The 288,358-nt window shown below is 38.2% G+C and overlaps 4 protein-coding genes, 1 long non-coding RNA gene and 1 other non-coding gene across 8 annotated transcripts; 4 read left to right on the top strand and 2 right to left on the bottom strand.

Annotated features, from left to right (window-relative positions):
• Window positions 1-95,941: 95,941 nt before the first annotated feature.
• Window positions 95,942-150,973, top strand: DARS1 (aspartyl-tRNA synthetase 1). The gene is made up of 16 exons (XM_010973211.3): window positions 95,942-96,163; window positions 98,128-98,185; window positions 102,029-102,121; window positions 110,452-110,554; window positions 128,076-128,178; window positions 133,102-133,182; window positions 134,216-134,275; window positions 135,798-135,909; window positions 136,773-136,907; window positions 138,945-139,092; window positions 143,775-143,921; window positions 145,231-145,273; window positions 146,647-146,727; window positions 147,942-148,053; window positions 148,245-148,316; window positions 150,310-150,973. The coding sequence occupies exons 1-16, from the start codon at window positions 96,098-96,100 to the stop codon at window positions 150,399-150,401; spliced, it is 1,506 nt and encodes a 501-aa protein (XP_010971513.1). The 5' UTR covers window positions 95,942-96,097; the 3' UTR covers window positions 150,402-150,973.
• Window positions 150,974-162,618: 11,645 nt separating this feature from the next.
• MCM6 (minichromosome maintenance complex component 6) lies at window positions 162,619-199,368 on the top strand. The gene is made up of 17 exons (XM_074363578.1): window positions 162,619-162,808; window positions 165,973-166,119; window positions 167,503-167,613; window positions 168,470-168,719; window positions 170,259-170,424; window positions 170,706-170,851; window positions 171,919-172,069; window positions 174,203-174,344; window positions 178,230-178,371; window positions 179,077-179,184; window positions 180,210-180,365; window positions 181,945-182,073; window positions 183,918-184,079; window positions 192,570-192,705; window positions 193,282-193,437; window positions 195,352-195,491; window positions 198,612-199,368. The coding sequence occupies exons 1-17, from the start codon at window positions 162,702-162,704 to the stop codon at window positions 198,726-198,728; spliced, it is 2,466 nt and encodes an 821-aa protein (XP_074219679.1). The 5' UTR covers window positions 162,619-162,701; the 3' UTR covers window positions 198,729-199,368.
• Window positions 194,138-210,671, bottom strand: LOC141577699 (uncharacterized). The gene is made up of 3 exons (XR_012506983.1): window positions 210,517-210,671; window positions 208,953-209,042; window positions 194,138-194,464 (listed from the first exon to the last, which is right to left on the bottom strand). It is a non-coding gene; the product is annotated as an uncharacterized LOC141577699 (long non-coding RNA).
• Window positions 199,522-259,645, top strand: LCT (lactase). 3 transcript variants are annotated; one of them, XM_074363577.1, is made up of 18 exons: window positions 199,522-207,941; window positions 218,166-218,245; window positions 220,906-220,989; window positions 222,535-222,637; window positions 223,915-223,993; window positions 227,218-227,941; window positions 232,336-232,981; window positions 235,256-236,806; window positions 237,492-237,760; window positions 240,327-240,617; window positions 242,462-242,660; window positions 243,984-244,186; window positions 246,123-246,232; window positions 248,245-248,379; window positions 249,704-249,927; window positions 250,835-251,062; window positions 251,712-251,799; window positions 259,501-259,645. In XM_074363577.1, the coding sequence occupies exons 1-18, from the start codon at window positions 207,302-207,304 to the stop codon at window positions 259,532-259,534; spliced, it is 5,688 nt and encodes a 1,895-aa protein (XP_074219678.1). In that variant the 5' UTR covers window positions 199,522-207,301; the 3' UTR covers window positions 259,535-259,645. The 3 variants fall into 3 exon arrangements, with proteins under 3 accessions (XP_074219678.1, XP_045364791.1, XP_045364790.1); XM_045508835.2 differs by lacking the exon at window positions 251,712-251,799; XM_045508834.2 differs by lacking the exon at window positions 259,501-259,645 and having other exon boundaries at window positions 251,712-255,044.
• Window positions 245,540-245,611, top strand: TRNAD-AUC (transfer RNA aspartic acid (anticodon AUC)). Its single transcript has one exon. It is a non-coding gene; the product is annotated as a tRNA-Asp (tRNA).
• UBXN4 (UBX domain protein 4) lies at window positions 255,963-286,829 on the bottom strand. Its single transcript, XM_074363579.1, has 13 exons — window positions 286,610-286,829; window positions 280,518-280,620; window positions 274,635-274,663; window positions 274,001-274,119; window positions 273,153-273,330; window positions 269,782-269,875; window positions 267,768-267,822; window positions 266,904-267,068; window positions 266,054-266,181; window positions 262,072-262,174; window positions 260,073-260,204; window positions 258,357-258,556; window positions 255,963-256,626 (listed from the first exon to the last, which is right to left on the bottom strand). Exons 1-13 carry the CDS (start codon window positions 286,689-286,691, stop codon window positions 256,488-256,490), a joined length of 1,527 nt encoding a protein of 508 aa, XP_074219680.1. The 5' UTR covers window positions 286,692-286,829; the 3' UTR covers window positions 255,963-256,487.
• Between the last annotated feature and the right edge of the window lie 1,529 nt (window positions 286,830-288,358).

Here is a 288,358-nt window from a genome sequence, read left to right as displayed (position 1 = left end):
AAGGTGAATAAGATAGGCAAGATATCTTCTCCTAGAGCTCACATGATAGTAAAGAAATACACAAACCAATTAGCAAATGAGATAATTTCTCCTTGTGCTAGTTGTTAGGAAGAAAATAAAACGATAATATAAGGGAGTGACTGGGCAAGCTATTTAAGATTGGGTGACATCTAATCAATAATCCATCCAACTGTTAGCAAATATATATTGAGTGCTTAATCAAATAGCTTTTACTGCATAAAAAACCACCCAAACTTAGTGACTTAAAACAATCGCCTTTTTTTTTAGTTCATACTTCTTTGGGTGAACTTTTGGGTTGGGCCCAACTGGACAATTCTTCTGATCTCAGCTAGACTCACTTATGCATCTGTGATCAGCTACTGGCAATCTAGGGAGCTATACTTCTGAGGGATAGCTGGTCGTCAGTTGGAGTGTTAAGAGTGACCAAGCCGTATGTCTCTCACTTTCCAGTAGGACATCCTAAGCTTGTTCATGTGGAGGCTCTGCAGAATCCAAGAAAGAGAGCAGAAGTGTCCAAGGTCTCTTGAAGTCCAGGCCCAGAAATGACACCATACAATGCCACATTGTATAGCCAAAGCAAGTCCCAAGGGCAGAAACTGCAAATTTATATTGCAAAAGGCAAGGGTAGAGGGAAGGGAACAACTATTGGGGTTTTTTTTTGCAATCTGATATCGGTGTTAGGGGTAAGCCAGGCAATTGAGAATATACTGGTAGATAAAACAGGCATGACCCCTGTCTTCTTGGGGTTTGAGGTCTATCCATCTATGATCTGTGCTACATGGGACAATGCCTGCCTACAGTTCTAAGAGAATGAATGCAGAATGGTTGTTTACCTGTGGGACCTGAATGTTGGTTTCATTAATTGGCACTTGGCGCCTGAGACAGGGGATTCTGCCTACTCAACATGGGATCTATTAACACGCCTTATTGTGAATAGAACTAATTACTAAAGTTGGATTCTAACCAAACCATCCTCGGTCGCTTCTCTACAGAGTGCCAATCCTATTGAGCAAAGGACAGACATAGCTCTGTCGAAATCTTATTTTCTCTTAAGACAAAGTCATTTGCTCATTTGTTCATTGTCTCAGACTCCTATTGCATCTGGTGCCCCTGGACCAGAATTATTTGTCCAGAAGGTGACCTTCACTGCTGTGGCTTTCTCCTAAAACACAGCTTCCAACAAACATGCGGTGAGCTTGAAGGCCAGGAGGCCCAGCCAAGGCCTGTTGGTCGTCCACCTTCCAGATGTCAAAGCCCAGAGACAGAAGGTGATTGTCTCCAAATGGCCTCATCCTTTGGCACCACGGGGGGAGGTGTGGGGAGCAGCCATGTGGTAGACACGACAGGCCCTGCACTGCCAAGGCCATGCAGAGCTCGCCATGGGGCTAAAATTAGGAAGAGAAACTTGTCAAATTCTGGCAGAAAAGCTAAGCAAAGCTCTTTATGTGCTTTGTTTAATTTGTCTTCCTGGAAAATGGGGCTGCAAGCACTTTATTCTTATTCCCAGATTTTTCAGAATACACACCCTTATGTGTCTGGTCACATTAACACTGTAGGTCAACAGACGTTTATGAAGAGCCATATTAGGGTCACAAAAGTAAATAAGACCCAGTCCTTGTTCCCAAGGCACTTGTTGGCTTAGAGCAGTGTACAGTGAAGGTTCTTAAGGTCTGGGACTGCAATTATAGGATGGTTTTATTTAGTGTCACACAGAGAGAGCAGACTCGTACGAAACATGGGTGTTGCTAATTATGATGCTAATACTTTCTGCAACTTAAAATGAAAGACCTTCTTTGAACGGCAGATTTTAATGCTGCCATTGCTATTTTTTGTGCCAAAATTCTTTAGCCAGCAGGTTAAATGTTTTGGAAAAGCCCAACTGTACAGAGATTACTCCTTCAGAACCGGAGGAGGGGAATGTTTCATGCTAAGAAATGGAATTCTCATGGCTGAGTGAGGTTTTATCCATCTCCTAAGAGATGAGCAAAACAAAGACTGGCCAGCCTCTATCCACTCTGTCACCTCACCCTCCACCCCACCAGCGGCACATCCTGTGGTCCCCACTTCCATACCCTTGTTTGGCCTATTCCCCTCACTTTCTTTCTGCAGATTCAGATTCTAGCTCTACTTACACTGCAGCAGAGAAGGTCTCTTCTCTATGAACTCTTACCTGACCATCTTGCCTGGTAGTCATAGCTCTCCAAAAGTTCCATAGTATTGATTTAAAACTTTTGGTGGCGTTTTCAATTTGTTTTCCCCTCAGTGCCTGTACAATGCCCCAGAGACACAATAGATTCTCAATAAATACTTGCTGGAAATGAAAAGAAGGGAATAGGAGTGAGGAAATAAAAAGGAGAGATATTAGAGGGAGCGAGAGAACATAAGAGAGAATGGACTGACTACTCTATGCCAGGGTTCCTAGGAAAGAGTCAGCACCACCCCAAAAGGAGAGCAGATGAAGCAGACTCCCTGACTATGTAGGAAACTACCAAAATCCCATCCCGCATGGCACTGTCTTTCCAAGGAAGCAGATTTGAGATCTTATCACCCCAGGAGGAGCTTCATCCCCTCCCTTCTGTTCTGAAATGTGTGGTGACCCAGGGACCTATGTGAGATGTCACTGACACAAACAAATCCAAATGAAAAACATTCTCTGATATAAATCATAACAATGCTCTCCTAGAGCAGTCTACTAAGGCAATAGAAATAAAAGCAAAAATAAACAAATGGGGACTAGTTAAATTTATAAGATTTTGGACAGCGAAGGAAACCATAAACAAAATGGAAAGACAACCTATGGACTAGGAGAAAATATTTGCAAATGACATAACTGACAAGAGCTTAATTTCCAGAATATACAAACAACTCATACAACTCAATAACAACAACAACAACAAAAATCCAATCAAAAAATGGGCAGAAGACCTAAACAAGCAATTCTCCAATGAAGACATACAAATGGCCAATAGGCACATGAAAAAATTCTCATATCGCTAATTATCAGAGAAATGTAAATCAAAACTACAATGAAGTATCACCTCACACCAGCTAGAATGACCATCATTCAAAAGTCCACAAAAGATAAGTGCTGGAGACGCTGTGGAGAAAAGGGAACCCTCCTACACTGTGGGTGGGAATGCAGTTCGGTGCAGCCATTATGGAAAACAGTATGGAGATTCCTTAAAAAACTAAAAATAGACTTACTATATGATCCTGCAATCCTACTCCTGGGCATTCCAGAGGAACCTCTAATTCAAGAAGATACATGCACCCCAATGTTCATAGCAGCACTATTTACAATAGCCAAGACATGGAAACAACCTAAATGTCCATCAACAGATGACTGGATAAAGATGCTGTGGTATATTTATACAATGGAATACTACTCAGCCAAAAAAAGAATAAAATAATGTCATTTGCAATAACATGGATGGATCTTGAGATTGTCATGCTAACTGAATTAAGCCAGAAAGAGAAAGAAAAATATGATATTACTTATATGTGGAATCTTAAAAAATGATACAAATAAACGGAAACAGACTCACAGACATAGAAAACAAATTTATGGCCATCAGGGGGAAAACGAGTGGAGAGGAATAAATTGGGAGTTCAGGATTTGCAGCTACTAACTACTATATATAAAATAAATAAACAACAAGGTCTTACTGTATAGCACAGGGAACTATATTCAATATCTTGTAATAGCCTAAAATGAAAAAGAATATGAAAAGGAATACATATATATATGTGTGTGTGTGTATACATACATATGTATGTATGTACAACTGAATCACTATGCTGAACAACAGAAATTAACACAACATTGTAAATCTACTACAAAAAAATTAACTAAATAAAATAAAACCAGCCAGATTTTTTTTAATGCACTTACTAGTTTAATGGTAAAATGAAGTACCACCTTTTTGGAAATTTATGGATAAACTGACATCGATACATGAACCAGTAGTCTCATATTACACGTTTTAATCACTCTGGGTAAATCTATCTTTTAAAAAAAAATCCATCTTAAACAGCTACAAACTGAACATCACCACTACCAACCCCTCAAGACCCCCAGTCTAATTCCAGACAGTTCCCGGGCTTGTTGATTTCAAAATGATAGGGACCTGGGTCCTCAGTTGCAGCACAACTTCCTCTGGGTTATGAAATATGATGATTTCAGAAGGTCATCTGCAGAGCTGAAGCCAGAAAGTGGAGGGAGGGAACACTACAGTATAGAACCTGAGAATCTCCCAAAGAATCCTATTTTATCCCCAGTCAGCTTTTTTGCTTTTCTTTTGAGCTGTAACATGCCACAAAACAGCTGCTACGCTCAGAGGAAGGGAGAAGCAGCAAGCTCACCCAAGTCACAAGAGAATTGTCATCCAGTGAGCCCCAGGCCTTGCAGCTCTGTTAGCCACTAAATCAAGGCTCCTACTTCCTGCTGTCATTAGGTTAAGCTCCTGATAACACTTCTCAGGTGCCAAAAGCATTTCTATGCTCGGTCTCAATATGACCTGCAAGAATCATAACCTGGGTTAGTAGAGAACTGGTAGTGCTATTTCCATCTTACAGATGGGGAACTGAGAAGCCGAGAGGTTAAAGGACTGGTCCAAGGGTACAAGCAAGTAAGTGGGACCAGAATCAGGACCCAGTATCTTCAGGACACTGTGTCCCACTCATCCCTTTTTCCCAAACACCCTCTCCTTCTTCCCTGAGCTCCTACAGCACCGTGTGATTACCTCCATGGAAAATTTTCAGCTCACAGTCTGTCTCTTAGCCAAGCTCTGCCTTACCCATGTTTCATTCCCAGCCCCCAGCACAGCCCCTGACTCATAAAAGGCATTCAGTAAGTATCTGTTGAGCTAAACTATGCTAAAACCCAAGACTTCTGACCCCAAACTCATAGCCCTGGAATCCATTCCTACCTAAAAGTGCAATTCACTGGCTGCAAAAAAAGAATTATTTGGGAGATTAATTGAAAATAATGACAAATACTTTAAAAAAATAGACCAGTTTCATGATACAGAGGTAATTACAAGTTACATTTTTATTTCTTCCAACTATTCTTCCCATAAATATATGTGGTTCATAGATTAAGATTATAAACAATTTAACACTGAATTGTAAAACTCTTTCCTCATTATCATATTTTGGAGGAAATCTTTATTTCCGGTGGTTCTTGAAATTTTTATTCCAATATTCAAATATATTCCAATACTCTAATATTCAAACATGTAAGTATGAACTTACTTAGCTTTTCTTAAGGTTTTTTATTTAAGTTGTTTCTAACATTTTAATCATTACTAACAAATCTAAGATAAACATAATTGTGAATAAATCTCTCTTCAAATTTTTTACTATTTCTTTAGGATAAAGTTCTAAAAGTAAAATTATGTTTCAAGTCTTTATAAATTACTGTTAAATTGCTTTTCAGAAAGAGTATAACCTGAGGTTCTTTCATGACATCAAACAATTAGGAATATAATTCCTAATTAGAAAGTTTAGGAATTCTCTACCAAATTATGGATAGGGAAACCAATGCCCATGGATGGTTTGTCCAAAATCATATTGATGTTAGGCTAACATCTTTGAGAGGAAATCAGCAAAAAGGTTAAGGGAAATTGATATTCTTAAGCTACAGGTATAGTCACAACATATGAAGGAAATTGGTTTAAAACATGCCCAGTTGGCCAAGAGCAAAGAGCTCCTTCAACAAAGCTCTCCATTGCTAGCTGTTCACTTCGCTAACTGTAATTGATTCTTCCTCTGCCTCTGACTCTTAAGAAAGTTCACGATAGTCCTAATATCCCAACTCTGACTCTTGGCCAAATTGTTGGTCAGGAAACATTTTAAGTCAAGAAGCCTTAATTGAGCACCTACTGTGTGACCAAACATTGTGGTAGGTACTGAGGACACAGTGGTGAGCAAGAAAACAGAGGATCTGCCCTCAAGGAGCTAATATACTGATGTCAGAAAACAGACCATAAAATATAAATAAATGAGGAACATTCAACTACTAATAAATGCCATGAATAAAATCAAATAGGACAAAGTATATGAATATGTGGGATGGAGAGAGCTGCTGTATTTACACTAGTCAAGAATCAACTTTCTCTGAAAGTGATACTGGAGTTAAGACCCAAATGATGACAAGGAAGAGCCAATGAAAGAAAGATCTGGAAGAAAGCAGTCTGATCCAACAGCTCCAAGCCAGGAGCAAACAGCCTAGAAAAAGAACAGAAAACAAAGCCAACACAGAACAGAGGGTATCTCATGTAGGGCCTTGAAAGCCACAATAGGAGGGACCTTGGATTTTATTCTGCACTGGAAAGCCAGTGGAGGGCTTTAAGCCTGGAGCTGTATGCTGCACTTTCTGCTTTCTGGTTGTTGAGATCACCTGCGGAGAGAATGTAGATACCTAAGACAGGAGGTCTAAAGACTAAGCCCTAGGGACCCCACCTTGTTGGAGAGAAGGGAGTAAAGGAGACTGCCATGTGTGACCCACCTAAAGGTGGGAGGAGAACCAAGTCAATGTGGTCTTCCAGAAACTCATAGAAAAAAGTGTTTGAAGAAGGAGAGTGTGACCAACAGCATCGAATGCAGCTGAGAGGATGGACAAGGTGAGGACGTGGACCACTAACTTTGGCAAAAATGTGGATCGTTAACAACTTAAAGAGTGGGTTCAGTGCAGTGGTTGATATGAAAAGCCTGAATGGGGTGGACTGAGGAGAGAAAGGGAGGTGGGAAAGTGAAGATAACAAGTAGAGCCGACTCTTTCAAGGAGTTTTGCAGTGAAGAACAGCAGAGATATGGAACCATCACTAGCACAGAGCACGGGCTAGGGGAGGTTTTGTAGCAGCGCTGTCCCACAGAATTTTCTGCAATGATGGGAATGTTCTGTATCTGCTATTGGGCACTTGAGAAGTGGCCCATGGAACTGAAGAACTGAATTTTAAATTTTATTTAATTTTAGTTAATTTAAATTTAAATGGCTACATATAACTAATGGCTACTGTTTGGGGCAACAGAGTTTGTAGTTGTTGCTCCTTTGAGAAGTAATATTGAGACAGGTGTTCATGTTGATAAGAATCATTACGTACATTAATCAAATGGGTACCTGAGTAACTCTGGATTCTGGGTAGTCTTTCTTTGCCACCACCTCCCCCATGTTCTTATTTGGTATTTGACTCATAGTCTGTCTTTTACAATAAGAAAAAAATCCAACTCTTATGGTCAATTCCATGAACCATTATAGTTCTATGTGAGTCACTTTAACCTCTATGCCTCTCCATCTAGGACTGAAGTTTGAAATGAGAATAACTCAGTTCCCATTTTCCAAAGAAAAGGGAAATGAAGTCATTGGTGAATATAGTTAAAATGGAAGTGATTAAGAACAGAGGCTTTGGATACAACAAACCATAGCGGTCCAGCTCCCATCTCTATGATGTATTAACTATGAAATCTTGAGTGAATTACCTGAACTTCTCAGGGTTTCAGTTCCTACATCTGCAAAATGGGATAATAAGAGTCTAGGGGGTAGTGAGGATCAAATGAGATCATGTGGGCTCAGTGCCTGCCTGGCATACAGTAAGTATTTAATAAATGTTAACTTTTATCATTAATAGCAGGTATGAGAGAGACCAATCTTGGAAGCACTATTATGCCCCAGTCTGGGCTGGTTTGAGGAACCTAATTTGAGGAATCTATGGATTCGTTTATTATCTGAAAGGTAGATACCAGACTTATATGACACCGGGGTAGCTTAATTTCCTAAACCAGGGATCCAGGATTAGGAAAGAGCTTCTCTAATTTACAGCTTGTGGCTCCTTCTTGGAAGTGGGTGCAAGGACAGGAGGGTTTGGAGGACTTCTCCAATCAACATTACCCACTGCATGACTTGTTATTTTTCCCAGGCCCTTATCTACCAGTGCTGCCCACTTAAACCAAGAGACTTACTGATAATTCTGAGCCCAGCTGCCAGGCCAGCAGTCATCTGTTTGGAACTTCAAATAAATGCCCCCCACATCCGCCTACTTTCTCCACACAGCACTACAAGATAAGCCTCCCCTGGCTCCTGATAAAGGCTTTGAAGAACATCTTGCCTGTTAACAAACAGCTTTTGATTATGCTTGGGTTTGATCTTTATTTTGTCCTTATTCATCAGACCCCTTTAAATGGATTCTTTCACACTCTTCAGATTAGCCTAAAGGAAACTCCATGAAACAATGGGTCCAATTCTCCCTGGGTGCAGGGAGTGGGCTGTCAAAAGACCACACAGGGCCTCCTGCAGGGCTGTGAGTGGAAAGAGGGCTTGGTGATGTTGCCAGCACCAATGGAGAGTGAATTAGGCCAGCTTCAAAAGCAGCGAAATCCAGTGGGAAAGCAAGAACACAGCACACAGCCTCTCTGGCGCAGGAGGACAATCTTCACTCACTTTCAGAGAAACATCCCCTAGACACAGGCAGCTTCTTCCTCAAGAAGCCCCAGGTCATCACCAGTGTCCAGAACACCAGAGCTTACCTCCCACTGGCAGAACAGGAAAATAACTTGTGTGATTTGGAGAGGTAGAGAACATATCGCCCCACCCTCCAACCCCAAAGCGGCTGTGTTTCTGAAAGTATTCTGTTGAGACATTCTTTTCTTTTGGAGAATTGGCATTTCCTGACCTAGGACTATGGCTACCTTTCCCACCTTAGCAGCAGGTGCCCAGCCCAGGCTAGCCTATCGGAATCCTGTCCTTCTGGACACTGATTGGTCCAGTGAAGAATACATGATTCACACAGGACCAATCAGAGTTCTGGGATGGAAAGAGAGAGAGAGGGAGAATCTCCATTTCTTTCTCTTTCAAAGGTCAAGTAGCTAGGGTCTATCTTTGCTGACACATGGAGGGAGTTAGAACTGAAGAAAAACAGCACTAAGGACTAACTGGAGCCCCTGAATGCAGCCATGCCTGAATGCCTGAAGTTTTATCTACCTCTTTGAACCTCACAGCTATGTCACCCACCTCTCCCCACCCAAAAAAAAGATCTTTTTTGCTTATGCTAGTTGGAATTCCTGTTCTGACACTTGTAACTAACAGGACAAAAAGCTAAGATAATTACATCCAAGTTTTCCTAAGAACTTTTAAACAGCGATAGACATGAAAACAGTGTTTTAGGAATATGTGTTTGACAACCGTTTTTAGGATAAATTGGTGTTTAAGCACCAGGTTGGGAGCACTTTGCCATAATCTAGGCAACAGGATTTTTACTTTTAAGCAATGGAAGTCAACTCAGTGATTAGAAGAAAGGGAGTTTATGTAAAGGATATGGAAGACCCAGGCTCTACAACTTGGCCAAGCCATTTCTAATATGTAGATGACCTCAATCACAAAGATGTTTTATTATTCTTAAAAGTATCCAAATCACTATTATTTTAATGAGGATTAAAGAATATTTGAATAAAACACTTTTTACAGACATATTCATGACATACAAGCCATATTAAATAACTAATTATTTATATCAAATAAGCTGCAAGAACCACATTATTTTACTCACGTACCATAAACATCATATACATGAGGCAAAGAGAATAGTTACGAAGACTAGAGAATCACCCTTGAAGCCAAACTTCTAAAAATAACGCCCACATCATTACCGAGTTGGTCTAATGTGATAATCATGGCTGCTACCACCAAGCACCAGCCATTTGTTTGCACTGACATTTTTGTGCCACTTCTGAGCAACTTCTGAGCCTGGAACTCAAATTTAGACCAATATCTACTGCTTCCAGCCCCATTGTGACTTCTGAACAAGAGCTCATATGGCCGTGGCTTCTGCCACTGTTGTTGGCATGGTATCCTTCCCTCATTAGTTCCTGAGTCAGAGCCTGGCCCCAATATGGCTGATTAGTAGACTTTTATGGAATAAATGACTAAACTGTATCCCTTCAATTTCATATGTTTACCCCTAATGGTACCATATTTGGAGATAGAGTCTTTAAAGAGATAATTAAGGTTAAATGAGGTCATAAGGGGTGGGCCTAATCCAATATGACTGGTATCCTTATAAGAAGAGGGAGAGACACCCAGGAGGTGCACATACAGAGAAAAGACCACATGAGGACACAGTGAGAAAGCAGCCATCTGCAAGCCAAGGAGAAAGGTCTCAGGAGACACGAGACCTGTCAACACCTTGATTTTGGAGTCCCAGCCTCCAGAACTATGAGAAAATAAATTTCTATTGTTTAAGGCAACCAATCTGTGGTATTTTGCCATGGCAGCCCTAGTGATCAAATACAGTGGATTTATTCATTTGCTATCCTCTAGCTGCGAGGGAATGTGGGAAGTGGCAAGTGGTAGCACTAAGGATAAACTCAAGAGACTTCACAAATGAAGATAAAAGAGGATTTGGTGACTAATTATAAGTGGGGACAAAGACAGAGAATGACTCAGAGGTCTCTCAGATTTAGAACTCAGTGGCTAGAAAACTGAGAGCAACCTGGTAGAGATAGGGAAGTTCCACAAAGAACTAACTCTGGGAGGAGTTCCATTCTTCACATTTTGAAAAGGTGGAGGTATCTAGTGGAAATTAGAAGTGGGAGAGTCTGAGGCAGGGCATACAGCTTAACTCTAGTGTGTGGAGGTAAATGCTGTAGCTGTAAGGAGGATACACTGTTTGAGGGAGAGAGATGAGGACAACCAGGATCTTGAGAAGAGCTCAGCTAGGGGTGGGGAGAGGGAATATAACAGCTCCATTGGTTAGGGTGGTCTAAGTTATGTTCCACTAACAAACAACCCTAAAGTCTTAATGGCAATAAAGGTGTATTTCTCGCCCTGATTCACATCCACTGGGTTGGCTGGTGGCTTCACTCACCTCATGGGCCCAGGCTGACAGAGGGTCCATCTGGACACATGTGTCAGTGATCACCAACAACGTCAGGGAGATGTGAGTGTGGCAAATCAGGCACAGACTGCTAAAGCTTCCACAAAGAAGTCATGTCCATTCACTTGTATTGGCCAAAATAAAATAGGTGTCCATGCTCCACCTTGAGAGCATGAGAATATAATCCAATCATGTACCCAAAAGGGACAGAAGTGAAATTATTTAGCAAACAGCATCAATGACAACCACAGAGGAGAAGAGGAAGAACATAAACCAGCAGAAAAGACAGGGACAAATTATTTGGACTCTTAAGTTTAGAGATAGATTGCAAAACAGGGCAATGTAGAGTCAAAGAGGCCATGCCAAACGTAAACAGGTACACTCACTGCTTTGATTGCTGGAGGAGTAGTCTGCACATGTGTGTGTGTGTGTGTGTGTGTGTGTGTGTGTGTGTGTGTGTGGTGTGTGTGTGTTTTATTTTGTTTTGTTTTGGCCCTTTCTATTGGTGGGATTTCCTCTTAATGTATAATCCTAGAGAAAGGGAGAACCTAAGCCCAGATCTTCCCTTAAGAAGCAAGGCACAGGCAAGTGGCCTGGCAGGCTCACGACCTTTAAATCTTGACTAAGAAGAGGTAGTTACAATCATCTCACAGTAGTGGAGTCCACAGAGTCCGGCAGCCCCAGGGGTGATGGAGGAGACAGACCATTGCTGCTGAAACACCAGCTTCTCAGCACTGGGGGCTGCTTTGTTTGCTGCCCACTCCCAAATCTGCACGTCTGGTCTCCTGTTGATTCTGAAAGCCCTGCTGTACTCCAATAAATTAATTAAGACAGCTGGAATTGGTCTCAGATTCTTGGATCTGAGAGCATCCCCATTTAAGTCAACACCAGGGTGAGGCCTGCAGGTGCAGTAGAAATTTAGGCAGTTTTTCTTACTGTTAGCCAGAGCTCTTACGATGGTTTCATATTTATGAGGATATAAGAAAATAGAATTTAAAAAAAAAGAAGACAGAATATAATGATTGTCAAGATCATTGCTTCTAAAATGGCAAGATACACAACAATGGGAGTTGAGGTGGACGGAAAGTGACTTTGAACCACATGGGGAAGATTTTTGCCCACCTTCTCTTACATTCCGTTGGACTGGGCGTAGAAATATGTGTAGTTTCATTTCTTTGGCCAGCCAGTATCTGAGTCCCCTTCTTCTGCTTGGGAAATTCCCAATCGTGTGTCTTGGTGGAAAGTAGGCCCTGCCTCCCACATGAAGCTGAACAGGCCAGGTGCTCACTGTCTGGGCCTCTGGTAACCATGGCACATGAACAAGGCTCAGTCCACGGGGTGCTCCCACCTAGGATGTTGGAGTTAAAACAAGTGACAGAGAGTGGGTGTGGGATTCAGCAGCCAGAGACGGTACAGCAGGCTGGGTGTTCACTGTCCCAGAGCAGTGTCAGAGGTGTGAGTTGGGAGTGCTGACTCCACAGGCTACGTCAGTTCCTGCCCAGTTTCCAACCTGGTTCTTTGGTCTTCCCAGGGATCAGGGGAGGTCTGTGTTATACATCCAGTAAATTCCTTTTCTGCTTAAGCTAATGTGATCATTTTATGTCAACTTGGCTGGGCCACAGCACCTAAATGTTTTGTCAGACATTATTCTGGATGTTTCTGTTACGGTGTTTTTGGATGAGATTTACATTTAAGTCAGTGAACTTTGAGCAAACGAGATTGTTCTTCCCAATGTGGGTAGGCCTCATCTAATCATCTGAAGGCCTGACTAGACAAAGACTGCCATCCCTCCGACAAGAAGGAATTCTGCCAGCAGATGGCCTTCGGACTGGGCCATAGCCTTGGCTCTTCTTTGAGTCTCCAGTCTAGTAGCCCACCTTGCAGATCTTGGACTTGCCAACCTCTATAATGGTGTGAACCAATTCCTTAAGATAAACCTCTTTCTATGTATATACCCATCCATTCTCCATCTCTGGAGAATCCTAATTAATAGAGCTAATTTGAGTGGCTTCCGTTATTTTTGGTCAGGAATCCTGACCTGTGTATTTTGAAAAAGGCCTCCTTAGGGAATTCTAGTATATTTCTCACTTTAAGAATTACTTTTTTAGGTTAATTCTCTACCTGCTTTAGTCCTCATGTATTCCTCTACAATATGATCTGGAGGAATCCAAGGGCAGTGGATCTACTAGAACTTGCCCAACTTGGGAAATAAGTAAGTGTTCCTCCAACCTCTGCTTTTATAGGTTGATAACAATACCTTCTGCTTCTATCATGATTTTTTTTAATTGCAGTATAAAACACGTAACATAAAACTTACCATTTAACCATTTTTAAGTGTACAGTTCAATAGTGTTAAGTATATTCACATTGTGAAACAGGCCTCAAGAACTTTTTCACCTTGCAAATCTGAAACTCTACACTCATTGAACAATAACTCCCTTTTCTCCCTCCCCCGAGTCCCTAGTAACCATCATTCTACTTTCTGTTTCTATGAATTTGACTAGTTTAGCTACCTCATGTAAGTGGAACTATATAGTATTTATCTTTTTGCAACTGGTTTATTTCACTTAGCATAGTGTCCTCAAGATTCATCCATACTGTAGCATGTGACAGGAGTGCCTTCCTCTTACAGGCTGGGTAATAGTCCACTGTATATGTATATACCACATTTTGTTTATCTATTCTTCCACTGATGGACATTTGGGTTACTTCCACCTCTTGGCTATTATGAATAGTACTATTATAAATATGAGTATGCAAATATCTCTTCAATACCCTGCTTTCCATTCTTGTGAATAAAAACACACACGTGAGACTGCTGGATCATATGGTAGTTCTATTTTTAATTTTTTGAGAAACCTCTACCCTGTCATTTAGAGCAGTCACACAATTTTATCTACGATGCTTTAAACTCCTCAACGTGTTTTATATTTACAGTTTTGCTCTCACAACCCTATGAAGAACATAGAACATAGATTATCATCCCCATCTTGTACATGAGGTAGTTGAGGCATAAAGAGGTTAAATGGTGTACATAATATAACAGCTATTTCATAACAAATTGGCTTCCTAGTTTAATGCACTTTGACTGACCAAGGACACTATCAGAGGTAGGAGGTAGGTGTGGCCTCCTATGGGTGCTAAACCTAAGGAAAGATTTTTTTCAAATTTAATCCCCACTTCTTTCTTAAACAAATGGAAAACAATTCCTTTTAATGAGAGTTGTTACTGATGGGAGTGTATTGTGCATGCGAACAGTATGGAAGTAGGGAGAAAATACAGAACCACTGTAGCAGATAACACTGTCTCTCCTTAACTGCGCCTTGTTTATGCATGTGTTTATTTGGTTTTCACCCAAATCCTACTCTAAAGAAAGAGTATCTGCCTGAGGATAAACAGACCTATGGCTTCTCAAGGAGGGCATTTGGAAATGTTGGTTGTCACAATGGTCACCCCATTCCCCAACATTTAGTGAGCAGGGCCAGGAACACTGAAAGTCCTGCAACACAGCATGGTCCCACATAAAGAAAAATGGCCCATTGCAAAATGCCAGCGGTGCTTTGAGAAATACACTCAGGACAAGGTCAGTGGTGATGTCAAGGGGTAGGGATAGGGGCTTTTGCTTCAACAGTCCTTCAATCCACTGCAAATAATTATACAATCTAAGTGACAACAGTGTGCTGGCTACACAAACACAAAGATGCTTTTACAAAGAAAAGGTCTCTCTCCGATGATGTGTGTTTGGTAAATAGCAAAATCTTTGAAAAGGTAATATAGCCCTTTTCTGAAATGTGTGTTCCTGGGCCTGGAGCTGGTATGTGCCCCACACTTCCCCCCAGCGAAGTGACTCTGTGCAGTGCCTCTAACCTGGCATCCGGAGCCTCTCATCTTAAACAGATCTAATGCCAAAGAGGAAAGAAAGGAAAGAGGGGCAAGGTGATTTCATGCTCATTAGCATTTCCAATTTCCTTTTTCACCAATCTTCCCCCTCCTCCTCCCTCAAACAGTGGCACAGTGAACTAATTCTTTGTGATTGATCATGGCCCTGTAGATAACAGAGTGTACTTTCTTGCTTTCATGGTCCCTTGGCGGTCACAAAAGGAAACTAAAATGCTGCTTACGAGGAGAGCTGGCATAAATCTGAAAAACTTAGATATTCATATAGAGAGTGTTTGTAGAGCTCAATTTCAAGTTGCTTTTTTTTTCTTCTGTTTTCATCAAAGAGGGGCAGCGGTGTGGTGGGGGTGGCAGAATCTGACTACTTCAGTCTTACTCTGTCAGAATCACAGTCAGAAAAGAGTGTGAGTTGTTTGGAAATGAGCGCTTAGCCCGCCCCTATCCCACTCTGGAAGCTATGAACATTTTCATTGCAAGTACACGGATGATCAATTTCTAAGCACATCTTTGTTTTTCCTAAATAGCAGCATTATTTGTCTGATGTTGAAAATGGCATCTGTACTGTATGTAATTTCCATACTCGCTTGGCACCATCAACTGCCTTTGATGACACTCAGGACTGTTTCTTTTTTGTCTCCTTCTTCCCTCCAGCTGCAAGACCCAGATGTCAGGTTCAGGAATGCATTTTCTCTGGCCGAGAGATCTGGCTTCTCTCGGTAGTCCCTGAGTTGGTGGCTATTGTGGAACTGCCAGCCAAAGAGCACAAGAACACACTAAAGATGGGACTCAGATGTTTTCACGAAAAAGAAAAAGAGTCCAGAACTGGGAGGAAAAACATATTTCTTATGCCTCCAATTATAAGCCAGGCAAGTGGCAGGCCAGGCCTGAGCAAATTGCCATTCCCCCCATTTATCTGCTGCTCATCCATTTTCCCCTCCTGACAGTTTCTTATCTCCCCAGTCTGCATCTGAAATCAGCAGCTGGGTATGATGAAGGGTTTGCCTAAGTTAATCAAACCTGGGGTAGTGACAGGGTCAAGCCCTATGTAAAATACATGAATTTTTTTTTAAAGGAGAGAAAAAGAAAGGAAGGAATGAAAGAAGGAAGGAGGGAGAGAGTGAGGAAGACAGCCTAAAGGAATTGATAACTGAAGCAAAGACAAAGGACAGAAGACCACCCAGAACTGCAGTGCCCAAGGAGGCAACTTGTAGCAGCACTCATGTCACCTGGGTATTGGAAGGCCATGATTAGCTTTCCTTTTTTAAGCAGCCTTTGTAAATATGGATGGAGATCAAGTTACTACCTGCCCTCTCTCCCAGCCTGGCTTCTGCTGAGTCTAGCTTCAAAGACACCTTGAATGAGGCAGAAACTCAAAGAACCATAGCCCAAAGCACCACATACCAGTGGAGGTGCCAGGAGGTGAAGAGAATCTTAAGCCATACAGGAGGCTTGTGGTGCCTTTTTTTTTTTTTTTTTTTTTTTTTTCCTTTCTGAGCAGCTGCTCTGGGCCAAGCAGCTGTGTACAGGGCAGAGTTTGGAAGCTTCTCACAGTCGAGTCAGTCTACCCGATGCCCACCAGCTGCCCCTTGTTTGCTGCCTCGGACACTCTCAACAGTTCAAAGAAGTTGGCTGAAACTTTGTCAGTGAGAATCTGTTTCCCAGGCCAAAATTCACGTTATCCAGTGCTTTTAGAAGTGTAAAGCAGTGTTGCATCTGAATGGAGTTTGGCTTTCCTGAACTCATTCGTACACAGTAAACACCATGCCACACGTGGCTCAGCCATTTTTCTGCATGGCCCATGTGTGGATCTGGATTATGTCTCTGTTTAAGTCGGGGAGCCTCAACTGCAGGCTGATTCTTCTGCTACCTTTCTCAGGCTAGCTCCCTAGGACACCCCGCTCCTGGAGTGCAAGGCCATCTCAGTGCAGTATGGATGTGAGCTTTTCTTCAGCCTCTAGCCTTGAATCTGGAGAACAGAGTCAGTGCTCAGGAATGTCAGCCAATCAGAGTAAACCAAAGGCTGCAGGCCCCCCCGGGAGTTCACACCCAGCCACGGCTCCTCCTGCACCTCACCACCTCATCCTCACTGACAGAACTCAAGGCGCATTTTGATTCAATGTAGACCCAAAGGGCAAGTCCGTTATAAGGATTTTGAAGGCATGTCACACACTCCAGAGCACACACAAAAAATGTAACACATCTATATTAACTCTACAGGGGAAAGTAGACATGGTGAATTCGTCGGAAGACGGTACACTCATGTCACAGGACATAAATAAGAACATGAACTCTACAGTAAAGTCTTTTCTTAAAAATCACAAAACTTGAGAATGACTGGCTCTTCAAGGGAATTTTTAGAGAAAGTCTGACCTTACCCCAACTGGTGTTCATGCCATCCCTCTGGATTATGGCCCTCAGGTCAGATGAAACACCACTGTCAAGGCCACATAGAGACAGGCAGGATGATGATGCCCTTTCCAGCCAGTGTGTTTCCCTAGCCCCTTCATCCTCTGTCTGCCTTCTCCCTCCCATCTGGCCCCCAGCTAGACATCACCCACTCACTGCTTCAGTTAGACTGGCCTCCCCCTTCCCCGTTACTGGCTTACACTGAGTTAGCTTCAAAGACATCCTGAATATTTGTCTCTGCTCTGGGAACACAACAAGCTCTTCAGTAACTCAGAGGCTTCAGATATCTTTCCAACAAGCAAAATGCACACAGCGTCTCCTGAAAAATGCTTCTTGTACCCCTGGGTACCACATACTCCAGATGACTTTTCCAGTCTGATCCTTCTCATTCACAGCTGTCTCCCTTCCCCATCATTACCTGTCTTGTTTCCATCATGCATTCTGACACCATCTTATGCTTCCATGCTGGTACTGAAATGAGAGTGAAGGGCCATGCCTCTTGCTGTTGTATTTCCTCCAGCTGGTTCCAGTGTAACACAGCTGGCACTGGAGCTGTACCCAACATGTGTGGAACAGACAGCCTGGCAGCCTCGAACAGGGCTATCCAGCCTTAGCATGTACAACAGTACTGGGTGGTGAGCTGAGTCTACTCAGCTTGGGATGTCTGATTGACAGTACCTGAGGGCCTTCTTTAACTAAAGATTTAAGAAGCAGCAAAAATTAATGAGATGAGAAGGAAGAGGATTAACAACCCACAGTCCTAGATAAATTTTTCATATATGTAATGTTAGAGAAAATTCCATTTATGGTCCTTTTGTCAGGAAGACCATGTGGGTGCTTGGGCAAAATATTTTTAGGAGAGTTGCCCCACTTTGCAGATTAGGCACTGAGGCCCAAAAGAAACTCAGGGTCAGTATTTATTACCTCTCCCACCACTGGTCAACTCTGGGCCAGAGTTCTTACATTTGCACTGAATTGAAGAGATACTGCATTTCTCCTCTGACTGCAAAGTTAGATAAATGTGAGACCTGACATACAAGCACCCAGAGGGAGAGAATTTATACCTCTGTGAATATGTGAGATTAGCAAGAAAAAAATAAAAGGGAACAGGATTGAGAAATATTCATTTAAGGTAATTTTGTTTTTATCAATGACTTTGACTACTCATCATTTAAAATACATGCATATATATATATATATATTTTTAATTTGTTCCTTTGAGTTGGGGTGGGACCCCTAAGAGGCCTTCTCTGGCAGTGACAGATGTTCCCCAAACTGCCCTCCAAAGAGGGTCTTTGCTTTGCAGACTGAGGAGGTATTCAAGTTGGGGACTGAACTGAGCTGCCTAGTGGAAAAGGTGGAAGAGATGGAGAAGGAGAAAGGAATTTGGACAAACCTGTCTGGTGACCATATTTGTAGTCGTTTACTAAGTAGTGTGCAAGAGAAATTACTTCTTCTGTTTCCCGTATAAAATCTTCCATAGGCTCCTTTTAAAAATCACAAAACACAAATATGCTTAAACTTGGGGGGGGGGTGGAAATTTTTAAGGCACCAGGTCTGCCTACCAGGTGCTACAGTGCCAAGCCCATGTAGATAAGGGGCACCCTGTACACCCTAATCATGGGTATGCCCCAAAAGGGGTCCGGCTTATCTGCTTCTGGCTTTTTAAGCTAATCTTCCTGATGACTGCCGGGCTCTTGGGGGCTCTCTGTGTTTTTTGATTTCTAGCAATTGTAATGCAAGAACTTTCTCCATCTACCAGCCAATTTTCCCTGCTATAACTGTTGTTGCCGATGCAGCTGGCAGCTCTTACGCTCTCAGCATATTTGTTATGTCCTACATAATACTATGGTTAGTTCAGTTTAGGTGGAGTGCCTTGTCTACTCTGGGCTGAGCTCTGTGTAGTTTTGCCCTTAAGCACATGAGCACATGACCTCACAGATCACACCATGCTGCCCACCTTGCTACATGCCCACATGTCACCCATCCACTCACTTTAAAATGTTTACTGTGCACCTTCTTTGTGCCTGGCACTGTTTTAGTTCCTGCTTCCACAGGGCTTACAATCTAATGAGAGAGAAAGACCATCAACGAGCAAACAGATAGGTAACGTGTGCTGGACAGTCTCCCTTTGCTACTCCAGCTCCACTCCCCCACCCTCTTCCACCTTGTTCTGTGCTCCAGGAGGCTGACCTCACTGTTGCCGCACTTGGGCTTCCTTGACCACTAGCTTCTGGATGGGTCTGGCCAATTCCGGGCACCAGCAGGAGACAGTGGGCCACAACAAGAAAGGTGTTTATTTCTCTCGCCCTCCCTCTACCAGGTGGTCATTTGGCAGTGGCTGTGTTCTCTACCTGAGGCCACAGCTCCTGGTGGAAGGCCTCTCCACTGTGGCTCCAGCTCTCTCTGGGGGCCAGTATCAGCTTCTCTCCTTGTCCTTTCAGGGCCACCAGGCTTTTCTTAAAATAGCATCCCACTATTGCTAAACCCTGATGCTTAACCACCCCTGGTTAGTTCTCTTAACTCTGCCCACATCCTTGAAAATAGTTCTTTCATTAAATTACCCCAGTGAGTGTGTCATCTATTTCCTACCAGGATCCGGTTCCACACAAATGTCAAATGATAAGAGTTATTAAAAATTACATATATATAAAGCAGGGTAGGAGATAGAGAGTGAGAGGAAATGAGGGGAGGAGGGCTAATAAGTATAAAGTAGACAGTAGTGAGGGGAGGCATCTATAAAAAAGACATTTGAGCAGACACACACAGAAACTAGGGAGGAAGACAATGGGTTTTAGGCAAAGAACGCTCCTGGCAGAAGGAACAGCAAATGCAAAAGGAGGGGGGTTCTCTTAAGAGTGTTTAAAGAGCAATAAGAGGTCCAGGGTGCCTGAAATGGAGTGAGGACAGGGATAGGGATAGAAGATGAGATCAATGAGCTGGCATAGGGCCAAATTAGGTAGGGCATTTGTTGTGGACTGAATGTTTAGGTCCCCCTAAAGTTCATGTTTTGAAATCCTAGCTCCTTTATTTTTTCAGAATAAAATGCAGCTTTATTATGATGAGGGAAGACTACAAGCCATTAAGTGGGGAGAAGAGTCAACAGGTAAACAGAGGCATGAACATCTCGGTAATAAAACCCACAGCACAGTCACTGGAATCTTGTTCTTACGATCATTGTTTTCAAAATCATAGTAAATTAAACACTCACGTGACTTATCAAAGGAACGGCAACTTCAAACAAGGAAAGCACACAGACCCAGCGCAACCACTGCCCCATGACACACGCAGCAGGAGCCCCGGCAGCCCTGGCCCCGCGTCCCCGTCCCAACTTTTTACTGGTCACATCCCCACTCACAACACCTGAAGCAGGAAAGCCCACTGTCCCACGGCGACATGCAGGGACGCAGCCACCGTCCCAGAATACAAGTTGCTCTAAATCGCGCCTACATGGTGTAGTTAGGGAACCTTCCCTGCGTTGAGTAGTGGGATGGGAGCTGAACGGAAATAAATTCCTAAACCCATCACATGATCTGTTCCTAACAAGGTGAAACCACAAGAGGATGTCAGCACAGGGGGAGGCCGTGGGACGAGGGAGCTCCCCCCAGGAGTTCTCCAATTACAGGGGGCGCTCAGCAGAGGTAAGTGCTTAGAATACCAACGCCGCAGGGAAAAAGGGGATTAATTTTGATACAAAACTTTAAAATAGTGTCTAGTAAGATGAACAGCCTGTCCACCCCATTCTCACGCTCTTGGAGCAGCTGAGCCCCGAACACAAGTGAGGAAGGGGTGCAGGGCTGACCAGACCACAAGGACCTGCCAGAACCCCCAGGACCAACGTGTCTGCCCCCTCCTCACCTCCAAGGAGGGCACCCGGGAAGCAAGGAGCCCATGGGCTGCAGCAGAAACCTCACAGCTCAGAGCCTCGCGGTAACCTCGGGCCAGGCCCTATGGGACTCGCTGTCATCAGAGGCCTGACGGCTCAGCCACACGCCAGTGGGCCACGCAGGCTCGAGAACGCACATCCACCTGCGGGTGCTTCCTGCTGTGATGGTATTAGGAAGTGGACCCTTTAGGAGGTAATGAGGTCATGAGGGTGGAAGCCTCATGAATGGCATCAGGGCTCTTATGAAAGATTCCAGAGAGCTCCCTCACCCCTTCCACTATGGGAAAAGTTGGCAGTCTGCAACCTGGAAGACAGTCCTCACCAGAACTGGACCTTACTATCAGCCTTAGCTTGAACTTGCAGCCTCCAGAACTGTGAGAAATAAAGTTCCGCTCTTTACAAGTCACCTGGTCCATGGTACTCTGCTATAACAGCCTGAATGGACAGGCAGCCATGGTGACAACTTCAGAGTTATTCTGAAAGAAATGGGAAGCTATTGGAGAGTTTGAGCAGAGTGTTAACTGAGTAAATTTGAAGATCTAATTGTCTTTATTAGGCTATTCCTGAATCAGGCTTTATCCCATTAGCAATTTAAAGAGTGCTCTGAGGGGGTTGTACAAAATGGAAGGTTTTTGAAGTAAAAACGGTGGGGCAAGAGAGCTATGAGCAAAAGAAAAGAAAGGATTGTTTTTAGGCCAGGACATCTTTTGTGGGGAAGGAACCTGCAAAGGTTTTATCATGCAGATGACTCTTCTTCTTCTAGGGGATGCACAGGGCCCTGCATGACAGATTACCTCATTGCTGCTGATCAGAAAACTCCAGACTGCTTGATTAGGATAACATTTCAGGGGAAGGTTGAAACTGCAATTAAGTCAGGTAGTAAACCTAGGTTTGGTATCATGGGCTTTAGCACAAGTGATGCCATTTTGGGCCTGTGGTTTTCTCTTTAACAAGAAAAGTAACATGATCTGACTTTATTTTTAAAAGTAAATCTCTAATTACTATGTGGAGAATATACTGCAGAGAGGTAAAAGCAACAGCAGGGAAAACCATTAATGGGCAATTCCAATTGTCTACACAAGAGATGATAACAGCTTGGACTAAAACAGGAAGGTAATGAGATATCAGAAGTTTGTTTTTGTAAATGTTAATCTGAGATGCTTATTTTGTATCCAAGTGGAGATGACACATAGGCAATGGATTTTCAGCACTGGAGTTCGGAGGAGAGGTCAGGACTGAAGTTATAGATAAGGGAATTATCAGCCTAGACATGGCATTTAAGGTCATGCACTTGGATGAAGTCACCTTGTGAGTGACTGTCAATGCAGATAAAGAGGTCCAAGGGCTAAGCACAGGGGCCTACCATCAGTTAGAGTTCAGAGGATCCAGCAGAAGTAACTGAATGAGGTAGGAGGGAATTCAGAGAGTGGCCCCAGTGGCTAAATAAAGAAAGCGTTTCAAAATAGAGGGAGTAATCAACTGTGTTGGCATCAGATAGGGCTGAGAGTTGGTCTCTGGATTTAGAAACATGGAGCTCATTGGTAGGGGGGTGTAGATAAAGCTTTGTTTAAATTGGTTCAAGAGAGAGAATGGGAGGAAAGGAAGTAGAGTCCAGAATGAAATACAACTCTTTTGAATATTCCTGCTATAAAAAGAAGCAAAAACTGAGAAAGTAGTTGAAAGGGAACACAGGGTCAAGGAAAGCTGTGTTCTGATTTTCAGACTAATGGAACTTTCCAGGAGAAATGAAAAAAAAAAAAACTAATAATGTGGAAAAGAGAAAAAGGCCAAGTGATGCAGAAGAGAAGGGTTGGCCTTCCTTAGACAGGAGCAGTCAGTTCATTCCAGACCACAATAGGGAAGACAGGAAATACAGATGCAGACAGAGATGGGTGAGGAGTTCAGGGGGTGGAGGCTTGTAGAAGTTCTCTTCTGATTGCATTTATATTCTTAGTAAGAATGAAAAGCAAGGTCATCAGCTGATAGTAAGGAAGGGGAACAAGGTGTTGATGACAATTAGATCTTCGAATTTACTCAGTTAACACTCGGCTCAAACTCCTAAAGGAGAGAGAAAGTATAAAATGGTCATCTAGGAGAACAGTGAAGATAAACAAGATTATACTGTATAGCACAGGGAAGTATATACAAGATCTTATGGTAGCTCACAGAGAAAAAATGTGACAATGAATATATATATATATGTACATGTATAGCTGAAAAATTGTGCTCTACACTGGAATTTGAGACAAAATTGTAAAATTATTATAAATCAATCAAAATTGTTAAAAAAAAAAAAAGAGAGAGAGAGAGAGAGAATAGCGAGTTGAGTGGGAATTTACCCGTGGGCAACACTAAGTATCCCTTGAAGTTTGTGGTCACACAGACCAGTGAACTTTAACAGACCATACAACTTTCTGATCTGGGCAACCCTCACACAGGGCTTTGTGTCTCACCTTTAGTATACCCTGATACTTGGGGAGCACCCTTCTCTCTTCTTTCATCTCTTGGCATTCCGAGAGGCCACTTTCCCAGCCTATGGCTTTGGAAAGGATGATTGTCCCCCTGAGAACAACAGAGCCTCCTCTAGTCTTCCTATTTCTCTCATTCAAACTATCTTATCTGGGAGACAGGGATTAATGCTGCAACTGTGCTTTCACTCTCCTAGGCATTGTGTTAGGTGCTTCAGGAATACAAAGACTAATAGGGATCCTGCCTGCATTCAGTGAATGTATAATTTCGTTGGGGAGCAGAGATTTGTACACAAGCACCTATGTACAATGGCTAAGCCCACTTGATCATGAGCACTTCCAGGACTGGAGCTGCAGATAACTGAATAGAGAGGTATGTGATTCAGATCAGATGTCAGAGGGGAATCAGAAATGAAAGAGACCAGGAAGGACTTGGAAACATCTGGGGAAGCTCTACTGAGTCAATGAGACTTAAACACATTCATTAGGCATGCAAATCATCTTGTGGGCTTTCCAGTGTGAGCACTGGAATACCTTAATGAGCTTAATTTCCCCCAGTTCTAAAGCTCTGCTCTATGCCTTTGAACTGACACACCCTGTCAAAATATGTGGAAATTAAGTGCCCTGAGTCCAGACCTCCCATGGAGAATCTGAAGGGAGGAAAGAAAGAAGCACTCACATGTTGGCTGCCACTACCTCACTCCCTCCCAGGCAGCTGGACATAGGAGACTTTGCCCAAACTTCTCAGCTCATTTTCTTTACCCTCAATGTTTATTTTAATCAGAATTTGCCTGTATTTGGGGGTAGGGGAGGCATCAATGGAGAGATACAGTACCACCCTTCCAGGATGGCCTCCTTCCAGTTCCTAACACTCTGGATGCGTATCATCTATTAAAAAAACATAATTAAACTGGGTGATTTTAAATATCTAATTGGCTTTTGTTAAATAATTCATGAATTGGGAAGCACCCCATCTTAGCAGATAAAAAGGAGCACTGAGGAGCTGAACAAAATGGATGGCTTTTATAGGAAGAAGGGGTTGGGAAAAGGAAGTATCTAGAAATGAGTGGATTGTTTCAGGCAAGGCCATCTTCCTTTAGGGGAAGGCAGGGGTCTAGCCGGCAGACTACCTTACTAGGGCTGACCAGGTAATTCCAGGTTGACTGACTAAAGGTCACATTCCAGGGAGAGGTTGAAACTACAATTAGGTAAGGTATTAAGTCTTGGTAGGGCTTAGCACAAGTGACTCCATTTCGTGACTGTTGTTTCTTCTTTCACAAATCTCTATTCGGAATGGCTATGGTTGGGGCAGGAATTAGCTCATTTTTCCTATTTAAATTAATAAGCTGGAAGAGTGCTGTTTGTCTCATGGCCATCACGTGGTTTGAAAGACAGATCTATGCCTTTGCATGATGCTGAGACACCATGGGGAACACCATGTATTTTCGCTGAACTCTGATGGAAAGACAAGTGCCGCAAACTATTTAATTTTAGATTGTACCTATCATTCACTATACCTTCCCAATGCATCTCAGTGATAAGAAACTCACCTAACAACTGTCATTCCAAAGATCCTAAAATAAGGCTAGTTCATTCTGTAACCTTAAAGAGGTAGCAGAAACTACATTATAGCAAGTAATAAAAATATTGGTACAGAGTGCCCTGGGGTAAGCATTAGAGATTACTGAGAATATGTTTAGGAATATCATAAGGAATAAAATGACTAGCTAAGAAAAGTGCATAAAATTGATCAGTTTGAGCTTAAAGAGCAACTGTAGAAATACCTGAAATTGGCAACTTCAAAGACAAAAAGCAACAGAAAAGACAAAAATACATTTAGGTTAAACAAGTTTAAACTATAGAGGGACTTACTTCCTCATGTCAAAAGCTGACTGTTCTTTGCCACAAGTGGAACAAATAACACCCCTTCTACCGAGTACCCTGCTTTTTAATCGGTGTTCTCAGGTTGACGTCTATTTATGGCTAGTGTTGGTTGTAAGTTTGTAGTAAAGAGCAAGCAAGAATTTTGCTTCTGGCAACCGAGAGAGAGATCTTCTCACTAGAGAAAGCTATGTCAGAGTAGGTGGAAGAGGCTACTCTTCTTAGAGAAGGGGAGACATATGCTGGTTGAGAGGACCGTGGACACCACCAGCCTGGAGGCTCCGGGTTTGGCCAGGAATGCCTTTTGTTCAGGCAGAGCTGAGAGGCAGAACTGGGAGCAGATGAGGTCTTTGGATGAGCTGGGCGTTTAGGCAGTGAGAACTCTGCAGGAGGCTCTGCTGGTCTGGGAATAGAATAAGGATGGGACTGAATAGGGAAAATCATGCCTAAGCTAGGGAGAAAGGCTAACTGCTCCAGACTGTGTGTCATCCATATACTCACTTGGCAACTCAATTCTGTGCTGTTATTTAACATTATTTACAGTCAGCATTGCCCAACTAGATGGTCATATTCTTGAGGGCAAGTTTTTATGTTAAGCATTTAATCTCTATGGCAATCTATGTGACAAGTACTATTACTGGCTCTATTTTGCATAGGAGGAAACTGAGGCAGAGAGAGATGGGTAAGCAACTAATCCAGGATGACACAGTTAGGGAGTGGCTCCTTACATTTTTATTAACTGAAGGGGTAAATCAATGAAGAGCAATGTGTACATTTTCAAAAATATCCTTTTCAACTTTCTTTCTCAAGCAAGTTTAAGATGCCATTTGGAATTCAGAGTTAAAAGTACTGGAAGCAAGCTATTTGAAGGGAGCAACTCAAAGTGAGTGCCTTGAGATAGCAAAACAGTCAAAGGGTGATCTTTAATTAGTTTATTTGACTGTAAAATATAAAACAGTGAAGCCTGTTATCTAAAGCAAGAGATAAAAGACAATGCAAAGTCAAAGATAACAAATTTCAGCAGTCACAGATTTCTCTCTCTGAAAATGACAGCTGCTTTTCGTTTCTGCCAACCAACTGGAACTTGTCAAATGACTTACTGAAAGCCCACAAGACCCTGGCAGGGCACACAAGAGCTTGCAGAAGACATGGGCTGTCTCTTTCAGCGCCTTTCATTTTTAAAAGGATTCACCATGAGAATTCAAGGGAAAACTGACCTGGTGAGGATGAAAGGACAAGCTTTAGGGTATGTTTTCACCCTAACATTTCTACCAAGGAGCACAGTCCCTGGCCACTCAGTACAACAAAGAGGAAACAGGGACACCAAAAAGTCTATATGCACTGAAAGGCTACTATTGATTTTAATATTTATAATCAACTGTGTGTCTGTGTTGACAGTGATCCTTCAGTCAGTCAACAAGCATTTAGGAGGACCTACTATGTTCTAGACTCAATGCTGGTTACAGGTTTGCCAGCATTGAGAGTTGTTCCTAGAGTCTGTGCAACTCAAGGGGCCTCAGTCCTCTATAGAAACCAACAAGCTCAAGTTGCCTGTTGATTCAAGATGGCATCAGGTAGAGGGCCAGCTGGCTAACAAGTCATCTGACCATCTCTTATCCACCCAAAAAGTTGCCTCCTTACTTGCCTGGCCATCACCAAAGCAACAGAGGTAGGCCTGGAACTGGCTGCCAAGTGTCCCCACTCTCAGCCCTCTACCCCTTTGGAGACATTTCCCTCCTCTCCATCACCTTGCTTCACTTACAACACTTCTACCCACTGCTGTTCCTAGTGTTGACACTCATCCTGATTAAGGCTGCCCTTGAAGTTTTGTTTTTACTAGGTTTCATGTGTCTGCTGCGTCACTGGGGAGTGGGGGCAGACATCTTACTCTCAGAATGAAGCCCTGCAAATAGTTGCTACCAAGTGGGTTGGCTGAGATGAAAGGAAAAATTGGGTTAGTATTTACCGAAACTAGTCAGGCTGAAGTGGAAATCCCCAAAGAGAAAGATGCAAAACACTCTACTGTTTCTAGTAGGGATGGAGAGATTTGTGGAACCCAAGTGGGAGTGGGGGTGGGAACATGGTGCAAAGTTGGTTATATGGCAAGAGAAAACGAGTTGGGGGCTACATCTCTTTAGATGAAAGATAAACACTTTCAAACACGCAGAATAGTAGAGAAAATAATCTAATAGTGCCAAAATCAAATAAAAGTTAACATTATGCCTTTTTGCTTCAACTTCTTTGTTTTAAGAAATAAGATGTTACAGTCTAATTGAAGCCCTCTTTGTAATCCTTCTGATCTCATTTTACTCCCCCCTCAAAGTGCAGATAATTTTCAAGAAGAAGAGCTACTGAGCCATCATATTGGGATTACTTTTGATAGCCTATCATTGGTTTTTGCTTCATGTGAAATATAATAAAGCTTGGTTCAACAACTACCAGTTTGTTTAAAATGTGTGAAAAATGAGGCAAATTCGATTTCTTACATATCCCACTGTGCTCCAATGAACCAGACCTAGTTCATATGACATTTCTTAGAGAAGGTTACTCCTTACGGGTTACAGCCTTAAAGAAATAGAGATTAGCATGTCTTCTCCTAAATATTCCCCACTAGGCCCTGGAAAAAGATCTGTCCCCCTGGGCCTCATTTCTAAATTTCACCTCTTTCAACATACATTTTTCACATATGGCATGTATTACTTCTGCTAGCTAGCTAGCTAGCACCTCCTTCTAAGAACATTTCTCTGTGCATGACATATAAACAACAGGGATTAGTCTAAGTATTTTGCGTATATTAACTAATTTAATCTTCACAACAACCCATTGAGGTAGATACAGTTATTATCCCCATTTTACAGATGAGAAAACTCATCCACAGTATGTATAGGACTTTGTGTATTTCTGCAAAGGAATAATGTAGCTGTCATGAGCTCTTGTGTGCAGAGTAAACTGGAGCCCTTGTCCAATTTGATGTTGTTGCACTATGTAATTACTGAGGCTTTAATAGCCTAAGGCTTCAGTCCATCCAGTCGTTATGTCATTGCCTAGTAGTATTGTAGCTACTCCCTTGACTTCTTCAAATACAGAGTTTTCACTGCTTCATAGAGAGCTCACTAGAAGACAGATGTCTCATTGGACCCAAATCATCCATTTTGAATACAAGAATATGTTAGCCATCCATCTTCTTGAGCCTCAGGAAGGGTTGGGACTCAGGAAGGGCAAATCAGTGGCACACAGCAGCAGTGGCAGGTCACAAGCTAGAAACAGGGGCAGGGGGAGTGGGAAAGATGGTGCCCCTTCAGATACAGCATCTCTATGCCCTCTCTTCCTTTCATTCTACCTTCTGAACATCCTTTCCTTCCCTGCTGGCCTGGCCAAAATGTAATCAACCTTCAAGATTCAATTTAATCCTGTATCTTCAGTGAAGCCCTCCTGGACAACTGCAGCCCACGCTGTTTTCTCACCACGCTGACACTTACTGTTGTTTAATTGGTTCATGCTCTTCTGTCTCTCTCTCTGTCTCTCTTTTTCCTTCTCTCTTTGACTGGCCAATGAACTTGCAAAGGATAGAAATATCTTATACTTATGTGTATCTAATGACAACCACTATAAAACTCTTTGGGGTGTCAGTTGTTTCTTGGTTTAAGAATATGGAGGGAAGGAGTTAGGAATTAACAGACACACATTACTCTATATAGAATAGATAAACAATAAGGACCTACTGTATAGCACAGGGAACTATATTCAATTTCTCATAATAACATATAATGGAAAAGAATCTGAAAAGAAAATACATTTGTATGTATATGTATAACTGAATTACTTTGCTGTATACCTGAAACTAACATTGTAAATCAACTACACTTCAATAAAATTTTTTTTAAAAAAAAGATCTAAGAGCTTACAGGAAAAATAAAAAGACTATGGAGGGGAGCGTTTGGAGGAGACTGGATGGACAAAGACAGGTTATTATCATGACAACCCTACCCAATCCACACACAGGAGGTAGATGATGTTGCTTGGGATTGTATGACTACACAGCAACCTTCCAGCCACAGGAGGGGCAATATTCCTTTCTTCCATTGCAGGCAAAAAATTATGTGGGCATCTAAGGGAACTTCAAATGCCTCCTTACCCTGGTTTATAGGAAGATCAACAGGACCTGCTATTAGATTGTACCTGATAAGAGGAATTAAACACAAGACAAAGGTAACAGAGTGTGGGGATTAAAAACAGGGACTCTGTAGCCAGATTGCCTGGGATCAAATCCCAGCTCTGCCATTTACTAGCTGAGTGATCTTCAATGAGGTATTTAACCTCTCCATGCCTCTGTTTCTTAAGCTGGAAAACCGGTGTGATAATAAAATCATTTATCCCTAAGGTTGCTATGAGCTTTAAATGTATTGATACTCAAAGCATTTAGGACAGTGCCTCATACAAAGTGGCACTACACAAGTGTTTGCTACTATTTTTCATGATTCTACCCTCTCTTTTAATGTTTTCTTTTCCATTAAAATAGGGCTTTCATTCAGACCGCTTATCTCAAAGTTTTTCATACTATGCTTTGGGTTCAACAGGTTTCCTTAATATATATGAATCATTTTTGCAAAAATGATGGGCAGAAATTCCTCTCGGCCTGGCATAGTGGAAGGAGTCTGGCAGGCCTGAGTTCAAATACCTGTCTACTCCCTAGCATTTCTGAGTGTCAATTTTTTAACTGAAAAAGGGAGCTAATTGTACTTTCTTCACATCATATTACAAAAATTAGAAATAATGCTAAGATAATAGTTGACACATAGTAGGCAGTCAATTAACGGTGGCAATTTTTATCATCATTGTTGTTATCATGAACTGTGTTTCTCTCACGTTTCACAGAGTACTAAGCATACTGCTAAAACTTGTTTTTAAAAGACAGTTATTACTTATAGTCTTGAGGTTTTAAATTTTTCTACAAAAGAATTCACAGCTTCTTCCATGCTAGCTAACACGGGCTCTATAAACATGTTATCATGTCATTCTAATGTTTCCTACCAATTAACAGCAATATGCTAGAGAAATCTAAAAATAATCTTTAAACCACTTAATTGAGGTGTTGTTGACATATTAAAAGCTTTACACATTGTACAACTGGATAAGTTTAGGGATAAGTATACACCCATGGAACCGTCACAACGAGTTATGTCATAAACATATCCATCACTTCCCAAAGTTTCCTCCTGCTCCCTCTAAAAACAATATTTGCATCCTGTTTATATTTTAAACAAACCCCTGGGTCTCATTATAATACATGCAATGAGACATGATTGTAAAACCATTTTCAAAAAAGAAAGTCCTAGCTTCAGTCCTATCCTAAAAATGGTTACCATAGGATAGGCAGTGGCAGGCATCACTATTTTAAAAGAAAAACCAAGTACCAAACAAATACAGTGAGAGCTTGTTTGGGATGTACTTTGCCTATAGAAAATATTGTGGTGGAAAAGCAATTACTCAAAATCCTCTTGAAGTTACAAGGGATTTGCTCCCTTGAAATCATTTGTAGAGTTTAATGAATAGCCTTATCTTTACTCAGAAGACTCAATAGAACCATGGCATGTTAGAGCTATAAGGAATCATTCTGAAGGTAATTTTAGAACAGTTGCCCCACTTTACAGATTAGGCATTGAGGCTCAGAGAGGTGATAAAAGGAGCTCAGGATCAGTCTTTTATTACCTCTCCCACCGCTGGTCAACTCTGGGACAGCGTTCTTACATTTGCACTAAACTCAAGAACTTCTGCATTTCTCCTCTGACTCCAAAGTTAGATAAATGTGAGACCTGACATACATGCACCCAGAGGGAGAGAATTTATACCTCTGTGTGTACGTGAGATTAGCGAGAAAAAAAATATAAGTGCAGCAGGATTGACAAATATTCCTTTAAAGTAATTTTGTTTTATGAATGACTTTGACTATTCATCATTTTTTTAAAAATATTGCCTAAAAACTATCTAGCCAAAAACTCATTCTTTGGTGAGGCCTAAGAGGCTTTGACTAATCAAACGAATGAACTCATCGAAAGGCACACACTGACTAGTCGCATCAGGTCAGGTAGATTACAGGAAGAACCCCCAGAGCAAAGTTGTATTAGTCAACCTGATATATATGGTTATAATGTATGTTAATGGAAAGCCCCATTATTCACAGCGACTCAAACAGAGTAAAACCTTCACAGATGCTGGTGTACAGATTCTTTTCTCAAGCAACCTACACTGTCCCTCCCAAAGCTATTGAGCACTCTGCCTCCCAGAGGAAACCAGCCAATACTCCAGGCAGCTCAAAAATGGCTTTGAACAGGTCCTCCTAGAGTCTCTTTTTAGTTCCACTTTCTTGGACTTTGTAAAGGGCTATCAGACACCAGGATTAGAGACACAATGCAGATACAAAATCAGATTTTTTCTCTCATTGTCCTGATGTGACCTTCTTCACTGACTATTCCATCCTGTACATGGAAGTTATCCTTCTCCACAGATTATGTAAAAATTATCTGGGGAGGGGAGCTGCTGAGGCCGAAGTCCTTTTATAGGATGGAGAGAGTGACTACCTAAAATCTTGTTATATTCCTGCTCACGTAGCCTCCTCAGTCTCCTGGGAACAGGGAAGGGAAATAGAAACAATCACCCCAAGGTATCCCAGTTTCCTCAGTGCATTTTCCTCATGATTATTTTCTAGTATGTAAATGTGGGTTATTTTGAAGTCTTCTTTCCCTACTTTTTTTGTCTCCTATTAATTAATAGCAGACTGCTCATTAGCACCTCTGCAAGATAACACAGGAAAGGAAAGGAAACTCACATATAAGTAGACAATACCAAGAAAATATTTGATTTGGTCAATACTGGAGGAAAAAGAACCATAGAGCAAAGTAACTTTATAAATCACCCCTTTGCAGTGGTTACAATACCTTAAGATGGACTTTGGCTGCAAGGAAGAGAAAAACCTGACTTTGTTGAAGAGTTAAATTTGACTTTAAGAACTAAAGACATGTGATTACTTCATATAAAAAGAAGTCCATTAATGAGCAGCTCAAAGGTTGATCCAACGGCCAAGAGCCAGCCTCTTCCTATCTCCAGGTCCCGCCATCCTCAGAGGGTTGGCTTTTCATCCTCATGCTTATTTAGACACAGGCACAAGATGGTCATCACAATTCCAGGCATCTCTTCTCCCCACAACTGCTTTCAAGGCAGGAAGCAGAAGGCAGGGAACACACTTTCCTCCCATGTTTCTGCCACTTTCTCTAGGAAAAGAACCCTTCTCAGAAACTCTCCAGCAGACTGCCCCTTAGGACACATGAGCCAGGCTTAGCTGCAAAGTCATATTTTCATCTTCCAGTCTCTATTCCACACTGAGAAGTAGACAAGGAAAGGGGGAGGGGTTGTTCAAATGATTATAGGGTCAGCCAATCAATAGCATCTGGCACAGGTAAAAACTAACTTATTTGTCAAATGAGAAAATTGAAGCCAAGAGAATTTAAGAAATTTACATTTCACATTTTTTTGAGCATCCGGTATATGCTGCACCCACAAGCTATTTGGTGACAAAGCCAAAGCAAAAGCTGGGTCAGCCTGACCCACAGCTCTATGCATGCATATAGATCACACTGCAGAAGAAAAGATGGTGCACACTGGGGACAGATGCAAGCAAGTCTTCAGCATTAGGTAAATGAAATTACTTTTTAAAAACAGTGGGGTGTTATTTGATTCTTCTTAAATAATATAAACACAAATACCTCTCTACTAGATGTTAGCATTGACAAAACGATGCATCAGGGAGGAAATTTTGAAACTACTGACTACTAGCAATATGTTGGAATACATGATCCCTGTATATTAATGACCACTGTCAACACTCCCCATAAGATTTGGGGGAATTAAATGCAAATTTCTTTTATATCAGGTATTCACAAGAAGGAGAGAATCTACCATTCAAAAGACTAAAAAATAAAAATATAAAAACACTCTACTGTTTCAGAATGTTTTTATCAACCCTCCTTTCATGCATGAATAAGCTGAAGCTAAACTAGTTTCAATGACTCGTGTTAAGTTTCAAGGAGATTCAATGACATCACAGAGATCAGTGATCAATGAAATTTTGTATGATCTCAGGCAGTAGAGCTTAAGCCATATATTTAAGTAGAATATATATTTTATTTTCCTGAAGCATGTCAGCTCTGTCAAATTTCCCAGACAGCTCAGGCAAAGGCAGGGACATTCACCTGAATCATCTTTGGAATTCATCCCAAAGCTGAGGCAATTTCGTGAATGAGCTAGGTAACTATAGCTGTGGGCCTATTCACTGTGGACCTACAAATAGCTTTAGATGGAGACTTCTAATGGCAACTGTAAATTGTCTAATTCATGGCTTACATATGGAAATGAGAGTTTCAAAATCACACTCTGATATGAGTATTAACAACCCCAAATAACCAACACAATAAATGGCCACAATAACCCTATGCAGCAAGGGCACTGACAAAAGTCCCATGAGCTATAAATGTCCTTAGATCCTCCAAGGGAGGAGTGGGGATGGTCTGGGAGCTGCAGAAGACCAAGCCCAGGCCATAGCAGATGGGAGCAAGAGCAATGGGTGGGGTCCGTACCTCTGCTCAGACCCTGGGCAGTTCTCAAGAGATCCTGTGTGACTATAAGCAACCACAGTAGCAAAGGCATTGAGTACTGGTCTTCTACTCTATGGGAAGTTTGCTCCCATCTTTGGCAGCACTTGGAGGGAAGGGAGATTTCACTCCCTTCACCCTGTCCCCTAAGACATTGTTCTGGTCTAACTAAGCCCAGTTCTTTGGAAAAAGACAGAGACCTCTTTGTTATATCCAGGGGAAATTCACATGAGATTTCTTACAGAGGCCCATTTTTACTAATTATGTCACTGTGAAATTCTATGCATATGAAGAAGCCTCAGAAAAATATGAATTTGTAACCATGTCCTTGTCCTGTTGTATATAAATGTTTTTTTGTTCCCTAATTCAGATTATTTACTCTAAAGTGATAGTAAATGTTAGAGACAGAGGGGCTCTAGAGATGATTTACTTAGACCCCATCCTTTGACAGAACAGAAAAAGATGCCCTAACAATGCCTAAGAAAGCAGCCATGCCAGAATGATAAACCAGAACTTTTAGCTCTTTGATTCTCTTATACAAGAAGAGATAAAGTGCTGCCTTCTCTTCTGAGGCTCTGTTTCAGATCACCTACTGTGGGAGACATGTTCTTCTTGGAATCCAGAATGTATCTTACTGTGAAGAAACAGTTTTATAAATAGTCACTGGTAAAGGTGAAATCATACTGTACTTCAGGCACATTGTAGTATTTTGTGGACTTACTAGGAAATCTAACCATTACTATTTCTATGGGGGGAAATATATTTAAGGTTCTAAATAACCAACTTGCACATGCAGTTTTGGAATAAAGACAGTTCTAATTGCTAAGAGCCCTGTAGTATAGTTCTTGGAAATTCTTGTATGGTCACAGACACCCCGTGACTCTGAGATGGCAGCAATGGTTGGTAGGGAGTTCCCCAGGCATCTTCACTGGGGTCTCTCTTACATATGCTCTTCCAAGTGTCAGAATGGCTGCACCTCCAGCAGCGGAGGCAACAAGTCCTTCCTGCAGACAAATCTGTGGCAGATCTCCATGCCCATCATGGAGGTTCACTGAGGTAGACACTGCTGGTGTGGCGGACACAGAGATGCTCCACTCAGATCCCCTCTCAAGGAGGGACTTACCTCCCAGCTGCAAGGAGCTGATGGATGGCCTCCTGCTGTCAGCAACTTCAGGGACAGCCTCAGCTAGAGAGAGCCACTTGTGACCATTTCAGAGCATCTGGTGACCAAGTGAGGCAGCAGGATAAAGGACAGACATGCAGATGGGCAACACTGTCTCCAGAACTCCCCCAGTGGGTTGGCCAAGGTTCTACTGGGCCCGCATTGCAGTTCAATATTTTCTTCTGCCCAATTCTGTTACCTCCCTCTTCCTTTGACAGGTGGTTGTTTTATAAAATACTTTCTTTTTTAGAATAGTTTTTAATGTATAGAAAAATTGAGAAGATGGTACAGAGAGTTCCTATATACCCCACACCCAGTTTTCTCTATCACTAACATCTTACATTAGTATGATGCATTTGTTACAATTAATGGACCAATATTGATACATTACTATTAACTAAAGTTCCCAGTTGATTTAGGTTTTCTTAGTTTTTACCTAATATCTTTTTTCTGTTCCAGGATTATATCCAGGACACCACATTGTATTTAGATGCTATGTCTCTTTAGGCTTCTCTCCTTTCACAGGTTTTGAACTTAATAAATATCTTGCATCCCAAATTCTGTCTTACAGTCTGCTTCCAAAGAGTCTAATCTGTGATAGCTGGTTGCCTACCCAACAGTCATTCTCCCTTTGTCTTGCAAACATCATTCCAATTTCTTACTGGCAACAGTGGGCCTGGCCTCAGGACACAAATCACAATGGTTCTAATCCAACAGGGTAATCCCAATCTAGTTTGCTAGTGACTGACCCAGGGTATGTGACTCAGTCTTGACCAACAGAACACAAGGTTTTTGTCATGGGCTTTCTGGGAAGACTTTCCTCCCTGGTAAAAATTATCATAAAAGTTCAGGGAGAAGGTTTTTTTCTTCCTACTTCTCTCCCTGTTGAAGGCACTGTCCTATGAGGCAACAAGGCAATGCAAAGGGCAAAGGCTCCTGGATCTTCCTTGAGGTCATGATGCTACAGAAACCAACAGTGGAACTAGAATTCTTGTTACATACATAATAAATGTCCTTATGTTTAAGACGCTGCCAGTTGAGTTTTCTGTTCCTTGTAGCTGAGAACATTTCTAATATGTACTTACTCAGTTTGGCACAAGGAAAGGGCTTATTATAAGGATTCATATGGCTAACAAGGAGACAGAATGTCATAAAACTTTCATAAATAACAGGTCCAGGCCTCACAGAGCCTGACCTGAACAGTAGTTCTGGCAGGAATCCTCACCTGCAATCTTAGTCGTCTTCACTCCAGTGCTTGACTCTTGTATCTATGTATTTTGTCTCTGCCTCATATCTTCTGCTTCCTCCCAAATACAGCCTACTTAGGGCATCTTAAGTATCTCTTAATTTAATGATCTTTCTGCTTCAGCTCCCACTAGAAATTCTCAATATACCCCTGTTGAAATCCTTCATGGAGAGAATGTAACTGACCCAGCCCATCTTTTTCCACCAGGTCATGCTACAGGTCACTGGCCAGTCTATAGATTGTCTTTGGCACATCCAATCAACTATACTTGGAAGCACTAAGCCATACAGAGCTGCCCCTTCAACAAGACTGCACATGGGACAGTGGGTTGGTCAGGACAGTGAGACACAGGGTCTAGCACAGCAGCAGTTGGGAGCAGAAAGGTAGAGACATTGATGCCCTGCACTCTTGTCCCTCGTCTCCGTCCCTCTTCCACAAAATCAATCCAGTTCCAAGACTTTTTGTTTGTTTGTTATTACTGGAAACATTCGTTCACACAAATAAAAGACAAGATATCTTCAAATAAACTTTGCTTACCGCTACTAGGAAAGTAAGCAAGCAAGAGGGAGAATAAAGGAAGGAAGGGAAAGAGGAATAAAGGAAGAAAGGAAGAAAAAAAAAAGAAAGAATAGAGCAAGAGGCTATTGTCTTTGACAGGCACAAACATGTGTTGATGACAAGACTTGGCATATTAGCAAGACCAGGAGACAGAAAGTAAAGCCATGGAGGAATGAGGTCCAAGGCAGCTTCCAACTCAGTCCAGAACCAATGGGAAACAGAGATGGTTTCATGGAAGACAGAAGTTTTAATGGGTGACATAAACTAGACTAATCCAACAGGCTCCTGCGGTAAAATCCTGCCCTGTGGAAAGCATTCCACGGATTCAGCCATACCATTGGTCATACCATTCTTTCCACAGGAGTGGCGTCTCCTTTCCCTGACATTGGCATTGTGATACATTTTTACTGCACATCTCATCAGAGAAGCCTAAATTAATTTCATTCCCAAAAAGGCAATAGTACCCAATTTACTACTGGGAGTAAGTCATGTAACAGGAAACTCTGGCCCAATGTAGCTAGAAGCACAGAGTGAACTATGAAAATAGGATTTTACTCCATGACTACCAGAGGTTTCTTGCAAGCATTTGCTTTGCAGAAACCTTGGCTTTCATTCCACTCTTGATTTTTTTAAGCTGGTCTTTGAACACTACTCAGTAGGTAGTTGGCCCTTTTGATGTTTGGCACTGGCATAAAAAGGATGAGTTATTTAATTTTCTGCAAAGGCAACCAAGCCTGTTCTGTATGTAAAGAGGCAAGTCGTTCAGGCATTTGTGACTGCAGGAGTGAAAGCTTTTCTTCTTTCAAAGCACAAAGTTAACATGTCAACTGAACTCCAAGAAATTGTGCATCAGACCCTGAAATGTAGAAACTAAGTCAGGCAACTTGAAGGGCAGGGTTAACGCGATTACCAGGAAAATTAAAAGGAATTGAAGGACAGCTTGTGGTAGAAAAACATTTTCTTCTTTTCTGTCTCCAATTTGGCTGTCTTCTTACCAAAAAGAATATTGGCAATCCAAAAGGAACTGGAGTTGACTATGTCTACAAAAGCAAGATAAACTAGAAATCTGGCTTGATTCATCAGACAGAACATAGGCCAGTGGGAAAGGTTCCTTTAGCCCAAATGGTTCAGATTGGTCACCTGCATAGAATTGAGTTGATATGTTGCGATGGAAGTTTTTATTTGTGTATAAACAAGGCCTGAGAGGAAGCAAACAACTCTCAACAAACCTATTGAATGTCTGTCTGAGCTAGGCTGTGGTCTAAGTGCCATGACACAAATGTAAAAAGAATAAAATGAAAATAAGTTAAAACAGACGTCCTTGGAGTTTATAGGTTTGGAATATGATTAGGCATTTTGGGTTTCATGAACTTTCCGAAGCCTCCAGCCTACTTGGATCCAACCCAGTCACCTTAATGTGGAACTGAAGACCTTCAACAATTCGGCCTCAAATACTTTTCTGTTCTTCTCCCCTACCAAATCTCTTCAGGCCCATGTCATGCACATTGGGGTCAATGCAACTGTTCAAATGTACTGTAACTACAGTGTCAGTTAAGCCATTCTCTCAGCTTGGAGTATCCTCCCCACCTGCAACCCTCATGGCTCCCATTCTCCCTGCCACCATTCCTTCTGCCTTCCCACTCCTGTTGGACTGCTGAAGCCCACTTTCTTTTGGCCTAATTAAATGCTAAAGCCACCATGAAGAACATAACTGATTCCTCTTGGTCACAATGGCCATGCACTCTTCTGGGCTCTGATTACATTTTGTTTATGCCTCTAGTTGGGTAGATACTGTTTATACCTAGCCTTACAGTCATAAACATATCTACATCCCCCACTAGACTGTTGCTTTCCTGAAGGGAGTCATGGTCTTATTCATTTCCATAATCCTGCTAGATTTAGACAGAGTAGGTACTCAACACATGTTTTTGAATGTGTTGAACTGAGTTGAAGAAGGACAAACAAGATGCATGAATGTGTTCTTCTTAAATACACATAGCCAATTAGTAAAGTCTGAATAGCTAATGAAAATTCATTTATGCTTTTTTTTTTAGTATCTTTTGTTATTTTCCATATCAGCATATTGTTTTTTGTATGGGTTTCCCCTCCAGACTTCTGTAATTCTTGATATTTCTCATTTTTAAAACTTATTTTTGTTCTGAACTGTTCTTCGTGTCCCTATCTGTACCAGGAAGTCAGGCCACTTCAGGAAAGCATGGTCTAGTACATGCTGACAGAACTTCCTTTTCATCAGAACACACCCTTGATCAGACATGTCAAGGAAATGTACATTTTGAAGAATGTACATTCACACCACAGTCAGCTGGATGAGGTTTATTTATCCCAGAGCATGTTGGTCAGCTACATAAGGAGAGGCATGTTGACAAACCTCAAAAAAGGAGCTTCCCATTTATAACCAAAACTAATTAGATCCTTGGGGTAATTTTAGCTAATTCTTTCAGAGACTACAAGAGGAAAACAAGGTCTAGAGAGAGGACTGTTTTATGTCAAGAACTACAAAAATTCAGGATAGACTGAGGAACAAGGAGAAAGGACAACAAGGAAGATGTCCCTTACGTGAATTAAGTTTCTGCTGGCTTCACAGACTTCTGAGGTTTCAAGGAAAAAGTGGTCATTACTAATGACAGTTCAGAGACAGAGTCACTAATTCAATCAACTGTTCAATAAATATTTGCTGGCAGGACTGTTCATAGTACTGTGCAGGGCAGACATGGTCTCTGCTTTCAGTGAGCTTTACTCTAGTGAGGAGACAGGATCTTAAAGAAACAATTGCACAATTAATTGTGGGAAATATTACTATGGAAAAGTGTATGGTGCTATGAGAAATGGATAATGGGGGTGCATAATCTAGTCCTTGGGGATAAGGACGGTGGCTCTGTGGAAATGACATTGGAGCACTCAGAAAGACAAGTGGATGTTTACCAGGTAAAAAAGTAAAGAGATTTGTTTCAAGCAGAGAGAATGTGAACATAGACACAATCAGACCTGGAAGTCAAAACAGGAAGGTAGACTTGAGGGAAAAGAAAAATGGGATGTGGATTTATATATTGGTGGAAGCCTTCCCTGACTGCACCCACTAACCAGCCTCCCGCTATGGTGTGTTCTTATAGCACCTTGCCTCTGTCCTCCAGGGTTCAGAGTTATGTATAAGATCCATGTGTGAGAATGTGTGTGTGTAAGATTCATGAGGATGAGAATCATTTTATGTTCTATTCACTATCGTAAGCCCAGCTCCACCACAGAACCTAGAACATTGTATGCACTCAACAAATATTTGTGGAATGAATGAATGACCAAGTGAATAAATATTGGTATAGTAGCAAAAACATCTCAGAGTACTGGGTCCTAATTCTGGTTCCAGCACTAACTCTCTACTGATCTTGGATATTTCACTTAAGCTATTTGGGACACATTTTTTCCCATAATCAAAATTAACATGTTGAACAAGATTACCTCTAAACTCTTTTCCAATTCAGAATTCAAACGTGTCCTGTTCCCACAGTTTTTTGTTGTTGTTGTTGTTCCTTTTCTTGTTTTCAAATTTTCCCCTGAATAGTGTACATTTTTCCCAGTGCTTATTATCTGCCTGCTCACAGGCAAAGCCCAGCACTCCAGGTGCTGCCAAATAAAGTTGAATTTGCAAGTTTATCAGACTCTGGTCAATGGAAGCAAATTCTGAAGTACTGGTCTTTCGTTTACGCAAAATTATTTGCGTTATCAAAAGACTAACATCAAAGCCGATTACTAAGGGGTTCCCAGCCAAGTAGGCTTTTGATTTGCTTTTACTACTTACACACTAAGAAAACGTTAGTTAAAAAACAAAATTCAAAAGCTCTGTTCATTTATATCTTTGGCTCTTCCAGTAAAATCGATAATCTAAAACTAATTAACCATCAGAAGGGTACAATTACCCCTACTATATCCTCTGCTGAAACACACACTCACACACATATGCACATGCAGGATGGATTTCTGGCAAGGTGCATTTTTCTCCTGAAAATTTCTTAGAATTAACGTGATTCTATTTCAGTGGCTTATTAACAAGTGGTCTTTAAAATGCTTATCTTACAAACAAATGTGTATAAGATAACATTTGTTTTTGTATCTGAAAAATATCCCAATTAATAACCTAAAGTAGTCCTAGTGGTAAGAATCTTTTCACTCTGCTGAATAGAACAGAAAGAAAATATGTTAAGTGCCCAGCTGTTTACACTAATCTAGGTCACAACAATACCAAAGAGCAAATTTACAATATTTTAAATACCTAATCAACTCTATCATTCTTTGCATATATTTTTTTTCAGCAGATAACAAAATTATTTTTAAAATTGGTTTGGAGTTCTCTGAAACACTGTTCCTAGATTTCTGAGTGTTTCCACCCATGAAACTCATGACATAAATCTACTGCAATTTGCACAAAGAATATCTAACACATAACTTTGTATCTGAAGGAAGATAGCCATATTCAGGAGAGCCTGTCAAGAAAGAGAGGAGGATATCCAATCTAATCTTCAAGTCCGCCTCTTAAATTACTCTGCTTCAAGTACTTGTTCCTTATGCAAGTAAAGACTGCCTTATTTCACTCAGGATGATCATACTATGAATGCAGAAAGTAATGGCAATTCTGGCTATTTGCAAAGACCAAAAACAAGACGTGGGTTCATATTCTCATAATACAATGTAAAATACAGTAAAGGAGAGTACTCAGGTGGAACTTTAATCAATGTTGTGAGAAATGGGAACAAGTCAAAGTCTAATGACAGTGTGCTAAAAAGGATGATGGCTTAGCAAAATCAAGTGGCATCCATCCTAGTAGAATTCATCTGTTTAGTACACAGACAGATTTATGAAAGCTTATATAATTTTCTTCTTGTCAAGAAAACTGGCTTTGCTATCCAATTATTTCCTCATAGAAAAGGACTTTTATTTTTAATCATGATAATTTTTATATATTGATATTTCATATATAACATGTTTAAAATATTACCTATTTCTCTTTTTAATCTTAATTACAGACATATCTTTTTAAAACAGTTTAATTGGGATATAATTCATATACCATATAATTCATTCATCTAACGTATACAATTCAGTGACTTTTAGCATATTCACAGTCATGCATCGATCACCATAGTTAATTTTAGAACACATTCATTATCCCAAAAAGGAACTCCCCATCTCTTAGCCATCACCTCACAATCTTCCCATTCCCTCAAGCTCTAAGCAACCACCAATCTACTTTCTGTCTCTACTGTTATAAATTTGCCTATTTTGGACATTTCGTACAAATGGAATCATACAATCTATGGTCTTTTGTGACTGGCTTATTACACTTAGTATACGTTTTTAAGGATCATCTACATTGCAGCAAGTATCAGTACTTTACTTTTATTGGAGAATGTTCCATTGTACCGATATACCCATTTTATTTATCTACTCATCAGTAGGTGGGCATTTGGGTTGCTTCCACTTTGGGGATATTATGAATAATAGTGCTATGAACATTCAGATATAAGTTTTTGTGAGGACATATGTTTCATTTCTCTTGGATGTGTCTATACCTAGGAGTGGAATTCTAGATCATATGGTAACTCTAGATTTAACCATGAGAAACTGCCAGACTGTTTACCAAATCAACTGCACCATTTTACATTCCCACCAGAAGTATATGAGAGTTCCAATTTCTCTACATCTTTGCCCATACGTATTATTTGTCTTTTTTATTACAGCCATCCTAGTGAATATGAAGTGGTATCTCATGGTGGTTTTCATCAGCATTTCCCTAATGACTAATAATGTCAAACATCTTTTTGTGGGTTTATTGGCCATTTGTGTATCTTCTTTGAAGAAATATCTATTCAGATTCTTTGCCCATTTTTAATTGGGTTATTTGTCTTTTTACTGTGAGTTTATATATATATGTATGTGTGTATATATATGTGTATATATATATAAAACATAATATATATATATAAAATTTTAAAGGAACCTCGATATGTAAAAATACAAACCAACAATTCAATACATATGTGCTGATCACCTGCTATGTGCAGTTTAGGGCAGTGCCCTGTGTGTAGAAAGCAAGGAAAAGATGCATCAAGAGCTTATCATTACTAAGCAGAGGGAGTGAGACAAATCTACTCACAGAGGAAAATCATATCAGGTTAGAAAATCAGAAAGGACTTCATGGAAAAGTTGGTTTCTGTAATGGATCTTTTAAAATGGGGAGAATTTTGAAAAACAGAGAGATGGGGAGGGCATTTCAGGGAGACAGAACAGCACAAGAAGGGGCACAGGGGCAATGGTGTTCAAGGCATGAACAGCAAGTAGTTGTCTGGCTGGAGAAGGAAATGAGTAAAAAGACTAGATAATGAGGCTGGGAGAGGTTAGATGGGAAGATATTTTAGAGGCTTAACTACCAGGTTGAGGAATCTACGTTCAAATCCCTAACTCAGTGTTTCTCAACTGAGAGCAATTTTGGCCCTCAGTGGGTATTTGGCAATATCTGGAGACATTTTTGCTTGTCACAACCAGTGTCACCATTATTAGTGGGCAGAGGACAGGAATGGTGGTAAACATCCTCCAATGCACTCTAGCCCCCTCCAACAAAGAATTACTGGCCCCAAATGTCAAAAGTGCTGAGGTGAGCCCTAGATTACCCCAGCTCACCACTTTGAGAGAGTTTTCTTGCTGCAGCACCCAGAGAATGACCTCAGGCAGAGCCCAGTGACTCCCCTATCCCATCAAGTTGAGATGATGGGGCTGAAACTGTAAGGAGATCAAGATAGATAGATTTCAAAATATAGAAGAGGAAAGAACTGTACAGAGAGAACTCTAGAGATGTGCAGAGGGTCTCCCTTGAGAATTCAGCTAAGTACTGATAAACACATGTATGTGACGAAGCTACCCAAGCTCAAGTCAGGGGAAAGAGCCACCTGAAAGGATTAGAGAGAACAATGCCTAGTGTCCACATAGGGTAGGGAACAGTGCCTGTTACTACCAGCCAGAATGGAAGACCTCATGATTCACACTATTCCCACCCAACAAGGTAGAATTCACAATATCTGGCATCCAGTCAAAAATTAACCACACATATAAACAAGCAGAAAATATAACCCATGATGAGCAGAAAAAAGTCAATCAATTGAAACACAGATGTTAAAATTAGCACACAATGATATTAAAACAAACATTATAACTATATTCCATACTGCAAAAAGTTAAGTAGAGGCATGAAAGCTACATATAAAAATAAATAACTAAAACTTCTAGAAATGAAAACTACAATGTTTGAAATGAAAATACAATGGCTGGGATTGAGAGCTGCAGAAACATGGCAGAAGAAAAGATTAGTCAAAGACATAGTGATAGAAACTATTGGAAATTAAATGCAAAGAGAGAAAGAATTTTAAAAAAGAAATACAGAAGGAAAGAAAGAAAGAGAGAGAGAAGGAGGGAGGGAAGGAAAAATAAAAGAAGGAAGGGAAAGGGAACCAGTGAGCTGTAGGACAGTTTCAAGGGGCATAATATACATATAATTGGAGTGTCTCAAATGGTTTAGAGAGATAGAAAAAAATTTGAAGAATTTACAGACAAAATTTGTCCAGATTTGATGAAAAACCTATAAAACTACAGATCTGAAACTCTTAACAAATCCAAAGTACAAGAAACAAAGAAAACGTCAAGACACATCATTATCAAATTGCTCAGAACCAATGATGAAGAGACATATTGTTTCTAAAATCAGAGGAAAAAAAGACATATTATACACAGAGGAACAAAGATAAGGATAGCAGAGATTTTTCATTAGAAACAATGCAAATGAGAAGATAGTGGAACAACATCTTTAATGGACTGAAAGAAAAAATTCTGTCAACCTAGCATTCTTTACCCAGGGAAAATATCTTTCTAAACAAAGGCAACATTTATAAAAATTTAAACATAAAAAAGCTGAAAGAATTAATTACCAGTTACCTATGAAGTGGTATAGTGTTATTTGAAAATGGACTTAGATTAGCTTTAAAGGAACATTGCAAACTCTAGGGCAATCACTTAAAAAGGTCTTTAAAAAAGAATAATTGATATGCTTAGAGAGGAGAAGAAATGGAATCACATTAAATGCTCAATTAAAACCAGAGAAGGCAGAAAAAAAGAAAGATAAATGGGATGGAGAAAGTTATACCATGCTAATGCTCATCAAAAGAAAGTTGTAAATTGACACAACATTGTAAACTGACTATACTTCCATTAAAATATATATATATATATAAAGAAAGTGGTAGTAATTGTGTTAAATTCAGACAAAGCAGACTTCAGAATAAGGAAAAATTAAAAAAAAAAAAAAGCCTAAAGAGGGGCATGACATAATGATAAAGGGGTCAATTCTCCAAAAAGATATAACAATCCTTAACATGGATGTGCCTAAAAAGAGAACATCATAATACATGAGGCAAAAACTGATAGAATTACAAGGGGAAATAGACAAGTATTAGAGTTGGAGACTTCAACATCCATCTTAGATCCAGCAGACAAAAAAATCAGTTAAGAATATAGTTGAACTAAATAGTACCATCAATCATCTGGATCTAATTAACATTTATAGAATCTTTCATCCAACAGTAACCGAAATACATTCTTCTCAAGTTCACAGGGAATAATCACCAAGATAGACCATATCCTAGGCCAACACACCTAAACAAATTTTTAAAAAATAGAAATCATATAAAGTATGTTCTCAGACCACAATGGAATTAAACCAGAAATCAATAACAGAAAGATAGTCGGAAAATCCTAAAATATTTGGAGATTAAACAAGATGCTTCTTAAAAAGACTAATCATACCAAGTGTGATGTGTACAACCTGAACTCTTATCTACTGCTAATGAAAATATAAAATAGTACAACCACCTTGGAGAATAGTTTCAGTTTCTTAAAAAGTTAGACATAGACCTACTATATGATCTAGCCACTCTACTAAATATTTACCCAAGAAAAATGAAAGCATATATCTATATAAAGATTTATACATGAATATTCATAGCAGCTTTATTTGTAATTACCAAAAACTGGAAACAATTTAAATATCCTTCACCAGGTATATGCATAAATAATTATGGTATATCCACACAATAGAACGTTCTTCAGCAATAAAGAGGAACAAGCTATTGATGAATGGTACAATCTTGGTGAATCTCAAAATAATTCCTGAGTAGAAGACGCTAAATAAAACAAGAGTGCACATTGTATGGTAACTTTATGTAAAATACTGGAAAATGCAAACTAAACTATAGTGACAGAAAGCAAATCAATAGTAATGAGGTGATGTTGGGGGGAAGTGGGAGAAACTTGGCAAGTAATGAATATGCAATATGTTCACTATTTGGATTGTGACAGTGGTTACACTGGTGTATACATAAGCCAAAATTTATCAAATTGTATATTTAAATATGTGCAGTTTATTGTATGTCAATTATACCTCAAGAAAGCTGTTTTTAAAATGTATATAATGCAAAGATTTGGGGGAAATGGATTTATATAATGTAAATGTTTCTTTTGCCATGAACCAGATTAAGGCATTTTCCAATCTAAGTGTCTTTTACTGGTTAGTTGACTTGGCTATCACAGACCACTGAAATTCTGAAAACATAAATGATAAACCAACTTAATGCAGCCCATCTCATTTTGTTTTGTTCCATGAATTAGTATTTCAGCAAGCAAATATGTGCTTGGTTGTGAGGATAGCAAGGTGAGAGTATGTGGAGAGAAAAGAGCCTCAAAATAAATGATGGTAGGTCAGGAACATTATCCTCTTATACAAAAGACAGCACATTATATCTCTACAAAAAGGTATTTTATATCTATACTTTTCCTGAGCATCTGCTTGCAAATGTCAGCTCCTAGAGACAGAAATCACATTATTTATAAGCATTTCATAGACCATCTGGGGCTTAAATATACTATTTGATGAGAACAAGGATGTTCCTACCAAATCTTTTGATTTTACTCTAAAATAACTCTATTGAGTTATTTTGCAGCTGCTTAAAACAAGTGTGGCCTTCCAGAGCTCTAAAAAAATGCAAATGAGCAAATATCACTCATCTCTTAGACACTATCTGAATATCATGAGGTTCATTTTGTGTGACTATGTTTTACATTCTGGGCATGTGGACTTTTGCTTGTTTTCATGGCAGAATTGAGTTCCTTTGCCGGCTTTCCCTGGAGACTTGTTGATGTCCTCTTTCAGTATGGGATTCTCAACCAAAAGGCAGTTTACCAAGCATTTAACTTACTTCAGTCTGTCACCTCTACATAACAGTAACTTAATCATATTTAAGCCTATTCTACTACATTGAGAAAGAAAAGAAGAAAATTAACATATTTTTATAAATTCTTAGTAAGGTGACGATGTTAAATAAAGTCATACTTCTAAAAGTTTGTTTTTGCAAATAACACGAATCACATTTCTCCAAAGAACCAGCTTCTTTGCTTCTCTCTTTCCATGAGTTGCCTTTTCTTTCTTGGCACCTCTGAAATGAGTGTCCATTTGAGAGGTACAATTGGTGCATTGTAGACTCTGTCTAGGACAGTGAACACTCTACACTCTGAACTTGGAGTTAACATAGTATTGGAACTTCTCATGTGGACCTTAGCAGAATGTACTTAGCATTGTCAGTTCTAATTTTCTGTAAATAGATCCTTCCTCCCCAACAAAAATTGTGAGTCAACTGAAGATGGAGACTGTATTTGCCTCTTTGAGTCTCAATATTGAACATACTTAACTCTAAGTATTGTTACTTTTAGAAATTCTTTTTTAGAGGTTAAATATAAAAGAGGCAGTAGAATTTGAGCAGATTACATCATCTTAAATCAACACATACAGAGCACTGCCCTCAGTGCCTAGTACTGTCGGACCTGCGGGAAATACAAGTTTATGTCCACTTGTCACAGAAGTCAGTTGAAGTGGGCCCCCTGTGGAAGGTCAAGGGGCCTGGACAGGATAGCGAACCACTAAAGGTCTTTAAGCAGGATGAGGACAAAATGAAAGACAGTTTTTAGGAAGACTGATCTGATGGGATTATACAGGATAAATAAATTCAGGACAAACTAGAGGCAAAAAGACTAATTAAGTTGAGTAGGCAAGGACTGAAGTTGTTCAGCTGCAGGATTAAGACAGGAAGGATAAACAACCCAATCCAAAAATGGGCAGAAGACCTAAACAAGCAATTCTCCAAGGAAGACATACAAATGATCAAAAAGCACATGAAAAAATGCTCAATATCACTAATTATCAGAGAAATGCAAATCAAAACTACAATGAGGTATCACCTCACACCAGTCAGAATGACCGTCATTCAAAAATCCACAAATGACAAATGCTGGAGAGGCTGTGGAGAAAGGGGAACCCTCCTACACTGCTGGTGGGAATGCAGTTTGGTGCAGCCACTATGGAAAACAGTGTGGAGATTCCTCAAAAGACTAGGAATAGACTTACCATATGACCCAGGAATCCCACTCCTGGGCTTATATCCAGAAGGAAATCGACTTCAGGATGACACCTGCACCCCAATGTTCATAGCAGCACTATTTACAATAGCCAAAACATGGAAACAGCCTAAATGTCCATCAACAGGTGACTGGATAAAGAAGAGGTGGTATATTTATACAATGGAATACTACTCAGCCATAAAAACTGAAAACATAATGCCATTTGCAGCAACATGGATGCTCCTGGAGAATGTCATTCTAAGTGAAGTAAGCCAGAAAGAGAAAGAAAAATACCATATGAGATCGCTCATATGTGGAATCTAAAAAACAAAAACAAAAACAAAACAAACAAACAAAAACAAAGCGTAAATAAAGGACAGAAATAGACTCACAGACAGAGAATACAGACTTGTGGTTACCAGGGGGTGGAGGGTGGGAAGGGATAGACTGGGATTTCAAAATTGTAGAATAGACTACACTGTATAGCACAGGGAAATATACACAAAATGTTATGATAACTCACAGAGAAAAAAATGTGACAATGAGTGTGTATATGTCCATGAATAACTGAAAAATTATGCTGAACACTGGAATTTGACACAACATTGTAAAATGATTATAAATCAATAAAAAATGTTAAAAAAAAAAAAAGACAGGAAGGAGCAGAAGCAGTTCAGGGAGAAAGGAAGACAATCAAGGGGTGAAGGCTTGATAACAGAAACACAACTTCAGTTAGATGAGTCCTAAGTATTTTTCTTAATTACTTTCATTCTTTCTTATATATATCTCTCTTATTCTAAAACAGAATTTCAAAGAGTTTACAAAGCTTCATGCAGGATTACATAAAATTATGAATAGGTTAGTCATGAAATTAGAAAAAAGGAATGATTATGGTTAGAAAATAAGACAAAAGCAAAAAAAAAAAAAAGAGAGAGAGAGAGAGAAAATAAGATAAAAGCTAAGAGTAGGGTTGTTGTACAAAAATGCATGCAATGAGGAGAACACAACCTGATATTTGAGTCAGGTTGAATAAATGTAAAAAATAAAGGTTAAAAAAAAAAAAACAATTTCACAGGATAGGCCCAGTAGTTTCTGATACCAAGAACAGAGAGAAATTCCTCTTGGAGGTCTGCAAGTAGAAGACACTGTGCTCTTTAGTGAACAATAACTGTCCTCAACAATTTTCTTAGAGTAAAACACCTAGTAATGTAGGCAGGCAGCTGGTATAACATCAGGGGGAAAAGTCAAAATTAGTGAAAATAATGGAAATGAGAGGCTCCAAAGCAAGAGGATCTATTTTTGGTTAGTCTGGCTTAATTGGCAGATGGATTTTTTTTTTAATCTCTATATGTCTTGTTCATCAAAATGTGACCTATATACTATCAATATAAACTTGGGCACTTGAAAAAAAAGGTAGATTCCTGGGCCTCCTCCAAGATGTAATGAATCAGAATCTTTGGGGGAGAGGGGAGGGGCCTCAGGAATGTAGTTTTTTTAAGCCTTCCCAAGTAATTCTGATGCACATTGATGTTTGAGAACCTCTGACTAGAGCCTAGTTTTTCAGTCTATGGGTAGACTCATTATGGTGCGTGAATTCAGTGAGTCATGATGAGCATTTTAAAAAAGGAAATACAAAACAGAATAGACTAAAATATATCAGAGTGCCCCAAATTGTAAGGATATGGAATTAGAGTAAGTATTCTTTAGGGTAAATTTTGTGAATACATGCATATTGTTATATGAATACATATAATTTAATGCAATAAATAAAGTATGTTTGTAAGTGTGTACATATATATACATAAAGCATAGTGACTATTCTATATGTATATATATGACATCATGATATATGTAATTATCTTATAGTCATTATGAATTTTTTCATGAAAATACTAGCTAGAGGAAATCTTCAGACAACATTCCCTCTGGATTGTTTTCTCCAGTTTTCAGTATGCTCTGAGCAGCAGTGAGTCTGAACTCATACCTGAGAGAAGAACCCTGTAGCCAGGTATGTGTCATGTGTCCTGAACTGTCAGCCTAGGTGGGCAGCAGTGAGTTACATCTATGAGGAGCTAAGAAGTTAGACAAGAACTGGAAACTAAATAGAAGGCCAAAGACCTCAACCATCTTCCTGAAGACCAGCCCAAGAGTCCCCTTAAGACGTAATCTGAGGTCCACCTAACACAGAGGTGGGTTTGAGTTTATCTCTGCAGCTGAACAGTTTTTCTCCTATCTGACCACTTTCTTTTTTTCTTCCTAGGTACAATTTCCCCTCCTACTCAGGAAAGATGTGATCTTTGTGAATCCAGGGCCTTAAAGTTGAGGCATCTGTTCCCTGCCTTCTCCACCTAAGAAATACCCATATTTCAAGACCAATTGAAGTTCTACCTTCTTTGTAGAAACTTCCCAAACTACAGTCAGGATTCCTTTCTCTGGATTTCTACACTTATTTACTCATGATCATGATTTATCTTTTATGAATTCATGCATTCACTCAAAACAAATGTTTATGAAGCACCTAATATGTGTCAGGTTCTGTGATGGTAAGAAATTCACATGGATTTGTTCTCTCCCCAGCACTCAGGCAAATGACTTGCATATAGTAAGACAACATACATTGTTGACTAACATGCATTTTTGTTTTCTACTTATTTTTTTCTTTCTTTTTTTTAAGTAGTAATAATAGATGCACAGAAAAAACTGAGAGTTTGTAGCAAATTGAGTAGCAGGTAGCTGTGCTCATTTTTTCATACTTTTGCAATACAAGACTGCTCTTGTGTGTGTAGATATGATCTTCTTAAATCATATTTAACCAAATTAAAAACATTTATCAGGAATGTATCTGGATACATTCAAATTATCATTTATCCTAAAAAAAAAAAAGTCAATTGAATGTATAATGAACTCTATTATTTGTTTCAATTTGATCTACCTGAGATGCTTAAATGAATACATAACATAGTCACATCTCCCTAGGTATATCCTAAACCAAAAGCTAAGAATGACTTGCTCCTTTCTTTGTTAAACAAACTTTAGTAGGACTGAAAGTATTGCCTTTATGCATTTTTAAGCAACCAAAATACCTTCATGGGATGAAAAAAATTTGTACTTAATTTCTATGGTTGAATAATTTGAAACAGCTAGGAACCTGGATCCATTAACTCACTTACAATAAAGCTTTTAAAATACACAATAATATATATTAATTGTGTAATTTTTGAAAATGCAGATAAGCACAAAAATTAAAAAACTTAACAATACTACTCAGCCATTAAAAAAAAAAAAGAATAAAATAATGCCATTTGCAGCAACATGGATGGACCTGGAGATTGTCATTCTAAGTGAAGTAAGCCAGAAAGAGAAAGAAAAATACCGTATGATATCATTAATATGTGGAATCTAAAAATGACACAAATGAACTTATTTACAAAACAGAAACAGATCCACAGACATAGAAAACAAACTTATGGTTACCAGAGGAGAAAGGGGAGGGTGAGGATTTAGATTAGGAGTTTGAGATTTACAGATAATAACTGTTACGTATAAAATAGACAAACAACAAGGTCCTACTATATAGCACAGGGAATTATATTCAATATCTTGTAATAGCCTATAATGAAAAAGAATATGAAGAAGAATATATGTATAATTGAATAACTATGCTATACACCAGAAATTAACACAACATAGTAAATCAACTATACTGCAATTAAAAAAAAAAAAGAATTGGGGGAAGAAAGGGTAAAAAAAAACTTTAAAAATCACTTGTAACCCTACAACTTATGTATAAGTACTTGGAATACATCCTTCTTAAGACGTCTTTAGTTTATCAATTATCTATGTGAAATCTTTGGATTTACTAGCCCTAAGGATGGGATTTTGTCATCCAGCCTTAGAAACAGTGGTAGAATCAGATAAAAGAAAACAATGTGGAACAGGCAGTCTTTTTAGAGAAAATTCATTATGCATTGTTCTTATGCAGCCATTACAATAGGGGAGAGAAACTGTTAACAAAAGGTAACTTTACCACCAGGACAAGATATGCTATTATTGCCCTAATAACCAAATTACTCTGCAATATTACTTTCACTCAAGAATGTTATATGCTTAATAAGAAGTGCCAGGATGGGATGTGCTTTGCATTTTCATATTCATTTACTGCAGTACCTCAGAACATTACAGAATGTTCAATTGAGATGTAATTTTCCAGCTAAGTTACAGCTCTGCGAAAGAATTAGGGAAACTCACACTCTAGACATTGTCCTAGAGATTTTGAAGTTTAATGTTATTATGACTATCTCACATGCCAAGGTAAAGCCAACAGTGTTAAGTTACTCTCAAGAGAATAGAGTGAAATTACAATCACTAACTGACAACTGACTTAAAACAACAACAACAACAAAAAAAAACCCCACAGACTTAAACTGCTGCTTTAAAGGAGACATAACTAACATCAGTACTGGAGAGATGAAAGCAACTTGATCTCAGGATATTAAAGTCGGTATGTCAATGCATATCTATCTGACCGTGATGACAATATAAAAATGGAAGAAGGTCAGGATAGCTAAGCATGGCATTAAAGTCTAAACCAAATTAGATCAAAGACCAAACTACCAATCTTAACTGCATTCTGTTAAGTTTAATTACAACTGAACCCATAATTTATTTCCGGGATTTCTAAGACATCCTGGCTAGCACTCTGGAATGTTTTACCTAACAGTTCAGGGATTGAGATATTTTAAGATTCTAAGCCTATAATAGTATATTTGTAGATAATTATATGCTGTGGGATGTATAATATGATTCCCTGGTCTTTTGATAACAGTGGGACCCACTAAATGAGAGCCTGAGTGAAAGCAGTAATTCAAAATTTCCTTCCTTTGTGATTTTTTGGGTCTAAATCTCCCCATTACTTTTTCATTGTTTGGACCTTATTGTATTAAAAGGCAGGGCAAGCCTGATAAGAGCAAAGGAAAGGCTTAACACAGTCTGGAGAAGGCAGCATGGATTTCCTCCAGAATCAGCACAGGGACCCACCCGAGGGGCCTGGAACCATGGGAATTTCCTACTGAAGGATGTACCAGTCTGTAGCTTAATTTTCACTCTAAGATTAATGGGACCTGAGGTATGGAATATTCTCCAGCTCTGTGTAAAATCAGATACCACAAGTTAGATGAGCAGGTGAATTCTCTTTTTTATGGGTACCAGTATAATGTCACGGAGACCCACAGACTATGTGAATGGAGAAAAAAATGTTTCTCCTGCAACTCCTATGAACTGTGAAGAATTGAAATTATATGCTTGAGGACAGCAACAGCACAAAGCCTCAGAAGAAAAAAAAAACTCTAAAAGCTACTTCTGAAAACCGATGAATATCACATATTATGCTCACAGGATATCCTACCCAAAAGGATTTGCTCCTTTCAACTGTCCTGCAACTCACAGCTGTGACTGTCACATTCTTGAAGTGAAGCTATACTCCGTGTCCACTTTAGCTTGATCTGCCTATGAAAGCTGCCAACCACAAATATGCAGGCACTAGAGCATCCACCCTCCCATTACTACCATAAACACTTTGAATGATGCTTGATTTATTAAAGTGATAAGTGATTCTACTACAGCAGTGGTTCTCAACAGGAGCTGCTTTTACCTCCCAGGGGACATTTGACAATGTCTGGAAACGTTTTTGATGGTCATAACCTGGGGAATGGGGTGGGTGGTGGTGGTGTTGCTATTGACATCCAGTGGGTAGAGACCAGGGATGCTGCTAAACATTCTACAAGGCACAGAACAGCCCTTTCACAGTAAAGAAGTATTGTGCCCAAAATGACAATGGTGCCTAGGTCGAGACACTCTGAACCAGAGTTTTATTTTTCTCACAGCTGCTCCCTCAAGATGGGCATGGATGTAGGCATATAAAAATGGTAGAGGAATATATTTATTTGCTCCCTTTTTTCTCCACACCTCAAAACTCTCATCTCTGCCTTTGTATAACTGGTCACCATTCTGCTACCATCTAAATCTATGGCTTCTTATGAAATACACCAAGGGTCACTTTTGGCACAAATGTTTCTCTTCCAGGAGCCAGATGGTCCATGCTAACTTTTCAAGTGTCTTCAACTCTTCTGATGAATTAAGGTTCTTTTCTAGCTGGTGAAAGAAAACAACATAGATAATGGTCTCTGCAGCTGTTGGGAGGTTTGTGTGTTGTGTATTTTTTTTTTTTTTGTCTAGATTAGCTGCCCTGGCTACATTAATTCATACACTTGACCAAGCAAAATGCCTTATTCCTAAAATAGGGTAGTCAAAGAAACCAGATCAACCTGGAAGGAAACACAAAACCGTGGGAAAAAAGATAAGGCTGGCCACCCAATCATCTCATTTCCAGAAGAATCAAAGTTTTGCAGTGCCAAGGCCACCTGCTAAAGTCCAGAAAAAGAAACACTGGAAGAAGAAAACAAAAGCTGAGGATGCAATGATAGACCAAACTAGGAATAGATGTTGGGGGGCCAAGGGAGAGCACATTCTTTTCCCATAACTACTTTATAACCATGCCCCCAAAGGGGGGCATCGCCTGCCTTCTATTAAAAGCACTAAAGGGTAAACCATATCCTCCCTTGGTTACACATCTCAGAGCTCACAGCCCTATTCTAATCAAAAGGAAGATAGCTCTATTTCCAGGAATGTTTGAGTCTGAAAGCAGAGTAGCTTAAGTGACCAATAAGCCCTTATTTGCCACTCCCCTTTGACATAGAAAACATTTTCAATCCACGTGCCTGTTAGAGAGAATATAGTGTGGGGGGAAAGCGAAGTTTTTGCCAAAAACCATATACCCTTATTGGGGAATAGACTTGAACTTATATTTAGGCAGAGTGACATAAAGGTGGATCCCTTGCTCAAAATACGTTCTCCAGTGTCTATCACAAAGCTCGCCGCTAGCCATCATCCTCCCTGCTAATTACACTCCAACTACATAAGGAAGTGTGGTTTATCACACTTCAGGATTCCGTCTCCTGGCCTCTTTCCCTTTATCACGCTCTTTCTCACCTTCAAACCCACTCTTGTCTGCCCTTTCTTTAAGATTAGGCTCAGGCGTCACCTTTAGGATATTTCCCCACACCCCACCCTTACCCTTTTTCTGTGCTTCTATAATAACCAGTTAACATCAGCATCATTATACATAAGACATTTTCACATCTATTGACATTTCCAGTGGATCTCAAATGTTTAGTGAGCAAAAGTCACTTGAGGAATTTGCTAAAAATACAGATTCCCTTGCCCTATGCAGAGGTTTTGAGTCAGTAAGTGTAGGGTAGGCCCAGGAGATTGCATTTATAAATACAACCTTCCCTAGTGATCCTGATGCTGGTGTCCACTAGTAACACTGAAGCACTTGGCCTTGTCTGCACCCCAAGATCTTTGACAACTGAGGCTAGAAGCCATCTTTAATTCATCTTCATATCCCCAGCCCCAATTCAGGACCAATCCATGGTAAAGGGAAAGTCTGTGTTTGAAAAAAGTTGTTGAATAAATGAGTCTTCAAACACCTCTGACTGGAAAAAAAACAATCAAATAAATTATTTATGTGGAGTAGTTCTGAGTATCAGAGATCCACCCTTATGGCCTCACTTAACCTTAATTGTCTCCTTATATAGGCACTATCTTTAAATAGTCACCTTAGGGATCAGGGATTCAACATATGAATTTTGAGGGAATACAATTCAGTCCATAGCATCCCTATAAGACTATAATAATAAGAGAGTTATAATCTTAAAACAGAAAATGTATATTTTCTTTCTAGGTTCGATAAAATATCTTTGTACTAACCTGTATCATAAGTCATGGTATCCTCTATCCAAAGAAGCCAAGAAAAGAAATTAGAAGATAGGAGTGACAGAAAATCCCTTAAGTCAAATTACCAGTTGCTTCATATTTTGCTAAGAAACATTACTGCAAGTCTCTTTGTCACTTTCAGCATCAACTCCCATTATTGAGCTTCCCTCTGCCCACCATGCCTGGTGTTACACTGGTCAGCTACCTGTGGAGTTTTACATCATCTTTATACTGCATCCCACACCCTTCTAGTGTTGCAGTCAGGAAGGTGTGCTTTATGGTAAATGCCCTCCTGTACTTTCTGATCATCCATTCCTAATCGATGAGATAGAATGTTTTAAATCTCAAATTGAAAGAAGATAAGGAAAGGATCTCATAATATCATACCACTTTTAGACAAAGTTAAAGAATGGTCTATATTCCAACAACTAGGGAAAAAGGACAGGAATACAGATCCTGGTTTCTAAAGCAAAGTCTTCTGTATACTCTATTTGGGATAGATGTTAGCCATACCAGGAAAGAAAAAAGAAGTGTGTGTGTACATATGTGGGTGTGCGATTAAAAATGAGCTTACCAAAAATTTTCTAGTTTCCTATTAGAGTAAAATGGGTTTGATTCTTTGTCCTGGTGTCTCCCATCCTGGTTCAGTGGAAGCTGAAAATACTCTTCACTCAACTCTTAGGGTCAAAGAGTTCTGTGTTATTGGAATGCCATTTTGTTTTCAGGCTGTTTACTGTTAATGGCTTGATTACCAATATGGTAGTGTAACAGGGAGTTTCATTTTAGAAAGTCTTAGTACCATATGGCAGTAAATACTAAGAAAAATATTCTTTTATGTCTCCTATACACACACACACACACACACACACACACTCATACACACACACACACAACCAACTCTGATTTACCCCTCTCCCAATAAAAAATTCCTTTCCAAATATTCCACCTAAAAAGCTTACTATTTAAATATTTTTAAATAAAGTTTTTATTTTGGCATAATATTAGATTTACAGAAAAGTTGCAAAGAAAGTACAGAGAGTTCTCATATACCCTTCATCAATTTCTCCTAATGTTAACATCTTTCATAACCTTAGTCCATTTGTCTAAACCAGGGATGACAAACTAGCAGCCTGCTGGCCATATCCAGCCTGCTGCTTGTTTTTATAGGATCTGCAAGCAAAAAAGGTTTTATATTTTTAAATGGTTGAAAAAAATCAAAAGAAGAATAGTATTTCATGACACATGAAAAGTATACAAAATTCAAAATCTGGTGTCCATAAATGAAATTTTATTGGAACACAGCCACACCCATTCTGGTACATATCATCTGTAAACCTTTACCACTGTTATGGCAGAGTTGAGTGGTTGCAACAAGAGACCATAAAACCCACAAAGCTCAAAGTTTTACTTTCTGATCTATTACAAAAAAAGTTTGCTGACTCCTGGTCAAATTCAAGAAATTAACATTGTTACATTACTATTAAATAAACCTCAGACTTTAAATCACTAGTTTTTCTACTAATGTTTTCACGATGCAATCCAGGATATCCCATTGCATTTAGCAAAAACTTTTGTATAGTGAGCATTTGTCTTTTTACCCACCAGGTGCGTGATCCTAGTTTGGAAAATATTCCGGCCTAACAAATGGATTTCAGCTGGCCACTTGAACAGGGTTTGTTTTTGTTGTTTGTTTGGTGTTGTTTACACATTTTACACAATAGGCAGACAATTTAATGCAACATCTGGCCTAGGAACGCTGTGAACTTGAAGACGGAGGAAGAGCAGTATTTGTTCAAGCAGTTCATGTGCTGGACCAAGGCAGGGTACCAACTCGGCCCTTTAGAAAGGAGGCTCCCAGTGTTCCCCCTCGTTCAGTGTAAGGCCTTCCCCGGGTCCCACGCAATCCCTGCCCCAGCTCCCTGTCCTTTGTTTCCTCTTCCCCTAGCCTGGCCTGTGAACAGCGAGGCTCTAGCTTTCACCCGGCTGGCTGCCGCGGCTTTCAATGGGCATCTTGGGCACAGGCGGGCGGCGTCCGGTTGCCGGGCAACAGTCAGACAGGCAGCGCACGTTGCCGCCAGGGCCGAGACACATCCGCACCAGCCCGTCTGAGCTGCAAGCCTGTGGCCTGATTTCTCCCTCTCCATTGTGGTAGCTAACACAAAAGGCTACAACTCCAGTGTGGTCACGGGATCTGCACTGAATTACACGCCAGGCCATTCTTCGGGCCAGAGCCTTTGTGGGCTGGGACGCGTCCCCTCCCGGTGCCAGAACTCGGGGCCTGTTACACGCAAGCTGAAGCAAGCGTGGGCGAATTGTCTCCCCACCTCCCTCCCTTCGCCACATCCGCCCACCTACCGCCTTTGTTCCTTTCAGCTGGCGGCCAGGCTCTCGTTTGCATTTTGGCGGGTATGAGATCACTCCAGCGGCGGTCTTGGGCATTCCTCCCCACTGGCTTCCTTCTCTCTCAAGCTAAGCGCGGCATATAAAAAAAATCCCAGGCCTATTCAGTCATCTTTTCTTATCTCTTTCTCAGTCTTCTCCGGCTCCCCTCATCCCTCCAAGTTTTTGCGGCTGCTGTTGCCATGGTACTCAAACAATTTAAGAGATGAAGGGAGCTTTTCTCTGGTGTCTGCCAAACTCCCCAAACTTCAGAGGCTGAAGTCAGCGCTGAGTCTTTGGGGCTTGCCAACGCTCCCCTGTCCTCCAGTCTGAAGAGAGTTACCTTTAATTCACCACCTCTATTCCCCGACCCAGTGTTCAACGTCGTGTTCTGATTCGGGGAAATTCAATGGTGAATTGGGAAGAGAAACATAAAGTTGCCCATAGGAGCAATAGCATTTAAAAGCTGGAAGGGGTCTCCTCCAAAAGAAAAACATCCCCAGATATGAGTCTATTTTTCAACAGTGTAACATGGGCGAAGTGCTTCACATCATCTATGTGATACCAGTTCTTACTCGCTGAGGGAGAAGTGTATGAAGGTAACATTATACTTTCGGGCTTTTTTTTCTTCTTCTTCTTTTTAATACTATTATATGAAATGTTTGTTGTTCGGCTAGGGTTTCCAGATGTGGGCCCCACCCACAGCGCCATCCGCAGGCTAGGGGTAGAGGCGGAGGCAGAGGCATTTGTCCCAAATGTCAGCACACTACTTGCAGTGTGGGAATCCAGGTGTACCTCGCACCTGCAGCCTCCTGCCATCTTTGTGTTTCTCTCATTATTCCCACTCCCTTCCCCATAATAATCGGCTAAAACCCAGGGACAATGAAATAAGGTACATCATGAGAGGAATTCAATGTGTACAATTACAACTTATTTTTAATACAGAATTCATATCATGGAGGTATAAGGGAGAAAGCAAAAGACTGTATGTCTTTAACATATTTTAACTTTTTCAGTTGGCTGGTGTCAAACTCCAGCTACCATAAATCAATCAAGCAGGGGGTGATGTGCAACTGTTTGTCAACCGATGTGGCACAAGCACTGACCATCAAAACAGATGTCCTAGCAATGAGCATGGACCCTGGCCGGTAGCCTGCATGGGTGTGAACCCACTGAACACTACTACTGACACTCAGTAGGATCACCAATCCATGCCAGGCAACTGAGTGGGAGATGAGGGGAGCTCCAAAAGGCAAAACATTGTCTTTTCCTCAAGGAAAACATTTGTTATCTGGTTTTAAAAAAATGAAACTAGCATATATGAAATGATAACTGACAGAAGACAATAAAATTATTCATAGTTTGGAATTTTTCTCAGTAATAATAATAGCTAAATTTTTACAACAACCCTATGAAATTATTAGTACTATTATTCTCATTTTACATATATGGAAATATAAAGAATTACTAGGGATGACTTTCTCCAGGAAAAAGAAGAGAGAGGTACTTATTAATTGCCTACAGTGTTTCAAGCATGGTTCAATGAAAGACAGGTCATGCATACAGATGATCACACTTTAGAAAGCTAGATTTAGTAGCTATGTACAGGAAAAATAGGGAGAAAATGCTGCAATCAAGGGCACTGAGTAGGAGACTTCTGGAAGAATCCAGGTCAAAGACTGCAGGAAAGAAACCAGGGTTATGGAGTAAACTAGCTTCAGTTACCTAGAAGATTCAGGACAGCAAATACAGGACAAGCATGTTTTGAAGAAAAAGAGAATAGGGATGTCAGGGGTATGGAGGATCTCTGGGAGGAGGGGCCCTAAGCCCCAACCACAGGCTAGAGGTGACAGTTGTGTAACAGGGCCTTCAAGACAAGCAGATGAAGAAAGGAAAGAAGTGATGTAAGAGGCACTTGGGAAAGAATCTTAGCTACTGAATTTATGTGGGGGGTATTAGACAAAGGAATAAAAAGTGATGGAGTTTTCAAATTTACAGAAGTTTGTTACAATAAATAGCTCTCAAGTGGGCTCCAAGAGTTAACTCAGCAATTCAGAGTGCCTAATTCACCCCAAAGTAGTTTATTGACAGAAAATCTGAGCTGATAAATAAATATTAAATTACATTATGTAAAGCAGTGCTGGGCACACAGTAATTGAATATTCACTGACTGACTGCTTAAATAAATTGAGGAACCAAGGTATGTGCAAATCCAAAACTTTTCTTCAAATCGGTATGTTTTTGAGTTCCTACCCATGTGACCATCTGAAGGTACAATGGAAAGGACCAGGAGACTGGAGCTCTGCCTCTTGCTTGGATGTAATATCTTAAAATAAATTCCTTAAAATTTAGTTCCTCTGTACTTGGGTGTCCTTGCCTGTTAAATGCTGAAACTGGACTAAATAATCTAAGGTGTAAACATCCAAATTTTTACAGATGTGTATCCCCCCAAAACATCTGAAGAAATAAATGAAGCATTTGGCACTGAGCAGAGTTTGACCATTTTCTCCAAAGGTAATAGAAATGCATCTCCCTAAATGGTAAAGAAGATAATCAGGGTATTCTAGGCTCCTTTCCTATCAGAATCCTGGCAATTTTTATCAGTTTGGAAGGGCTTTCCCATCAATTTTGATTCCCATAATTTCACACTCACGTAAATTTCCTCAGAGAAGCAGTTTCATTGGAAGCTCCGTACTCAAGACCGTCCTAGTATCAATGGGAGTTCCACAGACTTGTTTGCAGGGGAATAGGCCTCTTCTGGGCAGTGGGGAAAAAGAACTGTCTCTTTTTATTAGCCAAAATAAATACAGAAGACACAAAAGATTTTTACTACACTTGTCACATGTGATGGAGTAAGTTGAAGATGAAACTAAAATCTCCTCCATAAAATAAAAGGCTTTGTGTGTGTTTCAAAGGCATTTTATGCTGCGTAACATGAAATTAGCTCCAGCCCCAGCCCTTTGAGCTCTCCATATTTACATCGATATACTGTCTAAAAATGAAAGTATACTTAAGTCTTTCTTGTATTTACCCTCCCAGGAAAATAGTACACATTAGAAAGAAAATAAAAGCTGAAAGGAAACATTGTTTGGGGAGAGCTTATCTATAAACAATGAAGTGCCTTCGATTGTAAACAGTTCCAGCAAGTTGTAACAGTAGTCAGACTCACTGTGCTTTGGCTTAGTATGTGCTGTACATCTAAACTCTGGATTTAGCTCTGATTTCGTTACTGTCTGTTTAGTCCCATGCTCTTCACAGTGCAGTCTGTGGATCAGCAGCAACAGTATCACCTGGGAGTTTGGAAGAAATGAAGAATTCCAAGCCCCACCCAGACCTACTGCACCAGAATCTGCATTTTCACAATAGCTCAGGTGATTATTATGAACATTGCCACTGGAGAAGAGCTACTCTAGTCTACAGCACCCATCCAGCAGAAGTGATGTTTAAAAGTGCTTTGCTTATTATGAAATAGCAGTTTTCTGGGGAAAAAGTTGTAGAAATTATCAGCTATATCTGTCAAAAATGGGTCTAGAGCCTCTCGAGTGACAGAGAACAATAAAATACAGCATGATATCATTAGTATAAGAAAATGCCAACAGCGATCTACTATCAGCAAGATTTGCATCTGCAGTAATTTTAGGGCTCCTCTATATCTTGGCATAGCCTTCCTGTGACCAAACACACTTTTGAAAGATCACTAAAGTTGACAGTGCAATCTGGCCACAGAAAGGAGAAAAGCTTACTGACCCATGCTGGCCTCTGACCTTGACCTCATTAGCTAACCAAATGAGCTAACCAGCCACGGATATCAGAGAGCATTATGTGTAGATTAAGCCAAAGCATAAGAAGAACCAGCAAAAAATCAGTTATACAGATGTCTCTACCTTGATCACCCACATTTACTTTAGTAATATGAGGAGCACATATACACATACACACATTTTCTTCCATCTTCCAGTATTTTCCCCATTGTATTGCAAATTAGTGACTGAAGACAACAAAAGTTCTTCTGTTCCATAGCTCACTAGTTTTTCCCTTCAAAGCACTTAAATTGTAGTCACAAATTTATTTTTGTGTTTATTCTTTTATGATAGTTTATATCACTAAATTCCCCAAGAGTAGAGATCTTCTCCATCTGGCTTACTCAACACCTAGCAAGACCCGTGGCACCTAGTAGAAGTTCAGAAAACATCTACTGAGTGACTAAGTGAATGTAGGATCATACTCTAAAATCAAACCTACCTAAATTTCCTTGTAACACTCAATAAATATTGAATATTATATTATGCTAGGGATTGGATAGACAAATTTGCTCTGCCTTTTAGAACCTTATATTCTAGTAGAAAAAATAAATTTATAAGATTTAGATTTTAGTCCATGTTCTAAGCATGTTACACTACTAATTTATTGATTCCAACAACTTGGGGAAGTATATATTATGAATACCTCCATTCTGCAGATGTGGAAACTGAGGCTCAGAGTGGTTAAATAACTTGTACAAGATCACACATCTAGTACAGAGTGGACCTGTATGTGAACACAGGTGGTCCATCTCCAGAAGCCATACTCTTAACTAGGTACTTTGGTACCCTGCCTTCTAATAAGCCATGAGAAATGACTGGAGAGGTATGCACAGGATCCAAGGAAGCAGAGGAGAGACAACTAATTCCAAACCCAGCCTGCATTCTTCAAACATAACCAAAAGCAAACACTCGCTGCCAGTGAAGAATTTCCTGGGAAGGTCTGTGTGAAAGATGCAGCCCTGTGCTCCCCGGGGGTTGGAGTCAGCCCAGAGTCAGTCTCGTCTTCCTTCTGCTTGCTCTCTTCAGCCTCGGTAGCCACAGAGATCGCAGTCCAATAAAAACACACATTAACCTACACTGTGAGCTTGGTGCAGGAACTGAGCAGTGGCTTCAACGGTTTAATGGATTCAAAGGAAGTCTGAACAGGATATCGATGACATCCAGATTCAGAATTTAGGACACAACCGGATAATCACTTATCCAGGCATAATGCCTGTAACTGTTTCCCCTCTTGGTCATCTCTCCATCTTTATTCTCCCTTTCTGCCCCCGCTGGGGAAGGACCTATCTCCTCCAGTTTTGACATACATTAGGGTCTTTCAAGTGGAATCACTTCCTCTAATTCCTGATAGGTTATGAATGTGACCTCAGGTTCCGCTTCATGTGTTTCAAGCTGAGATACCATCAGAACTCACATTTCCCTTCCAGGGCTCCACAAATTACTCTGGTGTACGGATTACATAAAAATATAACTCTCAGTTCCTCGAAGTAGTTTAACAGCATTTGGGATTTAGGGGAAATTATGCACTCTGGTGCCATTTTTAAATAACTTGATTAGACCAGTTAAGTTTTAAAAGGGAAGATGCCCTTTAATTCAAGTCTTCTCTATAATTAGCTCCTCCATCACTGAACTGATAAAGCAGGCACTTTTTTCTAAGGGGTAAGTCATAAGAAATAAAATAAAAGAAATCTTCCACTACATGAAAAGTTACTTACTATAGTCTTTGCACACTTTGCCTCCTTCTACCTCCTGCCTGTTTTTGGATAACTGCACCTCTCAGTATGTTTTCTTTTGTTTCTCTTTTCTCATTTCTTTTATACTTAGAAAGTATCTCAGTGTTTTATTCAAAAGAAAATCTCAGGGGGGAGGTATAGCTCAGTAGCAGAGAACATGCCTAGCAAGCATGAGGTCTGGGGTTCATTCCCCAGTACCTCCATTAAAAAAGTAAATAAAAACCTAGTTAACTCCCGCCACCAAAATTATAAATAAATAAATAAACAGAAGAAAAATTTTGAAATGAAAATCTCTTCTTGCAGCAATTCCACTTACTCTTTGGCATTTGGTTGCGCTTCCCTCTTCTACTCTTTTTTACCGGCCCCTCCCAAATTCTTTCCTTTCCCTACTTCTCCCTATCTGCATGCTTTTCTAGCACCACAGTTTATCCTGTTTCTCCCCCTTTTATGTGCCAAGATGGTACAAAATCAACAGTATAAGCTGAGAGTGTTTTCTATGTGTCATTACATCTATCTATATTCTTTCCTCTCTGTGGATATGTTATCACAGAAATTAGTCATTCTTTGGAAAACACAATGAATGGCTTGCAACTCAGTATTAACAATCTTCATAACCCCCATTGTCTTCAAAATACAGCCATATCAATTTGCAGCCACACCAAATGGAACTGATGGTAAATGTGAAGCCAGACGCTGGTGAGTGCACTCTCCTTACCATTCACACCTTTCCAGCAGAGGCCTGAATGAAGGGGGCCTATTAAGTGAGGGCACACTGAATGAGAATAGCTGGGGGGTGCGCAGAGGTTGTAAATGTTCTTATTAGAAATCATTTTGTTTCTCTCATTTGCTCTGCATAGCCTATCAGCAGAACCTGAGAGCTTTAAACCTGACATGAATAACTAAACACTTGTCAGTGATTTTCCAGCCTTGTCTACTTTCTGTGTATCTGAAGTATTTTTTTCTGTTTCTGATTTCAAACAAGCATTACTTTCAATGTGTCACTGCCTGAAGCACAAAAATTAAATATGTAAACTCAATGAAATTTGGTAGAAATATAAGTGGAGTCATACAATGTTTCATTATTAACCTTTTGTAGTATGGTGTGGTTCAAAAAGAATTAACACTTGGATAAATATTAAATTTAACTTCCTAATTTTAACTTTCTTAAAATAATGTCTTAAATAATTTCTCCCCAACTTTTAACTAATGCTTGCTAATAAGAATAATCCCAAACTGCCTAAAGTTTTCATTAGCTTCCTAACCAACAGTGCTGTCACCATGGCTTAACCCTTCAGCCCACGAAATGCATAAAAAAGAATACCCAGCAATTCTACTTTCATTGTGAGATATCAATTTCATATTCATCCAAAAAAAGTATGGGTGAAATAAGTACAGTTGAGTGGTTGGACTGAAGTGGTATATCACTGACTACTACATCAAATTTTCTGCTAATAGTATTTCTAAATCTATTACCTTACTGATATAAAATATCATTGATAATTCTCTATGTGTACTATAACAATAGAAATCAAGTTGTAAGCTCATTTTTTCTATAGGTCTTCTGCACTGTCACTGTTCAAAACAAGGTCTCTTTCAACAAAATGCCCACATCCGACGAGTGATGTTGAAATGCTAAGTGATTTGTAATTCCTAATAATAACTTTCATTTTGTTAATCCCTTCTGCCCTTTAGCATCCTTCAAAGCTTTAATGATCCATATAATTAAGTTATAACTCAGAATGAGAACTTTCTAGAAATAAATAATACTAGAAATATACATTTTGTTTAAAATCAAAGCAATGTAATTTAAAGACAAAAGGCTGGACAGGATTGAAGTTGGGGGAGCCTGGACCTGAAACAAGAAGTGCTTCTGATAAAGAAGTGAGTTGAAGATGTGTGAGAGGACAGAGAACCACACCTCTGAGGCCAAGGTCAAGATTAATTCATTTTCTAACCAAGACAGATGGGAATCATTGCACCGAAGCCCACAGAGATGAGGGCCATGCATCAAACCCTGATGCCTATGGATCTCAAATGCTACAAATGGCCACTGAAAACTCATCAATTCCATTTCAGAGGGGGCAGTCTTAATGAACAGGGAGCAGGGCTCACACAATCTCATAGCTCAGACTTGGGGGACTTTCTGCGCAAAAAGTAAATTGTGTCAGATTCCTGCTACAAACAGAACTACAAAGGAAAAGAAAAAACTGGGTTTCATCACCATAGAATGTATTGCTATTTTGTCCTCTGGAAAGAAATAACAGCACAACTGCACAGCTGACACATTTGGATGAGGTCCTGCTGTCCTTGGAGAAAAGGAAATGTCCGATTGAAAAGTATGGCAAGATTCAATCTGGATTCACCATTTTCATATTTTAGAAAAGGCGCAGGTATGAAATGAATGTGAGCATGCATGTGTGCGTGTGCATGCACCCAATCTCACGGTTAAATATATTGTAAGGATTCTTCTTTGCTAGACGAAGCAAATCAGCCGTGCTGTTCCAGGTGGTCGGAGGACAAAGGGACCACACTTATTCCCCACCCCCTCCCCTCATACAGGCGGGGAGAAAATGTCTTCTAGCCATTACAGTGCAGGAGGCACTTGAGAAGATGATTAGCCTGGTCAGGTCCATTCTAGCATAGCATTTTAGCAGAGCACATCTGTTAGAATTTCTAGACTGGTGCCTCAGTGTCTGCTCCCCAGACACTTAATTTAAGACACCTACCAGAGATCAAATCTCTTGATATGAAGTGCTATCCACAGATCAAAATATTTGGCCACCTAACAGCTCTAGCTCCATCTAGCAGGTCCCACAATAGCTCAGCTGTGATCCATTGTCTGCAATGCCAAGAACTCCTGTTATCTTGGAATTGTGAAGTAGCCAAAATGCAGATTAGACAGAGACTGCCCTTTGGGTTTCTCTTTCTACCCCTTAGAAGCCGTTACTGGGTCTTTCGCACATCTTTTAATCATAATTTTTTGACATCAAAACAGTTCATAATTCTATGGCATTTTAAAATACGAGCAAGGTTTTCCTGGACAACTCTGCCAAATGCGGAGAGTCCATAAAGAGGAGTGAGTAACAGCTTATAAAATGCCAGCTCGATTTTGGTTGGTTCATGCTCCCTTTGACTAGCTGTACTTAAGTCATGCAAGGCTCTGTTTCTTAGACTCGAAGCCCAGTCTGAATCATTCTGTTTTGTTTTGAGAATGGTGGTGCTGCCCTCACAGTTGGTTCTCCAAGATGCCTTATATTTTGGACTAAGAATTACTGAAAGCCAGTTCTCTGAAATGCCAGTCCTGTCTGGAACCCAACCAGTCTTGGGGACCCTCTGGCACCCCAATCTTGTTAGTGCCTTTTCTATACCTCCTAGATATTCTCCTCCCCTCAGGAGGAAGACATTCAAAAAGAAGTGCTGGGAAACAACAGACAGAGAAGTAACGCAAGTGCCTGGAGAAGCTTGGAAAAGAAAAATCTGTCTGTAAAGCAGAATTCCAGGAAAGAGCTTGCACTGTGTTTGGAATACCAACTCAACAGGGTTCTACAGGATAGGAGTTTTTTAAATAACATGTAATATTTATGCAACCACCATTTGATAATTAAAGTTAGTAGGGATATACCAAGTGAAAGGCAAATATGCCATATATTCCACATACTCCAATTAAATATTCCCACTGTAAGTTTTTTGTCCTACATTTCGTACACAGGAATTTGGGACAATATAACCCCTTCCTTTAAAAACAAGCAGTTTTCCCTTCTGGTCCCCACACTGTAATACAATTGTAACCCCTGCGTGTGGGCTGGGCCCCGTGCAGGCTGCAGCCTCTCCTTCCTTGGCTCTGGGAGCTTCCTCCGCACACCATGCGTGCTCTGAAAGTTTGCTTTGACTTCGCCTGTTTATAGCACTGCGGGAGGAAGAAACAAAGCAATTGTGAAGCTTGTTAAGAGGCAGTTCAAATGATATTAAAGGTGACCTTGCCACTTCCAGTTCTATTTATTCCACTTCCTTCCAAACCGGGGCAAATCCTTCCTTTCAGGGCAAGAGCACCGCTTTGTGGATGCAGTCTGTGGGAACGGAGAAAAGTTCAAGCCCTCAGAGGTTATTCATTACCCAAGTCTGGAAATAGAGTATTTCCCATTTGCTCTGATGTTAGAACTGGAAATCACTGCTACCTGGCAGAGGAGGGGGAGGACCTTTGTCTGGGGAAAAGTAGTTTTTGTTGCTGTTTATTGATAAAAATAATTCAGTGAAGCTTAATTTTGCCACACTAAGAAGTTAAAAAAATGGTTCCCCCTCAAATTATAAATGCATACACATACACATACACATGCATCAATGCATTCATATATACACATATAGTAGAATCCATACTATGTGGATTCTCTATATATAAGAATTTTTTAATATAAGAATTTCTTTTGTAAACTTGGCCATAGCATAACCTGCAAATACTAATCACTTGAGTACCTAACACCATCAGAAAGGGAACCACAGTTCAGTTTGTCAGCTGGCTGCAGTGGTGTTTCATGTTGTAGTTTTGCTGCATTCTTCAGGAAGTAAAGGCATTTCCTGAAGGCCCACAAAAGCCAGCAGGTGTAATTGCCAAGTATCATAGGACATGTAGGTTTGGGTTGTACCAGATGGGGACAAAAACTGCCTCAGCTTGACTATTTTGAACAGTAGTTCAGCTGCTCAGCTTATTCCTCATTGATAGTGTCAAGGCATTTTCACCATCAACATGAATGGCATTTATGCTGTCTGCTGAATCTGGGGATATATAAATCAATGTGCATCACTAAAACTCTTTCAGATTCCTTTTTTCCCCCATTGCAAATATTTTATTTTTATTTTTCCCCTCTGCCACACAAAAGGGAGGCACCAAAGAGCATCTTTTGCACATATCAGGCTCATCCCATGTCTGTTACAGTTTGGCTCCAAGTGCACTTCTGCATTCATTCACTCATTCATTCATTCAACAACCATACCCATCATGCTTTATAAATATGGTAGATATAAATCTGAACAAGACTGGCCCCTGTCCTCAAATTGTTTAAAATTTATTATTGAAAATAAAATTTATATTCAGATCACTTTAATACAGGACAGAGGGTGAGAAGGGCCACCTATAGCAAGATAACCAAATTGCTACAAGGGTACAGAGAAGGGAATAAATTCTTCTCCTGAGTGATGTAGGAAAACATCATTGGTACATGAGGTAAGATGGCTTACAAAACTAGATCTTCAAGATGTGAGGCCTCAGGAAAGACCCTCAGACATTGCGAAAGGCATGAGGAATGGCAGGTAGGCATGAAAGTGTATAGGGTCAGTACAGGGCACAAAGAACAAGTGGTCTTATTTGGCAGGAGTACAGAACATCTAAAGAAGAGGAAATGAAGGGAAGGGGATTGACTTGGCGAGACTGAAACATTCAGGAAGATTTTTTTTCCGGACCATGGTTTCTGGGTTTCTAGGCAAGTGAAGCATCACTGTTTCCTTCCTAGCATAATACCTTTTAGATTTATTACCCGATTGGGGGGCATTTATTTCTTTACTGGTTCTTCCCAACAATAAACAAAAGCACTGAGGAATATTCAGGTACATGAGTATTTGTACATGTCTGTACTGTTTCCTTAGAATGTATTCCTGGAAGAACTGATGAGCTTGTAGGATGTAAATTGTCCTCCAGCTATTATGAACCAAGGAGCACTTCACAGGCAGAAGGAGGAAGCCTGTTTCTCCTATCCTCCCCAACACTTGAGAGCCATTTAAAATCTTTACCAGAGGAGGGTACAGCTCAGTGGAAGCGTGTGTGCTTAGCATACATGAGGTCCTGGGTTCAATCCCTGGTACTTCCATTAAAAAAATAAATAAATAAACTTCATCACCTACCCCCCAAAACAAATAAAATAAAATCTTTATCAATTTGATAAGCCAAAAACAGTTATGGTATTACTGTTTGAATTCTCATCTTTTTAATTACTAATGAAGCTAAATATTTTTACCAAATATTAGTGGCCATATAGCCAAGATATAAAATTTCTTTAAATTGAATTTTATTAGTAAAAAGTGAGCTAAAAAAAAAACCTCACATCAGATTCATTTTTGTTTTGCTTCCTAAAATGAAACTATTGATTATTATAGTTATAATAGTTATTATAAAACTATTGATCTTGAAACTACACTGCCAAGAAAATAGGAGAGGGTGCCTTAATTTTCCCATTGATTTGCATCTACCCTCATCTTCAGTCTTCATTTGACTGGGAACAGCTGGCCTTTGAAAATTGGCCATGCAGTAATGCACTACACCAGAACCCCAGTTGTATGCCTTGTCTTAGGCTCTTTGAACCTTGACCTCCTTGTCTTCCAGCTCTTTGAATCCTCATCAAAATTTATTCTTCTCCAAAGACATGTATTATATTTTGCTTCAAATAGGCACATATCTTTCCATTCTACTAGGTTGTAAGTTTCCTTAAGAGAAAGTTACTTTGTCATATTCAGGTTCTTCCACCATGACTAAAATCTGCCTCTGGTATTTTTGAATGGGAAAAATGTAACAGTTTAAAAAGTATTTATTTCCTTTTCTTGAAAATAATTTTGTTTTGTTGTCATTGGGATCTCTCATCCTTGGAAAAACTCCTCCACATGAAAACAAAAATCTCAAGAAAGATATAACCAAATTAAATAGTGCATTAAATTAAACAATGCCTATAATACATAAGTAACACCCGCAGAGGATATTTTCTCCTTTCTAGAAACTGTCCCCTTCGTGGGTCAGCTGTTACTGAATCATTACATTATTCTGTATTCCAGTGGATGCAAATAAGTATATATTTATGAGGGACTTATCTTTTGGTTTACCAATAAATTGATTTTTTTAATATATTTAAGGAATGTTTACTTAAAACCCCAGACTGAAGTAGTTTCTAAACATAATTCATGTTTTATTTCTCCACTGAAAAGATTCACCTCTGTTGAGCACAGGCTTTCTGAAACAGAACCTTAATAGCATACTTAGCAAAGGAACAGTTGCCAGCTGACTAGCTATTGATTTAATGTTCCATCATTTCCATGGTTCAATCATGCCTACCATAGTGAATCAGATGGAACATCCTCAATGAACCAATAAATGAGCAATTTCTCCACAAAAAGGATATGTTTCCTGTGTGGCAACGACGTACACAACTTATCACAAACAATGTGAGGCTCCAGTGCAGCATTGATTTACCTTGGATCATCTAGCCTTCTGTTTTCAGTAATGGTTTATTCTTCTAATTGGCACTCGCCACACACCAGCTTTTTGTTTAAGTGTTTGGGTATGTGATCTATCTCTGCTTGAGGTCAGGGACCATTTCTTAGACACTTCATCATTTTCTGTGTCACATATTGTGTGGCCAATAAATATCTGTCAAATGAGAATCATGTGAACAAAAAATAGGGCCAGAGTTTGCTATACGCCTGTGATTCTCAACGCTGGATTTCCATCAGAGTCACCTGGGAATCTTTTTCAAAAATACCCAGGCCTCATGCCAGAGCTGCAGATTTCTTTGGTCTAAGGTAAGGTCTAAGCATCCTACCTAAACTCTATGTTTTAAAAGCTTCTCAGGTAATTCTAATGGACAGCTAGGGCTGAGAAGCCAGCTGTAAACCGTTATGAAGACCAGCAGGCAAATCAGCAAGTGGTCTGATAAGTACAACTATTTTGCTTTCTCTCCAAGCAGTGCTTCTCAAAGCATGGCCTCTGCACCGGGAGCATCAGCATCATCCAGCAGATTGTTAGAAATGCAGATTCTCAGTCCCTCCCTAGACCTAGAGAATCAGAAACTTTATGAGCAAGGTCTAGCCCCCCAGGTGAATCAGAGACCTGTTTGGGGACCACCACAATATAGAAATACGTTGAAGTGAAAATGACCATGCTGTGAATGTCTTAGAAAAATTGATTTCAAGTATATTCAACTCAAAACCTATTTCCAGTTCTGCTTTATGAAACAACGCTCTGGTCCATAGTTTTTCTTAGTATTATCCTTCTGGCACTTAAAAGGAAGTAAATTTCAGCATATATGACGAACATGCTGTAAGACCGGACAGTGGAAACGACTACAGTTGACATTCCCTACGCAGAAAGGCTTGGCCGGAGGAGGGAAGCAACCCCATCTCGATCAACTCCTGCCCCATGGCTCTGCTTTGTGGTGGCCCTCAATGCTTGGGCAAGAGATCTGTTACTCAACTTCAGTTTCTACTCATTGTAAAATCAAAGACAGCAGGAAATTGAAACCATGGGCCCAACTTTCCAACCAGGCTTGCAGAGCAATTTAAGAAGCCAGGGTCAGAAGTAGGTGTTCCTTTGCTCCAAGACATGGGGCTGTGAATGTAGAATGAGAACCCCCTCAAACTGTCCTCCAAGATGTGCTTCCCCATGTGCTCCACAGTGGATCTGACTCAGCTCCAGAGGGTGAGGAGCCAGAGGGGTAGCGGCAGTTGGCGGTAGCAAGGGGAAGTGACAAAGGGAAACTAGGGGGCGAGTGGCAACAGCAGAAGTGGTGCCCAGCAGCACATGCTGTGGTGGGGAGTGATGCCTTGGCTGTCACACCCCACCGTGACAGGCGCCTTCTCTGCCACACCTTTATCTGGGATCCATCAAAGGGACAGGCAGTTGTGGGTTGCTGGTTTAAAAGTGATTAAAGGCCTAACACAAAATAAGGTTGGTAATGCAGACCCGGGAGTAGATTTCTACAAGTGCAGTCCCTGCACTGCCAATGCTGAAGTCACCAGGGGCACTTGCTAAAGCTGCAGCTTCCTGGACCCCACCCCGAGCCTACTGAATCAGCATTTCTGAGGGTGGAAGGCCCAGAAATCTGCATAGTAAACAAATCCCTCAGGTGACTCTGACACAGGTGGCCCTCAAGATCTGATTTTCACAGAGCTGCCTGAAGATAATTTTGTTGATTTGAAATTAGAAGTTACTTAAGGTTCAACATTGACTCTTTAAGGAACTGCAGGAGATACAAAAATACACCTTAAGATACAGTCTCTTACACATACAAATGGCCAATGGGCATATGAAAAACTGCTCAATATCTCTAATTATCAGAGAAATGCAAATCAAAACTACAATGAGGTAGCACCTCACACCAGTCAGAATGGCCATCATTCAAAAGTCCACATACGATAAATGCTGGAGAGGCTGTGGAGAAAAGGGAACCCTCCTACACTGCTGGTGTGAATGTAGTTTGGTGCAGCCACTGTGGAAAACAGTATGGAGATTCCTCAAAAGACTAAAAATAGACATACCATATGACCCAGGAATCCCGCTCCTGGGTATATATCCAGAAGGAACCCTACTTCAAAATGACACCTGCACCCCAATGTTCATAGCAGCACTATTTACAATAGCCAAGACATGGAAACAGCCTAAATGTCCATCGACAGATGACTGGATAAAGAAGCTGTGGTATATTTATACAATGGAATACTATTCAGCCATAAGAAATTATAAAACAGTGCCATTTGCAGCAACATGGATGGACCTGGAGAATGTCATTCTAAGGGAAGTAAGCTAGAAAGAGAAAGAAAAATACTATATATTATTTATATGTTGAATCTAAAAAAAAAAGACAAATGAACTTATTTACAAAACAGAAACAAATTCACAGACATAGAAAACAAACTTATGGTTACAGGTTGTGGGGGAAGGGGGTGGGAAGGGATAAATTGGGAGTTCGAGATTTGCAGATACTAATATATATATATATATAAAATAGATAAACAACAAGTTTATACTGTATAGCACAGGGAACCATATTTAATATCTTGTAGTAACTTATGGTGAAAAAGAATATGAAAACGAATACATGTATGTTCATGTATGACTGAAGCATTATACCGTACACCAAAAATTGACAGAACATTGTAAACTGACTATACTTAAATAAAATTTTATATATATATATATATATATATATATATATATATATACAAAAAAAAAAGACATAGTCTCTTACAAAGTGAAATTAACCATAAGAGTAGCAGTGGTAATAGTGGTAATAGTAGTAGCAGTAGCAGCGGCCATAGCAGTGATAAATACACATTTAACTGCAACAGGGTAGAATAAGGTAGGAAAAGTGGCATGGAGGGTCTATGAGCATTCAAATTAGAAAGATTAAAACCCAGGGTTCAGGAAAGGCATTGGGAAGGAGGTAGCATTTCAGATTTTTTTTTAATAACTTTTTTCCCCTAAAATAGGAATACATATTTAACAGTACTTTATGTTACTTATAGACATCTGAGCTCATTTGAAGGAGAATGGGGAGGATTTCAAAAGGAAGAGGAAAGAGCAGGATTCCAGGTGGAGGGAGCAGCACAAGCAGTGCTGTAGACTGATCAGTATTTCTGCCTTCTCTGGAATTTGCTCTTAAAATTCTCAAGGGCCTTTGGGTTAGTAAGCTGGGTTCCCTTTCAGGCTAGCTGATACTAATTTACATTTCTTGTGTGCATTGATCTTTTTGGTCATTTTTTTCTGGTTCCATAATGTGTATAAAATTGAGGTGGCAAATAATGATAATAATGCTGCTTTAAAAGAAAAGAGTATCGATGTCTGCAGTTCACTTTGAAATACATCCAAAAAATAAGGTAGAGTCGTAGAGGGATGGACAGATGGAAAGATACACGATAAACAAGCTTAATAAAATGGTAATGGTAGAAGTTAGGTAATGGGTATACGGGTAGTCCCTATAAAAATTCTTTCAACTTTGCTGTGTGTTTGAAATTTTTCGTAACAAAACTGGGGGCACAGGAATGTTCTGTTTCTACAGGTCATGTGACCTTGAGCAAGTTTCTACGTAACTATCTTGGTTTCAAGTTGCTCAGCCATCAAGGGGGTTGAACTAGTTAATTTCCAAGTTCCCTTCTGGTTCTCATTCCCTCCTCCTTTCTGATAGGGAACAGAAGGGTTACTCCCACAGAGATGCAGTCATCTAACCTACCATGACTTAGCTCAACTAATAAAGGTAGTTAATCTTCCTCCAGCATGGCAGGGATGACCTAACTCAGACCAGACAGATTTACACTGCCGTCTGTGGTTCTAGAGCAGGTGCCACGAGAGTCAGACCTTGAAATTTGTTTTGAAACCAACCACCTGTTACTGTGATTGTGTGGTTGTTTTCCTGGCTTATGGGATTTTACTTCAGCTGTTGTTCTCAGGCGAGAGTTTATTTCCTCTCAGAATCACTCCGTTCACTGGCCCTAAACTTAGCATTTGTGTGCAGGGATCTTCCGGAGACTGATTCAGCTCTGCAATGCTGAATATTCTGCCAAAAATCCTGAAGTCACTTACTGACCTGAGTAGATTTTTAAGCTGGGGCGGTGGGAGGGGGCAGGTGGGGATAAGAATCTCTTTTCAAATCTTTTGTTACAGATAATCATCTCTGAATTTTGCTTCAGGGAGAAGGAGCAAAAGGATCAGATTTATAGTAGCTCCTGACTCTTTTTCCTCCTGCTAACAGACAGCATTGTGCTGACTCAGCACTTCCCCGGCATTCATTGCTTTGCTGAAAATTCTTGCACCTATATAATTTTAGTGCAAGTTTAAAACTTGTTAGATGAAGATTCAATTTTTCGCTGACAGTTTAAAGGGAATGATACAATTTTGGAACTAGAATGGACCTCAGTGACTAGTTAAGTCCAACCCTTCATTTTAGAACTAAGGCACATGAAGCTCAGTGACATTATTATAAAGAGATTTGCTGGGACTGAGGTAGAAATCTATTTATATTACAGTGTATACGTACTCTATAAAGGGAAACTAACAACAACAACAAAAGCTTAAAAAGCTGTGCTTATAAATATTAGGTTATTTTCTTTAAAACAAAACAAAACAAAAAAAGGTCATGGTGTTCTAGTTTTATCACTGCCTAACAGACCCCACAAAACTGAGTGACTTCAAAGAAGGATGTATTATCTGTTATGGTTTCACGAGAGAGAACAACACTTGGCTCCTCTAGGCAGTTCCCACTTGGGGTGTTTGGTGCTGCTGCCATCAGATGGTGGCTGGGGCTGGACATCTAAGAACGCTCCTTTACTCACATGTCTGGTAGCCAGGCTGGGATGGCTGGGGAAGCTGAGGGCTGGTTTCTTTCTCTCCATGAGGATAGGCTGGGCTTCTCACAACCTGGTGGTTCTAGGGAGTCAGATCTCTTACATGGCAGCTGGCTTCCCCCAGAACAATATTTCAGGTAGACACCATGAGGTTTCTTATGACCCAACTTCTGCTACATTTTATTGGCTACCCAGGACCAGCCTAGATACATGGGAGGTGGATTATAAAATGGCATGAATGCTAGGAGGCAGGGCTCATTGGGGACCATCTTTGGAGACTATCTACCACAAATTATATCACCACTACTCTTTAGAGATAAATGTTTTAATATTTTGCAAACAAAGAGTGAGAAGTCATTCTAAAACCTATGGCTTATGCTAGGGTAACACTAGGGACCACATGGGATGGGTAGAAGAACATAGAGTTTGGAGTTAGAAAAGCCTGAATTCAACTCCAAGCACTATCATTTACTAATTGACACCTCAAGCAAGTAACTTAAAGTCTGAGTTTCAATGTGTATATAATTAGAATAACATTTACTTCCAAGTAGTACCTGTAAAAACCAGATAAATAATGGATGTTGTGCTCTTTACACATAATAGTTGCTCAATATATTAGTTTCTCATACCCTCGGCCATCTCTGGAATCCAGAAATCTAGCTAGGTAATCATTTGAATACATGTTTATCTGATTGACCAAGTTCTATGCCACGCAAGGTAGTGATTCAAATGTTAGTAAGACATGTTCCCTTTCTTCAAGGAGCTCATGCTGTGATGAGGGAGAAGGAAGTATGAACACACATGCAACCTAGGGAGGGGGGTACTATAATGAAGGCAGACTATATGCTAGTTTGGGAGCACAAAGGAGGGGCCAGTCCGCTCCAAATAGGAGTCCTCAGCGAAGGCTTCACAGACAAGAGAATACTGAGCAGTATAAAAATCAAGTAAGAATTTACCATACTCAGGAGGTAGGAAGGGAAAAATCAGTAGAGCAGAAGCAGCATGTGCACAGAAGCACAAAACATCATTAAGAGTGAAAGCAGTTTGTAACACTGAAGCAAGGAACAGTGGGAAATGAAGTCAGTTGGAAGCATAGATAAGGGGGCCCCTTTGGGAGCCATCGGGATGGCCCAAGCAAGAGATGATGAAGGCCTGAGGTACAGCTGCAGTGAAGACGAAGAGGAGGAGAGGGATTAGAGAGATCTAAGTGCAAAATGAAAGGACTGGTTGCCTATCCAAAGGGAGGAAGAAAGGAATCTAGAGACAAGGCCTAGATTTCTGGCTAGGATGATGCAGTGGATGGTATAGTCATTAGCTCATAGAATGTATCCAGGAGGAAGAATGGGTGGGGTGGTAACGAAGTGGTTTCGGACACTCCGAGTTTTATATGTCTGCAGGACATTCAGACAGAATTGTTCCACATGCAGTTGAATTTAGGAGTCTGCACTTTGTGCAAGTTGGTTGGGCAGGAGAGATATGGGAGTTACCAGACAATTTGAGGAAGTCTTCTTAAAAGTTAATCTTTTCTAGGCTAGCAGGTAAATAAACGATGTCTGAGGTTGAAAAGATTGTTTAAACGGCCATAGCTTTTGGCTTGAAATACTTTTCTTCTTTTTCAAAAATGTGCTTCTTAATTTGAAGATATAAGCAAAGGAAAGGAAACACAGCAGTTGGTAGTGGACTGCAGGAGTACACCAAATAGGTCAAATATCTTCCAACAATTTCCACAGCACGAAAAGAATTTTTTTTAATTCTTTATCACAAATTAATAAAATCCACCAAATCTTAATTGATGTCCATTTAGCTAATTCCATAATAATCACAACTAAATTATATACCAAAAACAGCCCATTATCATTGGATTTGACTCTCCCTAGCTTATAAGGGTAGCAAATAGAGTTAGAACCTAATAGAAGTGAAAGAATTATTAAGACTTTGGTTTAACTATTTTCACTGAAGACTAATCATTTATACTTACTCAAGACCCTCTAACAGCACTATATTAGAAATGAGGGGCTATGAATTCTAATTCCCATTCCTTTATCCTGTAGTATAATTGGTTACCAAACTTTTAGGGGCTTCAGATTCTCCTAGGAAGTTTTTTTCTTTTTTATATCAAACTTTAGAGCCTCAGCCCCAGTGATTCTCATTCAGTAGGTCTGGGGTAGACCCCAGGTATCTGCAATTTTAACAAGTACCCCAGATGAATCTGATAAAACTGTATGACCATAGGCAAACCAAATCATTTCTTAGCACTCAGTTTCCTCATCTATAAAATGGCAATGACACCTGCCTTGTCTATGTCTCAGGGTCTTTTTTGGAGTCCAGAACTGCAATAATATATGTGAAAGGGCTTTGGACACTGCAGGTTCTGTACACAGGTAAGGTGTTCGTATTGTTTGGGGCAGTGCATCAGAATCGCCTGGAGGCCTTGTTAGGACACAGATTGCTGGACTTAACAACTTAGGTTAATTGTTAGGTTGCTGAATCAGGTTTTCAGATTCAGTATGTCTGGGGTGGGGCCTTAGAATCTGCCTTTCTATCAAGTTCCCAGGAGATGCTGATACTGCTGATCCAGGGACTGGGTTTGATCTGGAACTCAAAAGCATGGGTCTTGGGCCAATTAACTGAAAGTTGCTGAGTTGGTTCAGAAGGTTCCTGTTCTTACCTTAGAATTGTCTGGGCATAGGTTCTCACTGTTTTCAATCCCCAAACTTTACTCCTTAATAAATATTTACTGAGCACCTCTGATGTGCCAGGCATTGCTTTGGACACTGAAAATACAACCCTTAACAAAACAGACCCAAAAATGAATTAATAAAATGATTCCAGATAACAGTAAGAGCCATAAAAATATAAAACAGGGTAATGGGACAGAGTGGCTGGGTTGAGTGTGGTCCTTCATATAGAGTGGTCAGGGAACCTCCTCTAAGGAAGTAACCTTTAAGCTGATACTACAATGAAATAAAGGTTAACCACATACTAAGAGGGGGCAAGAGCACTCCAGGCAGAGGGAACAGTGAGTGCCAAAGCCTAGAGGCCTGAACTAGTGCCTGATCAGTAGAGTGCTATGGGAGGAGGCTGGAGAAGTGGGCAGGCCAGAGAATGTAGGATTCTGCAGGCCTTGGTTGTGTGGATTATGAATCAGGTCGGTAGTATGGTATAGACCAGTGCTTCCCAAATTTTAATTTGCATGCACATCACTGAAGATCCCCTCAAATGCAGGCTCTGACTCAGAAGTCATAGAGTAGGGCATGAGAGTCTGCATTTCTACCAAGCTAGAAGCTACAGCTCCTGCTGCTGGGATCCAGACCACACTTTGAGTAGCAGGAGCACAGAAGAAAATGTTAGAAAGTAAATAGATTCTGTCATCCTTCATTTAGGGAAAAGTGGTATTTTCCCTGGAAGCATAGATGAAAGTTAAAGGGAATGGTGGAAGACGGAGGACTGAGGAAAGACCATGATGTTAGGGAATTCCATATGCTAAATTATTATTCAGGAGGATCTATATTGTGTTCCTTTTAGCATATAGATAAAAAGATTAAAAGATTGTCACCAAAATAAAGGATCTACATAAGATAAGAATTCTCTTGGTAGTCTGTTTAGAAGCAGCTAGACTAGCTTTCCAGAATAAGTTTGCCCACAGTTAAGTGCTGCTGCTTCATCCCAGGCCCCCACCAGCCCTGCTTTCCCCACTTGTGAAAGCAGTGACGGTTTCCACTACCTCTTTACCATTCAGTGGCTCCCCATGACTCTTGCCCACAGTCAGAGCTCAGAGTTGTCTGCCACTGCCTCTCTCTCATATTCTCTCCAGTCCTGCTGACCAATGTTGCTAGCCCTTCTCGCCCCATCCCCTTGGAAAGGACCAAGGACTTGGCCAGGGAGAGAGAGGAAGCAGGGAGAAGAGGGTACTGAAGATGCCCGCTGCCTCTATAGTACTGCCCGCAGTGCAGCCTTGGAAACAGCCAGAATCTGCTTCCCCTCCTCATCACTGCTCCCCGCTCTGGGGGCAAGGGTGAGAACTGTGCAGTTTTATGTTATAAACCATATGGCTTTTTCTTTTAAGGAATAATCTTCCTAGAATGCATCCAGGAGTAAAGAACAGTCAAAAAAAATCTTTAAAATTGGATGCTTCTTTGCATAAACTTCTATACCACATGATAGATCCCTTGTTTTTTATCATAAGCATGTGTTTCCCCAAAATTTCCTGTTTTTCAGATGATTTGTGAATTGAAAATTTTGTCCATGGAAGGAAGCCACATTATTGAAGATGTAAACAATAGAATGACTACGGCTTTAATCCTGTGAATAAGGCTTTGTTTCCCATTGACTGAAAACTTCCTAAAGGAAGGAAAGCCAGGAACATTCAGGAAGGATTTGTATTTTATTTTACAACAGCTTTGTGAAAGGGGAAAATCATTTGGAAACCTTAGAATCCCTTTCCTGGTTGATGGGCATCAGAACACACAGCAGTGCTGGGCTCTGGTTGCAGACAGTGGCTTCCCGCCCACCAGACTTCCTGACCCCAGTGCCAGCTTTGTTTTGTTATTGTCACACTGACACCAACAGACGTTCATCCTGTGTCAGAGTTTCATATGTTCCCCAGACAGGCTAGGAACAGGTGCACCCACCATGGGTCTCAATTTCTTTACACAAATCAAAAATGTTTTCCTAACATAGTTATTGTATACTCCTAATTCATGAATTATCTGTTAATCAAGGAGATGTAATAATAACAATTGCAAAATTAGTCATCATCCATTGAACTTTTAAATTACTTTAAATCCCCTCCCCCAGGACTGTATTTTCATTTACTTCTTATACCAACAATTATGTTCTTTAAAAATACAGTGGAATCCTATGTATAAAAATAGACTTAAAGTTTCTTCTGTATATCACAGGGAACTATGTTCAATATCTTATAATAATCTTTAATGAAAAAGAATATGAAAACGAATATAAGTATGTTTATTCATGCCTGGGAAATTGTGCTGTACACCAGAAATCAACACATTGTAACTAACTATACTTCAATTTAAAAAAAAGAGTGGAATCAATTAACTGAATCATCCTTACGATTTGGGGGAGAGGGTCTGTGGATAAGAGAAGCTGGCCTTAAATCCCCAAATGCTGATGTGGCCACTCCTGCTTTGTGCAGATTCTGTGCTGGAGGCATAAATTACAGAGCCCAGTGCACGGGCTGTCAGGCCCCACTGCAGAAGCCAAAACGGCCTTTTGCACACCTGCTGCTTCCAAGATTTTGAGTGATATTATCCTCATTTATTAATCCCCCTGAATGAAGAATATCATAGGCCCCCCTGTTGGCCACCAGCTCTCAGGGCTTTGCCTCAGGTATGTGTCTGGGGGCATAGTTTAGATATTCGTCTTCCTGAGAATTATGTTTCAGGTAGCAAATCCTCATTATGGGTCTGCTCTATGAATGATTTCCCTGAGACAAAAGGTGCAGCTGAGGTTAGGCTTTGGTCTTTGTCAGCTATAATGAGAGAAGGCAACACCTCTTCTTCCACATGGTCCTCTCTTTACAGCATTACCTGTAGCAGCAGGAGCTGCCAGCCTCCCCTCTGTTAGGAACACACTGGGAAAAAGAGACTGGCTGAAAGATGGGATCCATTTCCAGCACCTTCCAAAGCTGCACCTGCTTTGTCTTGAGTCAGAGAAGGCCTCCAAGTTACTTTCAGTAGAAGGAGATGTAGAAAATTGTATCTATATTAGAGTTTTTTAGTCTTTTGTCCAAGCACAGATCCTTTTGAGAGTCTTGATAATTATGAATCATTTCCCCCAAAAGAGTGCACATACATACAGACACACAAAATGTTGCATACCATTTCAAGAGGGTTGTGGCCCCTTGGAGACGGGTAAACCTCAGATTAAGAACATGTGATTGATGCTGAGATACTTTTTAAACTTACAGAAGTCAGTTTCAGACCACATATCTCCAAAGTGTTAAGGGGATCAAAGTAAAAAGGAAGAGCCTAAAAAGACAGTACTTTTCTAAAATAGATGGTGGCAGTTGTCTTTTTCCTGCACAAACATTGTATAATAGAGCATGAAACACCAGGTCCACCCTTTGCAGCTTATGCGCTAAGGCCGCATGGTAATTAATGGTTATCTGGATGTCCATACATACTGCATATGTAAATAATAGGTACACTGATAATTGCTTGGTGTATATGAAGCCAAGCACTTTGCCAAGAGGACTTATTTATTCCTCACAACCACCACACAAGGTAAATAACACTAACCCATTCTACAGCTAAGGACATTGATGCTCAGAGAAGAAAGTAATTTTCCTGAAGCCACACAGCAATTAAGGAGCAGAGAAGGCTCTGACCGCAGAGCTGTTTGTCTCCAAAGGCCTTCCTCTAAATACAGCATTAGAATGCAGACCTATTCAATTTTATAATTAGCTTTTTTATTTCTCCCAGAGTTCTTGAGGCAGTTATCAGGCAGACAGGAAGGAGAAGGACTTGAAGGCTACTTGAAGCAAAAGTCACACCCCCCTCGCAATGACATCTGTAGAATGGGTGCCTAGGAGAGTCCTGAAGGCAGTAAACCAATTGGAAAATGGCATGAGGAGCTCCTCCTCAGGCTGCAATTGCCTAAGAAGCACAGAAGCTTCCCCTCACTAAGTCTCACTGGCACGTCTGTGGCCACCCTTGGCCTGGGTTATTAGAAGAAGCAGCTGTTTCTCCCCTCACTCTGATGGGTGCAGAGGGACTCTGCTGTGCTCTCGCCTGGTTCTCACCATGTGTAGAGAGCTCCACCCCACGTCCACACTGCCTCCATCCTCCTGCCCGCTCTACCTCTCTGCTCCCGGCTCCCGTCCTGGTCGCTGCCTGCCTGCCACTCTGCTGCCCTCTTGGATGGCCGCATGGCAATGAGGAACCTATGAAAACTAAGCAAATGCTCTACCTCCCCTGAACTGTGAATGTAGAAACAGTCAAGCATTTAGACATTTTTAACATTACACTTTCCTAAATGTAAGTGGTAGTATGGGACATAGCCCAGAGTCTAGTATAAACAAGTGAGGCAATTAAAGCCTTAAAGGTCTTTCTTAATGAAAGTAAGAGGATCAAGTAACATAAGTGAAAGAAACCCCACTCACCTAAGTCTCCTGCGATCAACCAGATGTGCTTGAGGCATTATTTATGTGAGGCAGTACATTGCAGTGGCTACCATGTGGCTCTGGAATCTGGTGCTTGGGTTCTGATGGTGATTCCACCACTTCCTGTTGGACTTGTACACATTACTTCGCCTCTCTGTGCCTTGGTTTTCCCATCTGTAAAATGGGGATGATAATAGTACCTAGCTTAAAAAGCTGTTCTAGAGGTTAAATATATCACAGGTAAAATAGTGCCTAGCACATCATAAGCATTCAAAATGTGTTATGACTATTATGATTATCATTTGGCCATCCTCATAATCAATGAAGAGCAAACTATTTTGTCCACAGAGCCAAAAGGAGATTGTGAAGACCCAGAAAGTAAGCTATACCTCTCGCAGAGGTCTGAGGATGGGGAGGTAAGCAGGGAACTTGGTGAAAGTCCTCAAAAACAAGGGGAGTGGAGTCCCAGTGGTCTGGTTAGGTATTGCTGCATTACAAACCACCTCAAAATGTAGTGGTTTAAAACAGCAGCAGTTTATTATGTCTCATGTTTCTTTGGGTTGATCAGGCAATTCATAGAGTGTTGGCTAGGGTCCTGAGATGGCTGGAATGTCCAAAATGGCCTCATTCACATCCCAATTGAGAGCTTAGCTCGGGTTGTTGGTCAATGTCTTTGGTTTTCCTCCATGAGGCCTCTTGCCATGGCTTCTTGGGCTTCCTAACAGCCTGGTAGCTAGTTCCAAAAAGAATATTCCAAGACATGAAGGCAGAAGCTGCAGATTTCTTAAGACCCAGCTTTGGAGGTTGCTTAGCATCACTTCTACTGTATCCTATTGGTTAACACAGATTATTGGCCACTCTAGATTCATAGGGAGTAAAAATAAATTCTACTTCATAATAAAAGAATAGCAGGGTCACACTGCAAAGGAACATATGGGATGGGAGATACTGTTACTGTCATCTTCAGAAACATGATCTACCACACCTCAGGGAATAGGAACTAGATTTTCTTAACAACGTTTGTATTGAGTGACTCAATTAGGCAGACCCATCTGTGCTTGGATCACAGAGTTACCCGCTAAAAAGAAGTAAATGGAATTAAGTGTTTTAATTTAGCATAACTTGTTTACAGGTGACTTAAATTTATTCTTCAGAATACGGAAATTAGTTCCTTTGGGTCTAAAGTCATATTCAGAAACATCAATGAAAACAGATAAAGGACATTAGGCTAGAGAAAATCATTATCAGTGAAGAGCGTTTCTAAAAGTAAAAACTTTTCCTTAAAGAAGAGGTAGGTGATAAAACCCCTCTTACGCCACTTACTCCCTGGATAGTGACAATGGTGAGATTATAGTGAAAAACAGAAGGGTATTATGTTAACATGAACAAAGCAGAAAACAACAAAAGGGCACGTGAATAATAAATAGGAAAAGTCAGACATCAAGAGGCCCATGAGAGTCCTATAATTGCCATTACTGAGATTTTGGTTTTTTCCCCACCTCCTGGTTCATGTACAGTTCTTTTAAAAGTGCAATATACTCTACGTTTGCTTTGTATTTTACATTTCAATTTACTGGGGGGAAGGAGTTTAAGGCCTTTACAGAATTTCTGAATGTGGCTATATTCAAACATGGAATTACAAAATAAGATTGGAGATAATCTAGCCAAATGAATTATTATTTACCCTGATCTCCCGAGTCTCTCACAACTGTACGAAGTCTGGTCTCTGAGATAAGTTAGAGATGGATAACATGAAAAAGGCAAAAGCAGAATGATTTTGGTAGATTTTTCAATGCTGGGGAGAAGAGGAAGTAAGAAATGACACCAAGATTTGGAGCCTAGATGATAAATGAATGGGTATGTTTCCTAGGGTGATTAAGAAGGTAAGTAGAAGGTAAAGAGAACTGTGAACTGCAGAGAAAGATTACAAAAACAAGTTTGTGAGTGAAAGAATATTTTAAGGCAGTGGCAGCTAGGCAGCATTTTCATAACATACTGATATCCCTGGCTTACTTCTGTTTGGGAAAGGTCCCCCACCCATTCTCCTTTTATGAGACTATAACTTTTTATTATTCATTTTACTGTTTGTCATTTATTGAGTTGTTTCTACCCAGTGTGTTTACAACTCAAATAAAATACTGAAGACAATCAAATATACAGAAACAAGGCTGGGAAATGCAACCTACCCAGTGAAAATATCATTAGTATCTAGTGGCAGCTGCACACTGTAAAACAATTGGAATCGTCTCAGCTAGAAGGCAAATGAAAAACAAGGGAAATGAGTATCTAGATGCCTTCCATGGAAAACTTTTTTTTTAAATAGAAGGTGGTTTTAAATGGGCCGTCAGGGAAAGAGGATAAGTTGCCTAAGTGAGAAAGCAGACAATCCATCAAGAACAGAATGCAAAGAAGAGAAAAAGGTAAAGTTCTCATGGGAACAGGATACAAAATTGATGACAATGGGCCGTCACAGAGGATGAAGAGCAACATAACAATGTGTGCTACGTATTATTTGCATAAACTCCAAAGAATTTGGCACAATCTACATTTTCCACATCACAATCATAAACCAGGAAGTAAGAAAAAAAGGGTTTCAAGCAGCCGAAGTAGGGGTGGGAGTATTCAAGTTCATTCAAGGGAGTCCCCAGGTCCTCACTTTACAAATAATTCCAATAAATTTGGCTACTATCTCCTCTTCCAAACCCAATCATTTAAAATGAGATTCAGATTCAACATTACGAGTTCATACTTGCTGAGCACTAACTATGCACCAGGCACTGTTCTACCTAGATGGACTCATTTATCACTATAGTAACTTCAGAGATAAGGACTGGGATATCCTCACTTTACTGATGAGGAGATTGAAACACAAGGAAGTTTTAAAAATCACCCACAATCACAAAGCTAGTAGGTGGTAGAGCTAGGATATGAACCCAGGCTAGTCCAGATCCTACATCCTTAACAACTAGGCCAGCACCTCTCAAACTTGAGTGTGCATCAGGATCATCTAAAAGGCTTTTCAAACACGGAGTGCTGAGCTCCACCCTCAGAGTTGCTGACGTTAGTAGGTCTGAGATGGGGCCAGAAACTTCACCTGCCTAACAAATTCCCAGGTATATGAGTTTATGAAGCTTCCATAACAAAGAACCACAAACTGAGTGGCTTAAACAACAAAATATTATTTTCTCTCAGTTCCTAGAAGCTTAAAGTCTGAGATTAAAGTGCAGGCAGGGTTGGCTTCTTTTGAGACCTCACTCTTTGGTTCGTGGAGAGCTGTCTTCTCCGTCTTCACATGGTCATCCTTCTGTGTGTGTGTCCCAACCTCCTCTTCTTACAAGGACACCAGTCATATTCGATTAGGGCCCAGTCCACTGAGCTCATTTTAATTTAATTACCTCTTTAAACAACCTATCTCCACATACAGTCGCATTCTGAGGTACCTGGGGTTAGGACTTCAATACGTGAGCTGGGGGCTGGGGAGGAGGAAGCGGTAATTCAGCACCTAACACGAGGTGGTGCTGATGTTGATGCTGTGGGTCCAGAGACCACAATTTTAGAGCTACTGAACTAGTCAACACCAGGTGCTACGGACTGTCCTGAGTGGTTTTATATTTGTTTTCTCATTTCAATTATTATGTCATTTAATCCTCATACGAGAAAAATACCATTATCCTCATTTTCTTGAGAAAATTGAGAATCTGGGATGTTAAATGACTTTCCTCAAATCACACAGCCGGTGTGGTGGACCCTATTGGCTGTACTATTACTGCTATGATCTGTTTCTACTGACAACACTCTGACACTAAATGCATGGGTTTTCCATACCAAGCAATTCTCCAATTCCCTGCAGACACCAATTGGGTATCTTGCATTTCAATTCAATTCGGACACTATCTCGAGTTAGCACAGACCCCACAAGTTAAGGGCTCAATCCCACAAGACTTCCCCCAACTTTAGCTGTCAATTCTAAGTAGTAGGTTTTCAGGTTACCCACCCTTCTCTCTGATGCCTATAAATCACTGGTTCCTATGACCCCTTCCTCAGTTTCGATAATTTGCCACAAGGGCTCACAGAACTCAGGGAAGCATTTTACTTACTACTACTGTCTTTTTTTTTTTTTTTTTAATGGAGGTACTTGCAGATTGAACCCAGGACCTCATGCATGTGCTCTACCACTAAGCTATAACTCCCTGCAACAACTATTAGTGTTTAATTACAAAGCATTTTTTAAAGGATACAATTGAACAGAGCCAGCTGAAGCAGTACACAGGACAAGATCCAGAAGGATCCTGAGCACAGGAGCTTCTGTCCCCACGGAGTTGGGCTACACCACCTTCCTGGCACAAATATGTGTTCACCAACCCTGAAGCTGTCCAGACCTCTTTATTTAGGGTTTTTATGGAGGTTCCATTACATAGGCATGATTGATCAAATCATTGGCCATTGGTGATTAACTCAATCCCCAGATCCTCCCTCATCCCCAAAAGTTAGGGGGTGAGTAGAAGCAAGACTGAAAGTTCCAACCCTCTAATCACCTGGTTGACTCCTCTGGCAACCAGCCCCCATCCTGGAACTACCCAGGAGCTTTTAGCAACCAATTATTTCATTAACATAAACTCGATGTGGTTCAAAGAGGATTGCTATGAATAATAAAAGACACTCATATCACCTCAGTCACTCAGTAAATTCCAAGGATGTTAGAAGTTCTGTGCCAGGAACCAGAGATTAAGATCAAACATATTTTTCTTATTATATCACAATATCACAGCTGTCTACTCAGCATGCATTCTCCTCTTCCTCCTTTCTACTAGAATCTGATTTTACTTAGTATCTACCTGTCTCCCATCCATCCATGTGCTTCCACAGAGGCAACACTCCCAACCCATCCCAGTAACTGGTTCAAGCATGTGATCTAACTTTGGCCAACAAGATGTGAAGGAAAGTCTCATGCAGGGATTTTCAAGAAAGGTTTCTGTGTCTAAGAGAGAGGAATAAAATCTGATGTTGTCATACCTGGATGTGATACCTGAATTAGCTGCAGCCATCTTGCCATTGGGCTGAGGATGAAGCCTGCAGGACTGAGTCCCTGATTACCTTGCTGAATGGCTGGATCAAGCCTGAAATCTCCCTTTTTCTAAACTCTGCGCTCTGTGAGCAATATGTTCCTTACTACTGGAAACAGTTTGAGACTTCCTTACAGCCAAAGGCATCCCATCTGATTCAGTTGGGAAACGGGTGCTAAGATTTGAATTACCTGTAGTTACAAGAGAAGTCATAGCAGAAAGAAGGACACCAAGGCTGGAGCCAGAATAAATTTGCAATCCAAGAACACAAAAAGCTTGGCAATTCACAAAAGGACAAATATTGTACGATTCCACTTATATGAAATACCTAGAGTAGTTAAAATCATGAAAACAGAGACTAGAATGATGGTTTCCAGGGGTTCGGGGAAGGGGAAATGGTGAGTTGTTTGATGAGTATAGTTTCAGTTTTACATGATGAGAAAGTTCTACAGGTCTCCCATGCAACAATGTGAACATAGTTAACACTACTGAACGGTATACTTTAAAAAGGTTAAAAGGGTAAATTTTACATTATGTGGTTTTTTAATCACAAATTTAAAAAAAAATAGCTTAGCAAATTAGAGTCATAGGCTCATACTTCAAAGGCCCTGAAGACATTACTCTGTTGTATAGAACACTGTCACTGTTCCTCTCACCTTAAATCCCATTGGCTGTTCCCCTGTTTCGAATGCTCTTTCCTCAGATACGTTCATGGTCACATCTCTCATTGCCTTCAAATCTTCAAACGTCACTTTCTCAATGATGCCTACCCTGACCCCCAAATTTAATACTGCAACTCACCCCATCCTCATCCCCCACCACGACTCTCCATTTCCCTTAACTTGCTCTACTTTTGCTTGCTTTCTCATTATCACTTTCTAACACGTTACACAACTTACTCATGTTTATTGTTTATTGTATGCCTCCCCTTCTAAAAGGTAATGTCTACAAGAGCCGGGATCTTTATCTTACTTTGCTCCCTGATGTTTCCCAAATGCCTACCTAATGCCTGGCACACAGTTGACACTCAATCAATATCTATTGAAAGAATGAATGAGCATTAGTCATCAGCTAAAGATCTTCTATGCATTGACATTATAAAATATGACAAATGACTTCTTTGCTAAGATGGCAGATCCAGTTTTGCTCCTGCCCCTAATCCTAATAATCAAGAGAATGGGAGAACAGAAGGGGAGACAATACTCCCAAAATGCAGGAAGCTGGAGAGCAAACAGATCAGTGGTAGCCACCTTTGAGGATATGAAAAGCTGAATCCTACGGTAGCAGTCAAGAAAGCTGAGAACCTAATTTACACCACCAAAACCTCAAAAGACTCAGGACGAGTAGCACCACATACCTCTGGAAATGGAGGTGGGGATTAGAAGTTATAATAAGGAAAATTTGGGGAAGGTGACATGAGAAGTCTGATCCCTACATCCCTCCCTACTCCACTCTTTGGCAAGAGTCCTCTCCCACCCTGACATGATGTATATTCTCTGGAGAGGGTGAAAAGGTGGGTCCTTGGATTTTAAGAACTAGGTAATGTACCAACTAGGGGTATTCAGTGACCAAATGCATGTTGAATGTTGAATAATCCCAGAGCACTGGCAGACCTTCACTCTTCAGGCAGACGATCAGAAGAGTTTTATCCTGAACAATGTGACCAGCCAGGTGGAATATCTAAAGATACTGACACCAAATGGCCTAACCAGAGCATCACACAGTAAAACTTGAAATTGACAACCCCCATGCAAATGCTCAGAGCTTCTAATTAGCTTTTTTAGTCCCTACTTTCAACATGAGCTGACAATTAAGGATTCAACCAATCAATCAATGTATGTTAAAATGTCACAATATACAGAAAATAAAAATAAATAAGGATTTACCAGATATCTGAAGTGGAAGATAGAGACCAAAAAAGGAAAAAGCAACTTGTAAGAAATAGGCTACGCAGAGTGAATACATTAAAAATTACCCCCTCAAATCATCTTTATTAATATACTCAGAAAGATAAGACACTGTATTCACATAAAAAGACTAGAATGCTATTCTTTTAAAGAACAGTTAAGAGAACAAAAAGGTGCTTTGGGAAATGATAAACATGATGGCAGAAATGAGAAACTTTCAATTGAATGATTAGAAGATGAAAGTTGAAGAAATCTCCCAAAAGCAGTTCAAACAGGCAAGGGGCTAGAAAATGGAGACAAATGATAAGAAAATAAGACGACCAGCTCAGAAAAGGCCAATATTTGAATAATAAGAATTCAAGAAAGACAGCAGAGAGGAAATGAAAGGAAGAGAATCATCAAAGACATTTTTCAAGAAGATGCCCCAGAACTAAGTAACATGAGTTGTCAGATTGAAAAGCCGGCTAAGTGTCCTGCACAATGTTGAATTTAGACCCACAGGAGGGTACACATTGTGAAATTCCAGAGAATTAGAAATAAAGAAAACAATCAGTGCTAACTCACTTAGCAGATAATCTATAACCTTCTTTTTTCCAGGGGAAAATGAATCATACACAAAGGATCAGGAATCACAATAGTGCTTCAAACCTCTTAACAGCAACACCTAGAATGGGCCCAGGGGGGCCTACCCATACTCATTTTCCTGGTATCTAAATGTACAGTTTGGAATGTACATATTTGGTAGTTGACAGAACCACACATTGGCTCCTGTCAAGACAGGAATACACAAGACAAGCAAGGCCAAGGTCAAGCCCTGACTGATTCCATCAGTAAAGGTATAACAAATCACTCAATTTATTTATTTATTTATTTGTTTGTTTGTTTAACAGAGGTACTGAGGATTGAAACCAGGACCTTGTGCATGCTAAGTATGAGCTCTATCTCTGAGCTATCACCTTCACCCCAAACAAACTACTTTTAGATTTAGACAGTTTGTTACTTATTTAGACAGTAAAAAGAAAAATAGCCAAAAATGTTAGTCCCCCACCCTCTGCCCTCATCCTTGTCCTAGACACCAAAAAGGACAACACTGAAACAAAAGGGACCAGAGGATTGCAATGTGAGTTATGGGACACCCCGTTGCTGAGGGGGCTCTAGACTCCAGCTATGCAGTTTCACATCGTGTGGCTCTGTTGGTGAAAGGGGGGTGGCAGAAAAGTCCCTTACTTTATCAGACAGCCTCCCAGGAGAGATACAGAATCCAGTGGGAGATGGCCTTTCATCCCCTTTCTGACACAGGAGGATCACAAGGTGTTTTTCCAAAACTCAGATTAGCTGCACATCAAACCAGCCCTTCCATATGTGGCTTATTTGGATACCTGCAAGGTGGTCAGAAGACATGGCAGAGTTGTTCCCTTACAGCTACTTGGTCTATTGGATAAGGTTATCATATTGCAAGAAAGGTAACAAGAAAACTCCAATTTACTTCCCCAGTCCCCAACTAGGATGGTAAATCATAAACAGTATCACATCCCCAGGGAAAATGGCAGAGATTAGTGCAACCCTTGAAGACCTGATAGCTGAAAGTCCCCATCATAATCTGATTTTCACCAGTCTGGTTCCTGTAAAAACCAGACTGATCCAGGAGGTTGACAGTTGACTACCACAAATTCAACCAAGTTAGAGCCTCAATGGCAGCTGTATCTTCACTAGAGCAGACTGACAAGACTTCAGGCACATGGTATGTGGCCACTGATCTGGAAAGTTCTTCTTTTCCATCACTATCAGGAGAAAAGGCCAGAAGAAGAGTATTCCCCCAGGGCTAAATAATGATAATCTATTAAGGTAAGGGGATCAAAGTAAGGAAGAGGCACAGGGAGAGGCTTCACGGGTGGGCAATGGAAAGATGCAAGGATTCCCTACCCTAGCAAAGGGACAATAGATGGGATTTTTATTCAGATTTCTGACCATCTGTTCACATATTAGGACTATATCTAATTGAGGGAATAAAAGCTTAAAAAATGCCAAGATAGAACAGTTTCATAGACCCCCTTCTATGCTGGAATCTCACGAGTATGATAGAATGTTTCATTGATCACGAAGATTCCGTGCTGCTCCCTGAAGAATGAGGAAATTATCCTGATCGGTTGAACTCAGGAATGGCCATATGAGTTGTCTGGCCAATTAAACAGGAGTAGAATGTGAAATGTGTTACCTCTAGACAGCCACTTTAAGAGCCAGGTTCTCTTTTTGCTGCCTGTAATCATGGAAACATGTGTCAAGATGGAGCATCTATCAGCCTATGTCCTTAAGTGACTACATGAGCACAGCCCTTTGTTAACCTACAACAGACATGAGCAAGAAATAGATTTTAAGTTGCTGAGATTTGGGGGTTAGTTTGCTATCACAGCATATCTAAGAACTCCTGATCAGACAAGAGGAGGCACTCCCTTGGAATCGGCTTATCTGCCCAAAGTCCAAAGCTTCTTGGCCTTTGCAGTGGACGTTGCAGTTGACTTTCCGGGATCCGTTTCCCTGTCCCATAGCTTCTGACAGGGGTTTCCACATGATTCGAGTAAAGCTAACTCTATCCCAAGCTCAGAGGGGATGTTACCTAGGCTAAACCAATCAGAACATTTCATTTCCCTGGCCAGAAGGATTGGGTCAGTAGTGAACACATGCCCTTACCTGGCCCAATCAAAGTGAATCTTAGGGCTCTTGCTGGGAATGCACATACTTAACAATATTACAACAATTTTCACATTTCTTTATCATTAGTTACATGCTATCTTACTCAGTGGACTACGTATTACTGAGAACCAAAATCCTAATTTATCCTTTTATTGCCAGAACCTGGCATAATGGTTGGCACAGAGGAGATGCTTATAAATAATCATTGATAAATTAAAAGGGGAATAAAATTTACTCCTTTTCTTCAAATTTCAGGGCAACCTATCTGTCTGCATACCCACATTCAACTCTTTGCATCTCTGTCCTTTCCTCCAACCTGCCTCCATCCTGATGTAAGGATAAGTAAATTTGCCCAGTGTTGATCTTTCAAAAAAATTACAGGTAAAAAATTTCCTCCTCATTTGCTTTGTATGTGTATAGCATTTGTATGGCTACTTGGGGCAGATCTATTCTGGGCTCCCTTCTGCTGAGCAGGGTCAGCACCAAAACCCCTATACTGACTGAAGCAACTATCTGCCATTTTGTGATTGCACTATATCAGCCTTGTGCTACTGGAGAAGTCTCAGTTCCAAGACCAATTCATGAGTCTTTACTAAATGGGTCCTTTACTAAATGGGTACAATGCCCAGAAATAATACCAAATAACCTCCAGGACTACTTCAACCTCTCCCACTCTCCTCAAGTCACCAATCTCCCTTTTCTCCCTCCACTCTAACCCCCAACCCTATCATTCATAATTTGGCCTCCTCTTCTCTAGAAAACAGAAGTCACCAAATGGGAGTTCTCTCATCTTCCTAAAACTGAACATCCACAACTATCCTAGCCTCCTTGCCTCCAGTTGTGAAAGAGGAACTGTTCCTCCTCCCCTTGTCCCACCTCCTGTGTTTTGAATTCTCTCTCTCCCTTAATTAAAACAAAAAACAAAAAACAAAAAACAAAACCTCACATCTCTCAATCCTTCTGTCTTGTAGTCTTCCTTTTCACAAACCCTGCCTATTAGTTTTAAAATGGACTTTTAAAGTCTTTTCTCTAAGCTTCACCTAACTTATTCCACATTAGCTACCAGCTATATTTGTCTTCCCCCCCACATCCAATTTTCTCATTATCTCCCAAAGACAGGAAAGGCAGTGAGTAATAGTGGTTAAGAACATGGATTCTGGCACCATGCTACCTGAGTTGAAATACATCCTTTAATGGCTCTGAGACCATTGACAAGTTACTTCACCTCTCTCTGCCTCAATTTCCCCATACGCAAAAAAAGATTACAATATTATCTCTTTGGCGTAAGAATTAAATCAGTTAGTATATATGAAACAGACAACAGTGCTTGGCACACACTAAGCACTATATAAAGGTTTGCTATAATCACTTTTACTTTTATTTCTTCACCATCATTCACTTCTCAGCACATTCTGACCCCACTTTACCATGAACAGTGTTTACTAAGAACACTAATGACCTCTATGTTGCTAAATCCAACAACTATTTTTCATTCATCATCTTACTTGAGGTCTAGTCATCAGGTGACAATGTTAACACTCTTCTTGGAACATTCTCTTCCCTAGTCCAGGTTTCAATTACCACCCACCTGTGATGTCTTACCCACCTTTATCTGTAGCTCAGACCTCTCTTCTATGCTCCAGACCCCACAAAGCCAGAGGTTATCTGGACATTCCCCTATAAATGACTCAAAGGCACCTCATAGGCACTATATCCAAAACTGAGCCACAATCTTTCTCTCCTTAACCCCCTCTGCCTTAACTACTCTTTCGGCCCCTCTTCAACTGGCTGACCCCTACTCCTATTTTAGTTTAGCTTAAGTATCACTTCCTCAGAGAAACCTGAGGTGAATGTTCTCAAAGAAACTTTCACAGTATGTGGTACCTCTATACCTGGAATTAGATGGTACGCTATACGAGGGCAAGGACCATGTCTGTCTTCTCACTATTCTATCCCAGGACTTTCATGCGGTAGCCTCCAGAGCCCTTTCATTTACTTTGGGGTCTAACTGCACTCCTGAACAAGTATAAACCGTGCCACTTTGTGCCAGGCTAAGACTATTCAGATAGTTAAAACCTGACAAAGTGCAACGAAGCCTAGCAGAGGAGACAGTATTTAACCAAGCCTCCAAATTATTTTCAATTGCAGTAAGAGGCTCATGGATGACAATTTTTTCAAAAAGCCTGTCTTGGGGAGATTCACCTATTTGACGACCGCTAACAATGCAACAGGTCCAGATAGTCAGTGTGATTATGTGGGGTTTTGTCACTGTGTTTATACCTATCACTTGGGTACCAGTACCCAATCCTACCTTAGCAAGGCCACTGCCTATAACCCAGCACTCCTGTGTGCCAGCACACAGAGCAGCAGTTTGAGAAGAGGTCTCCTACGTGTCCAAGCGGCTACACCGCCGCTGAGGAGTGTTGAAGGCGGGAAAGTCCAAGGCAGCAAAAGTCCAGTTCTGAGCTTGGGCGGATGTTTTAGTGAATAGTCTGCAGTTAAGACCGGGAGGGGTAAACAGGGCTAAAATGAGAACTGAGCAGACGTCGCAGTTGGTACACGACAAAACTGAGTTCAGCGGCGCGCGCCAGCTAATAAACCCGAGACCTTGCTCCTCAGAGTCAGTCTCGCGATACTATAACAAAGTCCCGGGAATTCCCTACAAGTCCGGGCAAATATCCGTAGGGGCGGGGGCACGAAGTGGAGACGCGGCGCGCGGCCGTCCGCCTACAGTCATCCAGGATCTCGAGAGAGCTGGGTTCTCGCGATCTTTCCGGAGCCGACCCTCCACGCGGAGTCCGAACGTGTGTGCTGTGACTGGAGAGCAGGGAGGGCGGAGACTGTGCGGGAGGGAGAAGCCCCTTTGGCCGGCCCTACGGAAGCCTGCGAGGGAGGGTGGTGTTCGCTGCCCCGTCCGGTAGTCCAGATGCCCAGCGCCAGCGCCTGCCGCAAGAGTCAGGAGAAGCCGCGGGAGATCATGGAAGCGGCGGAAGTGGGTTTCCTCCTTCCCCGGGCCTGGGAGAACAGACCCTTGGGCCGGACCGCGCTGAGGGAGGGAGTAGGGTGAGCGGGGCCCTGGCCTGTGGGTCCCTATCGGTACTTTGTCTCCAGGCCACGGGCCTGGAGTCCGGGTGCTCAGAGCCCTCACCGGTCCTCCAGGGCCCTTGTCCGAACAGCGTGGCCAGACCCACTCCGGATCGCGTTTCTTACGGGGGTGCCTGGGGGGCTTGGCCTGTAAGAAGCGTGTCTCGGGGCTGGGGTGGTCCTGAAGTACCAACTGCCCCGGAAGTAGGAGCGGCGGGGTCATATTTAAACCTCCCTGGGTTAGGCACGTCCTTCACGTAATCCATCTCTCCGCTGGAAAATTTTAATGTCCACTGGTAATCGATTTTTGCTCAGCCCTCACGCTCTTAATGTTTTTTCAAGTAATGACACTACTTCGTAAAACGATCTGCCAATACGTTTAATGACCATTTTCCATGTGACAGCTTTAGAGAACACTTGTCATTTTTATTTCTTTTCTTCCCCTAGGTAGGGAAATTTGCAGAGAATATATTTGAGACGAAGTGACCCAAAATAATCTGTGTAACTCATAATACCCTGTGGTCCTTCAGTGCTATTGAAAGATGAAAGTTTGAAACCATCCTACAAGTTGTATGTGCTGTTAGTAAAATTCAGATCCCTGATTGGTTCCTAATTTTTCTCTTGAGGAAATAAGAATCTGTGATAAACTGAATAAAGAATAGGTTATCTTAAGACCATTAGATGGAATAAGGTTTGCTGAAGTATGAACAGTACTAATAAGTGACACCTTTTTTCTCTTCACATGCTATAATTATTTATGCGGCCTTCCTGCTGCATTATGTGACTGAATCTTTTCTTTTACAACTGAGGTTATCTTTGTTTTTAAGGTGGTTTTTTTTTAATACACACACACACAAAATTGTTCAATAAACACCTTAACGTGTTTCTGGTTTGTTCTGCTATAAACACAAAATCCAATATCCTCCAGATTTAAAGAAGATGATTCAAACACATAGCCATTGTGACAGAAACTAATTGTTTCATCCACCTTGTAAAATGTAAGGAAACTATTTTTGTGTTTTTCTTGATCTGATTAATTATGTAAACTAGCAGTGCACTTTTGCAGATAGAGTAGGTGTAGAAATAAGGTAGACATTGTGGCAAAGTTGTCATTTTATAGCTAAAAGAATCTTTAAAAGATCATTTTTTAGATAAAGTGAGATTAAAATAAAAGGCCACTTACCGATTTAATAAGTAAAGTTTGTTAATAATAGCCTGGACTCTAGGTCTCCTGTTTCCTCTTGCTAACTTAAAATGTGTAACAAGAAATTTGGTGTCATGTTATCAGTGTCAAACCTGATACGAAGATGGTTTTTAGAAACAGGAAACAGGTGAATTTTTTAATGATGTTTTACAAAAGGAAAGTTGTAGTTAGCTTATATCCAACATCTCCAATTTCTAAAAACTGTAGACATCTGGTGCTCAGAAAGCTTACCGCAAACGCTGGTTCTCTTTGAACATCTCTTCCTGTAATAGGAAGTTAATAAAACTGTGGTACCTCATCCTTCTCCCTTCACAAAGGAAATTTATATCCCTGCTTTGAAGTTGTTTAATCTCCTTTTTGAAGAAGGTAGTTAAAATGTGTTGTACATGTGTGTAAATTTTATTTGAGAGTGCTCTTATGTATGGTATATCACTCTAGGAGTGGTGATCCTCAAAACAAACTAAACAAACTGGGTGCTTATCCTTTTTCTATAGAGTGCATATATAAATGACAGGACAGATTTTCACACTTTAAAACTACTCATTGTGAATTAATAAAATGATCCTGAAAGTTAAGTCAATTCATTTTTAAGTCATTTGTATTTCTGTGTTTACTATGCTATTAGTGTTTAAATAAAAAGTCATGATGCAAAAACGTTTTTTTTGTAGGATTATGCTAAAGAACGATATGGAGTATCTTCAATGATACAGTCACAAGAAAAACCAGGTTAGTAGTTATGTGATAATAAATAAAGCTTTTCTTTCTTTGTAATTCCTGGAAATCTCTTCATGAAGTTTTAGATAAGGTTGATGTAACTAAAGGCGTAACTGAAAAGCATTTTTAATAACCCAAGCAGATGCCACAACCCTGTGCAAACATTGTCAGTTTAGGATCCCTAATCTCTAAAGGGAAAAAATATGTGAAAGGAGTATATTTTAAATGGTAATTTATATTAAAGGTGATTAGGTAAAAGATTTAACTCTGGCCTAGGAGATAAAAGAATGATTAATAATAACTGTCTTCATCATATACAACCTTTTTGTATGCTTTATGAAGTTACTTCCTTTACTTTTCTCCCTGATTTTATTATATTTCTTTGAAATTGACCTGTTAGTTGTTTCCCTCAGACCTGTAGGTTTTCTATTTATAAACATTTGTCTTCCTTTTGTTTCTATTGTATATATGCAGTTTCAACAAATTTATCTTACTCAACTATTTAACAGTCATTTTTCTATTGGTAGACACCCCAAATTATGTCTTTCAAACTTTGGTACAACTGTAGACCTTTAAGCTCTGGCCCAAAGGAAGAATTCAGTACTTCTAACTTAGATGCCTGCCTATGAATTGTGTGCTTTGGAAATAATATACCCCAAGGTCAATTTTACTGTTATTTTGGATTTGATTTATTGCTTGATTACAAAATCACTTTTCCTACCCAACTTTGTTGGAAAAGTGTGCAATGAAAAGTTCACAAAGAATAAACCATTTCCAAAAGATAAAGATAGTGAGGTAAAACAATTGAGTATAAAATGTGATACAAGCAATGTAGTATAAGAGAGGACTACCCCTGCTAGGACAAGCAGGGAGGGTCATAAGAGACTTTTTGCCAGCTTAACTATTTTCCCAAACTGGACTTCCTTGAGCTCTAACACAAAGAAGCTTACTGGAGTTTCAATCTCTTACATAAGCCCCAGTTACCCTTTGCCATAATTAACTGTTCCTAGGCAAATCCAGACTACCCGTTTCGACTTACAAGCTCACCCCACCGGAAGGAAAGATAAACTAGGTATATATCTGATTATAGTAAATAAGAGTAAAATTCTGCCTTTGGTTTTACCTCTGTTAAAATTATAATACTTTTCTCAAAATAAAGTTTTCCTTCCTATCTACTTCAATTTCTTCAAATTCCTTCATTCTAATGCCAGTGACTTAAGTGTGGAGGAGGCAGTAGTTTTTCAAACTGAAACCCTGCTGCCACTGATCTTTGCCTCAGCCAGTCATAGTGGTGGGAGTGTGATATGTGCCTCTGGTATATATGGATATGTTAAAAGTTGAGAATCCCTATGTTAATTAGTCAGAATGCCACATGAAAGAAGGGCCATTACTCTCTTTTGTCCAAAGTACTATTAAAATTACTCTAATTGTGACGCTTATTTATAAGTCTATTTTTTTAGACTTATATTATTCTGTTTTGTTTGGTTTTGAGTTTTGATTGCCTAGTTAGTAAGTTGTTTGCTTTCTCAATCTTGACATTTTCCAATCTGTCTTTTAAAATATTACACTGCTTTGTCTGTGTTTTCTCTTTCACAGTTTTGTCGGAGTTTACACAGCAGACTTGGAAGTTAGCTTAACTCATAAGGTCCATTGACAGAGTTTAACTGCAGAAATTCTCTTCTGATGCCCAGTGCTTGAAAATTTCTCATTCATTCTCGTTGATTTTGGTGATGAGAACCACGGTTTTCTGTAAATCAAATTCTCTCTAAGCGTCATCTTTACTTTAGGAAGCATTAACTCAATGTCTCAATATATTTAGACAAAGTAGGTAAATTATATTTATAATTTGATTTCGTTATAATATCCCCTACAAAGGTATTTTTAAATATTATAGTAAATAGGTTTTACTGCATGTGATATTGTCACACTTGGTTACAATTAGGCAATATAATCCTTGAGAATAGAGATCTTGTACTATTCATGATGTGGTATGTCTATTAATACATTTTTAATTAATACTTTAATCTTTTTCTTCAATATTAAAATTATTGCATATTTACAATGATAACAAAATGATTTTCTGGATCATGATTGCCTTTTTCACTATCTTCACATAATAATTTTCCTGTTTGGGGGACTCTAGATGGGTATAATACTTTGTTATTAGTATTGGAGGGCATAATTGTTGGGGCTCAAAGCCAAAAGGGGAATTTACTGGTTCAAATAACTATAGGAAACAAAATGCAAGAAGGCATAAGATGTGATTGGATTTAGAGGTTCCAGCATTATCTTCAGGGCTATCTGTCTCTGCTTCTTGGCTCTACTTCCTTTAGGCCATTGACCTCATTCTCTCATCCTGCAAACTCAAGTAGTAAGAAAGATGGTGCCTGCAGCCCCGGGCCTACACTATCCCAGCTCAGCAACCCTAGGGAAGACAGCTTTGTCTCCAGTATCTGTTCATTGAGTCCCAGAGAAGGACTTTGATTAGCTCAGTTTGAGTAACATGCCCTTCCCTGGATCAGTCACTGTGTCCTGGGGAATAGGGTTCTATGACTGTCCAGGCCTGGCAGAGAATCCTCCCCTGTGGATAGCTGACTTATGTACTATGGCAGGCAAGCAGAAATACTGTGTCTACTTAAGCAAAGCCTATTTGGCTTTATAAGTAATTGAAGTTCAGGATATTTGCATTTTGAAATTATCTCTTTGACTCCAATGTAGATTGAATTGGGATCAGGGGATTGCCAGTTAGAAGGCTTTTCCTGTAGTTTAGGCACGATATAATAGTACTTTGATTTGGAATGGTAGCAGTGAAGATGAAAGAGAATTGGATAAATTTTATAGATATATTTAGAAAATGTTATTCATATAACTTGAGGCAAATTGCATATAGAAGGTGACTGAAAAGATGTTGTAGGGGAGTGGGTATAGCTTACTGGTAGAGCTCATGCTTGGCATGGATGAGGTCCTGGGTTCAATCCCAGTACCTCTATTTAAAAAACAAAACAAACAAAAAAGAAGATGTAACTCTCATGCACTGTTGGTAGGAATATAAATTGGTGTGGCCACTATGGAAAACAGTATAGAGGTTCCTCAAAAAATTAAGACTAGAACTACCATATGACCTAATGATTCCATTTCTGGGTGTTTATCTAAAGAATACTAAAACACTAATTTGAAAAGATACATGCACCACATTGTTCACTACAGCATTATCTACAATAGCCAAAATATGAAAACAACCTAAGCGCCCATCAGCAGATGATTGGATAAACAAGATGGGGTGTGTGTGTGTGTGTGTGTGAGAGAGAGAGAGAGAGAGAGAGAGAGAGTGAGATGGAATACTACTCAGCCATAAAAAGGATGAAATTTTGCCATTTGTGACAATGTGGATGGACCTTAAGGGTATTGTGCTAAGTGAAGTAAGTCGGATAGAGAAAGACAAATACCACATGATTTCATTTATATTTGGAATATTGATAAAAGTAGTAAATGAACAAATCAAACCAAAAAAAATCAAACACAGATACAGGGAACAGAATAGTGATTACCAAAGGGAAAGGAATGTAGAGGGATGGTAAAATGGGTTAACAAAGTCAGCTATATGGTGATGGATGGAAACTAAACTTTTGGTGTTGAGCATGCTGTAGTGTATACAGAAGCTGAAATATAATGTTGTACACATGAAACCTATATAATGTTAGAAACCAGTTTTAAAAAGCAAAAGAAACAGTGCTGCTGGAGATTGAGAATTGTGTAAGATAATACCAAGTACTCTGGCTAGCTATCAAACCAAAATAATTTTGATCTGTTTGATCTTTTTCTGAATTACAAAATTGTTTCACTTATCTGGCGCAGATCGAGTTTTGGTTCGACTTAGTGACTTGACGGTACAAAAAGCTGATGAAGTTGTTTGGGTGCGTGCAAGGGTTCATACAAGCAGAGCTAAAGGTAAGAGTGATTTAATGATTACAGCTTTTTTGGTAAAGGCTTTGAATTTTTTGTTCTGCAAATTCCTCACCTGTTTTCTTTCCTAAATCATTGTAAAGTATTAGCATTAATTAATTAATTTTAGTCTTCTAAGACATCCTTAAAAATAGTTTGGCTTTAAAACTCAAATGAAATCTTAGACTTTAAGGTATTTTTCTAGCATGTCTCAAAAGTTTAAGTTTTTTAAAGTGAAGAATGTTTTGGAGTAAAGCTGAAACAAGAACGGCCATGACTTGATAATTAATGAGGTACATGGGGATTGTAGGTAGACATTGGTATCTTTTACAAGTATTGATCAGTTTGTCCTTCAAATGTTTATCTCATTTCTTGTTGTTTCCCTCTGCAATAATTAGTAGATTGTCCAATATTTCAGCAATTTTCACAATGAAGAATTTTTGCAACAGCAGAGATAAAAACTCCTGCTGAGTTATTTCATGACTTTCAGCGTTCTGCGTAAAATGTTATTAGAGAACAATGCCGAAGTTTAAAAGTAAATTAAAAAAAGTTTTCTTCTAGTCCAAGTTTTCTATCATCAGGAATAGATGTTAAATTTTATCAGACCTTGTCTAGAAATTTTTTCCCTCAAAACATCATTGGATTGAGTATATTTATGTAGAGATTCATTATACTATTCTCTTTGCTTTTGTGTTTGTTTGAAGTTTTCCACATGATGAAAAATTTAAAATATGGTTGATCTTCGTTATTCACAGGTCGTGTATTTGCAAATCCACCTACTTGCTAACATGTATTTATAACCTCTAAATCAGTAGTTGCTGTGCTCTCATTGTCATTCACAGACATGCCAGACACACATGTGCAGAGTGGCAAGAAATTTGAGTCCCCCAATGCACACCTTTGCAGCTGAGGTCAGACATAATGAAGCTCTGCCTTGTATCAGTTCTCATAAACCAGTGTCTTTTTTGCAATCTATTTAGTGCCTCATTCTTCACAGTCTTGCGCTTTTCGTTGCTGATTTGACTGTTTAAAATGGGCTCCAGCATCGTGCTGAAATGTTTTCTAGTGTTCCTAAGTGCAAGAAGGCTGTAATATGCATTAAGAATAAAATACAAGTTATTAGATAAGCTTTGTTCAAGCATGAATTTCAGTACTGTTGGCCATGAGTTCTATGTTAATGAATCAACAATATGTATTAAATAAGATAATTGTATTTTTATGAAAGTTTTTACTTTATTTCAATTTACCAGTAACAGTGAATGTATATGCCTGAGAGTAGAAGTGTTGCTTTGTCATGTGTCCCTTTGCTGTTAAATTACATCTGGATTCTTTTTTCACCAAATTCCTTGCTCTAAAAACTTTTAACCAACCATAAGCCCTTGGAGGGGGCAGAAAGCAATGTTTGCCGTTTTCTTTCTTTATTGTTAACCTTCTTCTGAAGCCCAAAGATCCACTGCAAAAAAAACACCACCAAACAATCACCACCAAACTCACTAAAAGTATGTTAACTAAAATTAAAGCCTCTTTGGTTAAACTAGTACTTACCACAACCCATAGCCTGTCACTGAAGTACCTCTTGGCTCTCCATAGTTTTATCATCAAAATAAGGTGTCTTTAACAGAAATACACACAGAACAATTTACGTATTGAGGGACTGATGAAAATATTGTGACCAGACATTCACAGAAACCTAGACCTGTATTTCCTCTAGGAGCAATGGTTCAGTACTTGCTAATTCATTGTTCCTGGTGACTTTCTAAAATGTAACTACCACAAATAGAGAAAGAATCAACTGTATGTAACTGTAGTGGTTTACAGTAATTCAGTGGATTTCTTAATGTTGAACCATTTTTGGATTCTTGGAATAAACTGAATTTGTTAAAGGTGTGGGTGGTATTCTTTTAGTGTAGTACTAAGTTAAGTTTACGTGTAATAGGTGTTTTTCGGAATTTTACATTAATCTGGTTTTCATAGTTTTTATTTGGAAAATCCTACTTTAAGTTTTATATATATATATATATATATACACACACACACATATATGTTATATATATATATATATATATATATATATATATACATACACACACACACATATATATGTGTATATATATATATATGTATGCATGTGTGTGTTTTTAAGTTATAAGTTACCCAAGTAATACATGAATATTTTCACATGAATTTTTCCAGGAATACAGAAATGATATTCCTTTTTTTCCTCTACTGCCTATCCTTTGCCCCAGTCTTTTCTATTAATTCATAATAATTTGTTCAGTGTCTTTCAAAAAATCTTTCTTTTTAATGCACATACATACAGATTTTTGTTTTGTACATTTTAATTTGTCTTATTTTATGTAGATGATATATTTTTACAAGTTATTGTGTAACCTTTTAAATTTTAAATTAACAGTGTTTCTTGGAGATCATTCCATGATATTAGTTATAGATCTACATGAGACAGTATTTCTCCAAGATAGATATCTAGAAGTGAAATTGCTAGGTTGAAAGGTACGCATATGTATATTAAAATTTTCTACTATTAGATTACCCTCCAAAAAAGCTCTACTCAGTTATACTCCCACAGGTATGTGACAGTAACACTTTCTCCACATCCTTGCCAGGAATGATTGTCAGTGTTTTTTATTTTTGCCAAACTAGATTATCTGAAAAATAATAAAATCTTGTGCTTTGAATTGGCAGAACCTTGATTGCTGCTGCTACTCCTTTCTTCCTTACATTGGAAAAATCATGCCAATAAATATGACTTATTTGGAATCATTCATTTGCTTTAACTCCCGAGGTAGTAACACATTAAAATTGGACTTGGAAAAACAACCTATGCTGGCAATTTCAAGTAAAGCAAAATTCTGAAAAACCATGAATTAGGAGATGAAAGTATCAAAATCATAGCACCGAAAGTATGACAACTAGAATCCTGTTACATTAAAAAAGAAATCTGTTTATATAACAAATATCTGTATATTTTTCCTCAAATTAAGAGCAATGTTTTACATATTTTTAAAGATTAAAAATCAAATTTCTTACAGTAAGTTTATGTATCACATCCCTAAAATCAAGATTTTTACGTAGGAGCAAGGAGAAATTTTTAACTCTTAATGATACATTTAACATTAATTTATTTCGATTGTGAAAGCTTATGAGCTTAAGTCTGAATATTGAAAGAGTAATTGAAATATCTGTGGTTCCTTTCAAATTTTGTACATAGTACATGAGAGTCATTGGCACAAGAGAATTCTCTTTCAATATTGTTCTTCCTAAAAACTTATTTACTTCCAAAATAGCTAGTTTATTTAGGTAGTCATACAGTTTAGAATTTTTAATACCAAAAGTTAGAACCTCATCTTATATCCATTCAAGAATATTTCAGGGATCCCTTTTATTTCTTTCTCTTGCCTGACTGCTGTGGCTAGGACTTCCAGGACTATGTTGAATAGGAGTGGTGATAGTGGACATCCTTGTCTTGTCCCAGATTTTAGTGGGAAGCTTTTGAGTTTTTCACCATTGAGTACTATGCTGGCTGTAGGTTTGTCATAGATAGCTTTTATTATGTTGAGATATGTTCCCTCTGTACCCACTTTGGCGAGAGTTTTTATCATAAATGGGTGTTGAATTTTATCAAATGCTTTTTCTGCATCGATTGAGATGATCATGTGGTTTTTGTCCTTTCTCTTGTTGATGTGATGTATTACACTGATTGATTTGCGTATGTTGAACCAGCCTTGTGTCCCTGGGATGAACCCCACTTGGTCATGATGTATAATCTTTTTTATGTGTTGTTGGATTCTATTTGCTAAAATTTTGGTGAGGATTTTGGCGTCTATGTTCATCAGTGATATTGGCCTATAATTCTCTTTTTTTGTAGTGTCTTTGCCTGGTTTTGGTATCAGGGTGATGGTGGCTTCATAGAATGAGTTTGGGAGTATTCCCTCCTTTTCAATCGTCTGGAAGAGTTTGAGAAGGACTGGTATGAGTTCTTCTTTGTATGTTTGGTAGAATTCCCCGGTGAAGCCGTCCGGTCCTGGACTTTTATTTGTAGGGAGGTTTTTAATTGCTATTTCTATTTCCTTTCTAGTGATCGGATTGTTCAAGTGTTCAGATTCTTCTTGATTCAGTTTTGGTGGACAGTATGTTTCCAGAAACTTGTCCATCTCCTCTAGGTTATCCAGTTTGGTTCCATATAGTTTTTCATAATATTCTCGTATGATATTCTGTATTTCTATTTTGTTTGTTGTAATTTCTCCATTTTCCTTTCTTATTTTGCTAATTTGTGCTCTCTCTTTTTTCTTCTTTGTGAGTTTGGCCAGAGGTTTGTCGATTTTATTTACTTTTTCAAAAAACCAGCTTTTGGTTTGGTTGATTTTTTCTATGGTCTTGTTAATCTCTATTGTATTTAATTCCTCTCTGATCTTTATTATTTCCTTCCTTCTGCTGCTTTTTGGGGCTTTTTGTTCTTCTTTTTCTAATTCATTCAGGTGGTGGGTTAAATTGTTTATTTGAGATTGTTCTTCTTTTTTGAGGAAGGCCTGTATCGCTATAAACTTCCCCCTTAGCACTGCCTTTGCTGTGTCCCAGTGGTTGTGCTTTCATTATCATTTGTCTCAAGGTATTTTTTAATTTCAGCTTTGATTTCCTCATTGATCCATTGTTTTTTCAATAACATATTGTTTAATTTCCATGCTTTCCTTTTTTTCTCCTTTGTTTCTCTGTTGTTGATTTCCAGTTTCATGGCATTGTGGTCAGTAAAGATGCTTGAGATAATTTCTATCTTCTTAAAATTGTTGAGGTTTCTTTTGTGCCCAAGTACATGATCGATCCTGGAAAATGTTCCATGTGCATTTGAAAAGAATGTATATCCTATTTTTGGGGGGTGTAATGCTCTGAAAATATCCACCAAATCTAGTTTTTCTGTTGTAGTATTTAATTTCTCTGTTGCCTTGTTTATTTTCTGTCTGGAAGATCTGTCTAGTGATGTTAATGCAGTGTTAAAATCTCCAACTATGATTGTATTCCCATCAATATCCCCCTTTATCTCTGTTAGTAATTCTTGTATGTACTTACGTGCTCCTATATTGGGTGCATATATATTAACGAGTGTAATATCCTCATCATGTATCACTCCTTTAATCATTATAAAATGTCCTTCTTTATCTTTCTTTATGGCCTTTGTTTTAAAGTCTATTTTGTCTGAAATCAGTACTGCAACACCTGCTTTTTTGGCTTTTCCATTTGCATGGAATATCCTTTTCACTCTCAATCTATATGTGTCCTTCTCCCTAAAGTGGGTCTCTTGTATGCAGCATATTGAAGGTTCTTGCTTTATTATCCAGTCTGCCACTCTGTGTTTTTTTTTTTTTTTCCAAATTGGAAAAGAAGAGGTAAAAGTGTCATTATATGCTGATGACATGTTACTATATATAGAAAACCCTAAAAGGTCCACACAAAAGCTACTAGAGCTGATTGAAGAATTCAGCAAGGTAGCAGGTTACAAAATTAACGTTCAAAAATCAGTTGCATTTCTTTACACTAACGATAAATCAACAGAAGAAGAAAGTAAAGAAACAATCCCCTTTAAAATAGCACCCAAAGTAATAAAATATCTGGGAATAAATCTAACCAAGGAGGTGAAAGAATTATACACAGAAAACTATAAACCATTGATGAAGGAAATTAAAGAAGACTTTAAAAAATGGAACGATATTCCATGCTCTTGGATTGGAAGAATCAATATTGTTGAAATGGTCACACTGCCCAAGGCAATCTACAGATTTAATGCAATCCCTATCCAATTACCCAGGACATATTTCACAGAACTAGAAAAAATCATAATAAAATTCATATGGAACTATCAAAGACCTAGAATTGCTAAAGCATTACTGAAGAGAAAGAAAGAGGCTGGAGGAATAACTCTCCCAGACTTCAGACAATACTATAGAGCTACAGTCATCAAGACAGCATGGTATTGGTACCAAAACAGACATATAGACCAATGGAACAGAATAGAGAGCCCAGAAATGAACCCACAAACTTTTGGTCAACTCATCTTTGACAAAGAAGGCAAGAATATACATTGGAATATAGACAGTCTCTTCAGCAAATGGTGTTGGGAAAACTGGACAGCAGCATGTAAAACAATGAAGCTAGAACACTCCCTTACACCATATACAAAAATCAACTCAAAATGGATTAAAGACTTAAACATAAGACAAGATACAATAAACCTCCTAGAGGAAAACATAGGCAAAACAGTATCTGACATACATTTCAAAAATTTTCTCCTAGAAGAAATAAAAGCAAGAATAAACAAATGGGACCTAATGAAACTTACAAGCTTCTGCACAGCAAAGGAAACCAGAAATAAAACAAGAAGAAAACCTACGGAATGGGAGAAAATTTTTGCAAGTGAAACGGACAAAGGCTTGATCTCCAGAATATATAAGCAGCTCATACGACTCAATAAGAAAAAAAAAACAACCCAATCCAAAAATGGGCAGAAGACCTAAACAAGCAATTCTCCAAGGAAGACATACAAATGATCAAAAAGCACATGAAAAAATGCTCAATATCACCAATTATCAGAGAAATGCAAATCAAAACTACAATGAGGTATCACCTCACACCAGTCAGAATGGCCGTCATTCAAAAATCCACAAATGACAAATGCTGGAGAGGCTGTGGAGAAAGGGGAACCCTCCTACACTGCTGGTGGGAATGCATTTGGTGCAGCCACTATGGAAAACAGTGTGGAGATTCCTCAAAAGACTAGGAATAGACTTACCATATGACCCAGGAATCCCACTCCTGGGCTTGTATCCAGAAGGAACCCTACTTCAGGATGACACCTGCACCCCAGTGTTCATAGCAGCACTATTTACAATAGCCAAAACATGGAAACAGCCTAAATGTCCATCAACAGGTGACTGGATAAAGAAGAGGTGGTATATTTATACAATGGAATACTACTCAGCCATAAAAACCGACAACATAATGCCATTAGCAGGAACATGGATGCTCCTGGAGAATGTCATTCTAAGTGAAGTAAGCCAGAAAGAGAAAGAAAAATACCATATGAGATCGCTCATATGTGGACTCTAAAAAACAAAAACAAAAACAAACAAACAAACAAAAACAAAGCATAAATAAAGGACAGAAATAGACTCACAGAGAATACAGACTTGTGGTTACCAGGGGGGTGGAGGGTGGGAAGGGATAGACTGGGATTTCAAAATTGTAGAATAGACTACACTGTATAGCACAGGGAAATATACACAAAATGTTATGATAACTCACAGAGAAAAAAATGTGACAATGAGTGTGTATATGTCCATGAATAACTGAAAAATTGTGCTGAACACTGGAATTTGACACAACATTGTAAAATGATTATAAATCAATAAAAAATGTTAAAAAAAAAAAAAGAAACACAATGCCTAAAAAAAAAAAAAGAATATTTCAGGGAAAATAACAAATGGAAAGTACTTCAAAACATTGAGGTCTTTGATGTTTATACCATAACTGATTAAGTGATAAAGGAAAATATTAGTTTTGGGTATTAGGAAGTGAAAGAGGAATGACAGTTCCTTATGAAAGTAAGGGGAATCAAGAGGCCCAGAATTATTTAAAAATAAAGCTGGTTACAGGACGTAAAGAGACTCTTTTATGGACAAAGTAAACTATTTGGAACTTTTTAAAAAGTGAAACTGTTATAAAGGATGAAGGATTAGGAAGATGATAAAGGAAAGATGAGGAAAATAGAACATGAAGGAAACTAGCCTGTTATTCTAAGTGCTCTTTACAGTGTACTTTGGTAGGGAATAAAATGAACCACCTCCGTGGAATGTTTATGTTCTTGTTACTCAGCATGTTCTTGTTACTAAGCACTTTGCTGGCACTTTGGTGGTTGCATCATTGAGGTTTCCGTGATGGTTAGCATAGTACCTTTGCCTGTAGAATATGCTAGTTATAGAATCAGTGTTGAAAGTGATCTGAAGTTCCTTGAAATTCGTTTAGTAAGTCCATACCATGACAGAATAATTTTCGTGATTTATAATATTTTTTTGAAATTGGTGATTTGCCTGTGTTCTCATAACAAATATCTTAGAAGCATTTTGAAAGTGTAGTGGGAACTTGGGTTTCTTAAAAGCTTGTCAGTTGAGTATGAGTATTCTGGCTATGGAAGCCAGATACACATGTGTATGTCCCTGATGAGTATAGTAAATTTTGGCCCAATTTTAAAGTAGAGAGGCATTTTTCTTCTTTGTAAAACCTGAAGTAGCATGTCCTTAATACTCATGTGTACTTTCTGTCCTGTTCAGGGAAGCAGTGTTTCTTAGTCCTACGTCAGCAGCAGTTTAACGTCCAGGCTCTTGTGGCGGTGGGAGACCATGCAAGCAAGCAGATGGTTAAATTTGCTGCCAAGTAAGTAAGCAATTATATCCTGTTGTCAGAATGAACAATGGTGGGAACCAAGACTCCCAGGGCTTTGGACCATTTTCATACATTAACATCAATGCTTCGTTTGTTTAAAAATGTAGTTATTTAAATTGTCAGTTCACTGTTGCTGAATACATTAAACTTACAAAAGAGAAAATATGGAGCACAGGCTTGGAATTCATTTGGAACTGCTGAAGCAGCACTCTCTACAGACAAGTCACATTTACTTTCAAGTAGAGTAACAAAAAGCCTGGCAGCCTCAACACAGCAAAGCAACTTTATTTTGTTGTGTTTGTTGAGCTTCATTTCCTCCCTCCCTCCCCCAGTTTGAGATTTGCATATTAAGCAACAAGTTTTCTAACTGAATAGTGGAAGTGTTTAAAATAAAGAATTTAATTTTGTAAATGGTTCCATCCTGAAGGAAGTAAAACAAATAATATAACACGTTACAACTTTCAACTTTGATCCCAAAAGCTATATAAATAAATAAATAAATAAATAAATAAATAAATTAAGTAAGTAAGTAAGTAAGTAAGTAAGTAAGTAAGTAAGTAGGTAAGTAGGTAAGTAAGTAAGTAAATAAGTAAATAAGTAAAGGTAAAGATTGCTTTTCCCCCCACAGAAGTGTTACTGTCTAGCTCAGAGTTCCCATAGAAGCCCATTGCTTTGTTCAGTTTGCAAGAGGCAGGATATGGAGATGGCATAGTGGTTGTGCATGCTGGAACGCTAAGGTAATAAGAGTTGTTCATGTGGCTAGTTTTGTTCATATGTTTTCCTCAATTTAATCAAAATTTAATTTCCATGGTAATGATCAAATAAGACTTGGAAAAATGAGTGATTTTTACATTTTAAGCAATAGAGTACTTTATAGGCATAAATGTTTTTTAGCAGAAGTTTGATCAAGTAAATGTTACATTTTTAATTGATTTTTATCTCTGTGCTTGATATATATATATATATGCTTTCAAAGATGAGTTAATATAGATAGAATTACCAGTTTTAGAACTAGAAAAAAACTAAGAAGTGATCTAATTTAACATTTTAATTTATGTTTGGGCCCTCCCTGACTACCCCAGCATAGTGTTCTACATATAGTGGATGCTTAGCAACTGGTTTTGGTTGATATTTAGTTTTAGTGTACTATAGAAATACCTGCACTCAGGTTTAAAGACTCCAGTGCCATTGTATCAATTTACTGATGAGCGCCGAGGTGTTAGTACTACTAATGCAGTAGCCCCACCTCTCCCTGTCTCCCAGTCCTGCAGTCCAGAGACTGTAACTTTCATCTCTCCTACCTGTATCTTTTGGTGATTAGGTTTGCTGTTTTCATCTCATGGTCCATAGGGGTGTATGCCTGTGGGGTGAATTTGTCATCTAACCTTTTAAGGTCAGTCTATATCCTATGAAGTGGGACATAAGTAATCTTGATCCCTAGAGGTAAAGTTTACCTACACAGAGAGGCATCTGTAAAAAGATCCGCTGAAAACCACAGACATGTATACCAAATTATATTTAATATACTGGAGAATACTGGGGAAAAGTCCACTTAAAATCAACAAACTTTATGGCTTCTGTCTTTTATGTATTATATTGATTCTGAAGACTAATATATGAAGCTGACAGCTTTATATAGAATGTATTTTTTTCATTAAACTGCATTATAGAAGTAGACACTCCTCAGAAACTCCTGGCACTTGAGTAACAGCAGTTGACCCTATCAGATGTCAACCAAAGCTTACTAAGCTAGAAGAGCTGCTTGCAAACAGAATTTAGTTCACTAAAGCCCTTACAATACATGTTAAAGAAAGGCTTTCATCTAAACAGGATGGTGTATGGGTAATCTTTCTTTTAGATATAGAAAGAATTTAGATAATTTAGCCCAGATTTCAAAATCTTCAAGTGGAACTCAATCAAGATCTAGATCTGATTTTAATCTTAATTTAGGTTTCACAATTGGATGTGACTTTGATTTTTTTTTTTAAAGCAAAGAACATGTAGCTATTAGTCCCTTAAAAAAAACTGGACTTAATATAATTAGTATTGTGTGGGAAAAGATTGTTTCATAATAGGGCTGTTGCAAATTATAAAGCCTTTGACTGATTATATACAAGTGAATGGAACCAGTTTTATACAATAGGTCTAATATTAGTAGTTAGGTTATAATTATTTAACTTTTGGCACTACTCGTATGTTAAGGTGTCTAGCCTGAGTAATTAAGAGTAAATGTGTTAATAGTTTTTGCTACCCTGTGAAAAAAGAAAATTCTCATGACTATGGTGGGAAATGATGAGTTTTTAATTTTTTGGTTGATTGCTAAGATAATTTTCTTAGGAACATGATTTCTTGCTCGTGATAGGTCAATCAGCTTGTCTTTTTTATGTAATTTTACTATACTTCCAAAGTAGTTCAGATATCCTCATCTTCCTTAGTAATAGAAGTCTAATTAAAACACGTGTCCTTTCTGACAGAAAGCCAGTAGTATAACCTTACATTCAGAGTACCACTTTTTTAAGAAGAATATCAAGAACAAACAAATTTTATTTGAAAATTACCTGCTGTATTCATGAATAATAATAAAAAAGTGAAGTTTTAATGTAAATTCTGAAGAACTTTCAGAACTTCTTTAGGGAAAAGGTATGTTGGTTTTTTTCCTTCATCCTTCAGAATCCTTTTCCTGAAAAGTCCATACATGCCAGAAGTTTCTTTTTAAGTGCTATCTTTATCTAAAATCTTTAATGACTTCCTATTTCCAACCATGTCCAATATTAATTCTGCCTGCTGGCTCCCCTTCATATTTCCAACTACCTCCCAATATACATGCTTTAGGTTGAGCAGACTCTCCATACGTGCAATGACCTCTTTGCTTACTTGACTTCTTATTTTAAAGGCTCTGGCTTTATTCTTTAAATCCTTGTTCTTTGTCGCTTAAGCCTCTGGCCTTCATGATCCTCACTGATTGCTGTCTCTTTTCTGTGGAGTCCATAAATAAATTTAACTGGAAATTTTCTATATTTTTTAAAACTTAGTGCACATTTTGATGATTATCCTAAAGTTATATAAGGGTAGTATGCATATCATTTTATAGGCTAACTTATAGCAAAGAACTGCTGTATGAATTCAGTACTTCCATTTAGCATTTACTGTCATATTTATTTATAGTTAGGTTCACGCCAACTGAAGCCAATGATATTCCTGTTCTGTACAAATGAAGATTTCGCCATAGTTTGAATAGCAGCATGCTGAATGAGTTGCATTACTAGGTGGTACTTCATAGTTAAGAGGCATTCTGAAAAGTCTGTGCCTTTCAACCAGACTTACTGAATCCTATTTTCGTCTGCACAGAGGCAGCAGATTACTAATAGTATAATAGTCTTCATACAAGGAGAAATGTTCCTATTTCCAGTTCTAGTAGTTATCAGATTAGATACTCATTTGACTCAAATTTCAATTAATAATAATATATTATTAACTTTCACATGAACATGATAGTTTTATAAAATTATCAACTGATACTTTATTTAAATTGTCATTTTTAGATTGCTCTTTGCAGAACTTTGGTTAATTATGACACTTAATTATCCTGAACCAACCTCAAAGTTAACGTTTTATGTAGTTGTGAACAGGCACTCTTCATATGGCTAATATTAAAGTACAATTACAGAAAAATTGAATACAGAATTGGATCTGAGACTATAGCTTTATACAGTAAACCAAATGTTGACAGTTTAGGTTTAGCAAACTTTAAATTAGATTGGAATTTTATTGTTTTTAATATTTGTTTTCTTTTAAAATTCATTTTGATTTAAAAAGATTTTTAAAAGGGCTATAAGCATAAGGCATTTATACTAGTTTTATATTTTTAAGTATTTAAGTAACATGATAGAACTAGTTTAAGTGCTCACCGAAGGTCCCTGATATCAGTTAGTTCCACTGATCTATGCCACACTGAGTAGTGCTTAATTCTTACCAAGCTTATTTTGAACTTAAGATTTGTGGGGTTTTGATGAAGAAAAATGAGTTCACAAAATAAGTGATCATAGAACTTCTGGGATGATTGAAACTTTTCATTTTTACAAGGCAACTGGGTATAACAGAGGGCTAAAGAGCCAGAGACTTGGCTTCTTACTAATGAGCCATGTGACTTCATAAACTGTTTATTGTATGGTAGTCTTACTTCATTCATTACAACTAAGACCCTTCTTTAAACACCTCTATTTCTATATGCCTGGGAATAAAGTCTGAGATTGGGTGTGGTACTAATTCAGTGTAATTGAAAGAAGTTACTTGACACATAGGCCAACCTTGTGCCTGCTTTAGAATTGGAATATAGATTTTTATTATCAAAAAGTAGTTTATTATTTTTTAAAATACTTATATAATTTATATATTTTTGCATGTTATTTTAATTTAACTAGAAAATATATGGTTTCTCATGTTTGGGCATATTTAGTTCTTTGCCTCAATGAATTGTATATTAAATTTATATCATTGAAGCATTTTATGTTGGCACATTACTAGAAAAACTAGTGTTTAGCAACTTTAAAGCCTGTCCTCTTTTCAACTAATCTTTTATTACCTCTTTCCCAGGATTTAAAGATTATTAATTTGAATGTGGCTGGTTATATAGACCTGTGGAGCACATTTCTCATTGAGTACAGTAAGATTCAATAAATTATTTCTGACGGCCAGAAAAGTAGCAAATTTGTTGCCAGTTTTGCCAAAAACCTTTAATACTGAGGTTTCTGTAAGTGTTTAAATTATAATCGTTTTGTTGGTATTAGAATATGCAAATATGAAAGACAAGCTTAAAATAGTGTCTTGTTCACCATTATCAATTTTGGGGGGAAGAGGGTAAATAGGAATAAAATAGGAATCGTTTTGAAAAATATGAGCTGATGACTACCTAAAATCAACATTTTGGCCATCACCTAGCTTTCTCCAACTCCCATATTTATCCCTACTGTTAACAAGTAACAATCAGGATATATCAGTATACTATAGAATTTCTTACATATCTTAGATCTTTATTGTGACAATCTAGTATAATAAAGCCCTTGGAGGGGCTTAAATCTGTGGTGCCTAAAGCAATGTGAAATAAAAGTGAAATAAAACCATTATTCATACAAAGCTTATGCTGCCAACCTTCCATCATTCTCTTGGGCATATTGAGTAGATTTTATGAATAATGATGGGATACTCTTCAGGGATCTCTGTAACAAGTACCATATATTTTTTAGATGAAAGGCCATTAGAAAGCCCTCCCCTCCCCACCACACACACACATGGCCTTCTACTGCATGTGAAATGTTCTTTTTAATATTTAGGAAACTTAATCTACAGTTAAAATTTAGTGTGATGACTGCTGTTTATCTTGTCAAGCTTTTGAGTATTTAGCATTTTTATATTTATGGGATGCACCCCAGTAAAGGTTCAGTACAGGTGTAGCTTCCTTATTTCATGCACAGCGGCAGTAACAGATTTATGTAATATAACGGTAGCAGCAGTAATAGTTAACTGTTACTCACACTAAGTATGGAGCTACAGAGTGCTGTACTTCTGTTTGTTTTTTTTTTTCTTAATATTCATAGTAGCACTATGAGGTATAGATACTCTTTGGCTTTTTTTTTTTTTTCCTTGTCTATTCTTAGTTTTACAGATTCGGACATTAATAGTTGAAATAGTATGTCATCCTGCCTCTCTGAGATTGTGTAAAGATATTAGTTCAAAGCCCTCCACAGTTTATGTAGCTCACTTAGAATATAACCGTAATGTCACTGAACTATGTTGGTGACTGGGAAAGGGAAGCCCCCATTGCTTTCTCCCCTTAGAAGTGCCTTTTTTAGAGTGCGCAGTTTATTCTGGTGCATATCCTCAAGGAGTAGGTAGCTATTTTGTTGATTGAGGGTGCTAATAACTTTTAGATACTGTTCCCAAGTTAGTGAGAACCAAAACTGGTGAAAAATAATAATTTTGGTTTTAAAAAGTATAACTGATTTTAAAGTAATAAAGATTTTTACAGTGAGTTATAAGTTGATGCTAAAAACAGTTCCAAAGTAGGAATTAAAATTTTTTCTATCAGTAATACTAATGAATTTGTCTCTTCTAGTATAAAGTGGTAGTTGCCTTCCTAAGGAATTATCCCACTGTTAGAAAGCACATAATGAAAGGAGGGAGGGTATAGCTCAAGTGGTAGAGCACATGCTCAGCATGCACAAGGTCCTGGGTTCAATCCCCAGTACCTCCTCCAAATATAAATAAATAAATAAGTAAATAAATAAATAAATAAACAAACCTAATTACCTCCCCCTCATTAAAAAAAAAGCATGTGATAAAAATAGTAGGGGGAAGGGGGGAAGTTTGTTAGAAACTAAAGAATTTCATGGTTGCAAAGACAGTTATTTTTCTTGAATAATTTCAGTATAAAAATATTTTATAGCTATAATCATAAACATGAAGCCTAAAACTCACCAGCAAATTTACATTCACTTTTGCTTATAGTCTTTTGCTTTTTATCTTATCATCATCAGCACTGCCACAGAGTGCATTGCACACATTATTATCACTCTGATTGTAGGAAGTAAAACACAAAGTCACTCAACAAAGCAGCTGTGTGGTGTATGCAGCTGATGTGGAAGATAGGACTGCAGACTCAAAATTTAAAATAAGAACTTACCCTTTACCAAGATTCTGGATTCAGGAAGGAAATGAAAGAGTTTGGCTGGATAACTGATGCTGTTCCTTAACATATTAGGCTCTTTGTTATATACTTGTACAAACTAAAATTCTCTCCTAGAATTGCTTGCTGTCAACAAGGGAGGAGATCTTGGACATTTGGGTAGGAGTGTCCTTTTGGGTTAACTTTTTGTAGAGTGGTGCTAATATTCAGTCAGTTCTGTTGTAATAGATGCATCCCTAAAAATCACTGTGCTATGCAAAATTATGTAATAAAAACCTCAAGGTTTATGGAGAAAATAGGTAAATGACACAGCAGTCAAAAACTTCACCAGTAACAGAGTTTTATAAAAAGAACCTAATTTTAAAAAATATATAGAATAGTTTTATACATATTAAATAGTTGAGAAATACATAAATATAATAAATATCACACATTATCTTTAAAAAGACACTCTGTTTTCCTTGTGAAAATGGGGGAGAATTTAAGCTTGTAAATAATTATGAAGTAGTGAAAGGAAGGCTGTCTGAAATTGGAAGAGAAGTTTGACCACCAGATGTGGATGGCTTATAACACAGGTAGATGTTTGAGGTGTGTGTATTCCTACATGGCTAAGTTCACCTGAGTACAGTTGTCTGCACTGACCTATTGTTTCTAACTGATGAAATCTGGCATAGGGAAACACAAAATTCTCATTATGCTCAGATTGATACCTAATATATCAATTGTGTTGGAATTAATTCAGCTTTTCAAAACAAATGTTATAGTAAAACTAACTATATTCTTAAAAAAGATAATAATGTTTGTGCAGTGAGTAGGTCAAAATGTAAGACTTACCTGTTTGCTAACTTCTTGGAAAATAAAGAAGTGGAAAATGACTTCATGGTCTCTAGTTTGAGAAACTATGTGGAAAGGACACCATCAATCTGGAGTAAATTCCAGGATGGGCTGGGACTAAACACAGCTCACTCTCTGGAGCTAGGATGGGCTTATGGTCCCATAGACCACTTGGCCATATAAGGATACTGAACAAGGGTGTGGCTCTGTTACCAATGAAGAAAGGGAAGAGGGGTTGTATATGCAGTTTGTATAGACAGTATCTCCTAATCTTGCTTACTATGTTGAGTAAATTGGAGAGAAGTCTAGCCTTTTGGGTTCACAAAAAGCCTAAAGATTGAAATGGGTTGTTTTATTGAAATCATTATATTTTTCTGGTTCATAGGATTCTGCTCTTCCCATCCAAGGCAGAGCATCCATCATCCTCTCATTCTAAATGTTTTCAAGCGACTACATGAAACATGTTGGCTTTAACATTCCTTACTTTTCCTCCACTGCCTTCAGTGTTAATTCATTTTAACAACACACTCCTGTGGTCACAGCTTGGATTTTGCCCCTTAGAATTTCATTTTAAACTCCAGTGGCCATTCTCTCTAACCATAATGTCCACCTTTCTACCTCTCTAATGCCTCTTAATCTTCTCTGGACCTCATCAGGACTTACAGTTTTTGTTTTGTTTTGTTTTTTTATATCAATCTCCCCATTTTCTCCTAGTTTTTTCTGTCCCCTTTTGACCTCACGCAACCCCAGTTCCATTCCTAGAACTACTCTCACTGAACCCATATCGACTGTTCCCCATCTCTGTCTTTTCCCTTCAGATGCCCTGCTAACTCCCGGTCCCATAGACTCAGCATCCCATTGTCTAATACCAGGTTAAACAGTATATTGTGTATTTGTAGCAACTATTGATTTTTACTCCTCAGCTGGGTCCAGTAGAATATATTCTACTTTATAATGAATAAACAGAGGTTTATAAGCCACCTCTGTTTTCATTGTGTTGTTGAACTCTTTAGGCAGTCATTCCTCTTTTCCCCTTAGCTTCTAAGTATAATTATAATTAGAAAAGGAAAATTTAGAAAATACTGTGAATTCCATTGCTTAATATATTATCAGCCTTCTGTTATTATTAAAAACAGCATATGAACAACAACATACAAATGCTAGTGGATTCTGTTACTTATTTAAATAAAGCAAAAATTCTTACTTATAGATGTTTTAAGGTTACTTTAGAAATTTGAGGATCAGTAGAGCTTGAGGTAATTCAAATGAATATTTAGTAACACATTCACTTTGGGAGGTTAGTAGCTTAGTGAGCCAGCTAACCATTTTGTTAGAATCTCTGGTTTGGAAAATAGCATAGCTAGAAATATGTCTGAGGAACAGGCCATTTTTTATCCTCATTTAATTTTCATTCTGTCTGAGATCTATTTTTATATTAAATGCTTGTAATTATCTTCAGTACTAGAGGAGTACCTAAGGACTATTTATTTAGTCTCAAGGTGTTCCCATTTTGAATAGTGCAGCCCAGAGAGACTGGACATTTAAAACATGTGAACTCCTACACAACAAAGTGGGAGAAATAATGGTATTTATATGTTAATTCCATGAGGCTCTACATTTAACTCTATTCCCTCTGGCCATATACCAGGTGGAAAAAAGCAAGTACTCCACTATTAAAAATATCAAATCAGATAGTTCCAGCTGGGGTTTCCTAATCATTTAAAAGGCAAAACATGAGGTCACTTTTAATATCTTAAGTAGGTGAGTATCTTAGCATTTACTTTAGATATTAAATCTGAGGTGCTTATCTTTGCCTTACTGACTAGATTGTATTGCTAGCAGTTTCTAGATTTTTAGTATTTTCCTTAAGAGCAACACTGAAGTTTAATCGAGGATCAGTTGTTTTTCCAGATTATCTTTCCTAGGAATATCCAATTCATCAATATACTAATCCGAAAAGTTGACGCACTAATTGGATTTAAGTGCCACAGGACTCTTCAACACATTATTTTAATCAATTTGTTGGAAGGATCAATTTTCTCATGGTTGAATGCATATAGAAATGAAACAACTAAATGAGTTACATAGGAAGGTTGGCACATCTCATTCCCTAGAGATCTTTGAGAACAGTTCTTAATTGTGTATCTGAAATGGTTTGAAGTCTTTAAATGAAATTTCTCTGCAAGCAGGAAGATGGGATACCTGTCAAGGCCAGTGTTTCTGAATCCCCATCTTACATTGCCATTAATGTTCTAATATTTAGTAGCTGGTGTTTGGGTTGAGGCAAGAAGTCATCCCTTTTCTTCTTTTTATAATTATTGTTCATTTAATGCCATTTTAAAGTAGTGAACGGAATAGGCTGTGTTAGTTATGGCTGAGTCTTGTAAAGACAAGTTTTTTTAAAGGCAGCCCTGGAGGCCTTTTTGTATGTAAATGCTGATTTTTTAAGTTTAAAAGTAAAGTTATAGTGACCACTGTAAAGGGCTACAGTTTATTTGAATAGGAAATATTAAAGTTAAAAATTATATTTTGCTATTTGTGTTTATGTAACTAACACACATATACACACACACCCCACCCCCAGGATAGAGATGTTTGGATTCTGGGAAAAAAGACTTACTCAGACAGTTATTTGTATATATAATGTATTTTATTTTCATTTTCTTCATATTAGTCATTGTGGTTAGGTGATTTATTGGCAGCTGGTGAGTCACAAGTATGTTTCTCATTCTCTAATGAGTCACCTAGCTACATACAAGTTTGTTTATTTTTTTTCTTTCTAGATCTTTCAGTTAAAAATAGCTATTTTACTTAGTTGGTAGGTTTAATTTTCAGTTTGCACATTAACTTTTAGAACTATAAATACCAAAATAGTACTCAAAAGAAGTCTCATTGATTTAGAAAACTTTTATTTAGCACCTGCTCTGGTCCAGGCACTCTGCTGGGCTTGAGTATACAATGATGTGTGTATAACATAAGGAACTTAGTAAGGGAAGAGGACAAAAATAAATAAACTGCATGCAGGATGTTATAGGTGCTGTGGTAGAAGTGCATGTATATATCATCTACAGTTGAGGCCCAGAGGGAGGTGGGTAGATGGGTACCCCTTGAGCATCATGTGGGTAAGTTGGTGAACATAGAGTAGGTCATTATACTGTTGTGGATTGCAACTCTTTGAAGAGCTGTACCTATATGGTTTATACCTCTTTGTGGTAATAAGTTACTTATCTGTTGGAACAGAAACAGAACCTCTACATTTGACCCTGTCCAGTTCAACATTTGTATTAAAAACTTTGATAAAGATGTGCTTTAAAAGGAGGTCTAAAATCTCATGTCAAAAATTCCCAGCTTATGGGATTAATTTTTCTAGGTTAATATAACTTTAATAACTTCATATTGTTTTACACAAAGATTCTGATGAATTTCTGTTGAGGCTGGCAACAACAGCAGGACATCCAGATGTATCTGCATTTGCTGGAGAAGCAGCATGATTCTTTGGCATTTTGAAAACTATTCGTGAAGGGCCTATTATTTCCAGTTTCTTTCACATAAACTATAAAGGAATCTGGCCGTTCATGAGCTTGTAAGAATGAGAATGCATTATTTCAGAGTGAGCTGATAATGCATTCTGGAGTATTTAAAATTAGGTGCTAATTTGTGAGTCTAACAGAACTATCTAGCGTAGTGATCAGTACATGATTTTATTACCTGTGTGATTTTAGGCTGATTACTTGACTTTCCAGAGTCTCAGTTTTTTGAACTCTAGAATGGTGGTAATACCTGCCTTGTAGGCCTGTGTGAGGTTTAAGTGAGATGATACATGTGTAAAGCACTTCACAAAGGAATTGGAACATAAAAGGAAATTGCTGAAGTGACATGGGAATGATACTTTAGGTATATATATACTAAGATCAACTTCATTTGAGCTGTAAAAATAAAACTGCTTCTTCAACCTTAAAAAAATAGAAAATGAACAAAACTACTGTATGAATGACATAAATTTATGACACATCCATATTTTTTACAAATGAGAAAAATGTGGAGGAGTATAGTAAACAGTGATTATAGGAAGAGGGGGTTGAGTATATGATGGGGAACTTAAATTTTTAAATTTACGTGTTACTTAACGTTGAAATTCTTAACAATAAGTATAATCTTTTATAATAAAATAAATTGTTAAAACAATGTTTTAAAAACAACTTCAAAATGTAAGAGCAAACCCTGCCATTTCCCATCTCTCACTGGTGAGGAACAGTATGAGTTGGGGGTGATTCTTCTTTGTGCTCCAAGAGGACTTGCCAGAGTCAGCACCTCACTCTGGGACCCAGCAACAAGAGACAGACGAAGTATTTCTTTCCCAGATCTGTTTCTCCACCATTGATATGCAAGGTGGTGGTCTCTTTGACTAGAGTCATATGCTGTTAAATATTTTTCACCTATAAATCACCTGCTCCAGCAGCCTTTTCTCAGTCGTTATGATTCTTGTGCTCTATCCCAGTGGTATCCAGAGTAATTTGCTCAAGATTACCCACTAAGGGAAAGAAAATAATTCACTTCTATTTCTTTCCCTTCCTTCCTTCCTTCTCCCTCCAAAGTGTAAGAAAGAATTTGAAAAAAAGTTTTTCTAATAGTTAATTTATACATAAACACTGGCCTGTCACTTGGATTGCATCTCAGAAGGTCACATTTGCCTGTGGCATGTGAAGGAAAACTGCAGGGTTCCTACAGTAACACGGAGAGCTAACACTGGTCCCCTAACTCTTGGGTTTACTTTCATTGTATTATACCCAGTTGCAGTTTACTGTTTCTGGTTAACTGGTTTGGGGGGATTTTATTTATTTATATATATTAAAATAATCAACTGACCCTCAAAATGGACAGATGGCTTAAAAGAATTTCTACCAAGAGACTATACATTGAAGATACAACATACACACAAACTAGAAAATGGTGACGCTAACACTTCTACTTACCGTGTGAGATCTTTGTATCAGCCACATTATGAAGCTTTGGCTTGTTTTGTTTTTTTAATGATAATCTGATCAGATCTGACAGGATTTCAGTACTCTCCTAATTAGAAATTTATCAGGAAAACTATGTGAAGTATGGATTTGCTGTTGCTAATTATGGATCACAAATGCTAATTATGAATCTCACCCCAAGTTTATATTTGTCTAAAAGTAATACTGAACATTTAGTATTACATGTATGTAATTTTAAAATAAATAAAATACACATGTTGGGGTACACACTCTCCAGTTTTTTACTGGTAGAATAAATCAAATTGTCAAAAATGTTTGGAGACAGCTTCTCAACCCTATAGTTGATAACATTAACTATCTATAGCTATCTATATTAATCCTATAGTTGATAGATTAAATACTCTCCTTTTTGAAACATGTTACTTCCTTGTACCTCTAATGCTATTCTCTTTTAATTTTTTGTCTCTTCTTCTCCCCCACCCAGAGTTCTATCATAGTCTTCACCATTTCTGAAGGATAGAAACAATAGGTATAAGTGAGATTGGTCCCCTCCAAAACTGATTTGCATGACAAAACAAAGAAGTAATTCCAAATACATTGTTTTAATGTTGTTTTAGGCACTGCTGATTTTGAAATACATTTATAACCCCTACCTCCTTTCCCTAAGCAGTCACTTTGAGGACAGTATTCACTTGAATGGATAAATTCTGCTGTATTTGATAAGAAATCAACCCTATGTTTCACAGTTAAATTTTGTATATCTATTTTAAAAAAATCTCTTTACAATGCATAATACAAACTAAGTTTGCAGTGTGTATATGATGAAGTACAAATAAGCTTTTGTTTATTTCAGAGTCCTTTATTATAATCAAATGATAGCTTTGAACTCAATGATTTTTTTCTAATTTCATAACTTTCTTAAGCTTAAGATTGTATTAGTCAGCTGTTGCAAAAACAAAACAAAACAAAACAAAACAAAACACTACTGCATAACAAACCACCTCAAAACTCAGTAGCATGACAGTACTATCCAAAGTGATCTACAGATTCAGTGCAGTCCCTGTTTTGAGATACTGGCCAATAATTCAGTGAACCACAGAGGTATGCTGAGAACTTTTTAAAAGTTTCAGGAACATTGAAGAGTAAGGCATTACTCATTAGTGCATTATTTTAGATTATAAAGCTTCCTTCCTTCAATACTGAAACTGTTTTGACAACTTAAAAAGAATCTTTGAAGTCTATGTTACACATTCTTCCTTTTTAACATTTTAATAACACAGGGCTGTTGTTGTGAATATCTGTTACTATGCTTGGTTATAATGTGTTGTTTGCCACTTTCCCATTTTTGTTTTACCTTGTTTTTTAATATATATTCTTCAGTAGTCAGCTGTTACTTAATACAGCATTTGTGTCTGCTTCTAATAGTTCCAACAGAATTTTTTTTTTTTTTTTTAGTTTGTTGCTTCTTAAGTAATATAGACATGAAAACTTATAATCAAGATTGAAAGAACTACAGATAATGAAAGTGTCCCTGTGGTTGTTAGGGATGCCCTAAAGAGTAAACTGTTTGGCATTCATGCTGGAAAGATGGGATTTTCTTCCTTCACGTAACTGAGTACTATTTGTTGCATGTTTTATAATTGTTTGAGTTATTCATGCATTGTATCATTTGTTCAAAAAAAACTTGATAGCCAACTCAAAATATAATATACTTTATATGAAGAATGGTGCTTTTTACAGTTTTTTTTTCCCTAAAGACAATTTAGGGTAGAAGTAAACTATTAAATTGATGGTTGACAGTTCCTAATGGATGACATGAAGTCTACTGTGCCTGTTAAGGTATTTTTAATAACAAGCCTCTACTAACTCATTTTATTTGTAGAGTGATTACTTACATGTATGGGCAAAAGGATGGTTGGAAAATGAAAGAGGTATAAAATAGTGTAGTGATAGTGTGTTTGGGAGGTGGTGGTAATAATAAAAATAGGTGACTTAGCTCTTGAAAAAGATACATTTAATTTACTTCACCCATTCTTCCTACAGTAAAATGGTTCCCAAGAGTTCCTCTGCTTTACACCATGGATTTTTTTTCCTCCTGCCATATCCTCTGTAAAAACTGAAGGCTTTTATAGTTGCCTGTTAGACATAACCCTCTTTGAGAATACAGACATGCTGGCATATTAGTTTCAAAATGTAAAACAAACTTTAATAGGGTTTCTTTATGTCAGCGGTCAGGCTGCGGTATATACACTGTAAAATACTATGCCACCTTAACGTACGGTGCCAATTAAAATTGTGTTAGACTTTTTCTGCGGAGTGGAATTTTGTCCTTCTACTGGCAGTTAGTTCATTCAAGTGTTGACTCTAATTATACACATACACATTAAACCCTCAAATAACCTTCTACTAGTTTTAACTAGCAAGTTCTAGTCTGACCCTTTTTGACAAATTTGACTTTTAAATTTTGTATTTATGTTTTTTCTTAATCCATTCATGTCTACAAATAATTACAGATAGGTATACAGATATGGATATAGATACTGAGATATTAGAGTTATTCTATTAATAGCATATAGCTGCTAGATATATTAAGGGGAAATACTGAGACTACAAAGTCAAAAAAATTAATTTTAAGAATCTTCTCCATCTAGTTAATCCTGTCTTCCTTCTGATTGATTCAATAGACCAGTTTGTGATAGCAAAAGTTCAGCTTTGGCCCAAGCTCAAGAAATAGGTCAGGTTTTCAGAAGTTGTTTTGTGAATTGTTTAGTACTGGAAACAGTGTTTTAAATGGTGGTTGTCTTCTAGTCTAGCTGATCAAGTATTTTAACACATAATACTACTGAATTAAAGTACTAGACTTAGTTCCAGGTTTTAGGTCCTGAATAAAAAGACTCATCTGGTTACTTTAAGAGTGAGAAAGAAGAAAAAATTTTGTTTTCTTGGATTGAGCCTTTAACTAGCCTTGGACAGAGTATATTTGACCACATTCCAGCTTCCTTCTGGAGGGACACTAGTTTAGTGCTCAGTCCTTGAGAGTAGATGTGTTAACTGGAGTTGGCTTGGAGAAAACGTCCTGATACTGGAAAGCCGCCTACTAGCGAGGCCAAGGTGGGTGAAGTAAGAGAACCAAGCGGGCCAGGGACATAGCAGGACTGTAGCCAGGTGGAGCTCTAGTTGGGGCAGGTCAGGTTACTCCATGAAACAATATCTTGATCAGTAAAGAAGAGAAAACCTTCCTCATAGAAACGTGTGAGATAAGCAACAGAATGCTTACAAGGTCTGAATTACATAGTCAGGTATCAAGTTTGCCCATGCGAACAGATGAATCAATGGTAAATGGCAGTCACGTTCAAGAAAGATTCAGTGGCCCTAGATTGCTAGTATTAGAAAGCCCTTTTAACAATGAAATGAAGCCTCTTGATCGCTTCAGGTCTCAGAGGAGCCCTATCTTAGTTCACCAACTATCTCTTTTACCATAATAAATTCTGAGTTTCTTCAGTACACAAGATTTTTAGCTAGATATTAGGCGATAGGTCTAGTGCAGGAGATTTATGATAGTGGAAGATACACGTGTACTGTTGAGGTTTGTTTTTTTTTAAGTAGTTGGTAACAGACATTTTAGAATTCTAGACTGTAGCAAACTGAAGTGAAAATTTTTCTTTCTTACCTCACCACTTTTTACCTATTATCATCATTTTGATTCTTTTTCAACCCAGATGTTCATTGAAATGGATTGTTTTCCTGGGTAAAATAAGTATTATTTGATTTCTGGAATCCTGTCAGATAACACCACAACTGCTAAGGAACCAGTTCCTTATCAGAATGAACAGAATTTTTCTTAGGAAAATTACATCTTTTTGTTGTTTTGTTTTGTTTAGATTCTGGTCATTCATTCTGCAGGATTCTGGGTAGGATTTGAATCATGAGAGCTTAGTGAAAAACTAACTGGGGCTTGCAACAGCAGACGGAGAGTCCAGGACAGATTTTCCTAATACATGTTGCCCTTTCTGTTACACCAGCTGCCCCAGGAACTCCACTATCTCCTAGATGTCACTTTTGCATTTTTCTTCCTTCTCTTTTCACCTCACTTATGTAACTCCAGTTACCACCTAAGTGTTGAGCCCCCCTCATGCTGACATCACTCTCCAGGATCTGAAAGTTAAATCTTACCCTTTTCCGTAAATATACTCTGACACATTCTGTCAGCACAAGAATATACACAGAAGTAGAACTGGTACATTTTATATGGGAACCATCATTTTGGATTACATTCTTTCTCCCTTGGTTATATACTAGAGATCAAAAAATAATCAATTGGTCAGTTTAATAAGCTACTTCATAAATTTTATATTTCACAATTTGAGTGTCATGTTCAAAATTCAAGTTTGTTATAGAATTAAACTGCTGAGAAATTGCATTTATTTTACTCTTAATTTATAATAAACTTCATATAGGCATTCTTAAATGGGATTTACACAATCCAATAGGCTGTTTGTCACAAATTCAATGATAGTGTGTACTCATAAACTATAGATGATGAGGATTGAATTGCAGCGCACCTTAATGTCCTCTTATTACCTTGAAATCTTTTCAGTTCACCTTCTTCTATTATTTAATTCCACTACATACCAGTAATTGCATTTATTGAAGCCAATATTTCTCCTTATAGGAAATGCTGATCTTAGTAAATCTCAACTGTGGAAGGGGAAATGTTCTTTAATAAATAATTGAAAAACTTTTTCACAATTCAGTGCTGGTCCTGTTGCCTCTTATGTCTAAAGTAATGGTAACTAAATTATGAGATCTAGAAAATCATCTGTCTCTCCAAGAAATCTCACAAGGTGTGCTACAGAGTAGCTTATTGTAAGTAGATTAAACAGACTGGCTTTATCTCAAGTGGCTTACTTCATTAAAGAAGAGTTTAATATATTCAGTTTTACTGTTGAAACAGCAAATGAGTTCTGACACCTCTAATGAGATGAATAAAATTGGGAATTTTTTCCTTTGACAGCATCAACAAAGAGAGCATCGTAGATGTGGAAGGTGTTGTGAGAAAAGTGAATCAGAAAATTGGAAGCTGTACGCAGCAAGACGTAGAGTTACATGTTCAAAAGGTAATTTTTTTCAAAATACAAAATTGTGTACAGAAATAGATTTGAGTAGTTCTTATAACTATTCATGTCAAGTCTATATGGTCTTAATAATTAGAGTTAATATAAAATATTGAGATTTGTAAATTGGTTACTGAATAAATTAGCTTTTGTTGTATAACAAACCACCTCAATACTTAGCTACTTAAAACAACAAACATTTATTTGGTCACACTTCTGTGCAAGTAAGGAATTAGGGCCAGCCCATCTGGGATGGCCTGTCTGCTCCACATTTCATTAGCTGGTCTCACTGATACTTCTGGGACATATCTCCCCTTGGCTTCTTCTCATCCAGCTGGCTAGCCCAGGCTTGTTGATATACGGAAAAATACAGAACACATCTAAAAAGCTTTATTCACTATTAGGAACCTATTTTGCTGTGAACTTTCCTCTGATAATGTACTTCTGAAGGCTGACTAGTTATACTAATTCTTAATCATTATATTTCCTTGTAATCATTATATTTCTGATATTTTACAGTATCAAGAAGTCAAAAGAGACAATACTGTATTGGGCTTATATTCCAGCAATAACTTCTTTTCATATAAGATTTATTCCACATGTATTTTCTTATACATAAAAACTAGAAATGCTCATTATCATTGACTTTTAAATTGTTGTAAGTGAATGCACATATATTTAGTACTGTTGAAATAACTGCAGTTCTGCAATTTTGAATCTGCAGTCTCAGACCCAGGCCTCATTTGTATCTACAGTATTCATTATTGAATTTCTCTTAAGGAGTAGTCTTTTCCCACCCTCACCTCTGGGGTGTGTGTGTGTGTGTGTGTGTTACATGAGTATATGTAAGATAGAATAGTCAGGCAGATGGACAGATGGACAGACACAGAAAGAAAAGACTCATCTGTATATACTAATTTGAGAGTAATGTATTTAACTGAAATGGATTGTCATGGAACTTTTTTTTTTGAGTACAGTTGATTTACAGTGTGTTAGTTTCAGATGTATAGCAGAGTGATTCAGTTACATATGTATAAAAATATATTCATTTCAGATTCTTTTTCAATATAGGTTATTACAATATATTGAATATAGTTTCCTATGCCAGACAGTAGGCCCTTGTTGGTTATCTTTTTTATGTATGTTAATCCCAAACTCCTAATTTATCCCTCCCTCTCTTTCTCCTTTGGTAACCCTAAGTTTGTTTTGTTTCTGAGTCTATTTCTGTTTTGTAAATAAATTCATTTGTATCATTTGATTTTTTTAGATTCCACATATAAGTGATATGTATCATATGATATTTGTCTTTCTCTATCTGACTTACTTCATTTAGTATGATAACCTCTAGGTCTATCCATGTTACTGCAGATGGTATTATTTCAGTCCTTTTTATGGCTGAGTAGTATTCCATTGTGTGAAATATATATACACACGTATACATACTACATCTTCTTTATCCATTCATTTGTCACTGGGCATTTAGGTTGCTTCCATGTCTTGGCTATTGTAAATAATGCTGCTGTGAACATTGCGTTGCATGTATCTTTTCAAACTAGAGTTTTCTCCAGATATATGCCCAGGGCTGGGATTGCTGGATCATAGGGTTACTCTATTTTTAGTTTTTTAAGGAATCTCCATACTGTTTTCCATAGTGGCTACACCAAATTACATTCCCACCAACAGTGTAGGGAGGGTTCCCTTTTATCCTCACCCTCTCCAGCATATATCATTTGTGGACTCTAGTGATGGCCATTCTGACTAGTATAAGTTGATACCTCATTGTAGTTTGTTTTTGTTTTTTTTTTAATTGAGTTATGGTCAGTTTTAATTGAAGTATGGTCAGTCACAACATTATATGATGTTGTGTTAGTTTCTGGTGTACAGCATAATAGTTTAGTCCTACATATACATACATATATTCATTTTTATATTCTTTGATTCGCATATCTCTGATGATTAGCAATTCTGAGTATCTTTTCATGTACCTATTGGCCTCTATATGTCTTCATTGGAGAAATGTCTGTTTGGGTCTTCTGCCCATTTTCTGATTGGGCTGTCTGGGGGTTTTTTGATATTGAGTTGTCTAAGCTGTTTGTATATTCTGGAAATTAAGCCCTTGTCAGTCACATTGTTTGCAAGTATTTTCTCACGGTCCATAGGTTGTCTTTTCATTTCATTTATGGTTTCCTATGCTGTACAAAAGCTTATGTGTTTAGTTGGGTCCCTTTTGTTTATTTTTGCTTTTATTTCTGTTGTCTTGGGAGACTGACCTAGGAAGTCATGGCTGTGATTTATGGCAGAGAATGTTTTGCCTATGTTCTCTTCTAGGAGGTTTATAGGGTCATGTATTGTGTTTAAGTCTTTAAGCCATTTTGAGTGTATTTTTGTGTATGATGTGAGGGAATGTTCTAACTTTATTGATTTATATGCAGCTGTCCAGCTTTCCCAACTCCACTTGCTAAAGAGATTGTCTTTTCTCCATTGTATATTCTTTCCTCCTTTGTCAAAGATTAATTGACCATAAGTGTGTGGGTTTATTTCTGGGTTGTCTATTCTGTTCTATTGATCCATATGTCTGTTTTTGTGCCAGTACCACACTGTTTTGATTACTGTAGCTTTGTAGTATTGTCTGAAGCCTGGCAGGGTTATGCCTCCAGCTTTGTTCTTTTTTCTCAGTCTTGCTTTTGTAATTCTGGGTCTTTTATGATTCCATATAAATTTTAAGATAATCTGTTCTAGTTCTGTGAAAAATGTCCTGAGTGATTTGATAGGATCGCATTAAGTCTGTAGATTGCTTTGGATAGTATGACCATTTTAACAACATTAATTCTTCCATTCCAGGAGCATGGGCTATCTTTCCATTTCTTTAAGTTATCTTTAATTTCCTTTACCAGTGTTTTATAGTTCTCAGTGTATAAGTCTGTCACCTCCTTGATCAGGTTTATTCCTAAGTATTTTATTTTTTTGGACGTGATTTTAAAAGGGATTTTTTTTAACTTTCCTTTTCTGATATTTCATTGTTAGTGCAAAGAAATACAATGATTTCTGTATGTTAATCTTGCATCCTCATACCCTTCTGAAATTGTTTATGAGCTCTAGTAGTAGTTTTTTGTGTGGAGTCTTTAGGGTTTTCTATATATAGTATCATGTCATCTTCATAAAGTGACAGTTTTACCTCTTCTCTTTCTATTTGGATCCCTTTTATTTCTTTTTCTTGTATAATTGCTAGGACTAGGACTTCCAGTACTATGTTGAATAGAAGTGGTGAGAGTGGGCATCCGTGTCTAGTTCCAGATTTTAGCAGGAAGGCTTTCAACTTTTCACAATTGAGTTATATTATGTTGGCTGTAGGTTTGTCATAAACAGCTTTTATTATGTTCAGATATGTTCCCTCTATACCCACTTTGGGTATCATGGATGAATGTTGAATTTTATCGAAGGCTTTTTCTGCATCTATTGGGATGATCACGTGGTTTTTGTTCTCTGTCTAAGTCCTATTTCAAACCAACCCCACAGGAAGTCTGCAACCTAGTAAAGGTAAACTAACCTAAGGGCATGCTGACCAAGAGAAACAACCCCCATATTCCAAGTTACTTATCTTTTTCAATAATTTAATAAATAAGATTTTAGTGAATAAAGCAAGTAAATGTATTTCTAAAATATTCTAATTATCTAGTATTTAGTATAACCTTAATAAATGTTAAAGTCTAAAGAGCTTACAAATTTTGCCCTAATAAAAATAATTATAAAGTATCTCACAAAGCATAAAGTATTGTATACTAAGTAGATTATTATTATAAACAGTGACTCTCTTATCATTTATTTATTCATCCAGCAGCTACTGAGTATATACTTTGTGCCAAGCAGTATGTGAAGTTCTGGGGATGAAAGCACTCAGCCTAATGAAGGAGATGATGAGTTTCTACTAGTTATAAAAATGAAAGAGGTAGCTGTCCAGTTCTCCAACTTTGTGTTGGAGATCAGGTTTCTGTTAATTGATTAAAGGGAAGCACTACAACTTAGATATAGGGGGGTTGTGACAAATAATTCTATTTTACTATGAAGTGGAATGGAGTATCATTCTGATACTTTTTTTGGAAATGTCTGAGCTAAATGCTAAATGTGACTTATCAACTGGAAGAATAAAATTTTTTTTCCTGAATTAACTAAATAAGGTCTATTTCTTTCTTGTGCTTTCACAGGTTTTCCAGGCATAGTTGGAAATACTTCATAGGGTCACATTTTTTTAAGGATAGCTAAAAACCACTAGCTCATTCTTTGTGACCTAACTGCTTTTTAGCATGAAGTGTGTGCAATTAGTGTGAAAGAATATTGAGGAATTTTAACACCATAAAGGAACACCTTCTATAGCAGTTCCCAGCCAGGAGAGCAGCAAGAAATGAGATATGGCATGCTTGATGAAAAAAGGCAATGAAGGGACATTTGGAAAAAGAATGAGGAAAAGAAAGAGAGGTACAGTAGATTTGGACTGACTTTGGTCCTAGTGAGAGAAGTGGCCAAATTCTGTTAACAATTAGAATAACTCATTTCTTAATGTCCCCTTCTAATGAGTAAAGTGTTTAATGTTCATTACTGCATTTGATTCTTACTGCAGACCTCATTTTACAGAATATTGAAGTTTCTAGGTAAAGTGATTTGCCTAACAATAGCTTTCACGTGACAAAGAGAAGCCTTAAGCCAGATCCCAACAACCTAGAGATGTATGCAGGAAATACTGTTATCCTCATTTTTTTAGGTGAAAAAACATACTATCTTGTTTGATTTTTAGCAAGTAGTTTCAGTTAAAGATGTATGCAAACACTGTTTCATGTTTAAGTCAACTGTAGATTGTTTTGCTTTCTTTTGAAGCGAAAGATAACAGGTTTTGTGTGCTTCTTGATATTTTTGGTAATCTCTCACTTTCAGATTTATGTGATCAGTTTGGCTGAACCCCGCCTGCCCTTGCAGCTGGACGATGCTGTTCGGCCTGAGGTGGAAGGAGAAGAGGTAAAAATTATATTTTGGAAATAGTGTGCTTCCTGTATATGTTTAGTTTGCAGAACATTGAAAACTTGATGTCCTACTTTTATATGAAGGGTACCTATGAATTGATTTGAGCTTCATTTTTATTTGAACATACTCTTACATTAATAGTTCTTAAACTTTTTGGTGTCAGGATTCCTATACACTCTTAAAAATAATTGACTCCACAAGCTTTTGTTTTTGTAGGTGTATCTACTGATATTTACTGTATTAGAAGTTGAAATAGAAAATTTTTAATATTTATTAATTTATTTTAACTTACTATAATACAACTATATTATGTGTCTATATTATTCCTATATAAATAATGAAAATAACAGTAACACTTTATGAAAAGTATTTTTGAAAACAAAAGGTAATTTAGTGTCGAGAGTGACATTGTATTACATGTCTACAAATCTTGGTAATGTCTAGCTTAATAGACAACAGTTAGATTTTCATATCTGCCTCTGCATTCATTCTGTTGTAATAGCACACATAATGAAGCCTTTGGAAAAATTCTCAATAAAGTCAGGAAAAAAATGAGAGTGAAAAAGTGTTACTATGAAAATAGGCTCGACTTAACAGACTCTGAAGGTGTCTTGGGGACCTTCAATGATGCCCAGAACATACTTTGAGAACCACTACTCTATGTTAGCTTTTATCTGTTCCTTTAGTCTTCAACTAGCATGTAAAATCCAGGAATCAGTGAAGGTGTGGGTAGTTAATTATTCTGATGTCCCGGTAATGAGTCAGGCTTTTTGGGGTGGGAGATGGAAAGAAAGCATTAACCTCAATTCATTCTCATTTCTCTTCTTTCCATCTCTCTCTTTCTTTTAACAATAACTTCTCTCTGGCCCTGCTTCTTGTTTCTCGGATCCTTGATCTGGGGTCATAACATTAACACACATGAACACATGTTGTCTCACTTAAAAATAAACATGACTTCTAAAAGTGTTTTTTGTATTCTTTAAACAAAGCAGTAAAATCTGTTTTTTCATCTTTTTTTTTTCTTTAGGAAGGAAGAGCTACTGTTAACCAGGATACAAGATTAGACAACAGAGTCATTGATCTTAGGGTATGCCTCATTTGTTTAAGTGACATGATTGTGCTGAAATCAAGGTGGGCAGAGATACCATGTCTTTCTCAGGCTCATAGAACTAATTGGCATTTGCCCATAGGTATTATGATAATACAAAAAACAATTTACCTTTCTGACCGACCCTTCCCCTATAAAGAATTGTAGGCAGCAAGGACAGTCAAATAATACCACGGGATACTGACTTGCTTCATTTTAAAATGACAAAAGAACATGAAGCCAATAAATGGGCTTGCTTCCAGGTGATACCTGTTTCAAACAAGTTAGTCAGGAAGTGAAAACAACTGTTAATATCACTCAAAATTGTGAAAGAAGTTATGTGCACATTTTAGAACAACCAGGTGGAAATTAGTAGTTAATGCCTCAATCCTTTGAATTTGACCCAAGCACAGGATTAATAATAAAGAAGTAGTTGGCCCTGGTGGTTTATATAGTAATCTCATAGGTCTTCTGTTTCCCTTTCTGGTCTGGTTGCAAGTGAAAGAGTTCAGTGGTTTCATCATTGTAGTAAAACCAATGTCATCTCTCTTTCTTAATGTTTTGACCACATCTTCCTCCTTTACTTAAATAATCTACCTAAGGTTTAAATGCTTTGTCACCTTAAGAGTTCTTTCCCACTTTTCTACAGTTGTATGGGTCTGCCCTTGATGTGCACTCGTGTTTCCCCTGATTATTTGCTTTTTGTCTGCTTTTACCTTTTTCACTGTAATTTAGAGTATATAGAAAAGGCTAGCAGTAATCAAAAGTCCTCTTGATACTGCCTAGAAACCTCAAGTTTTTCATAATTTTGGCCACAGTAGTTAGACATCATACTGTATTTGCTATTTGTTCACATGAGTTATTGCTTATGCCTCTAGAATTTGGCCCTGAAGAATATTTTTCTTTGGCTCACATCATTTCTTTTTTAATTTAAATTTATTGCCATCATTGAAAAATGGAGGCTTTTCACTTTAAATCTAGATGGCTTTTCTTAAAAAGTAGGAGGTGAACTCATCAATACTGGGCCCACATGGCAACATCAGCTAGCACTCTAGACAGGGTATTCTGTTCTCTGCTATGCCCTGCACCACCAGGAAGTACCATTCATTCATTCCATGTATGTTAATTTGTCTGGCCCTTGTAAGCATTCACTTTTTTAACCCCTACTTTGACTTTATATTTTGGGAAGCATTCTGTGTATTAGTGACTTGAAATTTTTTACACACCTTAGATTATATCTAAACTATTGTCTAATTTAACCCCAAACCAGTTCTTACATAGAGTCTCAGCAAAGTCAAGAATTCGAGAGGTTGAAAATAAAGAGCAAAATTGTCATTCTCCTTCTATAATATGAAAAATTCCAAGCTATATCCTTATGCTGAGTGTCATGTAACCTAATTTTCTTTCATATAATGAATTGTTTTCTCTATGAACTTTCCAGGCAGGTGGCCTGATTAAAAAAATACTCTATCTCAGTTAATGTGTCAAATGTATTTAATTAAATTTTATTATTGTCTTATAGACATCAACTAGTCAGGCAGTCTTCCGTCTCCAGTCTGGCATCTGCCATCTTTTCCGAGAAATTTTAATTAACAAGGGTTTTGTGGAGATCCAGACTCCTAAAATTATCTCAGGTATGCTTTAAGGTATTTCTTAATTTTTAAAAAATAAATTTGCTTTCCCCCAGGTTGCTTAATAAGTTTTTGTTTTGTTTTGCTTTTAATTTGAGAATCCCAAGTGTTTCTTAAGGTTTGTTGCCATGAGACAGTTTATTTTGAAGACTACTATGTAGCAGCCGTCATATGTCACTAACATCAGTAATACTAAATCCTCTTATTTCAGGAATCATTATATGATATTGATTACAAAAATGAGGCAGTAACACGTGAAACAAATTTTTTGTCCATATGAAGTACACCAGAAACTACTTTCATTATATAACTTTCCTTCTAAATTGGTATTGCGATTTGTTTTGTGTAAACTGCATTGTAAAATTACTAAATACTACAGATGGGAAAATCTCATTAATTCTCATTCTTATATGAGAAACTTATCTTTAATCATTTTACCCTATTTAGAGTTACTTAAATAACACTAAAAAGTATGTTATGAATTGTTTTCAGTTACCAATAAAAAGTTGAACATTACATTATTGATAATTAGAAAATTATTAGGAATATTCTTTTTTCCTTTAAAGAAAAGTTTCACACCTGCAAAGTAGCTTTAATAGATTTGAAATTGATGCAGAAAAGGAGCATGCATATCCAAAGCAGTAAAAGGAAGGTCTTGGAAGGTCTAACCAAAGAAGTAAGTCTGTCCTAAATGTAAACTATTTAGAATCAGGTATAAGACATATATAGATTATGGTTTCTCTGCAATTCTTGATATTCCAAGTTTTTTAAGTAAAGTACTTGAATCAAAAGTATAAACTATTTTTACTGGAAGTTTACATTGATAAGCTTGCAGTTGTTTATAATATTAAATGTTTGTATTTCAGCTGCCAGTGAAGGAGGAGCCAATGTATTTACTGTGTCATATTTTAAAAATAATGCATACCTGGCTCAGTCTCCACAGCTGTATAAGCAAATGTGTATTTGTGCTGATTTTGAGAAGGTCTTCTGTATTGGACCAGGTAAGGTTTTGACAGTTATGATTTTCTCAAAATTCATAAATTGTACTGTAGTAATGGTTTTAGAAACACATTTTACATACAGACATTTTGAAAGCTTGAATCCTTTTATATGCTGACTACATAAACACTAGACTTTGGGGTAAAAATGACAATTGCTTGGGTAGTCATTTTTTTTTTAATTGTATGCTCAGTAGTTCTTTGTACAGTTAAGCATCATTCATGTAAATGCAATCATAACCATTATATATTTCTATAGAAGAATGCTAAAGAAAAATTTTATCTTTCGAATATGTCATTTTTAAAATGCATGCTTTGAAAATACACCCCCTCTGAAATACACCTGAATATGTTATTTTACTATACTTAAGTGTAATTAGAACAGAATTAGCTCCCATTTGGACTGTCCTTTCAGCTCTCCAACAACACTAAAGAACAAGTAGTAGTTGCAATCTTCCAAATAATATATTTTGTTGTCCTTGATAGCCTCTTTACCTGTTGTGAGTTTACAGATATGCCACTGTGTATTTTGCTACCAACTTCATTCCAAAGCTGTTCTGTTTTACTATTACTGTTTGTATTGTTCTTAGTATTGATAATATGCTAAAGTCCATTAAAAATTATTACAAATGTCTGATATGTAATAGATTATATTATGATTTTTAAGATCTGTTTGCTGCAAGTCAAGCACGGACACACAATCATGTTGCAGATTCTTTTATGAAGCTAATTATAAGCAAAAACCAGCTTTACTTCATTCTTTAAAACTGACCAAGTTATTTTATATATGTACATTTTTTGAAAGCTTAATAAAAATTAAATACCTGCTAGAAGCTGGCAAGATCATTAATTTTCTGAATTTATTAATCAGTTACTTGTTGAACACCTGCTACATATACAGCCTTGCCTCAGGTACCATGTACATAGAAGAAGAAGAAGCACTTCTCAAATGTTAATGTGCGCATGAATCGCTTGGGGATCTTGTTAAAATGCAGATTCTGACCAATAGGCTTGAGATTCTCACAGACTTCCAGGTACTGCTGATGATACTGATCAGACAGACCATGCTTTGAGTGACAAGAGAATAAACATTGTCCATGCTCCCAAGACAGAACAAGACATGCATACATATAGCAGTCACAGGGAGTAATCAACAGATTTTCACAGCAGATAATCAGATTGTGCTATCCAATCAGCAAATTGGTGTTAATTATATCTTATAGATAGTATAAAAAGAGAGGGAAGGTGGAATTTGCTAGACTCACCATAAAAGAGAATTCAAACTGAAATGGGCTCTAAGGACAGAGTAGGATATATAGACAACGAAGATACCATTCTAGTCAGAGGAAGCTAGATGAGTAAACAGCATGGTGAAAATAAAAATGGTATTAAGTTATAGGAAATAAACTAGTTAGTATTAGGAAATGGGATATAAAGAGTAGGATTAAATTATGAAAGCATAAAGGTTTTAGACTTTTTGTCATTTTATGTCTTAACTATGGTAGTCATTTGGGAACCATTGTAAGTTACTGAGCCAAGGATGTGTTCTAGGAATATTAATCTTGCAGTGATGTGAAAGATGGAGCAGAGCTAGCATCAGGAAGACAGGAAAGGAGGAAAGGAGGGTGAGGATAATAAAAGCTGGACCAAGGTATTGGCTGGAATATGTATAATGTTATTTCATTTGTAGAGATTTCATTTAGCTTGAGTCAAGTTTTACTAAAATTGAGAACTCACTATATTGAATCTATCTTAATTATTGAGAAGATACTTCAAGGATCTTGCACTCCTTTGGGATTTTCATGAGCCTCACTTAATAATTTACATTTGCTACAGCTTTTATGTGACTTGGAATTTGTAATGAACTTGCCATCCAAGAGAATGCGGAAACAGATGGCCTATCAAAGATTTTTCCAACCTATAATGATAATGAAAAATAGTACTATTTGAGTACTAACAAACAGAATTTTATATTTAAATCCCAATTTCTCCAAAATTTGAAACACCATTGACTATTTATTTCTTTTATTGATGTTACAGTATTCAGAGCTGAGGACTCTAATACCCACAGACATCTAACTGAATTTGTTGGTTTGGACATTGAAATGGCTTTTAATTACCATTACCATGAAGTTGTGGAAGAAATTGCTGACACTTTAGTACAAATATTCAGAGGACTTCAAGAAAGGTAAAAGTATATATTTGATAGCCTTAGATGGATATAGTTTCAAATCAGTTTGTATTCTTCAAAATAAGGCAATTCTTAAAACATGTAAACTAAGTTTTTGTTGAATACACACACACACACACACACACACACACACACACACACACACACACACACACACACACACACACACACACACACACACACACACACACACACACACACACACACACACACACACACACACACACGTTAAATGATCAGTTAATTAGTGAAAATATCCACACTCAAAATAGTGCATCTGGATCCAAGTCAATTAGGGCTGCAGCTAATTAACCTAATTTTGGTGGGGAAGTTTACTAGGTTTTGAACAACCTAAGTAGATTTTGCTTTTTCCTCTGTACTGACATCCTGAATGTCTCAGAAACAGAGCCTCTGTTACTTTTATAGCAGTTTATTATTTGGGAAGAAGTATGAGATAGTGGTTTATAGCTTGGATTCAGCTAGACCCAGGTAGCCTGAGATCACATCACAGGTCTGTTGTATGTCTGTGTGGGCCTTGTGCAAGTTACTTAACTCTCTGCCTCAGTTTCCCTCGCCATTATAAGTGAAGGTAATATTATCACTTACCTCGGGTAAAAAGTCCCTTCAGTCTTTCAGTTTCTAATCTTTACTGAATCTGTGTAAATTAAGCCTATGTCAGGAATGGTTAATTCTTAGATCAATTTATGTTTACACTGAGTGCTCAGTAGCTTAGAAACTACTATCCTGAAGGGACTTTCAGCTTATTTGGGCCTGGTGAATTGACCCATTTGTAGAAACTTATTAGACATGTTCTGGGACTCCAGAAAATTGAATTATGGAAAATGTTCATTTAGGTACACCCTCTAAACTAGCAAATAGTTTCTCCCTTAAAAGAGCATTGGAAGTTGTTTACTTGTGATGATGTTTACAATGGAGAAAAATAGGAAGAAGATAGAAAGCAAGTTAACTAGGATCAAGTCTTTATTTCCCCTTTGTCCATACTTGTGACAGTACTCCAAGTATTAAGTTGGATATAACAGATTTATCTAGTGCTTTGATAACTGACAAAGGACCATATTTGTAATTTTTATTTGAAGACCACTGATTTAACTATTGATTGATGTTTTTGTATATGCTTCATTGATACTTAAAGAGTTCAAAAATAGTATGAAACTTATTTACTCCATTGCAAGTCTGAGTAATTTCAAGAACACAGAAATTAATCATTGATCTTATAAAAATATTATAGCATAGTATTAATATTTCCAGGGACTCTCTGCATTGCATTATACCTTTGATGAATAGTTATTTGTAGACAGCCTTTTCCCCCCGTCATGATACTTATTTTCTTTCTTATTTTACAAACAATATGCGTTTATTGCAGACAACTAGAAATAAAATCATTAAGTAAAACTTAACAGTCACTCATAATCCCACAGAAATAACCATCATTAACATTTTGATGCATTTCCTCACAGTGTCTACATATTTTTTTAAAGGAAGTATAATTGACCTGCACGACTAAGTTAGTTCTGTTGCACAAGATAGTGATTCCATATTTCTGTACATTACAAAATGATTGCCATGCCATGTCTAGTTATCATCTGTCATCATACAAAGTTTCTACAATATAATTGACTGTATTTCCCCATGCTGTACATTTCATCCTCATGACTTTTTTTTTGGTAACTGGAAATTTATACCTCTCAATCTCCCTTAACCTATTTCACTCATCCTCCAAACCCCTCCACTCTGGTAACTACAAGTTTGTTCTCTTTCTATATGAGTCTGTTTTGTTATGTTTGTTAATTTGTTCTGTTTTTTTTTAGATTCTGCGTGTAAATAAAATCATACAGTATTTGTCTTTCTCTGACTTATTTCATTTAGCATAATACCCTCTAGATCCATCCATGTTGTTGCAAATGGCAAGATTTCATTCCTTTTGTGGCTGAGTAAAAGTCCATTGTGTGTGTATGTATGTATGTATATAAATATGTATCTTCTTTATCTGTGCATCTATCAAGGACACTTAGATTGCTTCCATATCTTGGCTATTGTAATCATAATGTTGGAATGACATAGGAGTGCACACATCTTTTCAAGGTAGTGTTTTTGTTTCTGCAGAAAAATATCCAGAAGTGGAACTGCTGGATCATATGATAGTTCTATTTCTAATTTTTTGAGGAAACTACTATTTTACATAGTGGCTGTATCAATTTATATTCATACCAGCAGTGCACAAGGGTTCCCTTTCCTCCACTTCCTCGCCAACACTTGTTATTTGTTGTCTTTTTGATAATAGCCATTCTGACAGGTATGAGGTGATATATCATTGTGGTTTTGATTTGCATTTCCCTGATGCTTAGTGATGTTGAGCATCTTTGCCTGTGTCTGTTGGCCATCTATATGTCTTCTTTGGAAAAATGTCTATTCAGATCCTCAGCCCATTTAATCAGGTTGGTTTTTGTTTTTGTTTTTGTTTTGATGTTTAATTGTATGAGTTCTTTGTATATTTTGGATATCATGCCCATATCAGATATGTCATTTGCAAACATCTTTCATTCCGTAGGTAGCCTTTTCATTTTGTTGATAGCTTCCTTCGCTGTGCAAAAGCTTTCTAGTTTGATGTAGTCTCATTTGGGGTTTTTTTTTCTTGGTTTTTGTTTTTTTTTTTTTTGCTTTTGTTTCTCTTGCCTGAGGAGACAGATCCAAAAAAATACTGCTAAGGCCAATATCAATGAATATACTGCCTATGGTTCTTCCTACTCTACCATCTTGACCACTCCTCCCAGCCTTTTTCTTTTAACCTTTGTTCTTTGAAACATTTCAACATATTTTATTTTAGTTTTATTCAGATAGTCTGTGGAACAACTAATGTTTCCTATAAAACAAAATATCTTTGAAACTACAATGAAGGTACAGAGCTTTTCTCATTTTCTTTTTACATTTATAATTCAAGGAAGTTTATGAAACTTGTTGTTTTAAGTATTGATATCTTATCTTCTTAATGTTGGAATATGGAATTCCCACTTTGATTTTTGTAACAACAGACCAAGCACAAAATGGGCCATTGGGATTAATCAAATCTCTACTTAAAAATGAGAGATTCTGACACTGTTATCACTGGACTTTATTGGTAGACTTAAGGTAGAAGCTTGGAAATAAAAGTCTTTCTATATTCTGTGTCATTTAGGAATTTTAAGTTTCCATGTCAGTTGTAAATTGAGTTATCTGACTTACGTCTTGTCCCTCTCATGTTTATCATTAAAATGTCTCTTACAGAAGATTATACACATGTATTTTAAAATTTTGATATTCATGTGTTTGTATTACCATTGATTAACATGAATGGGGGTTAATATCCAAAACAAAGCAGCGCAATTTAAAAATTAATTATTGGGGTCTTTTTATCCCTTCTTATCAAGACTTGAATAAATCAATGGCTAAACTTTATTGCTTCCATTAAAATCTTTAAGACTAGTCAGGAAGTGGTAGTGTTTTAATTTCTACTGTTTTCATAAAATGTAAACATACTTTTTTCAATGCTGTTAATTATGGAAAATTTCAAAACTCATACAGAGGTAGACTAGCCTAATGTACCTCCATATACCCATAACCTGATTTCAACCATTGTCTACCCATGACCAACTTTGTTTTACCCATTTCTCCCACCCCTTGTTACTTTGAAGCAAATCTCAGCTATTGTTTCATCCATACTTTAGTAAATATTTGTCTTGTGCCTACTGTTTAGAAGGTAGACAGTATACCATAGTGATTATTAAAGTGGGAAAGAAATAGGCACTCTCCTAAACAAACTTACAGTATAATGGGAATGGGGAAGACAAGCAAGTATTCATTAGTTTGGTCTTCCTTGATGATAACAGGTGTTGTTAAAGAATTTAAAAAGTCACTTTTTTAAATATCTCATACAGTGGGTATTTTATGTTTCTAACAGTGTTAGCTGATATGAATTATAAAGAAAGTTTTTCATCCTTTAATGCCACCTTGGTGACAAACAAGAGATTGAGAAAAGGTGTTAAATATAAATTTTTAACTTAAATAATTTCTTGATAACACTTTTTTCTGGTACATACAGTGATTCAGAGAATGATTTTATGTGACATAAATAGGTGTTCAATAACTGCCGGATATTTTTTCTTAGCTGCTGTTACTACTACTGAAGAGATTGAAAGTCTCCAAGGCAATTTCTACACTGAAGCTGATTTTACACAAAAGAGCTTTGCTCTGAAAGCATTTCCTTTTGAGTTATCTCTGAATTCAAAATTATTATCAATGGAACCATAGAACAGATAGTGCATACAGTAGGCTCTTGGGTCCATGTCAACTGGCTGCTTGAGAACAGGCTGCCTAGACAGCTTGGGAGGCCCATGGCAATGAGTGGGTTCAGCTGGAAAGGGCATGTTTCCACCCTGGAACCTGCTCAGGTTGCCCTCTTCTCATCATTACATATTTAGTGACTCCTGTGAAATGTTAAAAGTGTTGTTTCTTTGTTTTAAAAAAATGTTTTCAGTGTATGGAAGAAAAAAGCTGTATGTTCTTTATTTCACCAGTAATGGTAAAAAATTTTTTTTAGTTTATGTATTGCCACAGTGACCTCCTGTGGTGAAAATACTTATTTCATACATTTTTATTAACTCATATAATCATTGTACAAATAGGTTTCAAACTGAAATTCAGACGGTGAATAAACAATTCCCATGTGAGCCCTTCAAATTTTTGGAGCCAACTCTAAGACTAGAGTATTGTGAAGCATTGGCTATGCTTAGGGAAGCTGGAATCGAAATGGGAGATGAAGAAGATCTAAGGTTTGTTTGTCTTTGTGATTTTTAAAACTTTAGTAATTAGGTTTAAAATATGAAAGAATAAATATTTATTAATGAATAATTCTTTTAACCCTGTTGATAAACTTCAGTTTTATTAACGTTGTTATATAGTGTTATGTTTTGTTCAATGTGTGATCTGAAATAAAATGTTATATTTAATGTGGTTTACTTAAGCTTCAGTATTTTTGTTTATGAACATTATTTTTGTCCATAGGTACCCCCCCATTTGTCATGCTTTAAAGAATATAGGGCCTTTTGCCTGTGATTTTTATCATCTAATATGTTATCTTTCTTTCTAAATCAGTTGTGTTAGAAAAGATAGACAGCAGTTTAAATCTGCCCCCATAAAGGATTAGGATGTAAGACATTGAAGATCTCTGAAAGTTATAAAAGTTACTATTCTTTATTTGATATACTGTATTATATTATCTCAATTCAGATCAAACAACTTTCAATTTTAAAACAAATGATATGGTTTAACAAAGGTTATAAATTACTGTCTACTTATATTTTATTCAAGGATTCTTAAGTTAAAATAAATAAGCCAACACTACAGTTCATATCAGTGTAGGAAGGAAGGGATGGATGATTATTGTTATTTTTTAGGATTTTTTTTAAAACATTTCACTCAAAAGTCTTCATTTATTTTTATTTATTTAACAAATATGTACATATATGTGTATGTATATATGTATATGTTTTAAGCATCCTGTACATTGCTAAATATTTTCAGGAAAACCATAAATTCTATAATGACTTTTAAGTTAGGCAATATTTTCTTAAGATTTTGAAATTTTTTCTTAAACAGTATAGAAGTTAAAGTAGCAACCTCCTGGCCATAGAAATATAATTGGTCTACATAAACAGTTACGTTTTACTTGGAAATACTGATTTTTGTTTTATAACCTGTGATAAAGACTAACAAAAAGGAGAGACCATTTTGAAGTAGAACCATTTACTGACAAGTATAGTCTGTGTTGGTGTAGTGAACTTCTATTATATCTAATTATAGGAAACTACTTCATGTTATTTCTGAATCAATGAATTGCAAAATTCTGTTTATGCTTTTATTTAAATATCATCGAGCAGCACCTACTAACTGTCCCAGGTGCATCCTTAAGTAGTTTTAGTGGTACTTGGTTTTTTAAAAAGGAACAGAATAGAAACTGTATATTTTGGCTACATTTTTCATCCTTTGAGAACTTCAAATAGAAGAGGTGCCTTATTAACTTAAAACTCTCGTAAGTTGCCATTCGATCTTCAAACACCTGATTTCCTATTTCTTTTTCAGTACACCAAATGAAAAACTGTTGGGTCGTTTGGTAAAGGAAAAGGTAGGACTCTTGTACATGCTGAATTTCTTTTTCTAAATCTGAAACATATCCTGGTACTAAAGAACAGCTGGAAGAAGCTAATCTCCCTAGAATGGTAATATTCCAGAATAACCAGGGGGGTCAGTACTTTTTAAAAATCCTTAGAAAAATAAAAACTGTTCAGACTTTGTCCAGATGGTATAATTAGCTCAGTATTTGATTTTTGTATTAAGTTGTACTGAGGTATCTCTAAAAGTAGTATCTAGGTCTAACTGTCAGATTAGTTAGAAGGGGACCTCAAGATGATTTGAAATTATTTAGAAATAGTCTTCCCTGAGTACCCTTGCTGACTGATGGGACTAGAGGGTGAATGAATTTCCTCTGTGCCTCTTACGGGAAAGATACTTTCCTGTCTTGTTTTCTAAAACTCCAAAGAGGAGGAAAGCTAAACTTGATGTGGTCTTTAAGGAAATTAAGAGAATTGTGTAATTGAATGAAAATAGTCCTTGAGCTCCTCCTGCTGGTTGCACTTGAAACTGTTCAACTGACTGGAGAACTAACATGTTTGTGAAACTACACATTAGTGAGTTTATACCTTTAAAATGCTGTTTCAGTGGGGCTAATTCCAATTTGTCACCTTTGTTGACATTCCGTCTACACTCAGTTTTAGGGAAAATGTTTGACACCGAAACAGTTCAAATGTGAATGGTTTCTTTTTAATTAAACATAGGTTAGATAGTAAATATTCTTTCTAACAAAAGTGTCATAATTTCATGTATATGTTATTTACTTCAATTGTAGTTTTCATTTGAAGGAAACTATCAAATCTATTTTAGATATCTAAATGAAAATTTTAATTGTTGGGGAAATAATCAAGGTTTTTTGAAAATGAATAGAGTAAAAGATGTCCGTTTCTCCCAAAATAATTTATAGAGTTAACGTAGTTTTTGTAAAACCCAAAGAGATTGGGATGATTTAACAAAAACAGTTATAAAATGCATCCGAAAAACTAAGTGGACTAGAATTGCAATGGGAAAAATGAAAATCAAAGAAGTTTATCACAGCATAATTTCTGATGGGAAAGAAATTGGAAAGAGATGACATGTCCAAAAAAAGAAAAAGAAAAATGCATATTTGAACTATGATTGACTAGTCAATAGCTCCTAAAAATTAAGTATATTAGAAGAATTTATAACATCGTGGCAAAATACTGTAGGATACAGATGTTACTTGAAAGAAGCAGAATAGTTACTATACACAGAGCTTAATTACAGTAATTTCAAAGGACAAAACTTATATATAAAAAGACAGTTAATTACCAAAATGTTAGACTTCTTTTTACTCTCAGTAAACTTTTAAAAAATTTATTTTAATCATATTTATTCTTTTTACAGTATGATACAGATTTTTATATTCTTGATAAATATCCATTGGCTGTAAGACCTTTCTATACCATGCCTGACCCAAGAAATCCTGTAAGTAATTTGATATTAAATACCTATTTTGGGGAAGATGGAAAACTTTATTTTCACTGTGTCAAATTGTACAATGGGAGTAAGGGTTTTCAGTAGTAACTTGCAGTTTTGATAGACATATTGTTAGAGGGGAAGGTATAGCTCAAGTGGTAGAGTGCATGCTTAGCATGCACAAGGTCCTGGGTTCAATTTCTAGTACTTCCTCCAAAAATAAACAAACCTAACTACTGCCCCCCTGCTGCCAAAATAAAATAATACAATGATAGACATATTGTTATTTATCACTACTAGTTTCTGTCAATTCAGATCGAAATAATATTGTGGAATTTGAATATTCTAGCAAATTAGTCCCCAAAACCTATATTAAAAATTATTTTCATGTGTCATTTTTAAAGATAAATGAGGAAGAAACACCATATAAATAATAAATGTTACTAAAAGGTTTGAAGACTTTACCAAATCATTTTATCATTGACCTTGAACTAAGAATTCACATTCTGTCTTGGTAGTTAATCTAAATAATGTCTTGTGGGCTTTTGCTGTTTTTCCTTTGCACTGGTTCCCAAACTTCAGTGGGCACCAGAATCACTTGGAGGGCTTTTAAAACACAGATTTTTGGGGCCCATCACCAGACTTTTTGATTAGTTGTTCTGGGGTGGGGCTTAATCATTGGTATTTCTAACAACATAATACTGAGGCTACCAATCCAGGAATCACACTTTGAGAACCACTTGTTTAGTGAAAGACAAGGAAAGTAAGTTAAAACCTGATAAGGAATAGGTTATAAACTGTGGTAAATTAATGTCCAGTTTACTTCCCTTAAAATAAAGACGTTTTAAAAATTAAAAAGACTTAACACTTCTTGATAATATGAAGTTCCAAAAGTGACCCCAAAGTCACTTAAAAACATTTCAGATGATTCAGTGAAATAAGAACCTTCTTAAAAGAAGATACAGTGTTCTGATTTATTATTGGAAGGTGTGGGAGAAGGGGAGCATAAAATCTGGTAGAGGCAAGGAAGAAGTTGATTTAACACTCACTAGTTTACTCCTGTTTTAGAGAAACAAATCATGTTCATTGGAGTGGGTTGCATCATTAATTGTAGGAAAAATGGATTTACTCTTCATGCAACAGAGTGTGTTTTTCCACATATGGGTGATGGAAATAAGATGATAGCCACTTGAGTGGTATTTTTTTATTTGTTTTTCCTGCAGAAACAGTCCAACTCTTATGATATGTTCATGAGAGGAGAAGAAATACTGTCAGGAGCTCAAAGAATACATGATCCTCAGCTGCTGACAGAGAGGGCCTTACATCATGGAATTGGTAAACAACTTAAATATGTTTAGGAGGGTCATGTATATTCTGAAAATACATTTTAAATAAAGACTTTTCAGAAACACATTCATTTGTTTTAATCTTTGTTGTACAGTAATTGCTTTTGTAATTTTTTTAAGCTAAATAAGATGATAAATTTTGTTTTCTGTTTGTTTGTTTTATATTCGTTTGTTTTGTAGATTTGGAGAAAATTAAGGCATACATTGATTCCTTCCGCTTTGGAGCCCCTCCTCATGCTGGTGGAGGCATTGGTAATATTCCTTTAATATTACGACTAATATTTCCAACCCAGATTTCACTTGGCAAAGTGTTCTTTCAGTTCTGACTTAATTTCTTCAGTATTAGACTCCAAAAAGTAAATTTTATATATTGTTATTGCTTACAAATAAGTCCGTAAGTGCTGAGTGTAATACAAATTTGAATTGTAAGAACTTTTTTTGAATTGTAAGCATTTTTTAAAGTGAGTTATGACTAAATGAAAATTTGACTTTGAATATTCTGTTTTCTCTCTGTATTCATGAGTTCATTCAGATTAGCCCAAATTAAAGCTCTCCCTCGAGTAAGTTCAGATTGCTGCTAATTGTTTTTGTTGAAATAGAACATTTATTGATTTTTAGGACCACTTCTAGAGTATATGTAAGATACTACTCTGTGATTTAAAATGAGTAAATATTTAACTGAGCTCTTGGATGTCCATATCAAAAACTCTTGAAAAGAATTCTGAATTTATAGTTTTGTCGAAGTTTTTGTTTATTTTTTGCTTTCAGTTTTTTGGTGAACAGGTAATAGAAATTTTTCAAATTCAAAACATACAGAAGAGTATAGGAAACTTGTTTCTAGTTTTCTATTTACCTTTGCAAAGATAATCTTTGCATATGCAAAACTACATCCACTTTTTAACATATTTTTATACAAATTGTAGTATATAAACCACTCTGTACGTTGCATTTTTCACTTACTGTATTTTGTAACTTGTTCCTTATTATACTTAGCTTTTTTTAGACTCCATTGAAAGGAGGATGCTTGATAATCCTGTTTAACCAGCTTCCTATTGGTAGACATGTAGGCTGATACCAGCCTTTTGTTATTACAAACAATGCTACATTGAATATATACATAGTTTAAGTTTTAATGGAACTTTATGACTATTTTCTCTTAGAGTATTGAGTAATGTGCATTTTGCATGATAGTTTACAAATTTTTTTGACTAGTTGACAGTGTAAGTTTCAATCTTGCTTGTGAAGTATACTTGAATGATTATCAAAATACCGATCTATTTTTGATAATTCACATTTGGGAGAAAGATGAGATAATGGTGATTTTTTTAATTAGTATTAGATTACTATAATACAAGGTTCAAATTTACATCTGCAGATTTTTTTTGTAAGGAATAGCAATAAAAATATTAATTCTCATATTACTATTTTAGATATTAAACATATTCCTTTAAACTTGAAAGTTATAACTATATAAAAATATTCTTTGACCTTGCCTATTTTGTATGATGTATTGGTCTGCTGCAACTTCAGAGAAACAGATAAATTACACACAAAAAGTTTCACTTGCTGTGTTTCTTACATATTATTTATTCTTAATTCTTGTCAGCAATATAGTATTTAAGTCACATGTCAAACTAAGAGTCTTCTACACTCAAAACCTTCAGTACAACAATGTATTCTAAAGGAAGGGGGAGGGTGTATAGCTCAGTGGTAGAGTGTGTGCTTAGCTTGCATGAGGTCCTGGATTCAATCCCCAGTTCAATCAATCAATCAATCAATAACCTCCCCCTCCAAAAAAAAAGAAATAGTTTTTTATCCTAAAATAATGGATTTTAGAGTCTTTTATGCTAGAAATCACCATGCTACATGTATATTGAATTATTGGTACTTCCATTAATCAAATTTCTTTAAAAAGTTTATGACTCTTATCTTAACCACTGATGGTGTGGACTGCGTAATTAGAATCTGGTCTCATTTGAAAACATATATATAAATTTTTGTAGTTCATATTTCACAGAACCCATACAATTTAAAGATAGCTCATTTACTCTTTCCCACATACAACATCATCTGTATTTCTGAATCAGAACCAAAATATTCCATTTTAAACTCAAAATAATAGTCATTTTCCTTCCTAACAAGGAAGAGTATTTTGTTGATCAGTGATATTACGTTGGTAGTTTTCAATAAGTAAGACCCTAAGAGGTTTTCAGAAAATGAATTGATGATTATTTTGTTTTCCCAGGGTTGGAACGAGTGACTATGCTGTTTTTGGGACTGCACAATGTTCGTCAGACCTCAATGTTCCCCCGTGATCCCAAACGACTCACTCCTTAAAGTGAAGTGCTGCTTTTAATTCTTTCCAGTAACCTGCTATTGATCAGGCTATACCTTAGGTACTTAAAATATGCAAAAGAATAAATGTCTTATCTAAAGTGCCACAATTACTTTTGGATTAATTTAGTGTAGGTTCCTTTAAAAGAGAACATTTTTATAACTTTAAACATTCTTTAGTATGAAATGGTAGAATATTCTAATGAAAAATTCATATTGTTATGTTAAAAATTCATATTGCATTACTACAATAGTTAGCAATTTTAAACAGTTGATATTGTATAAAGTTTTTTCTATATTACAGTGGCTACAATATTAATGTCTTAAATTTTCAATATTTGATCTTATTTTTTTTAATTCTGATGTTGAGATAACAATTTTAGGGAAGTATCTGAGATTTTAATGTATGTGTAATTGGCATATCTTGGAAAATTAGGCAGAAAGTATCAATTCGTAAAAATTGTGCCCAGAAATCATGTAAAGCAGGTGAGAATACTGGTTAGAAAATATTCAATGTAATACTGTATTAAATTGTTAAATTCTAAACCTGAATTTCAATAAAATTTTGAAGCTAATTATAGTTCTGTCATGGCAGTATGATTTTATAACTGGTTCTTGGCATTTTTAATTTAGGAAAAGAAAAAATATACAACTGGTTTATGTAAATGCCTAAAAGCAAATGAAAACTTGATATACTCATAATATGTATTCATTTCAAGTTATAAGTCAGATGGGGGTAAGGATAGAGTTCTTAAAGCTAAAAGCCTGAGTTAATAGTTTATTTCACATAGATTAAGAAATATTGCAAAATTTTCTTGTTTTGTTTTAACCGGTACTGGTGTGTTCAGTGAACGTCACTAAAAGGCACTCCCATTTCCCTCTCAAAAAGAAATTTCTATGTAATGAATACAGTTACAAACACTTTTCCTGGATTATTAAATATGTTGATCCTAAAGATAATTTTATGGTGAAGCACACATAATGGTCAGGAACAAAACAATGTAACACAGATATTTTCCTATAGGAAAAGGAAAAATAATACAGAAAAGTAAGAGGCTCAGAAAGGTAGGCCATTACCCCTGGACCGTAAACATCTGCCTGTTATTTTTGAAGTTAATTTATTTTACCATCTAGATTATGATCTCTGAGAGTAGAGACTCAATTTTTTTATTTTTCTTTCATAACCTACCAGATTATCTGGTAATGTTGAATACATTTAAGCCATACCAAGAATAAAATGGACTACTGTCTGTCTTTTTCTGTGTTGCATAATCCCCAAGCCCCAAAATAGTATAATAACAATGGCCCTAGAGCTGTTCTTTTCATGTTCATAGAATAAAAGCTACTTTCAAAATAAATGGTTTATAAAGTCTTAGAATGATGTAATCTTTTTATTTATTTTTATTATAAAGTATTACAAACATGCCAACCAGATTAGAGCATGAAAAAGAGGACATCCTTGTACTTGCCGCCAAGCTTTATCAAATCTTAACATTGTAATACTTGCTTCAAATAGACAGATGTGAGGAAGGATAGCATAGTACTGAAAAGTATAGATTCTATGGCTAGGCTGCCTGGATTCAAATCCTGGTTTTGCTATTGACCAGCTCTATAACCAGCTCAGCTATATAACCCTGAGTAACTTGTGTATCTTCAACTTTCTTCATTTGCGCATATTCCTATCTCATGGGAATATTGTGGGAATTAAGTGTGAAACAAAACAGTGCCTGGCAAAACAGTAGAATAGTGTTTGGCAAATAGTTTTACCTCTTCCTGTCTTAATTCTTACGTCATATTTACTTATTGTATTAGTTAAGCCCTTCAGTAGAATGGTGAATAAAAGGAGTGATGGAGGCATGCTTTTCTTGTTTCTGATTTAATTTTTAAACACTCATAAAGTCTCAAGATTAAGTGTGATATTTTCTTTGGGTTTTTAATAGATGCCTTTTATCAGTTTAATGAATATTCCACTAAAGAGTTTCTGTTAAGAATGACCGTTGAATCTGTCAAATGCTTTTTCTGTACTTGCTGTGATTTTTTTTCTTTTAGTTTTGAATATGATAGATGACAGTAATAGAAATTCCTATATTCTTCTGGAATAAATGCTCCTTGATCATGATATATTATTTTGTGTACTACTAAATTCAACTTGCTGATATATACAACAAAATTCTTTCATCTTAAGTGTGTAGTTTGATGAATTTTGGTAATTTTATACAGTCAGGCAACCTCCACCATAATCAAACTACAGAATATTTCCATTGCCCTAGAAAGTTCCATAGTGCATCTTTGTATTTCAGTCTCCACCTTTGGCAACAAAGATCTACTTTTGTAACTATAGTGTGCCTTTTCTAGAGTTTCATACAAGTAGAACGGTCTTTTGTGTTTGACGTCTTCTTTAAGCATGATGTTTTGAGATTCTTCCATGTTGTTGCCTATATTTTTATTTCTTTTTATTGATCAGTAGTGTTCTATAGATTGGAAATGCCATAATTCACTCTTCTATTCACCAGTTGATGTACGTATAAGTAGCATCCAGTTTTTAATCTGTAGTGAATAATAGTTCTATGAACATTTGTTTGCAAGTCTTTGTGCAGACATGTTTTTATTTCTATTAGGTAGATACTTAGGAGTCAAATTTCTGGGAAATATGAGAAGTGTATATTTAACTTTATAAGATACTGCCATACAGTTATACAAATACGAAAGTAGCTGTATCATTTTGCATTTCCACCAGTATCGAATGAGCGTTTAAGCTGCTCTATATCATCACCAAGACTTAGAAATGTCAGTCTTCTTAATTTAAGCTACTCTAGTGGTTATATAGCAGTATCTTATTGTGGCTTTAATTTGCATTTCCCTAGGGATTAATGATGGTGAGCATCTTTTCATGTGTTTTTTGGCCATCTGTATATCTTCTTTGGTGAAGTGTCTTCATATTTTTCCTTGTTTCTTTTATTAGGTTGATTATCTTCTACTTGAGTTATAAGGTTCTTTATATATTCAGAATATGAGCCCTTTGATAGTTACACATTTGGCAACTACTTCCTCCCAGTCTGGCTTGCCTTTTCTTTTTTTCCTTAATTTCCTTTCAAAGAGCAGAAGTTTTAAACTTTATAGTTGTGCTTTTTGTGATCTGTTTTAAGAAATCTCTGCCTAACCCAATCTCACAAGTCTTTTTTCTTATGTTTTCTGTTATAATTTTAGTAATTTGAACTCTTGCATTTAGATCTATGATCCATTTTGAGTTAATTTTTGTCTATGGTACTTGTAAGGGTCAAGTCACTTTTTCCCCCCATGTAGGTATTTAGTTGATCCAGACCATTTGTTGAAAAGACTATCCTATCCTTGTTGAATTAACTTGGCACCTTTGTGGGAAAGAGTTAACTGTATAAATATGAGTCTATTTCTAAACTTTGTTCTGTTCCATTGATCTGTATGTCTGTTATGTAAATATTTGATAAAGCTTCATATAGTTTGAAGCTTTATTGTTAGGTGTATGCATTGTTATGAATGTTTTCTTCCCAATTTGCCCTTTTATCTAATGAAATGCCATTTTATAACCCGGGTAATGCTCTCTCTTGAGATCTGTTTTTTCTGATCTTAATATAGCCATTCCCGTCTTCCTGCAGTTATTATTTACATGGTATATCTTTTCCCATAATTTACCTTCAGCCCACCTGTGTCTATATTTAATGGGTTTCCTACAGACAGCACGTAGCTGGGTCTTGTTTATCCATTCTGACAATCTCCACATTTTAATTGGAGAGCTTATCCTGAAAGGGTTAATATAGCTATTTGTATGGTTAGATTTGTATCTACCATTTTTTGTTTCCTCCTTGACTCTTCTGTTTTTCATTCATCTGGTTCTCCTTTCCTTCCTTTTTTTTAATACAATTTAAATATGTTTTAGAATTTCATTTTAGTTTTCCTATTGGCATTTGAACTAAACTTCTTTGTATTGTTTTAGTGATTACGCTAGAGATTATAAGATACGTTCTTTTACAGTTCACTTATAATTGCTAGTTTTATATTTTAAAATTTTATATCTTGTTTATAGCAATAATTTTCTTTTTTATATTGTTCTCTTTCAGTTTGGATATTTATGGCTTATCAGCCTCTGTTTTTTGAAACAGTTTAAGACAGAGAAAATTTTATATTTAATGAGATAATATTCATAGTATTCACCTATGGTTTTAAAAATATATAACCATCTTTTTGTGCTTTTTCTAACTTTTTAAAATTATTCTTATTAGACATTTATCTATTTCTTTAAATCTTTTCAGCTTATGTCTTTAGCTTTTGATTCTATTGATCCTCTCTTTTGTTTTTTTTTTTTTCACTAATTCCCACTCTTGTATCACTTTCCTTCCTTCTGATTTCTTTAAGGTTTTTTCCCCCTAGTTTGCTAGGTTTCAGTTTTCTTTTTTATACTCAGGAGTTGATTAAATATACTGACTTACTTTCATCATGTTTTGTGCTCACCATTGTTTATTATATCTATATATTTCCTCAGGGTTTGCTTTTCTTCGTAGTAAAGTACCACCTTTAATATTTTTTTAAGTTAAGGTCTGTTGGTTGTAACATCTAAAGAGTTCTATACTCTTGTAGATAATATCTCCTCTTTCCTTGGTAGCTTCTAAGTTGCCTCTTAAATATCTTTGATATTCTACCACCCCTTATGATCTGTTCAACAGTTAATCATCTTGTTCAGTATTCAGTGTGCTGTTTGTCTAGGACCCATATCTATTTTTAATTATGGAAAATTCTCAGCAAGTCTCTCTTCAAATATTGTTTCTTTACCACTTTCTCCGGGGTGGTGGTGGTCGTTGTTGTTTTTGGTTTTTTTGAAACTCCAAGTAGATAAATTTGGGCCTCTAACTATTCTATTATATCTCATAGTTTTCATCTTTGTCTCTGTTCTGTTTTTAGATGAGTTCCTCAGTCTTGTTTTCTAATGTATTTAATTATTCTTCACATATACTTAGTCTAAAAATAACCCCATTTGTTGCATTTTTTAATTTCAGTGACTCTATTTTTTCACATCTAAAATTTCTTATTAGTTTTTATCTCATGTATGCCTATTTTTGTTCATTCTTTGGTGGCAATTATGGAGTCATTTATGTCTTTAAATAATTTATTATATTGTCCTATGAAATATTTTTGCCTCTTAATTTTGTCTGTTCTTGACATGTGTCACAGAGAAAGGGTTATCACATGTAGAGACTCATTAGACTGTCTTGAGGAAAGCATTATAATATGAAGAAAATAATACTTAAATAATGAGTAGATGCTATCTCCTGGCACAGTAGTTTTTGTAATAAGTTGTTACCAGTTGACATTTGCAGTGGCTGACAGTAGCAGGCTCCACAGGAAGTTCTGTCTTTAGCTGCTACACGGAGCACAAACAGTTCTGCTCAGAGTCAAACTTATATTGAGGCTTTTGTCTTGGACCAACTCTTGCATTGCGTAACTTCCTGCATCTCATTTTTTTTCTTTTTTCTTTAACTTAATACAGTAACAGTACTTCCTGGAATAAAACTTTGTTAACTCAAGCTGAAACATGTTTAAGACTTTAAAAAAATATTTTTCCTTTAAGTGAATGTTATATACAGTACATTACTATATAGGTGGGTCGGGTCAGATAACGTATTTTTTGTCACAGAAACTCCTAAAAGCTCTGGAAGGTTTGGGGTTTTTTGTTTGTTTTCATTTTTTCCAGCTTTATTGAGATACAATTGACATATCTGGAAGTATTTAGACCATTAAAACAGTCTTGCCCATGGGTCAGCCTGTTTTTTTTTTAATTTTTCATATCTTTTTATTTAAAAATAAAATTAAAATTTTTAATTTTTTAAATTTAATAATTAACTTACTATATTAGTTTCAGACAACATACTGACTCAATATTTTTGTACATTATAAAATGGTCACCTCTAAGATAAGTCTAGTTATGATCTGTCACCATACAAAATTATTAAAATATGATTGACTATATTCCCCATGCTGTCCAGTATATCCCCATGAATTATTCACTTTATAACAGGAAGTTTGTACCTCTTAATCTCCCTCACCTATTTCATTCATTTCCCTACCCCCTCCCCTCTGGCAACCACCAGTTTCTTTTTTGTATCTATAAGTCTGCTTCTGTTTTATTATGTTTATTCATTTGTTTTGTGTTTTAGATTCCACAGATAAGTGAATTCATATGGTGTTTGTCTTTCCCTGTTTCACTTATTTCACTTAGCATAATATATTCTACGTCCTACTATGGTGTCACAAATGGCAAGGTTTCATTCCTTTTTATGGCTGAGTAATAGTCCATTGTGTATGTACCACATCTTCTTTATCCATTCATGTGTTGATGAACACTTAGGTTGCTTCCATATCTTACTTATTGTAAATAATGCTGCAGTGAACATAGAGGTGAATATATCTCTTCAAATTGGTGATTTTTGTTTCCTTCAGGAAAATATCCAGAAGTAGAATTGCCGGATCATATGGTAGTTCTATTTTTAATCTTTTGATGAACCTCTATTCTCTTTTTCATGGTGGTTGCATAAATTTACATTCCTACCAACAATACACAAGGGTTCCCTTTCCTCCACATCCTCACCAACACTTGATATTTTTTGTCTTGTGATAATAGCCATTCTGACAGGTATGAGGTGAAATTTTATTGTGGTTTCAATTTGCATTTCCCTGATGATCAGTGATTTTGAACATCTTTTCGTGTCGGTTGACCATTTTCTGTATGTGTTCTCTGGCAAAATGTCTATTCAGATCCTCTGCCTATTTTTTTAAATTTTTTAAAATTATTTTTTGTTTATTTAAATGGAGGTACTGGGCTTTGAACCCAGGACCTCATGCATGCTAAGCATGCACTGTACCACTGAGCTATATCCTCCCCACCCTGCCCATTTTTAATTGGGTTCTTTGTTGAGTTGTATGAATTCTCTGTATATTTTGGATATCAACCCCTTATCAGATACTTGTTTGTCAGCTCTAGCTCCCAGAGAAATGTCTACATGTCTGTCTTCCCAGGGGAAAGAGGAATATCAACTCTAAAGTTCTCTCTACCCAGGGTGGGAAGGAATCCCTAGATTTCTCCCCACCCAGGGTGGAGAGGAACCTAAATACTGGGCCCCCCACCCTCCCACTCATCACCATATACACACATAATCTTTTCCTCCTCCCTGCATTATATCTCCATCCTATTTACTATCCTTTAACATTCTACATAATTTAATTATACATTTTGTTTACTGTCTGCTCCCCTCAACCAGACACAAATATTAATTGAAAGCAGTGGTTCTGTCTGTTTTATTCACTGCAGTATCCAAGAGTTTAGAGGAGTGCTGGACCATTGCTAAGTGACTATTGAATGAATGAGTCCTAATACTCCTTACCGAGAAAGTGGTAGAACTGACATCACAGCCATAGGTCCATCTTCCAAGTCAGCTGGGGTGCTGCCTGGATTAGTGTTAGGAACTTAAGTCCCCAAGTCTAACTGTCTCTTTGGGTCTCTACTTCTTTTCTATGAAGGGCTCTGTACACAAACATAATAAATCTATTGTTCCTGTTAATGTCATTTGTCAGTTTAATTTGCTGATCTCTGGTACAGAACATAAGAGGGCAGAGGAAAAGGTTTTCCTCCCCTGCACAGCATCGAGTACATGAACAGCCAACCCAACTTTGTTCTTGTTCTGCCTCAGCAGCAACAGTGACCAGTCCTCTCCCCACCTATGAGAAATACTCGACTAGCACCCCTGCCTCCATCTTCTCTTATAGCCTGTCCCCTGGCTCTCTCTCAGCTTGTGCCCTGTCCCAACTGTGTCCCTCCAGCAGTGAGACCCCAGACCACCTGGGGGGCATGTGACATTCAGGCAGCAAGTGTCCAGGTGGCTGGAACTGGACTCTGCCACACAGCACACACGAGTGATTCTATCCCAGTGCCATCCAGCTACGATGGCCCACACATCCTCCACGCAGGTTTCCAAAATGCTGGTGGATCAGGGCCAAGGCTCAGACCCTGAAACCCCACTTTAAGGATTCTAGTGTGGGATGGCTTCATGGAAGGGACCCAACATGGGAGTGTGGTCAGCCCTGGTGTAGGGACACACACCTCTGCTGTTCTTTTCAGAACAAAGGTAGGTCTGCAACACTCCCAACTGTCCACCCAATTGGGCCTTCTTCACAGCCACCTGGAGTACTGACCAGAATCCGTGCCCTCCAGAATCCTATCCCAGTTGGGCCAGGTCTCAACGATCCCAAACCAAGAGACTCAGGTGAATCCTGGGATCTCACAGGGATTCCCCATTTTGCTTTTAAGGGAAAACCACTGAGTTTCAAATGAAAGGAACCAGAACTCACCAACCCAAAATGTGCCCATTTGGCATAAGGATTATTCTCAGTGGAAGGCCACTGAGAACCAGCAGACTCAGGAAATGCTCTAAGAACAGGGCGCAAGCTTTTCTTCTGTAGAGGAAATCACATTTATAAAGGAAACACCCATTTGTAAGGACCGCTCCTCCCACACCTGGAAGAGGAGGTCTCTTAACAGCTCTCATCAATGGACAAGGCACCAACTTGAAATCAAGCATCACAAATCCTCTAAATACCCTTGTTCACCGTGCTTTCCTGACCACATTCCCATAACTTAATCCCCCTAAACCCCTTTTGTTTTTCCAGCTATGATGGAATTTAAGTCCCCAATTCTCATTGCCTCCTTGAGTAACATTTCTTTATAAAGAGCACATAACATCATTCGATTCTTTTTTTCTATTGTTAGTCTGTCTTCTCAGTTTAACTTCTGGGTTCCAGGCACTGAACCTTGAAGGGGAGAGGGCGCTGGAGCTGGCTGTCATCCGTTATGAAAGCCATATCGGAATCTTCAGGAATAGTGTGAACAGGCCATTAAACCCAGCTAACATTAACTTACAATTGAATAAACTATACTGAGAATAAAGGCAGCAAATTCTCAAAACTCAGCAGGATTACTGTAGGCCTCACTGGTTATTGCACTGCATTTACTATCCCCTCCCACCCACAGTGTGTGTAGTAGAAATGCTTTCTGGGGTTCTTCTGACTCCATGTTCAGGAACATCATGTTGGAAACATCTATGCCACAAACAGCACATGCCACAAGCCAGCCTTGGTTGATCATTTTGTTGATGCTGTAGACTTAGAAAGTGATGGGGAAAGTATGACTCGGGCAGGTGAGATGCACAAGTGTGTATCTGCGGTGCCGCACTGTAAAGACGGAGAGAAGACTTCCACATCCAAAACCCAGGATGTCATTCAGCAGAGGCTGCTGACATCACCCAGGAAGAAGTGATGTTTTGCTCACGTCGGTTTCATAGTCTTACTCCCTAATTACAAGAAAATACCAAGCAACATTCGTCATGTCAGAACTGCTCTCCTTTATCGACTAGGGGACTACAAACAGGAGCCAGGCAACATCCACAAAAGCATCCCGTGAGGCCTCGGGCTCTTAGAATTTATAGCAGAGTCCTGTCCATTAGTATTTTTTGTTAACTGTGTGCTGCACATACTGAATGTCCATTTAGCTAATAAACTCATGTGCCCATATAGGTAGCTTTTCGGGGAGCCCATGACAACAGAGGATTGTGTGTTATCTGTTATTACATGATAACAGCATATCATCATCTTTCTTATCTGTGTACTGCTGTCCTTCACATCAGCTTATACCATAAACTATGCATTCATGCTGGCTCTTCTTTCCCTGGAGAGCCGGTTCCTGACTGTTGTCCGGCATGCCCCTGCCCACCACCCCATCACCACCCACAGTGGAACTCGGACTCTGAGACGTCAGCTGGACCCCCACCCAAGACCTAGGTGTCCAAGGGTATGGATTTCCCTGACTTTCACCTCAATTCCATGATTTGCCAAACTGAATAAACGCGGCCGCTTTGCACAGTCAGATGTCAGCGAGGACAGTGGGCAGAGCTTCTACGAGACCAAGGAGGAAAACAGCGTGTCCGACCAATGAGTCCACAATTACCAAGGGGGTGAAACCAGGCACCCTCACTTGAGAACCAGACAAGGTTGCTGTTGCTCCAGGACATGTGTGTCTGTGCAACATCATAGCAGGAGGGAGGGTCACCCCAAAAGACCTCAGTCTCGCTCAGGCCCGAAGGAAGGAAGGAAGGAAGGAAGGAAGGAAGGAAGGAAGGAATGGGTGTGATCCAGCAGGGCGTCTACAGGGACCCCAGCCCTGCCCCTCCCCAGGAGAAATTCCAGAGTCGTTCCCAACCAGAAGCTCAGGACACCTGCACAGTCCCTGACCCCAAACACGAGTTTGTTGAGTGAATGAACAAACATCACCCCCAGGTACAGTCGCAAAAGTCCCTAACTTTTAAGTTCACTCCTTACCTTACAGGCACACAAACGTTTCTATCTACAGGCGCCAGTGTTCCTCCAGGAAAATCCAGCTAAAACGTGAACTCGAAAATGGAGATATCACCTCTGCCCTGTGCCTACCTCCTACCTCTCCTGGGCCCACCCTGCTCTGCATCCTTAGATGCACACACCTGGTCAATTTGCCTGTGACTAATATTAGTGGTAGCTGTTCCAGAAGTGAGGATCGCGGTGGTAGTTATTCCATTACAAGCATATTGCTTTGCAATTGTAATCCGCCACTGAGTGAAATAATTCCTGGTACTTAATCTGCATTAAGATAGAACAGAAAAAAAAAAGAAAAAAAAAACATAGATCAGAAAACATCAATCCACAGTGCAGAGGAATTTGCAAAGTGGGTTGGAGAACTCAGTTCCTATGCAGCCCAACTGGGACTCACACTGGGCAGTGTAGGAGCAAATCCATACTCAGACCTCAGGGTTTAATTTCCCCTGGAGAATAAGTAAAGACTTCCCCCTCCCTTTTTTTTAGGACATTTACTTCAGAAAATGTGGGAATTCCTTCTCTGTCTCTTAGAAGTGAGCACATCTTTTCAAAAGCATAACACATCTCTGAGTGTCCCCTCCCTCCTGTCACAAGTCAGAGTCTGGGTGTCCCTTCTCCTGTCACAGGTCAAGGTCTGAGTGTCTGTCTTCAACTCTACATGGAGTTGGTGAAGGGTTGAGGGATACAGGCTCACACGCATTCCCATCACCTTCAAATGAGGTAATACATACCTGATACACTACAGTACACAAGCAATGAGCTGTTTTGTTAAACCTTGTAACTATCTTTTGACTAGTGTATTTGTCTATACGTTCACGTGTAAAGAATTACTATAGTTTCTGTCATCTTGTTTGGCATTAAATTAAAAAAAAATTTTTTTTTAATGTGCTTGGAAACCTCAAAAATGGAATTGTCCAGGCTTCTCTTAAACTCTTGGAGGTCCAGGCCCAGGAAGGATAATTGGTTGGTGATAAACATATACAAGTCAACAGCACCCAGACATGAACTGAAACCGACGGAGTGAAGGAGGTCGCCCAAGAGAGCTCCTTTATGGGAAAGTGGAGGGGGGCCTCTAAGACCAGAACATTTATTTAAAGGACTCCCTGAAGAGGGGCCTACAAAAGAGGCTAGCCAGGAATGAGATGAGAGAAAAACCAAGTAAAAAGAGTTAGAGGAAATATTGCCAATGACGGGGAAAGGAAAATCAGGAGGACGCAAGCCCAGACTGAGTTTGAGAGAAGAATTAATCAACAGTGTCAAATATTTTGCTGATTTTCCCCGGTCAGCAACAACCAGAATAACTCTGCCAACCCCCCTCCCCACCATCCTCTCCCCCACCCCCACCCCCGTACTGTTTATATATCTCTTGCTGCTTTTACGGGGTTTTGTCTGGTGGTTTAGTTTATTGCCTCCAATCAGATGGCTCACGCAGAAGGTTTGAACTTACTCATTTCTCTCTTCCATAAGGCCTTACGCTTCCTGCTCAATTAATACCAGTGAAACGATTTGAAGAACATTTGAAAAAACAACCGAACATAGATTCTATTTTTTGCTCCACAGCCAAATTTCCCGAACACGATCCACTGCGCAGGCGCGCAGGCGCGCAGGCGCACAGGCTTTCCGGCGAACTCCCGGCTTTCTCGGGTCTTTGCATTTGGCGCGAAATCCCAGCTCTGTGGGCGGGGCTGAGGGAGAAGCAGCGTTCATTGGGCAGGTTTGGCGCGAAATCCCCGACCTCCTGTGCCACGATTGGCTCCGACCTGACGGGGAGGGAGAAGGGGCGGAGCGGAGGCGGCGCGCGCAAAGCTCCAGCGTCGGAGGAGAAGCGGCTCTTGGCGGTGGAGCGTGGCGCCGGCGGCCCCTCAGATCTAGGCAGCGATGGACCTCGCGGCAGCAGCAGAGCCGGGCGCCAGCAGCCAGCATCTGGAAGTCCGCGACGAGGTGGCCGAGAAGTGCCAAAAACTGTTCCTGGACTTCTTGGAGGAGTAAGTCGGCGGGCGCCCCTTCCTTAGCTGAACTGCCCCTGCCGCAGCTCCCAGCTTCCGGAGGCCTGGGGCGCCGCGGGGCCCGCGCGTGTGCGGGAACCGAGGGGAAGCGCGCCTGGGAGAGCGGCCCACGCCCTACGGGGGCTTAGCCGGGCTACGGAGAGAGACCTGGGCCTCTCCGGCCTTGTTCCTAGGGGTAGACTCCATATGGAGCCCTTCCTCCGACTCGCGCAGTGCCGAGCGCTTTAGGGCCTTTATTCGGTCCTCACGACCTGCAAGGCTGGTGCTCGCGTGGTCCCCGGTCACCGGGGCGGAAGCTGAGGCTCGGTGGGGATGAATAACTCGTTTAGTTCGGCCGCACGTCGGCAGGGTGGAAGGGAGAGGCCGAACCGGCCTTGGAATTCTGGCGGGGTCCCGACTCGGGTCCACCCAGGGCCTGGCTCCTTGGAGCCCGTGGAGATGAAAGAACTAGAGCGAACCCTATGGTTTGACAGATACTCAGGCGGGGGCCGGCCTGCCCTGCTGAAGTGGCAGAACGCCCTCCCTCTCTTCCTTCCTTGCCTTCCAACCCCGCAAACCCCACTCTTCTTTTTTTCTGTTGCCTTTTTTTAGGCTCCAGGCCTCTCTAAACCCCCTTCGCTGGCTCTAAACCACTGCCACCAGTCAGATGGCAGATATGCGACATGTCACTGCTTTCCCTAAAAGTAGGGACTCTGCTACCTGCAGGAAGATGTGGAAACACTTTGGAATGTCTTAAGAAATTCTTTCTTTTTTTTCGGTTGTGGTAAAATAGACGTAATATGAAATTTACAATCAACCTTTTTTAAACGTAGAATTCGGTGGCATTAAGTACATTTACCTTGTTGCACAAGCATCACTGCTGTCCATCTCCAGAACTCTTCTTCCCAAACTGAAACTCTGCAGCCACTTAAACAGTAACTCACCCTTCCCCCCACCTTCCAGCACCTGGCAACCACCAGTCTATTTTCTGTCAGACTTGGAGTCGTGGTATTTATCCTCTTGTGACCAGCTTACTTCACTTAGCATAATGTCTTCAAGGTTCATCCATGTCCTAACATGTGCCAGAATTTCCTTTTTAAGAGTGAATAGTATTTCATTGTATGTATACACCACATTCCGTTTGTCTGTTTATCCATCCATGGACACGTGGGTTGTTTCCACACTTTGGCTGTTGTGAACAATTCTGCTGTCTTATGAAATTCTGATACTTGAAACCATAATTTGTATTTCCCTGCCTTTGGCAATGTTATTCTCTCCCTGACAGCTGTTCATTCTTCAGAGCCCAGCTCAAGATTCCTACCTGCTTGTTAAACCCTATAAACCTTTCACGTAGCACCACTCCTTTCTTCCCTTATGTTCCTAAGGTACCATTTTCCATTATCTCTGGTAGTATATCTTTACCTGTCAGATCTTTCATCTGAATATAAATCCCATCTTTAACCCCACCTAGCCACCACACCACTTGTTAACGGTCCTCAATTAATGTTTGATTTCAACAAATGATGTAATTGCCTTCATTTCCTTGCAGTCTGCCATGCAGCTAACTGCTGGACATAATGATGAACAACACAAATAATCCCTGTATTTGTTGGGAAAATGTTAACTCCCTCTCAAAATACTGACTTTGATTTGCCATTGCTTATAGAATAAAGTCCAGATTCTTCACAGCTGCTCTTTCCAGATTCATCTTCCACAGTCATTCTGTCATCCACACTCCTTCCGTACCTTTTCTGACTTTGCCACATACTTGGAAACATCTTTAGCCAGTCTATCTACCATTCATTTTTCTTTCAAATTTTGATTCCTCCAAAGCCAAATTCTAGTGCTTTCTTTTATATACCTGAAGCCTTTCTAAATGTTCCTGTTAGGCAGAATTAGTTTATATTCCCCTGTCACATTTCTTGTACCTCTTCCTTTTTTTCCTTCTTTTTTAATTTTACTGTGTAAAGAATACTTAACATGAGATCTACCCTCTTCACAGATTTTTAACTGTACTAAATATTGTTGTACCGTAGATCTGTTAGACCTTATTCATCTTACTTGACTGAAACTTTATGCCTGTTGATTAGTACCTCCACCTTTTCCTCTTCCTCCAACCACCGTTCCACTCTTCGATTTTATGAATTTGACTATTTTAGGTATCTCATGTAAGTAGACTCATGTGATATTTGTCTTTCTGTAATTGGCTTTTATCATATAGCACCGTGACCTTAATGTTCAACCATGTTGAGACGTTGCAGAAAATCCTGTTTTAAAATTGAATAATATTCCATTGTATGTGTATACTACATTTTGTTTATTCATTTTTCACAGGCATTTAGATGTCTTGTTCTTCTCTTTAGTAGAAATGTCTCCTATGAGAGTGTCCACCGTAGGAGAGGAGCAACACTGTCATTTCCATCTTACGGTACCTGTGGATAGTGCTCTGCAGATAAATAGATGTTGTTCATTAAATATTTAACAGAGTTACAACATGCAATATTTGAAGGAGGAATTGATTTTTCCTCAAAACTAAACTGCATGCTATGTTAAGAGACCAGAAAGCAAGTGTGTTTGTATGATACCCTTGGAAGAAAACATAACAGCTTCACATTGTGTGTATGTATTTTTCCATTTTCCTGAGGTCTTGGGCGGTGAAGCACTTCATTTCTGTGTATTTACTTTTACTCTGGTTTTAAATCAACAACTGATCTGTCAGTTTTCCCTTTAGAAATGAAATCTTTGTACTTTAACCTGAATTTCTTGGTTTAATACTTTCTAATCAACAAATGCTAATTATTTTATTGTTGGTATGTACAGTTAAGATTGGAAAATGTTAAATAAAGAAGTTCAGATTTAAATTTGAAGACTCAATTTTCCTGTGTTCCAGACTGCACAAAACATTTACAAGCATTCTCCCACTTAATCTTCACAGTAATCTTATGAGATAAGACGATGTTCTGATCTTTTTTATCATTTTCAAAAATAAGAGGGACAGGTTTAGAGAGGGTAAGTAACTTGCCCCAAGTTATGCAACTACTAAAATGGGCCTGTCTGACCATAAGGCTGACAGTTTTTAGCCAATACGCTGAATTATCAGGCATTCAGATTCTCCTTTTTAGTGCCTAATTCTCGAATTTTATCATAATTGCATATATCTGCAGGTTCCAGAACAGCGATGGGGAAATTAAGTACTTGCAGTTAGCTGAGGAGCTAATTCGTCCGGAGAGAAACACATTGGTTGTGAGTTTTGTGGACCTCGAGCAATTTAACCAGCAACTTTCCACCACCATTCAAGAGGAGTTCTATAGGTATCGTGTATTAATCTTTACTTTAAATTAGACATGGAGCCTGGGAAGCCATCTCTTCTTGGAATAGAAGTGTTCATTTTTGAGGCAAAAGGGCAGCTGTCACAGAGGCCCTTTAATACAGCCAGTAGTCATTTTAATGCTGCTCTAAACTAATTTAGGCCTTTGTGGAGTTGAAAATTATTCACATGCAGATGTTGAAAACTATTGCTTTCTACATAATTTTCCCAAATGTTAAGAGGATTGCTTGCTTTGTATCAGGCATTCAATGCTATTGTCAGGCATTCAGTGCTGTTGCTATGTTGTTCATTTAATCCACTGCCCACCCCCACCCATGTCATATAAAATCTCTTGAAACATTTTAAAAGCTGAATGGTTTGTGGGTTTTTTTTGGCAGAAATTCGACACTATATTTAATAATTTAGGCTTTTGTTTTGCTTTCACTTGCTATATAAAACCAAAAATATCTTTCTACACAAATCTTTGTCTGCATTTGTATTAAATAAATGTGACAATCTGTATAAATAAAATCAGGTTAAAATAAACGCTGTAGACAGTTGTGAAGGAGAAATGAAGACCCAGGAGTAAGGATACACAGTTTTGTTCTTTTACTTGGTAGACTGGAAGATGGTGGATTTGTCTCCAAGTTTCTAGTCATATCTGACCATCAAGAATGGTTGGAGAGGTAAGCAGTAGAATTTATTGTGAAAATATGTAGCAGGAAAAGTTGTACTGAAAAGTACAAGTGAGAGGAAGTAGAAAATCGGGGCTGATGGTAGAAACACCTATGCACAGACCATGCAGCAGTTCTGTCTCCTGAAAGTAGCTGATTTTTCAGAGGACTTCCAGATCCCACTGCTTAAATAAACCAAGTTGCCACAGCTATTGAAAAACTTAAATCAAGAGGACATGCACAATTCCATCTAACCAGTTAGTTGAAATGTTTCTACCAACTTGCTCTCACACCAGTACACAAATTCCTTCCCTGCCCTCATCCATTTCCTATCAATCAAGAATTAAACCTAGAAAAGTAAAGTAGGCCTTGACACCAAATGAGAGGCTGCCTTGCTCAGGTGGTTCAGGTAGAGTTATCTTGGATAGAGAAGTGGCTTGCAGTGTGCATGCTAAATGCTTATTTAAAGATAATAGACATTCAGGAACAGCATTTTATCTTTGATGTTTCTGTTGCCTTAGATGTATTTATGGTGGAATAAAAAAGGATTGGAGAAGTTCTTAAACCTAGACCAGATGATGAAAGTATCCTGCAGAGTTAAATTCTAAAGTTGAAATTCCTTAGCTTCAGCTGTTAGGAATCATGAAAGGGGAAGGAGGTCTCAGTTAGCCTCTTGAAGATGTTAAGTTGATTTTTTTTTGTTTGCTTTTCAGAGTTTACCCTTACCTTTGTCGGGCCTTGAAAACCTTTGTCAAAGACCGTAAAGAAATCCCTCTTGCCAAGGATTTTTATGTTGCATTTCAAGATTTACCTACCAGACACAAGTAAGAAACCCTTGTTTGAAAGAAAAAGAATTCACCAGGTAGTATAGGCATCACTTACTTGTCAAAAGCTCAGAAGGTTATAGTCTTAGATCTGTAATAAGTTATACCCAGCTATCCAAAAGGTTTAGTTTTGGAAAATCTGTATTTCCAGGGAAATGAGATGGGAAGTAAGTTAAGTGAAATAATTTCTGGGGATTGTCATATTTCAGGACCCCTTTTAAGGATGTTTGGGTGAAAAATTAGTTCACTGAGAAAATACGAAAACTGAGAAGGAAATTAATGAACTTTGGATATTTTTGTCAAGAGCTTAAACAACATAAACAGTTTAAAACTTTTCCTATTTAACAGTTATTTAAAGAATAAATTGAACTGATATTTTGAAAACTTAAACTACTGAAATTACTTATAAAATTACCAAGTTATTTAATATAAAAGTGGGTTTGTAAAATAAAGTGAAGGTGTTTTCTGAACTTCCAAGTTCAGGAAAATATTTTTCCCATGATAATTTTATCATGAAAATAATATATGCTTATTTGGAAATTGTAGGTAAGCAAAAAAATATATTTGCATATAAAACATATTTGTTCTTTTATGTATTTTGTATTTATGTATTTTGTTGTGGATGTGTGTACATTATACTTAAGGAATAGGCATGTTGATAAATCATTCTCATAGGAGAGTCCTTATGTTTTGTTGTTTTAAGCATAAATTATCATTGAATGAAGGTATAGCTCAGTGGTAGAAGGGAAGTACCTCCATCAAAAAATAAATAAATAAGCTAATTCCCCCCAAAAAAGAAAAAATTTTCTTAGTTTGGAAATGAAAATTTGCTAATGCAATATCTGCCTTTAAACAGAATTCGAGAACTCACCTCATCCAGAATTGGTTTGCTCACTCGCATCAGTGGGCAGGTGGTACGGACTCACCCGGTTCACCCAGAGCTTGTGAGTGGAACTTTTCTGTGCTTGGACTGTCAGACAGTGATCAAGGATGTAGAGCAGCAGTTCAAATACACACAGCCAAACATCTGCCGAAATCCAGTTTGTGCCAACAGAAGGAGATTCCTGCTGGATACGAATAAATCAAGATTTGTTGATTTTCAAAAGGTATTTATTAACTTTTATTAAGGTCAGATTCAACCTATGCTAATAATTCACTTCTGGGCACTTGTATTATTACTGTAAGCTTATTTAGGGAATGTTAAACTCAGTTTTTATATCAGTCAAGGATCAAATGTGACTATAGATTTAAGCCAAAAATTCATAATGCAGATTTCAATTGTCAATATATAAATGTGTTTTTAACCTTTAATAACTTGGATTGGGAACATCTTCAGACAAGTAAAATGTATTTGTCAAAGAATAAACGTAACTGTTATTGTTATGAACTGGAGTTAAGAAAACTGGAGAATTAGAGACTTGTTGGTATAAGACTCGAAGTTGTTGGTTAGGAGGGAGGAAATAGACATGCTTGTTGATAGCAATGAGGATTATCATGGTTAAAGTAGAAGAACTAAATTGGAAATCACCTGGGTGATGATTTGGTGTGAGGCATGGAAGTAGTTGGAGTCTTAAATCTCAGATTGAGAAGTTTGGACTTACCTTGATAAGCAAGGGGAGTACATTTTCAGAGGATGTGAATTTTTCTGTTATAGAAAGATTAACGGGACAGTTGTGTATAGTATTTAATAAGAGACTAATTGGCAGTGGTAGTTACCTGGGCAAGAGTTGGATGGTAGCAGTAAGAATGAAGGGAGAAGATCTCAAATCTCTTTAGGACTTAGTAACTCTGGGATATGCAAAGAGGAAAAAAGTTGCAGCAGCTCAAGCACAGGGAGAATGAGTATCAGACTAAAATAAAAAGAAGATATTAAATTCAGTTTTTAGCCCTTACCTAGTTTTCTTACATTATTCTGATACTTGGTTTGTAAGAAGCATGTACTCTACCAACAACTTTTGGTAAGAGATGCTTTATATTTGATAAAGAATATGATATAACAACCAAATACAAAATATGAATCTAGGTTGAGTCTTGGTTTGGGGGGGAAAAAACAGCTGTAATAAAAGACATTCTTGACAATTGGAGAAATTTGAAGATGGACTAGATAATATAAGAAATTCTGGAATTAAGGATTTAATTCTCTTGGTGTAATTGATGGTATTGTGGTTACACAGAAGATTGTTTCTTAGAAGATGAGTGCTAAAATATTTAAGGGTGAAGTATCTTGATTTTTGCAACTTCTTTCAAATAGTTCAGTGAAAATTTGTATTAAATAATGTTGACAGTTGCATTAAGGTGGAGGGTATACCAGATGTGAAATTTTTCATAAAATTTACCTAACAGCTTAGAGGAAGATGAAACACAGAACAGATATTTAAAGGCAATTTGAACAAAGAGAAAAAAAATTCATGTATTGCTTAATGAGAGTAAAAGTGAATTTGAGGTTTTTGAATAGATGTAATCTCTTACCAAACTGAAAGGAGTTTTACAGTAGAGAATTTTTAAGATGAATGTTGGCATATGTCAAAAGTCTACAAACTGGTAAGATAATTTAAGGTATGTTAATATTTGTGGCATTTAATTTAGATTGCATGGCATTTGAGGAAACTCTGTTTTCATTCTTGGCCATTTATTTGTCTTTATAGGTTCGTATTCAAGAGACTCAAGCTGAGCTTCCTCGAGGGAGTATCCCCCGCAGTTTAGAAGTGATCTTGAGGGCTGAAGCTGTGGAATCAGCTCAAGGTGGTGACAAGTGTGACTTTACAGGGACACTGATTGTTGTGCCTGATGTGTCTAAGCTTAGCACACCAGGTCAGTAATCTGTAGCTCAAATTTAACAAATTTTTAGTTATCTGAACTTCAGAGTATCTAGCTTCTTGGATTTTCCTTGTCTTCTTTTTGGCTACCAATCAGAGTGTGAGCAGTAACGAGAATAAAGACAAATTGATTTTTGCTACAAAATGTACTATTCTGAAAATTTTCAAAGCCTAAATGAAATTTGGGGGTTTATGAGTTTCATTTATCTGAGCAGTTTTGATTTTCAGCCCCTTCAGTATTTCAGCTGTGAAATAACCTATTATTCAATCTTTCAGGAGCACGTGCAGAAACTAATTCCCGTGTCAGTGGTGTTGATGGATATGAGACAGAAGGCATTCGAGGACTCCGGGCACTTGGTGTTAGGGATCTTTCATATAGGCTGGTCTTTCTTGCCTGCTGTGTTGCACCAACCAATCCAAGGGTGAGTCTTAGTAGAATGGCAATGCCTGGGAAAGACATCCCCTGAGGCTGCCACAAAGTTATATTCCTCTGAAATTCAGTGTTAAAGGCAGGGGGTTAGGTTGAGATATGTTTTAAAACCAAATCTCTTGTCTACTTTTCTGACTTAGGGAAAAGTCTTACTAGTTTTCATACATAAGAGCCCAGTGCTTTAAGACCATTGGTACAAAATTATAGTGGCTTTTCTGTTTTTGTTTTTAATTGTCACAGTTCCTCTGTAATGCTCCTTGAGAAAGTACAAATAGAAAAAATTAGTAATCTGGCAAGTAAAGTAAATTGCTCTAAGAGTGATGGACTTCCAATATTATAGTTTTTCAGAACTTGATTTTGTATCCAGGATGGGGTAACAGTGAAAAGTCTGGAAAATACTCCAGTATTGGAAAACAAGGGGTGAACATAATACTCTGTTACTTCATTTTCATCTTCGTATCAGTGATTAACATTCTGTTATGGCTTATCTCTTGGGCATCTAGATTCATTTAGATAGCAATATGAAACAATGGTTGTAGCTTTTTTGTTTGTTTTTTGTAGGGAGGAGGTAATTAGGTTTATTTGTTTATTTATTTTAATGGAAGTACTGGGGATTGAACCCAGGACCTTATGTAGGGTAAGCATGCATTCTGCCATTGAGCTATACCTACCCCACGCTTACCACAACTTTTTTGTTATTTTTAATTCCCTGGACAAATGACAAGCTCTTTAGTATATTGATTAACTTAGGACATACTGATTAGATTTTTCCAAAACCTTTACATAAAGTCAGCAGATTCTAAAGTTGACCTCCCAAGGCTGTATTTTGTTTGTGGTGACATTTCTTCTCTTTCACATTATTTTGACTTTTTTTTTTTTCAAAGTAGCAGTATATTTATTTATAAAATATACAGTTTCACAGAAACAGCTTCACTTTATACACATAAACTTTACAATTATACAGAACCATGTAAATGATGTTAAGTGTCTGGCTTGGCCAAAGCCAGTGGGAGGGTATTTTGATTATTTCTATTTTTTCCTTTCTTCTCCACCCCTCAGTTTGGAGGAAAAGAGCTTCGAGATGAGGAACAGACAGCTGAGAGCATTAAGAACCAAATGACTGTGAAAGAGTGGGAGAAAGTGTTTGAAATGAGTCAAGATAAAAATCTATACCACAATCTTTGTACAAGCCTGTTCCCTACCATACATGGTAAGAGTTCTATCCATTTGTTGTCTAAAATTGAGATCAAAGTAATGGTTATAAAATAGCAACATGTGACTTTTTAAAGCACATAAATCTGATCATGGAAGTTTTTTAGTGGACTTAGAAGGGGTCTTAAAAAGTTGTTTGTAAAAGGACAGATATATGATTGCACTTAAAATGAGGTACCTAGAATAGGTAAATTCATAGAGACGAAGTAGAAAGACATTACCTGGTGGGAAGAGAAATAGAGAATTATTGTTTAATGGATAGTTTCTGTTTAAGATGATGAAAAGTTCTAGAAATGGATAGGGGTGATGGTTATAAAAGGTAGTGAATGTACTTAATTCCACTGAACTGTACACTTAAAAATGGTTGAAATGGTAAATTTTCTGTTGTGTATATTTTACCACAAATTTTTTTGAAAGAAAAAAAGTTATTTAGTCTTCTTTTTCTGGCTTTAGGACAGAACTGCACTTAAGTATATGATAATATGCTAGATTAATATGCTGATCTTGTTTTTCTTTTTAATTTTCACTACGGAGAGATTTCATTATGTTTTTTAGTTGTATGTACTGTGCCTGTACTTTGTGGTTTCTTCTTTCACATTTTCTTAGCTTTTGGTTACTAGCTGCTCACTGGCATTAAAATCTCCTTGTGTGTTGAAGGATATGATTAAATTTTCAGGCCCTATGCTTTACCCTTTTCCTTTTCCATCCTTATTTTCCATGTTTAGTTGAAGTTGTGGCAAGAATTTATAAGATTATGGGTATTTCTCTTAGGTATATATTTTTAGTCAATAAAAACTAACCCTTTTTTCCTATTTAAATAATTGTTCAGTGAAATTGAACTGAAGTCCTCTATGTTAATAGAGTGTCCTCCCTTATAATGATAAGTGTCAAATTTTTATGCTGGTTCATTCCCCCCATAAATTAGTCTATTGCTACATAACAAATTATCCCAAAATTCATGGCTTTAAACAACAAACATCTCATACAGTGTGTAGGTAAGGAATTTGAGAGAGACTGGGTGTGTAGCTGGGTGATTCTGGCTTAGTTTTTGATGAGTTTGTCACCAAGACATCAACTGGGGCTGCAGTTATCTGAAGACTTGACTTGGGCTGGAGGGTCCTCTTACGAGGGGACTCACTCACTGCTTATCTCTTATTGCTAGTTGTTAGCTGGAAGCCTCAATTCCTTGCCACATGAGTCTCTTCCATTGGGCTGTTTTAATGTAGTCAAAACCCAGCAGCTGGCTTCCTCCAGAGCATGTAGTCCAAGAGAGCAAAATAAGGAGGAAACAAAATGCTTCTCAGGACCTAGTCTTGGAAGTTCATCCACATTTAAGGAGAGGAGAATTAAGCTCTATCTGGAAATGAGGATTATCAAAGAATTTGTGGTCTATTTAAAACCGACCACACCTCCAACACATTTGTTTCATATAGGTCAGTCATAGAAATTTTATTTTTGGAATGGTTTTTTAATTTTCTGCTTTTAAGGGGTGATTTGTCTAAATGTGCCTAGCATTGTGTAAATGGAATTCACAGAAAGTCATCATAATTAAAAGAGAAAATGTTTCTTTCAGTATCACATTTCTAATAATCTGGTCTTTTTTTTTAACCACATTTCCTTCTTATATTGGGTTTTTTAGAAGCAGATGTAAATCACATTTGCATCTTACCTAATCCATTTCAGTTCAATTAGCATGTATTTATGTTAGCATGGTTCACCATTCTGATACAAAAGAAGTAAGTTGTGGACCATTTCCTCAAACTTGATAGAACTGCAAGAGAAAGAACTAGCAAATGTGGTAGGCTGCAATGGACATAGTTTATTTATTGGGAGAGATATTTGGGGACTGTGACATCAGAGAAGGCTTTGTGTAGGAAGTAGGACTTACGGACAAGGAAAGTCTCTTAGAATGGTGAGCATTGGTGTCTGTGATTAAGTGAAGACATTAGAACAGTGATTAGGTGACTTTATGTTCAGAGAGCAAGAACCAGGATTAGAAACCAGATATTTTTACTCCAGTCTAAACTTTGCTTTAGCTATCTCTGCTCTTTTGGTTGGTAAATACACCTTTGTAGTTTCCTGTGAAATTGTTTAACTTCATGTTGAAAAATACCTTGGGTTTTTGTTTCAGGCAATGATGAAGTAAAACGGGGTGTCTTGCTGATGCTCTTTGGTGGCGTTCCAAAGACAACGGGGGAGGGAACCTCTCTTCGAGGGGACATAAATGTTTGCATTGTTGGTGACCCAAGTACAGCTAAGAGCCAGTTTCTCAAGTAAGTGTTTGTCTGAGATAGTACAGCAGAGAACAGTATACCTAGAACAGTAGTTACAGGCTTTCTGTGCTACCAAGAATGCAGTCAGTGTGCCTTTACCAGAGCAAGAGTATACATTATGACTGTTGACTATATAATTCTTAGATTACACCTTAATTTGTTAAGTAGAATGTAACAACATTTTATAATTTTTTGAAATGGGGAAAAATTATAATCTCAATCCCACATAGAATTCTTTTGATCTTTGTATAAAAGACTTTGAATACATGATTGTAAGTCACAGCATGTGTATTTTTAATTTTGAGTTACCCTAAATATTTTCCTGTGTTTCTTTATTTTCACAATTTTTTTTTCTGGTAAACTATAACTTAAAAAGTCATTTTCCTAACCTGATACTAGATAATTTAACAGAGTAGTTTATTTTAATGATTATAGATGTTAATACAGTGAACATCATAGTATGTATAAGTTTTTCCCCCACTTTGGGGGAAATTCCTAGCCATAGGATTGCTGAGATTAAGAATATAAACATTTTAAGGTTCTTAAACAGAACACTCTTTCCAAAAGCAGTGCTATAAAAACAAGACATTTTATGCTAAACTTTTCAGTATGAGTACCACTGTAGCAATTTTTGCTTTTTTGTAGAAACTATAGTAAACACTTTCAAACTTTTAAGAAACTTAGAGGTCAAGATAATAACAATGAGTTTTTGAGCATCTGCTATGTTCTTGATGATTGTGTGTGTGTTATGTCTTAACCTAGCAGCATTCAAACAGGCAAGTAATATTATCCTCTTATTTTAGGGAGGCAAACAAAAGTTCTCTGAGCCTCAGTAACTTACCCAACTTCTCATAGCTAACAAGTGACTCTAAGCCATGAATATTAGAACTCAGCATTTGACTACAAAGCATGTGCTTTTTGTACTATGTCAAGCTGCCTTTCCTTTATTTGTTTGGGAGATTTTTAACATGGCAGTGTTCTAGAATATAGACCATCTTAAGTTGGAGTTTGTTAAATACTATTTCCTTTAAGTATATCAGGGACTGAGTTCTAGATTTGAAGATAGTAGTCGTATTTTAAAAGGAATTATTTTTTTCCTCTTTATGTCCTCTTCTGCCTCCTTACCACCACCACAAAAAAATGTACTACATATTTCCTCTGATAGCAGTATTGTATTGTACATGATTGTCTTAGGCAGAAATAGCCTTTATATCTGTCTAGTGGGGTTTTTAGCATCTGTATTGCAATATAATTTACATAGCTTAAAATTCACTCCATTTTAGTATTTTCACAAAGTTATACAACCACCACCAAACTCAGTTTAGAACATTTTCATCACCCAGAAAGAAATCCTGTACCCACTAGCAATCACTCTTCATTCTCTCTGCTAGCCATAGGCAATGGATAATTACTTTTGTGTCTATCTGGACATTTTATATAAGTGGAATCATATTCTATGGGTCTTTGTGACTGGCTTCTTCCAGTTACTATATTGTCAAGGTTCAGCCATGTTGTAATATGCATCAGTACATAATTTCCTTTTATTGCCTGATAATCTTTTGTCATATGTATGTATCATATTTATCTATTCATCAGTTAATGGAAGTTTAGATAGTTTATACTTTGTATTTTATAAGTAATGAAGCTTTGAACATTAGTGTATAAGTTTTTCACCCTTTTTTTATTGTAATACACGTGAGATTTACTGTCTTAAATATCTTTCATGTACACTTCAGTGGCATTAAGCACATTCAAATTGTGCAGCCATCACCACCATCCATCTTCAGAACTTTCTGATCTTCTCAAACTGAAACTGTTCCCATTGAACAATAACTCCCCATTCCTCCCTCTCCTCATCCCCTAGCAACCAAAATTCTGCTTTTTGTCTCTGAATCTGATTATTCTAGTCCTTCATATAAGTGGAATCATGTATATTTGTCCTTTTGTGACTGGCTTATTTCACTTAGGATAATGTATTCAGGGGTCATCCATGTTGTGGAATGTCTTGGAATTTCCCTCTTTTTTAAGACTGCATAATACTTCATTGTATTTATCACATTTTATTAATCCATTCATCAGTGAACATTTGAGTTGTTCCTACCTTTGGGCTTTTGTGAATTTTCACAGTATCTGTTCAGGTCACAATATATCTGTTCAAGTCCTTGTTTTTGTTTCTTTTATTTATTTTATTCTTGTATTCTTTAATTTAGTTCTCTTAAATTTAGGTCATTGGTCCATTTTGAGTTAACTTTTGTATATGGTTTGAAGTAGAGGTTCAGCTTTATTCTTTTGCATTTGGATATTCGATTGTCCCCAAATCAAGACTATTCTTTTGCTCCATTGAATTATTTTGGCACTCTTGTTGACAATCATTCGATCATAAATATGAGAATGTATTTCAGCACTTTCAATTAAATTTTATTCCCTATGTCTGTCCTTAGGCTAGTATCACACTGTCTTGATTACTATAGCTTTTGTGGTAAGTTTTAAAGTCAAGAATTGTGAGTCATCCAACTCTGTTTTTCTTCCAGATTGTTTTAGTTTTTCTGGGTCCCTTGAGTTTCCACATGAATTTTAGGAACAGCTTGTCCATTTCTACAAAGAAGTTAGCCATGATATTAATAGGGAGTGCGCTGAATCTGTAGATCAATTTGAGGTCTGTTTGCTTTTTAACAGTATTAAGTCTTTTGATCCATGAACATGGGCTGTCTTTCCATTTATTTAGGTCTTCTTTAATTTCTTTCAACAATGTTTTGCAGTTTTCAGGATATAAGCTTATGCTTCTTTTATTAAATTTATTCCTAAGAATTGTATTCTTTTTGATGCTATTATAAATGGAGCTGTTTTCTTAGTTTCATTTTTAGGTTGTTCATTGCAAGTGTTTAGAAATATAATTGATTATTGATCTTCCATATTACAACATTGCAAGAACTAATTTTTGTAGTTCTGCTTTTAGTGGATTCTGTAGGATTTTCTCTCCAAGATCATGTTAGCTGCAAACAGTGATAATTGTTCTTCCTTAAAAATCTGGGTGCCTTTATCTTTTTCTTGCCTAATTGCCTTTGGTGGACTTTTCAGTATAATGTGGAACAGAAATGGCAAGAGCAGGCCCCATGTCTTGTTCTGGCTCTCAGGAGGAAAGCTTTCAGCTTTTTACCGTTAAGTATGTTAGCTGTGGGTTTCCATAGATGCCCTTTATCAGGTTGAGGGAAAGTGTCTTCTATTCTAGTTAGAGTTTTTGTCATGAAAGGGTGTTGGATTTTGTCACATGCTTTTTTTTTTGCATCTGTATTGAGATGGTTCTTATCCTTTATTAATGTGATGTAGTATTGATTCTTAGATGTTAAACCAGCCTTGCTTTTTTGGAATAAATCTTACATCCAGGTGGGAGAGGCTATAGCCCAGTGATAGAGCACATGCTTAGCATGCACAAGGTCCTGGGTTTAATCCCCAGTACTTCCATCAAAATAAGTAAACCTAATTACCCCCCCCAAAGAAATATAAAAATAATTTAAAAAATAAATCTCACATCTAGTTTTGTTTTATTTTCATTTTTTAAGTGCAAGGCCTTCTAATAGATCATTGTTGTTGAACTGTTTATTATTGATGTTTTTATCATGTATGAACTTCATCTTCCATTTGACAGGAATGAGTTTAACCTATTTAAAAGACCAAAGGAAAAAAGGCTTTCTGTTTGGTCTATGACATGTGTCTTTATGAATTGCTTTTTCTTAATGCTTCTTTCTTTCTTTCTTTCTTTCTTTTTTTTTTTTAAGATACAAATTCTTACTTGACATAAATCCTATCACCTAAGATTCTTGAAAAGGATGCTTTAATGTCATATACTAGTAGTCATATATTAATGAACATGATAACCTTGAACAGGCACGTGGAAGAATTCAGTCCCAGAGCTGTCTACACCAGTGGCAAAGCGTCCAGTGCTGCTGGCTTAACAGCAGCTGTTGTAAGAGATGAAGAATCTCATGAGTTTGTCATTGAGGCTGGAGCTTTGATGCTGGCTGATAATGTAAGAACATTTTACCCTCTTGGATACAAGTAAATCAGAATATCCCCTACCCTATCAATAAAGACCTATAAGTGTCTATTAAGAAGATATCCTTTTTTTTTTTAAAGCACTTTTAGTAAATAATTCATGGTTTTAGTAATCTAGAATTTAATTGGGATTCATCATTAATCAGCACTTTCTGAACTTCTGTAGAATGTACTGCATGCCCTGAGCTGGTGTGTTTGCTGACTAGTACTTCTCAGCACTTTTTGCTTACTAGACTGTGGCATATCTATGAGTGCATCCATTACATTTCACATGTATTTGTCAAATATCATTTAGATCTGTGAACGCATATAAGTTGTAGCTATATATACTTAGAAACATTATGTTCCAACTTCACCCTTCAGTTCCCCAGCCTAAAATCAATACTGAAGTGACCAGAATATTTTGATTCTGAGATTTACACAAGGTTTTGGTGTTGAGTAAAAGTGCAGTAAGTAACTATGTTTTTAGTTTTACTCAGTTTAAAATGAGTCAGAAGCAAATGGTTCCTTCTAGCTCTGGGATCTATTGTATTGTCTTACTCTGGTAGGGAAAATTAGGATTGCTTACTTACCTATCTTCATTGTTTAGAGAATGGAAAGGTCTCTGTGGTAGCACTGAGTTTCTTTCCTGTTTGACACCCGAAAGGCAGTTTCTTATGCTAGATTTGTTTGGTTATAGGGTGTATGTTGCATTGATGAATTTGATAAGATGGATGTGCGGGATCAAGTTGCTATTCATGAAGCCATGGAACAGCAGACCATCTCCATCACTAAAGCAGGAGTGAAGGTATGTGTGTCCACTTCTGTTCCATTGCATTGTGCTTTAGCCTTGTAGAAAAATACAGCTCTAGAGATGATCACTTGGGTAAAATGCATTACTTCAATATGAAATGCTGTTTATTGAAATGGAAAACACAGCCCTGAGGATTATGGATACAAATTATAGGTGCTATTTAGGGTACTGTGAAAATAATGTTATGACAAGAAGTAGAGTAGGTACTGGTGAAATTTTTAGCACTTAGAAAATTTCCCCAGAGCTTCTATAGTCTTTGATAAAGTTTGCTTCCAATTGTAACAAAAATAATCAAAATCCACAGATTATTTAATGAAAACAATAAATACAGTGTTGTAACTAGCATTAGACAGAAACCAAACTTTAAAAATAAAAGTAATACATTCAAATAGTTAAGAAAAATGTAAGCAGTACATTAAAATATAAGTTAAAAAGAGAAATCTTCCCCTCCAACTCCCAGCACGAATAGATACTCAGAAGTATTTGCTGAGTTTATGCCCCTTTTAGGAATATTTTATCATAAATAAGCATAATATACACAGTTTCGTTCCTTGCTCATTTAACTTCGTAATTTTATTTTGGTAATCTTTCTATATACCAGTGCATGTTAGATCCACTTTGGTTTTTTATTAGTCCATGATTTTCAGTTGTATATATCCCAGTTTGGCTCATCAGACTCATAGAGTGACATTTAAGTCATTTCCAGTCTTTTGTACTCAAGCAATATTGTAGTAAACATCCTTGTGCACACCTTCCTGTACCTAGCTTCAAGATAAATTCTTAATAAGAAATTACTGGCTTAAAGAGTGTGCACATCATACCACCAACATCATATGGTAGTACTTGTTATTATGTATTACCAGACTTTAATTTTGATGATTCAGTGAGTGAAAGATGATAATCTTACTATTTCTGTTTGCATTTAGTTACTTATGAGTGAGACTGAGAATTTTGTTGTATGCTATTGGCCATTCCAGTTGTCTCTTTAAACAGGTCTTGATTTTTCCTTTTGTGGTCAGGCTACTCTGAATGCCAGGACGTCCATTTTGGCAGCAGCAAACCCAATCAGTGGACACTACGACAGATCAAAATCATTGAAACAGAATATAAACTTGTCAGCTCCTATCATGTCCCGATTTGATCTCTTCTTTATACTTGTGGATGAGTGTAATGAGGTAACCACATGAGCTGTCACTCTGAGTTTCCTTTGTTATTTCCAGTTTGAGTAATTGAGTGAGACAGGCCTGGAGGATACACTCTTGAAGAGCTGGTGCATGTGTTGGCACTGATCTTTATTTCTCTCATAGTGGCATTGGATTGGACAAAGATTTATTAAGCTACTCAAGATAAAGTCAATTGAATTTGCTCATTCTGCTTAATTGTGTTAAGGAATAGCAAGCTTTTTGTTCTTGTTACTGTTTTTTAATTCTTTATTTAAAAAAAAAAAAGGAAGCATGTTACAGTTAATTCCCAACTATACTCTTTAAGATTTTTATAAGAATTTTGTTTGTTTTTTGTTTTTTCGGTAAGGTTGAAAGAATTGGAAGACCAAATTTCTTTTTTTCTTTCTTTTCAAATTATGAGTTATTTGTCTTTATGTATCTTCAATCAAGTTACTGCATGTGTCACTTTTTTTCCCTAATTATGTAGCAGTTTTAAGATTGAGTGTGAAATTATGAATTTACTTGGATTCTAACATGTTAGTATTAGTTTTTTATACTTAAGTATTTCACAACATTGCACATCTCAGATGTGCACAGAACTACAAAATGACCTTCTGTAGAAGGTAATATTGTGCTATCCTTTTAATTACATGAAGATCCGACATTACTTTAGGCACGTGCATACCTCTTGCTTACAGCAAAATTTTAAATATTACCTAAATAAAAGCTGTCTTCTATCAATGTGAATGTTTACAGGGTTTCGATTTTTATGTTTTGGTTTGTTTTCCTTCACAAATCTATATATTTCTGTCTATACATATTTTACTAAATTAGTTTTTTAACTTTTTAATTTTTTTTAACTTTTTAGTTGGAAATAATTTCTAACTTACAGAAAAGTTGCAGGAAGTACAATAGTGCATATGGTATCTATATACCCTTTTTTCAGTTCACGCACTTTTTGCCCCATATGCTTTGCCATTTGCTCTATGTCTCTACATTTTTTTTCTGTACCATTTGACAGTAAATTGCATATTTTTAGTATGATTTTACTTTTTCAATTTTAATAACAATTCTATCATGATTATCTTCATATATTCATAAGCAGCAACATAATGTAGCTAGGAGGACAGACTCTGAAGCTAGACTCTTCGAATCCTTGCTGTTATTTACTACTGTGATGTTGGACAAGTTACTTAATCTTTCCAGGCCTCAATTTACTCATCTGTAAAATGGGGTAATACTACCTACCTAATAAAAAGGATTTTGTGAGAGTACGTGGATTAATGTTTTTAGACATATTTGAGGCAGTAGTGCCTGGCATATACTAAGGGCCCTAGAAATCTTATTTCTGGCATGTTGAAGTCAGTTAATTCTTTCAGGAGTAGTCTTAGAATGAGGCAAAGGTATACATTTAAACTTTTGATTCTGGATGAAACTGGTACTTGCCTCAGAAACTTGAACCCATTAATACACCTTATGGTGGCATAATAGAGCTTATTGTTAGCTATAAATAATTTCTTAATGCCTGGTGGGATGGTCCAGAGTGGATATTACTATAACTGATCAAAATGATTTTCTTGTTTTGAATAAGGTTACAGATTATGCTATTGCCAGACGAATAGTAGACTTGCATTCAAGAATTGAGGATTCAATTGATCGTGTCTATTCCCTTGATGACATCAGGAGGTATCTTCTTTTTGCAAGACAGTTTAAACCCAAGGTAACCTGCCCTTTTCTACTGTAATTGGGCATAAGGAGTATATGAAAGTGGTACTTAAGCAAAGTATTACATGTTAATTAACTGAACCTGACTTGTTTGGGGTTTTTTTTTTTAAGGTTGTTTGGTTGGTTGGTTTTGTTTGATTTGGGGTTTTGGGGTTTTTTGTTGTTTCTGTTTTTTGTTTTTGCTTTTTTGTTTTGTTTGAGAATAGTTTTGTTTCTTCAGAGACAGTTAAAAAAAGGAAATTTTTACAAGTCTAAAAAAATTTACTTATTCCATTTCTTTTACTTGTTAGATGCTAATAAAAAGATCTTTATGGATGAAGAGTTTTGAATAGCCAAATAAAGTAGGCCATCCTTTTATTTAACCATTATTCCTAAGAATCTTAAAACTTCATGTGCTTAAATCAGTAGTCTACTGAATGCTCTTGAGTCTTTCTCTGAGGAAAAACTTGGATTCCTTTAGGTCATTATAATACAGTAATTGATGTAGTTCACTGGATTAAATTAGTACTGGATCCAGGATACTCACTTGGGCATTTATTTTTAAAATAAACCTCCATAATGCATATTTTGTTTGGTATTTTCCTAAAATAAAATATAAAAAAAAGTTTTATTTGATTCTGGTTGAGGTTTTTACACTATTTCTGGCTTGACTTTTGAGAATTATGCTTAGATTTTAATTATCCATCATCTTCATTTGATTTTCCATAATATTGGGATTGACTCTCACTGTCCCAAGGGAAGGGTAAAGCATCACTTCTGTTTGCATTTGCTCATGACTATAGGCTGGTCCCTCTGTGACCTTTGCATACTTCCTAAATATGCTGAGTTCCTTGCTTTGAAAAACTGAGGAGTCTTTAAGTGTGCCTCACTTTGTTGTTATTCAACAAATAATAAGGTTTACTGAAATAGCTAGTACATATACAGCAGTTCCCTGTTACCCACAGTTGATATATTCCAGGATCCCCAGTGGATGCCTGAAACCACAGATAGTACCAAACCCTATATATACTATGTTCTTTCCTATACATATATACCTGTGATAAAGTTTAATTTCTAAATTAGGAACAATAAGAGAATACCTGAATTGCCAGAATTATTACTCTTGTGCTTTGGGACCATTATTAAGTAAAATAAGTGTTAGTTGAACACAAGCGCTGCTGTGTTAACCGCAACAGCTAATCTGATAACTGAGATGGCTACTGAGGGACGAATAGGCAGGTAGCAGATAACAGTGTGGACAAACTGGACAAAGGGATGATTCACATCCTGGGTGTGGGATATTGGACAGTGTAAAATTTCATCACACTACTGAGAACAGTGCACAATTTAAAACTTATGAGTTGTTTCTTTCTGACATTTTCTATTTAATATTTTTGGACCGTAGTTGACCATGGGTAACTGAAACCACAGAAAGTGAAGCCCCAGAGAAGGGGGGACTACTATATATATTGACCTCTCTTTTTCCCAAAGACTGCGTACATTAATAACTGAGCCTCAAGAATAGCCTGAGTACTAATTTGTTTAGTGATCTTTGGCATCTTGCATATAAAAGTACATATCCTTTTTCCTTTTTTTTTTTAGCACGTATCTTTTAAAAATGGTCATTCGCTTATACTAACTCTGCTGTCTTCCTGTTCATAAAATTAGTACATGGAATTCATAGTCCTCCTTAGTGTTAGTTTCTTTTGAAAGGCATTTCAGTGTTAATTCCTTGTCATTGGTTTCAAAGTATTGACCTTTGCAGTTTCCCCAGAATATCTGGGAGGCTCTTAAAAACTAAAGTTTAATGTAGCTCCCATTAAGTAGGAATGCTCTGACTTCATTGATGTTCTTGAACAGATTTCTAAAGAGTCAGAGGACTTCATTGTGGAACAATATAAACGCCTCCGCCAGAGGGATGGTTCTGGAGTAACCAAGTCTTCATGGAGGATTACAGTGCGACAGCTTGAGAGCATGATCCGTCTCTCTGAAGCAATGGCTCGGATGCACTGCTGTGATGAGGTATCAAAATCACTTTAACATAATGGGAAAGAGAAATTGATTTGTTGGCTTATAAGCATGTTTTTGGCTTAGTATAGGACATCCAGCATTTGCTGCAAATTTATCTTTATATAACTGTTGAGTGCTCATAGGATACCTGACCCTGGGGTTTTTTCCTTTGAAGAAGGTTGCTCTCCATTTATTGAATGTAGTAGTTAGATTAATAGTAATGAGTAATAATCATAATGTAGATTATACAGAACATATAGAAGTGAATTCAAGATTAATGCCATTCATTCAAGAAAATTTTGTTTAAACCCTACAGTGTGCTAGGCCTCTGTCCTGAGGAATACAGAAATGATAATGTAGCCCTCAGTCTCCTAAGGAGGAATTCTGCTCCTTAGGTTTGTATAATATGTAGATATTAAATTGTTCTTTGAGCCCTAGGTTCTACAGATACATGTCAGTGGATATTTAGGGAGTAAACGGGGAGCAGTATGGAAGTACATTCACACCCTCATCTCTGCTTTTTAAGATTTTTTTTTAATTGAAGTATAGTCAGTTACAATGTGTCAGTTTCCAGTGTACAGCATAATATCCCAGTCATGCATATATATACACATGTATTCATTTTCATATTTTTATTAAAGGTTATTACAGGATATTGAATATAGTTCCTTGTGCTGTACAGAAGAAATTTGTTTTTTAATCTATTTTTATATATAGTGATTAACATTTGCTTGTCTCAAACTCCCAAATTTATCCCTTCCCACCTCCTTTCCCTGGTAACCATAAGATTGTTTACTATGTCTGCGAGTCTGTTTCTTTTGTAGATGAGTTTATTAATGTCCTCTTTTTTTTTTTCTTTAGATTCCACTTAATGAGTGATATCATATGGTATTTTTCTTTTTCTAGCTTACTTCACTTAGAATGACAATCTGCAGATCCATCCATGTTGCTGCAGATAGCATTTTATTCTTTATTGCTGAGTAGTATTCCATTGTTTAAATATACCACAACTTCTTTATCCAGTCATCTAAACAGTGTAAGATTTTGTTTGAAGAGTTTGGCTATTTTTCTTAATAGTATGACTGAGATATAATTCACATAGAGGAAAGTGTATGGCTCCAACTTTATATACACCCTTGTGGCTACCCAGCTTAGAATATAGTGTGTTTACATCATCCTGGAAAGTTCCTTTGTACCCTTCCCCATGAGTAACCACTGTTCTGACCTCATTCACCATTTCTATCCCATAGACTTCATTTTTTTTGGCTTTTTTTCTTTTCATTTAATTTTTCAAATTCTCTGATATGGTGCTTTACTATTTACAAAAACTTTCACACTGTCTTACTTGATATTCTTTGATTCTCCTGACTTTCAGTGGACATCTTTGTAGGTTGAGGGATGAATAATAGAGCCTCTGTCTTCCATTGCTGATAATTTGGTGGGAGCAAGATATATATTTAATTAAGCATGTGAAGTATGAAAGGAAGGATATTATGATAGAGTGTCACCAGCAAAGAATATAGAGATCAATGAATTCTTTCCTAAAGAAGGACAAAGGTTTGGGGAGATGCCAACATTTAAAACTGAGCACTGACATATAGAATTTTGATAGGCATTTTTAGAGTGAAAGTGGGAAGTTTAGCAAGAGCATGGGTATCTAGTATGGAGGTTCCTTAAAAAACTAAAATTAGATTGACCCTGTGATCCAGCAGTCCCACTCCTGGGTATATATCTAGAGAAAACTCATAATTTGAAAAGACACATGTACCCTAAAATGTTCATAGCAGCACTATTTACAATAGTCAAGACGTGAAAACAAAGTAAATGTTTATTGACAGATGACTGGATAAAGATGGTGTGTGTGTGTGTGTGTGTGTGTGTGTGTGTGTGTGAGTGAGATGGAATATTACTCAGCCATAAAAAAGAATGAAATAATGCCATTTGCAGCAACATGGATAGGCCTAGAGATTATCATATTAAGTGAAGTAAGTCAGAGAAAGACAAATATCATGTAATATCACTTATATGTGAAATCTTAAAAAAAAAAGATACAAATCTTATTTACAGATCAAAAATAGACTCACAGACGTAGAAAGGAAACTATGGTTACCAAATGGAAAAGGGCAGTAGAAAGATAAATGAGAAGTTTGGGATTCAGAGATACACATTACTATAAAATAAATAAGCAACAAGGACCCACTGTATATAACACAAGGAACTATATTCAATTTCTTGTAATAATATATAATGGAAAAGAATCTGAAACTATATATATGTACATATATAACTGAATGACTTTGCTGTACTCCTGAAACGTTGTAAATCAACTACACTTCAGTTTTTTTTTAAAAAAGCAGAAGGTATCTGTCTGGAATAATATAGTGGAATCTGCAGAGAAAGAATAGGTCATGGTGGAGGGGAATTCTTAAAAACTATACTAACCTTTGTACCTTTTTTTTTTTTTTTATTGTAATGTTTCCTAAAGTGAGTTTCACAGAACTGACATGTGTCTTGGAGAATCTCTAATAGATTTTTCTTTCCTTTTTTTCTTTTTTTCCCCTAATAGGTAGCAAATTCAAATGATACGAAAATAAATAATACACTCATGTATATATACATATGTGCATACAAATACATTTTCTGAGTAAAATTGAGTGTTTTTGCATTTATTTAAGAGCCATTTCTACCTCCTTTTATGTTCATATTCTTCATTCATTTTTTACTATCTTATTAGAAAGGCCTCCACTACTCTAAAATTTAATCAGAGAATTTTCTCAGAATTTCCTGAAACACTTAGATGGTTTCATTGTTTGTATTTAAATCTTTAAAATATTTGGTATTTATTCTGCTGTAAGATGTGAGGTATGAATCACTTGATTCTTTTCTAATCTGGCTTTCTGGTTGTTCCAACACCGTTTATTGAAAAATCTATCTTTTCCACACTGGTTTGGTATGCTTTTATTACATATTAAATTCTTGTGTTAGGATCTCTTTCTGAAATTTTTTTTCCTGTTCCTTTGATCTGTCAGCCTCCTCTTGCATTAGTAGCACAATATTTTAATCAATGAGGCTTTATATTTTAAATGCACAACTAGTTCCGCTGCATTGTTCTCTTTGGCTGTTGTGAACTTAATAACCAGGTGGCTTAGTTTTTTGTTTTTTTTTTAATTATTGATATTGAGAGCACATTAAATTCATATGGTGATATGGAGAATTGACATCTTTATGATGATTTTTCCTATGTGAGAAAACATAATAGCAGTTATAATATAGATTATGTTGCTATAAAAATCTAAGCTGTTTAAAACAGTTTTTGCACATGCTTCATATCTGTTTATGTTAGCCAGAGGCTCTCTTCACATCACTCAGAAATTCAGGCTGATGTAAAGGCTTTTTCTTGGCATATGCTTCCATGATCACAGAAGACAGAGAAAAGGTGGTAAACCACATATCATGTGTTAGCCTTCTGTCTAGAAATGACATGGCACTACTGCTCACAGTTCATTTGTCAGTGGAATTAACAGGGCCATGACTAAGTTCATGTGGTTAAAAAAGTGCCTTCCTATCAGGTACTTAAAATGAAAAAAGCAGACATTTGTGAACAGTTCTGATGATTACCACAGACATCATTATCTTTCTACTTAAGTCTTTTGTTTCACTCAATAGATTTTAAATTTTTCTTCATGTGATTTTTGCATGTTTCTTATTGAATTTATTTCTTGATATTATGTAATTTTTCTTGATCTTCAAGGTACACTTTTTTCCCATTATCTTTTAACTGGTTGTTGCTTATATATATCAATTACTGAGTTCTGTGTGCTAGTTCTGTACCATACGGATACCTTTTACTGTTTGTAATAGTTTTTCATTTGAATCTATTGATTTTCCAGGTTTTCATTCTTACTTGCAAATGATATAGTGGGATATGTTCTTTCCATTCTTACTGAAAACTAAACTAATCTTTTCCCATATTCATCACTAATTTAATTTTCTTTTACTTTTGCAATACAGTGTCTAATAATTATGGCGTTGGACCTTTTTTTCTAGTTCCTGATTGGCTCTGTGTCTGAGATACAATATGTTTATATCAATAGGAACATTTATTATTCCTATCTTGAGTGTTTCTATCAAGAAGATCGATTTTTTTTTTTAAACCAGGTGTCTTTTTGGTGTCTATAGAGTTAATCATGATTTTTTTTTTCTCCTAGTACTATCAATACAAAAAATAAATTAATACACTTTCTAATATCAAGCCTTCCTAGAGTAAATCCCACTTTTTTTTAATGCATTTGATTTCTATTTACTGTTTACTTAGAATTTTTTAAACAGTACTCACAAATGACATTGGTCTCCACGTGTTCTTGTTTGTTTTTCCAATCTTTATTTTGGTACCATGGCTATTATTTCATTTTAATTTTTGGAAGATTTTCCCTTTTTCTTCTATCCTAGAATGGTTTTCTACTGCATTAAAATGATGTGCCATTTTATTGTTAAGAATTTTAAAGTAAAACCCTGTCTGTCTAGTATATGCAGTTTGGGTGCATGGTTCTTAATTTCTGCCATGGAAATCTGTGTTGTTTAGATTTTCTGTCTCTTCTTGGGTCACTTTTGGTAAGTTACATTTTCCTAGAAAAGTAACCACTTCTATGAGCTGTTTCAGAGTTTAATAATATCCAGGTAGAATGTGGGTTTTTTGGTTGCTTGTTTTAATTTTACTACATTGTGATTAGAAAATGATGTCTGTTTCTCATTTAGTTTTGATTTTTTGGGGATTTGGTTTTATGGTTGTTTTCTTTATATCCCAGTGTCAATTTTCATAAATGTTCCAGGGAGCACTTTAAAGGAAGACCTAGTCTGTGTTCACAATGTACATAATTTTATATATATCTGAAGTAGGGGTTACCTTTAGGGCTTGGTCTACTGTATCTTCTCCAGATTGAAAGGTAAAAGCCTCCTGTTAATAGTTTTTTATTTCTCTACCAATAATGTAGTTACTGTCTCTTTGTATTTATCCTTTTAGCTCCTATAATTTCTACTTTACTAATACTGTTTTTCTATTAACTGATACATATACTTTCACTGTGATTTTTAACCTCTAGCTTTGTCTCATTTATGCTTTTTGGCCTGAACTCCACCTTGCTTTCTTTGGTATACCTTTGCCTAAGTTTTTATTTTTCACTATTTCTTTCTTTTGGTGGGGGAGGAGGTGACTGAAAAAAACAAATTTATTCTCTCACAGTTCTGGGGCCAAAAGTCTGAAATCAAGATGGTGTTAGGGTTGGTTCCTTGCAGAGACTTTGAGGGAATTTTTCACCATTTCTGAATAAATTTGTGTGTCTTATATAAAGCATAGAGTTGGGCTTTGTTTTGTGACCCAAACAGAAAATCTTTTTAAAATATGTAACCTAAACCCATTTCCATTTATTGGTATGAGAGATTTTTTTTTTCTTTTCATAGTTGAAAAGACTTTTCTTTATGTAGTCTCTTTACTTTTGCTTGTATGTGCAATTTTGAGATTCACAAAGTTTGTATTTTATTTTAGTAGTTACTTTTATTATTATAGCTTTATATTGTACCCTTGGTTCCTCCTGTTTCCCTACTATAAGCAGTGATAAAACTGGTGTCTTTCATCTTCTTTCCTCCTCCCTTCCCTCTCAACCACCTGATTTTAGTAAATTATATTTTACTGTTTACCCTTGTGCAGTCAAATATGCTTATCCATCACTTGATTTATCATCTATTGACTTTCATCTATTACAGGTAAGAGGCAATCAGCAAATTTACTCATCTATTGCATTTCCCTGTATCCCTCTGTCTTTAGGGCATATACTGTTTACATTGTGTTCTGTCACTCTTAATTCCCACATTTGTTTTAGTCTTAGTTTTTTAGCTAAATATATGCAAGGCTCATTGAAGATAATTTTATTACAATTTCCTAATTTATCTCTTAGCTGATTGAAATTTGGCCTCCTTTCAAGAGTTCAATGAAAAAAAAATGTTTTAAAGATAAATTCTTTACACAACATTGTAAACTCACTGTACTTCAATAAAAGTATATTAAAACTGAAAAAAAAAAGAAAAGTTCTTTATGAGTATGAGTATGAGAATAATATTACCTGACCGTTAGGTTCAGCAGGGTTTATTTGTAGCCTTTACCTGAAAGACAGCTTGGCTTGATCTACAGCCTCTTGCTCATACTTACTTTGCTTATAAATTTTTCTACTGTATCCTGCTGCCAACAGACATTAACTGTTGCTTTGGGGAAATCTGAGGCCAACCCTTGATTATTAATTTTTCCCTCATGTAACTTGATATTTTTCTGTTTCCAAACTATTCTTTCTTTATTTTTATAGACCAGTAACTTCATTGGCCTATGTATTGATGTTGACTGTTTTCAAATGACTTAAATTTTCCTCGCAGGTGGTAATGAATTAAAAAAAAAAAAAAAGAGGCTGCTATGCTGTTGTTATCTGTTGTTATGGGGCTCAGCTAGTTAGGAAGGGAGTAGATTTAGATGGTTATTTATACAAGAACTTAAAGCAATCCCCCCAAAATGCTGACATGTCATTTTTCTTCTGAGTAAGCTTTTTTTTTCATTTTTCAGTTTTATTAGATAGAATTGTTACAGTTTGACTGCACATATACAATGTATTGCATGTAAATACATATACACAATATACTGCACATATTTAAAAAATTTACATATATGTACTGTACATTGTTTCTAAGAACATTTAGAGCTTTAGCTTTTTAAACTTACATGGTTATCAAAGGAATAAAGCCAACCACAAAATAAGAATTAATTCAAAAAGATACATACACTTCACTGTTAACAGCAACATTATTTATAAGTGTCAAGATATGGAAGCATTATAAGTGCACATCAGTAGATGAATGGATAAAGAAGATGCAGCATATATATGTAATGGAATACAACTCACCCATAAGAAAGGATATTTTGCCATTTGCAGCCCTTCGTTCACTTTTTTTTTCCACTTCAAAAACCAGAATTTTATAACTGGCATAAACATTTCCATTGCATCAAAAGTACCTGGAAATAAACTTAACCAAGGAAGTTATCTGTATACTCTGAAAATTGTAAAACACTGATGAAGGAAATTGAAGATAATACAAAGAAATGGAAAGATCTTGTGCTCTTGGATTGGAAGAATCAACATTGTTTTATACATTCTGCTGTACTACCCAAAGCAATCTACAGATCCAGTGCAACCCCTCCCTGTCAAAGTACTCACAACATTTTTCACAGAACTAGAACAAACGATTCCAAACTTTATATGGAAACCATGAAAGACCCTGAACTGCCAAAGCAATCTTCTGTATGTCTTTTCTTCTTCTTCTTCTTCCTCTTCTTTTTGTTCTCTTTTCTTATGGTTTGATGACTAGAGAAGTTCCTTTAACATTTACTGTAAAGCTGGTCTGGTGGTGCTGAAATATTTTAGCTTTTATTTATCTGTAACGCTTTTGATTTCTCCATCAAGTCTGAAAGAGAGCCTTGCTGCATAGAGTATTCTTGGTTGTAAGTTTTCCCCTTTCATCACTTTAAATATATCGTGTGTCTCCCTTCTGGCCTGTAGGGTTTCTGCTGAAAAATCAGCTGATAACCTTATGGGAGTTCCCTTGTATGTTATTTGTTGTTTTCTCTTGCTAATTTTAATATTTTCTCTTTATCCTTAATTTTTGTCAATTTGATGACTATGTGCCTTGGTTTGTTCCTCTTTGGGTTGATACTGTGTCTAAGCAAATTTTTTTGTTGAAGCAAATCATACATAGAGAGTGTATAAATCACAAGTGTACAGCTCAGTTAACTTTCAGTGAACATGTCTATGTAACCTATACCCAGATTAGGAAGTCAAACATTCCTTACTAGCACCTCCAAAAGCTTCTCTTTGTGCTTTTTTTACAGTCACTACTATCCTCCTCTGAGGATAACTTTTTTTTTTCATGGCCATGTACTCTAACCATACTTCTCCTGATGGTTTGGTTAGGTTGTCTTCAAACTTTTTTTTTTCCTCCCAGATACATAACTATCAGTGAATGTATCACCATGATTGACTCATTCTATTGATGAACAAGTAGATAGTTTCCAATATGGGTTTTTAATGGGATGTACGTATCTTTTGGTTCATATGATGTATGTGCGTGTACATTTCTGTCTGACGTGTGCCTAAGAATGGAATTGTTGGGTCATAGATTGTACCTGTGCTCAGTTTGGTAAAGACTGAAAAGTGGTTTTCCATAATGGTTGTATCAATTTATATTCCCAACAGCAGTGAATGAAAGTTGTCTACATTCTTAACACTCAGTATTGTCGGTCCTTTTAGCCATTCTTGTGAATTTATGGTGCTGTCTCATATTTTATGTCTGTATGTGAGAGGGATAGTATGAGAAAACCAAAATGCCACTGCAATTTTGTACAGAGAAAATCTTCTATGTATGTCAAGAAGACTGACTTATTGATTTACCTCATCTTGATTGGCTTAGGTCCAGCCTAAACATGTAAAGGAAGCTTTCAGGTTACTGAATAAATCAATCATCCGTGTAGAAACACCTGATGTTAATCTAGATCAAGAAGAAGATGCCCAAATGGAAGTAGATGAGGGCCCAGATGGCATCAATGGTGAGTTGTTTTTTCATGACTGTTCTGGAATTAGGGACCAAAATGTTCTGAGATGTCACGGTATCTGTGCACTTATTGATGGTAATGAAGTCTATGTAGCAAAACGGTGGAAAATGGATAATGAATTTTATTAACTTTATAAGTTAAAATACAACTAAATAGTTGATACAAAATATATATGCTTGAAAGATTGAGAAAATAACACCAAAATGCGGGTAGTAGATTTAATTCTTCTGACTTTATTTGTATTGTTATTTTGTTTTTGAATTAAAAACATTATCTTGAGTACATTAAGAGACAGACACCAAATTTAAAAATTTATAATACTGCAAATGCAATTTTAGATCATGAAATCTTATCTCCCATTCTTCCCATTCCTTCCAAATTAGTTTTTGACTTCACTAGTAGCATTTGTAAATTTGCTTCTAATTTGTTTGTAAAATGTTTAAATACTGAGTACAAGTGTTTGCTTCTTTTGAAATTAGTATTAAAATGTAAGAAGCATATTTATAAACATTTGATAGGGGAATGTTGGAGGCACAGAAACAAGATTCAAACAGTTGATATTTCACTTAGGTCATGCTGACAGCCCTGCTCCTGTGAATGGAATCAACAGCCACAGTGAAGACATGAACCAAGACTCTGTTCCAAAAGCCACCTTAAGGCTGGGCTTCTCTGAATACTGTCGAATCTCTAATCTTATTGTGCTTCACCTCAGAAAGATGGAAGAAGGTGAGGCTCTGCCTAATGCTGCTCACATGCTGAGTCGTTTACATAAGCTGTATTCACATAAGCCACTTCTGATTGCTAAAGATTGTATTCATTTGTCAGAAGAGATGATAAATTGTTAACCAAGCTCACTTTGGCAAACAAAATCTAGGGAGTGTCAGCATATCTACCAGCCTGGACATTTCCCAAGTTTGTTGTCAAAGGTTTATGAATACTTCTTGTTAATGTCCTTGGCCTATTTTAGTTTTGTGAAGCAGAATTTGGGATCTGATAATATATAAAGAAGCACTTAACATGTTTTTACAGATGCAAAATCACTGTTCCTCACAACAGCTTTGTTTAAAATGGATGGACTCCTAGGATATTTATATTTCATAGACAAGTATTTAAACTCAAAAAGCAGTACATTCCAGACTAGGAATGAAGTAAAATCCTCATTTCTCCATAGGTGAAGTGTGATATCTGGACACTAGTACCCTTCTTATTTTTTTTTTAACATTTTTTATTGATTTATAATCATTTTACAATGTTGTGTTACCCTTCTTATTTTTAACTGCTTTACCATGCTATCCAAGTTTTCTCTAGCCACAAGGCAGAAGGAAAAGTGATGAAATCAAGGCGGTGAACTTAAACTTCAATTTGGTGATTAACCATCGGCTAATTCAGTATGCTGGCTTCCAGACAGTCTCTTCACAGTGTCCTAACTGATGAAGGACAAGAACACCAGAAACTGTCTCAGCTTATTAAAGATTTGGGCCCTTTAGTTCTACCCTCTTTCCCTTGAGAACTGTGGACCAGTGGGAAGGAGAAAGGAAGCAGCAAAGAAGCCACTAGGACAGACAGGTTTTAGTCCCAGTCCCTTCTCACATAAAAAGATTTGGGAGCTCACACGTTCTTGTGTTCACATCATTCTACTTCTCATGCAGCTAAGTTTTAAACATAGCAAACCACTGATGAAGCAAAGATAGGATTAGCGCCCAGACACTGTCTGTGTTCCACAGATAAATTCTACTAGGTCTTCTTCCTTTCCCTAAAAAAAGAAAAAAGACACTGTTCACCCGGCCAAGTAAACTATTAATTCTCAGTTGTCAGATAGACAGCTGTTTTCTAGCCTAGCATAGGGAGCAAAACTTAAAACCAAGGAGGTTACTTACTTAAAAACATTTGGACAAACCACTGAAATTTGAGTACAGCCATAATAAAACTTCAAAGGCATTATCATCAGTAAAGCTAGAATTTTCCTATTTTGAATTTATATTTTATTAACAATTGCTAGAATCAAGACTAAATGGATTGAGTTTTCCTTTATTATTCTTTATTTCTATGATAGTTAAAATACTATCCAGGTTCCAACTCTTTTCGTGAATTTAGAGTTCTGCTTTGGACTCTAAAGGGCAGATAGTTCAGTCAATAAGGATTGATCTTGCTGGAGCAAATTGGTAATATTTTTGTTTTGAGTGAACACCTATGGATTTCATGCTTTGGTTGACCTCAGTGTTCCCCTTTCCAAAGAGGAACGGTTATATTTCAGCAGTTTTACCTGCTATGACTTCATTCCTAATTTATGCCTTCAATTGCTGTTGACAAACATTGTCATAGGTGGTGAAGCATAAGAACGTGCAAGAAACACCTCCATACTTTGAAATCTTCATAGCTTTAGGACACTTGTTTCTTATAATGTGTTTTTTTAGGTTTTTCTCTTCAGGATGAAGTATGGCATACTTTAATTCAAATAATATGGCAGGTTATGTTCGACTTACGCTGGAACATTGGAGACTATTTCAGCAGATGTACTTTAAGACAGGTTGATGATTATCTAATCAGTACATTGTCTTGTGTTTGCAAAATTAAAGAATTGGCAATAGTTTGCTACAAGGATAATTTAATCCTTTTTTATTTACTTATTTATTTTTTCAGAAGATGATGAGTCTGCATTAAAGAGAAGTGAACTTGTTAACTGGTACTTGAAAGAAATCGAGTCAGAAATAGATTCTGAAGAGGAACTGATAAACAAAAAGAGAATCATAGAGAAAGTCATTTATCGACTCACCCACTATGTACGTATAGAGCTACGCTTGGTGGAGTATTAATGAGGGAGGGAGTTCATGCCTCATCTGTGTAGGTTCATTAGACGTTCATTTATTTTGAATCAGTAGGGTCTAGTCAGAATTAGGAGTTGTTTATCAAGATAGAATTAACAACAATTAATTGACTTATTTCTCTCTGCTAAAATAAGCAGAACTTAGGTTAAAGCTGGGAAGTTGAATTTAAGGTCTTCCTATTTGAGTGTTTTTAAGCTTTGTTTTCCACTCTCTTTACCATAAACCTTTAACCTTCCTGACCACTGTCACCTATTTTCTGCTTTTTATCTTCCTCGTGTTCTTACCTCCCCCATTACCCAGCTTACAGTCTATCCTATAATCACTTTTTCCTTATACTTTCAACTTTATTCTCTTTTTATATTACTTGCTTGGCGAAACTCCAGCTTTGGCTAAATCTAATTCATTTACTATACCTATATCTAAGCAGTTAAAAGTATCTGGAGAAAAGCATACAACCATATGCCCACTCTTATTTTAAATTCATGACCACAAATCTCAAGTGGATAGTTTTTTACTTCTGTCTTGTCAACCTCACAGTAGCACTGCCTGCTGCTATTACTTTTTCCTAGTCAGTTCATTCTCCTACTCTATTAAAGGACCATTGCATACATACATTCTTGCTACTCAAATCAGTTGATCATTTTCAGTATTCAGCCTATTGGCAGCACCTGTCATAGCTGATCACTCTTTCTGGAAATATTGTGTTCACGTGGCTTCTAAGTCACCATATTCTCCTGAGTCTTCTCCTCTCACTAGTTATTTCCTTTTAGTTTCTCTTCTTGTGTCTTTCTCTTGTCACTTTTTCAGTGGAGTGCTATGCTTAGTCCTCAGACCTCTCTTCTATTTACATTCATTACCTAAGTGATCTCATTCGGTGGCATAAATTTAAAACCATCTGCAGTGGCCCCCAGATTTATTTTTCCAGCTCTTGCCTGTCCTCTAAATTCCTATTGGATGTAGCTAGCTGCCTACTTGTAAATTAATAGGCACCTCACACTTACTATGTTCAAAACAGTTTTTCCCTGCAGTGTTTCATTTACTATTTTTTTAGGCCATTCACCTTAAAATTATCGTTTATTCCTTGGTTCTACTTTCCCCTCACAGCTTCTCATTTTAGCAGCAAATTCTGTGAGCCCTGCATTCCTTATGAGTATTCTCTGTTCTTGTCTCACCACTGTCATATTTACCCAAGCCTCCATGCTTGGACTTCCACAGGAGCCTCTCAACTGTCCCCCCTTGCACTGGTCTCTGCCCAGCACCAGGCAGATCTTTAACAAATCAAATTGTCATAGTGCCCTACCTTCCAGTCTTTCCTTCCCTCAGGTTTAGAATAAAATCCATTCTCTGTACTGTAGCCTGCAGAACCCTACACAAGCAAGCCCCCGCCTACCTTGTCTACCTCTTACATAGCCTCTTCTTGCCCATTCTGCTTAGTGACACTGGCCTTGTCACTCTTCCTTAGACACACAAAACATGAAGGCCTTTGCACTTGTCTGTTGTCTCTTAGCCCAGATCCCTTCTCATTCTGATGTCTGTTCAAACGTTACCTTCTCAAAGTTCTTGCCTAGCCTGTTAACACAGCAGCCTCTTCCTTGCTATCACCCCCTTACCCTACTTTGTGTTTCTTCATAGTGCTTATCATCGTATGGCAGTGTAGTCTTTGTGTTTAGTCTGTCTCTCTTATTAACATGCAAGCACCATGGGGACAGGGACTTTGTTTTGTTAACCACTATATCCCCAGGATTTACAGTGGTACCTAGCTCATAGAGTGGTCAAATATTTGTTGAATGATTGGATTTTTCTCTTCAAATGGCAGAGATTGCAGTTCACTTCATAGTGCTCACTATATAAATATTATAGGTGTCACATAGAAGGGTTTGTTATCTGAAAAACTATTTCCCTGTAGAAATAGATGAGTCTACGATTACAGGTATTTTAGGAGTGGGGGGTGGGAAGAGCTATTCCATTCAAAATTTAATAAATAATAATGTATAAAAATAAAGCCAACCTAGGGTGGTATGTGCTCAAAATTGTCTATCTAGTGGTGAGCAACATGTTTGCACCAGGCCAGCCCTTCCCTCCCTTGTGGCCCTGGGATCAGTGTAAGATAAAATGACCCACACAAGAAAACCTATGCTGGGACTTGTGAAACTAACTGATCTAAATTGGACTTACCTTTTTAAGTTTGACTCACTGCCTGAGCTAACTCACTACAAAAGACTAGGGAACTTGTACTGTGCTGATTAAATGCTTCCTTTTACATTATGTTAGTATATGGAGTGAGTGCTTAGAAGTGTCCAGCCTCTCTCAGTAGTCGTAGTGCACATACTGTGGGACTTTTCCACCTTCTTAAGATCAAGTTGTTGTTTCCTAAGTTCCACCTTGTGGGCCTTGGGTAGGAGGCGTTCTCATTTGTGGACATATTAGACTGACTTATAGACACATCATGGCTTGAAATCTGTCATCAAGTTTATGAATGCCACATGGCATGTGCTACTTTTTGTATTATTAGCTAATGGATCAGAGTGAAATATTTTCATGTTAATTATCTTTAGATTCTATTTCTAACTGAATTATGAATGGCTCATATATGAAAGAGTTCAATGGCCAGTAATTAAAAGTGAAATTAAACACTAGTATCAGTGAATTAAGTGAATTAAACACTTGTATCAGTGATAAAGCTGTGTGATAAACATACTTATCAGAAGATTTTATATAATTGCATGATCATAAAATTCATGTTACGTTCTATCTTTTCTGAAGTTATATTTACAACTACTTGATGTAATATACTAGGAAACCTGATTAAAATCATACTGTCTATTGATCTTTTATATTTCTTAATTTTTCAGAAGAGACTTATTGTATAAAAAGGTCTATATCCTAATGGGAAGATGATTTAGCAGAAACTTGATAAAGTATTTTTAGGTGTAGTCCTTTTTCTGAGAGAGTTTCTAGAGGGAAATGAAAGAAAATGTTGGTAGCAAACATTCAGAAGAGAGGGTCAAGTCCTGTGTTTCTGAGCATTCTTACAGTACTGCTAGACATCTGAGGACAAATGTTTGTGTTTCATAGGATCATGTTCTAATTGAACTCACCCAAGCTGGATTGAAAGGCTCCACAGAAGGAAGTGAGAGCTATGAAGAAGATCCCTACTTAGTAGTTAACCCCAACTACTTGCTGGAAGATTGAGCTATTGAAAGTAACCAAAGAAACTATGTACCTCCACCTGTTGCCTGGAGTTTGGATGGGGGTCTACTAGCCAGAGAAATTCTGCTTCTGAAAGGGATGCTTCAAGAGGATTTACTTTGAGGAACAAGAACCAAGTTCTGTGTCACATCTCTGTCATGCATTTTTATACCAACACAGGTTTTATCATTTTGTTTAGTGTGCTTCTTGTCTAAGTGAAGTTGGATTGCAATAATGTGTCATTTCTATAACTAAGACCTTTTCATGTGTAGAGAAAGGTCCTGTTGCTTTATGATGCATAGTATCTTATTGGGGAAATAACTGTTTTCAGTTGCCAACTACTGCTTTTTTTCACCAAAATAACTTTTTTTGCAGTTGTCTATTGGATTTATTTTTATTCTACTCAAATTACTGCTTCCATCTATTCATGAATATGAATCTTTTCCTTTATTTTTGATCTGGAGTGAGAGGGTGGAAATACGGCATTATGGTAAACATTTGATGTAGGTTCCTATTAGGAGAGTCCTTTAGTCCTTTTATTAGTGTGAAAGCTAAGAGGTCTTCAACAGGTTAATTCCAGTCCTATTTGGTTTTTTGTTTTTTTTAAGATAGTTTATGAAAATAAAAGGTTTATTATACTTTTTTCAGTACTCATTTATAACTTTTTAAACTTATGTATCCTATAGTTAAACTCTCAGAATTATTTTCTAATGGCTTTTTTAAGGGAAATATGTTATTTTCTATATTACAAACCACTGCTACATTTTATGGCTTTCTTCCAGAAAAAAATTACTGCTGTTTATGGTAATAACAGTCCCTGAGACTTAGCTGTGATCAGTATGTTCATGATATAGCTGTTCCTATTGAAGCTTTTGACAACAGGTGGCGTTCTGGGCCTGCGGAGTCAGGTAGGGAGCGTTTGTATGTGGTATGTAAGTTCACTAATAGAAACTTAATGTTCCACTGGCTTGAAAACATTAGGGTATAGGAGGCTGGAAATGTATAGAGAGATGTTGCATAGCTAGCAGACGCAGGGTGTAAGCTCCTGGGAAAACTTCCTAATTAATGGGAGTAGTAGAGGCTGTTGGGATGAGGAAACCTTGGGGTACATGATCCCAGTCATCCTGTGGAGACAGGACATGCTAGTATAAGGGTTGGATTAATTAGTCAGGACATTCAGTAACAGGTGACAGAATGAATAACTAATGAAAACCCAGGAGACAGAAAGAAAGAGCCCCCTCCCTGCACTGGCTCCCAACTTGATAAAGAAAATTGGGGGAGGAGGTTCTGAAGAGAGAAACAGCTTGACAGGAATTTGAACTTTAATTTGATCAAATATTGAACCAAAGGGAAGTGTAAATCCCAGAAAATAAAAAGTTCCTTTGTGGTGAATTTGTTCTCCCCACTTCTGCCATTAGAGTGGGGAAGCCATTTAATACAACTGAAGTCAGTTTTTGCACATCTGAATAAGTGTGCTTATTCATCTACATGTTACTTGTCAGGAAAGTGAAGTGGATGATGGAGTACATACAAGATCTTTACAAAGAAAATTAGACAAGTATTCAGTAGATGTATAGATGTAACTTGTTCCTGAATAGGAAGTCTTGAATATTGTAAATTGTCAACTGATCCATAAATTTAATGTGTTTTTAACTAAATCCCGACAGATGTCCATCAATAAGGAAATGACTATAAAAACTGATAAAGCGTGCTGTGGGTTATACAAACAAAAATGAGGGAAATCAAGATGTTTAAAATGGAAATATCTCCAGGACACATGAAAAAGAAAATGTGCAAATAAAGCCATGGTGCTCCTAAATATATAAAGCAAATACTAACAGAACCAAGGGAGAATAGACAACAAAACAATAATAATAGGGGACATTAGTACCCTACTTTCATAAAAGGATAGATCATCCAAACAGATTATCAGTAAGAAAGAATTCACCTTAACATGTAACAGCAGATGGACTTAACAGACTATACAGGACATTCCTTCCAAAAGCAACAGAATACAAATTCTTCTCAAGCACACATGGAACATTTTCCAGGATATATCATATGTTAGGCCACAAAACAAGAAGAAACCTGAAGATTTCACAAATACGTGGCAATTAAGCAACATACTGAACAACAGGAACTCGAAAGAGAAAAAATGAGACAAATGAAATGGAAATAAATATGCCAAAATTCATGGGATGCAGCAAAAGCAGTTCTAATAGGGATAAGTGCTTGAAACAAGAAAGATCTCAACCAAACTTTATATCTCAGGAAACAAGAAAACAAAAACAAATGAAGCCTACAGTTAGTAAAGAAAGGAAATAAATGAAGATCAGAGAGGAAATAAATGAAATAGAGACTAAAAAGAGAGCAATGAAACTAAGAGCTAGGTTTTTTCTTTTTAAGATAAAATTGAGAAAACTTTAGCTAGACTCACAAAAAATGGAGGACTCAAAATCAGGAATGATTACAACTAATACCACAGAAATACAAAGAATCATAATTGTTACTATGAACAGTTATTCACCAAAAAACTGGACAACCTAGAAGAGGTGGATAAATTCCTAGAAACATACCCTACCAAGATTGAATCATGGTGCAACAGAAGATCTGAGTAGGCTGGTTAGGAATAAGGAGATTGAGTCAACAGTCAACCTTCCAACAAACTAAAGTCCAGGAACATCTGGCTTCACTGGTGACTTCTACCAAACATTTAAAAGAATTAATACCAGTCCTTCTCAAACACTTCCCAAAAATGGAAGAGGAGGGACCACTTCCAAAGTCATTTTATGAATTACCCTTATACCAAAATCAGTCAAGGATGCCTAAAGAAAGGAAAATCACAAGCTGATATCCCTAATGTATATAGATGCAAAAATCCTCAACAAAACATTAGCAAAGTTAATTCAACAGTATGTTTAAGTGATCATACAGCAGGATCAACTGTGATTTATTCCAGGGATGCAAGGATGGTTCAACGTACACCAGGTTAATAAAATGAAGGATAAAAATCATAGTCATCACAGTAGATGCAAAAAAAAAAAAAAGCATTTGACAGAATTCAGCATCCACTTATGGTTTTTAAAACTCTCAACAAAATGAATATAGAGGGAATGTACCTCAACATAATAAAGGCCATAAGTGGTAAGCCCACAGCTAATAACATCTTAAGTAAGATCAGGAACGAGACAAGGATGCCCAGTCACCACTTTTATTCAATATAGTGTTGGAATCCAAGCCAGAGCATTTAGACAAGAAAAGGAAAAAATCAGAAAGAGGTGAAATTTTCACTATTTACAGGTGATATGATATTAAATATAGAGAACCATAAATAAAGACCACCAAAAAACTGTTGGAACTGATCAACAAATTCAGCAAAGTTGCAGGATATAAAACCAATATGCAAAGATGTTCCATTTCTATATACCAATAACAGTATCACAAAGAAGAAAATGATCCCATGTGCAGTTGCATAATAATAAAATAATTAGGAATAAATTTAACTGAAGAGGTAAAAGACCTGTACACTGAAACTATAAGACAGTGGTGAAAAATTGAAAAAGACGTAAGTGGAAAGGTATTCCATGCTTATGAATTGAGAGAATTAATATTGTTAAAATCCCCATACTATCCAGAGGATTCTACATGATCAGTGCAATCTCAAAATTCCAATGGCATTTTCACGTAAAAAGAATAATCATAAATTTTGCATGGAACCACAAAGACCCTGAATAGCCAAAACAATGTTGAGGAAGAACAAAGCTGGAGGCATCATGCCTCTTGATTTCAAACTAATACAAAGGTATAGTAATTAAAACATGGTATTGGTGTAAAAACAGACGTATAGATCAGTGGGACAGAATAGAGAGCCCAGAAATAAACCCACACATAGTCTATTAATTTACAACAAAGGAGCCAAAATACATGGTAGGGAAAACACAGTCTTGTCTATAAATGGTGTTGGTAAAACTAGATCACTACTTTACATCATATATAAAAATTAAGATAGATTAAAGACTTGAACACAAAATCTAAAATCACAAACCTAGAAGAAAACACAAGTGGTAAGCTCCTTGACATCAGTCTTGGCAATGATTTTTTAGATTTGACACTAAAGCAAAGGCAACAAAAGCAAAAATAAATGGATAGGACTACATCAAACTAAAATGCTTCTGCACAGCAGAGAAAACCATCAGTCAAATGGAAAAGAATGGGATAAAATGCAAATCGCATATCCAATAAGGGGTTGATATCCAAAATTTATAAAGAACTCAACTCAATAACAAAACAATATGACTTAAAAATGGGCAAATGATCTGAATAGATATTTTTCCAAAGAAGATGCAGATTGCCGACAGGTACATGAAAAGGTGCTCTACATCACTAATCACCATGGAAATAAAAATCAAAACCACAATGAGATATCAAGTTACACCTGTTAGAAAGGCTATTATCAAAAAAAAAAAAAAATGACGAGGTTGTGGAGAAAAGGAACACTTGTGTATTATTGGTGAGAACCACCATGGAAAACAATATAGAGGTTTCTCAATAAACTAGAAAGAGAACTACTATGTGATCCAGCAATTCCACTTCTAGGTATTTATCCAAAGAGAAAGAAAATGCTAACTTAAAAAGATACATGCATCCTTGTGTTCATTGCCACATTATTTATAATAGCCAAGACATAGAAGCAACCCAAGTGTTCACTGATGGATGAATGGATAAAGAAAATGTATGTATGTACAATGGAATGTTATTCAGCCCTAAAAAGAAGGCAGTCTTGCCATTTGTGACAACATGGATAGACCTGGAAGACTGAAATAAGTCAGACAGAGAAAGACAAATAGTGTATGGTCTCATATGTGAAATCTAAAAAAATTAAAAAGTGAAATAAAAATTGAACACATAGAAGAGACTGGTGGTTGTCAGAGGTAGAGGTGGTAAGTGGGTGAAGGTGGTCAAAAGGTACAAACTTCCAGTTAACAAAAATAAGTCATGGGGATGTAACATACACCATGGTGACTATAGTTACTAATCTATTTGAAAGTTGCTAAGAGAGTAAATCTTAAACATTCTCAACATACACACACATAAATTTGTGCAATGGATGTTGACTAGACTTGTGATCTTTGTGCAGTGCATACAATCATGTTGTACACCTGAAACAAACATGTTACGTGTTATTTATATCTCAATTTTTAAAATTAATTTTTAAAAGATATATGAGCTTTTCCTATAACTTTGCAGTAGAATAGGGAAAAATAGATTATCAGCTAGAGAAGGGATTAATATCCAGAACAAATAAGCTGCAGATAGATGAACATACTATATACATATATATATATATATATATATACACACATACATATATATCTAATTTCAAGATATTTATTTTCTCAATTGATAGTGGTAAAAAGATTATTTCTCAAAATGGATACAGAGCTGATACAAATCAATTTTTAAATCATTCATAATTATAAAAGCACTAATGATTTGATACTATTATAATAGTGTTGGTGGGTTTGTGGGGAATTTGATGTCATATACTACCGGTAGGAGTGTAAATTAGGATGCTTCTTTCAGAGACAAATTTGTCAGTACCATTAGAAGTTAAAACATGACTGACTACTCTATAATCCAACAATTGTATTCTTCAATATGTCCATGATCAGGTACCTATGTGTGTATGGAAAAAGGCACATATGACATTCACTGTGACATTGTGACACTGAAAATAGAAAACAACATAAAACCTAATCAACAAAATGCTGATCATGCAAGGTCATACAGTGCAGCTCTTGAGTAAGATACATCAATTTTTACACAATGTGGAAAGATATCCAAGGTGTACTATAAGGTAAAAATGCCAGTTGTAGACCAATACTCACATTATAGTACCTCTTATTTTGTAAACTAGTTAGGTAAAACTATATTCTTTATGTAAATATACATATGTAGTAAATAGTGGATACATATTAGGAAGTAGCTAGGCTACCTTGAAAATTCCACTAAATGAAATAAAACAAAATGTGTGTTTATGTGTGTGTGTGTGTGTGTGTGTGTGTATAAACATATATTTCCAAGAAAATTCCAGGAAAAAGAATGATAGGAGAGGCCATGTCCTATCAAAGTGAAAAGTACCACCCAGATATAGAAATTAAAGTAGTGTGGTATTGGCATAGGAATAGATAGTCAAGCAGTAGAAAGTCTAGAAACAGATGTCTAGACAGATATTTAATTTCTGACAGGTGGCATTTCAAATAGTGGGGGCAGAAGGATAAACAAGTTAGAAATTGATAAACCCTGCCAACAACATAAAGTTAAAATTCAAGATGGGCTAAAGATTAGAAACAGTATGGAAATAATAGGGTTGACACGAGCTTTCAAAAATATGGTAACAATATATTTTAAAAGACATAAACCTGGGTGTTAAAAATGGGGAAATTTTTTCTGTTATATTTTAATTGACATGTAGTTGATTTACAATACTGTGTTAGTTACTGGTGTACGGCATGGATTCAGTTATATTTTTTCACTTTTTTTTCATTATAGGTTATTACAAGATACTGAATATAGTTCACTGTGCTATACAATAGGACCTTGTTTTTTACCTATTTTATATATAGTAGTTTGTATCTACAAATCCCAAACTCCTAATTTATCCTTCCCCCAACTTTCTCCTTTGGTAACCATAAGTTTGTTTTCTGTCTGTGAGTCTGTTCTGTTTTGTAAGTTCACTTGTGTCATTTTTTTAGATGCCACATATAAGTCATATCATGATATTTTTCTTCTCTTTCTGGCTTACTTCATTTAGTATGACAATCTCTAGGACCATCCATGTTGCTGCAAATGGCATTATTTCATTCTTTTTATGGCTGAATAGTATTCCATTGTGTATGTGTGTGTGTGTGTGTATCACAACTTCTTTACCCATTCATCTGTCAATAGACATTTAGTTTTCTTCCATGTTTTGGCTATCGTAAATAGTGCTGCTGTGAACACTGGAGTGCATGTATCTTTTGAAATTAGAGTTTTCTCCAGAAATATGCCCAGGAGTGGGATTGCTGGATCATAGGGTCAGTCTATTTTTAGTTTTTTAAGGAATCTCCACACTGTTTTCCATAGTGGCTGGATCAAATACATTCCCACCAATAGTATAGGGAGGGTTCCCTTTTGTCCTCACTCTCTTCAGCATTTATCGTTTGTAGACTTATTAATGATGGCTGTTCTGACCAGTGTGAGATGATACCACATTGTAGTTTTGATTTGCATTTCTCTGTTCTATCATGTTTTGATAAATGATATCCAAACACTGTTAAGAATTTTTATATCAGTAATATATTAAAATAAGAATTGTACAAAGGATATGAACAGAAATCTCAGAACAACAAATAGCCAATTAACATGAAGAGCTACCCCTCTTAACAGAAAAAAAAAAAGTATCAAAAATGTGAAGTTTTATAACAGGTATTAGCAAACAAGAGATTTAGACATACTTCTAACTGTAGGTAGGATTTAAACTTGAAGAAGCCTGTTTTGGAAGCCTATATGGATTGCAACCAGAATTCCAAATGGGCATGCTATTGAGTCAGTAACTTAATTTCTAAGAATCTATCTTAAAAAAATGTGGACAAAAATGTGTAACTATATATATATTCATTTGCAACATATTAAAATTAATAACCAACCAGTGTTCAAAATGCAAAAGGTTAAATTATGGCACAACCTTACTGTGGAATGCTATGCGTCTGTTAAAAAGAAGCAGGTCTATACATTCTTATACAAATATAACTCCAAGCGCTGTTAAATGGGAGAATAAAGCTGAGGAATGATATGTGTGACATAATCCCATATGTGTTAAATTATATATTTAAAATGTTATACACTTAGTTATGTTTGCATTTGTGTATATATATTAATAGCCATGATTGAGTTGTATTGTTCTAAATATGCTAATGAATGACCTCATTTAATTATAACAACCTATCTATCCCAATTTTACAGATGAGTAAACTGAAGGACAGAGAAACTAAGTAACTTTCGTCAGATGAGATTCAAACCCTGGCATTCCAACTCCTGAATAACCATTAATCTATACGTAGGAAGAAAACTGGAAGGAAGCACAGTGTTGAAAGTGCTTACCCTAGAAAGAGGAGGGGAGAGGGCGAGGGGAATCAGTAAGTTTTCATATATATTTCTGTATTGTTTGAATCTTTTGCAAAATGTGTTCATCATTTACTTACATATTTTTAAAAGAGAAAAAAAGTTTGGTGAGGAACTCACTTTTGTCCTGCTGTGTAAACAAATTTTTAAGTAATTTTTATGTAAGAAAAAATGTGGAGAACTTATTTTCTTCAGACACGTTCTAGGTTTCTCTACTGAAATTGTGTGAGAAGTTTGAGGTTTTTATGTTATCTCTTATGGTTTTTACATTTTTTGATATTACACTGATGAACCATGTACTGATTTCATTATTGTAGATAACCAAGTTACATATTAATTGTTAATAATATTTTACAACCTCAGCTGTAGTTATAAAGTAGGTATTCCAAATACTTCCTAACAGTTCCTTGAAGATGGAACTGGCTTGGCGTTTAGTCTTTATTTCCCTCCTAAGTTTTTCGTGCTGGGGCTTAGACTGGGAATCTGATGGAAACTTCATTTCAGCTGCTGGTCCTCTAACCAACGAATTGCTACACAACCTGAGGGGTCCACTGGGAAACCAGGGTTCTCACTTTGGAGCAGGGGACAAAGAAATTTATGTTTGTCACCAGCCACTGCCCACTTTCCTGCCGGAGTACCTCAGCAGTGTTCATGCCTGTAAGATCACCCATTATAAAGTATTTCTGCCATGGGCACAACTTCTCCCAGAAGGAAGCTCCAAGAACCCAGACAAGGAAATGGTGCAGTGCTACCGGCAACTCCTTGAGGCCCTCAAGACTGCGCAGCTTCAGCCCTTGGTGGTCCTGCACCACCAGACCCTCCCTGCCAGCACCATCCAGAGAAGTGAGGCCTTTGCTGATCTCTTTGCTGACTATGCCACCTTTGCCTTCCACTCCTTTGGGGACCTTGCTGAGATCTGGTTCACATTTAGTGACTTGGAGAAAGTGATAATGGAGCTTCCCCACCAGGAATCAAGATCTTCACGTCTCCAGATCCTCACTGATGCCCACAGGAAAGCCTATGAGATTTACCATGAAAAATACACTTCTCAAGGTAAGTACACATGACCCTGATTGCTGACCCACCAGCAGCCTTTATCACCCACCTTCCCCTACTCTCCTTAAAATAGGACTGGGTATTTCTTCCCACTCACCTTCAGTAGTTCCCTCATATCTATTCATTATTGAGAAATTAATACTGTACTGAAGATTTCTCAGTGGAGGTGGGTAGGGGTGTCTTATAATGCGTAGTGCCTACCATTCCCTTTGAAAAATATCTTTTCAGCAGCCGTTGCCCAGTCTTGAGTTTGTGTGACCACCAGTTTTCTTTCTGTCCTCCTTCCTTTTCCAGTCCTACTTCCTTGACTCTTCTTAGGATTCAAAATTGTCTGTCCTCCCTCAGTCTCTCCTTTTCTTATGCAAAGCAACTTACAAGTTCTAATTGAAGCCTACATTCCAGCAGGGGAGACAAATACAAAAATAAAATAATGATATGCTGACAGTGAGAAGAGCTTGATCATAATTGCCCATATTCCTGCTTCATACTAACTTAAAGTTCCAATTGAATAGGTCCAGGCAGAATCAGGACATTAATGATTTTACTAAATTCCTAGGTGAATCTGAGGTACATCAATTTTGAGAACCAATTTTGGATTATATATGCTTTCTCATTTTTATTATAAACTTGTATGTATATTTGTATACATAGTACATAGTATATCTGCATACTTATATATTCTACTTTTGAAACTTAACATTTTATGAGTGTATTCTCATTTTATTAAAAACTCTTTGAAAACATGATTTTCAGTGTTCTTACAGGTTCCCATTTTATGAATGGATCATAAAGTTTAAAATATTCTTTCATATTTATATATGTTTATTTAATATTCACTATTAAAAATTATGTTGCAATGAACATTCTTCTATATAAATGCTTACCTGCCTTCAGATAAATTCTGATTCATAAAAATTGAAATTACTGGGTCAAAAGATGTACATTCTTTAAGACTTTCAGAGATGTTGCTAAATTATTTCCCAGAAAAGTGTAATAGTTTATACCAACCGTTATAAAATTGTTCTTCTGACCCCACTCAGCTTTCAATGATGTAATTATTCTTATCATTGGTGTAGACAGAAGTAATCAATAACCAGTCTATAATAAGAATAGAAGAGAATATTATTCAAGCCAAACTGAGAACTGGATCCTCGGAGATAGCCTCTTAGATAGCTCTGAGGTATTTGGTTTTCAGTGCAGTTTTATGTTTTGTCAAAACGGAAAACTTACATTCCTTCAAAGTTTCAAAAAAAAGACAGATTAGCATGTACACGGTGAGTCTGTTTGGCCTTGGCACCTGGGAAGGGAGCCTTATCATGGAAGAAGTATTAACATTGATGCCCCAGGAAGGCAGGCATTTAGCTCTGTCTTCAAAACAAACATTGTTTACTTCTGGACAATGCATCCTCTTCTTTAATGGTGAAAGTATATGTATAATGTATGTTGAATAGGCCACAAAACAGTATGTTCTAGTTAGCATAACATTTATGTTAAGTCATATAAGCCTAAAAATCTTTCCCATATCTCAGTATGTGAAAAATTTCTTCCATCATTGGTAATTTGACAGCTGAAAACTATTATCTCCTTATATGCTTTATCTGCATGTATTTGATTATAGAGAGGTTCAACATTTTCTCCATGTTTAAAATAAAAGCAGGGCAAGGGAAGAAAGAGTGTGAATGTGGATGGGGCTGTCCCATATACAGTTGTCAAAAAGGCTGTCCCCAGGCCCCCTTTTGAACCAACCGGACTGAGGGAGGGAGCAACCATAGGATCTGGAGGATCACAGGCCCCAGGACAGTGCAAAGCCCCTGGAAAGGGAACAGCAAGAAGCTCAGCTGTCAATTTCATGAAATGTATAGGGTGGGAGATGAGGAGATGCTGAATTTGAAACTGGATTCTTTAGAAACCTTATCATGGACTGAATGAGAAAATAAATAAATGTTTCTTGGCTGTAATTCTATTGAAGAAGCTTTGAGTAAAATGAACTTTGAAAGAAGGAAATGCTGAACTTGGATCACCTGAAATAAAGGAAAATCTGTCTTTGAGGGCAGATCCCATAGAATTATTTAAACTATAGAACTATATACACATTTATTTAAATGTTTTGCATATTTTATTTTTAATCTCCATCAGGTTACTAATGACTTTCTTTCTTAAACTCATATTTTTATTCTTTTCTTCTTCTGCTCATTCTTCCCATCCTTCATTTTGTGTTTCATCAACATCACTAGACTATCTGCCCCCAATATAAAGCAGGACACAAAACAAATTCTCTTCTCAATCTCTTTACTATTCCAAATGGTGGTTTTCCATCTTTCTTTCTCTTTCTCATTCTCCCCTCCCTTTTTAGTCTAATGGCATAGCTTTGTTATTCTTTATAAAATATTATATTATTTAATATACACAGAAAAGTTATATAGCATATGTTGACTAAAAGCAAAATACTATAACTTTTTGAAGGTGGAGATATTGAATAATATCCCCCAAACTGAGAAGGAACTTTGAAATCAAAAAGTGAAGCAGGTAACTCCATAAAATGCCATTATGGAGTTTATTGTGGGTAACTTACATATGGGTAGGATCAGGTGAACAGGCGATCTGGAAGCATTCGCAGCTGCATTCACCCCTGCGGAAAGGGGTACAGGGGAATTTAAAGGGGCCAAAGCTAAAAATACAATCTGACTACAAAGGGAGAAGCACATCTGCACCAATGGGAAGCGGGGGTTTGGGGGTCTCATGACCATTATCCCTCGCAGACCATTAACCATCTGTATCAGCTAAAGAGCATTCCTCCAGTGCTCAGATAAAACCAAGGGTAAAAGTTGATAGGAAACTTATCTGGCTTGGGCTCATTTCTGAGGGTAGGCTAAAGCTCAGTCACGCAGAAAGAGGAGGGGGTAGGACTGAGGGCCTAAGATGGCGCCGACAAAATGGATTCAGTATGGTTCAGCCACACAATAAGTAATACCCATGGAGTGGCCACTGTTAAAATATAACAGAATACTGCTGTGAATTCGTAACATACAGAAATATTGAATCACTATGCTGTGTATCTGGAACTAACAGTGTTATAAGTCAGTTATACTTCAATTTCTTAAAAATCTAAAAAAAAAGCAAAAAATAAAATTATATATATGTGTATATATTTATATGTATATACATATATAAATATCACTTCACATCAACTAGGATGACTATAATAAAAAAGACAGACAATAACAAGTGTTGGCAATGATGCAGAGAAATTAAAACATTCATACACTACTGGTGGGAATGGATTATGGTACAGCCACTTTGGAAATCAGTTTGGCAGTTCCTCAAGTTAAATTTTAGAGTCACCATATGACTCAAAAATTCCTCTCCTAAGTATTTATCCAAGAGAAATAAAAGCAAACGTCCAGATAAAAACTCATCACAAATATTCATAGCAGCATTATTCATAATAACCAAAATGGAAACAACCCTAATGTCCATCAATTGATAGATAAACAAATGATGGCATATCCATACAATGGAATATTAGCTTTGAAAGGAATGAAATACTGATTATGCTACAACATGATAAACCTTGAAGACATTATGCTGAGTGAAAGAAGCTAGTCACAAAAGGCCACATATTGTATGATTTCATTTATATTAAATATCCAGAATAGGCAAATCATATTATAGAGACACTAAAGTAGATTAGTGATGTCTGGGGCTAGAAGAGAGAATGAATAGTGACTGCTTAATGGGTACGGGATTTCTTTGTGGGTGACTAAAATGTTCTGGATTAGTGGAGATGGCTGCACAACTTTGTAAATGTACTAAAGACCACTAAATTGTATACTTTAAAGGGATGAATTTTATGGTATATAAATTATATCAATTTTTTAATGTAAAAAGTATAAATTTCTATCTCATCTCCTATGTTCCCCCACCCCATCCCATGTTACCTTTATGCTAAATATTTCATTCATCTTTTATTATTCTATGGCTCTCCTGCATTTGGTGTCCATAATGACTTAAACGTACAAGGCCAAACATTTTAAATAAAAATATTTTAATTAGAGAAAGAGTGACATTGTAGCAAATAAATTTTAGCAAAAAAAACTCATCATGTTTAAAAAATGTTTAAAAATTAAATTCCCATTTACTACTGATTAGAAAATAAACAATGTGAAATGCAGTTCTGATTTTTGCCTAAAATTTTTTTATCAGGGTATGATTTACCTACAGGGAAATGCATAGATTATAATTTTACAGTTTGGTTAGTACTGACAAACACATCTGTGTAACCCATACCCTTATCAAAATATAAGACATTAATCAACACCTCTGAAAAGCTCTTTCCTGATCAATCATATCCTTTCCTAATCAATCCCAACCCCAGGATCTGATTTCTCTCAGCATAAACATGAATAGAGTTATACAGTACGTACTTTTTTTGTGTCTGTCTTATTTCATTCAACATAACGTTTGTGAGATTCATTCATTTTGTTGCTGTATTAGTAATTTGCTCCTTATTTCTTCTAAGTAGTAGTCTATTATGGATATACCACAGTAGAGGGGCATTTTGGCTATTTTTCCAGTTTTTATCTATTATAAATTAGTTGCTGTGCATGCTCTTGTACAAGTTTTGTGTGGACATACATTTTCACTTCTTTTGAATAAATACCTAGGAGTGGAATTGCTGGATCATAGGAAAGAAATGTATTTGATTTTCTAAGAAACTACTAGTTTCCCAAAGAAGTTGTTCCATTTTACACTCCTACTAGACATGTGTGAGAACTTCAGTGGCCTCACATCCTCACCAACATTTGGCATTCTCATCTTTTCTATTTTAGCCATTCCGATGGTATCTCATTGAAATTCCATTACTCTTTTAAAGTATAATTTCTGCCCCAAGTGCATATGTGCTTAAACAATAGAATCAATTTGGTTTGGTTTTGAGTGCTGTGAAGGAGTATTATCCTTTTTGTAGTCCTCTAGGATTTCCTTTTTTTTCAAACAAAATTGTTTCCAAGGCTTAATCACAGTGTTGAATATAGCTAGAGTACCTTCTTTTCACTGCTATATTGCATTTCATTTTGTGGCCATTCACATTTTATTAATTCATTCTCCTGCTTATGGACATTCTAATTATTTTCAAATTTTGCTATTATGAACATAGCTGTTATGAACATTTTTGCACATGTTTTTTTCTGTACATGTTCAAAAGTTTCACTTAAATTTTTACACAGGTGTAGACTAATTGGGAGTAATATGGATGTTTAATTTTGAGAGATAAATTAAATTGTTTTCCACTATGGTTGTACCAGTTTACTTTTCCTTGCGCAATATGTGAGTTCTTGTTGACCTTCTCCAACACTTGTAATTGCCAGACTTACAAATTTTTCCCAATCTATTAGATGCAAAAGTATTTCTTTATGATTTTATAAATCTGATTTCTGTTCAGGTTGAGCAGGCTTTCATATATTTACAAGCCATATTTATTTCCTCTTCTGTATAATTCCTGTTATATCTTTTATCCATTTGTGTATTGCCTTACTGGAGTTTTTTATATATTCTTAAATCTACTCTGTATCGGTTACTTATGATGACAATATTTTTCTACTTCTTGTCTTATATTTTCAATCTTTTTTTAAAATTTTTTTTGTGGGGGGAGGTAATTAGGTTTACTTATTTATTTATCTGTTTAGAGGAGGCACTGGGAATTGAACCCAGGACCTTGTGGATGCTAAGCAATCACCCTACCACTTGAGCTATAGCCTCCCCCCATATTTTCAATCTTTTTATGAAGTCTTTGATGAACAGAATTTATTACATTTTAACACAAACTTATGAGTTGGTTTTTTTTTTTTTTTTGGTTGATTTTTCTGGTATTTTTGGTACTTTTTACAAGTAGTTAAATTCAATTTTTCATTCTTTAGAATTTCTAGTTTCCAAATGTTTTCATCCATTTCCCCTCCCTGGTGAATCTCTGAGTTCTTAGGTAATTGTGTTATCTTTTCTAAACCCATTCTTTTGGAAGTCATTTTCTATCATTGCTATGATAGTTCTTAATGATTGAGGGATAATCATTTAAAAGTCAGAGATAATCTGAAAAACTGAGAACCATTCTTGGTTTGTAGAAGTTTTTTCCTTTTTAATCAAGACTTTGCAAATGAATATTACTTTTTAGAACAGTTTTAGATTTATAGGAAAATTGAGCAGACATGAGTTTCCATATGCCCCCTCGCTGAACCCAGTTCCACCTAATATGAACATTTTATATTATTGTGGGACATTCGTTACAATTAAAGAACCAATACTAATATATTATTATTAACTAAACTCCATATTTTATTGCAATTTCCTTTGTATCTCCTGAATGTCCTTCTTCTACTCCAGGATCTCATCTGGATACCACATTACATTTAGTCGTCAAGTTTCTTTAGGCTATTCTGAGCTGTCACAGTTTATCAGATTTTCCTTGTGTTTGAAAACCTGATTGACAGTTTTGAGGAGTCCTGGCCAGGTATTTTGTATGATGCCTCTTTTTTTTAAGTTGTTTTATTGAGGTATAATTCACATATCGTGCAATTTACCCATTTAAAGTGTACAATTCAGTGAGTTTTAGTATATTCACAGATATGTGCAACCATCACCATGGTCAATTTTAGAACATTTTTACCACCTCGAAAAGAAATCTTGTACCCTTTAGCTATCATCTTCTCATCCCTGCATTTCCTTCCCCAATACCAGCCCTGAGCAATCACTAATTAACTTTCTGTCTTTATAGATTTCTCTGTTCTGGACATTTCATATGAATGGAGTAATATAATATGTGGTCTTTTATGACTGCCCCTATTGGGATTTGCTTGATGTTTTCCTCATGGGTAGACCAGGGTTATGGGTTTAGGGAAGGAAGATCACAGAATAAAGTGCCATTTTATCTCTTAGAAGAACTCAAACTCTTAGAAGAAAAAAAAAGGGGGGAAACCTTTACGGCATTGGATTTGTCAATGATTTTTTATCTATGACAGGAAAAGTATAAGCAACAAAAGATAAATAAATTAGACTTCATCAAAATTAAAAACTTTTGTGCATCAAAGGACACTATCAGCAGAGGGAAAAAGCAACCCACAGGATGGGAGAAAATATTTGCAAACTGTATGTTTGACAAGGGATTAATATCCAGAACATATAAAGAATTCCTAACTGAACAACAAAAGACAACCCCATTAAAAAATGGGCAAAGAACTTGAACTGACATTTCTGCAAAAAAGGTATGCAGATAGCCAATAAGTACATGAAAAGATGCTGTACATCAACAATCATTGGAGAATATAAATCAAAACCACAATGAGATATCACTTCACAACCGCTAGGATGGATTTTATTTTTAGAAAGCAGAAAATCCCAAGTGTTGATGAGGATAGATAGAAACTATAACACTGTGTGTTGCTGGCCAGGTTGTAAATGGTGTAGCCAATATGAAAAACAGTAGTTCCTCAAGAAATTAAACATAAAATTACCATATGACCTAAGACTTGTGGGTATATACCCAAAACAACTGAAAGCAGGGACTTGAACAGATATTTGTACACCCATTTTCATAGCAGCATTATTCACAATAGCCAATACATGGAAATAATCCAAATGCCCATGCAAGGATGAATGGATAAAATGTGCTATATACATACAATGGAATATTATTCATCTTTAAAAAGAAATGAATTTCTGACATATGTTATAACATGGATGAACCTAGAAGACATTATGCTAAGTGAAATAAGTGAGGCAGAAAAGGACAAACATTGTATGATTCCACCTATATGAGGGACCTAAAATAATCAAATTCACAGAGACAGAAAGTAGAATAATGGTTACCAGAGGCTGGGAGGAGAAGGAATGGGGAGATACTGTTCAAGGACACAAAGTTTCAGTTTGAAATGTTAGAAAAGTTTTGAGGGTGGATAGTGGTGATGGTTGCACAACAATGTGGATGTATTAAAGCCACTGAACTGTACACTTAAATTTTTAATGGTAAATTTTAAGTTATATGTATTTAACTTCAATTTTTGAAAAGTTTTTTTCTAATCTTTATGTGTGTTTTTAACTTCCTATTGATGTGTTCAATGATCTGCCATGGGAAGGATACAAAAGAATATTCTTGACAGATTTGGAGCGAGGGCAGGAAAGTGAACACCCCTCTCACAGGAAGAGTAGAGTTGCACACAACATCCTCCGCTTACACAACACTGGGACACAATCTAGGGCAACATTAGTAATCCCCACCCACCTCTTGAAGCATTGACACTGTCAGTTCAATACTGGCCAGATTATTTTTATTGAAGCACTTGGGGCAAAAAGGAGAGCATGGGAAGGGGCTATTTTGTGTGAACAACAGCAATGGTTTTTTTGAGTAGCAACTTCCCTTTGTGGTAGAAACAGAATTGAGCTTATATTTAGTGAAATCTAGTAGTGTCTGTGAGGGACATGAATTCACACAGTGCTATGCAGTGATTTTCTACGTGGGCTCGAAACAGTTAATTCTCAACCCACAGCCAATACTGATGTTGAGTTCTGTAGACAAGAACACCAACCTTTAACCATATTCAGCAAGAATTACAAGATAAATTATCTTAAGCTATAGCAATTACCTCCCCTATTTCAGTCCATAGAAAACATGAACTGCAAGATTAGAATGAAAATCTAATTTTGAGTGATCTGCATTTTACATTATTTTAAGAAGTATTTTTGTGCATGCACTGGAAACAGGTTGGAAAGTTTTTTTTTCTTTTTTTGTCAAGGGGAGTTTATTTTGTATGATATGAGAATTTCTGGAACTTCCGGTTCATTTGTTCACTCTAAAAACAGCTTGCAAAGTCAAATAGAAGTGATGTGTGAGTCAATTGTGCTTAGGGGTTAACTGTACTCTTGTGTCATGTCATTGATCTAGAGGTAAACTAAATTGTACATTTTGAAATGTTTAGTACAGGCTGAGATGTTCAATTTGTGCTGACGTGATGGAAATGTATAGAAGATGAAATGGCTCCACTGGGCACAATCATTGAATAACTGGAAAATAGTGTTATCTTATCAGAATGAGGATTAAATGTCTTGGAGTGATATTCACTGCTTAGAGGATTTCAAAGTTCCATTATACTTATTAAAATAAGCACTTTTGCAGTTGGCAGTGGTTGTTAGTGGTGGGGTCATTGGCTGGGGAAATCTTTCTCCTATATAAAATTTGGATATAGGAGAGAAGTCAGGCATATAGTCTTACAGCTTAAGTCCCAAACTCTGGTTTTATTCCGTGTTATTTACTGTTTCCAAAGCACAGCTCTGAGCACCTTCCCATGCACAAAGCCCCAAGCTTGCTATTTATTTGGAGGGACTAGAAAAATGTTTAAGTTTTGCTCCTCAAAGAGCAGACAGTACAGTGGGAGATAAAGACTCGTGCCTAAAAAGTTAGATGGCATTGCCAACAACTGAGGAATCCCAAGGTGGTAGCAGCATGTTTCAAATTGTGATCTGAGCACCGCTGCATCAGAGGCACCCAGGAAGCTTATTAAAAAGAACTTGTTCCTTAGGCCCACCCCAGTTTGCTGACAAGCAGGGCAGGTGATTCTCATGCACTCAAGCTTGAGCACCACTGTTAAGTGATCAAATGTCAAAGCAAGTGGGCACAAGCTGCATATGTTTATATTTCCTTCATGTTCCCCTTAATGTGTGGTTAGGGTGGAATGAACGTTTGTACAGGAAATAAGGCTGGGTAACAGCAGTCCCCTGAGAGTACCCTGACTTTCAAAAGCCTCTCCCCACTTGGAACCCTTAGCTGTTTGTTTAAACCAATGGTTCCTAAGCTTTAGTGTGTATCAGAATCACCTGGAGAGCTTGTAAAGCACACAGAGGCCAAGGCTTATTAGGAACTCAGAAAGCAATTTTCTTCCGCCTTTCACATTGCATGGGGTTGGAGGAAGGAACTGCTTTTATTCTTCAAAAGACTTTACAAGTGCACTTCACGGTCCTGATTTGTATGAAATATCCTCTAAAGGGATAGTTTTTTGAGCCACCTTGTTTTCTAAAGCCTTTCAGCTAAGGTAAAATCACGTGAGTGATTTCTTCAGAAATCCTTTTTAAAGTTGTTGAACATGGTATAGAAAGGTCGACAGGAAATGAGTTCCGGAGCAGCTTCCGTGGTCACAACCTCCTTCCTGTCTCACCTGCAGCCCTTCTTGTTCGTTTCAGGGGGAAAGCTTTCTGTGGTCCTACGAGCTGAAGTGGTCTCCGAGCTCCTGCTAGAACCGTCCACATCTGCGCTTGCCAAGGTGACGATAGCCTGAAAAAATAGCACCCTTAACTTCTCAGGAAAGTCGGGATTTTCATTTTTAAAAAAAGACAGAAGTTTTATCTGTTGGCTTGACATTCTTATCAATGCCTCTTCTGAGTGTTATATGTTCTCTAGATTCGTAATTACTTTAAAACAATATCTTATTTGTTGTAGCCCCAGCTCTCACTTGGTTAAGTGTCAGCTTTTGCCTACACAAAGAAGTCAAATGCATCTGCTTGCTTTTTTTAGTAAAAGAGTTTATTAGAAGAGAGGTCAGTTTTCAGCAAAACAGATACTAGGGTAAAGTTTTTTTTGAAACAAATAATGTTCTCCCTAGAGTGCCATTCCTGGTTTCTACCTCCTCTAAATACAACTTTTAAACTATAATTTTAAAAAGAAAAATTAAAACATCTGAGAATTAAACAGCTTTGGCCCTTGTGAAGTTGACTGCTGGGCTGTGTGGAAAGCCCTCAGAAAAAACAACTGATTTCTGTAGTTGGGCAGCATTGACAGTGCTGTACAGATATCACGCTGCCCCTGGTGTCTGTGCTATGATGGAGGCCCCATATGTCAGGGTTCAGTCTTCAGATTAACCAGAAATTTAAAGTCCAGACATGATAAGATTTTGAATGACCAGCTCCCAGACTGATTGTATGGCCAGAATGCCATCTAAATTAATTTACAAGGAGCAATAACTGCTATCAGTTAACGAGCTTAGGAGACAAAAGTGCTTATTGGAAAATGTTTGTTAAGCAGTAGCCTTTGAACTGGTCTCCCTGCCCCAGTTGCTGCCCTGCAGTGCTTCTGGCTCACCTCCAAAAGCAGAGTTTTGCTCAGTTCCCTGCTGAGAAGCTACACTCCCCTAAATTGGTGCAGATTCCTCAGGGCCTTCCAGAGTGCTGCTAACTCAGGCTCTCTTGTTCTCTCTCTGGCATCACCTCCTTTTGTTCACAATGTGTATGTTATGCTTTCTGTCTGCTTTCCTCCATTCCCCACTTGAATTCCTTCCCATCCTCCTAGCCTTCCTCAAATCTCTTCCAACAAAATTCTACCCACTTTCAACAATCCATGTGAATATGTCTTCCATCAGAAGGCCTCTGTTAATAATACTCCCTCACTCAACCTGCTGTGGTCTCTCCCAGCTTGAAACTCTTAGCTATCTGTTTAGACCAGCAGTTTCCAAGCTTTAGTGTGTACCAGAATCACCTGGAGAGCTAGTAAAGACCACAGAAGCCAAGGCTTAATGTGGAAGGACAGCCCTGGGTCTTCATAGGGCTCCCAAGTTCCCAGGTGAGTCTAATCCCCACCTAGATTTGAGGACCACTGGTGTGGACTTTTCTTGTAGCACTTCTTTCTGCCTGTTCTTCATGTAATCGGTACATTTGCTAACGCTCTCTATCAAGTTGTAAGTGTCTGTGGCTCTTACTCATCTTTAAACCTGAATCTCTACCCACTGTACCCAGCACAGTGACTTTGAGGAGTATGAAATCAATAACCACTTGCTGTGTGGAACTGACAAAGCAAGAGCCGAGAGGGCAGAGGGGAGCAAGTGGGTGGAATGTTTCGTAAACACCAATGATAACTTGATTGGGAAAGCCATAGGGAGCCAGTGGAGGATCAGTTACCAAAGGTCACAGTGCACTGGGACGTCAGAAGATGCCATTATCCATGGTTTTTCTCCCGAGGGAACAGAGTGGGAGAAGACGAGCAATGATCTGGTCTTGTCAAGGACAGAAATGGCTTGCTGAGAAGGGCAGGAAAGGAATCACCATGGTATCTGTATATGTTTAGACTCTGAATCTGTAGTTTTTAGAGTATACGCAGGCCAGAGACAGGGTAGAGGTATATGTCCTTAATTGGAGCATGGGTGGGGATGTCCATGGACCATGAGAGCTGTGCTCTCGGATAATAGTACAAGCCTAGCCTAGTTGGAGTGGACTTTCAACTGTCGCCTGAAAGTAGCCAGTAACTATAGCCTACAATGAAGAAAAAAAACACTATACATAAAAATAGATTTTTTAAAAGTTTCTTTTGTATAGCACAGGGAACTATGCTCAATATTTTGTAATAACCTTTAATGGAAAAAATATGAAAACAAAAAATGTATGTACATGCAAGACTGGGACATTGTGCTATACACCAGAAATTGACACATTATAATTGACTATACTTCAATTAAAAAAAATCCAAGCCCCAGTAGGGTCTACAGAGATTACTAGGTGGCCTATGGGTAGCTAAGGGTTTCACTGACTCAGTCCTGAAAAGTGGAAGGGCCATGAGGGGGATGCTGCCCAGGGCAGTTCTGGCCTCTGACTCCTTTCCTAAGTGCTCACCCACTTGGTGGAAACTCACCATTTCTGGCATACAGTACTTCATGCATTCGCTCATTCATTCAATCATACGCATTTTTCTGAGCACTTCCTGTGTTCCAAGCACTTTGCTAAGTATGTACATGAAGTATTCCCCGCAATATATAGGCACACCCCACACAGATTCTCACTTTGTCCCCAGCTTTTCCTCATCCTGCTTTTCCCTTGGAAAATCCCACTTTGGAGTATTCCATTTAGTAGTAAGGGGAGAAAGAACGAAGAATACTTGGGAGCAGTTCTTTGTCTTGAAATTGCTTGTGGTCTGCTGACCTTATTTACTTACTTCCAGGATGCAGTCGACTTCCTCTCTCTTGATGTGTCTTATGCATGCCAAAGTGAAGCAAGTTTATTGCAGAAGCTGAGTAAATTGGAGGTAATTTGAGCCATTTTCCATATTGATGATGAATGGCAAAAGTTTCTGAGAGCATATTAGGCTTCAGCTGATGTGTAAACTGAACTTCTACCGAGAGTCCGTAGACTTACAGAGTTGCATTTGGGGAGATGTTCCACAGAAAGCATTGCTAGAGAACACTGGGAGATTAGACAGTCTCCCCTGGAAAGAATAATGAGGGTTGGCTTGTTAAGGTAAATATTTACATGAATCCTCTTCTCTCTTGTGTAGAAAGCTACTGAGAATCAAAAATCCAGCATTGATTCTGAGGTTTAAAAAGACATTTCTTGGATGGTGGTCATGTAAATATTTACTTTCACAAGCCAGCTCTCATAATCTGTCCATTCTCCCAAAAGCACCTGCATACCACTCTGTGAGCCTCAGCTACTGCTCTCCCGGCACACAGGTGTCTTAGGGCCTGAGGAGCCACAGCACATCTGAGGTTTTGAACCCTGCAGGAGGTGTATGTGGGGATTCCACATTCCCTTATCCGAAGAGGCTCTGCTCACCAGGGAATTCCCCACTCAGCAGAGGGCCCCTTCAGCTCTCCGGTCTTGTGATATCACAAGCCACCCCACTGAAGATTGGTATTTCAAGAAGGAGAAAACCCTCAGTTTCCTTAGAAACTGGACTCTTCTTCATTGACCCAGCACAGGGAAAGAACAAGGCTCTGTGGGTCACAGATCCTCTAACTGGTCTTGAGGGATACTCGGTTTCTCATAGCTTAGGGAATCTCATTGTCACAGGCAGCTCTGAGAAAATAAACTGGCTGGCCCCTTTTTTAGTAGTTGCTATTGGTATTTCTCAGTGGCCTTTAGCTACTCAGAGGAGGAAAAAGTTAGTGTAGGAAAAATGACCAAATCCAACTTCCCCAAAAAGATAACTAAGTGAAGTCAAACAACATGTCAGCCAAACAATGTTTCTTTTGACACTGAGATGGCTAGAAATGGGAGAAAAATTACACCTGCTTCAACTTCAATGAAGATAGCATCTTTTAAATTTTTTTATGGAAAATGTCAGACATGCCCAAATGTAGAAAGGAAAGTATAATGAAGCCATCCCCAGCTTCAAAAGCAATCAACTAGTAGCTGATCCTGTATCGTCTATACCCTACCTTCCCCTTCCCAAACCAATTTTTTTGAAGCAAACCCTAGACATTCATAAACATCGTGACAGTGGCATCTGATCAAACTTCCTGATCAGGGCCCCTGACATGAGCAGGCTGCACTGTTCCTGGTTGTAATGCTGTGCCTGGGTCTAGGAGGTGCCTTGTAGCCTGAGATGATGGCACAGATGAACCTGTCCCTTTGGTGGGGGTCGATGGGAAGAGTGGCCTATGTTGTTGAAAAGTGTAGGTTTTTCTCCCTCAAAATCTAGAGTTGGCTCCCTTTACTTACTGAGATAGCTAGCGGTCATTTCCAAAAACAGATTGAGTGTTGTGGATTCTCATCTTGAAAATCTGTCCCTATTAACAAAAAACTTACTCGAGATAGCTTCAGTTCACTCATTGACCTATATCATTTTCAGACTATTGAGCCAAAAGTGAAAGCTTTCATCTTCAGCCTGAAGCTCCAGGACTGCCTCTCCACGAGGGAGAACCCAGCAGAAATGCTCTTTAGCCTTCTCGAAGGTGAGCACACCGTCACTGGAGAAGCTGGGAGTGACATTTGGTGCACTGGCCTGTGGGATAGCTATCTTGAAATTCTGGGGTTCCAATGGGAGGAACAAACCGAGTAGGGCTAGTCTGAGAGCCCACCCCAGGTGGGTTTAGTGTCCATTGCCTTCTTATTGTTGGTCCTTTAACTCCCATTGACCCAAGAAAGGAAAGAGGTTCTGTACAAGGACACTAAGGATGCCTTGTGCTTATGGAAATTAAAACCATCAGGCCTCAGATGTCGGATGTAAACTTGGCAACTGCTCTGTGCCTGTTTGTCCCCTTTCATTACCCCTCCCTTTAAGGTCTCTCATCTCTGCCCCCTTGGCAGGGCTGCCTGTCTCCCCCCAGCTACCTTACTTTTGTTATTTCCCCGTTACCTGATCAAAACCTTTGAGTATAGGACCCACAACTCATGAACCATCTCCTCAGTGTCTCTTAGTTCACATTCTTGAGAATGAGTCTGATTGGTGGCCTGTACATCAGGAGATTGCTCCTGGTCCAGTCCAGTTAAGGGAAAGTTGGGGGGTCCACTAAAGCCTCAGGGACACTGCAGGAAAGGGCTAAGGGGCATGCTCCTAGGTGCCTTGGTATCCAGTCCAGTCTTCTTGTAAGATCAGAATATGGGAGAACTTGGTAGTCCCCTTTCTACCCCCTGTAATCTTGCTGAGCAGGCTTCACAGACCTCATGAACCATGTTCATGGATGCCACTTAATAAGACTCCCCCTGACTCATCTTTGATGGTATAACAACTTCTGTTCTTAAATTTCATCCCTTTCTAAGTGGTTAAAATGGTCAATTTTATGTTTATGTGTAGTTTACTACCATAAAAAAAAAATTCCACCCCCTTCTGATGTTTGAGTTCTTCTCAATCAATTGTTCTCTATGTTTGGTTTCCAGACAGGCATAACCTCACCTGGGAGTTTGTCAGACATTCACATTCTAGAGCCCACCTGAGATCAGAAACTCTGATCAGAAGCAGATCAAAAAATTTGGAGTGGGCCTAGCAGTCTGTGTTTAACAAGTTCTGCAGGTGATGCTGTTGCGTGTGGAAGCTGAGAACCATTGCTCTTAGCAAGGAGAAATCACTTCTGACCTCCTTAAATCCTTAGCCCATGGAATCTTCCAGAGAGGCTTGGAACCATTGCTTGGAGTTGGAGTGTGGCGTATAAGTGAGGAAAATTGTTCATGGCAGTCATGCATGTTGTTGGTTGGGCTTCAAGTAGAGTGAATTAAACTTCTTCTCTTACAGCCATAAGTAATAACCAAGTGCACACCATTGGGTTTGATATTAATACATTCCTGAGCTGTTCATCAAGTTCCAAGAAAAGGTAATGTTAGATTTCCTGTAGAACTATTAATGACTGATATTTGCAGAATACTCTATTGTACTTTCATTTGTGTAATCTTAAAGGACTGTTGTCATTCACCTCTCGGGCCAGTAAGTTCATTGTGGCCAGTCTAGAGATGAGGGATGAAGGCTCAGAGAGAAAGCAGGGAGCACCATCTCTGAGCCCCATGCGGTACTGACATTCTCACCAGTCATTCAGTCTCCTCTAGTTCACCCAAATGCACACAACTAGCAGAACTGGTGTTTGAACACCTGCCTTCCAGGTTAAGATCTTGCTGGAGACAGCATAAAATTGTGGAAGAGCCGGCTGGGTTAAGGATAGATCTGCCCATCCCTGAAGTTATAAGATCTGAGTAAGTAAGGTGAGTTGTCTGTACATTTTCTCACAGGAAATGTGAAACATCTTCCCCATGAGGGGACAGTGTAGATAGGAAAACCAGCTGTGCAGCAGGGCAGAAGCCTAACCAGCAGTTTCTCAGGACAAGGTTTTAAATTATTGCAGGGTTACAAATAATATCTTAGCACAAGACTAAAGTACCAAAATCTGTGACATAGCAAAAAAAGTAAGAGCAGATTTGAGGTCATCCCCACAACTATATCAGTCTCATGCCATCATGTTCCAATGTACTTTTCGAGTGAGTGAGAAAAGAATGATATGGAAGCCAATGCAGGGAGTTTCCCAGAACTCTTAGCACTCCATGGGGGTGTGTTACACGCCTTACTGTCACACATTGTGCATCAAGGAAGGACCAAGGACAGGGGCAGTCATTTGACTTCCCAGACCTTCAGCTAGAGCTCACCTCAGACATTTCTAGCACAGCTTGGTCCAAGATCATAAACTTCAGTTGCAACCACCTCTTTGTACTTTTCCTCTCCCAGCACTTGGCTGTCTTCAACCGTGTCCGCTTCTATTGTTCAGTTCTCTCAACTCCCTTCAAATCAGCAGTTCAGGTCACCAAACCACAAGTAGCTGCTACATGTCAGGCTTTGTGCTGGGAGTATGAACAGTGTGATGGGTAGGTAGGTCAGAACTGCTCCCTGACCACCCTTGGAATCAACTGGGCTGTGTCTTGAGAAAATAAAACTTAAGAGATCATAATAAAAGGGGCACCTGGAGAACACAGTGACTACAAAACCACAAGATGATGTGAAACACCAGCTCCAGGGTTTCCTCTCTAACACCCTGGCTTCGTGGTACATCACCTGAAGGAAAGGTCCAGCACTGGCTACTGTTAAACTGACAGCTTGGGGTCCTCACTCAGGTGAATGTTGATGGAGAACCTGCAGGGTGTGGGGGCAGGTAGAGGGGCATTCTGAGAGAACTGACAATGTTTTCTCATTGGAGAATTTTAGACCTCAGAGGTGTGACAGAGAGGCCCACCAATGACTCTGGCACCAGAGTGTGGTAGAGATATAGAGAAAGGAGAAAAAAAGCATTATCTGGGCTTCTCTGAGGCAGCTTAGGATAGGGGGCGAGGGGTACCTGGAAGGCTGGGCGTAGAGACTGAGGCTTCCTATGCTAAATCTCTTCCCAAGCTAGGTGATCCCAGGACTCCAAGACCTGTGTGACAAGTTCTGTTTTATCCAGGGGCAGTTTGTTTATTTCTCTTTTCATCCAAGCCAGGAGGACAGTTATAGTCAGAGGATTGAGTCAGAGCAGCTGAGTGAGCACCCCCTGTGTCCCTGTTGTGCTCAGAGTCATGCATCTGTTTTGGATAATCCACAACCATAGGTCACTACTTTTCTAGCAAATGTAGATGAGCTGATGCTTCATAAAACAGGAGGAGCTTAGGTTTAGAAGACCCTGGCTCCACTTCCATGGGAGGGAGTTCTTTCTGCAGCGTCCCTATCATTTCTACCAGTTCTGCGCTCTGGGCCAACCTTGTACAAGTGTCATCCCCTCTCCATATGATGGCCCTGAGACAGGGAGACGCTCTTGTACTGCACCCCCTCTGCCCATGTGTGTTCTTTTCTCCAGACCAAACACACCCACCTCTACCCACCCCTCCTCAAGGTTGCCCTCTGCTGGTGTAACTGCTAACATGTTATACAGTGCTTTCCAGCCTGCAGGACAGAACTCAGACAAAGCAATAAACATGGAAGGGCGGGAGGAAGGAAGAAGAGAGAAGGAGAGAAATAGACTAGAATTAAATAGAATATACCAGACTTCATTGTGTATGAGACTAGCATTTTTATGTTATGTTTTATTTCAGCTGTACTTATTTCTGTTAAGTTTATTTCAGATACATTAATTTCCGAAATAAAACATAACACATGTATGCATATAAATGTCTACACATCTACACACATATGTAGTGGTATCTGGTTAAAAGCACAGACTTTGTGCTCTACCATTTACAAGCTCTGTGATCAAGGAGAAGTTCTCATTTAAAAAAAAAAAACGCACGATGTAAGTTTGTTGACATAAATAAAACCTGGAGATGGACAGTCTAGAGTGGGTAAAATCATCAGGAATCCAGGGTCCTATCTTGTTGCTTTGTCATCCTTAATAAAACTTCTACCTCATTGTCCCGGATGGATGCTTGAGCTCCTACCATTATGGCCATGACCCAGGCAGCATGAAGAAGAAAGGAGGTGTAGCCATGGTTGATAATTAACTGGTAACGTAAGTAGAGCGATACCAGTAGTTCAGTTATTGAAATACTTCTGTGCCAGTTGGGAAATAGCTGCTGGCCCCTAATGCCCAGAAGTTACTCGTTTCTTTAAGTCTCAGTTTCCTCCTCTGTAGGATGAAGGTAAATCATGTAATACCTATCTCATACATTTATTTTGAAAATTAAATGAGATAATGTACATACATTTTTATCGCAGTGGCAACACAGAATGAAAAAACTCAATAAATGAAGATATTACTATTAGTTGTGTTTTATAAATATACATAAGAAGAAAAAGTTTCATCTGAGCTGAAGACAGTATTCAGGGGTGACCTAATACAGAGAACAGTAGCGTTGGTACAGTATTCTCACTCATGCAGGGTGATAATAACTCACCTAAGAAGGGGTAATAATCATTTTACCATCTACCAGCCACTTTCTGCCCGTGGCTTTGGGGATATGGCTTTTGACTCAGTGCTTCTGGAATGGTTACTGGTTTTACGTGTTTGCTATTCATCATTCTGGGGGCATTTGTAACTCAGAGTCATCACTTATTATGTCCCTTTATGTCACTTCACTCCCATGGCAGGTCTTGTTCTCTGATTGACAGCCTGGCCCTTCAGACTGCCCTGGAGCTAGACGTGGAGACAGCAGGAGACTCCTCGCCACCCCACTCAGCTTATCAGAGAGTCTGGGGAATGTTTGCTGACCAGTCCAAGGCAGAAAGGGATGCTTTCCTGCAGGATGTTTTCCCTGAAGACTTTCTCTGGGGCGTCTCCACAGGAGCCTTTAATGTGGAAGGAGGCTGGGCTGAGGATGGAAGAGGGGCAAGCGTCTGGGACAGTTTCAAGCACCAGAACACTGCCAAGGGCCAAGCAACGCCAGAGGTGACCAGTGACAGTTACCACAAGGTGGACACCGACGTTGCCCTGCTTCGAGGCCTCCGGGCCCAGGTCTACAAGTTCTCCATCTCCTGGTCCCGCATCTTCCCCACCGGGCAGGGGCACAGCCCCAACCTCCAGGGCGTCACTTACTACAACAAGCTAATTGACAGCCTGCTGGACTCACACATCGAGCCCATGGCCACACTGTTCCACTGGGACCTGCCTCAGGGCCTGCAGGATCGAGGCGGGTGGCAGAATGATAGTGTGGTGGACGCCTTCCTGGACTATGCGGCCTTCTGCTTCTCCACTTTTGGGGACCGTGTGAAGCTGTGGGTGACCTTCCACGAGCCGTGGGTGATGAGCTATGCAGGCTACGGCACTGGCCAACACGCGCCGGGCATCTCTGACCCAGGGGTGGCCTCTTTTAAGGTACGTCCCATCCTTGCAGTTCCTGCTTCCTGGAGGAGAAAGGACAGTTGGTTGGCAGACCATTATTTTACCTTACCATCAGCAAATCTTTCCTTTTTTTTCTTTAGAGGAAATCAGAGAGATGGAAGTAACCATAAATTGCCAATTACCTTATTTATCCAAACACTATGCTGGCACTTCACAAATTGTTACTACATCCTCAGAACGGCTCTGATAGATGAGGAAATTGGGGCTCCGGAGAAGAAACAATTTGGTCATGATGACGTAGCTAGTGGGTCAGCAGTTTGAAGCCAACATTTGAGCCCAAGTCTACTTGACTCCAAAGCAAGTTTTCCATGTCAGGACTCTTAATTGCAAGTGACAGAAAACCCAACCCAAACTGACTTAAGCAAGGAGGGAATTTCTGAGTTCAGGAAATTGAAGTCGGCTTTAGCTGATCAGAGTGGAGCTTAATCAGACCGCAGATGATGTTACCAGGACCCAAATTTACTTCTTTTCCTTTTCCCCTCATTGGCTTTATTCTTGGCCTACCTGGTAGCCAGATGGCCACAGTCCTTCTCTCATATTTTAAGACCAGCAGAAATCAGAAAAGTCAGGTTGCCTATGTTCTGGCATTCCCAGCAAAAGTCTCCCTGTGCTCCTGGTCTCTGCGTGGGTCACATGCCCATCCCTGAACCAATCAGGAGGTCTAGGCTAGGGAACCATGGGGCATTGATTGATTTCAGGCCAGGGACCAGCTCTACCCTTCAACACACTGGCTGAGAGATGGGAAAATTGGGAGGGGAAAAGGTGGTTTTTCCTCAGAGTATTACTTCAACAAGATGGGATGTATATCCTGAAGACAATATTTTAAAAAAATTTTTTTATTGAAGTACAGTCAGCTTACAATGTTGTGTTAATTTCTGGTGTGCAGCCTACTGATTCAGCTATACATATATATATATTACTTTTTATATTCTTTTTCATTATAGGCTATTATAAGGTATTAAATATAGTTCCCTATGTTATACAGGAGGAACTTATTGTCTATCTATTTTCTATACAGTAGTTAGTATCTCCATATCCCAAACTCCCAATTTATCCCTCCATACCTCCTTTCCCCCCAGTAACCATCAGTTTGTTTTCTATATCTGTGACTCTTTTTCTTTTTTGTAAGTAAGTTCCCTTGTGTCATTTTTTTAGATTTCGCATTTAAGTGATATCATATGTTATTTTTCTTTCTCTTTCTGGCTTCACTTAATATGACAATCTCCAGGTCTATCCATATGCTGCAAATGGCATTATTTTATTCTGTTTTATGGCTGAGTAGTATTCCATTGCATACATATATCACAACTTCTTTATCCAATCATCTGCTGATGGACAGTTAGGTTACTTCCATGTCTTGGCTGTTGTAAATAGTGCTGCTATGGGATACATGTATCTTTTCAAATTAGAATTTTCTCCCCATATATGCCCAGAAGTGGGTTTGCTGGATCATAGGGTAAGTCTGTTTTTAGTTTTTTAAGGAATCTCCATAGTGTTTCCCATAATGGCTGCACAAAACTACATTCCTACCAGCAGTGTAGGAGGATTCCCTTTTCTTCACACCTTCTCCAGCATTTATCCTTTGTGAACTTTTTAATGATGGCCATTCTGACTGGTGTGAGATGATACCTCATTGTAATTTTGATTTGCATTTCTTGGATAATTAGCAATATCGAGCATCTTTTCATGTGCCTATTGGCCATCTGTATGTGTTCACTGGAGAAATATCTGCGTAGGTCTTCTGCCCATTTTTTTGATTAGGTTGTTTGCTTTTTTGTTATTGAGTTGTATGAGCTGTTTGTATATTCTGGAAATTAAGCCCTTGTCAGTCACATCATTTGCAAATATTTTCTTCCATTCCATTGGCTGTCTTTTTGTTTATAGTTTCCTTTTTTGTTGTGCAAAAACTTATAAGTTTAATTAGGTCCCATTTGTTTATTTTTGCTTTTATTTCTATTGTCTTGGTAGACTACCCTAGGAGAACATTGCTAAGATTTATGTCAGAGATGTTTTTCCTATGTTTTCTTCTATGAGGTTTATAGTGTCTTGTCTTACACAAAAATATACTCAAAATGGCCTAAAGACTTAAATGTATGGTGTGAGGAAGTGTTCTAACTTCCGAAGACAATATTTTAAATGGCTTGATATGGGTCCTTTCCATCATTTTTCTTTTTATTCAAAATCTCCCAGAAAGCCTACCAGCTTCCCTGGCAACATTCTTCAGGACAGACATGTTAGTCTGGCTTTGCCCTGCTACCTTTTGGGTTTGCTTCTGTTTTGAAATGAGTATTCACTGTGCTGCAGGCTAGATGTTAAGTGCCCTCAAGACATCAGAACCTTTTGAGGGAGATGATACACACATTAGAAAATTAGAGAACAATTCAAAATACTCTCAATTAGAGTGAGCTGGGATGCTATGAATAAATGACTCAATGAAATGCCAAACTATAGCCCTTAAGTCAAGGCTGTATTCTGCTGTTGTTCAGCAAGTGATCTTACTCAAGGAGAGGGAGAACACTTCTGAAAATAGAAGGTTTGAACATTTCTGTTTGTCTCCTTGTTGTAAAGCTCATCCCAACCTTTTCTCCATAGGCTTCTTATCCCTATAACTGTGGCTCCTGAGATTTTTCTGGAGACTTTGATGACAAAGTCCACCTCACTAATCTCTTTTAATTCTTGCTTTTATTTGTAAGTAGAAAATAATACTCTTAAGGCAAATTTCAAAGAAAAGATCTCTCTCATAAATCTACCAGTATTTCCTTCCAGTCGTGGCTTCCTTGCATTCATGCTGCTGTCACTGTGTGCACTCAGTTTAGTGCCCTTGTTTTTTAATAGACTTGATTTTTTTTGAGTAGTTTCAGGTTCACAGAAAAATTGAACAGAAGATATTGAGATTTCCCATTTACTCCACACCCCAACACATGCATAACCTCTCCCATTATTGACATCCCCCACCTGTGTGGCACATTTGTTACGATCAGTGAATCTGCACTGACACATTATCACCCTAGTGCCCATTTTTCACTTGGCATGTCGTTAACCCTTTTCCACGTGATTACATGGTCATGGTGATTGTTTATGGTTGTCTAGTACTCCACTTAGCACCTTGTCTGACACTGATGAGCTCAGAAGGAAAGTGTTCCAGCTTTTTGGAAAGGAGCGCAGGTTGCTCTTGGAGGTTAGGAGCCAGTTAAGGACTAACATATGGGACACAAGAAGCAGTCAGGAATTCTCTTCCTGGGAAATATTTTGTATGAAATTTTTCAAACATAGGTGTCATCTTCAGATGATAGAAGGGAAAAGAAAGGGAGCTAAGTGGTAGCAAGCCCCCTCCTACACTCCAAGATTCTGCTCTGTGCTCTATGTACACAATCAGATTTAATCCTTTTAGATGGATCCGTAATTACCCACTTCCTGCAGACAATGAAGCTGCGGTTGAGAGACAAGATGGTTTGAGTTTACTGAGCATGTTACTGACAGAGTCAAGATTTAAATCTTGGCTTGTTTTACTCCAGACACCCTACTTTTGCCCAGTTTCTCATGGTGCTCCACCAAGGAGAGATGTTGACTTTTATAAGACATGAGTTAAGTCTACAAACAGATCCTGGTTGTGGTTTCTCTTCCTGGATTTCATTAACTAGAAAAGATAACAGATAGGTTAGAAAGAATTGTCCTCTCCTTTGTGTGTTAACTAAAATGATTCCCGCTGCCAGTTGGTTGTTGACTAGTTAGTCAATAAGAACTTACTGAGGACAAAGGCAGAATAGCAGGCCTGAGGTCAGACTATCTGTGTTCTCCTCCTCTCTGAAATCTTGTGTTCCTCATCTGTATCATGATAATGATTGCACTTGCCACATAAGTGAGGATCACATGAGAGAAGTCATTAACAGCTGTTATTGTTAATGTGGTTGTGATGCTGTTGCTATTGACCTGGTGATGGTGGTGTTGACTTGTTGACAGTGTTGTGGACGTTGTTGACATTGTTGCTGTTGACTTGTTGAAGCTATTGTCCACATTGTTGATGTTGCTGGCACTGGTATTGATATTGTTTTTGATGTCAACATTGCCCATGTTGTCACCTTGTTTACATTGTTAGCATCATCATCTTAACATCTTGTTGGTGTTGTTGACTTGTTGATGTTCTATTGATTTGTTGACATTGGTGTTAATTTGCTGGTGACTTGATGACATTGTTGATATTAGTGTTGATGTTATTGATGTTGACATTGTCAGCCTTACTACTGTTATTAACTTGCTACCATTATTGACCTTGGTGTTAACTTGCTGACATTATTGTTGACTTGTTAATGGCTTGTGGAGCTGTTGTTGTCACTAAGACCTGTTTTTCATTCTTTCTTCCTCATAAGGTGACTCACTTGGTTCTCAAGGCTCATGCCAGAGCTTGGCACCACTACAACAGCCACCATCGCCCACAGCAGCAGGGGCGTGTAGGCATTGTACTGAATTCAGACTGGGCAGAACCCCTGTCCCCAGAGAGGCCCGAGGACCTGAGAGCTTCAGAACGCTTCCTGCAATTCATGCTAGGCTGGTTTGCACACCCCATCTTTGTGGACGGAGACTACCCAGCAGCCCTGAGGGCCCAGATCCAAGAGCTGAACAAACAGTGCCCCAGTCCTGTGGCCCAGCTTCCTGAGTTTACTGAGGCAGAGAAGCAGCTCCTGAAAGGCTCTGCTGATTTCCTGGGTCTGTCCCATTACACATCTCGCCTCATCAGCAAGACTCAACAAGATACCTGCATCCCCAGCTATGATACCATCGGAGGCTTCTCCCAACACGTGGACCCTTCATGGCCCCAGACTGCATCCCCTTGGATTCGTGTGGTGCCCTGGGGTATAAGGAGGCTGCTGCAGTTTGTATCCTTGGAATACACAAGAGGGAAAGTTCCAATCTACCTGGCTGGGAATGGCATGCCCATAGGGGAAAGTGAAGATCTCTTCAATGATTCCTTGAGAGTCAACTACTTCAACCAGTACATCAACGAAGTGCTGAAGGGTAGGAACATAGATATGCTGGTGATTGGAACATGGGTTCTTCATCAAGTCTTCAGAGTTTTGTTTTATAGGACAAAGATGATTTCCCAAGGAAATGAAGCCAAAAAGTACTGTTGGTAGTAATAGCGTGAGTCCTTCACATCAGCCTCCTGTCTCCCTCAGAGGCTTCGGGTTTTTGTTTTTATATTCCTATTCCCTAGAATGCCCTCTTCCTCACTCTGCCCATCTGAGTCCTATTCATTCATTAAGCCTTATCATCTTTTAATGCATTTATTTCATAAGTTTATTGAATGCCCATTGCATGCCAGACATTGTACAAGAGAGTAGAAGTACAATATGGAACAAACACCATCTTTTCCCAGAGGGGACTCAGGCTACAGAGGGACCCAGACAGAAAAGTGCTGTATAGGGTGATGATGGCTTTACAGGATGGCATGAGGATGCTTAGGATAGGACTCTAGCCCGTTAGATCTGCCCTCGTTGCTCCAGCCACATTGATCTTCATGTCCTTTAACTGGCTATAAAATGTACATTCCCTTCATTCACTTTGAACCGCTTAATACATATCTACAGTCTCATTTTTACCTAGCATACTGTTTTATGTATCTTTTTGTTCCAAGTAAAGAATAGCAGCAAATAGATTTTATCTTATATGTCTGTCCTAATCATTTGATAGTGGCTAGTTGTCTGCCTAGAGGGCTAAGTTTAGATTTCAAGGCCTTGTCTAGATTCAAAGAGAAAAAGTTAGTAAGTGTGGTGTGTGCCCTGGGCACTGCAGTGAGGAGTGGAGGCCTACTCTAGGATTACTATTTGTGAGGTTAGACACCCTCTTACACTTCGCATGTACTCTTCTCAGCATCAAGGAATCCCTTTAAGACATTATTTCAAGTGATCCTTGAAACCGCCTTGTGCAGTAAATAGAAACAGATATTATCTTCATGGACAACTGTGAATTGCTCTGAGAGATTAAATGATGATGATTAAACATCCAGTGAGTGGAACCATAGGCCTTTCTGTTCCTGGCTCAGCTCTTCACTCTACCCCATACCTATGAGGCTTTATTCATCTTTATGATCCCAGAGCCTAACACAGCCTGGGACAAAGTAGGTGCTTACTAAATTATTTACTGAGTGAATGAGCAACGTTACCTGCCTCTTAATACAATCATGCACAGCCATTGCTTTGATTCTTGATTGACTCATTGGACCATTTTTAATTCTCTCACAGTTCTGAAGGCCAGAAGTTCAAAATCAAGGTGTCACCAGGGATATTCTCCATCCAAAGGCTCCAAAGGAGAATCTTTCCTTGCCTCTTCCAGCTTCTGTGGCTTCATGCCTTCCTTGGCTGTGGTTGCATCACTCCAATCTCTGCCTTCATCTTCACATGGTCTTCTCCTCTATGTCTTTTATGAAGACGATTGTCATTGGATTTAGTGCCCACCTGGTTAATCCAGGACAATCTCGTTTTGAGATCCTTAATTTAATTGCATCTGTGAAAACCCTTTTCCCAAATAAGGCTATGTTCACTGGCATCAGGGTTTAGGATTTGGATCTAACTTTTTGGGGACCACCTTTTAAGCTATTGTATAAGGAAATACATTTCTTTAGGCTTTATTTCTCTTAAAAAGGAGTGTGTGATTATTTTATGTCAATATTGCTACAATAAGAAAAAAACAAAAGCACTCTTTTTAAGAAAATGATTTATATACTTTATATTGTATTTTATTATATTATGTATTTTATATTTTGCATTAAACCAAGTTCTGATTCTAGCAGACAGGGCATATTTTCTTTTTTATTTATTTTAAGGCAGGATGTGCCTTTGGATTGAGATTTATGGCCTGACATGTTGTCAGGGGTTTGTGGCTTTTCCTTTTATGCTTTATGAGGAAGAAAAAGGGTTAATATTTTGAGGGTAATCCAAGTCACCCCCAAAATTTTTATGTCAAAAGGAAAATCTTTAAAAAGCAACATCAGCCCCTTTGCAACTATGTAATCATTTCAGATCCCAATCAATCCTTGCTTAACAAGTACCCTTACTTCCTGCCAGCTCCAGTCCTAATTCTTGACAAACAATTTATGCAACCTTGCAGGGTTTGTCTTTACAAGCCTCCCCTATTTTGTAGCAGAACACAATTCAGGTGCTTCTTGAATATGTGTCTCCTGGGCTGTAGTCCTAACAAACCCCAAATAAACATCTCTAAGTTAAAAATAATTAAAAAGCAACACTAGTAAGAGAGACTTTAAACCAATCCCAATGTTGTTTTTCTCCACAGCTGTCAAAGAGGACTCGGTGGATGTTCGATCCTACATCGCTCGTTCCCTCATCGATGGCTTCGAAGGCCCCTCTGGGTACAGCCAGAGGTTTGGGCTGTACCATATCAACTTCAAGGACAGCAGCAGGCCAAGGACCCCCAGGAAATCTGCCTACTTTTTCACCAGCATGATCGAAAAGAACGGTTTCCTTACCAAGGTAGTAAAAAGACTGCCATCACCCAGTGTAGCAAACGTTCCTCGGAAAATCAGAGCCTTCAATTTTCCGTCCGAGGTGCCCTCCAAGGCTAAAGTAGTTTGGGAAAAGTTCTCCAACCAGCCCAAATTTGAAAGGGACTTGTTCTACCACGGCACATTCCGGGATGACTTTCTGTGGGGGGTGTCCTCATCAGCCTATCAGATTGAAGGAGCTTGGGATGCTGACGGCAAAGGCCCCAGCATCTGGGATAACTATACCCACACACCAGGGAGCAACGTGAAAGACAATGCCACTGGAGATGTAGCCTGTGACAGCTATCACCAACTGGATGCTGATCTGAATATGCTTCGAGGTTTAAAGGTGAAGGCCTATCGCTTCTCCATCGCCTGGTCTCGGATTTTCCCAACTGGGAGAAACAGTTCTGTCAACACACATGGTGTTGATTATTACAACAGGCTGATCGATGGCTTGGTGGCAAGCAACATCTCTCCCATGGTGACACTGTTCCACTGGGACCTGCCCCAGGCCCTCCAGGATATTGGAGGCTGGGAGAATCCTTCCTTGATTGAGTTATTTAACAGCTATGCAGACTTTTGTTTCCAAACCTTTGGTGACAGAGTTAAGTTCTGGATGACTTTTAATGAGCCCACGTACCAGGCATGGATGGGGTATGGCTCAGGGGATTTTCCCCCAAATGTGAAGGACCCAGGCTGGGCACCTTACAGGATTGGCCATGCAATCCTCAAAGCTCATGCCACAGTCTATCACACTTATGATGAGAAATACAGGCAAGAGCAGAAGGGGGTCATCTCTTTGAGCCTCAGTACACACTGGGCAGAGCCCGAGTCACCAGGGGTCCTCAGGGACGTGGAGGCAGCTGACCGAATGCTGCAGTTCTCACTGGGCTGGTTTGCCCACCCCATTTTCCGAAATGGAGACTATCCTGATGCCATGAAGTGGAAAGTGGGGAACAGGAGTGAACTACAGCACTTAGCCACCTCCCGCCTGCCCAGCTTCACTGAGGAAGAGAAGAGATACATCAGGGCTACGGCCGATGTGTTCTGCCTCAACACCTACTCCTCCAGAATTGTGCAGTATGCAACACCCAGCTTAAACCCACCCTCCTACGAAGACGACCAGGAGATGACCCAGAAGGAGGACACCTCCTGGCCTTCCACAGCACTAAACAGAGCTGCATCCTGGGGGATGCGAAGACTGCTCAACTGGATCAAGGAAGAGTATGGTGACATCCCTATTTACATCACTGAAAATGGAGCAGGGCTGACCGAGCCTGACCTGGAAGATACCAATAGGATATTTTACCACAAAACCTATATCAATGAAGCTTTGAAAGGTATGTGAGGGTTCATGTCCCCCTTACAAAATCTTCCAGTATCCATATGTCATGTGCCTGAAATGGTTTGACAGAGTGGATAACAAACCATTAACAAGTCTCTCTTTCATACCCTGATTCCGTAATTCTTTCCCTTTCTGGGGTTACATATGCCTTTGGGATTCTGAAAAAAAAAAGGCTTGTTCATCTCCCCAAGTGTACACACAGAGTCCCACAAGAGTATTTTCACAGGTCCATTCATTCATTATTGAGCAACTACTATGTGACAAGTTCTATCCTAAGTGCTGGGGACATAGCAGTGAACAATACAAATAATTTTCTGCTGACATGGAGCTTATATTCCTGTGGGTCCCATGCAACCCAGAGCAATAAACTCTTCTCTAATTCACATTTCTTTGTTTAATTTCTAAAGTGGGTTGAGATTCTTGAATTTCAGAGATGTCCCTTTACCCCAGCAAAACAATTTGCTTTTGCAAAGATCAGTCATTAGTACTTGCTATGGGGGCATCAGTGTTCACAACAAGAAAGAGAGAAGGTGATCTGCCTTTTAGGGCACTCGTTACTGTGTGTACAGGTTGATGGTTGAGGACTACATGAACCGAGGAGCCAGACTGTGGCTGGGCTTCTTGGGATCCCGCCCCTCCATGTGTAAAGCTCTCCTCTGCTCCCTCTGGAATGTTCCCAGCCTACAGGCTTGACGGTGTCGACATTCGAGGATATGCTGCATGGTCTCTGATGGACAACTTTGAGTGGCTGAATGGCTACACAGTCAAGTTTGGATTGCACCATGTTGATTTCAATAACGTGAATAGGCCTCGCACAGCAAGAGCCTCTGCCAGATACTACAGGGAGGTAATCACCAACAACGGCATGCCGCTGTCCAAGGAAGACGAGTTTCTATATGGACAGTTTCCCAAGGGCTTCATCTGGAGTGCGGCTACTGCTGCATATCAGGTGAGGAGTGGAGGGCAGTTCAACATCTACTGCATACCTACTGTGTGCCAGGCTCTGGGCTCAGGGCTGGGGAGCCAGGCGGGAGCAGAGGATTTTCATGGACCTGCAGGCGGGAAGTATGGGTGCCTTGAGGAGAGTCTGGGAGGCCCTCTTCCCAGACAGCCTGACTTCTTCACATGCCCAGATTCAGGTAGACCAGCGCAGTTACAAGAGTTGTGCTGAGATGGGTGGTAACAGGTGGAGCCTGGCAGAAACATTTAGGCAAAGATATGCAAATATGAAGATTCTCTGCTGGACACCTTTATTTCTTACCTAGCCTCTTCCAAGCAGACAATTTGGTCAAAATGGCTATCACGTGGGCATGAGCTTTTTCTGATGTCCTAACATCATACCGTTACCTTATCTGTGCTAAATGAAGCTCACTGATGCAGAAAATATGAGGATTTAGTTTTCCTCAGAAAAATGAAAGCTAAAAAATGAAGAGTGATTTGCCCAGGCAGTTAGTGGGTGGGACCCTGCTTTACATCTGCTGCCTCCACTTATTTTCTTTGTTCCAGGAGTGGGGGCTCTATATGCTTAGTGTGGAACCTGGGCAGTAGTCAGTGGTGTGAGCCTACCTGACCCTGACTCTGGACTTCTTAGCCCTTGGATTTTTTCCTAGGTGACCATAGCTGCCTGTAATATTTCTGAGGAAGGTGAGGGTGACTACCCCCAGGCAACGACACTACCAAGGTATAACGAAGTCTCAGACCAGATTCTGTCATATCCAGACATATGTTAACTAAGTGCACAAACACAAAAGGTGCTCATGTATCCTGTTGTGTGGCCTGGAAGAAACCACAGTTCTTGTTCCTCTTTGGTACTCTGGCCAACACTGAACATGAAAGGTTTACTTGAGGAAATGCCGGCATTTCAGAGACAGGAAGGATCCTGTTACTCTTACATGAGGCAAACAGAATCCTCTGTAGCAGGGTTTCTCCAGCTTGGCCCGATTGACATTTTGGATGGATCATTCTTTGTTGTGGGCTTGTCCTGTGCACAGAAGGATGCTTAGTGGCATCTGTGGCCTCTACCTACTAGATGCCAGTAGATTCCTCCCCCAATTGTAACAACCAAAAATAGTTCCAGACATTTCTAAGTGTCTCCATGGGGACAAAATAGCTCCTGGGTGAGAACCACTGCCCCACAGGTTTGCAGCTGGACTTACTTATTCTAGGGCAAGGGTTGGGGATTTATTCTAGCGCACAGGCTATAGGCTTGAATCAGTTATTACTATAATAGTTGGCAAATGGTGATTTTCCAAATTCATTATTTGTTTTCTATTTATTAGGTGGCATTCAACAGAAAGATTCAGTTTTGTCTTTTCTCCTACTTATCTATCTATATTTTATATTTAAGTATATATTGATACATATCATCAGTATGACCTCATGAAGTCCTATTTTCTTCCAATGGGTTATACTTTTGCCATTATTATCTATGTAGATGCTTAAATCATCCCACAGTTTGCCGGTGGATTATCTTAGCTGGGTCTTGTGTCCTTTTGACATGGCCCATTGTTCTTTGAACACTTTCTTAATTCTTTCTGGTGCAACAAGATATTTAAGCTCATCTTGTATCTTTTCTGCTCCAGCCCTGTAATCAGTCATTTCTCTAATGAGCCCTGGTTTGTTTTATTGGATAAGGGCATTTAGAAACCAAGATCTGGGTGCTAGGTGTACTCACTGCTACTGGGGGGGTCACCGGTACTCACTGCTACTAGGCTCTCTCAGTGGACAGGGCACACACACATACACGTGCGCGTACACTTTTATGTATTTGTACATCCACCCACATCTTTACCTGTGTTAAAAAACACATTGATACCTCCAATTCCAATCCAACTCCACGGGGTTAATGCTAGCCTTCCCACTTTTCATATTTGTATCTCCTTTCTCCAATGATGAAGAATCTAGCTCCTAATAGCCTCAACATAGTTAATAATTTGCTCAGTCCCCCTGCAGTAAATAGTCTCCCAACCACTGAGTGATCTTTCCACCCAGATGGCCCACACAAGGTGCACTCCTTGTGTGCAGGCCAAGCCTGGACATGCGTTCTTGATTAGGATGCCAGCACTACTTTAGCTGCAGCCAGTCAGAGTATCACACCACATATGCTGAAGTGTTGCAAAAGAGCAGGCACAGAAAAAGTGACACACATCCTGATTAGAAACCCTGCCTCCACGTCTGGCATCACTGGGACTTACTAGTTCATTCAGAATTTTAGTGAGCACCGCCATACACCAGACACCACTGCATTGACTGCTGGGCCACCAGAATGAAAGACACAGTGCCTAGACCTCAGTCTTGCAGGAAGCAAGCCAGTCAGTCAGCAAGTGCATAATAGCATAGTGCAGCGTGACAGCACCATGATGTATAGAAAGTGTGCACAGGAAGCTGTAGGAGTTCAGAAATCAGGGGGTGGCCAGAGAAGGTGATGGCAACTTATGTCCTGACCCAGGATTCACCCACTGACCCAGAAGAGCTTGACTGCATGACTTAATTAATCCATGTCTTGTCGTCTTAAGATCGAAGGTGGGTGGAGAGCAGATGGCAAAGGACTCAGTATTTGGGACACGTTTTCACACACACCACTAAAGATTGAGAACAATGACACGGGAGACGTGGCCTGTGACAGTTACCACAAGATTGCCGAGGATGTGGTTGCCCTGAAGAACCTGGGCGTGTCCCACTATCGCCTTTCCATCTCTTGGACTCGCATCCTCCCTCACGGAACCACCAAGTACATCAATGAAGCAGGCCTGAACTACTATGTGCGGCTCATCGACGCGCTGCTGGCTGCCAACATCCAGCCCCAGGTAGGTTGGGTCTTGACCAGGCCTTGGCCAAGTCCACACAGGGCAGCCAGCTGGGCTGCGGAGCACATTTATTGTGTAAACAAAATGCTGTTTTCACATTTAACTTCGAATTGTCAATAAAGATTTTCCTTCTATCCCTGACCCCTAGCCATCCATTCCCCTCCTTACAGGCAACCAGGTTTGCTGGGTTCTCATGTCCTTTTGCATGTGTAACCAGTACATGTGTGTATATGTGTGTGTATATTCCTTTTCGCCTCATTTTTCCTTATGGTGCAATACATGCAGTTTGGTACTTGCTTTTATTTAACAATAGTTCTTACAGATATTTCCATACAATACGTAGGTTTTTTGTTTTTGGTTGTGTGGAAATTGTTTGTACCTTACTTCTCTAATCACTTCCCTGTCAATGGACACTCTTCCCTGTGATGTCACACTTTTTCCATTATAACCAACACTGTGATAAGTAAGTGTAGACACATAATTACACCAGAGTGGAAGTTTATCTGTAGGATGTAGCCCTAGGAACAGAAGTGCTGAGGCAAAAGTGCATGTGTTTTTAAGCCCTGAGTTAGTATGAATAATAATAAAGAAGCTCATGTGTGGGCTTCCTTTGCTGTCACCAAAACTTTAAATTTTACTTGGGAGCCTAAGAACATTTTTCCTTTTCCTCTGGGCCATTTATGATAAAAGGCTAGAGGGCACTAGTTCTATGATATTGTGTTTCCTTTGCTGTAGTGGCTGGAGATTGTGCACTGAAGCCAGAGCATAACCTTCGTGTTATAACCTGCCTCTTCCCACGCTCAAAGCAGAGGTTTTTTTACAAATAAAAGTGCAATCTGGACTTCTCTCCTTACACTGGTAACACTGCAGGAACAAATCAGCCATGCAGCATTGATTACAGTGAGTGTGAGTGCCAGCTGTGATGAGAGGAGATGGCCCGTGGCCCCCTGCAGGACCCCAAGAGCTGGGTGGACAAGGAGATCCATTACACACAGCAATTCAGAACAACATCAGAGACAGCAGAACTCAGGGCTAAACAAGTTTGTATCTCTCAAGGGCATTGAGACATCACAGAAAGGAAAAGCACTTTGGCCAGAAAAGCTTCAAGGAGGTGTGAGTCTTGAATAAAGTGATTTTGATCAGTGGGCAGGCAGGGGAGGGCATTTTCAGCAAATGGAGAGACTGGGTCTGAGCTGAAGAGGGTCCACAGCCCATTGCAGATTTAGGATGGTGGAGACCCCTGTGTGACCAAGATGAGGTCTGTCAAGAGCATCAGGGAGGAGGTCAGGAGGGAGAAAAGGCCACCACGTGGATGTTGCCAGAGGAACCCCTCTCCAACGAAGGGATCCCAGCTCCACAGGAAGACCCTCCTTGGGGGGCCCTTTACAAGAATGCCTCCATCCCCCTGATACCCTCAGAGCCTCAGACTCCAGTGCAGTCTATCCAGGAGGTTCTGAAGCTCTAGCATTTCTGATCCCTGACTATAACCATTGCTAACACTTGCAGAAGAGCTGGCAGGATGTCCACCACTTTTCATGTCCTCTGCCATATGATTTAGGCCACAGTGGTTTCTGTGACATGGAGGTCTTTGTGTCTGAGCCCAGGGTCACACAGCTGGTAGACTGCAGAGCTGGGACTCAAACCCTGGTGTCTCTGATGAAGACGTATGAATTTCTCCCGCTTCAGCACTGCTGTCCTCCCCCTCCTACCAAAGAACCTTTGGGCCTTTCTTGTCTCATCATCCATCCTCAGCTTTAGCAGTAGACGTTTATGCTGGTGCGTGAGCATCAGTATCTTCCCATGAAAAGCAGGTTGATGGAAGTGCTGATCTTGCTTTCTCACAGGTGACCATTTACCACTGGGACTTGCCCCAGGCACTCCAGGATGTCGGAGGCTGGGAGAATGAGACGATTGTGCAGCGGTTTAAGGAGTATGCAGAAGTACTCTTCCAGAGGCTGGGGGACAAGGTGAAGTTCTGGATCACACTGAACGAGCCCTTTGTCATTGCTAACCAGGGCTACGGCTATGGCACAGCAGCTCCAGGTAAAGTTCTCAGACCCCACTTGTCAGCTCTTCGGAGCGTGACATTCTTAGCACCATGAAGACATGAGGTCCAGGTGGCCCTAGATGAGGAGGCTGTGAGAGGCACAAGGCATTGCCTCAGAATCCCTGCCCCCTGCCCAGGACTGACCGGCAGGCAGCATAGCTTCCCTCTTCTGACACTGCTTTTGCTGAACATAAACTTCACACCCCGGTATTTCCAAATGGCTTCAATTCTTTGCTGTCTCTGTGCTTCTGAGCTGCCTCAGGTGGGAAGCTCCCTGAGATCAGGGATGTGGGCTAATCAATATAGGAAATGATGCTTCGTCAGACTGTGCAGATCCAGTATCTTCTGCAGTTCCAAAATGTGGACGTTTCCAGTATTCAGTTTGGCTGATGTGGGCTTAACCTGACTTGAACCCAACATGAGGTTGACATCCCACTAAGTGTGAACATTTTAAAGTTCTGCCAGAGGCAGATTAGTATGCTCATTCCTGAGAGCTGTTCTGGGCCCTGCTGGTGTGATATATATGTTATATGCTACTTACTACTTTTCTAAGACCCCAAAACCTTTTAATTCTAAAACACATTGGACCCTAGGAGTTTTAAATAAGGAGTTGTGGACGTATCCTTGTCCCTTGAGAACCCTCCAATTTTCCTTTACTGTAGTTCTGAGCCTTAGAGAGTAAATTTGTATTCGTTTGTGTGATTTCTTGAGATTACATGTAAAAACTGGAAACAGCCACGGGGAGATCTGCTTCAACTTGTTACCAGATATATCTCCCATTGGTCCTTGGTTGGTGCTTTGGTTTACTGTTCCTTCAACAAGCAAGAGTCTGCTCATAACACTTGCTCTCAAGGAATCTCCGTGTCAGCTGGTCTCATCGACTATACTCTCCAACTCTTACTTTCACTGTGGGTCCCCAAAGAGTACCCAGATGTCACCTCCTGAGGCACACACTCTTCTGGGGACTTTGCCTGAGACATATGAGCCACTCTTTGGGTGAGGGGGACAGAAACCATCATCTATCAAGTGTGTTCTGTTTGCTAGACACAGTGCTGCTGGGTGCTTCACACACACTATTTCATTTCCTTCTCAGAGGAATTCTCTATTGCTCATTTTGCAGAGAAGGAAACGGAAAGGCTGAATTACTCACCCAAAGTTACATGGCCAGCTAGTAAGGAGTGGAGCCAGGATTTGAATTCCATTCTTCCTCAAGCCAAATCTGCAGTCTTTCTCCCGAACACACAGAGGCCATCTATCAGCAGAGACTGATATTCTTGGCCACATTCCTTCTTTGTTGACATCTATGTGTGTATTTCCAGGAATCTCCTTTAGGCCTGGCACTGCCCCCTACATCGCTGGCCACAACCTAATAAAGGCTCATGCTGAGGCCTGGCATCTGTACAACGATGTGTACCGTTCCAGTCAGGGTGGCAAGATTTCCATCACCATCAGCAGCGACTGGGCTGAGCCTCGAGACCCCTCCAACCAGGAGGATGTGGAGGCAGCCAAGAGATATGTTCAGGTGTGTTTTTCCTCTGGGCATTGTTATTATTCTTGTTCTTTTCCCTTCCTGTCATGATCTAATAAAATAGAATTAGATTGTGAAACAGATTTAGGATCAAAGCCCTGTTTTGCTAATACCTTACTTTGTGAACTTGGGAAAATCATCTAACCTTTTTGTACCTTAGTTTTCTCATCTTTGAGATGGAGGTGACCTAACTACCTCAAAGGTTTGCTGTGATGAAATTTCTTTGAGGTTGAGTTTTCTTTTAAGTCTTAAAAGATTATTTGTATGTGTAGCTCTTACTGGATGTAACACTGGCTTAAAGCTAAATAATAGAAATTCTCTTCCATCAGTGGTTTGACTACAGTAGGTTGTAGAACTGGACTGCAATGTCACACTTCACCTCTAGGTGTCACCACCTAATTTTATTTACTCTGCCTAAGAATTCCTTTAAGTTGAGGACTTCATATTCTATGAAACTCATTGATTAATGCCTCTAATTTTCCAATTCCATGAGTCAAACATAAGGACATGCATCTTTTGGTCATGGAATTTTGCTCCTAGGAAGTAGAGACACCAGTAAGTAGGTGCAACAACACAGCCCACCGTTATTTCAGTCTGGGTCGCTAAAAGAGGACAGGGAGAGAATGGTGCTCTTCATAGCTTTTCCCTGGCCCCTGCTAGTGTCTCTGAAGGGGTTAGAAGGCACCCTCTCCCATGTTTCAGAATCAGGGAAGGCAGACAAGGATCTCTCTCTCCAGACTGGTCCCCATTTTTTGGCTTTGAGGAGGAGCCTGCAGACTAGCATTTTGAGAGGACATCAAGGGCCTTGGTTTCCCAAATTCTTCACAGGACAACTTGACAAAGGTGCTCAAATTAATAAGTGCAAATGAAAGCTTAATGTCCCCGTTTGCTAGCCAGCTGGGGGAAAAGCCTTGCAACAAAATTAATGCATTCCCTCATTGTAGACTCACAGAACTGATGAATTAGAGTGTTTTTCTGAAATCAGAGAAAACCTCAGGAAATGTTAGGCTGTAATCACATTATCACAGCTTGCTGGTGAACTGTGATACTGCAGCCCAAGACTATGATCCACACATCCTCTAGTAAAATCAGCTTGCCTGGAGACAACTTCTCACCTCCGAAAGCACTGAAGCCTCTTTTACCAGAGCGAGTGTGTTCCAAGCCTCATCTCTGACTGAGAATAGAAGGCTGTCCTCACCCCACATTTCAGGCAGCAGCCAGCAGGTAAGGGGAGGATGTGGAGAGACAGAAGCCCCTCAGGACCCACAGCGTCATAGCACTTGGGTGCAATGTATACCCACTAAGGGTAAGGATGGCCTAGACCTCCTTCAACAAAAAGACTGAGGGGGTGGTGTAGCTCAGTGGTAGAGTGCATACTTATCATGCATGAGGTCCTGGGTTCACTCCCCAGTACCTCCACTTAAAAAAAAGAAAAAAAGGGACTGAAAAGTTCCCCACTTGAGGGCTGTGAATCCAAAGCCCATGAAGAATCATCCTTTGCCTGGGCAACCAGGAAAGCCTTGCATCTCCAGCCTCCCTAGAAGGTTCTGGTGGATCCTTAGGCGTGAGGATGGGGAAGGACCTGCTGCTTTCCGGTAAGAGAGGGAATCAGGGCCTGGAGGCTGGGAGTCTCTCCCCCTCTTCAGCCAGGCAGCATCTATCAAGTCCAGGGCCCGTGCCCAATTCAGTTCATGTCCCTCGAGCTGTAGTCGTTGAGAACATGGCCCTGCCCCCAGTGAGCTCCCAGCAGGGTGAAAAGACCTGTGGGCATTTAAGCTGCAGCAGGCGGACAGCCGCAGAAGAGATGAGAGTTTGAGATTGGGTTGGGGAGGGGTCCTGGGGTCAGGAACTCTTGAGCAGGGAGGCTGCCATCTCCTGCAGGCCTGCCTGTTAATGCTGAGGCTGACTGTCCCCCCAACTCCGCCCGCAGTTTATGGGAGGCTGGTTCGCACATCCTGTTTTCAAGAATGGAGATTACCCTGAGGTGATGAAGACACGAATCCGTGACAGGAGCTTGGCCGAAGGCCTCAACAAGTCTCGGTAGGTCCCGGCACTGTGCGAGCAGCCAGGAGAGGGTCAGGAGGAAGTCTGGTCTGCAGTGCCCACTGAGGCTTCTGGGTACACAGCGCAGTGACAAGAGCAAGGCTGTTGGGGTGGGAGAGGCATGTCTTAGGCAAGTTACTCTCTGAGCTTCCTTGCTTGCTGGGAAGATTGGACACGAGTGTGTATGTGAAGCTCTTAGCCCAGGACCTGGCACTGCTCTGACAGGCAGATGAGACCAAAGGCAGTTACTCTTCTTCAGAAAGGCCAGGAAATCCGTCCCCAGGGAACCCACTTAGCATCCCACTGCCCACTCCAACAACAGATTCCCCAGCTCATCCTAACCTGTCTCATCCACCCTAGGAGTAAATGTGGGAAGCAATAAGTGACTTTTTGTGGATCTGAGTACTTTTTGTCATTTGGCCAGTAGGTGGCAGTAGCTTGTACAAAAGCAGTCCTACTTCCTGTCAAGGAAGTAACAGCCACATCAGCAACAGCTCACACTTAACCGTCTTCCATTGGCACTTTTATTCCTGTTTAAAGATGAGTAATCTGAAGCACAATGATTGTGGCAATATCACCCAGCTGTTAAGTAATGGAGCTGGAATTTGAAAGCAGGCTGTCTGACGGCAGGGCCCATGCTCGCCTTAAGAGTCATCCAGCTGGGAGTTGAGGTGTTTGGTGGGGAAGGCGACGGAGTCACCTGGCCTTCTGGGAATATACTCACAAGCTCCAGGTTAGCTCATGTGACCATAAGGGGAGGGTAAAAGGAATTCAGAAGGTAAGCATTCCTAACACAGCCTTTGAGTTTTATACAGCCGGGCTATGAGGATGAAATTATCCGTCCCCACCCTTACAACGCATGCATGTGCTGGTCTGGTTAGGGCAAGTCCTGCTGAGCCAAAATGTATGTTCTATCAACCCCAGTCTCCAGCAAGCAAGCGAGTGCTCCAGTCCACCAACACAACCTTGCTGAGCGCCTACCAAGCCAGGGCTAGGCCTAGCAGGGTCTACACAAGGAGGAAATTCTAAGTATGGTTCCTCAAGTTGCTGACACACTGGCTGGGTAGACAGTGACCTTCATCATACGAAGGAATTCTTTTCCCCAATTTCTTCACGTAACAAAAACTCAGATGAGATCAGGGCAGGCTGGGTGGACCCAGGAGACTTCATGGACAAGGCAGGATATCAGCTGAGCTGGGCCTTGACAATGAACAGCATTTGGGAGAGCAGAGAGCCTTCCATCCACGGGGGTGGGTGTGTGCACTGGCTTAGAGGTAGGAATGAATGGGGCACCTGCAGCTGGTTGTGGGGAGACTGGCCCAGCAGCAGTGGGGCGGCCAAGACCACATGGTGGAGGGCCTGGAGGCCAGGCACAGGGGCTTGCTCTTGATGTCACAGGCCCTGAGCAAACACTGCTGGCTCCTGAGCAGGGAAGTGAGGGGCGTGAGGGGCGTGAGGGGGCTGGGCCTTGGTTTTCTCTCAGCATTTCAGAAACCCCAGAGAGGTTTTGATCCCCAGTGAAGGGTAGCAGAAAGGTCAAGATGAAGTGTCAGCCACCTAAGCAGGGTAATCTCTAGGCAACCCTAAACTGGCAGCCTGTAGCCAGGATTTGGCTGAGAGGAACCTGTAAGTGCTGCACACAAGTGCATGCTAACCAAATTATTATAGAAAAGTCTAAGAATACATGGAAAATGCTCCACCAGATGTTTAAAAAGTGTAATCATGTGAGCAGGTAAGTCCGTATCTCAGAAGTTCAATCAAGTCAAGTCTTATTGAAGGACAGACTTTGGAGAAAAGAGGCATGCCTAAACAAACCAGAGTAAAAACTTCCAACAGGAAGAGGTTTGGTAACGACAGAGGGAGGTGAGGTCTGTGGTCTGGAAGGAGACTCGGGTGCTTTCAGCAGCAGCTGGGAGGGCCTCACTGCCCCATAGTCACCTCCGGGTACCGGCCCTGCCCTAGGACATTCTTCCCAAATTCCCACACCCTGAATGACTCCTTCCACCCAGGCTCCCCGAGTTCACGGAGAGTGAGAAGAGGAGGATCAATGGCACCTATGACTATTTTGGATTCAATCACTACACCACTGTCCTGGCCTACAATCTCGACTATGCCTCTTGGATCTCTTCCTTTGATGCAGACAGGTAAGGGGACCTGGAACAATCTTTGGAAAAGATAGCAAAGTGCCCCTCGCCTCTTACTTGGAGGCCTGTACAGCCTCAGAAAACTGCCTATGCCGTATATCCTGGGGTTTGTAAGATGAGCCCCATCTCCTGAGATACCTTATAGAACCTCAATCAGTTGGACGGTAATACAGGATGGGATTTCCAAGACTCTTTCCATTGAGGCAGACATGCTTTGAGTTTTTTTTTTAAATGTTTAGGGAACTGTGTCATTTTAGAAGTGTTTATATGTGTGTATGGGTATAGTACCTCTCTCTTTATATATATGTTTATATTAAATATAGTTTGTATAGTATATATTTATACAGAAAAGTATGTTTATTTGTTATGAAAAATCAGAATTATATGTATACACACTATTTTGTTCCTTTTCTGAGAAGCATCTTTCCACATGAGTAGCTATGAACACGTCCAGGCTCATTCTTTGGGAACAAGCGCAGACACCCCCACTGCACCCTGCCACCGCCAGTCAGGCTTGCCGAGAAGGGTCCCGGTTCAAGCGCCCACTTGACACTTGCTGCCTCATTGTCCTGGAACCGTCTCCCTAGGAACCTGTGCTCAAGCTTATGAAATGCCCCACATTCAAGCTGAGCAAGATAAATCCAGCTACCAATAGAACTGAACAGTTGTTTTCCTGAGGGATCTAGACGTTCGAAGTATCTAAATGGCTGCCCCATTTTTTGAAATGCATGACTCTCAAGACACTGGAGCCCCTGTGCCTGCCCCAGCAGAGCTCCTCCGGCACAATGTATTGCCCATCACTGGAGAGGAGGGAGTTGGGCATTCAAGGGAGGCAGGTCCCAGTGTATCTGCCCCATCATCACACAAATGGAGGCCCAAATATTGGTGACTGTGACTGTGCCTGTGGCCTGCGTGTAGCACTGACCAGATGTTGGTGACTCAAGGGAGCCCATTCTCTGAAGACATAGCACTCACATCCCATGGGAGATTGTGGTAATCAGCCCTTTCACATCCAGTGAGGTGTGGCCTGTTAACAGAGAGCCACGGAGGGTTAGGTCCATGAGTAAGACACTTCCTCTGTACAGGCGGAAAGCTGGAACAGTTTGGGTTATCTGTCCAAAGTTACCCCAGCACCGAGTAGTGCCATTTGAACTAGTGGAAAGAGGCAAATTTGAGGCAATTTGACTCTTCTTAGTTATGACTCTCAAACCTAGACAAAAATCTAAGGTTTTTTTTTCTAGTATAAATCCTGTTTTATGCTTTGTGCAGAGGGTCTGTTGGGATTTACAAATTGAGACCTAATCCTTCGCATTTGAACTCGTAGGGGCGTTGCCTCCATCACAGATCGCTCTTGGCCTGACTCTGGCTCCTTCTGGCTGAAGATGACACCTTTTGGCTTCAGGAGGATCCTGAACTGGTTAAAGGAGGAGTACAACAACCCCCCGATTTATGTAACAGAGAATGGCGTGTCCCAGCGGGAAGAATCGGACCTCAACGACACTGCAAGGATCTACTACCTCCGCAGTTACATCAATGAGGCACTCAAAGGTATGACAGGCCCCCCCTTCCTCCACACATACCTTTCACTGTTGGAAACATCTGCTAATGTCTGCAGTCAGGGTGGTACTACATCCATGAGCCCCCAAACGAGAAAGATGAGGCTTCCAACTCCTATTGAGGTTAAGCTTTTTTGAGGTCTGTAAGGCTAAGACTTTTTCCTTCTTAGATTTAAGCTCTGCAAGCAAACCCAGTTACCTGATACAGCTAGACCTGAATTCCCAGCCTGTCATTTGCTCTGCTTGATCTTCTGGCACTGATGTGTCTGAATAGCAGCGCCCTCCTGAGGACAGTGTGGGGAGGGGTCAGGAGAAATGGGCTGGAGGGGTTGTCTCTAGGGTCTTTTGTTCCCCAAGTAAAAGTTTGAGATCCTTAGCTCAGCAAAACCACCTGGGATGGAACTATGACAAGGGAATGGTGAGTGATGCTCAGTAAAGGAAAATGAGCACTACAGAAGCAAAAAGAAACCATTATAAAAGCTTATTCTAGCGAAAATCCTTTCCAAGGGCCGCTTCTTTTCTATATGGAAGAGCAGTAACACTCCAAGGCCCTGACCAACACCAGTGTCCCAAGATGTGAAGACAGAGAGCATTACAGATGACCCAGTAGGATTTAGTCCATCCCTGTTCCTGACTCCCATTCAGGACCGGGCCAGTCTAGAAAGACATGGATGGCTCGGCAGGCAGCAGCACCCACAGAGAAGCAGCGGACAATTCCTGCATATAAAAAGGGTGGGCAGCTCTCCCAAAGAGCTAAAAAAAAAAAAAAAAACCACCTCACCCTGACCTGCAAGTGGGGACTGTGGGAGAACCACGGGCAGGCACAGACCCAGCAGGTCTGGTGGAAAGGTGTCCTGGAAGAAAAGGGAAGTTCATACAGGGGTCTCTGGTTTGGGCAGCTGTGCAGGATAAGGTGGACCTTCGAGGATACACAGTTTGGACTCTGATGGACAACTTTGAGTGGGCTACAGGCTTCGCAGAGAAGTTCGGTGTGCATTTTGTGAACTACACCAACCCTTCTCTGCCAAGGATCCCCAAAGCATCAGCCAAGTTCTACGCCTCCGTAGTCCGGTGCAACGGCTTCCCTGACCCTGCTGCCGGGCCACACCCTTGTCTCCAGCAAGAAGGTAAGATGTAGCTCTGAGAGGGACAAAACCCAGAGGGTGAGGAGGCCTTTTTCAGCCTATCTTCTTCTAGTTTACTAGCCTCCTCTCTGCTTCTCCATCCCCTTCATTCATTCAACCACTATTTATTTTCTCTGAACGCTCCAGACATTCTTAGGCTGGAACAAAGGAATTCAGGGTTAAAGTTACATATACAAACTAGGCCCTGGTCTGGGAATAGCAGGTCTAGGTGCTTGTCCCAGCCTGACTGCTAACTTGCTGTGAAACCTTTGGCAAGAAACTAGGCAATTCCTGGGCTACTGCAAGGATCAAATACAATGACTTTAAGAATGCAATGCCTGGCACACTGTAAGGTGCCCAATATTTGCCGAATGACTAAAAAAGTGTTAATTACTATATAAATTAAGAGGCAATTATCCACTTTAGATTCTACTGTAACCATCTGTAGAGATGTTTAAAAACTAAAACTGCGTGACTTCATTCAGAGGCTCCTAAAACTGAAAAGGATGCACATGACCTTAGCAATGCGCTCACCCTGGGTACCTGTGTAGCTTTTGCACTGACGGATCTGGCTGGAGCTTCATCAGTTAACACAGATCCAAGAACTACGTCTGTACTGGTGCACACACCACCCTTTGTTGTCCTCTCCTAGGTGCTGAGCCCACTGTCAGCCCCGTGGAAAAGGAGGGCGTTCAGTTCCTGGGGCTGACGCTGGGTACGACAGAGGCCCGGACAGCGCTGTACGTACTCTTTGCTCTTATGCTTCTTGGAGTCTGTGTTGTGGCATTTCTGTCCTATAAGTACTGTAAGCGCTCCAAGCAAAAGAAAACACCATCAGGTGAACAGGAATTGAGCCCTATTTCTTCATTCTGACCCACAAATTACCACCTCCTCCAGTTCTGCAAAACAGGCCTAGTTTCTTTGCAAGCCTTTGCCACCCCCAGGATTCTGTACGATCTTATACGCTGCCCATAAAGGACTTCTTTGTAAAAGCCTCTGCTCTGTTAGAGACTAATCTGATCTTGAAGGATTTCAAGTCCCTCATTAAGGTAGAAACATCACCATCTTGCCCCAATATCAGGAATTCGTGTGGACATTAGATGACCCTGCAAGTGGCTCTTGTGGAAACATGTAGATACTGAACTCGTCTGTCTACTGGTTCCGTGAGCCACTTAATTCAACTTAACTGGGCTGTTTTAATTTTCAGAGATTTAAAAAGTGAAAACGTGAGTAAAAACCATAGCAATCTTTTTCATAAAAAATCAACTGCAGTGTCACCTCCTGCCCTCTCTCTTCAAGCTCCTTCCCAGCCTCTTACCTTGTGTTTCTCAGAAACTAAAAAATGAACTGTTAACTGTATCCTATCTCCTATGGGTGCTTCTCCTTGAGAAAGTTATGAAGCCACACAACCCATTTAGGGTTTCTAAGCTTTTCCATCAGACCCAGACCTAGAGTCCTTTATGTCTTTACAAATACTATTCCTTCTGCCTAGGGTCTCCTTTCTTCTGAAAAATGCTTTTTAGTCTCAGCTTAAACAATGTACTTTTCCCTCTGGATGGCTGCCCTGAATTCCGCAGAGTCCCTCCTTCCTCTACTTTGCTTGTAAAATCCCCTGTTCTAGCTTGACCACATTATACTGGAACTGCCTATTTCTCTATTGGCTTCTTGAGGCCAAGAGACCATGTCTCACTGCCTGTGGCAAGCACACTCTAGAGACAGGGCAGAGAAAGCCACCTGCTCCTTTTGTGTGTTTGTTCACAAAACATACACAGAGTAGTCGTGGGAGCATAGAAAAAGATGTGGTCTTTATCAGTTCCCCTCAAATGTGCTAATGAGACCACCATGGCTTAAAAACTTATTTGGTCTATATATTCTTTCTAGATAACTGGAAAAAAAATTTTTTTAAAAGTAGTTTTCAACTGGTTTTAAAAGGGTGATTATGCTTGAAATTTCATTTCTCATAAGCATTCCTACCTGAATTGTATCTACAGCAAATTCTAATTAAAATGTTCCACTGTGACGGCCCCCAACCTGACATTCAGAAACCTGTCGTGCACAAGCATTTTTCTCCCACTGATTGATAGGAAAAGTTTATCAGATGAGGTGAGAGTGATTCTAAAATTGTATTAGACATTTCTTGGGCAAAAAGATTCACTCAGTATTATAAGTTGTCAATTATACCTCAATCTCAAAATTCAATATAACTTTTCTTGGGGAGAGACATGGAAAAAAAATAATACAAAGTTTACATGAAATAAACTTGAGCCAGGATAAATGTGGGGGGAAAAGAATAGTAAGGCAAAGCTACCTATAATAAGTAGTTTCGTAGCAGAGAAAGAATCAAAAAGATCAACAAGGAAAAGAGTGTAGACACAAACCAGCTACATGTGGAGACATACGGAGTGCGCGACAGCAACGGCATGCCAAAGGAGGGGGTCAGCTCAGGGGAGCGGGATGGTGGACCACTCCATAAATGGAGATGTTAGCCTCAGGCAGGGGAAAGGAGCCACAACCCTTACTGGGATACAAGATGTACATGAAAAAAAAACCAAAAAGCCATGAAAATGCTAGAATATAGAATACATGGGTGAATTTCTTTAAAATTACTTTTTAAAGTGGGAAAGGTATTTTATAAGCAAGATTTAAGACCCAGAGGCCATAAAGAAATACACTGATAAATATGACCACATAAAAATTGTGGCAAGAAATTACCATCAACATACTCATCAAAAGGAAGGGAGAAAATATTTACAGCATATATTAGACAAAGGCTAATTAGTGTACAATTCTTATAAATCTAATGAAATTCTTATAAATCAGTAAGAAGAAGATGAAAAACATGAAATGAAAACTGGAAAAGAAAATCAGCAGTTCTCAGAGAATGAATCGAAATGACCAATCATATTAAAAGAGGCTCAACTTCCTTCATAACCAACACAATGCACATAAAATACATAGTTTTTCACTTAGCACATTGACAAAGATGAGAAAGTATAATATGGCAAGGGTGTGGGGAAATCGGCATTCTCCTACACTGTGAGTGGGGCTGTAACTCCACAGAGCCTTTTGAGAAGGCAATTTGGCAGCATCTTTTATAATCCAAACTGCGAGCATCCTTTGACTCAGTGACTTACAGGTATATTTTCACAGCTGAGATACCTTCCCAAAGATGTTCACTATAGCAATGTTTATAATAGAAAAGCAGAAACGAGCCAAAAAATTGTAATAACCAATGGACACCACCAGAAAATCAGTAAATTAGGGAACATTTATCAAGCAAAATGCTATGCAGGTACTAGTAAAAATGAGGTGTGTTGATGGGGAAAGACCTGTGTACATAAAAAAGCAAGATGCAGAGTAATATACAGATAATATGATCCCCTTTAAAAAATAAAGACGTATTTGCCTATATATGCATAAAATTTTTCTGAAGATTACAAAAGAAACTTAATAGAGGAGACTAGAACTGGGGGTAGGATGCAAAGAGGGAACCACTTTATAGACTTCTATACGGTTTTGAATTTACCATTTTTTTTTTAATATAAAATTGAGGAAGGATCCTCCTACTCAAAGATTGTGAATCATTCTCTCATGTAGTGTCTCTAAGATCTGTATTTGATTTTTTCTTCAAGACAAACTTTTGAAATCACATACTACCTACCGTATTTTTAAAGATGAGAAGCCTTTACTTACATGGGATGCTTGCTGGAGATGTTTCTTTTTCAAACTCACTTTTTAAATTATGGAAATTGTATGGTTACAAAAAATTGAGAAGACACATAAGGATGCAAAAAAGAACTAAAATTACACATAATCACTCATTACTGTTAATCTTTAGTGCATTTTCCTTTTTCTTTACATTATGCCGATACATGGTACTATCTCTATAAAAAATGTGTTTATAAAGTTGAGATCATACTGTACCTACAGCTCTGTATCCTGCTCTTTTCCCCACTTAAGTACTCAATAAATGTGTTAAATTGAATTGTTGAAGTAGTAGTGTGTCATTTCTCCTCAGCAAAAGTTAATTCTGCAGAAGGCATTTAGTTGGTTTCTAGTTAAGTAAATAAAATTTAACAGGTTTATACCTAAATTTAGTCTGTATTTATGATCATTCTTTAGACAAACTTAACGGACCAAAGAGCATGAAATGTTTAAGGTTTCTGATAATGTTTTTCAGAAAGGTTATCCCAGTTTTCACTCCATACTCGGTCTCGCTGTTTCTTTGCCAACACTCTTACCATTTTTTAAAGTCACTGTTACTTCACAGGTGAAAAAGTTTGCTCTGGGGAAGTGTCTTCCTCCCATTACAAAATAAAGTCAAGAGTCTTCCTAGATGTCCCCTTGAGTAGTATCTTCCAGCCTAAACATAGGAAGTTAGAAAGAAGAGGGACAGTCAAGTTTATTCTCTTGTTCAAACATTCTTAGTTTAGTGTCTCCAACTACCATAAACATGTAAAACAGCATGGAAGTCAGATTAAGAGTCTCTTTAAGATTCTTAAGAATGACCAAGTGAACAGAAGGCAGTCATTTTAATTGCCTCCTCCTTGTCCTACACTACAGGCACTTTAGTTCTTCGAAGTGTGATTATCATTATCAAGAATAAAACTGCAGGGTACAGGTGTGAGAGAACTAGTTGTAGACCAATGGGGGTTTTGCATCTGATGAGAACATTATTGCAAACAAAGTGGTGCTTCTCTGACAGGAGAGATTAAAATAGCCTCAGTGTGTGTCAGAAAATTTCCTCCTGCAGTGATACAAACACAAGGTAAGGTGGTCACTTCCTCTCCTGATATTAGCCCCAGGGCGGTGCTGGGGGCTTGCGGGGAATCAGAGATACATGACCTCAGTAGAGCCCTGCAACAAAAAGATGCTGGGACAACAAAAAGTAAAAGTAAGATCATTCAGATTTTTGGAAAAGATTTTTTTATTCAGTGTTTAAGATTAAAAACTACAAGATTTTGCTTGCAGCTGATGAGTGAAAAGAGAAAAATTAAACCTATATTATCATTTGATTGGCTGGTTAAAATGCTCTGACTCTGAGTCAAAGTACTCAGTGACATACCAGTTACTGTGTGTGGGCTTCCGAGGTCTGGAGCAAAACAGCCCTGAACACAGCGTATCATCTGAGAGCACAGGGCTAACGGGCATATGAATACTGAGAAAGAAAGCTGATAAAGGGCGGCTGCTGCTGGCCTTTTGATTTTTTTTAGGCTTCTAGCAGTTGGTTACCATATGCAAGGACCTAACAGCCAGTTATTTTATCTCTTGACTCGTCTGAGTTAAACAATTGTAACCCACTAAGCAGGAATAAAGAGACACTTTGTAGATGAGGTGGAAAACATAAAGCAGCCCCACTTCTCCAGAATTTTAGTTGAATTAAATCATAAGAGAAACAATGATTATTGCACATATTGTACTTGTCACACTACATCTGTTGAGTAGAATTTCCATTCCAAGTGTTATTTTCATCTTCACCATCGTCTTGAGTCCTCAATCTGTATATCTTCCCCTCCTTTTTAAAGTCTTCCCCTCGTTTCTCCAGCACTCTTTTTCTGACTGGTTCTCTGATACAACAAAAGGTGGAGAAAAGAGAAGACGGTATAAAACGAAAACAGCAGTAACACAAAGCCGTTTCCTTTAAGCTGCCATTAGCACAGGTGACTAAGGAAAGTCTGTGGGAGATAATTGTATCTACTAATGCAATACGAGACTTCATATGTTTTTGGTAGTTTAACTTCATCTGTTCTCTAAGCCAAACCAGTCATACCATGTTTTCCATGTCCATGTATTTGTTGATGACTTCCTCAGCTTTAGAAGAGTGAGACCATTTGCCAACTCAATCTTTCCTTTAGTATTTATGCAAGCTGATATATATACTAAGACATGTAGCTATAACTTACACAGCACCCCAGAGGCTATCCGAAGCTCCCTTCAGAGCCTAATTTACAGAAATGGTCAGTTAGCTATCTTCAGTCCTTTTATAATCTTTAAGAATGATTTTCTTTATACATGGATAATTAACAAACAGGCCTTCCTCATCTGAAAATGGGAAAGAAACAGGTGAAATTTGAGCTAATACATTCTCCAACACTAGAGGAGGAGGGAGAGAGAAAAACAAAAACCAACAATGGAACACAAAGCTTCACCCTCTCAGATTAACTCTTCCCATCCTTTGCTCCAACCCAAGAATCTTCCCTTATTTGAAGTAAATTTTTAGGACCCACACAGCAAGCTCTTCTATATGACAGTAATTCAGGATGAAATGCTTCCACTCATTCTCAATAAGAGCTCTAAAATTCAGACTTAACAAGATGCAGTTTGAATGCTGTTCTAAAACTAGAGAATTTCTCTGTGTCCCCACCTGAGTCATGTACTAAGGATATAACTGGCCTTCTTGCCCAATAGAAAGAGATCAAGATATAGGCTACATTAGCCCAATCACAATATTCACACAAATTTTCAGCTAGAGACTCAAAAGGATACGAGATTAGGGATCTGCTTCAGACAGAGGCAAGGGTTTTCACTACTTATCACACAGGATTGGTGTGAGGATTTGCTCCAATGCCTATTTACAGACTGATAAAGTGTTTAACAGTAGAAGATACAAACTGTGATAAATTGTGCTATTAATTATTAAAAGGGGGTATAATCTCAACTTCTAAGAAAATGCTTCATGTTAACCTTTTTCAAGTATGTAGAATTTTAACAGAGATATGAGCTAAGATCACTGGTGTTACCACTCTAACCTTGGCAATCTGCAATAAACATAAGACCTCTTGGTTAAGGGACTAGTTCAAAATAATTTTCTGGAGGAGGTACCATTCTCAAGTGAATGTCCAGTTTCCTCAGTCTGGTCCTCCTCTGAATGACCCAGGGATGGTGGTTAAATCATCTGGAGCACAATGATCCCTCTAAAGTAATTATGCCACATGACTGTGAGAAATTAACGGAATGAAGTATCTTGTCGGACAAAACATAAATAGCAAGAAAGATACTACTATTTAAATCTGAAAAAATATCTGCCCTTTGTTATAGGATAAAGACAATTCAGTAAATGAAATAATAAAATCAGTAAAAGTGAAGGTGCTTCTCATGGAATAGGTTTCAGAAAGACGGCTGAGAAAACTCAGGTAGTGAGCTTCCCAGGAGGTGATCTAACAAAGCTTCAGAACATGCTGGGGTTTTCCCCTTACACAGAAAAAAGGCCAAGTGTCTGTAACAAAATTCTTCATTTTGAATAAGGCATTGGGCATTACTAACGTATTTTGTAAATGGGGAAAACACAAACAAATACCTTTTTTCTGAGTTGTTAGACGATGCAAGGTTTGAGGGTTCTGACGATGCTCTCACCGAAGTCTGTGCAGGAGGAGGATTACTAAATAAGAAGTTGCTAATCAGTCTCCAGATGGCAAGGAATGGGTAGAGTACTGTCCCCAGAAACGTCCAAAAGTCTCCACTGGAAGAATGTACCATGGATGCAGCTGGTCTTCCTGCCTAAAAATTAAGAACGAAACCTAGAGGAAAGACTGCACCAGCCCAATCATGTCACACTCAAGGTTCTAGATAAGCTCGCTCTCTGGAAAAGTCCTGGATTTCAGTTTACTGCAAGAAGGTGAAACTACCATCTTTGGCTGTTTTTCAAGTGTATATAAACTTCTGGGAACTCCTGGAGCTCTTTTTCTTTAAAGGAGTAATCACAACATAGAAACTAGAAAGTAGTTCTCGGTGAAATGAACCAAGTATTTTGAAGACAACTAAACTTTTGTAATGAAATTAACAACTTTTGTGTGCCCAGCATGCACGAGGTCCTGGGTCCAATCCCCAGTGCCCCCATTAAATAAATAAATAAACCTAATTACCTTGCCCCGCCAAAAAAATTTAAAAAAAAGAAAAAAAAAAAAGAAATTAACAGCTTTGATTTTAAAAGTCTTTATGATTTATAAAAACCTCATTGAATACAATCCTGAGTACTGGAGCACTAACTGTCTTAGGTGTGCGGCTGTAGTTCAGAGCAGGGTAAACTACAGTCGTCCCGCCTCGTCCACAGTGCATATGTTCCAAGAACCCCAGCGGATGTTGAAACCCTATATTTGCTATGTTTTTCCTACACATACGTACCAGTGATCAAATTTAATTTATAAATCAGGCACAGTAAGGGACTATCCAAACTGTCAGCATCACCACTCTTGAGCTTTGGGGCCATTATTAAGTAAAATACGAGTTGCCTGAACACCAGCACTGCAGTATTTCAGCAGCTGATCAGATAACCAAGAGGGCTCGAAAGTGACAAACGGGCAGGTAGCGTTAACAGTGTGGATACACTGGATAAATGGAGGATGCGTGTCCTGGGTGGGACCACAAATGCTTTCCTCACGCTACTCTCAACGGCCTGCCATTTAAAACTTATGTATTGTTTATCTCTTGAATTTTCCATTTAGTATTTTTGGACCGCAGCTGCCCATGGGAAACTGAAAGCACGGAGAGAAACTGTGGATAAGGGGTCACTGCCGTATAGCAACCAAGACATGGAAGACCCACGCTCTCATCCCAGCTCCGGAATCAAGGAGGCATCTGGCAAAGTTATTTCAGTTTTCTGAGCCTCTTTTCTTCATCAGAGATTTAAAATGTTGTTACTATCAAATGGGATTAATAGGTTTTAAAATTAAAATAGATTCTTTTTTAAAAACTTAGTCAGCAATGGTCATACATAAATAAAAGACACCAAGCAGGTGAACAGATATAATTCTTATTTCCTTCTTCTACCGGTCATTTTTTGTACATGAACACAGGTGAGTAAAAAAGCCGAAAATTTATTTAGTGCCTCACTAGCAATACAAATATAAAGCCCTGGATAATGGAACAATAAACTGACCTAACATTTTTGGATAATTTGGATTTTTAATTACTCACAATATACTTTTCACCTTCCCTTCCTCTAATTATAAGAAAAGATCAAGAGCAGAACAAACAGGACTATAAGAAAAGAAAAAATACATATGTATATACATACTGGCAATAGTACCACTGAAGCACTTGGGGCAAGTTCCAAATCCAGTAATTTCTTTTTATAGTCTTCTTTGGTAAATTCCCTCCTGGGAAACATTGTTGCTAATGAAAAATTACCGTAAGTGTTGCCAACAGTCTGTAACATAACAAAAGGTATTAAAACCTTACAGTGAAGTCTTTTTAAAGTAAGATATTACATACTCATATGCATCCAAAATGACTTATTTAATTTGAAAAGTTCACTTAAATGTAAACTCAAAAAAAGTTTATAAAAACTTTGTGCTTCAAAAAGTGGCTGAAAGCTATCAAATCCAAATAGTATTTAAAAGCTTTTATAACTCAACATAGCAAGAATATATTTCCTAAAACCATATAAATACACAATAAAAATGAACAATCATGTATCTTAAGTACAACTGCAGTTTGCAATTAGAGCTGTCACTATCTTTGGCAAACTTACATTAATATCTCACAAATACACATTTGGGTTGTAGGTATTTCCTATTTAAAGTCTGAAATAGAGGGGGATGGGGGTAGCTCAGCAGTAAAGTGTGTGCTTAGCAGGCATGAGGTACTGGGTTCAATCCCCAGCACTTTCATTAAAAAAAAAAATCTGATATAGACCAGAATTTCCCTCAAATGGACAAATAATGTCACAGGAGTTTTTGCCTCCTCGTCTCAAAGAGTAATCAACCCTTACAATACTTATAATCTCCAACCCAGGAAATTTACAGGGCGCAAGCATCACAAGCACCTTTGCAATGTTAAGTCACCTATACTTGCAAGACCTTAGACAACTATTCATCTTTCCTAGAAGATTCCAAAGGAACAGTCTGACTTCTGCTTTTTGTTAATTTTTACTGTAGGTCATATATACACCTCACTGTTCTCTAACAAAAGGTCATAAAATTAGGTCACTGTACTGAGGTGAAGTTCCTGTAGGACTGCTGCAGTCAGAGATCTCTCTTTTTTCGCTCATGTGACTCCCTCTTCACTCACCTGCCAGCAGAAGCAGTAAGACTCAGGCCAGGACAGCCCATTTGGGGAGGCCCCAAGTGGGGCTCCAAGGCAAAAGAAGAATGAAAGAGACTATCTGGAGTTGGCTATACTATAAAGCTTGGTGAAAAGGGTTCTCAAAATAAGTTTTCATAAAAGGACATCTGATGCCTGGAATTCATTTTGAACAAGAAATCAATCAGAGAATAAAAATTAATTGGAAATTATTCGTATCTTACTACTTTAGATGTCAAATTTCACCCCCATTCAGATTTTTAAAAAGGCCACTTTCTGGAAGTAAATTCCTGGAGATATTGTTGCCAAATAAAGATTATTGATCTCCTACTACATATAAAATAGACAAACAACAAGTTCATACTGTATAGCACAGGGAACTATGTTCATTATCTTGTAGTAACTTATGGTGAAAAAGAATATGAAAATGAATATATGTATGTTCACATCTGACTGAAGCATTATGCTGTGCACCAGAAACTGACACAACATTGTAAACTGACCATACTGCAATTTAAAAAAAAATATATATATATATATACAAGAAAAAAAAAAGATTTTTGATCTTTAGGTTTGACCAACTGGCAGATGGTGGGAAAATGGCTAGTCCCATAGCATTCTAAGCAATTTGTAGAAAACACGGAGAGAGAGGACCAAGAAAATTTCACAAAAGACAACTCCCTTAGGTTAGACCTTTGGAAAATCACTTGCTTTTCATTCTTCCAGGTGAATGTACTAAGCAGTGGGAAGTTTCCAGAGTCTACTGTGCAATACCAGCAAATCCCGCCTTAAAGAACAAGCAGACACACTGTTCCCATAAGGCACTCATACATGGCGAAAGCTCCACAACATTCCAGGAGCGCCCTGTGCCTCCCTCCTGGGGGGAGGGCATGACTTATTCATACTCTTCATATTCTGCTTGGAAGTCTTCCCCTCCCATGTTCTAGTACCTCATTCATCAACCTTTACCACAACTCAAGACATAAATTTACCTGTGCAGCAAACTGCCTTGCTTCTTCTAAAGGAGCATCAGAAGGGAACTGATTTGTAAAGGAAGAACCATCAGGAAGACGAAACTGAATTCTTGCAACAGTGCTATGAAAAAAATGAAAAGAAAATTAAAGTTAACATCTTTACCTCCACATACTCTCCAACAATATCATTAAAACTTAAACAAAATCGAAGTGGAAATGTGTAATGAATATAGGTTTTTTTTGGAGGGGAGGGGAATTGGAGGAAGGTGGTCAAAAGGTACAAACTTCCAGTTATAAGGTAAATTATTATCAGGGATGTAAGGTACGACATGATGACTCCAGCTGACACTGCTGGATGGTATACAGGAAAGCTGTTGAGAGTAAATCCTAAAAGTTCTCGTCTCAAGGAAAGGAATTTTTTTTTTTTTTATTATATCTCCAGTTGGCCCTTGAACAACAGAGGTCTGAACTGCGCAGGCCTACTTATAGGTGGATCTTCTGCAATAAGTACTTATACAGAACCGCACTATCCACGGCTGATCAAATCCATGAATGGGGAACCACGGATCAGAAGGCAGACTGTAAAGTTATACATGGATTTCTGACTGCATGGCGGCGGAGTGTGGGAGACACCCCAACCCTAATCCCTGCACTGTTCAAGGGCCAACTTTATACGAGAAGATGGATATTACCTGAACTTGTTGTGGTGATTATTTCAAAATATATGTAAATCAAACCATCATGGTATATTCCTTAAACTTACACACTAATGTATGTCAAATATTTCTTCAATTAGGAAAAAAGGTTTTTTTACAGTCAAATCTTCTCATTTATTATTTTTAACAGCTTTATTGAGTTGTAATCCACATAAAACTCACTCTTTTAAAATGAACAGCTCAGTGGTTTTTAATATAGTCAGAGCTGTGTAACCATCACCATTATCTAATTCCAGAACATTCTCATCACCCCAGAAAGAAACTCCAAAGCCCTTAGCAGTTATTCCCCATTCCTCCCTCTCCCTGCCCTTAGCAACCACTCATCTACTTCCCATCTCTGTGGATTTGTCTGTTTCAGGCACTTCACATAACAGAATCATATGATGTGTGACTTTTTGGTAACTGGCTTCTTTCATGCGGCGCTGTTTTCCAGGTTCATCCGTGCTGTAGCATGTCAGTACTGCATTCTTTTTTAATTGCTGGATAATATTCCATCGTACAGAATATACTACATGATGTTTATTCATTCTTCAGCTGATGGAAATTTTGGTTACTAGCATATTTTGGCTATTATGAAAAATACTGCTATGAATGTTTATGTATAGGTTTTTGTGTGGACATAAGTTTTCAACTCTCTTGGATCTATACTTAAGAGTAAAACTGCACAGATTCTATGGTAACTCCATGCTTAGGATTTTGAGCAACTGCCAAGCTGTTTTTCCAAAGTGGCTGTACCATTTTACAATCCCATCAGCAATGTAGAAAAGTTCCAAATTCTCTATATCCTTGCCAAGACTTGCTGTCAATTTAAATTTAGGCATTCTAGAGGGTATGAAATAGTATCTCATTGTGGTTTTGATTTGATTTGATTTGATTTTTCTAATGACTAGTGATGTTGAGCATCTTTTCAAGTGCTTATTGACCATTTGTGGAACTTCTCTGGGGAAATGTCTATTTAAATCCTTTCCCCATATTTAAATTGGGTTGCTTTTTGTTGCTGAGTTCTAAGACTTCTTTTTACATTCCAGATACAAGTCCCTTATCAGATATACGGTTTGCAAATATTTTCTCCAATTTTGTGGGTTTTCTTTTTACTTTATTAATGATGTCCTTTGAAGCACAAAAGTTTTTACTTTTGATAAAGTCCAACTTATCTGTTGCTGTCTTTTGTTACTTATGCTTTTGGTGTCATGTCTAAGAATCCACTGCCTATTCCAAGATCACAAGATTTCCTCATTTTTCCCCCAAGAGATAATACTTCTAACTTTCACACTTAGGTAAATGATCCATTCTGGGCTAATTTTTTATGTAGTATGAGGTAGGGTAATGGTCCAAATTTATCCTTTCGTATGTGGATATCCACTTGTCTAAGACCATTCTCTCCCCACTGAATGGTCTTGGTACTGTTTTCAAAAATCAATTGATCATAAACACATAGGGTTATTTCTAGAGACTCGATTCCTATTACAGGCATACCTTGGAGATACCGTGGGTTTGGTTCCACATCACCACAATAAAGTACTTATTGCAAGGGGAGGATATAGCTCAGTGGTAGACAGCATGCTTAGCATGCACAAGGTCCTGGGTTCAATCTCCAGTACCTCCATTAAAAAAAGAAAATATAAATAAAAATAAACCTAATTGCCTCCCCCCCAAAAAAATTTTTTTAAGAAGTTATTATTGCAGTAACACAAGTCACATGAATCTCTTGGTTTCCTAATGCAGATAAAAGTTATGTTTATACTACACTATAGCTTGCACTAAGTGTGCAAAAGCACGTATCTAAAAAAATGTATGTAACTTAAATCTAAAAATATTTTTTTGTTAAAAATGCTAACCCTTATTTGATGATGCAAAATTTCAATTTGTAAAAACATTGCAATAAAGCATAGTGCAATAAATGAGGTATGCCTGTATGTACACCAATCCACACGTCCATCCTATGCCCAGACCATGCTGGCTTGGTTACTGCAGCTGCGCGGTTAACGTTTAAAATCGGAAAGTGTGAGCCCTCCAACTCTGTTTTCTCTCCAGACTGTTCTGACTATTCTGGGTCCCTGGCATCTCTATATAAGTTTTAGGATCAGATTCCTGCAAAAATTTTGGTTAAAAAAAAAAAAAAAACAGCTGGGATTTTGATAGGAATTGTGTTGAATCTTTAAATCAGTTTGGGGATTCCATCTTAACAGTATTAAGTCCTCTGATCTATGAAAACAGAGTATCTTTCCATGTATTTAGTTAGGTCTTCTTTAATTCAACAATAGTTTCTAGTTTTCAGTATACAAGTCTTATACATCTATTAAATATATTCTTAAGCAGTCTATTACTTTTGGAAAATAGTTTTTAAAAAGTAATTTTTCTGATTAAAAAGTTATGTTTGTTAATTTTCCAATATGGAAAATACAGAAAAGTACAGAAAAATAAATAAATATTAACCATAATCCAACTAGCAGTATGTACTGGAAATCTGAATGTTTGTCTTCGCAACATACTTTTATTTGACTGCCTTATCCCTCCAACGTGTCGTTCATCCTGGTATGATTATCAGTAGTATTCCCTGGCTCCTGACCACAGGGGTGGGCAGGGCTACTACCCCAACCAGACGGCCTACACAGGCGGACACAGTAATTGGTATTGAGATGGCCACATAGCCCAAGCAGGGCCAATCAGAATTCTCCCCGAGAATGACAATGGGCTTTGAGGAGAAAGGATTAGTCTTTCCTCTCTAGGATCAACAGCTCAAGATCCCGAAAGCTGCCAGGAGGCCCTAGGCTCTCCTAACACCATCAAAAGAGTTTCTCTGGGAATGAAGCTAAAACAGAAACCAAGAGATTAAAGAGAGAGAAAAGGTCCTAATGCTATCTTTTAGATCCCTGGACCAAGTGATGCCTGACCAAGTCTATCATGTAGCTCCCAGCTGCAGAGCCAATGGTTTCCCTCTTTTGCTTAATCCTGCTTGACCTGAGATTCTGATAACTAAAGAATCCCAGTACACAATGACACTCACTATAATGAGATACTCACTACAGTCATTCTGATGTGTGTGCTTTTTGTCTTTTGAAAAGAGATTTCTTCAGCTTTCTTTTCAACATCATTTATTTAGTACTGTTATGTTGTACATTCACATTCAATGAAAAAACCACTGGCAGCTGCCAAACTAATCCATATGTTCTTCTTGGACCATTTATTGAGCTACAGAACACATCAGTGTTAAAAAGCAGCCCACAACTGCTATCCTCCTCAGCTGCCTCAGACACACAGACTTTTAGCAGGAAATAAAGTACCTTCTTTCTCTCGTGGAAGAGTCTCTCTTGATTTCCATTTCTGCCTGTTTGGTCAGCAAGGCAGCAGCTTTAGCAGCTTCTACCTCTTCCTTTGTCTTTGCAAAACGAGCAGCTCTCTCTGCACGGTCCTTTAAAACAGTTGTTAGACACTAAATATCCTTCACTGCCAGAAAGATCTAGTTACACATTTCCAAACATAAGGAACACAAATATGCATGAAATTCCTTAAGGCCACACATGAACTTCATCACTCTGAATCTGATATTTTTTAGTTTTATCAACCGTCAAGGATCAGAGTTGTTATTAAATAAACGAGGACTTGATTTTGGTCACCACTGTGTCTCTAAAGCCTGGAACAAGGTCTGACATATAGTAGAAATCAATATTTATTAAATAAACAAACAATATTAAGGTAGGGATGGCTTCCATATGTACTATAAGTGCTTAATTCTAAAAGCAATTGCTGCAAACCAGCCTAAGCTTCTATTTAATATGACTAAATCTTTTGAATGTCTCCAGAAAGAATGCTTATGCCTAGAGGAAATTGCTAAGTAGCAAATTCTTAGCTTCTTTTCTAGGGAATCTTTGAAAACTACCTTTTGACAACTGATTTAATTCCTAACATAACACTGAGAAAAATGACTTCAAAAAAATTCATCTCAACTTTAACTGTATTTTAATTCAACACACAATTTCTAGTAAAAGGAAACTGGGAATTAGTACTCCCTGAGTCACTAAAATCTACTATTTTGTTGTGCACTGTCTGGTAGTAAGCGAAAACCATTGTGCATGGAAAAACAGTTTCACAAATCTTCCAGAGTCAAGCACTGACAATACGCTTAATACTCACCAGCGCAATCTGCTGTTTTATACGCTCTCGAGCTGCCCTGTCTTCTGCCTTTTCTCTGTTTCTTTCCTCTAACATTCTTTTTGTTAGTTCCTCTTCTTGCTTTCTTTTATAATCCAACATTTCTTTTCCAGTTTTCCTTCTCTCAATTTCCTTCTTAATCTCTCTCTGAATGAAAGAGAAAGTAAGTTTTATGAGACAAAACCAAAATTTAATAATCCACTCTTAACATTATCCCGTATGCATGGAAAGATGGTTGTAGCGTACAGCTAAAGGAATGAAACAACTTCACAAAATGTAGGGGTCTAGTAGAATGTGGTAACAGCATGGGTTAATGGTCAAATGTCTATCAATTTATGTCTTTGCCAGTGGTTCTGTTAAGATTATGATGTAGTCAATGTCAATGTAATTTGAAAAAAAAAAAAATTCAGACAAGTCTTTGGTTTCTAAGAGGAATATGGTGCCCTCCAAGGACAACAAGGCAGTCATTTATTCGGGCTTGAGGACAGGATACCCTTCCTACATGCAGCAACACCAGAGGAAAAATCCAGCAACGTGTCTACAAATTTCTTTTTCATAATAAGGAACTAAAACTTTGATCTGCATCAAATCAATTTTAGTTCAAGTCCTTTTACTCAGTGTAAAAGGCTTACTGCCTTTTAATTTATTCCTAGCAACTTACAAAAAGAACACAAAAAAAGTATACACTGTGATCTTACTTACAGAAGACAGGTAATTCCCCTCACTGCACTGTAACACTGAACTGTATAACCAGGAAGCCATCCCACGTCTGCCAAACTGAACAGGGAATCAAACGCTCCCTTACTTAAGGGAGGAGGAGGACGAAGCCAGGCACATGAACTTTACCTGCTCTTCCTCTTTCCTTTTCTCTTCTCTCCTTTCTTCAAGTTTTTTGGTTAGTCTGCATTTTGAAAGTTTAAAAAATACATTAACTGATATATATCACATTAATGCAAAGTACATTTCGCAGATTTCTTCAGCTAAAACAACTGGGGAAATGTTGAAACAAACAAAAGCTCCTGAAGGAAAAGCATCACCTTCCCTACCCGGTCGCTGGCCCCTAGGGGAACCCACGAGGAGTCGGTGGGCGCCCTCAGCAGCCGGGCTCCAGCTCTAAGTGCTTCACCTCCTACTTACCACTAGTTCCCTTTCCTCTCCTGACTCATCAGATACTGATTTTAAAACACCCATCTACATTTTCAAATACATATATATCAATAAATGACTTACAAATGCTTTATCTCTTACATAGAGGTAAACAAGAATATGGCACAAAATTGTTAAAAATAAAAGCAAAAAGCTGAAGGCTAACATTTATAAAAATTAATAATACCAAAATTGATTCCAAACTGTGAGAAGTTCATCAATTAAAAACTAATGATTCTGAAAGCAAACAGTGGTAACGGCTGCACAATGTTGGGAACACATTAAAACCCACTGAATTGTAAACACTTTGAATTTTATGGTATGTGAATTACATCTTAATTTTGAAAAACTTATGCACTTTCTCTGAGAGGGATATGGGTCACACAAGTATATGCATTTGTTAAAATTCAGCTGAATAACTTGTGCCAGAAATCAAGAGAGTGCTCAGAGAATGATGGTTTAGAACCCAAAGAGATGATGCAGTTTAGGTGAGAAAAATGAATAGTGCACTAGAACACCACCAGACGAAAAATTCAGCAAAATGTCTATAAATTTCTTTTTCACAAAAAGGATGTCAATAGGACATAGTAAGACCCAGCATGAAGGGGATTCCATCAGGCAAATTTGGAGCAATTTGTGGACCAATGAATATAAAGCATAAGAAATATTAATTGTTAACACACCAGAGAAAAAAAAAAGGCATGAAACATCTTAGTGCTGAGGGGAGTTATAACTTGGTATGACCACTTTGGTTACACCAAGAAACCTGCCGTGTTTCTTCTCACTCCCCGCAAGTCTTGAAATCCTTTCCTGATCGTTCACTTTCACTCCCCCGCCAGGATCCCAGGGTGGTACAAGTAAGGGGCACGGTGGTGGGTTTGGTGTTGGCAAAACCGAAAGAAACAAAAGAGGATGAGCCCCTAGTGCTATTCTTCCAGCCCTACACCACTTCTGGCTGTGAGAGACCTACCCTGCTTTTGTACTGCCAGACTCCAGCCCTGGCCCAATTCCTATAAAGAACAATCAGAATCCAGATTTGCTGAAATGAAGCTCATTTTTACCGAACCATGAGCCAAGCCAAATACCCAACATTAGCAATCACTTTGAACCTTGTTTCCCCATAACATCTATGCAGACAAGAAGATGTCAAGTCTAAGTAATTTTTCTTAACTTCCACGTAACACTGAGTGATTTTTAAGATTTTAAAATATTTCTGCTTATCCATTTACCATTAAGTCATGCATCTTTTAAGAATCATAGTATAAGACTATGATTTGGTAACTATCATTAAAAATAAAAACTAGAAACCACAAAAAGGAAGAAATTTGATTATAAGACCAACTAACAACACACAAAATTTAATAGACACCCACTTATGCGGAACCTAGGCTCAGCACAGTCATAAAATTAGCTCAAGTTTTTGCCCATCTGGGACTTATCCTATGGCATACAGAGATAAAAGCAGAAATGACAGATGGAAAATATATGTACCAAAATATCAATGATATTAAAATTATTGGACCTAGAGCTGGCGACGACTTCATAGATACAGAAGAAATTTTTATTTCTAGAATATAACTTTTATGGATACAAATAAGTTGGTCAGGTAATAAAAAATTTCATTGGTGTAATTTTAGCTCTTATTCAAATTAGTGAAATAACTGAAAACTACTGTCTTTCTAACAAAATACTATTTGTAAAAATAAGAGCAAACCTTTCAACTCTGACGGTGAGGTCCTCTATAGGTCTCTGATTTGAACATCCACTAGGTGCCTGAGACAGAGTGGTATGGCCTGAACTTTCTCCTCCTTAATTATTAAATAAAAAGAAATAAAAAGAATATTACATTTAGTGCCAATTTTTTAAAAGGTATAAATCTTTGGGGTTACAATGTTTGTTAGTAATCTTGTTTCTTAAGCATTATATATTTTCCCTAAGAATGGAAAAGGAGATAAGAAATGAGCTATTACTAATTCTTAAGTTTGGATCTAGACATAAGAATACATAAGTGGGAAGTAAAGCAGTCACCCAGGTGAAAGCCACTGAGGTGAAACATGAAGAAATATCCACCTGGCAGGAGGCGATACAACAGAAGCAGAGTAAGCATGTCTGGCCAGGGTGAGCTCCACTCTGCAGCAGCATGGTCCAGCATCCAACAGGACAGCCACTAGTTACATGTGGCTACTGAGCACTTGCAATAAGGCTAGTGCAGGTGAGAAACTAAACTTTTAATTGTATTTAATTTTAATTTAAAAGGCCACATATGGCAGTGGTTACAGTACTCAACAGTGAGGCTCTAGAGGCCAAGTCTGACCCCAGGTATGATCCCAGACTTAACCACGGCCTGAGGGATCTGCTTCTGCAGCTCACAGCGATTTCTGAGAGAGGCTTCTTATACCTACACCAGTATTCTTTTAAGAATTTCTTGAAGGACAGAACCTCATCCCAGCCTGCTGGAGAGGGAGGCTACGGTCTGGTACTTCCTTTTAGAACCTCTGCCATTTCCTTCCTTAACTCACCATCAACTTAACTCTTCTTTACATTTTTGATCTTTGAAAGAGCAAGGATTACAGAGCAACAGAGCCTGGGTTAAGTCTTGCTCTGCCAGTTCAATAAGTTACTTAACTTACTGCACCTCATCTGTAAAACAGGGACAGAGACCTCACAGAGTTGTTATGAGAAATATGAGTTAAACAGAGTACAAAGCTAAGACTTCTACAAAGACTAGCACACAGGAACTGCTGCAGTTACTACAGAAGTAGTAGAAATATTAGAATTATTAAGCAGGGCCAGTGGTACACATCTCTTCCTACCTCTGCATTCAGTGCACCATCTAGGTAGCTTGAAATCAGCCATAGCAGGAATATTTACACAAATATTTATTTGCAGCAAACACTATAAATAAGGGCTTCCCCCCACTCAAAAAAAAAAAAAAAAAAAAAAACCCAAAAACCCTTTTGTTAAATATTTGCCAGCACACCACTAAATGCAACCCTTAGATAAGAGGTGGCATAACCTCTTATCCAGAGGATACTCTCTGGCAGCCAGTGTGTGTTCAGTGGGAAATTAATCACTTTTCTTTAGTAAATAAAATGAATGCCAAAGATATTTATATCTTGATATCAGCAAAAAATATAATAAAACTTTTGAAGGTAACTTGTGAACCAGTGAAAAAAAGTGCTGTGTATGACAATTCAGTTAGATGGATCCTAAACAAAGAAAAATGGATGGCAATAAGCTAAAACTACTGATAAAAATCCAAACATAATGACGATTGACTAGGGGAAGTTCTGTCTTTAGGTTTAAAAAGATAACTGAATTATCAGGCATAACGTATCTCCTGATGAAAATTAACAGCATCACCTATACAATGATCTTTCCAAGAAAGAATAAGAATGAACCAGAATAAAACAAGTAAAACAAGCCTGTAGTTTTACTACCAATTTAGAGGAATATTTACAAGTTACCATGAGGATGCACCAAATCAAGACTGTGGGAAACTACAGAAAAAAACCACTGGTGACAATTGAGAATCTATGAAAATAAAAGACTCATCAACAAGTAACAATGTATTTGACTACAACTAAAACAAACTGAAAAATTTAGTGTAATGTAAATATTGCCCAGATAATTAATGATAAAAAGGGATTACTATTAACTTTCTAGGTTTCATAAAGGATAATGGTATTGTGGGGTTTTTTTAAACTGTATTTTTTAGATTCCAACATTTTAAAAGATGTTAATGATACAATGTCTAAGTTTGTTCTAAATTGTAAGTGGCAAGGAGATGAGGAAAAGGGGGCGTAGATGAAACAATACCGGCCATGAGTTAAAAATAGTTGGGAGGAGGAGGAGGGTATAGCTCAAATGGGCACATGCCCAGCATGCATGAGGTCCTGGGTTCAATCCCCAGTACCTCCATTACAAACAGAAAACAAAAAAACAAACCTAATAATAAATAAATAGTCCTAATGAACTCCCCCTCTCCAAATTTTACAAAATTAAAAAAAAAAAACAAAAAAGAATGAATTAAAAAAAACAGAAGATAGGCAACGGGTTCATGGGACTTATTATACTATCTTCTATACCTCTGTGTATGTTTGAAATTTTCCATAATGAAGCTAAAAAAAGCTACGAAGAACTCAGAATAGAAATGCTACTCACCTCAGATAAGACAGTCTGTTTGAGTTTAACCAAGTTAATTGCCTACTAAAACAAAAACATCAATACTCTTTGTGGGAATATAACAGAATCCAGAGTGTTACGTGTAACTCTGTAAGTAGCACTAAGCCACTAAAGTTAATAGGAAAGTATAGAACGTCAAATTTCAGTTCAATACAAGGAAGAACTTTTCTAAAAACTAGGGCTTAGACAAAAGAATAGGATTCCTAGCAAGGTAATGAGCTTCTTGTCAATAAATGTTTTCAAATAGAGGCTTGATGATTATCTACCCAGGATGCTGGAGCATACTAATAATCTAACTTCTTGAGACTCATCGAAACCTACACTGCGTAATACAAAGCTATTATTACACAAAACAGCTCTGCATGACCAGGGACTGCACATGATCCCTAATATACAATATAAAATTTCTCTTCTGCCTTTTCTATCAACCCCTCTGCAGTCACACCTCCTATTGCTACAAGCTCTATTTTACAATTATCTTTTATTTCTAATTTTAAAAATGCAAATACAATTCTCTTAAATGTGTATAGTATTTTTTAAGTTATAAAAACAATTCCAAATACATTAGTTCATTTGGCCCTTTCAAACTCCTCTGGCTGAGAAGAGATTTATAAAACTGATGAGTGCCATAATGATAGTTCCTGAAGCACAGCACAGCAGCAAAAATTACTACTATCAGCTGTTCTAGATCATTGCCTATTTGGGTCTGAAGGACACAGTCAATGATTTTATCCTTTTCTGCCACTAAATGACAAACATATATATTTAAAACAGGCCTTACAGTTTAAGTTAAATGAATGTGAAGGGGGAAAACACATTATTTTTAAGGGTATTAATCCATGGTCTTTAAAATGAAGTGGAGGAGTGTTTACTGTACCCAAAAGGGTACATACAACTTACCTGTTGCAGAATCTGACTTTGTATCAAGAGAAGTGGGTGGTGTCTCACAAAGCTCTCCATTTTGGGACTGACAGTTTTCAGAAGTGTTGTTATGTTCAAACGAGGTGGATGGAGTAGAGACTGAACTTTCTGACTGGCTGCCATTTGCCACTGGTGTTTCACATTTTAATGAGTGCATCTAGGGATAAAAAACACTGGAATTTAGTTACAGATAAGAATCTAAATTTACCATGGCAAATGAGACCAAAATATGAGTAAGTCAATTTGTGCTCCACAGAAGGGAGGAGTACTAAACTTTCCAAGTACATCAATCTAAAATGTATAAGCCTAAATATGACAAAATCACATTATGAAATTCAACTGCAAGGTGACAAGAGCATAAAGATTTTTAGAGCACATTGTTGATTTTCCTTGAAATTAGAATTTAAGAAAAAGTTACAAGGTATATTAGCCATTTGCCCAAAGTGGATCCAAGTGAAAAACTTTAAGGTCCTTAAAGTGAAAAACTTTTAAAGTCCTTAAAACACATCAAGCAATATACTGTTAGGGACCTTAATGTGATAGCAACCCTCTTGTAACAAAGTAACAGTGATGTGCATTATGTGGTTGGGTGAGGGAGGAAAAGGGAAGAGAGAGTAAGAAGTCACTTACGTGTTAGGTACAAGTACCTCTAACTTCATAATGCTATTTTCAAAACCAGTCCAGAAAGACAGTATTTACTACCTTTTAAATTCAATAGTATAGCTAATTCCTGAACATTCAGAGTGGCTCCAAAAACATTCCAACATCAAGTTCCTGATGTATCATTTTCCAATGTTTATAAAAAGAAAAATTCTGTTCCTTCTCACCTGCCGAACCTTGTGGATTCTGGTAACAAGTTCATCTGCCGAAACACTTCCTGCTATTACTTCCAAGGGAATTCCACTGTCTCCAATAAAGAAACTGGATGGAACACACACTACAGGATCTGCACAGTTTAATTAAGTCTAACAATTCATGAGAAACATGGGAATAATTTTATAGAATACTATTGAAAACAAAGCAAAATAAATCATCTTTGTGAATTTCACATTATCAGCTAACATGTTCACAAAATAATTTCAACTACCACATAATTATGCCTATAGAGCAAGTAATATGTGAATTATGATTTATTTGTATTGCATACATAAGCAGAAAACACCCACTACACTCTCATCCATCGTAACATTCACATCTATCTTACCTCTTGACAGCTACTTCTAACGTTCCAACCAAACTGCTCCAAACTGCTTTCCAGCTAGTCACAATAAAAATACTCCCTATGATCCCATTTGCTACAATGTACTACCGCAAAGGACACTTAATAATATAGTTTCTATAAACAAGAATGCAGGAGTTACTAAATAAAAATGAATAATTTCTAACTGTCAGAATTAAACAAAAGAAAGGTATATCCTCAAGCAAAATATATATAAAACCAATTCTTCATGAAAAGGATACAGATTTGTGAAAACTGTAGGCAGGCTTCACTGTAAGACAAAATAAAACAGAAAACCACTAAACGAGTGCAAGTGTTTCCCAAATACTGAGTTCTTTTTATAAAAATTTACTGTATCAATTATAAGTATTTTTCTGAAACTACTTTCATAGCCGTTAAATGAAAGGAAAAAAATGTAATCTGTTTCACAGGCTTTTTTGGTTTGTTTTATAATTTTCAGACTAAAGACAGATTAAAAAGCCACTTGCTCTCACAAGCCACAAACTGGTGGCTGGATCTGGTGCCTAAAAATCAAGTTAGTATCTGCTACGTTGCTTCCTCAGCAGCAAGTATATCTGAATACAGCATCTATAGTATCCTTAACTTGTACCAGTAAGATAGTAATACCTGTGACTCACCTGTGCAAGTGATAATATAATACTTTGTAATAACAAACGATTCAAAACAATCTAAATATCCACCAATAAAAACTGATTAATTATGCAATCAAAAAAGGAAAAGGGTATTAAAAAAAAAGTGTGTCAAACTGCTAAGATTTTTGCAAAAAGGGGGAGGAAAACAAATATAAATATATTTTCTTGATTTGGTTGCCTCTGGAGAAGAGCACTGTGTGGTTAGGGACAGGGATGGGAGAGAGACTTTACACTCTAATATGAATAAGAGATACTGATCAACGTAGATGAGTAGTTTCAAGAATCAAATTAATGCTTCCAAAAACTAGAAATCTGTTTCCTTTTTTCCTGACTATAAAGCATGATTATCATAAAAACATCTGAAAATATAATAAGAAAGTACAAAGAAAAAAATTACCAAGAATCCTACCTTCTCAGAAATAGCCACTGTAAACTTTTGATGCATTTCCTACCAATCTATTTTCAATGCAGGCGATCTCCATAAATAAATATAAACTAACATGTTCCTAGAACATTAGGTAGTTTCATTATTATTATATAATAAATAAAATTTACTTCTTATAATTTAAAAGACACATTAGATTCTATTAGTAGGCAGTCCATAATGAAACAAACATTAACCATCCTTATACGCAGGTATCCCTGCATCCACTAATAGAAATATGTTTTTTAAAATGCTAGATAGAGGGGAGGGTATAGCTCAATGGCACAGTACATGCTTAGCATGCACGAGGTCCTGGGTTTAATCCCCAGTACCTCTGTTAAGTAAATAAATTTAATTACCTCCCCTCTAAAAAAAAAAAAAAAAAAAAAAAAAGTAATTTTTAAATTAAAAAAAAGACACCCCCATCCAAAGCTAGATAAATCAGTCTGTATATAATCTCAATAGCTCTGAATTCTCATTTCTTCCACATTCCCAATAAACCCTACATTCCTCCTGCCATTACTGACTCTAAAAGGTGCTTCTGGAAGATGATGGATAACATAAATGATACAATATACATTAAAGTGACAGACTTGTATTTAAAAAATGATTACAGCTCAATAAATATATAGTTCAGTAACTGTTGTGAGGCAGATTGTACTATTATTCGTGATGTTTTTGTTGACAGAAAAATTTTAAATAAAAGTTTACAAACTGATAGATAAATTTTTGAATATTTAAACCTTGACAGTAATTTTCAAACATTATTCATTTTGATATTATTAATATCAAAAGGAGAGAGCTACCACTTTAAAATTGCTAATGAATTCATGTTTCCAGGTATTTATCATTGATGGCTGCTGCTAACATCATAGAGAGACAACAGAGCATTATGCACCTGCTAATGGAAGAATGGAAGGACATACCACCATCTACGAAGGAGTTTTGAAAGGAAAAAGCCCTAAGCTGAATCCAACTGTCAATTAACAGAAAACAGAGGATGGAGAAATTAATGAAATGACACAAACAGGGCTACAGTAAACAAAATCCACACTGTATGAAACTACGTAACAAATGACCTGGTTTCTCAAAAAATAAACTGCAAAGAAAATGAGAGATACAGAGGGGAAACCTACAGACTACAGACGTGATAGAAATCAGCACATTACCATGTAATTCCAAGAATGAAATTAATGCTTTCAAGAATTAGAAATTTGTTTCATTTTTTTCTGAATATAAAGCATGATTATCATAAAAACATCTGAAAATATAATAGAAAAATATAAAGCAAAAAGTTACCAAGAATCCTACCTTCTGTGTGGAACTTGATGGATCCTGAACCAAACAAACTGTAATAAATTAGATTAATAATAAAACTATGATGGAACAATTGAAAATCTGAACATTGGGTGGATATTTGATATTAAGAAATTGTTGATTTGTTTTTGAAGTATTACTGTTATGTTAAAAAATTAAGAATCCTTATCTTTCAAAGATATACTAAAATATTTATAGATGAAGTGATATGATGACTGAGATGTGTTTCAGAATTATATGGGATGAGTGGAAATGGGTGGTGAAATACATGAAACAAGACTGACCATGAAAACCACATGATCATGTCAATAAATGCAGAAAGCATTTGATAAAATTCAACATCCATTCAAGATAAAAGCTCTTATGATAGTGGGTATACAGGGAACTTATCTCAACATAATAAAAGCTATTTATGACAAACCCACAGTTAACATAATACTCAATGGTGAAAAGCTGAAAGCCTTCCACTAAAATATGAAACAGGACAAGGATACTCACTATCACCACTTCTATTCAACATGGTATAGGAAGTCTGAGCCATAGCAATTAGACAAGAAAAAGAAATAAAAGGTATCCAAATTGGAAGGGAAGAGGTAAAACTGTCATTATATGCAGATGACATGATACTATAGATAGAAAATCCTAAAGACTTCACACAAAAATTACTAGAACTGATAAATTCAGCAAGGTAGCAGAATATAAGATTAGCATACAGAAGTCTGTCACATTTCTTTACACTAACAATGAAATATCAAAAAAGTAAAACAAAAACAAAAACAAAAACAAAAATAAAAAAACCCAACCTTTTAAAATCACATCCAAAAAAATAAAATACTTAGGAATAAATTTGACCAAGGAGGTGAAAGACTTAAATGCTGAGAACTATAAAATATTGATAAAGGAAATTGAAGATGATACAAAGAAATGGAAAGATACCCCATACTTTTGGTTTGAAAGAATTAACGTTGTTAAAATGACCATACTACCTAAATCAATCTACAGATTTAATGCAATCCCTATCAAATAAAACCAGGACATTTTTCACAGAACTAGAATAAATAATCCTAAAATTTATATGTAATCACAAAAGACCAAGAAATGCCAAAGCAATGCTGAGGAAAACGAATAAAGATGAAGGTATAACCCTCCCAGACTTCAGACAATACTACAAAGCTACAATAATCAAAATACTGTGGAACTGGCTCAAAAACAGACATGTGGATCAATGGAATAGAACAGAGAACCCAGAAATAAACTCACACACTTAAGGTCAATTAATCTTCAATAAAGAAGGCAAGAACATACAATAGAGAAGAGAGTCTCTTCAGCAAGTGGTGTTGGGAAAGCTGGACAGCTATATGTAAATCAATGAAGTTACAACACTCCCTCACACCATACACAGAAATAAACTCAAAATGACTTAAAGACTTAAACATAAGACATGACACCATAAAACCCTTTGAAGAGAACACAGGCAAAAACATTCTCTAACATAAATCTTAGCAATGTTCTCCTAGGTAGTCTACCAAGGCAAAAAAATGAAAGCAAAAATAAACAAATGGGAGTTAATCAAACTTACAAGCTTTTGCACAGCAAAGGAAACCATAAGCAAAACGAAAAGATAACCTACAAACTGGGAGAAATATTTGCAAATGGTATGACCAACAAGGGATTAATTTCCAAAATATACAAACAGTTCACACAACTCAATAACAAAAAACCCTCAAACAATCCAATGAAAAAATGGGGGGAGGGCATGGGAATATAGCTCAAATGGTAGAGCATATGCTTTGTACTCACGAGGTCTTGGGTTCAATCTCAAGTGCCTCCATTAAGGGGGGTGGGGGGAGAAGACTAAAAAAGATATTTCCTCAAAGACATACAGATGGCTAACAGGCACATGAAAAAATGCTAAATATCACTAATTATCAGAGAAATGCAAATCAATACTACAATGAGGTATCACCTTACACCAGTCAGAATGGCTATCACTAAAAAGTCTACAACTAACAAATGCTAGAAGGGATGTGGAAAAAAAGGAACCCTCCTACACTGTTGGAATGTAAACTGGCAAAGCCACTATGGAAAACAGTATGGAGGAGCCTTACAAAACTAAAAACAGAGTTGCCAGATGATCCAGCAATCCCACTTCTGGGCACGTATCTGGAGGAAACTCTAATTTGAAAAGATACATGCAGCCCAATGTTCACAGCAGCACTATTTACAATAGCCAAGACATGGAAGCAACCTAAATGTCCATCAACAGATGATTGGATAAAAAAGATGTGCTCTGTACACGTATGCACACACGTATGCATGCGCACATACACACACACACAATGGCATACTACTCAGTCATAAAAACAAACTGAAATAATTCTACTTGCAGCAATATGGATGAACCTAGAGATTATTATATTAAATGAAGTAAGTCAGACAGAGAAAGACAAATACCAAATAAAATCACTTATATGTAGAATAAAAAAAAAAAAACGATGCAAATGAACTTATTTACAAAACAGAAAGAGACTCACAGACAGAAAACAAACTTATGGTTACCAAGTAGGAGGTAAATTGGGAGTTTGGGATTAGTAGATACAAATTACTATATACAGAATAGAAAAACAACAAGGTCCTACTGTATAGCACAGGGAACTATTTTCAATAACTGGTAATAACCTATAATGAAAAAGAATATATATATGTATAATTGAATCATTATGCTGTACACCAGAAACAAAACATCATAAATCAACTATACTTCAGTTAAAAAAAAAAAAAAGATGTGGTATATACATATAGACAATAGAATACTACCCAGCCATAAAAAAGAATGAAATAATGCCATTTACAGCAACATGGATGGACCTAGAGATTATCACACTAAGTAAATAAGAAAGAGAAGGACAAATAGCACATGGTATCACTTATACGTGGTATCTAAAATATGATACAAATGAACTTATTTACAAAACAGAAATAGACTCACAGACATACAAAACAAATTTACGGTTACCAAAGGGAGAAGGGGGTAGAGGAAGGATAAATTAGGAGTTTGGGATTAGCAGATACAAACTACAGATAACAACAGAAAAACAACATGTAACAGATAAACAACAAGGTCCTACTGTCAAATGTACAGCACAGGACTATATTCAACATCCTGTAATAAACCATAAAAAAAAAAAAAAGACTGAACATGAGCTGACAATTGTCAAAGTAACTGACAAGTACTGGGGGTTCATTACATTATTCAAGCACTTTTGTGTATGTCTGAAATTTTCTATCATAAAAAAAAATTTTTTTAACAGGTGGAAGAGAGATGGATTAACAAAACAGACTCATGGTTATTAGCTACTATGATGGACCTATGAATGTCCTTATTCTTATTGAATTAAATGGCTCTGTTTTCAAAAATAGGATGCAAAAGAGTGGGTGACCTTTCAGAAATATTCAATATATGATTAACAGTTACTTCAAAGTTTTTAGAATCTGAGGATCACAGTTCTTTTGCATTACTGGTATATGTCACACAGCTGCTTGGTAGACTAAATTCAAAAGTGTTTCTGTGAGATATAATGATCAATTTGTAAAACTGTAATCAATTTAAGTTCCCAATATGACTTAGACAAAAACCAACATTCTTATCGTCTAAGAATATCACCATAAATCACAACCACAGACAATGATTAAAATATTTCAAAAGCTGAAAGATTAAAACATAAGCAAACCTTTTGGTATCGATTTTAATAGCAACAAAACTGTTTGAAGATGCTTCTGTCACTTTCTCATCTTCCCAACTTGCAGCCATCTGTGTAGACTGCTCATCATCACCTGTAAAACATTTCAAGCATTCTTATAACATAAGGCCAGTAACTGCTGATTCTTTTCCCTGGAAATCTGAAACTTCAAGTAAAATAAAATTGCACAAATACTATTTTCTACAAATTTGAAAACTGAATTTATCTATAAATAGTGTGAATAATGCATTGTTAACATTAATAAAAAGTAATGAAAAAATACTGCTATTTAGATTATACAAAGTATCTTCTAAAAGAAGATACCAAAATTATGACGCAAATATTATCATAATTAGAAGTCATGGGCAAAAACGTGACTATTCTGGCTTTTGTACATACGATTTTTGAAAATAAATGTACAGTAGTTTTCCTTTATGTAGCATCTTTCTGTCAAATTCAACATCCTCCATATGCACAGCATTTACTCTCCAGAATTCCTCCAAGGTAGACAGAAGAAAATGCAATTCTGTTTTCAGTTTTGAACCTGCCTTTGTTATAGGTATGCTAATCACAGAAGTTATGCTGATCTAAAACTAACCTATGGTGACAGAATTCAGTATAGTGGCTACTCTGGTGGAGGTGCTACTGATTGGGAAAGAGGATGAATCTACCTCTAGGGTCTTGGACATGTTTATATCTTATCTGGATGACAGTTACACAGGAGTTTTCTTCTGTAAAAATCTATCTAGCTGTTCACTTAATATATTTCACTTAATATACCATATGCCATACCTCAGTGACAAGCTGTTTTAAAAGTTATACCTATCAAAAGATTATTTCCATTTCAGACTTGTAATATCTGGATTTTGGCATAACGATTTATTGGTTGGCAAAAGGAAACTTACCTGAGTTAAGTCACTGAAAAACATTTCTGAGGTTAGCAGAGCTAAGTGCTTTCTCAAAGGTGAGCAACCTTTGCCAATTTATGGATAAAAAGTTTTCGGGGTCACATTTTTGGTTCTACAAAAATCTTCCTATATTCACTTTTTATAAACTGCTTCCTTCCTATGTGCTCTCTTCCACCATTAGCATTCCCCATCTCAGCTATCTGTTCATGGTTAACACCATCCTTTCAGTTCTTAGGCCAAAAGGTTTAGTTATCCTTGCCTTCAGCTGACTCTATCTCCAAAATATATCCAGAATGTAACTATGTCTTACCACTTGCACTGCTACCACCCTGATTTAAGCTATCATATTCTCACCTAAACAATTAAATAGCCCCCTAACTGGTCTCCCTGCTCAGTCTACTCTTAACACAGCATCTTTCTTTAAAAAGTCAGATCACATCAACCCTCTGATCAAAATCCTACAGTAGTTCCCCATTTCTCCTAAAGTAAAAGCCAAAGTCCTTACAAATGGCCCAGGCCTCCAGTTACCTCTCTGACCTCTTTTCCTTTCACTTTCTTGCTATTCTTTTCCTTTCTATCCTTCAAATATGAAAGACCCTCTTGCTTTATGGTCTTTGTGCTAGTTGTTTCCTCTGCCTGGAATATATTCTTCCCCTAGATAGCTACATGGTTAACTTTCAACTCCTTTAAGTCCTTGCTCAAATATTATCTTCTCAATAAAGCCTTCCTACTTTCAAAAGTAATCACTACTTTTAAATTACACATTTCAGGGGGGAGGGTATAGCACAGTGGTAGAGTGCGTGCTTAGCATGCATGAGGTCCTGGGTTTGATCCCCAGTACCTCCATATAAATAAATTAAAAACTTAATCACTTCCCCCCTCAAAAACAAAAACTTACACACTTCAGGTATTTCTAAAGCTTCCTCATTTCCTGCTTTTTTTTTTCTGTAAAACTTACCACCTTCTAATAGACTATGTATTTTACTTATTATGTTTACAAGTTACTGTCTGTCTCCCTCCACTAGCATGCATGTTCCATGAGGGCAAGGCCTGTTCTCCTTTTTATTTACTGATATAACTCAAATGCCTACAACAAAACCTGGCATACAGTAAGTACTTGGCATATAGCAGGCTCTCGGTAAGTATTTTGTGGAATGAATAGCTACATCTCTGGTATACTATTTGGCATGCCTACATTATTTGACTAATGCTGCACAGTTAAAACTTTTTGTGTGTGAAATGAGACCCAGGAATATCAGTAATAAGAGGCTTGAGAAATCTGGCTATGGAGAAGTAAACAGGGACTAGAATGCATCCACAGACCAAGACCAAAAGAATGCCCATTCACAGACTCCTTGATGTTGAAGCAGCAGATGGGGAAAACTAACATTTGCAGATCATTCTGAGCACATCTTCAGACACTATGGGTGAGAGATGTAAATGACAAGAATATCAACCTAGAGAAGAGCTATATAGGAACATTCTTACTACACTCAGAGAAGGCTGTGAGGTGTGAGGGAGCATTTTTATTCATTCTTTCTTTCATGCATTCACTATTTTAGTCCACATTTACACTGTGCTAGGCATTGAGCTATAAACTAAATATAAAACAAATGAGATGCTGTATGCCTTCAGCAGAGCTTAAAATCTAAAGATACAAAAAAAGTACTTGTTTGGTAAACTCTAAGTAATTATATTAATAAATCTTATGAAAAAAAGAATAGATCTGTTTAGGTTGGTCAGAGAAGCCCTCTCTGAAGTGACATTTGAGGTAAGACCTAAGGGATGAAAGAGCTGAGCCATGCCACCAGCCAGAAGAGTTCACTGAACAGAAGGAATTTACGTGCAGAGAAAGGGCTGTGTGATTAGGAGTGTTGTGAACAAAAGGGAGCAGGAGACAAGATGAGACTGAAGAGTTAAGAGTCCAAAGACGACTCCCACACTTAGGTTTATCCACCTGGATGTAAGGTGGTGCCATTTACTTAGAAGTAGAACCCTGGTGGGGAAAACAGGTTCAAACACTAATACTTGTAGGTTTGAGAATCCTGTGAGGCATCCAATGGGGCTGCCAAGTATGCAGCCGGAAGTGTGGGTCTGCTGCTTCTGAAGCTGATGTTCTTCACTCCCTCATTTGTGCTGTACCATGTGGACAGGGTCTCAAATGTTCCATCCCCACAGTAATGTCTGTCCATGAGTCAGCCTGGAGCAGAAGCAGCTGCCTGACCAACAGAGGTATAAGACTGAACGGAATTACTACACTCAATGACTTAACACTACTCACTGGGATTACTAATTGCCAACTTCAGTATCTTTAGTTTCTCATTTTTAATCAAATTATGGACTATGCTGTGGAGTTAGGTGGGCCTAAGATTTTACGAGAAAACATCACATCCTCAGTGTAATTAATTAGCAGTATCCAAAGTAAAGACACTTAAAAAAGAACAGTACAGACTCTGAAGCAAAGAGTTACAGACCCTACAGCCAGCAATTCCAACCTAGAAAAACTCAACTGGTCAAAACCTAAAGGTTTTTGGGCTTTATTTTAATCCAAAAAAGCAGGAATAGTGTCAGTCAAGGAAATTTTAGCCAGCCAGCAACACTTGTCAGTGACCTGACACCTCTGCTTCAGGATCCCTGTCAGATTTTTCTACCTTCCCAAGAAGAGAATCAGAATCTTTTTTAGTTTTCTTTCTTTCAATTTACCCAGTTTTAACACTTTGAAAATCCTTGTTAACTTAACTAGTAGTAATCTCTCCAGTCTCTTAATATCAATCCTACATATTCTTAAATTCATCTGTGAAAATCTCACTAAATATAAACAATCTGCCTAACATGTTTCCCACCTGAGTGTTTATATGCAAGTATAACCTTAACACCACTCCTTCCAACTCTAAAGGATCTTTTTAATTTTCTGTTGGCATATTACTGTTGAGGTCTCAGATCTAAGAAAATCATGAGTTCGGGTTGTATTCTTCAAAATCATGGACAAAGGTCTAAACAACCTGTAAGTGTTGCAGTTTCATGACTTCACTGTCTATATATTCCTGGAGTGACACGAATCCTAACTAGTCTTGAACATTAACTTCCTAAAACACTAGAAAAACTAACAGTATTTTGAATAGGTCAAGGGACAGACCCCTCGAGCAGATGGCGAACAGTATTCCTGCAAACCTTCGACAGTCAACGATATTCTAAAAGCATATGATACATGCTCATCAGTAAAAAACTAATTGAAGAATGTCTACATTATATATACATATAAATGCCCAAAGACCTATAACTTTGTTTTTCTACTTTAGTAATTAGCACTACAGTTTCCAAATGGTTTTCCAAAAGTTTATTAATTAAATCTAGCATTTCTTATTTCAAATTCACTAGTTAGCCCAAAAGTGCCTTCTAGGAACATTTAGACACCATCAGTTGTGCTTTTTGTTTAAAAACATAACTACCATAATCCTGGCTTTATTGATTTCGACACCAATTTCAGTAATTACCTAAAGTCTACAACTGTTCAGCTTTTTTCTTGAGAAACAAAAAAACATTCTTTTTTAAAGCTGCTTTTAAAAAAATTTGTCAAGGCAAGACGTAAATGCTTTTTGTAACCCTGGTGCATGTCCCTTAACCACTGTGGACTTAAGTTTCCTCATCTATAAAATGGGGAAAATAAACCTTTTTCTACCAACTGCAAAGGTCAACTGAGATTATATGTGAAAAACACAACTTAAAATGTCATAAAACCATTACTATACCCTTCTTTTGGGGGGGGAGGTAATTATGTTTATGTATGTATGTATGCATGCATGTATTTAATGGAGGTACTGGGGGTTTAACCCAGGACCTCGTGCATGCTAAGCACTAACCCTATCACAGAGCTATACCCTCCCCCCATTACTGTACTCTTAATAAGCATACCAAGTATCATTTAATTTTCCTTTCCCTTTTAATCCACCTATTTCCTGACAGGCTTACAGTAGTTATTTATTTATGTGAAACTTAACTCTAAAACAGAGTAAGAAAATCTAAACTACTCAAGCTCTTCTAATTAACAGCACTAGGCTGAAATTTAAGCATAATTTAAAACAATTAAAAATTTCAAATTTAATGTTAAGTTAAACTCACATTTCAGCACCTTGCTCTTCACTGCGGTATATAAAGCTATACGGCTATTACCTAGCCATCAAGAGTCATAAGTTAATAATGAATAAACTGTTATTAAACACAAAAAGTTGAAATAATACACCTCAAATTAACGGTAGTCACAAACACTGATTTGGTTCATGTAATGAGGATTAGCAAAACCATAGAGGCACACACAGGTTTACTGTATTATCCAGGAGATTTCAGTAATAAAATACGGAGCAAAATAACCCAGAGCAACAGAGGGTAAATGAGTTAGTATACGTTCTGAAACTGTAGCTATGAGACTAGGAAGACAACAAAAAGAACCATGGCCTGCATGCCTACTTCTTTTAAACAAATGGTTAAAAAAAAAACAAAACCAACTTGTAACAAAGCAATTATTCCACACTAGATTCTCCAACCCCATAAAAAAACATAGATAGACCTCAAAAGTTTGCGTTTCAGGAACCTAGAAAGCCAGTAACCGGGAACATCAGGTGGTTTCTCTTTGTTGGTGACCGATGACACAGCTTTCTTCCTGACAGTCCACCACTGATTACAAACCCAAGTGCCGGTCTAATGGCCCGTCCCTATCCCCACCGAAACGCTAACTACACGGGCGTTAAAGCCTCCCAGAGTGGGTCTTCGGGGACGGGGAGCTCTATCTAGAGCGCCCGGGAGGGGGCAGCGGGGTCCGTGAGCACCAAATCCGCAGGCGGCCGGGGAAAGGCTCCGCGAGGAGCTGCGGGGCCAGGAGCTGAGGGGCCGGGCTCGAGGGCCTGCTCGACCCGTCCCCTCGCCCCGCGCAGAGAAGTGACGGCGGGGCTCAGTGCGCTTTGGGGGGAAACCGGGACCGTGCCTCCCGCCCGGGCGCCGGGAGAAGCGGGCGGTGGGGGCCAGGCCCGGTGGGCTCCGAACGGACCGGGGAGGCACCGAGAAGCCACGGACTGGCAGCCCGGGCCTCACGACGCACGGACGAAAGGCTGGGGGCCCCTGGGTTTGGAGGTAGGCCGGAGGGAGCGTCCCGGCCACATCTCGGGCCCTCGCCTCCTTCACCTGCCACGAACACCACGAAGACCGCGCCGCTCCTCTTGGCCGACGCGATGGCGGCCGGAATGGCGCCCTGAAACCACAGCATTGCTGTCCTCCGGCCCCGGTGCTCGCTCGGTGTGTTGTCGCCGCGGCCCGCAGCTGGCCCCGCCCTCTCCGTCGTCGGGCCCCGGGGCCCCCGCAGGTCCGCCCCCCGCCTCCGGCTCCGCACAGGCGCGCAAGCCGGTCAGCGACCCCCTGGGACGCGCGCAAGCGCGCAGGCGAGGCGCGCCCCGCGACACGTGACGCCACACGTCGCCGTCGGAGCCGCGCCCCCGTGCCTTGTCTTGTTGGCAAGTCGGTGCGTGCGCGCACCCGCTAGGCCTCTGGCAACTAAAGTCCCGGAAGTGGAAGGAGGCAGTGGGAAGGATGACTAACCACTAAAGGGCGTCGGCGGCCCCTGCCTGAGGCATAATGGGAATCGTAGTCTTCTTAGGCTTGGTCCCTTTAATACTGTGGAAAATGTAGCCGATTTCCCTGGCACGGTTAAAGGAACAGCGGTAAGAGACACTTCACAATCTATAAAGAGGAGGAGCAATGGCGCTTCTCACCAAGGGATGCGATCCTTAAATGTGGAGGAAATCATCCCCGCCCCGAATGGAACCCTGCCTAGTTGGACTATGTAATTCTCTATTATGATTAGTGGCCATTGTGTGATAGGGTGGGTGTCTCGCTGTGGCGCTAGATGGACCTTGTAGGGATTTACTGTAAGGCTTTGATTTCTATTGAAATTAATTTCAGCCTTAAAGAAAAGACAGGATTAAAAACCACAACAGTCACCTTCTGTAATACCGTACAGCCCGTGTACCTGAGGGGAGGTATTTACTGAACGCAGACCTTGAGTAATTTCCTAGTCATTGGTTAATCATTCCAAGCATCCAAACATTTAGCTATGCTATTGCCAAACCTCAAAACACTTATCTATGCTATTGCTACAGATGCTTTCTAAAGTAAGTCAAAAAGCAGAGCACAGATAATTTATTTTTCAGCTACTTTTCATGGTAATACAAAAGAGAATAATTAACAATTTTGTTTACAATTATATGTGATAATGTACTATAATCAAGATAAGGCACTTTGGGGTTGGTTGCCATTAAAATGAAAACTGATCTATATTTAATGCTTTCATGAAATGACATGGTCTCTAATAACTATGAGCTAAAGGTTTGTATGATTTATTTGAAGTTGTATACGCTATTATATTACATATTCTACATCATTTAAATTTCTCCTCCAGCAGTACCACCGTTTGACTACCTTTGCCAGACTGAGGAGCTACATCTGAAAATACCTTTTTCCTACAAATGTTTAACCTAAAAATAACAGACTGCAGATTTTTATTTACGTTTTTCCAATCAGACCTCTCATATAGTGTTGTTATAAACTGAAACATACTGCTGATTACAGTTACACCATTCCTCAGGAAGAACTGAAGTTGATCTTCAACCATCAACTTTAAATGGATTCCTTAAAATTCAATCAGCATATGCATCCTTTTGGTAGAGTAGCTTCTTTAATTATTCCTAATGTTAGAATTAAATATTAGAAGAATCATTCATAGCTTTTCACTCATTTACCAGATATTTATTGCTCATCTACCATGAACTAGGCATTATACCTAGCATTGATAAGGAGGTGAGGCAGTCAAAGGCCTGCCTTTGTGACTGCATGGTCTAAAGAGGAAGACAGGCACTGAACAAGTGACTGTAAGTGATG

This window comes from Camelus bactrianus, chromosome 5 (genome assembly GCF_048773025.1).
Source record: "Camelus bactrianus isolate YW-2024 breed Bactrian camel chromosome 5, ASM4877302v1, whole genome shotgun sequence".
NCBI classification, from domain to species: Eukaryota; Metazoa; Chordata; class Mammalia; order Artiodactyla; family Camelidae; genus Camelus; species Camelus bactrianus.
The sequence above is the reverse complement of the archived record's forward strand: the minus strand, read 5'-3'. Positions and strand labels throughout refer to the sequence as shown.

Bases quoted from the DNA above. Each gene is read 5' to 3' on its own strand.
- DARS1 (XM_010973211.3), top strand. From the start codon at position 96,098: ATGCCCAGCGCCAGCGCCTGCCGCAAGAGTCAGGAGAAGCCGCGGGAG. The intron at 133,183-134,215 runs GTAAAAATTATA...TTTTTTCTTTAG, and splicing joins CTGAGGTGGAAGGAGAAGAG to GAAGGAAGAGCTACTGTTAA. The intron at 148,054-148,244 runs GTAAACAACTTA...TTTGTTTTGTAG, and splicing joins GGCCTTACATCATGGAATTG to ATTTGGAGAAAATTAAGGCA.
- MCM6 (XM_074363578.1), top strand. From the start codon at position 162,702: ATGGACCTCGCGGCAGCAGCAGAGCCGGGCGCCAGCAGCCAGCATCTG. The intron at 174,345-178,229 runs GTAAGTGTTTGT...AACCTTGAACAG, and splicing joins GCTAAGAGCCAGTTTCTCAA to GCACGTGGAAGAATTCAGTC. The intron at 180,366-181,944 runs GTAACCACATGA...GTTTTGAATAAG, and splicing joins TTGTGGATGAGTGTAATGAG to GTTACAGATTATGCTATTGC.
- LCT (XM_045508834.2), top strand. From the start codon at position 207,302: ATGGAACTGGCTTGGCGTTTAGTCTTTATTTCCCTCCTAAGTTTTTCG. The intron at 218,246-220,905 runs GTGACGATAGCC...ACTTACTTCCAG, and splicing joins CCACATCTGCGCTTGCCAAG to GATGCAGTCGACTTCCTCTC. The intron at 244,187-246,122 runs GTGTGTTTTTCC...CTCCGCCCGCAG, and splicing joins CAGCCAAGAGATATGTTCAG to TTTATGGGAGGCTGGTTCGC.
- UBXN4 (XM_074363579.1), bottom strand. From the start codon at position 286,691: ATGCTGTGGTTTCAGGGCGCCATTCCGGCCGCCATCGCGTCGGCCAAG. The intron at 273,331-274,000 runs GTGAGAAGGAAC...TTTTATCCCTAG, and splicing joins GAATCCACAAGGTTCGGCAG to ATGCACTCATTAAAATGTGA. The intron at 262,175-266,053 runs GTACTTTATTTC...TTTTTTTCATAG, and splicing joins TCTTCCACGAGAGAAAGAAG to CACTGTTGCAAGAATTCAGT.